Source organism: Dipodomys spectabilis, unplaced genomic scaffold, assembly GCF_019054845.1.
Source record: "Dipodomys spectabilis isolate Male_0828 unplaced genomic scaffold, ASM1905484v1 ptg000002l, whole genome shotgun sequence".
Lineage (NCBI taxonomy): Eukaryota > Metazoa > Chordata > Mammalia > Rodentia > Heteromyidae > Dipodomys > Dipodomys spectabilis.
In genome coordinates, this window is record NW_024870679.1 from 23,652,643 (window position 1) to 23,941,000 (window position 288,358).

The 288,358-nt window shown below is 35.2% G+C and overlaps 1 protein-coding gene across 12 annotated transcripts; it reads right to left on the reverse strand.

Moving 5' to 3' along the window:
• Nucleotides 1-26,444: 26,444 nt before the first annotated feature.
• On the reverse strand, nt 26,445-202,755 carry Adgrl2 (adhesion G protein-coupled receptor L2). Of its 12 annotated transcripts, none has more exons than XM_042676653.1 (22): nt 202,735-202,755; nt 167,932-168,104; nt 102,054-102,267; nt 78,511-78,620; nt 71,712-72,512; nt 65,581-65,874; nt 64,916-65,019; nt 63,882-64,067; nt 63,056-63,094; nt 60,016-60,199; nt 52,427-52,552; nt 51,965-52,170; nt 50,777-50,950; nt 49,149-49,358; nt 48,058-48,278; nt 46,747-46,813; nt 38,938-39,029; nt 36,957-37,125; nt 34,250-34,378; nt 33,621-33,717; nt 31,877-32,005; nt 26,445-28,519 (listed from the first exon to the last, which is right to left on the reverse strand). In XM_042676653.1, exons 2-22 carry the CDS (start codon nt 168,002-168,004, stop codon nt 27,765-27,767), a joined length of 4,380 nt encoding a protein of 1,459 aa, XP_042532587.1. In that variant the 5' UTR covers nt 168,005-168,104; nt 202,735-202,755; the 3' UTR covers nt 26,445-27,764. The 12 variants fall into 12 exon arrangements, with proteins under 12 accessions (XP_042532587.1, XP_042532596.1, XP_042532582.1 ...); XM_042676662.1 differs by lacking the exon at nt 202,735-202,755 and adding an exon at nt 201,385-201,859 and having other exon boundaries at nt 65,581-65,676; XM_042676648.1 differs by lacking the exon at nt 202,735-202,755 and adding an exon at nt 201,385-201,859.
• Between the last annotated feature and the right edge of the window lie 85,603 nt (nt 202,756-288,358).

Sequence of the window (288,358 nt, forward strand, 5' to 3'; positions counted from 1 at the left end):
TTAACACCGACTGGCTTTTATAAAGTACACAGGTGTTTCTTACCTGCCTGTGGGTGGAGAGTTGGAATGTTATATGAGAGGAAAGGTTTCTCCTGTTGTTTGGCCTGTTCTTTGAAGTTTGATTACATGCTACTCTGCAATCCACATGACTTCCTCCTGGTGATCTGAAATATCCACACACACACACAAAAGAAGCCATGTCTATCTAATTGGCCCCTTCTCTCCAGCACCTGGCAGAGTATGGCATACAATGCAACACTCCATAAATATTTGATAAGTTAATTGAGTAAACTAATAAATGCCTTGCTCTCTCTTGTTTCTTCATTTGACCTTTTGTTTTGCCTCCATCCCCACTGTTCTTCTCTCCTTCTCGCAGACCTACAGTAATAATTTAAGGACCAGCCCAATTACTACTGAGAGCTTGTGCTTTTGGCAAGGTTTTCCTGACCGTTCCACAATACCTGCTCTCACCTGCTTTAAAATCCTGCCAACTTTCCCACTTATCTGGGACTTATTTTACACTATTTTTGTAGCCTTTCATCTCTGTTAAATATTAATTGAAAAATCCCTCCAGGGCAGATAATGGATCACATACTTCTACTGCTAATAGTTCAACTGCTTGCCAGCCACAAGTAGGCACTTTGTTAACTGACTCTTGTATTGCTCTTTTCCATGTAACACACATTGAACAAGAGCCATAGAACAGCTATATTTATGACTAGTTGTATTATCATGACAAAAATGACAAAATCATTCAATATACTTCCTTTATTGTTATACAAATGCAAATGCAATTCTTATCTGCAACCCTGACATGGCATGTGTTGAGGACCATCAAGACGCCATTGGTCTATTAATGACACTCATAGGTCACCTATTACAAAATTATTCCAGAAGTTTTGGAATTCCTCATTGTTTCTTGCATAAAGTAATCCCTCCAAGGTGTGTGGAGAGGTTGGATTGTTAGAGCGAACAGCAAACTGTGTTAATGGGAGTCAGCAAGGAATTTAATTATTCTCCCAATTTCCAAAGGCAATGATGTATCACATTAATACTTTTCCTTTGCTTTTCCTGCATGCTAGTGGCTGAAAGTGAAATGATGTTCCAGTCCCCAGCGTATTTGCAAAGGTGTCATAAATTATACCTCTGCAACTTTCCATGGAAGAGCTGTTCCTCTTGATGTTACTCGTCTGCATAGGCCAAGGACAACATAGCTCAGGCTACAAAACACAGTAGACAATATGTTATTTCAAAGTTGTTTCAGGAGTATTTTTTACAATATTTTTTATTATCCTTACAGAGCTGTACAAAGGTGTTTCAATTCAACATGTCAGTTTGTAAGTACAATGCATCTTGATTGATATTACCCTTTGCATCCTCCTCTTCCATCTCTCCCAACCCCACCCATCCCCTCAATTTACCTCGTTCCATTTCACATATCTATCTGTCTGTCTGTCTGTCTGTCTGTCTATCATCTACAGGATATTACAACTGCATTTACTCTCCATTCCTTCTCCATTTGTCTGCCCCACTCTTCTTGACCTTATTCTTACTCCTCACAACACATTTTCCAACTTTCTTAAGGAGTCATTTGAAAATTTGGAGATGTTTCCTAAATGATTTCTATTCTGCAAGGTTAACAGTTCTCCCAAAATCTTCTTAGTGTGTGATCATTTTTATTAGCATAGTCAATCAGTTTTACTAACATTTCCAACAGCTCTGAAATTTTAAAAGCAAAATACCTGCAAACTTATAATACCGACAATGTTCCTTGACCAATGACAAGTAACATTTGATAAAAACCAATCACTAGAATATGCCATGATTCCAAGAGGCCTCTCATACACATAACATCTGGAGCATCCCAGCCTAGCAGCACAGTACTGTGAGCAGTGTGGGTTGTTTACCCTGGGATCCCAGAGCAGAGTGGAAGCTGAGGCCCACTGCACTTCCCAGCCTCTCAAGAGGGTTTCCTGGCCCTGGAAAAATATCTCACACACACACACACACACACACACACATCCCGAATACATTTTTTATTGAATGCATAGTGCTTTCACCTCATGGTAAAGTTGATAAGTTACAAGTGAAATCATTCCCAACTGTGACCATCTGTCCAATGAATGAGGAAATTAACATTTAATCCTCGAAGAATTCAAATCCTCTGGGTGATTATTCATGGTGTGTGACTAGGGCCAGTGTTTCTCTGCCAGCCACTGAGCTATGCAGAAGTGGTGGAGTCAGCCGACCTGAGGATTGTGACTATGTGATGTATTCAACCAGTTCTGGGGACATCATCCTCCCTGACCTGCTTTGGGAGTAGGATAAACTACTGGTAAGGGAAACATTCTGATATGTGCTGAGAAGCATTCACTAAAGCTACTACTTGTCAGGAAAGTCCATGAGACTCTTATCTCCAATCAACCAGCAAAAAGCTGGAAGTAGTTCTATGGTTCAAATGATAGAGTACCAGCTTTGAATGTAAAAGTCATGCAAGAGCATGAGGCCTTGAATTTAAACCCCAGTACCAGCACTCCGTATACATGCATACATACACACACACACACACACACACACACACACACACACACACACATCTAATACAATATTAAAAACAAAAAATAAAATTTTCCTCCTTGACTTCAAGTTATTGTAGTCAATAATGTTAAGTTTTAAAAAAAACTCAGTTGAAAACAGGATTTTGGGTGTGTGGGAAAGACAAGAGAAGGAAGAAGAAAGGGGAAGAGACAGAGACGTAAAGGGAAGAAGAGAAAGAAGTAGGAAAGTAAGGACAAAGAAACTAATTTAGAGGTTTTTGGAATTGTGTATCAATTTCCTTCCTTTTGCTTAGCTGTTTATTTTCAGTATAACCATATATAATTTGTAAGCAAAGACTAGAAATGACCTTCCTCTCAGGATTTTCATCATATATTTTTGCCAGGTACTCAAGGTTTGCATTTGTTTACTTGATCAACAACAAAATAATTACTGATTTCTTTATTTTTTGTTTTGTTTTGGTTTTGTTCAGTTTATTTTGTTTGTTTGGCTTTTGAGAGTGTACTTCTCTATGTATTACTATGCTCTGCCTCCACCTCCTGGGTACTGGTTCACCACACCTGACTATTTGGTTTCTTTTTTTTTGTGAAAGAGAATGCAAAAGTAAATGCGAATTTTACTTTCCCATATTTAATTCATTAATCTCTCCAGACACATTGACCTTATATGTCAGATATGAACTGAAGGTTTGACTGTTTTTCAAACTACAAGAGACATAAATAGAAGAATCCTTTCTTCTTAGTAAAGATGAGCTCCCAGCAACTTAAACTAGCAGAAGTTATGATATTGAAGGCTGGGATGTGGCTCAGGTGGGAAAGTGCCTGCCTAACAAGTATGAGGTATGAGGTCTTGAATCAAACAAAGGAAAGAAGGAAGGAAGGAAAGAAAGGAAGAAAGAAAGAAAAAAAGGAAGGAAGGAAAGAAGGAAGGAAGGAAGGAAGGAGGGAAGAAGGGAAGAGGGGAAGGAAGAAAGAGAGGAAGGGAGGAAAGGAGGGAGGAAGGGAAGAAGGAAGGAATTCTAAAGTAAAAAAATATTGAATAAAAGAATAACAGTCCTGTCTGTTGTTTTGATGTTACCTATAAGGGGATTTCTTTTGACTTTTTGTCGATTTGTTTGTTTGGGTCTAGTCTAGATTCTTTCAGCTCTCAATTAAATAACTACACTCTTTTTAAAATACGTTTTGTGATAATACTGTACAGAGGGGTTACAATCACATGAGCAAGGTAATGAGTACATTTCTTATCTAGCACTGTTGCCTCCTCCTTTGTTTTTCCCCTACTGTCCTGTCCTGTCTTGTCCCTCCCACTTCCTCAACTACAGGCCACCCACCCCCCACCCCCACCTAAATTGTAAAGTTCATTTTTGGACATAGTGTCTCATTCATCTCATTGGTGCAATGGGTCAACCTGTATCTCTATTTAAACAATTTGTTTTTTCCCTTCCACTCCCCAAATTATACCAACATCAAATACAGTGCAAATGGGTTATACCCTGGGGGAGGTACATACAAAGCAACAACAAAAATCATGTGGTACCTTATAAATACGTTAGAAACAATAGCAAGAAAGTAAAAAACCACTCATGTCCTTATCTTGAGGTTCATTTCGCTTTAACTGCACATTTTTGTGATGATTTAAAAATAAAAGTCTAAAACAAAGGAAGCAGAAAGTATTGGTCAAGGGAAGTGGAGCGTCTATTCCTGATCTTTCAGTTCTACCACCCAGGCCTGAGTGGCTCAGGGAAGGTAATACAAGCCCTCTCTTTTCTTTAGTTTTCATCAGTAAAATAAGAAGAGCTGCTTTTACTGTTCCTCAGGGCTTTAATAAAAAGATAATGGATAATCAATGTGGAAAAGTCCAACTCAACACATTGCCCTTACTCTAAACTTGGGAAGGAAAAAAGAGAGAGAATGAGAGACAGACAGAGAAATCAGATCACTGCCTTTCTGTAGTTGTGCTTATGAATTTCATCATGTAATTTAACCCAATAGCAAGAAGGCTGCCAAGCAATCTTTCCTGTTCCTAGAAAGAGGAATTTCTATTGAAAAACCACTGGTAATATCTACCATAATCTATGTATAATTCACACATGTGAGGCAGCTACTGCTTGCCAATATTTTATGCTAAAACAAATGTATTTACCAGAGACTTGTAAAATCAAAACTTGAAATACTAAGCAAAGTGCCTTGCTGGTATTTAATCTAGTAATTTGACCCAGGAGTCAGAATGACTACATTCATAATACAAACAATGCAGCTTTGAGAGAGTCAGTTCAATCCCTCCTGCCGTGGGTTCTTATTCTATAAATAAGACATCACAGTCATTACGGTCGATGACATCAATGGTTGTCCCTTCTGGTCCCCTACTTCATAATTTTTGCCTTGATTGTGCTGAGAAAAATGGAAGTCAACAAAAGAGAGGGCCCAGAGATTTGTATTCCATGCTCTGCTTCCATCTCGTAGTGAGTCCTGAAGATGTGAGCTCAGAACTAGAACCGGAGCACACTGCTCAGTCCTGTCTCAGGATTGAGGACTCTGAGGTGACAATCTTCCTTGAGTCACTTGCTGTGCGAGAGTAAGTGATTGGATGTCAAGGAAGAAGTTAGCACATGACTCCTAACACAGAAAATGGCGCACTAAATTTTGTCATTTTCCCCACTGTTTTATTATTGTTACCTGGTGAGAGAAAAGTGATTAAGCAGTGATGTTAGCTTTACTTGCCGAGTTAGGAGAAGCAGTGCATGCTGGTGGAAAGCTGTCTGCTTTATGATTCGCTAATGAAGCAGAGAGAGAGCCTAAGAAAGGACAGCAGCCTAACACAGGAGGACTTCAGCACCCGAGGAAAGACTTACGAAAGATAGGTTTACCAATACATGGGCCATTTGAGGCTTCTCTTTCCTTTCTTCTGCCCCCCCATCTCTGACCCTTTATAAATCCCATGGTTCAAAACTGGCCCCACATCATACAACTTCATACAATGTGCACAAAGCATTACCTACATCGCACAAATGCACACAGCCTTAGCCTCTTTTCTCTATGCGTGTTACAGGATGGCACCTGCTCTACAGTATTTGGTAATATTATATTTGGCTCTATTGTGCTGAGCGTTGGCTTTTCTAATGAGTTCGATAGAATCAGTTCCTATTGTCTACATGCCACACAATATTAATGCGGTTAAACTAGAATTATCCAGTGTGGATAAGAGAGCCAAAGCAAGCCTGCTATAAGTATTACACACTATGTTTTGAGGTAAGCAGTTGTGGTTTTTGCTAAATTAACAGGTGGCACAGCAGAATAAAGTAGATTCCATGCCATATACTGTGAATGGTGATGGGCTTTGAGGAGGAAGAGAAAATGAAAGAAGTCTTTGAAGGCTGTAAAGGAAGGTATTTTACAAAGCCATGCAGGGGAAAACTCTAGACAGGTAGAAGGAGGCATAAAAGTATGCAATTAGAAGAAAATTAAGGTATCTCCCGAATGAAGGAGAACAGGAATCAAATGAAGGGTGTGAAATTGAATTGAGTGGCCCAGAGATTAGTGGAAGAGAAGCAAGAAGATGAGAGCAGAGACCAGTATACCCGCAATCAATTCAATGGAAGGCCTTGTGAATCAGTAGATTTTTCTGTTTACCCACACTACTAAGCTGCATGCTATTTTTTCTTTGTAGAGTTGAAAGCAAAGTTTTTCCATTTTCTTCTTTTCCTCTATTTTCTTCTAAGTTACAAGTATTGAATTCTGGCAACTAGTGTTTCTGTCATTTGAACATTTGATTACACTAAAAAAATAATAATAGTTAAGAAAGCTTCCACTTTATCATGATGATCTGGGAAAGATAGTTAAGTAACCTGTTCATCTAGTTTTTCAAGACATAGTTTTGAATAAATGGAATAATCTATGGGACTAATCTATTTTATTATCTGCCCAAATTGGTTGGAATACTTTTGTCATGTTGTCCCATTTTCAAAAAATACATTTGCCTTTGTTTTCATGTGTTAAAAGACCAGGGTTTGGGGCTGGATATTTCAAATCTGAATAAACAAATTAATAACTTATGAAAGTTAATGGCCTATATAATCAATGCATTTCAGAAATGATGGTCAACTGTGTGTGGATGCTATTCACAAAATGCAGTCCTATTTTTTAATTGAATCTATAAAGAGGCCAGTATTCTTTTTTTCTCTTTCCTGGACATACATTTGATAATCAAGTTCATACATTTTTCTTCCATAGTCTGCCAAAAGAAGCCCTCCTTCCTTATTCTTCTCCCTTACTTAATATCTGAGGCATTCACTATGTCAGGGCTGAACTTCTCAGTTCCAGCACTAAATAAGAGCCATGTGCAGTGCCATGGGCACATCTGGACTACCCTAGATTGTTGCTAATCTCAGCCCCGTACAGAAGCCTGTGTAGAATAAGTTACCATCCTTGAACATGGTCCCATGCATGTGTCCAGGCCTGTCTTCACACTCTATTCCAACAAAATTGTGCCTCATCCCTTTCCATCTCTATCTTTCCTATCACTTAACCACTCCATGCCTTAGTCCCTCCATCTTAGAAAGGGATAACAGTAATCATACCTCTTTCACAAGTTTGCTGAATGACCATATAAGTGCCTTGTGCTCACAACTGACATGTTGAAATAAAACCCCTTAAAGATAATAATAAAAAAGCAAATGAATAAATACATAAGTAAGTGAAATGAGTGGCACACAGAATTAGCTCTATGAATACTATTATTACTTGTGGCACAGTAATAATAACCCAAAGCCCTGTTTTGGATACATGTTCATATTCACTTGAGGTGAACATGTTCTTAAGCTGTCTTTTCCTAATTATCAATTCGATCCTCTGCTTGTAGGAAAAGCTTTATGCGCTGAGGGTCTTTACTGATGACAGTCTGGACTATGCTCTTTCTATCTCACATACACCCTAAGAGAGCACTGACCTTTAGCAGACTCAAAAGAGTTCTGCTGGTGGAGCAAATTACTTGCTTCATTCACTAGATCTTGAAAAAACTCCAGTAATGGGTGAGTATACTCAGTAACATTAGAGAAATATTTCTGCCAGGGTGTGAATGCAGGTTTTATCAGGTAATCATAGATCTTACAATCTATTTAAAACGTATTCTTGCACCAGTGTACTACATATACTATGACTTTAGAATCACAACGCTAAAGAAGTCCTCAGGACAAGATTACAGCAGCACTTCCAACCTAAAAGAGACCACCTGAGACAGAAGACAAAATCCTGTTTTTAAATGTAATACAAAAAATTCCAAGCCACCTTTAATAACCATCTTCATTATTGGTGTCCCATAGTATCTAATATACCTTCGCTATAGTATAAAAGATTCTATATTATTTGCCTCCTATATTGCTTTCTTCTATAAAATGAACACGACTTAATGCCTTTCCAGTTATAAGCATAACTTTGTCTTTGATTAAATAATTACCAGTGTCCCCAGGTTTGCTGTAAAGTTCTTAGTAATCCAATTATCTCTGGGCCTTTTCACTGATCTTGTCTATAAACTTCTTATATAAATTCGGGAAGCCCAAAATAATACAAAGTTCTCTAGTTTCACTACTTATACATTTACTAAAAATACTCATTTAGGTGTTTCAGATACTTTCCGGTGATGTTGCAATTGCCTATTTTACAAAACAGCCATATCTCCCTGGTTAAAATTTATATGTCTTTGATAATCGTGAACATAACTGTATTTTAATATTTTCATTAATAATTTATTTCAGTTTTCATTATACTTATGAAGAGTTTTATAGTTGCATATAGTTTAATCATATTTATACCCTATTTTCCTCCATTGTTCCTAGAACTACAACGACTTTCTTTATCCAACTGCTTTCTATTTTTACCTTTAGGCAGTCAAAATTTTACATTTACAAGCTTATCTTTTTAGAACTTTTTGCAGTGCGGGGGTAGGATTTCAGGGCTTCTACACCCCATAAATTCTTGTATTTTTGCCTGGAGCAGGCCTCACACCTGGGTTTTTCTACCTATGCATTTTGCTGTTGGTTGAGCTAGAAGCCTCTCTAAATTTTTCCCAGGCTGACCTGGAAACATGATCTCCCCATTCTATCCTGAGCAGGTAGAATTATAGACATGTACCACTATACTGGCACATATTTAAATCGCTAATGTTCATAACTTTTTTACTTGATTTTTGCATTTCAGTTTTTTTTTTATTGTGAAAATACTGTACAGAGGGGTTGCAATTACATGGGCAAGATAATGAGTACATTTCTTATCAAGCATTGTAGCCTCCTCCTTTGTTTCCCCTTCCCTTCCCTTCCTATCTCTCCACCTCCCATTGACCCCTTCCACCCCCCCAACCGCTGGCGAAAATTTTGAAGTTTGTTTTTTGACAAAACGTCTTGTACATCTCATTGTTACAATGGGTCCACCTGTATCCCTATTTAAACAATTTGTTTTAGATATTGTTTTGCTTTTCCCCCAGGAAGTCAAAATATGGGATAGTTTTAGGATGTATTCATCTCTCATGGAAACCAAGGATCTGCTTTAGAAGAAACTGCTTTTAATTTCTCTTTGGTTCTATTTTTTAATCACTTGTAAATAGGTAAAATAAATTATAATCGATACTGATACTATATTAAACAAGAGATTAAGCATATCTAGGCAAGTTTAAAAAAAATGTGGCAAAAGCCTGGTGCTGGTGGCTGGCTTATACTTTTAATCCTAGCTACTTAGGAGGCTGAAATGTGAGGACTGCAGTTCAAAGCCAGCTGGGCAAGAAAAGTCCATGAGACTCTTTTTTTTTATCTTTGTCACCGTTTTTTTGTTTTTGTTTTTTTATTTTGTTATGCTTTTTTTTTACTGTGAAAATACTGTACAGAGGAGTTACAATTACATGGGCAAGATAATGAGTACATTTCTTATCAAGCATTGTTGCCTCCTCCTTTGTTTCCCCTTCCCGTCTCTGCCCTCCCATCTCCCATCTCCCCCCCATCTTCCCTACCCCCACCCCCCATATCCTCTTCCCCCCCACCCCAGCCAAAGTTGTAAAGTTCATTTTTCGACATAATGACTTGTATATCTCATTGTTGCAATGGGCCCACCTGTAACCCTATTTAAACGATTTGTTTTTTCCTTTCCCCTCCACAAATTATACCAACATCAAATACAGTGAAAGCAGGGGTTATACCGTGGGAGAGGGACATACAAAGCAGCAAAGAAATATCTTATAAATATGTTAGAAACAATTGCATGAAAGAAAGAAAAAAACATTTGAATACTTAACAACTACTCAGAAAAAGCCAGAAGTGGACTATGGCTCAACTGGTAGAATGCTAGCCTTGAGAAGAAGCATAGAGACAGTGTCCAGGCCCAGAGTTCAAGCCCCAGGATCAGACCAAAACTAAAAATATTGTGGCCAAATATACTACAATTTAACATTATTACTTATTTCCTCTTTTTTGCTACCAGTACTGGAGCATGAACTCAGAACTTCACCTTCTTCTTAGGCTCCCTATCTTTCTCAGATATCATTCTACCAGTTGAGCCATGCTTCTATTTTCAGCTTTTTGCTGGGTATTTGGAGATTTGCATTCTGAGATTTGCATCTCAAGACTGAATTTGACCTATGATTCTTAGATCTTAGCCTCCTGAGTAGGTAGTATATTATAGGCTTAAGCCACTGGTACCTGGCTCATTTTAACCATTTTTAACTGCCTAGTTGAGTGACACTGAGAAAATTCATATGTGCAACTATCTCCTAACTTCCAAACTTTGTATCTTCCAAATACAAAGCAGAAGCATTGTAATAAGAGGCCGGGTGGATTCTTTTGCTCTACAATGTTTGACCCTGGTTCCTTACTGTTTTCCTCATTCACTCAACAGGGTGTATGATATTCCTTGGCCCCAGTCACTTTCTTGAGTTCCTCACCTGGTGTGAACGTTAAAAATAACTAGATCTAGCCCCCATCCCAATCGCTAAGGCATATCCTTCTGAGACAGCTCTAAAGACCAGACAACACCAAAACCTCTATTGCGTGAGTTAGGATAAATAAAAAACAAGTCATCACATACCAGTGCCATGGCTTTTCTCAACCTTATGGTCATAAACATGCATAATATATGGACATAATATCTCCTCAAATACACTATGCTCTCATTATTTCAGCATAGATTTTTTTTACTGAAAAGATCTTGAAATGAAGGTGAGTATCTAAAATACATAAAAAGCAAAGTCTAAATACTAGCTGACAAGGTATTAGAAGTTCTATAGGTCCATGTATTTACAATCCGGAAGTGCTTACTATTCTTTTATGGAAACAGACCCTCTTTACTTGCTGTTGTTGTGTTAATATTGTTGTGGTTGTTGATGATGATGATAATGTGTGCTGTTGGGACCTTGCACATGCCAGGTAAGCATGCTGCCTCCCAGCTACACCACAAGCTCTAGAAGGCACACTTGAAATGTCCTTAAGGAAGAGCAATATTTAGTTTCAGGGTTTTGCTTAAATGAGTTAGTTAATTTCTATAAACTTTATTTTTCTCAGTTTTGGATTTTACTTTTTGCCAGTTTATCAATACATTTTTACCCAAGTGCAGATGGCTCACATCTATAATCCTAGCTACTCAGGTGGGTGAGATCTGAAGATCACAGTTCAAAGCTGGTCTGGGCAGGAAAATCTGTGAGACTCTTATATGCAATTAACCTCCACCACCGCCCCTGCCCACACACACATAGGGGAACATGATTCCATAGGGGAACTATGGTTTAAGTGGTAGAGTACCAGCCTTAAACAAAATAGCTAAAGAATAGGAACTGACTTAAAGCCCCAATACCAGTAACACACACACACACACAAACACACTCATATTAGGGTAACAAGCTTTCTATTATACACACATATTTAATGTGCCTTTAATATGTGTCAGGAGTACTGCAAGAAACTGGAGACACCACAAATATTCCAATGGCCCTTATGGGAATTATATTCTACTAGAGTTTAAAATTATGAATAAGAAATTCAAATATTAAAATACCTCATCCTCATTTATACAAGAGTAAATTTCCTTAAACAGTTGTGAAGATGGTGATGTGTGGAAGCCAGAGAATCCCCAAGAAAAGTCCTTGTGGGGACATAGGGAGATGAAAGCCGCGGAAGAGCAAGGCTGGAGACACGATGTGGAGCACCTGAGCTGGACTGGAGACCTGAGGTGGTCACTGTTGCCACTGCTTTTGAGCTCTCTCACCATGTTGGTGGGGTCAGATCACCAAGAGCGTTAAATGTTAAGAATGCAGATTTTCTGTTGTCCTTGGAAGCAAAGAAGGGGGATAAAGGGAACAAAGTCTCAAGATATATGTGGTATTTGGTATAACCCCTGCTTTCACTGTATTTGGTGTCAGTGTAATTTGGGGAGGGGAAGGGAAATAAAAAAATGTTTAAATATGGATACAGGTTTTATCCATTGTAACAATGAGATGCACAAGACACTGTTGAACATCGAACTTTACAATTTAGGTGGGGGGGGCTGAGGGGGGAAGTGTAGCTGTGGAAGTGGTAGGGAAGGGATGGTAAGGGAACAATGCTTGATAAGAAATGTACTCATTACCTTGGTCATGTGATTGCAACCCCTCTGTATAGTATTTTCACAATAAAAAACTGATTTAAAAAGAGATATATGTGGTATTAATTTTGTAACTGCATTAAAGAAGAGACTAGGGGTGAAACTTTGTAGGTTGGATACCATGGGGTCCAAAGAAAGGGAATATAAGAGAAATGAAAAGCTAGGGTGGGTGGAAGACAATAGAGACGACAGGGTGGATTGAAGACCAGAATGCCTTGCAAGTATTCAGTCCATAAAAATTATTGTCCTTTATCTTCCTTCATGGAAGAGAAATTATCAAATGCAGTGAGAAAGAGAAAGTAGTGAGAACTCTATTTCAGTTAAGGTTATTCCCTGAGTCATACTGATCCCCAATTACTAGCTTTGTGAATATTTCCAACACTTACCACCACCACCACCACCACCCCCATCCCCAGTACTGGGGTATTGATTTTTCTGCTCATTGCTGACTCTAAGACTTGAATCATACCTCCACTTACAGTGTTTTGCTAGTTCATTCAAGATAAGAGTCTTATGGATTTGTTTACCCAAGCTGATTCTGGACCTCAGTTTCCAGATCTTAGCCTCATGAGTAGCTAGGATTATAGACAGGTATGAGCCATCAGTGCCTGGTCCTTCCTCTGCTCTTAAAATTCCTGTCCAATACACAGTAATTGTTATTAATTCTAATATGACATCTGTAAGTTTAAAATATTTAAAAATTAAGCAGTAAAAAGAGAAAATGGAATGGTAGGTTGGAAATTCTTCAAATTAAATGTAGAAATAGGAACTTTAAAGTTTGTTATTGGCAACTACTCTGATTAATTGTATATGTCAGCTTGACTGAGCTAAGCGGACTGATATGTTTAGCCATTATAATAAACATTTCTATGAGAGTACTTTAGAATAAAATTATATTTTAAATATGTGAACTTAACAAGAATAAATACTTTTTATAATGTACAAGAGCCTTGTGTTGTCAGTTCTAGACCTTATTAGAACAAAAGAGTAGTTTCTGAGCAAAAAAGAATATTCCAACCTGATTGACATCCTTTGGACTTAAACTGCAGCATTGGCTGCATCTGAATCACTGGCAGATTTTGCACTTAGTCAGCTTTTGTGAATCAATTCTCTGTCTCTATGTCTGTCTTTGTATCTGTCTCTGTCTCGGTCTTAGTCTCGGTCTCACTCTCGCTCGCTCGCTTTCTCTCTCTCTCTCTCTCTCTCTCTCTCGCTAACGCACACACACACACACACACACACACACACACACACACACAGTATTTTTGGAGATCCCTAACACAACCAATACTAAGTATAATGTTACTTAGGAAAAAAAATCTTTTCTTGACTACTCATTTAGAGTAAAACATATACTATTAGATTTCTGATGACCAGACTCGAATGTAGGATAAAACAGTCTTTTCTAAGTTTCAAAGCGTGATAAAAACACTCGTTTCCAACATTTACTTTAGTGGAAGTCAATCTTCCTTAAAATAATACTGTGTTAAGTTGGGCCTAGGAAATTTTAAACTGCATTACCTTGTTGCTGACACATATTCATATTTGCAGTGCCAAAAAATAAATTATGTTGAAACCAATTGCTTTTTGTTAAGAACAAAAGAACTTGCTGAAACAGATTACATTTTCAAAACTTGCAACCTTTTGTCAGATTCCTCTAGCTCTTTATTTTCTTTAGCTCATGCTCTATGTTTGTATATTAGCCAGGGTAAGTCAAGATGATGATAATTAAATTTCACTTGAAGTTCAGAGACAAAGTGATTAAATTTGAACTTGAATCTTTCTGAAATAGGTACCTCTCTTGTATTTCACAGAGGGGAAATTCAACATGCGAATTTGTAGGAATATAATTATCTTGCTCAAGATAGTAGATCTTTCAAGAAACAATACAATATTATCTTGGGTAAAATGAGAGCAATCAGGAATTCAAAGCAGGTTTTTCTTACAATCATTCTTTTTTCATATTCAAGAAGTAATTGTACTTTCCTTATACACAGCCATTTGCCACAGCCTAAAGATACAAAACATCCAAGAAAGCCTCTTTTTTCCGTCTTTCTTAATGTAAAGAAAAAAAACAAAGGGAGACAACTTGATGTCTCTACGTAGCAGGAAGAGAAATGATGAGGTAGAGCAGGCAGGGAAAGCTGTCATAATGTCCAGGCAATGATGGCTATATTTATTTATCAGGAAATTTTGAATACCAAAAGATCCATGCATTTCCAGGTGTACTGGGCCCCCTCCAGGGTCTACTCAATTCCCATAGGATTGGGTTGCATAGGCCATGTGATTGTTACCCAGCACTGGGCACGGTAGAGAAGTATACCTGGATTTTCAAATCCAGCTTTGCCTATCAGTAATCTAATTCAAATTCACCTCCTAAATTGAAGAGCTATTCAATTTCCTATCGCACTGCAACTTTAATTCAGCTGTTTCCCTTATCCTACATCCTGCATTGATTAGGGAATCTGAACGCAAACTCACAGTTGCATTACAAGCAAAGGCTGTGCGTCAGTGGTGAAGTGACAATCAGTCCCATTCTCAGTGTGAGCTGGGAGCAAGTGCTAATTAAAATTATAAGCTAGAGAGAACATGCATTGAAAGGAAGAAGCCATCCCTAACCAATAATTCCAGGGATAAATCATACTTGATTTGCTAACATATAGATGTGTCCAGGAACTATGATCTACAAATGTCTTGAATATGGTTCTAATCAATCTGCAGAACAATAATCAAGGAGGCATGTAATTAGAACAGGCTCATAACTCGAGCACACGTAACACTGTGTCACCTTGAAGCAGTGCTGTGCATCCCTTCACCGGAGTCAGAGCCAATCCCAGAGGTTTTGTCTTCTAAAATGAACCCCAACAGACTTCCAGATTTCCTGAAAAAGCAGTTCCAGACTTTCAAGGTGTCCTGGTCAAGTATCACTGAGCCTCTTGCTCTTCCTGGCCTCTGCTCCCTTTCCTGTACTCCGTGCTACATTGGAAATGTGAATATGGAAAGGATTCTGACCCAAGACGCCCCCTGTGACAGCTTCAAACCCCAGCAGGCAATTTGCTATCAGTAACAGCAGACAGGAACTTGAGAATGAGTTCGTCCTGTTCCATCATGAGCCTCTGGCCTCCAGTACTTCCTAGTCACATATTATCACCACCATCATGGAAGGGGCAGCACTGGATAAGAGCAAGAAGCAGTATAATCATGGCTGTGGACTCCTTGCTTTCACATGCTCATCACAACCACTTCACATCAGAGACCACTATGGTCCACAGAAAGCAAAACATTTGGTGCAGACTAATGATGAGATTCCAACTCGTGACTCTATAGTTCCTAGTCTATATTTGACTAAGGCCTCATTTCCCTCCCTTTTAAGCTCATTTCTGACTCAGGGCCTCTTGTTTACCACCCCTTATGGTTAGGATGATTGTTCTCCAGTTGTTGAGACAAATACTTCCTCTCACTTTTCAAGTCTCCAGTTTCAAACATCCATCACTCATATAGGTCCTTCCCAACATCCCTAGCAAGGCCAGCCCAAACATGCAGGATCCTTTAGTATTTTAACCTTCATAAAGATGTGCTTATGTGTACTGGATTTGGAGGCTTCCAAAGCTGTGGGGCACATGGTGGGTACTTCAGCTCTCTCTGGTTGAGTATCTCCCTCTCTAAGATATAGGTCACGGGAACACCTGTAGGACCATCTCATGAGTATTTTTTTATTGTGAAAATACTGTACAGAGGGGTTACAATTATATGGGCAAGATAATGAGTACATTTCTTATCAAGCATTGTAGCCTCCTCCTTTGTTTCCCCCTTCCCATTCATGAGTATTTTTTTGAGAATCACTTGAAGCAATGTACGTAAACTACTTAGGACAGAAAGGCAGCCATGGACATGGACTGATTATTCATGCTCTGATTATTCGGAGTATGATTATTCAGAATACTGATTATTCTTATTTTCTTTATAGCACTTAGTGGCATCTGAAGTTATCTTCATTTGTCTAAACGTTTATTAAGCCAGAGAATCTACTTTGTTTACTACTAGGCCCTCAGAAGCTACAGAGATATTTGAAACATTATAAATCATTGTAACTTCATTAATTACTAAAAAAAATTAATGTTGACTGTACACTGAATAATCATTCATTCCCATATTACATTGCCCTTCAGGCTTTCAAATAAGATGAGGTTGATGCTGAGTTTAGCTCTGTCACTGTCTAGCTCTGTGATTTCAAACTGGTTATTTAACTTATTTAACATCTTCATGTTACCATTTTTTAAAAAAAGGTACTAAAAATAAAAACTCCAGATCTGGAGAAATCATATAGGATATAGTCATCAATGGATCTTTATGCATCAAAGACATGGAATGAAATACAACTGTATGCACCAGTATAAATGCATTTCACAGACATGTTAAAGAAACAATACACAAAAGATTAGTTATTGCAATATCCACACACATATACTTCAGAAATAAGCAAGTGACCTTGCAGCAGTACTAAAAGTTATGTAATGTTATCATTGGTGGTGTACTGAGTACAAGACAGCTTCTGGGTTCTATATTGTGTTTCCCAAACAAATTGTTAATGAGGGATAATCTTGTAATCTATTATCTCTAGCAACAACAGCAGTAATAATATATGAAGCCTACTTCTTAGTATGATCATAGAAACTAAATGAAGTGATGTAAATAAAATATGCATAGCAGTATGAACTAACCTCCTTTTCCTTTTTATAATATAAGCACGAAGGAGCCAACATTGTTCCAGAATTGAGCGACATTTAAGGACTCTGACAATCTGGCTTCAGTCTATTTCTCAGACTTTTAATCTACCATACTCCATCAGAGATAATACCTTGTTTCAGCTATGATAACCATCACTCTTGTTCATCCAATATCATGCTTGTTTTCATATATTTTTCCCATTTACCAAAAATATTCCTCTATTTATCCAGCAAACTCCTACTTACCCTTCAAAGCTTAGCTGCCATACTATCTCAGTTAACTTTCCTAAGTACTCCTTTTAAACAACCATTCTTTCATTGGTGTTCTCACAAAAGGTAAACCTTTATTGTATTGGCTATAATTATCCTTTAAAAATGTGTGTCTTCACAGCAATCAGGAGGCTGGGGCAGGAGGTATGTGGGTTCAAGATCAGCCTGGCCTTCATAGTGAGTTATTAAAATACTCTATATAAGTTTGTGAAAATAGAAAACAATAAAACTTGTTGACATTTGATTTGGTCAAAAGGTGAGAACAGAAGAGGGTGAGTGGTGGAAGGGGTGAGTCTAATCAAGGTACTCTGTCCATGTGTGTGGGTGTGTCAAAACGAAACTTCTTTGTCAACTAATTGATGCTAATAGAAAATATAAAAAGTTTCTTAAAGAAGAAAAGAAAGCAATGTATTTTTGTTTCAAGTGATAGCCAGGTCCTCAGGAACTCAGACTCTCAGGTTTTCCATTGTCTAGACCTTCCATGGATTGCAAGTTCTTTACATGGATAAGCTTGTTTCTTTACTTATCAAATGCAATAATAGCATTTATGTCATGAAACTGTTACAAGAATTAGGATTTTTGAAAAGGAACTAATGTTCAAAGAGTTCTAATCAGAGCTTAGTGAAGAGTGAGAGCTCAATAAATATACATATACATAGATACAACACATATACATATATATGTATGTATATATGTGGGTGCTATTATCATTATTCAAGGGCATTATTGTCCATATTCAAGGGTAGGGAAAGTCTTCATTTGTGTGTTCCCTCATACACTTTTGTGTATTAAACAGTAGGCACTCAACCAATATTTTCTAGATGAAACTAAATCAAATGAGTATGGCAAGGTACTTGTCTATAGGTTTGATGGGAAGAATGAGAAGGAAAAGAAAAGCAAATGGACAACAGAGGAAGAAAATACAAAACAGAGCAACTCACTTCTCTGGGTAACATTAACATTGTCTAAATTAGCTAAATTACTCTCCCAGAAGGAGTCTCAGAGGCCTACTCTTTTTTGCTCTCATTAGCTGAGATCACCACATAAAGCTGAAGATTCCCTCGGGTTGAAGTTAGAAACCCATCCTTCTCTAGCCTGGAAGCAGTGGCTCTCAGTGCATGATTCATAGAATATTATTGAAAGTACTTCCTGGTGACGTGGCTCGAGGAAGATAATGATAATCCAGTTGAAGTCCTGATGAATGATTATTTTTCAGAAATGTAAAGTTATAGGATATTTATGCAGCCTACAATATATTTTTTTTCAAAAAAAAAAAAGTCAAGCTGCTGTCTACTGAGTGCCTATCACGTGCCAGATGCTTTGCTAAGGCACTTTACATATATTACTTCTAATCCTCAGGACGACCTTTGGCAAGGTAGGCTGATTCCAATTTTACGGAGGAGGAAACAATTTGAGAGAGGTTAAATAATTTGCCCAAGAGAGAGCAAAGGCTTAAAACTTGTGTCTATGTGAATGCAATGCTTCCATAACCATAATGCATTTACTTCATCAAACTATTTACATGAATATCTCAACATATAAATGAATAAAAAAGCCGGGGTGAATATGCAAGAAATGGATAACATATTCAGGAAATTTGGTATGTTACCTTCATGTTTGTTAAATATGTTCTAAATATAGTCTATATCTTGATTACTATAGTATAAACTGAATGATAAAGTTCTAGTTATTAAACTAACCTAATAGTTATCAAAAGCTCTGTTATTCAGTGTGAACCAAATAATGACTAGGAGGTCAAAACGATCAGTTTCTGCGGGATTAAAGGTTTTTCTTTGCTTGGAAGTTTGGTGATTATAACGAAATCTCGTTGTGTCTTCATTGCAAATAATCCAATTAAAAACCAACATTGACAATGTCCAGTTTCTGTGCTAAATGAGTCCCCCAAATCTGCTTGTGTTTGTGGTGATCTGGTACAGCTTTAAGGGTTACATTATCCTTTGCTTCAAACCTTTCCAGTTGGGTTGCCCACAGACTGATCTGGGAGGAATTTATTGTTTCATGGTCACATATTTTCTATACTCATTTAATTGATATATACTAGTTCAATTTTTTTATTACACTTGCAGGACAATGGCAAATATGTGAAGAAAAAGTAATACAACCAATTCATCATAAACGCATACGGATAGAAATGAGAGTAAACTAGAAAACATCCAGCTGGCTGAGCTCTGTCTTACATTTAATAGAAAGATGAGTGCATCTGAGGCAAGGTTGGTTAAATAGGGAGCCGTTTGGAGAACTTCTGGTGTGAGAATATATCGGGCTTTCGTTAGGACATCCATCTAGGGTTTGCATTCCCCTTTGCCTTAGATTTGGTGTCGCTGAAACTTGAAACGTTGCGCCATGTTTGATATCACAAGCCACAGGAGTCACTGGCATTGGAAGACAGGGTTCCACGATGGTAATGATTGGAGGACAACAAAGAACAATCTCTGTTCTCTAGGGATTCATACTGTCCCAGCAGACTTTGACCTGAAGCTACACGCTAGATACAATAACATAGACTTGTTCACTGTGAAGTGGGGCAAAAGTAACTAACAAGTTGGGTTGGCTGCTCATACTTTGAAGTCTCATTAGGGATTTGAAAAGCTGATTAAATAGGTGTGGAAAATAAGAATTGTTTAGATGACTCTCTTGCAAAGACTTACAAGGATAAAGTGCTAAGACCTTACTGTTGAGATAGGTGTTGGCAAGCCAACTAAAGGATCCAAGAAAACAAATTGTAAAATGTCAGAATGCTGTCACAGGACTAGACACATGAAGTCACTGCCTCGGGTACATTCTAGATCCCATCACAGTTTTTCTAGCTGCGTGTTGCAAGTCTGAATGGCTTCTGAATTGAAGATGTCCTCTTGTCCTCACCTAGCACTGGAACTACACGGAGGATTGAATGCAGGAGCACTCTTCCTTTGGTATCAGTGTTGCATTTGTAATTCTTACTGTTACAAAGGAAAGTGAAAGGGAGAAATGACAGAGAACAGTTTTTAAAATCTTTTTATAAAAAAAATGTGAAGAATAAATAGAAAAGTAGAAGGGAATGAAAAATAGAATTAAGGAGACTTTCTTATATTTAAAGTTTAAAAAGGTATCCTGGATGTGGATGGCTCATGCCTGTCTATAGTCTTTGCAATATAAGACACTAAGATCTGGAAAACAGAGGTTCAAAGCTGGTCCAAGCATAAAAGTCTGTGAGACTCTCACTAGTGAAAGACTGAGTTGGAAGCATAGCTCAAGTGGTCGAGAACTAGCCATAAGTAAGCAAGCCATACAAACTCAAGGCCTAACTTCAAGTTCTGGTATTGGGAACAAAAAAGAAAAAAGATTAAAGGTAAGTATTAAAAACCTATAATAAAATATAAAAAAATTTAAAGATGATAGGAGGGCAGAAGACAATAAGATTGAATAGAAACTCAAAGGGTAATTAAGGTTAAATCTATTAAATGGAAAGATGGTATGCAAAAATTGTGGTTATAAAAGAAGCTCAAAGGGTTATAAAAGTGGAAAACAGTCAGATAAAAATTATGGAAGACAAAAAGCTTGAAATAAAGAGAAAGCAATCAAGGAGGAATACACGCAGGTAAGCAGGAGCCAGTGACAGAAGTTAATGGCTTCCAGGCCGTCAGACAGTCAGGTAGACTGGCCAGAAGATAGCATCTGTCTTGGACAAGAGCCCAGAGCACAAAGACCTAAGTCCCTAATGGATCTCCCCTTCAGCCCTTTGGCTCCAGGACTAATGAGCCTTCCCTACGGAGGCCAAGCTAAGGCTTTTGGTACAGACAAACTGTGGCAGCTGCAGAGGATTGCAGAGTCGGGTAGAGAGGCCAGTCTGTTCAGAGATTAAGTAGTTGGGCTCAATCATAAAGCTAAATTCTAATTCCTGCTCTACCATTTAGTAGTTAGTAAGTTGAGTACCTGGGTGCTGTTTCCTTACTTGTAAAGTAATACCTATTTTGGATAACTATGAGAATCAATCCTGAAGGCCAAGGGGCTAGGTTTTTGTTTTTGTTTTTGTTTTTTTTTGTCAGTCATGGTCCTGAACTCTGGGCCTGGGCGCTGTCCCTCAGCTCTTCAGCTCTACCACTTGAGCCACAGCACCACTTGCAGCTTTTTCTGATTATGGGGTGCTGAGGAATTGAACCCAGGGCCTCATGCATGCAAGTCAAGCGCTCTACCACTGAGCCACCTTCCCAGCCCGGGGGCTAGGGTTTTGTTCAGTGATAGAAAGTTTGCTACTACCTAGCATGTATCATGCTCTGGGTTTGATTTCTAGCATAAAATCCATGACCAAGAAAAGCATATTGTAAATGAAAACAAAGCACTATTTTACTGAAAACTTTTCAGTTCAGAAATAAAAAACAAGTATCTAGATGGTCAACTGTTAAGAGAGAAAATTATGAAATGTAAAAGGCCAAAAAGGCTGAAGTTTGGCTCAAATAGTAAAGCACTTATTTACTAAGCATAAGGTGCTGAGTTCAAAGCCAAATACCACCAAATAAAAATAAATACATAAAACACACCCAAATGCTGACATACATAAATGCACATCTTTTTAGAATTTTTTTTGACAGTAATAGGGTTTGAACTCAGAGCCTCATACTCTTACCACTTGAACAAGCCTTCTAGACCTACTTGTTGTGGTTATTTTTGCAATAGGATTTCACTATTTGTCTAGGCCAGCCTGAACTGCAATGCTCCTATTTACACTTCTCCTGGCATCTGGGATTACAGTGACATGCCATTATGCCCAGCTATTTTGTTCTAAAGGGGTTTCCAGAAATTTCTGCCTGGCTGACTGGCCCAGAACTACCATTTTCCCAACCTCGGCCTATTGAGTAGCTAAGATTACAGATGTGAGCCACACTCACTCCTCTAGCAAACAATATTAACTTGTAAAAGTATAAACAACTAACATTTTCATTTTTCACAAGACTTTTGTTGCATCATGTAGGGAAATATAAATCAAATAATAAATTTTCACTCTTTTTCCCCTCTGAAGACTGGTTAACCCAGTATTATAGCTCAGTGGAGGACCAGAAACAATGTTTGAATCAAATTCCTGATCATTTTTTTTTCTGTGAAAACTTCCTCCTGATGAGCCTCGAATTAAGTTATATCTAAAAGGATTCATCAGTAGCCAATAGATTTGCTGTATTAGATTTGGCTATCATCGTGTTAATGGGCCCACCTGTGCTAGTATTTAATCTTTTAGAAATGTATTTTCTTCTCCCAGGTTTTGTACTTCTGAAACATTGTTGTCCTTCATTTTCCTTTTCAATTTTATCAATTCCAAGTTAGCTAAAAAATATCCTCTAGGACCACAAAGACACAAAATGTCCCTAAAATGTCAGGGATATTCTTGGAGCTCCAAGTAAAATGGGAGGTGACATATGTTGGTTCAAGAACTCAAACTCCTAAATCAAAGAATGTTTCGGAGCAGGCTCTGCCATTCACCAGCTTGTGCAAATTATTTTTCTTCTTTTGCAAAAGTGGATAATGAATACCCTCCTCAGAGGACTGTGGAGAGGATTAAGTGTAATAAAGCACGTAACACTTAGTAGAGAGCTTGGCAGACATCTAAGCATACATTAAAAGGTGATGTTGGTGATTCTATTCCTGTTGGAATACATAAATAGTAAAGTGGATGGAACCTTTTCATCTATCTTTCAAAAATTCGACAGTGATTTTTTTGGGGGGAGTGGGGAAAGAGGTGGTTTTTGGTTTTGTTTTTAGCTTCTGGATCATAAGTGTTAAAGAGCTATAGTAATACTGTTTTGGAATAAATGCCATCTACTTATATTAAGATTGGTATTTGAGCAGAACACAAAAGAGCCTTCATTTCATCAATATCCAATAGATACCATTATTGTTCCTTTAGCTGTCAAACTATCAGTCATTTTTGCCTAATAAAACCAAACAAGAAAGCCATGTTGCTATGACTGCCAAAACACTTTTTCTAAAGCTTAGTTTTGATATATGATTTTTAAATGCTTGTGAAAAACTATTCATTGATCATTCATCTCTAGTCTCTTATGCTCACTCAACATTGGCTTTTTAATATTAACTATGCTTTTTAAACATGTCTGAGTTCAAGTATTTACTTAGAAACGTGTATAAGATTCATGGGGCAGTATTTTTTCCCCAAAGCAGATCAACAGTTTGGTAAGCTTTATTCTATTGAGTTACCTGCTTTATTTCAAATAGAGATCTACAATGATAAATGTCAGTGTACCTAACATTTCATAATATAATAATTCAGAAAAAAAAATTACCAAGGGGAAAAGCTTTAAAAATCAAACTGGTCACTCTTGAAAAACTGTACTCACTTAAAGGTCAACTAAGAGCTTCTGAAAAGCTTGATTAAGAGATGTGGAGTGGTCTATTGTCAATATCTGAAAAATAGTTATAGTACATTTAATTAGCTTAATTACATGGTGAACTTAGAGCTATGGCTAATGCCCTTTGACAGAGATATGTTATCTTGGCCTAGAAAGCTCAATGGCCATAGTACCTTGAGATGAACTTGTATAATTCCCAGGAGTTCCCATTAGTGCTATTCATCTTACAAGGCCCCAGCAATATGTACAAAAATTATGTCAAAGATGTGATAGCCTTTGATAAAATTTAAATATTTCTTCTTGGTACATTTACATAGCATGTATCCTTATGATCATTTGGAAAAAACATCAAACTGAGACAACAGAAAAATTCTCATTCTAAGCCATTGAAATAAGTTATGAATTATTCCTGATCATATTATCACTTATCTGTTAGCACTAATGCTTCTAGTTTGTCTATACATGCTATTTAAGGATTTACTATCAACTAGCAGGAAGCTATGTGAGAAGATATGTTCACCAGAAAGCCTACTAATTTATTATACTGTGAAGCAACTCTCATCCAGTTTAACATGCCAGTAACTTTTCATATACATTGATATGGGTTAATGCAGCGGTCTTATAAAAACAGAAATACCTAGAACACAGGATTGTGTGAACTCTGGGAACTAAGTTTTATTTGTAAAACACTGCAGGGAAGATTTTAAAGAGAATTTAGAGTTTCAGCACCAAGAAAAATATGAAAAGCTGTTTTCATTTCAGAAATTTAACTAGCATGCACTTTTTCAAGTTTTTCAACTTAAAGGACTGTAACAGCAATAAAAAAAATTTTACTTAGTTAAAAGTTTTACAAACCCTCTATCTCTAGAGAACATATGAAAGTTCAGTTTTAAGCCTGTGGTTCAACTGATGGAAAAAATACATTTGTATTTCTCAAATAAGGACATAAAGAAACCTAAACATACCCTTAAAAAGTGCACAACTTTTTTTTCTTTGAAGTTTGTCAAGTAATTTGTATATAATATAATGCTCGTCTTTTTTGGAAAGGATAGTTATTTTTTGCCAAATATTTACTTTTATTTCATTGGCTAAAATATACCATGTAAATACGCTCAAGTAAATGTAGATGAATTAGAAACATCATATTAAAATTTTTATATTTTCTTCCATATAAAGGACAATAGTCTTATAAAATAAACACATACAGATTGATGTATATTCTTTTTACAAATAGAACACAAAAAAGCTTTCTTTTTCCAATCAAAGTATATCTAAAATGGACATGAGCATCATTAATAGACTACCAGAGAAACTGTAAGTTAATGGAAACTACATTCATAGTTGTTAATATCACATAGAGAATTGTGCACCCAGGGAAATATGGGCAGATTCAAGGAAATTGTGCTAATAATAAAGAATCCAACTAGGTGCACTGGCTCATACAAGTAATCCAAGCTATAGGGGAGGTGGAAATTGAGAAGATCATGGTGTAAGCCAGCCAGGGCAATAACTTTGCAAGCTTCCATCTCAATCCAGTCATCAAGAAAACTGGCCATCATGACATGCACCTTTTACTCCAGCTATGGATGAAATATAAATACAATGAGATCCAGGCTGGCACTAGCAAAATATGAGACCCTAGCTGGGGGAAAAAAAGATATAAAGAAAAAAAAAAAAGCAAAAATGACTAGGGGTGTGGCTCAAATAGTAGAGAGCCTACCTAGTTAAGTGCGAAGTCCTGAGTTCAAACAACAGTGTACATTAATCATTTGGGTACTATGAAATTACATCATACTCAGGAGACAGGAATGAAACTAAACTTTCTTCTTTTTACTCATTTAATAAATAATTACTGCAACAGCCTGTCTCTAGTTTGTATACCAGAAAGCATTTATCAACCAATACTGTGTAAGTTCAGATGGTGTGAGGAAGATATATAATTAAATCTTTTAAATATTTGATATAATACCTTTTTCTAGCAAATGAATTTTCAGACACTCTTGAAGAATTTTAGCAGAAAAAATGACACGTGTTCTTTGTCAAGAAGACTGTCAAATCTCTCTGGACACTGACTTCTTACAATCATTCTCCCACTACACATTGACTATGTGTGAGTATATGGCTCCCTTTCTACCTATTAGAAGCTTCAAATACTTCATTATTTAGTGACTACTCCACTATACCACTAGTCATTGAATGCATGCTTTAAAAATCATTACTTTTTAAATTCAGTAGGGATAGCCAAGTGTGTCTACAAAAAGCAGTGATTTCTGACTTGGTGAAGCATTAGAGAGAACCACTAAGAATCTGGCATAAAAGCTTAGGATATAAACAGGAAAATCTATTTGTTGAGATTCAATTATGTGATTTTTGGAAGTGCACTAAAACCTTCCCATGATAGCAAACATTGTCAGTCACAACACTCTTTGGGAATTATTATAAATCTTCAAGCTGCAAAAGTATATTTTGGGAATTTTTCCTCACTATGTAGCTGAGAAATTTAAAGTCAGGCTGGTGTGTGCTTTCTTCTTAAATGTCCAAATTAAATGAACTTCAACCCTTCTTTTAATTTTGTTGTTGTTATGGTGGTGGTGGTAGTGGTGGTGGTGGTGGTGGTGGTGGTGGTGGTGGTGTGTGTGTGTGTGTGTGTGTGTGTGTGTGTGTTTGGTTCCTTTTCTTAGTTTGGGTGCAATGTAACAACCAAACCTACTTTCAGAATATTTCCAAACAGAAGTTTATCTACCAGATTTTTTGCCTGGGTCATAGGGAACCTACCCTACTCCTACAAGTAAAGGAAAACAAGCACCTTAATTGTATTCCCATACCTGTCCATGGCTACAGTGTGAACTTCAAGGGAAGGGAAGGGAAAGAAGGACCAATATGTTGAGGCCAATTGTATATCATACATAAAAGTGCACATTAACTACTTGAAAAAATTCACATTTATTTACTGTCAAACCGTGTTAAACTTTACACTGGATATTAGTGATGGGCTCATTATTAACAGGTTTACACAAAGGGATGAAAAGAAAAGCAGAATTTTGCCGAAAACCATTTACATTTTCATTAGAACTTTATCATAAAATAAATTAATTGCTAAATATAGGCAGAAGGAATATGGAAGAGTAATATTTGTGTTTTATTTTATTTTTTAAAAAGGATAGGCACCTTTTGTTCACTAAAAAGTTTGTGAGCAGTGCCCAGTGCCTGCTACACCCACTGTTCCAGAACAAACAGGGGGCAGATAACACACAATCTTCTCTAGATTTTTACCACATTTGTGCAAGGCATGGTAGAAATTGCTTCAAAGAGTTTTCTTCCGATAAAACACGTTCTTTTGGCAATAAGAAATTTAAATGTAAGGAAAAAAACTAACTGGTCAAAGCAGAACACTGTATACAGTGGAAAATAAGAGAAAAAAAATGGAGAAGAAATCACCATGACAAAGTATAAGGGGAAAAAAAAACATTTTGTAACATGTGCAACCAAGAGCTTTTCACAAGATTTCCTTTGAACTCTTTTAAAATTATTTTAATGACAATTATATTTCAGTTGGACACAAATGTATTTTATTTTACCCTAGCAATAGAACAAAATATAATTTCTTTAGCCATTTTTCATGAGAATAGTTCATTGTACAGTTGAGGAAACGTATGAAATAAGGCCTGTGGCTTGATTGCTAGTGGTTAAACATGTTTTCAATCTTTGCCTTAATGTAAAAGGTTTGCAGGGAACTGCAAACATGCAGAATATCTCTCCTGCTTTTCCAAGTCTTGTCAGGAACAGTAAGGTACAGTAAATTTGTCCCACAGGATCTTAAAGCCTACGTCTTGTATATAATACAATGCAGGCCTACAAAAATGGTGCAGCCATATGTACAAATTTAGTTCACAGACTGCTGCAGTAAAATGGCTGGAAAGGTCTGTTTTGCTTGTCTCACAATTCCTCTACACAGCAGCAGAATCTTAAAATACCTGGTTGGCATCTCTTTTCTTTGTAACAAATAATTCATTTTAGTATACTCTTTGTATATACAAAGTTTTTGTATGTTTTATAAAAAAAAGTCACAGAACTGCAAGGTTCAGTCCTCTTTTTTTTCTTTCTTTCTTTTCTTTTTTATACACTGGAGGACCACAGGTCAACAGAGCCGTCTCTTCAAGCAGAGTTGGAGGAAGCTGCATGGAACCAAGGGAATCTTATTTACTAATACTTGCATGTGGCCCTTGGAATTGTTAGGTGTACTATTAAAGACTTGTCACCAGCTGCATCTGTCCTTCTCTAACATCCCCTTCTGGGATACAGCCTTCTTTGTTAATGGGAATTATGTAACCATCACTATTGCCCCTGCTGATCTGGTAGCACATCTGAAGCTGATGGCCAGCTCCAAGGTTTGGCATGCTTTTATAGTAAATGTCCTCATTCTCACTCCTTCGAGAGGGAGAGAGGTCCTCTTCCATGTCGGGGCTGCTCTCCGGATAGGGAGAGTCTCTAAGATTGGGCATGCTTGTATAAAGAGAGTCTCTGTTGGGGGACTGTAGGTGATCCTCGGCCTCTGCTGTCAGCTGGGAGACATAGCTGTCGGTTCCCTCAGCCTTCACTTTCTTCTGGGGTTGGTACAGAAGGGAGTGAGTCCGCTGAGGAATGAGTGGTGCTTCAAGTTCTTTGTGATGGAGCTCCAACCCTGGGTTGTCCCCATGCATTAAAGATGATGTGTCTGCCACAATCGCATCATCTTCACTGCTGCTTCCCCCAATTACGGCTTTCACGGGCAGCGTAAGCTCCAGGTTGTGAGTTTTGCTGCTGCCCCGGAGGTTGTTGTGCACTAATTCTGAAATGATCATTTTCTCAAAAGCAGTATCATTCAGACTTAGTCCACAGTCCACGACTTGCACGCTATCATTATAGTCCCCTTTGCGCAGTGAGTAGCTGTTGTTAAAATTACCATTTAGCGGTAGAGTATCCATGGCACTTGTATCCCTGGCATTGTTCAGTGAATGTCCTGAAATAGAAAAGCGGGGGCATTACCATTACTGCTGCTGTTCCTTTCCACAGAAACTTTAGTTCTTTGTACAAAACTTTTTTTTTTAATGTCGTTCAGGACAAAGTTGTATTTGAAAGCTAACGCTTGAACAGTGCCCGGCTATCCCGCATTCCCAACTGTAAACAGTTGCAACCCCTTAGGTTAACAGAAAAAAGTGTTAAAAAAAAAATACGGTTTTCCGGGGAGGTAAATAGCATACGGAATATTTATCAATTTGGAGGAGACAGCAGTTATTAATGGATTGGTAAAATCTCTTGATGTTCTTACAAGACTTCACTCCATGCCCTTGCATAGGTAATGCAAAGCAATTCATTAGTGACATTTACATTTTAAAGTACAAGACTATGGTTGTTAAAAATAAAATTAACAGAATTTGTCCTAAACAACACTAAATTAAAAAAGAATAAGTCACATACAGAACCGAAAGGTAAATGTACAACATAAACCCACATAACTGGCAAGCAACTTTTTAAACAACATTCTAACATTTCCTTTTTCTGGAGATGAAATTTTTTTAAAAAAAGAATGAAAAAAAATGGACAGATACAAAGAATTCATGTTCAACAGAGACAGCCATCTTTCATACTGACTGGACCAGGGGCCCAACAAGCACCATCCAACAACACGATAGACAGCAGGTGGAATGACTCACTTTGGACAACTCACATCATGTCTGTCTGCTCAGGCTATCTGGCCTAAGAGTAGCTGATATATAAAAGAAAGTAAAATGATTTATTGTAACATGATGAAGAATTTCTAAGCTTCTCAGCAACTTAGTCAGAGCAAGGGTTCAACAAATTAGATTACCAGCAAATAGCAGCCTTTCCCTTTCGTTTAATATTTCTTATTGTTTTGAGCTCGTTTGGTACTAACCAATCTCTCTAATAGCAATGGCCCCAGGCTCCTATGGGTCAAAGTCTGCCTGCAGCCCTGCAGTCTGCATCAGCCACAGTGACAGTACTGAATGAACCAGCAGAGTCTCTCGTACAAGACTAGCCCAAGGATACCATGGGCATGGAAATCAAACGCAGAAATGTGAGAGATTTCTTAAGTATGGGTCACAGAAATTAAATCAAGAATAGATATTAACTATGGAATGGGAGAAAAGTGTCAGTTCTTAATCTAACATTTTTATTTCTAAAAGAATGAAAAATTGGATAAATCTGCTTGAGATATGAAAAGAAGTTTAGGAGGAAATAAAAACATGGTAACATGCTCTACTTGATTCAGAGTTGTATTTGCTACAGACACATAAACATGTAAACTTAGACATCACAGTACTCGTTAGGCAAATTAAAAGAAGTAGAGAGAGAAAATTAAATGGTCTGCACGATGGAAAGTTAGTTATTCATTCTCAAAATCCTAGAGGAAAAAAAAAATCGCTTGTCTACCAATAGGTCTGTTAACAAAAAAAGATTGAAAAAAAAGAAAAAGGATGAAATGGTGTTATTTGAAATGAGAAACTGACCACTGTGGGGCTGCTGCATTTTATGCAAGGCTTGGAGGAGTTTAGGAAAACTTTAGTTCTTAGACAAGAATAGGAAATTTCCCTTTTTTAGTGCTCACTCCACTCTTAAAGCTGCAGATATCCTAGAAAACTCAAATTTTAGGGGGGAAAAAAAACTCCATCTGGCACAAACTTCATGAACAATAAACATGATGTGTTGGGTAAATTGGCATTAGCAGATTTGAAAATATAGTGGGAGAGTAGGATAATTTGTCACTTATATCCTTATAAAACCCTGACAAAACTTCTACAGATGAGAAATTGACAATTCAATTTGTATCATGCTCCATGTGTCAACACAATGAAGCTATGGTAATTACTTGGAAGGTTTCCTTTAGTTTTTCTGCCACAACTTCCCAGTTTATAAATTCATGTGTGCCACAATCTGGGTAAGATGTACCATCAGAAAACACTGAGGAATTTTAAGTTGTAAAAGACATATTAAGAATAAGTTAGCTTTTGTTCCCTCTGCAGAAAGACTCAATCTTAAACAGGCTTTCTTTTTTGTCTTTATTAAATATAATAATACAGACTAGGCATAATCCAAGGAGTGTTTTCTATGATATACTGCAGATTTAAGACTTCTTTGTTTTTTTGAAGAGGCATATTTTTTTTGCTGCCTAAGTTCAGGTAATTCACTTGAAGATTTTCCACAGCCTGTAGCAAGATTACTATGGGAATGTAGAAATGATCAGTCAACTATTAAAGCATTTTGGCTGACAGTATTTCAGGCTTTGATGAGCAAATTATTTCAGCATTGCATATACTTAAGAATGGATAGAATTTGCTACAGACCTCTACTACTGACAAAGGCAGTACAGATCCATGTACTGAGTTTGAATTTGGTAGCATTTTATTTGCAAATTGTGAACCACTTGCCCGCTGAGTCTACATCATGACTGCTAGTTATGTATTAATTGTGCCCATTAAAAATCATGCTGAAAAAATTTACATTTGATAGGCAAAGTTAAGTTTTACTCCCATACTTGTCTCTCTGTAGGTTGCTAGAGGGAAGCATAAGGAAAGTAAGAAAACAAGAGAATGAAAAGAGAAGCTGCAGTTACGTTAAAAAAGAATTTTAAGAAAAAAAAACGGAAACGAAGTTCTGAGTTTTAGTTGCAAATAACATTCACAAATATTATATGGTAGTAACTATAATATCGTTTACCAAAACCTTAAGAATTCTGTTAATATTAAAAATGTTTTCTTAATAAGCGTTTAGAACACATAGTAAATAGGTTAGTGACAATCACTATCCCTCCCCCAGTTTAAAAAAAAATAGATACAAACTGACTAAAATTAACTGAACCTCCAGTTTCCTTAGGAAGAAAGAAAAACTACCATAAAGCTGCACTATACTATAGTTCTGTTTTATTGATAATACTGAATGTGTTTTTCTATACCTAACATCCAAATTATCTTTATTAACTAATTCATTCCAGAAGCAAATTTTGTCAGCAAGCTTTCGAGTCAACTGAACAATATATTATTATATAGATTGGATACCTCTAAGTGATATAAATCTTGAAGATGGGCTCTCGGACCATGTGATGTCAGTCCTGTAATAATATATTAAGATTTATGCCACCTGTGTTAAAAACATGGATAATTATTGTAAATACTGTCATGACTGAGTTTGTACTATAATATAGTGCAGTTTTAGAAGCCTGGCATGGGAAATACCATATTTTTTTTTTAACTGAGAAACTAAGGATGTAATAATAAGTATATTGGCAACTTGAATATTTTAGAAACAGGGCTCTGTTTAGCATAAAGAAAGGTAGTTTTCTTTGTAAGTATAAGCACACCTGGTGAGTTAAATACAGGAGCTGAAGGGGCATTACATACAACTGTTTCAGCGAGCAATGTGTTATAAGGGTTGTTAGTGCCGTGGGGTCGAAGAAGAGGGTTTGTTAGTAGGTAATTGCCAGTCATTCCTAAAGCAAAACAAAACAAAACAAAACAAAAACAAAAACAGAAAGAAATACATCAGTTCTCTTATTTTAGTATTACACTTTCAATCTCTCTCTATTTTTTTTTCCTTTCTTTATCAGGTTAGTGGGCAAGTTGGCAATGAAAATCCAGCTGAAATTTCTGACTGTATTTGAACTACTAATTTGAAAGAGAAAGGGGAGCGGGCAGTTAAATTCCAGTAATTCACAGGTGCTTTCTAAGTCCCCCAAGTAAACACCTGCCAAGGATGACATTTACTAATTTATACAAAATCACTGTTAAACAAAAATGGCAATTAAATGCATAGAGAGCAACATTATTATGTTTCAAGATGTTACTGCTTAATATTAAAACTTAACCTCTGAGGCCCAGAAGAGGGAATCTCAAACTTTCAAATTTACAGGTGTGGGATTATCCCTTATGAAAACATCTGTGATCATACCAACTTTGATACGAGCAGAAGGAAAACAACTTTCACAAACATGTAAAAATTATGACACATTGCTAAAAGCTTCACTTAGTAAATGCAAAAGCGTACATGCTCAGGGAAAAAAACAAACAAACTATATAACATAAATTATTAGCCCACAACAAAGTCTACAACAAGAACACTTTTGCTCTACCCACTTATTTGCCAGGTTTTAAAATTGAGTTGGGTAATTCATTTAGCATTTGTTAGCCACTCCCATAGAATTAAGAAAAAACATCAAAGCAATGAGACAATTACGTTTCACTCATTCTAACTGGTAACTTACTAATCTTTTCTTATTGATCATGTTTTGATTAAAAATATCTAAAAATTCAGATTGGTGTTGATGCTATAAATTCTCTTTAATTTTAAACCAGTCTTTGTGATGAACCCTAACTTTATGTCATAAATTGGCCCATGAAACTAGAAATGTCAGATAAACAATCTTTCCCAATATTCTACAGGGTAACTTACTTTTCTCGTAGTGTTAGTTATTAAGGATTTGGGAATATCTATGACATACATATTTGTGCCCTGAATTTTGCTAGATTATTTCATTGCCCAGCAGAATTTATGAACTATAATAATTTATATAACAAATTAAAGTTGCCACTATAGACACATCAAACAATATGGAAAAAGTTAGTTATAAAGTAGCTTATAAAGTTCCTAGGTACTCAAATTTTGTTAATAAAGGTTTATAATAAATGTTTTAACATTATTTATCTTAAAAAGTACTAAATACCTTTTGCACCTTTTTGGTGAAAATGGCATTGTTTTACATATTAGTTTTGCTAGTTCCATTGATGTTTAAAGAAAAAAATTTATATATGCATAGTTAGGAGAGAAAACAGGTATTAACTAGGAAAAACATTTTAATCTGTGATATGCTATGTTTTCAATAATTACTTTTGAAGTTAAGAGTGCTTTATTCTGGTAAAAAAATTTTTTTGCATTATACTATGGGGTAATATGAACTTATATGTACTGTAGTAAGTGATAAGATGACAACATATTCAAGCAACTGTGGTATAAATGTGTAAGAGATAAGTTCAGCATTTTCTAAGAATTATTCTGTGCTAGCAAAAAGTACAAACTTTATATTCTTATTGATTTTCCTAATAACTGACCTTGATTAAGTGTTGAAGTGCTATTGATGTCACCTGAGATAAAAGAAGATTCAGACTGTTTTCTCACAGTGTCATTCCACATCCTCCTTATACGACTCTATTAATATAAAACAGCAAGACAGATAGGTTATGTTAGTTTTCCCAAGCTTACCTTATTAAAAAACACAACCACCTACCCAATATGTATAGGACTGTCACTTGACTTTGTAAAGAATGTGTATGGTTTCTGGTCTAAATCTAGACATCTATACTATACTACCACTTCACAATTAATGGGTATTTAATCTTCTACTCTTAAATATGAGTAATCTGGTCACCTTTCTTTGAAAGTGGAAATGACTGGTTATTCAACAAATGTTTAATATATGCCCACCATGAGCACTGATCTATATGACTTTTTTACTTCTTAAGGAACTCCTCTCCTTGAAAAGGTTATTTGCAGCTAAGGAACACCTCAAGGACACATATAGGAGAAAATTAACACAAAAAATACAAAAAAAAAAAAAAAGCTAGTATTTTCTACCTAGATCATTATAATGGGGAAACAATTAGTGCATCTAAACAGAACATGTCTCAGCAGGCTTTCTATAAATAAGGTTAATTAAAGATTCTGTCAAAGTCTTTGTTACCTGTGTGCCGGAGGAATACCGAGCACTGGTTCTTGTGGTTGATGCCTTCACAGAACTGTGGGGGCTCTCAGTTGGGAGACCGCCACAGCAGTACGAGTGTCTGAAGCACTTGCCATATTCTTTTCGTACCTGAATTGAATAATCAGAGGACCAAGGGATTACCATGAGCATATTTGTTTCTCCCCTTCACTCTCTAATTAAAGGAACAGGAAATATAACTGAGAAGACTTAAATTCCACTAAGACACATCTATAGTGAAAAGAAGTAACAGTTGCTAAAATAGTATTCAGAAAAGAATTCTGTCCTGACTGGCTAGTATGATCTTTAAAAATTGGTATCACATTTTGGGCTCTGTAATTGTTGTAGAGTAATTATTTATCACTATGATAGCAATATATTTAAAATTTTAATCTACCCATATATTTAGTAACTCTTGTGGTTTTAGTATAGGAAAAAAAATTGGACAAAAAATGTTGTATTTTTCTTGTTTGTCTACATGTACCCAATTCAGTCATTTAAGTTTCACATGCTTCAATTTTGTTTTAGGTAGGTAAATACATAATCACCTTTAAATAGATTATGTATTTTGTGAGTAGTCTCATTGTAATGACAGAAATCCTTTGGCCAAAAAAGGGGGGGGGGAAGTATTTTGGTATATTTGACTATTTTCCTCATTTACTAGTATGTCTAGTTGTAACATTTAGTACAGAAGCTAAGGTGACTATTCACTTCATTAGCACACAACAGAACTATTTACACAGTTTCCATTCTCATTAATGAGCTACCCATGTAATTTCCCTTTTCCCCTGAAGCTTGGGTATATGAATAGATAGATAAATTGTTAGGGTTGAAAGGAAGTTTAAACTGACCTTTAAAAAGGGAAGCCCAAATGACTGTTAAAAAAAATACGCCCTTTATGAGCAGTGGTATAGAACTAAGAGGAGGAGGAGGGGATGTTGTGTTGTGTACAGTGCTACCAGCACATGAATATCATAATGATTTGTAGATTAGAGGTAGGCTTTAAAATTGCAAAACAACCAAGAAAAATTCTGTAAGGAAACTCCTCCATGTCCTCCTAATAGATTCAACACTCAAACTCTTCCTCTCTCACACTTCTACATTATATGCCTGCAAACACCAGGACTTTGACATTCCCTGGATCATTCTCTGAAAAGTAAGAAAAAAGGCAGTAGATGATCTTGAAAGTCTAAGCACACTTGCATGGTCATCTTCCTGGCTTCAGTTTAATTGTACCTATTAGAACAAAGAACTATGTGGTTGAGCTTTCAGAATATTTTCTTGGCCTAAATGTGCTCTTTCAAGCAGCAGGAAACATAATTTTAACTCGACCATTTTCTGTTATATTCTTAATCCATCTTGGCAGCACCCAATAGTAAGATATATCCAAGACTGAGTAGAACATGCTCAGAAGAAGTGTGACAGGATGATCTTAAAATGTTGGTTGTCAATGTATACAGCATAGTAAAAAAAAAAAACTTATTTAATCAATACAGGCAACTATATAAATAGCGACAACTTCACCCTTTTCTGTTAAATTTTTACTTCATATCAGAGGTGTTAGGCCCAAAAGCCCAGTAGTTATGAATAATACAATACTATGCTTGCATACAGGATGCAGATTTACATAAGATATATGCAAAAATCTACAGTAACTAGCCAGGTTTTCCCTGTGTAATGTTTAGAAAGTTAAAAGTTCATTGTTACTAAATAGCACATGATACCTCACACAAAATTTTTCTACACATTTAATGGCTATTAACTGCTCTGAAATGCTGTATAACCAAGACAATGGCAATCAAAATGGTATTTTATCCAAATAATACCCTCTGGTGTTGGTTTTGCCTAATGCCTATATTGCAGTGAATGTACATTATCTGTCAGTATTTCACATTCCACTGTCATTATCTCAAAATTATAGCTTATTCAGAACTGATGGAAGTAACAACACTATCATCTTGTCAGGACTGAAAACATAATAGTTTTCACTTTCACAATTCTATTTCTCTGTTCAATTTAGTGACCAACTAGTAATAACAGAATAAAAAGACTATACATTAGATACACAGACATAGAAAGAATGATACCTTATGAAAGGCATAAGAATTTTAAATTTAAAGGGCACCTAGGTGGTTCTTTTAGTTTTACATCTTGCTACAGATTAACTTCTTCTTCTTCAAATTTAATCTTTCAATTATTTGGGCTGACTTTACTTAACTTGAAATCAGGACAAAATAATAAGATGTGAGGTAGTAAACGACAAAGTTTTAAATCTTCTAAATTTACTCGAAAAAGCAATATTAATATTAACTTCTGGTGCTTTTAAACAGTAATGTTATTTACCCTTATGTTCAGTTCATTTTGGAACAAAGACGGAATTTAAGTAATTTTTTTTAAACCTTGGATACCCTGTGTAGAAATTTTATAGCATTACCAGCAAAGAAGAAATTTTAACATTGAATATCTAGTTTATAACATTCCCAAAGTAAGATTTCTAAAAGATGAAAGGTTTTGTCCAATTTCATATGCAAAGCCTACCTTCCCAGATGGTTTTAAAAATAATTTATGATTAATATATGATGTCACTTAGTAATATGCCAGCTGTAACTTAAGTTACAGCTCTAACATATCTATTATTTTCAAACCAAAGAATAACCAAGCTGAGCTATTAGGGGTTTCCATTACTTACTTTCTTTTGGAGAGCACAGTGAAAGATGAAAATGAACACTCCCTGGAAAGCATTAAAGATGGTGAAGAGATATGCCATCACAATAGTCTCCTCATTAATAAAAAGCAACCCAAATGACCAGGTTAGGCCAAGAAGACACAGAAGAGCAAACGCGCCAAGCACCCAAGACCTGAAAAAATAAAGTGAACTTTTTAACAGGTTCCATGAGGGAAAAACAGTTATCCCACTTATATATTAACATATCAGTAGTAGCAGTTGACTTTCTCTACGTTCACATTCAAATTCAACAGCATTTTGGCTTTAACCTTTCACTGATTAAGAAAGAACAACAGCATTTAGTACTGCAGCCTCCAGTGAAAACAGCAACAGCAGGTATGACCTTTTCTTACTCCAGAATAAACCGGTATCAAAACTATATCAAAATGCAAGGTGTAAAATATCCCCCATGACTTTTATCTTTTGGTGAAAGCAAATTAAGGCAGCCTTAATTAGTCTACTTCTATTTTTATTCCTGTGATGTACTCATATGGCACTAAACAATGTGACACATACAGAAAGGTTAAATGGCAGATAATCACTTAGTACCTAAACTGAGATTCTAGCAAACTATTCTTAGATGAGCCTACAGTTGTTTAACTAAAGCATGAAGAAGCCTAGCTGAAATGAGATAAAAACATGAGAACAACTTCAAAATGAAATAATTTTGGAGATTTCATCATGAATAGCTTAAGGAGAAAAGAACTGTAGAAAATAGGACGGAATGAGAAGGATTTAAGGTCAGTGCATTCCACGTCTAACTAATGATCTTACTTGATAAATGGCTTATTATCTTCATAGCTAGAAAGCATTATAAGCAGAAAAGAGAAACAAAATTATTAGGCAGAATTAAAATAGAAAGTAATAAGAAAGCATTTATATATTTTATAAATTAGTCAAAATTAAGAAGTCAAAATGCACAGGCAAGCAATTAAAAAAAATAAAAGCATATTATTGTTTATAATACTATAGCAAATCAGATATCCCAAAATAATTACAAAAACTAAGGGCAATTCATGATATTGACGGGTTTGTAAAAATATAAATCATGCCATAAATTTGTTAATGTAGGATTCTACCTTACCCAGGTAAGTCCGTATTATAGTAGCCATCACAAACACGGTAATTACTGGTGTAGATGAGAAGACAGAAAGAGGAAAAGGAAGAAAAGAGAGAGATGCTAAAGATTAGCTCTCTCTTTTACCATGCAACATGCAATGAAGCTGGCACTGACCTATCAAATACATCTACTTTTTAAAAAAAAAACTTTATCTTTACTATCGATCTGCCATTTTTTAATTAAAATAGAACTTCCTTCAATCCCATTTAACCAACTTGAATATCTCCTTGAATTCTAAACTAAGACTCGTATTTTAAAAACAACTCTGAAAACGCTTCCATAAGATGATTTAATGAATCAATAGCTATCAATTTTTCACTACTTAACAAATAGCTAATAGCAATAGCATTTTTCTAGATAGAATATTTAGTTTTTATTCAACAATGAGATAAAGATTTGCTTAACTAATATGAAAACAACAGATAATCTTCTAGTTAACAGTAGTAATAAAGTCTCTTAGGAAAATAGAGTAGGAGGAGAAACTGCTCAGAATTCTTAAATCAGAAAAGTGATTTAACAATAAACTTAATTTGATCCTATCAGCCATGCAAACTGGAACTTCACTTTGAACTACATTTTAAATTTAAGTGAAAATGCTACAGTGAGAGGGAATTTCCATGAAGCCACTGAAACAACTTTTTCATTCTAGATGATCAAGACAAAAATTATTACCTAATTTTTGACCAATGTCTACATCACAGAGAGACTTAAAATTTAATTCTGAGTAATTCCTATATTTGGCAGAAGACAGAAATGCCTGTGTTCCCTGTGGAGATAACTTTTACTTAGCTGGTCAAATATTAAAATTAAATAAGAAATACTTACTTAATGTTTTCCAACCTGCTAGAATCTGGTTTCAAAGTGTTTGAGTGCTTCACCATTTTGCAGAGTGTGATCACCAGGAAAATTATATTTAGCTGTTAGAAGAAATAAAGAAAAGGATGAGGTCACGAAAAACAAAGAGTAAAATCTATTTTTAAAAATTTATTTAATGAATTATTGCAGTAATATGACAGTAACATGGACAGGGCAAAAACTGATTCAATTCTATTTTATGTATGCATTGATCCAATTCAGTCTATGTACATATTAAAAAAAACAGTTGGCTCTATATGATCAATTCTTTAATAGATCATTTGACATGAAATTACAACCTCATTAAGTAAGGATCATGTAGTAATGATTAAATAAATTAGGAAATCTAACTTAGTTTCTTTAGCTACATGATATACTCCAGGGCCTAAAAGTCATCTAAATGGAAAGACTGAAGTTTCTGAAAAGAGGTATTTATATCCTATAACCTGTAATAGAAAAATCACTAGCTTTATAACCCTAGGATTAGTTGAAAGTCAAGCTCTTGATTTTGATTAAACAAACTATGAAAATTGTTCACTAATATTATAAATAAGGTAAGCTTTCAATCATGTATATGTATTTGCTACTTAATTAGTCAAAGCCAGGAGTCCTTTGCTTGTGTGGCTCAACATAGGGTAGCTGGTAAATTCTGACAAGGTTTTGAATCTTTCTAAACATTTAGCTGTGTAAAAATATCTGCATGTAAACCCAGGAAGTTGAATTTGACAGGGAAAGTCTAAGATTCCCAGAGGGCTGTGATGTTTTGACTGAGATTGGTGATTTATCTTTGTTTCCTGTTTCATATTATGCTCTAAAAATTGCTATTTTGTATTTATGCTCCTGCCCTTAAAATATTTTGGAGTATTATTTTAAAAGAGACAATAAATGTTATACTGAAAGCTTTGTAGGACTTATTTTACAAGCCCACATGGTCTTTTCAGGAAAAACTCATTGTATATGGGGAGGATTTCAATTTCTTCGTGGCTGATAATCAACATAACATTGTTACAATAACATGTTCCTTTTTACTGAATGAAAATGGCACGTAATCAAATGATATCATTACTGTATTCATTTATCACCACTCCTAATGTTATAATTAGAAAACATTATATAGGGCAATAAATTAAAATTTTCAAGTCCTTCCTAATGATGAGTTTGGGAACAGACCAAATGCTTTAATCCAAGCTCTTTATCCTTTTGTCTGCTGTGCCTTATTATTTCTCTTAGATGTAAAATTTTCTCTTAAGAAATAAAATGAGGCTAATGGGCCTAACTTGCAAGTTAGGCATTCTATCCTTCAATGTTAATTACTTAAGGACAAAAGTAGCTTTTTTTTTGGGGGGGGGGGGTAGGGGGAGCACTCATGGGGCTTGAACTCTGGGCCTGGGCACTGTCCTGCAGCTCTTCAGCTCAAGGTGAGCACTTTACCACTTGAGTCACAGTGCCACTTCTGGTTTTCTGAGTGGTTAATTGGAGATAAGAGTCTCATGGACTTTCCTGCCCAGGCTGGTTTTGAACCATAATTCTCAGATCTCAGCCTCCTGAGTAGCTAGGATTACAGCGTGAGCCACCAGTGCCTGGCTAGCTTTTTGTTTTAAAGTTAATTGTTTTTAAAGAAAACTTTTCTAGAGAAAAAAATTACAGAAATATTTTCTTGTTGTATCTTTTAGATTATTCCAGATGATTAAAATGAGACCATTCTTGCATGCAAGAATATGATACATTTTGCTCAACAAATATATGACTGATTTGACTGCACTGAACAATGTGCTCACTGAATTGTGGATACTTAAGATTGATTCTGCCTTTGCGAATTCAGACTTATGTGTTATTCAGTAAAGACTGACAGTTTTGTTTTAATTATAATTTTTTATTGTAAAAGTGAGGTATAGAGGGCTTATAGTTACATAAGTCAGGTAATGAGTATATTTTTTGAGCAGTACATTAAACATCTCTTCCCTTGTTTTCCCTCAGTTTTTCTCTTCCGCCCTGCCTCCCTCACAAGTTCATTTTCAACCTGGAGACTGGTTTGTTTTTTTTAAATTATCACAGTAAAGCATGCCTCTTATTTTTCAAAAAGGCAATTATCAATAGCACTACTACTTTAATATTTTATGTACCAATAGCATTAACTAGAAAACACTTTTTAATTGTTAGAGAACTCTGTAAATATCGTAAAACAAACCAAAAACCAGTGTAAAATAAACTAAATTCAACTCTTAGGTAAAATAACACGCTTTATAAAATCAGTGAAAATCCTTAATTATCTTTCTTTCTGTTTAAATGTCCTGATAAAAGCACTTATTTATTCAAAACTTCTAGATGTAAGGTTTTTTATTGCATTCTAAGTATTTTAGTTACTACCTGATTACCTCAGGAACAAAATAGCAATAGGTGACCAATATTACAAAATACATGTTACTGATTAAGTATGTATGTAATGTTCCACATACTATATATAAAATTGCAAGGAAAGTAATGAATGTGAAAACTACAGATATATAATTTATGCTAATTAAAAAATAGATCTGGAAGTCAAAGTTTTGAGTCTAATAAATTCATTGAAACAGTTTTCAATGACCAACTCAGGTATAACTTAGCAGTTATGTGAAAAAGAAAATCTTTCTCAATAAAACCATAATAAAATGAAATCTACTTTTGTAGATTCAGTTAAGATTGAAATATGGTGTTTTTTTCCTTGTTACACACTAGGGAAGTTAAATGTACTGCAGAAAATGTTGTTATTCAATATTTGTTTTAAAAAAACAGAACATTAGATCACTGGTGTGTTTTTCAAACATGTCTGAGTTGAAAATAATGCTTTAACTATGTATTGCAAACTCAGAAAATATATATACAATTTTAAGGGAAAGTGGCCAGCCAGCTATAATCCTACCTCCACAGGTAACAGGCAGCACTTTTATGTCCAATTTATGAATTACTGAGATGAGCTAAGTAATTTTTGCCCACATACACTGCTAAGATTTAATATTCTGTGATCCAGCTTCACAGCCCAGGATTTCCAAATAAAATTAACCAGTGTAATCAATCCAGAGAAAGATACACTAGTACTATATGTACTATTATAGTAAGTTTAAAAGTGTCATTGCTGTAAAGAATAATCCAATATAAAAATGACTAGATGATAAATGAATTGAAGATAAATAATAATTTATAAAATACTGCCTCAAAGAAATCCTGACAAACACAATTGGTATATTCTTTCAATAACTGTCTACATGATGGACTTAATTAATTAAGTCTCCTTTGGAAAATAAAGGCAAATAAGACATCAGCAACTAGTCAACACAAGATGTCCCACTTGTCAACAATAGTTCCGTGGGTCTTCTCCAAACCTGTTTACATTAGTTACGTGTGCTAAATTACACATAAATTCAGAAAACCAAGGGCAAATATAAAAATAGAAATTTTGAGAGTTTTTGCCAGAATTAAAATGGAAGACTTTAAAATGAATCTCCTTAAAGAAAACTAAAACTACTTAGAAAATAATAATAAAATCCTAGGATTTCTGCACTCAATTCTGAAAGTACCTATGAATTCCACAATTAAAAAAACTTGAAGATAAAAACTACAGGCAAAAGAAATATTGTCCAAACATTTGTGGTTAAATCATAAACAAATGTAGTCTCAATTTATGACTGGAAAGTATACAAATAATGTAACAGTACATTCAGTAGAACGAAATGCTAAAATCTCAAAATGAATAATGGGGAAAAATTCAGATCATGCTCTAAATTATAAGGTGACAAAAGTGCTAAATATGGCTTTGTGACCTCACTAAAAAAAAAAAGAAGAAAGAAAGACAAACAGAAAGAAAGACAAAGAAAGAAAGAAAGCAAGAAAGAAAGAAAGCTAGAAAGAAAGAAAGCAAGAAAGAAAGAAAGAAAGAAAGCAAGAAAGAAAGAAATCAAGAAAGAAAGCAAGCAAGAAAGAAAGCAAGAAAGAAAGAAAGCAAGAAAGAAAGAAAGCAAGAAAGAAAGAAAGAAAAGAAAGAAGTTAATTTCACAGATACTTATTATTTACAATTGCTTGAAATTAAACATATGAAGGCATAACCAGTTGGAAAAATATGGGTTTACTTCTCTCATTTATCTTAGAATAAATATGGTTGCTATGCTCTATTTCAGGACATAATACACTCTGATAAGAATTATGGTTTTGTAGGATAGAATATTTTAGTAAGATTTCCAGTTTACTTTCTCCTTTTACTGCTTTCTTGCTCTTTTGAAACACAACTGTGAAGCTCAAAACTAGAGATAGCTAGAAATTAAATACGTATTTGACAGAATCTAGTCAAGAAGTATGTTTTTAAATCAACTAGTATTTGAACATTTGAGTTCTCCTTTTTCCTGGCATTTTTTATGGTTGGTCATGGGGCTTGAACTCTGGACTTGGGCGCTGTCCCTCAGCTCTTTAGCTCAAGGCTAGTACCCTAACACTTGAGTCACAACACTACTTCTGGCTTTTTTCTGCTTATGTGGTGCTGAGGAATCGAACCCACGGCCTCATGCATGCAAGGCAAGCACTCTACCACTGAGCCACCTTCCCAGCCCCCTGCCATTTCTTTCATGACATATATAGCTCTTTTCAGATGTATACTTTGTGTTTCTTTTTTTTTCTGGATAATTTTGACTCCTTCCACGGTTTATTTTTGACTTTAGGATGTATTTAAAAATCACAACACAAAATTTTCCTGATTTCTCCTTGGAAGGTTGGTAGTTAAGAACAAAATATTTCCAATTGCTGCTGCTTGAACTACATTGCAGTGAAGCCATATTTTTGCCCCATTGTTCCATTTTGTTTTGGTAAATATCCTGCCCACAAACATAATATTTTGGGAACAGCATGAAAACTAAACATCAATGAAATAGGAAAAAGGCAGAACTACAGTTCTATACATAAAGATATTCCTAAACCTGGTAAGTATGTATACTTGCTCAATTACTTAGGGAGAGGTTACCAGTAAATATAGGTTATTAGGATATTGTTAGGTATGAAAGTCAAATAATCACCTTTTATGCCCAAGCTGTTGATTAATTTGAAAATGCAGCAATTCATTTAGGAATGAAATAATATATTAACTCTGCTCTGTGTGTTCATTTGTTCATGTGAAAGTGAGAGGTATAAGCAAGTATTTCTCTCTCAGTAGAACTCTATGAGTCCAGAGGGAAAATAAGTCCTATCCACAACTGAAAACAGTAAAAATCACCACAGGGAGAATTCCTTCTTTTTCACTAACTCTTTTACTGATCCCCAAATAAAAATTGCACAAATGCTATTAAAAATAATAATTGGTGGATGAAAGCCAATGCCATAGAGCTAAACACTACCCATATTATTAAGCATGATAATTCAGAGAATATTTTTATTGTAAATTTTTTCAGGTGCCAAGGATGATAGAAGTGCACAGTTTGTTTTATGGTCATCAACCTGCTCAATTGAATCACATCTGTCTGAGCTTAGCAGCTTAAAATTCATTCCACAGCTTGCAGTGCTGACATGGATATGATAAGACAGAAGAACAGAAACACCACTCAGAAGTAACCTAGCTGAACTGCATATGTTCTGACCCTTTTTGTCCTCCCTGGAGCTTTTGCTACCTGGCAAATGCAACTCTAAAGCTGTACTTGTATCTCCAGATCTTTGCTGTTAGCCAAGCAGAAACCTATTTCTCCCCGGGACCAGCAGCCAGAGAGGTGTTCTCTGAAGAAGACTTCTAAATGAGTGTGTGGCTGAACTCTTACTGAACTGAATTCATTATTAATGATGCAGATGGAGCTGTCCAAATGATAAGAACAGCTCCTGACGTGTCATGATCCAAGCTTTCATTAAACCATTTCAGGCATACTAATGGTTTCCCACTGCTCATTACTTACCAGCACTTTTCTCATAGATATAATAACTCTAGTGCCTGTAGGCAAGACATTCTATAGAAATGCAGGAGGAAGTTTTATCTTACTTAGCATATTACTTTTTTTCATAGGACATTACTATTAAAATTGCACATTTACTTAATGCAACTAAATAAATGGTTTAAGTATTAAAAGTCAGAAATATAAAAACTATTTTCTAGGAAAATGAATAGGTATCTTTGTTTTATGAATATTTTTAAAAGCATACAGTATAGTTTATATTATTAACATTGGTATCTGGGATAGATTTTAAAGGGCCTGTGTCACTAGGGAATATACTTTGGCAAATGTGTTTTCAGCAAACCTATGTTGTACAATCACCTTTTCTCAACGCAAAGAAGACATTTTGCAAGGTATTGCTTTGCACTCCTGTAACTACCCTGACTCTTGCTTTGTTAGGATGATTGGAGGAAAAAGCAGTTGCAGAACTCCAAGGAGATCTGCACTGTGAGGTACCTGCTGCTTCACTTGTTTAAGTTGGGAACAATGTCATTAAAAAGTCTTTCAACCCTAAAGACTTTTTTTAAGTGGGCAAAACAATAAGAAGTCCTTTATCTCTTTTCCACTCAAAGCTAAGTACATAATAAAATTCCTTTCCCAAGTGATTTTTAAAAAAAATTCTCTAAAGTCAGTACTTACTTTTAGAAAGGTAAGCTTCAATACACCAGAAGTAAACATATGATATTACTATATAGAGAAAACATCCCTAAAGCTATTTATCTTTCTATTTTCAAAGTAAAAATGTGTTTTGGTCAAATAGCTAAGGGGTGAGAGTGGGGGAGGGAGAACTTCTGCCTTCAAAGATCATCTCGTCACTGAATTCTAGATAGGTTCAAGCTGTGTTAACATACATAAACTAAGAAGAAAAAACTGGATCCATCATCAGACTGAGTAATTTTGATAGGACTTCAGCTTCCCTAAGAACACTTGAGAATAACTTAGCAGTTTGGTTCATATAGCAGTCATCTCAAATTTTCATTTGGCCTTGTAAAAATAATAGTGTAAAGTAATTTTAATGACAACTAAAATGCATGTGTTTTAAGTTTCCTTCAACTAAAAAATTTTGATAAATCGGATGAAACATTAGTTAATAGAAAATAGCCCCAAACTTAAGTATCTTCATTTTTTAAAAATGTTAAAAATCATAAAACTGATAAATTAGTATTTAAAATAATTATTTTTAGGTAGCAGTTAAACTTGTTTCCTTTTCAATGTTATAAAATTGAAAAAAAAAAACCTGAAAGTTTAAAAACTAAAATTCTTTTATTTCAACTATGTTTGATCCTAACTTTAATTAAGAAGGTAAAAATACCTAATCTCAACAGCAAATTCACCTAAAGGTACATTTTCTTAAAAATCCACTTTTACTTGGTATTTTTATAAACTCCAGAAACATAATTTGTATGAACTTAAAATTTGTTTATTAACTATTTTAATGTAACCTCTGAAAACATGTATGCCCTAAAATAATTTAGGGTGCAGACATTTATGTAAATGTACTAAATTGCTGTATGGTAATTAAGATAAAAATTAAGGTAATTTTTACTTTGCTAAAATACTCACTGAGTTTATAACAGGGTTTATAAGTAAATATGTTTTTTATATTAGGGATAGGAAATGGTATTTTCAGAGAGGTAATTTTCAAAAATATTTAATTAGAAAGTATATAAACTCTCAATGACGGTATTTTTAAAACTTGGTACATAGTATTTCCCCATAACAAGACATGTTTATAAATGGCTGAATGCATAAATAATTAGGAATAAACCAAATCACTCTTGTTTGAATAACACTGCTAGAGTAGCAGCTAAGAAGGAAGGAAAGCTAATAAGAGTGTACTTACCAGAATAATGAAAGTAACAGGTCCAATGAAACTCCATATAAAATAGTTGTCCACACGAAGCCAGCAACTGTTATGAAAAGGCAAGAATATCTATTACACAGCAATCAGGATGTCAGAAACCTAACAAACAAAACTACCTCTCAATAGCTTTGAAAGTCCCTTATCTTGGGCAAGAACAATTCTAATAATTCTGAATTAGCTTTGACTTAATGTAGGATAGTGATTCATTACTTTAATCTGCAACTTTTCATTTCACATCTACTAGAAAAAAACAAAATTCTGCTTATAAGGAGAAATAATAAATCCTGCCCCACCACTAAGACTTCTTGCTTTAATTCAGAAATATGTGCAACTTAATATTCAACTTGTTTCATCATCTTAAAATTCTATATGAGATCTTCAAAACTTTTCATTCACATCTACCCAAAGTGTGGAACCCTATGAAAATCATTCAGATGTTTGCTGCAAAACAGAATAACAAAAATATAATACCTCTATTAAGAGTGGATGAATACCAGGGAAAAAGAAAATCAAAACACAGAACTCATACAGTTTTATAGTAAGTGATGCTTAAGCTTATTAAGACAAATGTTACTTAGTAGTTGATTTTTCATATAACCGAATCTCTGCTCAATTTCTGCTAGATGTCTTTTATCTTCTGTACAGCTAAAAGGCTTCTTTACTCAAAAAAGAGGTCTTTGTATAACTAATTTTTTCAAAGAAAAAATAAAAACAACTGTAGGCAAATTCATGCCACCAAGCAAATACAATCTTTAGCAACTCCTTTCTGTCACTTTAGACAAATATATCTTTATAAATAAAAGCCAGAGAGTTATTTTAATCCTTTCAAACTGCCCCATAAAATTTTATCAAAGTAAAATGTATGGTTTAAACTATGCCACTGTCACAATGTACAATGAGAGCTAGCTACAGGGTCGGCTACACAGGAGCTAATGAAGCATTAGTTTAAAACTGAGTAGTTAACTTGTCAGATGCTTTAAGTTCAGAAGAATATTTTACTTAATATCTTTCTAACACCAAAAAGTTATTTACTTTTTCAATTTGCTTCAGGTCAATCTTTTGTGTTAAGAAAGAAAGTCCATAATTTAGAATCTGCCTCGCCAAAGTACAAATGCTGTGAACCTAGAAAATTACAAAAGACTTGATTGTAATTTGTGCACGGCATGCCTATTCTCTTACCAATAAAGCTTTCAGATGCTATTTTAATCTGTCAGGGACCCTCACTGACAGCTAACAGGCTTTAAAAAATTATTCACTTGAAAAACACTCAGGTCACTTGCAATTACTTACACCTTTTCTGTTCCATAGCTCTTATAGTCAATAGCAGCTGAAACTCCAACCACTGTGGCAGGAAACAAGTAGCCGGCAACGTAGTAATACTTCTTCCTTGAATATTCACTTTCAAAAACCTCAACTAACATTAAATAGAGCTGCACTCCTTCTAGGCACATCCAAGCAAAAGCCGCCAAAAAGAAAAAGTGTAGAAGTCCTGCAAATATTGGGCATGCAATCTGTAAAGGGAAAGAACAAAAACATCAAAGGAAACTCATGAATACAAATAACTGATTCCAAAGCCTTAAAATACTGACTGAAATCATTACTGTTTTACAATACGTCATTATTTAAACTATTGTTTCTTGAAACCAAGTTTTCTCATAAAAGGAACCAAGTTAAAAAAAAAAACACTACTTGAAGTAGAATGCCAAGTGTTTCATCACTAAAGCACTGCTGAAATTTTAGCGAAATTAAATATCAAATAAGAAAACACATCTTTCTCTTCTCACATGATCCATTATGAATTCTAAATAGTCCATCTGTCATTGATTTGCTTCAAGTCTTTAGAATAATTGTTTGAAAATATATCATGCTTTCTTGTAACTGAATTTCAAAACTTTTACAACAAATATCATGGTTCTAATTATGTAGAATTTCCTTATCATACAGGAACATTCTTACAGTCATTCCAATACAGAGATTGCAACACAGTGAGTTATTAGCTAATTAACTTCTGTTTCTGACTCAAGACCTCAAGATGCTGCATAAATTGCTCTAAATATGAAGAAAAGCTCACTGGTAAGAATGAGTATGTAAACAAACTAGGAATTAAAAAAAATAATATCTTGTCATTTCAGTATCCCCACATTCTTGTATTCAAATTATATCTAAATAACAGTAAGAAAACTTCATTTGCACTTTAATACACAAAATGAATTAACACTACTTAATGATTGAGTTTTAAAATTATTATAAATTAACCTTCAATATTGGCTTGTCAATTACATCAACTAATAAGGTCAAATATTAAAAGCAACATGTTAGGTACTTTCACAATTGTTAAAATTAGCATAAGTCTAAGGTTACTGCACTCAAAAGTTACTTACCGTGTATTTTGCCTTATCAATGCCTACTAGAAAAATAAATTCAGCAATAAAAAGGTTGATACAAAGGTTCTTATGAATTGTATTACGATCACTTTGTAGACCACGGAAAAAACAGAAGGTGAAGATGCAGATAGCCAGGCAAACGAGGGAAACGACAATTCCCACCCAACTGATGACTGTGAGAAGCAATTCATGAACTCTGTCTTTATACTGAAAAACAAAGATGTGACAAGAGTCAGGATTCATTCATTACAACAGAGAGAAATTTGTCTTCATTTCAGGCTTATCGTTTACTACTCTACTCTCTGATGGATAAAATCCATGTGTATTCAAACAAAGTTCATTACTAAAAGAATTTTAAACCATATAATAAAGTTCAAGACTATCTTACTAACTTTACTATATAAACAATGACCCAAGAGCTGGTGGCTTAAGCCTGTAATCCTAGCAACTCAGGAGGCTGAGATCTAAGGATCATGGTTCAAAGCTTGGCTGGCCAAGAAAGTCTATGAGGCTCTTATCTAAAATTAATCATAAAAAAACTGGAAGTAGACCTGTGGCTCAAGTGGTAGAGTGCTAACTTTGAGCATTACAAAAGCTCACGAACAGTACCTGAATTTAAGCCCAAGACTCACAAGAAGAAGAGGAAGAGGAAGAGAAAGAGGAGAGGAGGAAGAAGAAGAATAATTATGACTCAGGAAAGACTTTTTTATCGAGATAACAATGCAAGTGCATAAATATTTTAAAGTAATGATTGAAATAAATATGGAATACATAAATACATTTACATAAGAGAATAGTTAAGTTTTAATTTTAAATAATTGATATTTTAATGATTTTTCAGGGTAATCTATAGAGCAATATTTATATTTAATTTGCTTGTTGGGTTTCTATGTGCTTACCTACTAAGAGACAAGAAAGCAATAAAACAGAGATTTCACAACATATGTTACTTATACATAAATATTATGTTACTAATGTAGATATGTAAGTAGATATATAGACAGGTAGGCAGGTAAGTACATAGGTAGGTGCGTGACAGGTAGATAAATACTTTCACACTTCTGGAGATTGACCCAATTGCCTCCCCCATGCTCCTTATCACTGAGTTATATCCCAGCCCCATTCTACATTTCATAAAATACATTTTATCCTTTATTTTCTCTTAATTATAAGAATAAATATAAGTAAGACACCTTTCAGAAGCCATTCCAGCTTTTCAAAATCTACAGCCCTATATAATGTGTACAAAATATTTAGGAAACTTGAAGTGTAAAATAAGATTCCAACACTTGAGATGTAGAGGGCATACTAAACTTTATAGTCTTTGTCTCTTTTGTATGACCTACTGCTGTTCATTTTATACATCCTTCATTACCTCTAAGAAATCCCTAGCCAAAGCAAGAAATGTTAGGATAAGTATGTCAACTGACATGTGAGCCTGTAGAAACAATCACATAGTGCCAAGACTTCTTGAAACATATGGACCGTATACAAACAATCAGAAATCCACATTACTTTGTTTCCCTTTTAGTTTTGATAAGCACCCAAAGACAGACTATTATACAAGCTGTTTTGATTCTCTCAGGTTTTGCTCTGCTACTAATTAGAAGTGCAAAAATACTTACTGCAATTTCCCTATGGGCCATGAGGATGGCAAAATTGGTTAGGTGGCTGCACGCGCATGTTGTACGCGTTTTATTAGTGTCAACCAGCTTGCAGCCCTGAGTAGACCAGTATCCCATCATAGTTCTCTCTGAGTAGTTCCAGAAGGAACAGTTTGCATTGAAATAATTGTCAGGCTGGGAAATAAAATGACAAGATATAATTAGGATTTTACATTCTAAGATAGCAACAGCAATTGTCTCATATATGTAAAAGGTAATTTAGATTAAACTTTGCGTGTTTCAGACTATAAAGTTTTTCATTAGTAAAATGGTGGACTCTTGTTATATAAGGCAAATATCTCACGTAAAAGGGGCTTGGTAGCCTGAAACACTTTAAAGTGCATTTTAAATTACCAAAAACTCTTTGTTACAATTACAATTTCCATCCTATGATTTTACATATTTATGTACTTTACGATCTTTTTTCTTTTTCCTTTCTGACCAGAGCCATAAATTTGTTCTGAGAAAATGCTATAGGAACCAAATGTCTTTTAAAAAATCCATTTTCAATGGGTCCATTATTATGGTTATTTCTCAGTGACACAATAGCAGCCCTTTGAACAAAACATAGTTACTAGATCAAGGTTCTCATAAATAAACTCAATGAAGTAGAGACAAAACAAAGACTAACTTCATAAATTTATTTTTGTCAACTCTGGAAATCTTGGTTATTTAAGTTGACACAGCATAGGAATTCCATTTCTGCAATTCTGTATTTTTTAAAACACAATACCCGAGAACCACTGTGCACAATGTAATCAGAACAGGTAATTAGAATAATTTTTTATTCTAAAAATTTAGAGTCTTAAGAGTTAATATTCAGCTATCCTGCAGCTAAGGTAGGAGTTAATTTTCATCTGAAAACAAATTAGAGTCATTTACATTTTCCTGTTGATTACTGAATTAGCTTTCATTAAGAATACACTTAAAGTTCTAATAATCACTGAACCAGGCTCATTTAATTTTATGTTCACAGACTTAAATAAACTTGTGTCTCTGACCTAGCCCAACACTTAAAATTCAAATGGTAAGGTCTTTTCTCCCTTCTTTCTTTTCACTGTCCTTCTTTGCATCACAGCATGTCATTTTGTTTTCCTTCCACTCTGGTTTTATGACCTTCCACAACTTCATTAGCATACATTAACTTACATCAATATGTGGCAGAGTAAAAAGCACAGGATCAGTAAGGTATACTCGGCTGGACTCTTTATTGATGGAAACCGAAATGACATGAGAATTCACTGCAATGGTGCTGTTACGACCGATAAAGTCAGCACCCAATTTTATAGTTGCATTTTCTGTGCTAAGGAACTGTCCCAAACTACGGTATATGATGAACACCAACTTTGCAAGCCCTAGAAAGGCAAAAATAGTCATATGATTCACAGGAAATATACTTATGAATAAAATAAGACATATAATGGGGGAAGAAAGGCCTCATGGAATTTTTATTTAGATTAAGTTTATTGGGAAAAAGTAGGTCTTATTTCAATGCTAAGTCATTTTTGTTAAAGTCAGGGTCAAATATTCAGCTGATTAGAATAAGGGAAAGCAAAGGGAAGAGGGAGGGAAATAAGAAGGGCCAATTTTTACAAAGCTGTTCCATCTTACCATTCCTGCTGTTCTGTTTGACAGTATTTGCAGACAGTTGGATTGAACTGCCTGCTCCCTTGATGCCCAGAGGAAATTTAAAGTCTTGGACCTGCCCTTCTGTACTGAGAACTGCAACTTCCAGAACTATAGGAGAGAAAGGATAAAGGCAGATGAAAAGGGATGGTTTTAAATTAAACTACAGTTTATTTACAAAACTTCATTGTGTTATATTTCAAAGAAATTATGAACAAAAACTAAGTAACTCCAAAAGTTCTTACATTTGTTCTTGATTTGTCTCAAATAATTTTAAATAATTTTCTTAACATTTTCTTCATATTTTTATGTCTTTGGTCATGAACTAATTACTAACTATAACCTTAGTCAATTAAATATTGTGATACTTTAATCTACAAAATTTCAGGTTTTAAAATCAAAAATTTTATTTAGATCAACAAATTTAAAATATGTAAAATTATATGTTGTGGACTCTTTATGTTTTCAATAACCAACAGTTTCCAGTGGCAAAATGAAGTATAAAATTGCATTCCTTAATTACACATATAACATCCATTTCTATGTATGGCATACTCAAAATCATTTGCAACTCTGAAAAGCACATAAGGAAAAATAATTCAACCCTTTAGTAACAAGTAATCATCAACAATGCAAAGGGTCTTTAATTTTCCTTCAAAAATGTACTTAGTGGTACCTTGTAACCTTTATTGGTAACTGTAACCTTTTTTTATTATCTTCTATAATTTTTTTGTAAAATACATACAGATTTAGCTATATGCATGAAAACACCGGTGCTCAGTGATTCCTAGAGGTAATTCAACCATGTAACTAAAATACAACTTTATAAAGATACTCATATGGCATCTAGAATTCTGTCAGCTGCAGAATGTGAAGTTGAGATATGCATTTTATTGGTTCCTCTGTAGGAAGGTAAGAGTAGGAAACAGAAAAAGGTTAGCTTTAAACAAGAAATCTATCTAAAACCTGAAGTAAACAATGGCTAAGCATTTCTTTTGTTTCTGTGTTCGCTTTGAGACAGTCTCAGTTATGTAATAATGCAGGCTGACCTTGAACTCATGATTGTCCTACAACAGTTTAAGAGTACAAGGATTATAGTCATGAACCACCACTGCCAGACTAAAGCATTGGTTCTAAAGTCAGAATGATCCTTATTTGTGTCCTTATTTGTGTTTTTTATCACTACACTAAAGGATACCATTTAATACAAATTCAAGAAAAAAAAAAAAGGTATAAAGACAGAAAAGAAACGAAAAAAGTATACGTTTTATAGGAATAAAACTAAGGTTTTTTTTTTTCTTTTTGTAATGTGCATGACATTAATAGAAAATATTTATCTGAATAGAAAATATTTATTCAAATATGTTAAGAACAAACAGAATTAGTGATAGTCTTATCTGAGTCTCAACTAATCAATTTGGTAGTTCTTTCAAAATCAACATACAAATGAAGACAAATTCCAACAAGAACTCCAACGTGTATTTTGTGTTTAGAACTTTATGAATTGATTTTAAAATTCTTTTGGAAGAGAAGTACCAACAAGCTGCCAAGGTAATTCCTTAAGGAGCAATGATGAAAAACTCAAGGGATATGAGTTTTATTGAAAACACAACAATACAAAGTTTTAGACTTTGCTAACATGTTAAACCATGTAGAAAGTTGACATATCACATAGATATCATTAAAATCATTTGGGAAAGGAATAGATTGTACACTAATAAAAGAATAAGCATTCACATAAAAATTCAAATTAGTTATGTCTTATAATACCTCAATCACAAGTAAATTTCAGAATGACTAAAGACAGCTATGAAGCTTTAGCTTTATTGCTTATTAAGCACCACTACATAGGTGGCAGAAATGAGGAGACATTCAAGACTAGCCTAAGCAAAGAATAGAAAGACTCCATTACAACCAGTATGCTGTTATGCTGGTGGGATGGACATTGTATTATACCTGTCATCCTATCTAATGACTATACCTTGACTTCAATAAAAGGATCACTATATAGCACAAACCTGGCATATAATGAGAGTCTTATTTGGAAAGCAAGCAAGCAAGCAAGCAAGCAAGCAAGAAAGCAAGAAAGAAAGAAAGAGAAAGAAAGGAAGAAAGAAAGGAAGGAAGAAAAGAAGGAAGGAAGGAAGGAAGGAAGGAAGGAAGGAAGGAAGGAAGGAAGGAAGGAAGGAAGGAAGGAAGGAAGGAAGGAAGAGAAGGAAGGAAGGAAGGAAGGAAGGAAGGAAGGAAGGAAGAGAAGGAAGGAAGGAAGGAAGGAAGGAAGGAAGGAAGGAAGGAAGGAAGGAAAAGAGAAGAGAAGAGATAAGATATAGAGGTGTTAGGTCTTCATAGGCACAAAATAAAATTTTCTTAAGCAAGAAACTAAAAAGAATATTACTTAAATCAGATATCAAAATGAACCAGCCCTAAAAGAATTTCCCTATTATGGAAAAAAAAAAGTTTAAAAAAAAGGCACAGACAGAATAAGCATTTGAAAGCTTCTTCCTTAAAATCGATAGGAAAGAAGAAACGAAGGAAGGAAGGAAGGAAAGAAGGAAAAGGAAAAGAGCAAGGGCAGGAAACAGAAAGGGAAAGGGAAAGGGAAGGGAAACACCGTGGACAACTAATTCACAGGGGAGAAAACTTAAAAACACAAACAATTCACAGGGAGAAAACTAAAATAAGCAAAGAAATGCATTAAAAATTATCAAAAGCAAGTATAATCAAAGAACTGCAAATTGAAACAGTAATGGGATCAATTCAAATTCATTTTATTAACAAAACTGATGATAAAGTATTAGTAAAGAGTGATGGTTTTACTAGTGAGGACATAATTAGAAAAAAAAAAGCTAGAAAACATTATTTAAATTTGGAGGTAGATCTGTTGACCTCTCAAAAACTCTTTCAAGATGTAGATGAATGTGTTCATTTCATTATATTTTCATTACATCAGAAAAAAAAGAAATAGAAGAAGTCAAATAATTCAGTACTCTTACAGATCAAATAAATATCAGTGCATATACATAGAAAAATATTAAGAGAAAATTTATTCAATTGCCTCTAGAATATTAAATGTTAATAACATGAATATTATTACATATATACATTTTTATGAAGTAAAACTTATAATAAACAAGAGTCTGAGGCAGGAGAACACCAATCTGAAGTTTAGGCTAGTCTGAGTAACACTGTGAAACCCCATCTAAAACACACACACACACATTTTTTAAGGGCCAGAAAATAACTTAAGGATGTGAATTAATCAATTTTTAATCTGGTCACAGAGAATGTTCTTCATCAACTTTACTGCCCACAGAATTTGTAATTAGTTGTTGTTATTTTAAATTGATGTGCATCTGGTAAAATAACCGTGGCTCAGATGAGTGACTGGTGCATAGATGTTTATGCTAATCTGTATGCTTGAAATTATGTAGATTTCTGTGGGGGAATATACATGACTATAGGAGACCCATTCTAAGTCTCACTCACAGCCAATGCTGTAGATAGCATTTTAATGTATTTCTCTACCCTATTTTTTCAAATTACTTGCTGTAATAAGATGAAATGAGAAGATGAGCACATGAAGGGCCTCTTAGAAAAACTATGCACTCTCTGCCAGAAGAGCTTCTCTGTGAGCCTACATCCCAGGTACAACAACATAGAGCAGAACAGAAGATGACAGAAGGCAGGGCCAAGTCCAGCCTCAATGGCTGTCCAGCAGGATATAATCATAGTAAACCTCTGTTGCTGTGAACCACTGTGATTTTTCAATGTGACGTAACTGTGTCTAAACAAAACAAATTCTGATTAATAAACCTCTTTGAAAATAAATCAAACGCAACTTTATAATGAATAGGTAGGTCAAGCTTTATAGCATACACCATTAACTATCTAAATGATCTTAATGTCACAAAGAATGACAACAAACTGAACAGTCTTATGATATGGCACAACAGAAAAATTTCTAGGGAAGAAAAAAATATGAAACCTAAACTGACTGAGTCTCTACAACTAGTATAGAAATATTGTATTAATCACTGTTGTATGATTCACTGGTGGTAAAATCCAGAATGTTGGAAATTCTATATAACAAATCACCCGCGTGATTTCTTCAACAAAATAAAGGTTTAAAAAGAAAAGATTCAGTCTCATCATTAAGACATTCAACCAACATAGCACATATAATGTATAGCTATATAATGCACATCATACTGAAACAAACCAACTATTAAAGATATACAAAAACTAAACATATCTACATTTTTATTTTTTTAGACTTATTTTCATTAAATTTTAAGTGTTATGAGAGTATGGGATACATATAAAAGCTGAAAGTGGAGCTGTGGCTCGAATGGTACAGTGTTAGCATTAAGCAAAATTGCTTAGGGTTAGATCCTAAGCTTTTAGTTCTAGCCTCATGACTGGAACAAAAACAAAACAGAACAAAGAAAGAAAAGAACCTTTGTGGAAAAGAAGATAAACAGCTAAAAATGAACAAAAGAAATAAACCAGAAAATTATCAAAACTGTGTCCATAGAAAATAAACATCTAAAAAGAATTTATGAACAAAATGTGTGTGTGCATATGTGTGTGCTGACACTGGGGTTTAACCTCTGGCCTCCTGCACTCATTTAGCTTTGTTGCTCAGTGTTGGCACTCTACCACTTGAGCCACATTTCCTGTTCCTGCTTTAGCTCAGTAATTAAGAGAATTGGAGAAACTTACAGATTTGTTTGCCTGGACTGACTTTGAACTATTATTCCCAGACCCCAGTGGTACCTAACAGGTAATAATATCTTAGCAATCACAGAAATGAAAAATAAACCCACAATGAGATGCCCCTAAAGAATCCCTAAAATGGCTGAAAAGGAAAACCACTGATATTCAAAGGGATGTAAAGCAAGAAGAACTCTCACAATATAGTTGTTGGAGACCACAGGAGGAGAAAATAACAGACAAAAAGTGGACATAAGCTAAATGTTTTGTTTTTCTTTCATAAAAGAGTAACACAAAGCTGGGCACTGGTGGCTCACACCTGTAATACTAGCTACTCAGAAGGCCGAGATCTGAGGATCACGGTTCAAAGCCAGCCCAGGCAGGAAAGTCCATGAAACTCTTATCTCCAATAAACCACCAGAAAACCATAAGTAGCACTGTAGCTCAAGAAGCAGAGTGCTAGCCTTGAGCTGAAGAGCTGAGGGACAGCGCCCAGGCCGAGTTCAAGCCCCATGACTGACAAAAAAACAAAACAAAACAAAAACAAAAACAAAAAAGAGTAACACACACATGCAATATGTTCTTATAATGGAATGATACTCAGCAATACAAAGGAGTGGAGTACTGACATATACATCTATTTAAATAAATCTCAAAAGAAAGACCAAAAAGTGTGCCTACTGTATAATTCCTTTCAATCTAGAAACAAATACTATAGTAATAGAAAAGTAGATCTGTGATTTTTCTGGGGTTGAGGGTAGAAGGCAACTTGATTTCCCAAGAAATGAAAATGTTACCAGGCTGATGATTAAATTCTATGAATGTTCACTAGCCCAAAATTCATCCAACTGTTAGCTTAAAATGGATACCCTTATAGTATATACCACAATTAGATATAATTATATCAAATTTATGTCACAAATTATTATGAAAGAAATGACCCTATGAAATTGCATTAAAATTTAAAGAGAAATCACAAGGGAAGAAAAGAAAATTGTTTAAGCATGTTGCCATGTTCTAAATTAAGATTAAGAGCTTCCCAATAAGAACATACATAACAAATATTAGGCTATTTTAGCACTCATGTCCAAAATGATCATGATATAAGTTTGAGGAAAATATGAGTTTTTAATATAAAATAATGAATTATTTTTGTCATAAAATTGCTTATACCTAAAAAATAAAAAAGTCCTAACTATACTAGAATACATATAATATATTCATTTTGGTGTTTCTTGAGTAGTTAGGACAAAAATAGTGAATTACAGGTATTATTTCAAATTGTTGTAAAAGGTGTACCATATTCTAGAAAAATCTCAATTCATGTTTTTAATTAAAAATAAAATCAATCTTGAAGAATCATTTATAATGTTGACAGTGTATTAGGAGAATATATTCCCAGACATTGTTTTCTTCAGTGTACATGCTGAATTGAGATATATATATATTCATATACTATAAACATAATATTCATATATGATATATGACAGGCAGACAGGCAATCTGAACATAAAGCATAGTGTGTTCTTCATTTGGAAGATTGGTGGGAGTACAGAAGTCAGTCTGTCCCATTGGATTGTCTTGAATACTTGTCAGAGCACAAGAGGGAAATTTTATATGTTTTGTTTTTTTTTTAAACACTCTTAGAAGCTTTAGAAACAAGTTGAGGTTATAATGCACCACCATCAAATAACTCTGTCATGACACATTCACTAAGATGGCATAATCAAGTCTACACTTTGTATATTGGTAAACAGATGAGAAGAACTGTGGAGCGTATAACATGAGAACTGCATAAGACGGGCAATTAGATTAGCCTCAAGAACAACAGAAGCTTCAGAGAGAGGAGGAATTACATTCATGTTGTATTACCAAAAAGGCTATGTTAAAAATGCTGCTTTCCTCATGACCAAGTCAACTTGAATTTGAGTGATTTGTCATCCCTTCCCTCAAAACAAATGATTTAAGTATTTTCTTTCTTTCTTTACTGAAGCAAAACAATATTCTGAAGTTTTTGAATTTAAATCCAGGTATCATAGTTTGATTTATATTGTTTTCTACATGCTTTTATGTAAATTCCCATGACATGGGAGGCACAATTGGGTGATTAGATACTGCATCAGTATCCATGAGACTTTTTATCTCCAATTAACAACCAAAATACCAAAGTGGAGCTATTGTTCAAATGGTAAGAGTGCTAGGCTATAGCAAAAAGGTTCAATGATAGTGATCAGAATATAAGTTCAAGCCCCAGAACTAGTATGTGTGGATGCACAAGCATGTACATGATGCATGCACACATGCGTGCGTGCACGCACACACTCAGACATACACACACACACATAGGAATTTGGAATGATTTTACTATATGAGAGAGGTATATCACTGCCCATGATTTTACCTGAAGAAAATTATGTTTAATATAAACATTACTATCAAGTTCTGTGAACTGAAGCATTTGACTGGGAGGACATACCTCATAGCGTAATTTAAATTCATTAGAAACATATTACATAAAATGGAGAAGCATTTGCCATCCCCCTATCCCAAGCAGTTTCATTACTTAAGCAATCCATATTCTGGCATTTAAGTGCTCTTACACTTTTTTTCCTTTAATGATTTTTCAATTGGAACTCACATAAACATACCCATAAAAGCGACTTTAGAAAGACATAAGGCAGATTTTTGGCTTTTCCATTAATTTTATTAAGTAAGATCAATGTTTCTTTTGCAAGCAGACAAAAATAATTTAACAAAAATGAACTTTAGCACTAGGAAAGAACAGATTCAGAATAGAAACACTATTGTCTTAACTATCTGCCTCCTAAATAAAAGTTAAATCTGACAATACATTCACTTACCAATATTTTCAGTGGGCATTGAGACTCTAGTTGGTTCTAAGAGATTGTCAGCTAGGACAAAAGCTCCTTCTTCCAATGTATCCAGTAACATTGTTGCAGTGTGCGCTTGTTCAGAGGAATTCATATGTTTCCAAGAATCCAGAGCTTCTGGTCGCAGAAGATTGTCCACTGTGTCAACAATTGCCTGCATCCATTAGAAATCTATCATTAGTTCTGACTGCTCCTAAAACCAGTGCGGTTTTCAATGGCTGACTAGTGACAAAGGTGATGTTTATTTGTCATGATGACTAGCTATTATATGAAATAATGCCCCAACATCTATCTGCTAAACTGGGAATATCTCCATGAAAATATGACTAACCATTAATGGACTGCTATTTGATTAAAAAGGGTATATGTAGAAAGGCAGCTTGTTTTTGTTTATCTAATCATATTTCAATTGTTGAAGGAAAATGTGGTAGCTCTTAAACCTGAGACATGGCTCACATTACTGAAGTGGCCACAGTACTGAAGTGGCCCTGTTTATAATTTCAAGACTTAACTATTCTAAGTAAAAAAACACTGATGTCTCTGAACCAGAATAATACTAATATTTAAAATTTCAGCAATAATGCTTTTCTGAACCTGATCTATAATCATTACTGCCTTATAGGCATTGACTACTTATTATCAAATAAAAAATGATTTTAAAGTTTACAAACTATCTGCAAACATACTCACTCTTCCAAGTCCCTGCCCCGCTATTCAACAACAAAAGCAAACAAGAAAAAACTCTAGCGAATATAACTTAATTCATAAAGAATGGTCTGAAATAAAGGAATCAAGATAGCAAGCAAATATGCAAAGGCTATTTATTCCATTAATTTAAGAAAAACAGAAAAGCATAAAGTGTTCATAAAATCCAAGTGGCAAATATTTATACATAAAGTTTATCACCACACAAAATAACATTTAGTAAAAAATATATTCATCAGCTAATCAATTGCAGGCACACTTTTGTGCAGATATCACTACAGCTATGTCCTAAGTATCTCTTCAATAGTTGGAAATCTGACATCACTACATTTATTAACTATTCCATTTGCCTAGTTATACTGTGTCATTATGTCTATATACACATTGCTTTGATCTACTGGTAATCACCAAGGAAAACTAACATATATTATGTTAATAACAATGGAGATAGTATTTTTAGGTACTATATTAAAATGAGCAAGGGGAGAAGTTGTTTGAGGTTACTGTCAGTGTAAAATTAATTAGCTCAATCTATCTTAATATCCCCATTCTGTCTTCTTTGTGAGTTACCACTACCTTCCTCCTGGCTAGTGGAAGATACTTCCAAGTGGTGTGAAAGGCTCTTTTTTCTGGTCATGGGAGATAGTAGAGTCAAAATGTTCACACTCATACTGTTACAGCCAATAGACAGAGTAGAACACAAATTGGTCTGCTGAGGCCAGATTCATTAGTCACCAAAAAATATAGACTACAGCCTCTAATTTAAGTTATAAATGACTCCTACCTAAAAACTCCCCATAGACGCCTTATAGAAACTAGCTACATTTACATAGTGTAAGTCAGCTTCTGATTGGTAATTTTGAGAGTTTGATTAGTCTTATTAGAATTGAGAAGCTTGTTTTAGATGTGTTGAAAACTGATACTGGTCAGAAATTCACATTGAAATTTATCAGGTATAGAAAAAAAAGTCCTCTCTGGTGGCATGCTTTTATTGATTTAAACACTCCTGATTTATTACCATTTGTACGTTGCTAGTAGGATGAACATAATCATTATCCTAATCATAGTCCTGAAGTAGTATTTTCCTGCCAAGGGGGATAAAGGCTATTTTTCCCCCACACTGAAATATATGTTCTGGGCAGCATACCAATTTTTACATTTTGTACATTAACTAATGTCTTTAAAGGAAACCTGAAGATTTGAGTTTGAAAATTTCTAGACTTCAGCAGTTACTTGTTTGCCTCATTAAACAGGCTCAAGAGGGGCTGTCAGAACATTATCACCTGGGAATATACTTTTCCCACTGCCTTTTCTTAAAAAATGTCCAAGTCCAACAATATCTTTTCCTAACTAGAGAAATACCACTCCACCTCCTAGATATTGCCAACTAGAGTAAGTGAAGATACAGATTTGGAAAAAACCTCTATTACTTGAAACTATTAAAGTTCTTTAGTTTTGTCATCATAGTATGAATTTGCTTTGTAAGATCTGAATTACCTTGATAATGGCACTCAGAAGAGTTAAGGCTAGAAAATAACTATTTCCCCCAAAGGAACTTCTAAACTTTAAACAGATCAAAACAAAACACAATAAGGTATTTGTATCCTAATCTATCACAGAGATTTAGTATGACATAACTGCACTAAGAGCGTTAGCATGTTTCTTATTACTCAGATATACAAGAAAGAAAGAAATACCGCAGGAGTACAGAACCCTAAGCCAACCCATGGCTCTCTGCTCCTATGAGTATAATAAAACCAACAGGTAGTATTTACTGATATCACTGTTCTATTATTTTTCTTTTATTTCTAGTAATCCAGATCCATATAACTCATTCTAGAAACAACTCCTAAGCTTTTCAGAACAAAGCCTATTTTATTTAAGAGTATATACCACAAAGAAAGCAGTGATTTTTTTTCATGCACATACATTATGACCACACAGTCTTTGATATGATAAACTGCCAAGAATATATCATAGCTGTTTTATTTAAGTAGTTGTTTAATCCAGAGATGATAAAAGAAAACAAAGACAGTATATGATTACTTTCCAATTCAGAAGAAGATACTTCATTAAAATTTTTATAGTTTGGATGAATGAAAAAAACAGCTGAAATTATTAAGATCAATGATTTGCTTACTCTGAAAGTAATATACCTGTGAAAAGCCAACATTTGTACAGCTGATATGGGGCACATTATATAATTATCAAAGACTGAAATACATTGGATCATGCAGCAAGATGATAAAGCGTGGCAGGTAGCTGAAGAGGGGGAGAAAGCAGGGTGACAGCACAGGAGAGATACCTTAAGGTAAGCCCTGCATGTCTTCTCTCGTTTTTGGAGCTTTTAAGTAAAAGAAAAGAAAATCAGAGGTTAGATTTTATCTGTTGGAACGAGGAAAGAAGAATCCTCAAAAATTAAGCTGGTGTTTCACAGTTCCAGAGTAGCTCTCTGGACGTCTGTGTGTCTATATTGACTACCAACACAGCTTGTCTTTTGCTGTATTTGATTAAGTATACTAACCCAAATCATGTTATCACAAATGAATGAATGAATGAATGCATGAATAAGTGAATAAAGAGAGAGACAAAAATAATACTGTGGGTTTTTAAAAAGTCCACATATGAGCCACAGATTTTAAATTCAAATGAACCTAATATAAAGAGTATGATGAAGTAATTATCATATTTTTGCCATTAGGTAAAATAATATCCTTCTCCTCAAAGTTGACACTGAAAGAAGTAGTTCAGTGATGATATTAGTTCCTAGACATATAACCATTTTGCTACTATCATAATTGCTTCATGTATAAGAATATAAAGTTTATAAACTGCATGTCCAACAATATACATTCAAAGTGAGACTGATGGATAAATACGCTGCCAACTAAAATCTCCCCTGGGTAATCTCCTAGGTTATCTCACAGGTAATTAATACCATTTCTGGGGGTAGGTTGGGAGGCCATCATCAACTCCTTTCTGCATTTTAATTCCTTCTGATAAATGAACCCAACTAGAAGGGTTGTTTCTATGTGTATGTCCAGGGGATCAGGTTGGGCAGCGTGCTGCCACAGAGTGGAAAGCTGCCATAGAGAATGGCCAGTTTCAAAGAGCAGACAAGTTCTTCCTACCTTGTTATAACTCCGTCCAGCTGAATCCTTTTCACTAGGTTTCAGTTCCTGCAGCTGTGCATCCAGGATGTCCACCAATTGCTCCATCAGTCTCACTGAAGAACTCACATCCCCTGTAAACACGGACCCCTTGGTATGCTTAGCCAGTTCATTGGCTAGACTAGCAGCATTTTCTCCACTTCTGATCTGAAATGACAATTTGTTTATCTCAGTAAGGTTTCCTATTCTGTTTGTGGCTTTTACTTCTCTTTGAGTACCCTAGTGGGGGTGAAAAAAAATTGCAAATGTCAAAATCTGCAACTAATTGAGACCAATAACTTTCTCTTCATCTCAGAAGATTAAAGGCTTTTAGATCCTCAACACACAAAAGAAATTCTTAACCACACACTTAAAAAAAGAAAAGAAGAGGGGGGGAAAAAAAAAACTCTTTTTTTCTGTCGTGAGCACTCTCATTTAACCCCACCCTTGTAAATGGTTATTTAAAAAATCCTATTTATTTCAATGACTCAGTTATATGAAGGTAATTAATACGATTCAGTGTCACTATCTAGTGTTTGTACCCTGAGAACAGTAAATGAATAGGAAGAAAAAAAGAGGGCATTGCATTATTCTGAAATATTCAAGTTACCAATGCCCTTTAAAGTCATTTATAGTTATTGTATCATAATCGTGTGTCATATAAACATCTGTTTGCATTCTGTGGATTCAGTCACAAACCTAATGAAACTTGATTTATTAAACCAATGCACTATTTGTCTTGTGAACATCAAAAGAAGGAGAACAAACTAAATATGACTGAAATTAAACAAATATGTACTCATTAAAAAGCTTAACATAGAAAACACCATGCACTAAAACACCATGTCACTTTCAATAAATAATTTACAGACAAAACTAAGCTATTTCTTTTTTTTACTTTTACACTGAACAAAGAACAACGAAGTTGGCTTTAACATAGAAAACTAAATTATTTACGTTGGAAGTTAAAAGTTCTAAATCACCAATGTGTAGCATATAAAAATGTTCCAACCTACCTTCTGAGCCAGTTGATTTACCCAGTGTGAGGTACAGTTGCTAAGATCGGGGCCCTTAGGGTTCCATGTTCCAGTGGAAACCATGCAGAGATATGAGGCTGTTCCTACAACAGATGTAGAAAACAACAGTGAAATTGAAACCATTTTTCTGCATGTACTGAGGAAATCAGCTACGATGATTCTAGCCTATGTGTTAAATTCCCAATAAATGCTAATACAGGCAGTTGACAGTAACTGACAAAAAATATAGAGTATAATGCAGATTATAAACAGTAAATATATAGTCAGCACAGAAATATCAGACGTTTACAGCAAACAAACAGAAAGCCCTTGATTTTCTTGAGGCTCATCCAAAGTGATAGTTCTAATGAGAAAGGCTGCTGTAGTGGAGCCTCACAAGTGTCCTTGAGGGGAAAAAAAAAAAAAAAAAATCACAGTCTTGACCCAGGCCTTCAAGAAGAAGCAGTAATCCAACACCTGACCTTAAATGACTTACGGTTTAAAAACATTTAAGTGTTCTACAGATGCTGGATTATCAAAGAAACAAAAATAGTAAAAGTCTCCTATGATTAAGTGTCCTCTTCCTCAAATACAATCAGCTTCAGTGTAATTCAAAACTTACTAAATGTAAAAAAAATGTATGCATAGTATTTTACAGGAAATACCTCTTGTTCCCTTGGGACATGGTCGCTCAACCATCATTCCCCTTTGTGTCTGAGGCCATTTTATTCCCCTCGCTTCTAATGCTTCGCAGAATCTCTCTGGCAGGGGAAAAATATTTGTTACAGGAGGAATTTTGGTTGTAGAAACTGCTGGAGGTGGTTTTGTCCCTTTGCTTCCTTCCTGTGATCCAGCTACGGTTGTGCTCATGGGGCCTTTCTGTGAAGTAGTGCTTGTGGTTGATACTGTGGTTTTGAACAGCTCAGCTGAAGAAGTTATTGTCACAGCTGTGGTAGGCACTATGGAAAAAAGATGAGTGCATTAATCTCAAGCACACACCCACATACTGGTGTACACACATGAATGTATGCATGCATGTGCATGCGTGCACACACACACACACACACACACACACCCTCTTACCCTTCTGAATGCCCCACATCAACAAACAGCTACTCAAACATGAGTAGAATAAATCTGTTCATCTAATGGAACTTACTGATAACACTGCCTAAAAGGTTATAGTTTTCACTGTAGTTTCTTCTTCTGTTGGGTTTCCTTTTCAATGAAATATTTGAGGGTGAAGTTTAAGTATTATTTCATTATAAACCATCTAACATGAAATAAAAGGTAGGCTAACAGTAAAATTCTAGTCTTTTATAAACTCATACTCCATCAACAATTCAAAATATCAATGGAAGTCTAACTATAAGAAGATTTAGTTGCCTATTCTACATTTTGCAGGAAAATAAATTCTATGCCATCTTTCCACCTAGCAGCCATTCTTGCTTGAGAGACTTTTAAACATGCCTGATTAGCTCCAAACAGAAGATATGACTGGCATGCTTGTGCTATTTTATATGTTTTGAAAGGTAGAAAAAGCAGCAGCTAGTTCTGGTAAAAAGTACTAATACAATCTTTTACCAAGATAAAAGTGTTAGATCAAATACTGCCTAATTTGAAACCCATCTTCCATATCACACTGACCCTTAACTGAGAAAATAAAAGAAGAAACTATGGACAGTTATTTCAAAGCAGAGTACTTTTAAAGAAAATGTTATTTTTAATCTCCAACATTACTTTCAAACAATTAAGTAGGTTTAAAAAAAATGAGACCCAATGTTTCCTCCATTACTTATTTAAGCAGCACCAAAAGTTGAGCAAAAAATTCATATGACCATTTAGAATGTTAGAATTTACACTAGTTTCTAACAGTAATGTAAATTTAAAGTTTTATTCCTATTTACCAATTTTATAAGATGATTGACCCTCAAAGTCTTATACATATTATGCATAAAATTTATATTAGAGACAGCCAACTGACATTTTTAAATCATTAAACTTCATATTTTAACTTAAATTATAAAAGTCCATGTTATAATATGTCTAATATTTTAAATTTTGGCCTACAAATACTTGTTTTATATAATTCCGATACAATTGCAAAAAAATACAGGAAAAGGCAAGAACTGACAATTTTCGTATTATCTATATAGACTCTATTCCTTTTTCTCTTCTATCGCAGGAGAAACTCTATGCATATGTTTTATTTTCATGGCACCATTTATTGACAAGATGAGCAGTGCCTATGTATATCAAACATCATGCCTAGCAAGCTGCTGCAGACACCTATTTAAACCTGTCTATCCTTTTAGTAAAGCACTTGCCTGACATCTTGTTAAACCTCTGTAATTTTCTTTTGATTACAATGCAGCTAGGCTTTCAGTGCTTTCTCAATTAACATTTGTCAAAAGCATCACAATCTTGTACAGAAGTGTCAAATGACTGCCACTGAATAGAGCCTTAACGGGGAGTTAGTAAAGGGCAGTGTGGAATGGTTCAGTATTATCACACCTTACTCACACTGTACTAATACATAATTAATCACGGAAATATGTACACTACAATTAGTGATTGGTTTCTAGGCACTGGTAAAGATTTGTAATAACCGAGACAAAGTAGAAAAAACACCTCCAAAAAGTAAAGTATTGTGCAGCCAAGATCCCATGGATTTGGGAGAGAGTGCTGTATTTTCATACCTTTGCACCTTTTGATTGTCAAAAGAAGTCTGAAGAGAATTGATACATGACCACTGGGATTTCATCAAAGTAAAATTTTATGTTATTACACTAAATCCTATAGGGGAACAATCTGAATTTCTGAGATTTAGCAATAGTTCAAGAAAAGCAATCATTTGTAAATGCTGAAGCTGAAAGTATACAGATATTTCCAAATCTTATGCTTCTTCCCACAGGTAGAGACAAATACCAATGGACCATCTGGTACTGATAAAGGCTTATACTTATTCAACATTTATGTGCCAGATGCTGTGCCAATCACCATTCATGGATCAACAGATCATATTATTTCTGGGATTTTAAACTCAGGGCATTACTTAAACAGGCCTGGCAGGAGCTCTACCACTTGATCCACTCCCCTAACATATTTTTTTTTAATTTTTGAATAGGAAAGTTACTTTTTTGCCTAGACTATCTTAGATGGCAAATTTATTTTCTCTTCCTATGTAGCTGAAAAATAAATTGTGTACCATGTTTTTGCCTGGGTTGGCAAGGATTATTGGCATGGATCACTCCACTGGGTTGATCACACCTTTCTAAGTAAAAGATATGCACAAACCTTGAAAACATAGAGCATCCTATGCAGCAACTTACCTTTACTTTTTAAAATATTAGAACATAAGATTAAAGCAAAACTTTCATAATGAAATGTGCATGACAAAAGGTTCAAAAGGCAAAACTTTCATAATGAAATGTACATGACAGAAGATTCAAAAGTTGACACATACCTGGCAAATAGTAGTACAAGCCATAGGAACTCTCCTGATAGAACGAGAACTCAGAGCTGAACCTTTATTGTATAGCTCTGTTCTTCAGGAAATATCATGCATCCAAATGTACTGACTTAGCAGTCTGCCTACCAATTACCATCCAAGTATAAACACTCAAAAGTAGTGCAACTAAACACATTTAATGGGTAATAACATGAAGATTTGAACAAATATCTAGAACTGTCCTGTTTTCCATTGGAGTATAAATTTAAAACTTTATTATTGAGTTCCTTTCTTCAAACAGATTTGGGACAACACACATTAGTACTAAGGATAATAATCCTCTCATTGAGGTCCAAAAGATCACGCAATTTTGACTGAAGGAACTACAGCTAAAGTGAATATGTGAAAATGAGGATTAAATTTATGAGTATCCAATGTCTAGAATTAATGAATATGTTTTAAAGAACATCCTGGGAGAGGAGTAGGGACTTGAACTCAGGGCTTGGGCACAGTCACTGAGCATTTTTTTTTCCCCTCAAAGCTAGTGCTCTACCACCTGAGTCACTGCTCTACTTCTGGCCTTTTAGTAGTTAATTGGAGATTAAGGGTCTCACAGGCATTCCTGCTGACTTTGAACTGCGACTTGAGTAGTTAAGATTACAAGCATGAGCCATCCAGCTTTTAAAAACATTCCCTCATATTATTGGAATATCTATCTTTATAATTGAACTTAAGACATATTCAGGAACTGCCAAAATTCAATACTCTGTATTTCACATTTGGGATGTAAGATCTGTCAGCAGATTAAGAAATTATAAAGCAGCACAAATAGAAAAACCAATAGTTAAAACAGTACTCTCATGTACTCAACAGTACTCAGTCCACTGTAGGAATGAGAAACTGAAAAAGGAACATCAATCTTAATTTAGGGGAATGCAGCATAAACAACATGCAAGAATAAGAAAAGGCTAAAAATCATGCCTTAGGTTGTTAGAGAAGAGAAGGAATAGGCCATTTACATCTTGACACAAACATTGTAGCACACTCAGTCCATAAATCTTTCTTCATTGTTATTGAGACAAGGTTTTGCTAGTTAGTTCAAGCTCTTCTTCAGCTCACCATCTTTTTGCTCTATTGTCTAAGCATTCAGTCCTTACTAAGGTTTTAAGTATGGATTTTAAGCTAATAACTGCTTTATGAAAGTTTAAGACCTAATTTCTCTGGTTGTTCTGTCCTATAAGTTTTTTGAACCTTGTTCTAAGAAAGATGACCGTGGCTTGTTGGTTTGACCTAAACATTTGGACCAGAATAGTTCTGCAAGGTCTCACATACTGGTATATAGATAGCATACTTCAAAGGGACATGAGTCTCCAAAAGTACATGAAGGAAAATTATAAGAAGAAAGAATAAGAATATGGGTCATATGCAGCAAAAGGAATTTAGGTCAGATAATTGTTCTGATTACTTAGGGCTTAATACAGGGTCAATATGAATTTCTGTGTTGTGGGAATACTTAAGATTGACTTTTTAGAACTATAAAACTATGTCTAAGGTATATGTTTAAGTTTCTCATTTTCAAAAATGACAATTGGTCTTCAGAAAAAAATCTAAATTATCAAAGCCTTTTGATTAGAAATGCATTATTTACTAGCGTATATACCGTATGTAGGGAATGATACTGCTACTTGTTTCTGTTCATTTAAGAATTCTGTGACAAGTATATAATGACCTTTTATTGAATTGAATCTCTATTCTTTATTCATAATTCTTCAGCTGCAGCTTGATTATGAATTTTCAGGTTTTAAAGCATTTTCTTTTTTCTTTCTAATGAAAAGATTTACGCCACCTAAGAGAAGTTTAACATTTGTCAGGGTAATGTGGGTTACACAGAGGTTAACACAAGGGTCCATACAATTTTAGCCAGTGTTTGAAATCTACCAATGCCTGAAGCTTGCCTTTGGAGAAGAATGAGGGATAAAGAAGCATGTGGTAGTCCCTGAAAAACAGATACACAAAATACCCCCAATTGCTGGCTTCAAAGTTAGCAGAAAAGTAAAAGGTTCAGTTGTTAAAATTTTAATGATCATATTATTAGGACACAAAAGATCCCCAGTATTGATTCAGAGAGAAAAATACCTTACACTAAGTCCCAAAGTCACTGCTATTCTTATTTTATGAACAGAACTCACATATTTTCATTTTCTAGATTTATATTAGAAATGCAACTACAAAATACTGTGATTTGTACTGAGGTTCTGAACATATGACAATATTTAGAACTTATCAACTGTACTTAAAATGTGTAGTTATGTTTATAAATGTGTATATGATTATTGCTTTAATAGGCTAAGAATAATGCAAGTTCCACCTTGCTAAAAAGATTGATTTAATCACTTCAAAACTTTCCAGTTCTTAAAATTTTAAAGTAATTTCATAATTTGAAAGTTCCAATTAACACAGAAAATATTCATAACTAAAATCTATAAACATCACTGTTCAAATAGAAAAACTAGCAATTGGTGCAAGTTCTATAATACATTAGAAAGTTACACTATTGTTGTGAGGGTAATCTTGTTTTAATAAATTATTCATTTACTTCACAAATTACTTCTCATATACAAAGATTCCTTAATAGGCATAAATGTTTCAGAATATCTAGCATTATTTTCTAATTAATGCTCTTCCATAAAAATATCTAAATTGAACAAACAAAAAAGTACCAGTGGATTTGTCATCATAAATCATATGTTAAAATCATTTAATGGTGAGTCTGAACATGACAGTTACAGACAGAGAAATATTGAATATGACATTTTGAGTCACCAAACTATTGGCTTAAACTGTCACTAATTTATCAGGAAACAAAAATCTGTAATTTTATGTAATGAACTAGACAGATGTTTGGAAACTCTCCCTTCCAGAGAATAGACACCAAAAGTCCAGAACAGTTTTAACTGGCATTGTACATCAATCCTAGCCAGGTCTCTTGAGAATTCCTAATACACATTTCCTTTAACCACAGGGCCAAGAAGTTAAAAGGTCTGCACATAGATTATCATCAATTCAGAAGTCAGGTAAAGAAGAAGGAAAAAAAAAACATTACAGGTTTGTACCTAGTATAATATTTTTTGCAATGAAAAACTAAACTGCCTCGTGTTGCCACCATTTCTTGAAGCCACCATTTAAATGAATTTCACAAAAGAAAATTGAACAAAATAGGCTAAAATAGAGAACATTATCTTTTGTGCTTTAACTACGAGAAGGGAAGAAAATAGGTGGGAAATTATATATCTTTTAAAAGTAAAACAGTTCACAAATGACATAAATACTAACAAACTTTCTTACCTTGGGCAGGATCAGGTGGACCAAACTCCAGAGAATATCGCAAAATAAAGTTATTGTTCCACACGTAGAGTTGGTTATCTCTTGGATTGTAATCCACTGCAGCAATATACTGGTACTGGTTGGGAAAGGGAATGTCTACATATTCTCCCCGGTTTAATCGGGTATTGTAAATGTAATCTATTGCATTCTTGCCTGTTTCACTTTCATTGTCTTGATACACTGACCTGACCACATAGAGGACTCCACATATCATGAAAGCATTTGATGCAGCACGCTTGTCATATATGGTCTCCCACGTTGCTTCAAATCGGAGAGTGTATGGATTCAGTTGGCTAATAACTATCATTCCGTTGTTCTGTTCCGTGGCATAAATGACCCATAAGCCATTTTCATCAACTGCTAGGTCGATATCAGTCTTTCCTCCCCACCTATATGGTGAGGTATCATGGTAGTTGGCATAGTTAATTATGGCCTCACCACTCTTAATTCTAGTCCTCAAGTCAAATTTCACAATGTTTCTTGTTCTTTCTTTGTTAAAAAAGACAGCACCATCATATACCACAAATCCAGTACCATCTACTCGATTTGGAAGTTTATATGTTGTTGTTTGGCGACTATTTTGGAAGTCTTCTATAGAAGCATATTCTATTAAAGTATCGGTGCGGTAAGGAGTCCAGGGCATGAAATAAATTTTATCTGCAGCTTGAAGAGGGTCTTTGCACCAAGCACCTGCCTTTTGTTCAGCTTCATATATACACGGTGCATCCACAATTGCTTTCAAAGTCCCAGGGCACACAAAAACTAACAGTCACAGAGAAAAAACAAGAAAGGAAGCCAAGTTAAAAAAAAAAAAAAAACTATACAAGCAAAAGTTTTATTGATTACAAATTTAACCCAAAAAAGAAGATAGAAGATATATTTTATTAGCATTTAATTTTTCAAAAATTTACACTTAATGCAAGGAGTACTAGCATAACAAAGTGGCTGGGATTGATTTCTACAAATCCAAACACCCATGTTTCCGCTCATTCAGAATTTAAATTTAAAGTGTGTTTTTAATCTAACAATTTGTAATATATGCCTTCAAACTTTGAGCTTGTGCATAATAGTGTGTATTTTGTCGTAGTCGAAACCCTCCAGTCCCTAGGCCCACATCTAAGATCCCCAAAAGCAAAACCATAAAATAAGGCAAATAAGACTGAAAAGCCAATGTGAAGACTTAATTAGAACTTTTACGGTAGTTAAAAGTGTTTCAATTCAAAGAATATAAATATTTGAAAAATGTAATTAGGAACAGAGAGAAGTAAATACAAGGAAAACAGTAATGGAAGGACCAGAAGGACCCCATATAACCATGGCATGCTATGGAGAGGGTTCTGGAAGCCAGGCAAGATGACACTTTAATAATAAGAAAATGTCCAAGGGCATCAGAAAAAAGAGATAAAGGGTAAAAAAAAGAAACAGGAAAGGGCAGCTCCCCCTTGCAGACTTCAGAATTTTTACCCATCACCAGATTTAGCGCCCATATAATCTCATTGTCAACAGTCGACTTCTTTATGAGGTGCATTTATGAGATCCTGCTGATTATTTTAACATAGGAGTGTTGTGGGGAGAGGGGAGGGAGGAGGTTAACATCCATAAGGCACATAACAGGGAGCTGGGGTTCAGGCTGAATACGTTATTTACCTTTTTGCTCCACTTCTATTTTAAGCATCGGAAGAAAAATAAAAAAAGGTGCAAGGAAAAAAGAAAAAAGATTAAAATAAATTGACTATTAGTCTAAGATTGAATTCGTAACAGATGCTAAATATAGGAAGAACAAGTAGCTGTACTACTTTGGATAAAGAGAAACACACAGGAAAACCTAGCAGGAGAAAGATTCTAAAGTTACATAAAAGAACATGGATCAATCATTTTAGTAGATTAAGGAGGCAATGCAAATAAGTTGGCATGTTGCTTCACTTAGTGTACCTGAATAAATAATGAAACTCTCCACTAATGTATGCTATACATACTCATGCCTTTTCAAAGTCACTCAGAATTCTTATCAAGTTTTCCTTTATATATGTATGCTATCAACATAAATGCATGCACAGGTGTAGCAAGCCCATTTATCTAGTGTGAGCTCAACTGTTAAATTGATTAATTCCATAAGAATAACAAGAAATTAATAAAAATGACAATTGGATTTTGGAGTTTGGGACAAATTTAGTAACTATTGATATGGTTATATTTGTATTTTCACAATACAGTTCTTACAATTATGTTGTTCATGTTAATTGTTTTTCTATTATATCTGACATCTAGAAAAGTCCATCATAGCAATTTTAAAATGCCTCCTTTCCAGGAATACATAAATCTCCCCTTGAGCTCAATAGGTATATTGAAGGGTAAGACCAAGTAATGTCTTTCTTGCTCGGTAAAATAAATAAATTTACTTATTTAACTTTACATTCACATTCTATTTAATTTTAACTTTCCGTATCATATATCAAACTTGTAATAATATAAGACTATTAAAAAAAGTAAGCAAAATACATACAAGGGAAAAGCAAGCACAGTAGGCAAGGAGAAAAAGGAAGAAAGAATTATGGTTAGCTTATTATGACATTTTCTATCATCATTAATTTACACAGAAAGCAAGCGAGCATGCAACAGCAATCATACTGAGCATTCACAGCAAATACCTTGACTCCACAGACCCCATAAAAGGTATATGCTTTCTTAAAACAAACCTTATTAATAGAGTTATAGGAGTTAAAAAAACTGAAGCCCTATAAATTTAAAAATATGGCTTATGCACTTACAAAGGGTGCAAATAAGATCCTTGTTGGCAAATAGTATTCTGATAATTAGAAACGATAATCTATTTTAGATTCTATTTGGGCTTTGAAGTATGTTGCCTGAATTTCATAAAATGACTCCATTGATGTTTGTGTTACTCCCTCTTGCCTTATTAAAATGCATTAGAATGTGATAATACTACATCTCCAAACTGATTACTTAAAGAAAGCATTGCATGTTGCAGTAGGATTTTTAGCTTGATTCACTTTTTAGAATTAAAATTATTCATCAAATTAAATATTGACCTTGTAAAATGCTTTGGGGAGAAACATCTTTGAAAATACAAATAGCATATAACCTCTTGCATTCATCCATAACCTCCTTTAAACCAACTTGGACCATTTAGCCACTTTCAGGAAACATACTTGCTCTATAATGTGTAATTCTGACTACATCTCACACATAGGAGACATTCAGTGTCGCTGAATTAGGAATATTTGTTTATTAATTAGTTGTCCTAACATTGCTCCTCAGTGAAGAGCATTATTATACCTGCTTAGAAACAATAACGGAAGGGCGTGGTGGGAAAATGAGGATAAAAGAAATCATTAGTGCTGTGATTGCTCAAACTATTATTTAAATATAGTTGTTTGTCTTCCCTATGGAAAGGATGACTTTACTAAAAATAAACCAATCAAATGTAATGTACGGGACTAATACACTTAAAACAGAACATTAAAAAACAAGCTCAGTAAAGAAAGCTGAGGTATATTGTTTTTAATTCATTCAAAACAACTGGGTTTTACTTATTGGATGCACAAAGATGACCGTGAAGTTACTGAGCAAAATGGGAAATAGGAAGTTTTTCTTGATTTGTGACTAACTAGTAACTTCTGTATCAAGGGAACAGTAAATGGGTATAAATTTTATTATAATTTGTAATTCTGATGAAAATTATCCAAATATAAGTTGTTTTAGTAAATAAAACCTTTGAGGATTGAAGAATGGCTCTTTAAATTTCTATATAATGATTTTTATGAAAACCCAAAGGACAGATTATCTGTAAGTTCAGCCAAAATTTATCAACCAGAAGAATAAAAAAATGCAAAAAAATTAATAAAATCAGCATTCTTTGTCACATGCCAAATATAGGAGTTTTCCTCAAGAGACTGTGTGACTTTAATCATAACAATACATTTACTTTTCTATAGAGCAAACATACAAGTGCATGACCCATCACCAACATCAGCGAAGACTACATGGATGTGCAAGACAAAAAATTGTGACCAAACTACTTATAGCCTACATACTCAGTATCTGAAGTGACACACTATTTCATATTGAATAATCTCATGTTTCATCATTACTAGGGACTTAATCAATAATAAGTTTCTATTCTCATCAAATAAAACTTGTAGCAAACATTCTCATGTATCATAAGAATGTGAAATGAGAACAAAATGAAAATAAAAATTCAGTCTGTTACATGCAAAATTCTAGTATAATTACTTTCCTTTATCCTCCAAGATCCTGACTTTTAAAATATATACATGCATGTTATTCCCAGTATTCTGTCAACAATTAAGAACTCTACATTCATTTATTTTTGACACAAATATTACACAGGCAACTACAAAAGCCACAAAATAATGCATGTATTTCCCTGCTTATAAGCATTACTATAATAAACCAAGAACATTATTTTTGACGTCCTCTTTTAGCATATTTATTATAAAATTTTCAGAAGCCATGGAAATTTTCTATTACTGTTTTAGAACAGGAGGAAACAATTTGAGATATACAAGCTCTTGGAGGATTTGCTGTTAATAGAAACTGGCATTAAGCCAGTTGGTTGTGGAATATATAATAAATCTTATCTGATGGTGACAATTTTTATCAAGTAAGTAATGTGTGAAAAGGGTATAAAATACTATAAAGTACAAACACCATTAAAACAATGGAAGAGTGAAAGGTAGAAGTACAAAATGAAAGCAAGTATAAGAAACACTTATAAAAGACAGAAGAAAACAAAAGCAGGGAAAATAAGGAAGAAATAAGAAAACACACACCACTATGTAAATTAGTAGGAATAACAGGAAAAGACAATTTTCATTACAATTTTATATTGATTGAAATCTTATAATTTATAGTGTGTCACTACTGTACGGTATATAGGAATTATAATTACTTCTATAGCGCAGTGATTTATAAAGAAAAAAAAGCCATAGACTTATTTCTACCTCGTGCAAATATCTAGAAAGGTAACGGCAAATTAATTACTGGTTGATTTTTTTATTATTTCAAAGGATAAAAACTTGAAAGAGTAAATACTTCTCTGAGTATAGCTATTTGCAAGTTTAGTACACAATGTACAATACTTCTGGAGAACTGAAAAAGTAAAATTTTGAAAGTTAGATGTTCCAGAAGACATCCACATTTTCCTTTCTTAATCAGCGCAAGAAATTACTTAAGAGTCTGAAAATAACATGTGCTTAACACTGTCTTGGTCTAAAGACTAGGTTACAGGAACTGGCTCCAGAAAGAATTCTTGGCAGCTCTGACTGATTCCACTGTTTGGGAATGGATGCTGTATTCCTTCTCTAATTTGAGGACAGAAATCAGGCTGAATTCAAGTGAGAGGGACTTTACGGAACAAAATTTTGGTTAGCTCAAAAGAATACAATGTTCGTCTAGTGGCCCAGAAGAAGAATGATTATGTAAAGCCACCAACACTACACACAGGAGAGATGGAATAAAGATCAGTGCACTCAGTAGGCTTCCAATCCTACAAATGTTACAGAAAATACTGAAAACATAAAAAGCATCTATTTCACAGTAACACAGGAACACAGAGTAGGGATGAAAAGAAAAGATCATCTGTGTTTGGCCTTTAACTGATACCACAAAAAGGCAATTATCAATTTGTGGCAGAAGAAGACAGAGAGGGTATCTTCACCATATGTGTAAGAATATGTTACTACCATATTGGAGATAGCACTTGTATCAGAATGTGACCCTTTTGTTTTTGTTGTTTTGAAATAGGCTCTTGCTACCCAGAACCAAGGCTAGTCTGAAACTCCGGGGCTTAAGTAATCTTCCTGCCCCAATCTTCCACGTAGCTGAGATTACAGGGGAAAAGTATAGCTGTCTCAAATCAGTAAAAGTACTAACCTAACACTTTACTTCTCATGTCTATGCACAAACCTTACATGATTCTTTTTCTTTTTTATTTAAAAAGACAACACTATCAAATTAGTTTGTAAAAATTAGGTAATATATTCAAGCCTTTAAGTTGTTTGAAATGGTAAAATTTTCATTGAACTTGAAGAATATAATGTAGAAGCATGAATCTGAGCTTAGAAGGAAAACTACATAGCATTAGAGTATTGGCTGTAGCATACCTATAAAAATTTCTATTGAATTTTAAATAACTCCTTGCAGGATCTTAAAAATGTGTTACCCAGATATATGTAGGATTTTGTCAACTTTTTGTTGTAAAAAAGCATTAAAATTTCATCATTGGATCTGGGGGAAAATTGCTCCCCTCAAGGACACGGAACAGAAGGGGCAACACTTGCCTTGGACCCTGCAGTAGTAGCATTTACCAGGCACTAAAGTTACCACGACAGCAGGTAGCCATTCAAGTAGCTCATGATTAAAACTGAAGTCAATTCCTCCTTTAGAAAACTGGGAGCCAAACCAATTTGTCAGCAACTGGTATTGGGCAAAAGTACAGATTTCTATCTGCCCTATTGAATAGCTAATTCAAGTTTGTTTTCTGGAAAAACACTAGCCTTAAAAGCCAAACACTTAAGAACACAGACAGACACTTGGCCAGCACCACACTATGGCTTCCTTCCACACTTCATGAAGCTAATTGGAGTCCCGAGTCTGTTAGTGCTCTGCATGCATAATGGTTTTGTGGGCCATAAACATATGCTTCTTTCACATGTGTAGTTTTTCAGCATTAACCAGGAATGCTGGAGGAAGTGAAGAATATAAACTTCATACTTACTGTAAGGAACACATTCATATTGGACTTCAAGATACTTGTATGTTCCAGGACATGGATCAGGAAACACATCTGACCCAGTAACTACTATACACTGTGTTCGATTGTTGCACCTGCAAAACAAAGTGAATCAAATTTGTGTAATTTAACTTTTTTGTATTAAGAAATACAATTTGAAACTGACTCATATTTTCTTTAAGCAACTAGAAGTATAAAACATATAATATAACTGGTATTATTTTACATTATCAAATAGCTATAAAAGTATTATACTAGACATTTTTATTTGAATTTTTATGTACTCAATATGTAGTGAAAAAGGGGGACTTATCAGCATATTTGATTAATTAAAATTACAAGCAAAGCAAAAAAATACTGAGTGAACGGCAATATGGCTCTATCAAGTGAATAGCTGAGCAGGAAGTTTATGTATTAAAATACAGATTTTAAAGTTCATTCTCTAGCATCCAAATTTGTGTTATGTTTTCTATTACTGGCACTGCATTCATTCTTGAATACCAAATACCAAGCCAGTAGATACCTTGTTTCTCTTCTTGCCCCTTTCCCCATTCCTGGTACTAAAATTGAACCCATGGTTTATTATCATACATATAATGACTGGCATTAATGACCGACTATATTTAAAGCAGTTTGAAACACACTATTGTTACTTTTCACAGACCAATGTGCTCATGCTATGAGTAATTACTGTGTACTATTGGTTCTTCTAAATCAATTTAACATAAAAAAATACCACTAACATTCTTCCTAAAATGCCCCATACATTAGCCTAAAAAAGTATTTTCTTTTTTGTTGTTGCTGCCATTAAGTTATCAGAATTAAAATTAAGTGAGAACTCTAGAAAGATATTTAAGTACTATAAATTGGCCCAGATGTTCTTTTTACAAGCCTTGCAAAGGCAAGAATTATTTCTTTTATAATTTGATTTGATTATAATCCAATGGAATGAAAATACTTGCAGGAGTTTTATGTTTTCTGACAGTATATACATTAAGAAGGCAAAGCAAGCAGAACAAAGGCATTATAACAAATTTTATCTAACAACTTGAATACTAAGTATTTTATAATACATAAAATAGCTAAACTACAATAACACTCTAACAAACTATGAATAAGTAACTCAGTAGGAAGATATCTAAGTACAAAGGGCACTGGAAGCAAAATAATGGAAGCAAGATATAAAAAACAATGTACTTTGGAGATATTTTACATTAAAACTAACATGATCATTCTTTGAAGGGAGGCAAAGTGTAAAAGCTTTACAGGCTTAAATAGCTACATTTTATAATTCAAAATACACTACAGTAAATTTCAAATGAGTCTTATATAGTTAAGAAATTATAATATTTGCTTTACAAATATTAATGTAATCAACTTCTATCATGATTAATCTATTATATAGCGTGATATTTAAAAAATATATACTATATATTATCATTTCAAGAATACAGATAATGTAAACTGGGGAGTGTTCACAACATTCTAGTATTTTTTCCTGCTATTCTTAGTTCCTTTGAAGAAATATTCCAGTGGTTTATTGCCATTTGGCATAAATTAATGATTTTAATATAAGTCACAGAACTAATACTGTATTCTACAGCTTAAAATTACAGGCAGAGGGATGAGATATAGCTCAGTGGTGAAGCACTTGGCTAGCAAGTGTCAACATCCTGAATTCCATCCCCAGTACCAAAAAAGAAAAGACCAAACAAAACCAAACCAAACAAAACAAAAAAATCAGAACTGGTAGAGTGTTCATCTTGCATGCATGAGGGCCCTGAGTTCGATTCCTCAGTACCACATAAGCAGAAAAAGCCAGAAGTGGCGCACTGTGGCTCAAGTGGTAGAGAGCTAGCTGAAGAGCTGAAGAGCTGAGGGACAGTGCTCAGGCCCAGAGTTCAAGCCCCATATAGGCAGATTTTAAGATTTTTCAATAGGACCTATTGAAAATGTAGAAATATAGTTCAGATGCATCATTTTTCTTCTGTCTTAAATTCTGCAAGCTATAAGAGTTGCTTCATCTTTCAGGAATCCTCAACACTAACCGGGTCCCCAAAAAAAGACAGTCCTTTCATTTCCTTTCTTGTCTGTATTCATACCTACAAGAATCTTCATTGTATCTTAGCTTCACAGCTCTTAGATACCAAGAAGCATAAACTCCTATATGTTTAATATTCATATGCTCCCGAGATATACATTTTATAGCTACTCAATCAGATTGTACTTTCCCAATAGTTATGAAACACTCTCATTGTAAAAATCCTATTAAAACCAAATTCCACTGGAAAATAAACAGTTTCATATACCACATTACCTTCCCTTCTCAAGTGAATGTTCCTCTTGTATCACCAAACTAGGGACAGGTTATAGAAGAGAAAATGGCTTCTACTGAGGTTGAAATGAACCAGGAACATAAGGACTTTGGACAATGGTAAAAAGGTGGCTCACAGAAGACAGAGAATAGGAGATTTGAGGATTTATCCCATGTTTCCAAAAATAAAGAATATATTGAAGATTACCCAATGTTTCCCCACCAGAAGTAACTGGATGAATAAAATGACTAACATAGGATTAGAAATCTTCCGTATTTCTCAATGTGACAGTATGTTTTATAAGAAGTGAAAGGGAAACACACCCGTGAACATTCTGTTTTATTTGAAAGTATACCAATATGATCAAAAGAAAAAAAATCTGCCTATATTTAATTTTTTAAAACAACTCTGATTAGTTATCTGACTACCATTATGAGTTCAAATGAATGTCATAATTAATTCAGTGGTTTATACTAACCACATAAATATCCTTAAAGAATCACATATAAAGCACTCATGGTAAGACAGTAAAAAGTATGAATTCTACAGCTATTATCTTAAATAAAACCTTAAATAAAGAGACAATAAAATTCACACAAAAATCACACACATTTCTAGAGTTCATCCATTTCTTTTTTCTTTTTTTTTTTGGGGTCCAGTCATGGGGCCTGAACTCGGCCTGGGCGCTCTTCAGCTCAAAGCTAGCACTCTACCACTTGAGCCACAGCACCACTTCCGGCTTTTTTCTTTTTGCTTATGTGGTGCTGAGGAATCAAACCCAGGGCCTCAGGCATGCAAGGCAAGTATTCTACCACTGAGCCACCTTCCCAGCCCCAAGTGCATCCATTTCTAAAAACATTCATTCTACACTTGAAAATACTGTATATACTTACATATATAAACATATATACATACATATGAAGTATGTATATATCTATATATTATTTTCTTATACTCCATACACATGTATATATATTAAGAATGTTGAAAAAATTAGAAATTTTGAATTAACCAAGAGTAAAGATTCAACATGAGAACGTCAATTGTACATGGAAAAAAAATATCACGGCTATGCACACCAGTATCTATTCATGAAAAATGAATCAGAACTTTTAGAGAACCACATACAGAAATGAAAATATGGACTGTGAATATCCTTTATCAATTGATAGAGTAGCTATAAGTTTCCAAGTAATGTGTAGAAATGAATGGGGAACTATCCAGTATGAGCTATAAATCTTTAAAATTAAAAATGCTTTAACCCATATGGTTAAGCTTGCAAAACTGTTAATTGGTATGTTTTAAAAAGACAAGTAAGAAAACAATTACTTAGCCAAAAAAAGCATAGTAAATTCCTACGAATGGCTCAGCTTCAAAGACAACCAAAGCCAAAATAGAAAAGGTGATCAGGAGTTATTTTCTAAGACCTAGGAATGGATGCTGGCATGACTTTCTCTCCTCTTCCTCTCCATAAAAAGATAATGATATTTCCTATCAGCTACAGTTGTTCACAATAGTAACTAGAATATCAATACTTTTATAATACTGTGAGAATTCAGCGTACTAATCTAAACTTTTCTTAAATGGTAAATTTAGTGTAAATGAGAACAAGATAGAAGAGAAAATAATGGGTTTTAAAAATGGGCCCCAGGCTGGGAAGGTGGCTCAGTGGTAGAGTGCTTGCCCTGCATGCATGAGACTCTGGGTTTGATTCCTCAGCACCACATTAGCAGAAAAAGCCAGAAGTGGCGGTGTGGCTCAAGTGGGAGAGCGTTAGACTTGAGCTGAAGGGCTGAGGGACAGTGCCCAGGGCCAAAGTTCAGGCCCCACTTCCAAAAAAAAAAGGGGGGCCTTTGATTAAAATTTTAAAGGAAGTATGATTATTTCTTTTTAAAAAATGAACTAAATGCTTCAACTTGCAAATAATGGGTCTTAAAGCTGCTTTGTATTTATAAACATGCACTGTTGAGTTACAATAGCTAAAGTAGTAATTCCAAAATGTGATCAGATAGCTCAACTAAGAAAAGCAAATTATTTGGCTTCATAAGAACAGATTCAGAAGATCTAAGGATAAACACCGGTCCTGGGCATTTTAACTACCACTGAAAATGATTCTTAATCAGTTGCTAGAGATGCACTAGGCATAGATAATAACATTAAGTATTTTGTGTAAAACTGCATATGTGATCAGATTTATGATAAAGATATTTTCCTTCCCAATTTTAGGTGTAGGAATCAAGGGTTCCTGTTTGCTCTTATTTTGATCAATATATCTAATTATTTATCAATAACTGACATGATAAGTCAAATGCTATATTGTAGTAAAATCAGGTAACTTAACAAGATAGATGAGATGGGAAGAAATAGAGAAGAGTGACAAAGAAGTGACATTGTCTAAGAAGATGCATTGTACTCACAAACTGAGATAGTGAATCAAATCTTAGTACATGTACATATTACGTATAAACTGGCTTTTAATAGGAAATACAGAAAATGATCTTTTCCTAAATTTGTACCACTGAATAAACCGGAAATATAATTTCTGACAGTCTGTAAAAATACACTCTGCTTCATTGTATACTATGAATGTCATTAAAAGTATTCAAAAATATAATCAACAGCAATCATTATTGACTTTCCGATATTAAAACTTTGACTTAATTGATATTTAATGATTTAATACTTCCTAAAATAAAGATAATTTTTTTTATTGTGAACATACTGTACAGAGGGGTTACAATTACATGGGCAAGATAATGAGTACATTTCTTATCAAGCATTGCAGCCTCCTCCTTTGTTTACCCTTCACATCCCTTCCCAAAAGATAAAATTACTTAATTAAACGTACTCCAAAATCTGAAACATTTAAATCATTTTAAATATTCTTCAATTTCCAACTCAGCAAACTGAGAATTGGATTTGGTTAAAAAATGCTACAGGGCTGGGATATAGCTCAGTGGCAAAGCACTTGCCTAGCAAGTGCTATGTACTGGGTTCAATCCTCAGTACCAAAAAAGCAAAAAGGCAGTTTTTAAAAGAACAATAATAACAACAACAAAAACCTATATCAAAAACATTGCCTTAGCTGGGGCCCCGGGAATTCATGTATATAATCCTAGATACTAAGCAAGAGGCTGATATCTGAGAATCATGGTTTGAAGCCAGCCTGGTCAGGAAAGGCCTTGAGATTCTTAACTCCAATGAACTCCAAAAATAGGCTAAAGTAGTGCTGTGGCTCTAATGGTAGAGCACTAGACTTGAGCCAAAAGAAGTACAGGGACAGTGTCTAGGCCCAGAGTTCAAGCAGCAGATAGGCAAAACAAAACAAAACACAAACCCACAAACAACAACTATCAGCCACATTGCTTTGGGCTGGGTTCTAGCTCAGAACTAAGGCACTTACCAATCATATGCAAATCTCTGGGTTCAATTACAAGTCCTACCACCACAACAAATATCCTAATATATATATTACATCTGGCTATAAGTTTTGAAAAACATTTCCTCCTCTTCTCCTTTTAATATTTTTAAACACATAATATACATTTTCAACCTGAGAATTCCCATACTACAATAAATCCAACTAAATATAACTAAAAAAATAAAAAACTAAAATAAATCCAATAGTAAATGATTTGTAACACTGTAATGTTCGCATAGTCTTCCTGACATCAACAGTCTTGGATCTTTTTCACAAAACCATCAACCACAACAAAGAAAACTCCAAATATAGTTTATAGGTCATAAACTGATTCAAATGAGGCAAAACACAGAATTTCAGTTATCTAAAATCTTACTGTTATAATATTTCTATCTTAAACTGGGAAAGAAAGTGGTGGGTAAAAAAGATAAAGCCGCATGTTCATCTCTAAGAGCAGAAGAAAAGTATAATAATTAGGGGGATTAGTAGCTTAATTCATTTTCTGTGCAAAGAGAATGCCAATATATTTCATTACTAGCAAAATTTAGAGTAAATATTATTTTAAGTTAGTGTTACTGCTCAGACATATATGCATAATCAGTAAGAAAAGAAAAATTTTTAAAATACTTTAAGAAAATTTAATGTATCTCTTGGCCAACATCAGTGACAGATGGTAAAAAAATTTTGTTACAAAGTATTATAAACAGCGTATTTTCTATTCCATATGCAAATAATGTTCTCAGTTTTAATATTAGATTCTAAGGAATCTACACTGCTTTATATAATTAAATATACTGAATAAATTATGTATGATTGATTAAAAAGGGCATTTATCATATATTATTAACATATGATATGGTATGGAAATTATATGCATAGCTTGGCATGAGAGCACACACCTTTATAATCCTAGCACTAGGGAAGTTGAGGCAGGAGAATGAAGAGCCCAAGGCCAGGCTGGAGGCAATCTGGGCTACAAACCTAAATACCTTCTCAAAACAAAACAAAACAAAGCAAACAAAAACATCACAAACAAAATGGCTACATGGAACAACAAAAGCAAATGCAATTCACAGACTAACTGAAGTATGTTTGAGGAAACACATTTACTTTGTCATGTAGGATAAATAAAATATTTGGTGTTTCATTACTAATGAAACATGAATGCCAGGAAATTATTCATATATTTCTTTTCCTCCAGCTTCTAAAAAAATAAGTGAAAGACATTACAATGCACACATAAGTAACCATATTCTTAAAAAAATTGCATTTAAAAATACAGTATAGTATTAGCTCTGCTGTTAATGGTTTAGAAACAAAATTACTGGCTAACGTATTTATAATGGAGTTTTTAAGATCACAAAGAACTAGGGGCTAAGATCCAACTTGGTTGCTTATTTAGCTGTGTTAATCTGTGAGTTCATAATATATTAAATGTTTCAACCTCAGCTTTTGCGTTACCTGTTTTGGAGTTTTGCTGTTTAGGTTAAATGAGATAATGCAGAAAAACTGCACAATGCCTAGATAACAAATCTCAAAAGTAGGAATTATTATCACCATGGAAAACAACAGTAACACTGTCCCCAATATAAAAATGGATATAGTTTGCAGTCCTTAGAGAAACATCATTTCCCCTTCCAGAGGAGTTCCAGTATTGTATATATTCTGCCCTGTGTACGGCTTTAAAAACAGGACAAACTATTCATGCAAATTTGTTTTCCTTCCAACTCTAATCTTAAATTGTACAATGCTCAACAAATTGCTTTTACTCTTCTTTTGATTATCTTATGCTCATTATTATACTTTACCAAGTGCAAAGTATGGAGATGAGATTCCACATGTAATCTATTGTGAGAGGGGTTTTAATCAATAGTCTTGTTCTGCTGATTAAGCAGGGCCTTCTGTTTTGGCAAGATAACATTAGTTTCTCCAGTCATGCTCCAAAAACCATTGGCAATCTTCAGCAGATCATTAGATATGCTACAATAAAACTTTGGTGCATTTTCTTTTTCTTCCTTAAATTACTTCTTCACTGTTCCAATGTTCCCCCTCACCGATGGCATGCATTCTTATTGCAGCTCCCCTGAAATTTACACTACAGCCATGTCTCCAGGCCATAAGATGCCATTTTCAACGGAAGCTTCTACTTGAAAATATAAATTAAGAAAATTTCATTATCTCCTCCCAAGGGCCATTATTCACCACAGTTCTAAGGAAGATTAAAAATCCAAAATCTACTAACTTAAACAAATACTCCACCATGCAACAGAAAAACTCAATATATCATGACAGAAACTAAATTCAAGTTGGTTTAGATTTGAAATAATCCTCTAAATATTCTGTTAAGTCTGTATATGCATGTGAAAACTGCTTGAACAATTTCCTTTCCTAATTGGCATCTGTTATTTTTAAACCTCAATTACAAAATGCTAGCAACGATAAAATCACTTTTTCTCTGAGCTACTGTCAATCTCAGTTAAAAGTGCTCCCTTTTTGGAGATGAAATAGATGATTTCAAGGTGTCAAAGAAAGCATGCAATGATTTGATTGTTCAATAATAAACAGAACATTGCTAGGATTGTTCTAGAAAAAGTTATACCACATCTACAGGTGAACTGTACATTCTAAATGAACACAACACCTACAGTTGAATTGTTTTTAACATGAATTCAAGCTTTTATTAATGGAGAAGAAATGAAATTCATTACTGAGTTTCAGTTACTAATCAAAAATAAAATATGTCAACTAGTACATTTTATTCTGTTCATGCACACAAGCTTAAAAAAAAAAAAAGGAAGCCTTGCTACAAAAGGGAGGGGGAAGGAGAAATGGCTAATTTGCAAATTCTTATTGGAAGTGATTACATGCCTACCACATAATAGGCATTCAGTGTTGCTGAATGAATGAAATCAAGAATAGCTACCTGGCTATTTCTGCTTCTAAATAAACATAGTTAACAGAAAACAAACAGCACACATCTAATTCTGCTTCAATCAGCTGTACCTGATTCGCAGACAATTCTGTCAATTTAGACACTGTTCTGTGTCATGAAAGCCAATAATAAACACTTAAGATATAGATTATATGCTTACGAGGAAGAGGCAAAAGTACCCTTTAACTTCCAATCGCTCCTCTAGACACTAACAATTCCAAAGGACCTATACTCTATTCAACAGAACAATTCTTCTTTTTAGTCCTAATGCTGGACAAAATTTCTACATATTCAAGAGATCACCTGAAAGTAGGAGCAGGAAAGTGCCAAGGCAGATTTGCTTAAGCAAAATTATCAAGTAAAATGAGAGACAATACACAGAAATTATGCTCAAGACACAAACTTATCATCTTTCCATTGCAGGAGAGAAACAGGTGAATGTTAAACCTAACCTCTTAATGTTTCAAAAAGAGTTTAATGAAAATTTTTGTTATCTAAATTTCTAAGAGCTAAGGAAAATAGTACTTGGTTTCTTTAAATATTTATTAATGATGATTTGTGAGCTAACCTAATTGATAAGTAAACATTAACATTAGGGAGCTGAATGGTGTGTAATTAATATGGCAAAAAATAGGTATGCTATAGTAATGTCCCGCTGGTCACATAACAATGCTCTCATAATTTAATCATTTGTGTTTCTAGAAGATCTCTATTATATAGAATTTAATCTTTTAGGCACATTACAATATAGTTTGTACATCATGTAACATTGTATTATTTAAAGCATCCTCAAATTAGTGTAATAGTTACTATAGTACGAGAATTGCCAGCATAATATTCTTTATTGTTAGCATATTTATGGATACCAAATTTAGAGAAAAAATATACAATTTCTACTGCATTTAGTTTTTTATCTACTGATGTTTTAAGGTTTAAATATAATCTTGAATATAATTTTTGCTTTTAAGGATAGAACTGTGGCTAAATATTTTAAAGAATGATGTAAAATGATATAGAAAGGGGCTGGGAAGTTGGCTCAGAGGAACAGTGCTTCCCTTGCATGCATGATGCCCTGCGTTTGATTCCTCAGCACCACATAAGCAGAAAAAAGCCAGAAGTGGTGCTGTGGCTCAAATGGTAGGCAAGGCTAGTGTCCTACTGGACAGTGCCCAGACCCAGAGTTCAGCCTCCACAACAGCCACCCCTACCAACCAAAAAAAAAAGTTGTAGAAAATAAAATTTATTTAACTAGTAGCCATGAAAATACAAAATCTATGTAACTGAGAAAGAATATGATATATGAGAAACAGCCACAAAAGATCAAGTAAGGTAAGAAATGTCTATTAGTAAAATTCTGTTTACTTCTGGAAGACAAATCATTTTTCAGATGTTGAAATCTTACACAATGTTCCACAGTCATTTTGTACCTGAGTGAAATATTGTGCTAGAAGTTAGAACTAAAGAATGTATATTTTAATATTTATGGTTCATTTGTATCTTAGAAACCTTTAAAATTATCTCAAAAGTTCCACATTAATTATTAAAATAAGCATTTTGAAGTGGCAATGCTTGCTGAAAACAACTTTCTATGTTTCAGAAACCCTTGAAATTCCTTAGTTTTTACTGGACCTTGGGGTCAGTTTAATGCAAATTAGGCCTGACTCACTCCGCGCCTTATTAATCCAGCACAAAAATGTCTTATTTGCAGAAATGCATATTCAACATAAATGCACTTGCCTTTATTAGCAAAATAAGAGCTATTTATTTACAAAGCATGCCACGGAGACTAAGTTTCATTCACACGGTCATCAGGTCTGTTTAAGAAAAGGAATAAGACAATTTTAAGTGAATAGCAAAACAATAAAATTCTTAAGTATTTCAAAAATACAGCATTTTTATTCAAATTTAACACCTTCACTTTTAAGAATTATCAATTACAAGTAATTATTTATAAAAATGTTAACCTACTACAGTTTGTACTTGTAGACACTTACATTTTTAACAAGGGAAATGGGAAATCGCTATGGGATGCCCTAGTTAGATTAAATTAGCAAGAAACTTGTTACCAGAGTATATAAAAGACACAGCGTAATAAGACATGACCTTGCAGAGCCTTGGAGCCAATCTGTGATGTTCTTCTTTCCTATAACCCTTGCTAATTATCTGCAAAGCTACAGAGCCTTTTGTCGTGGGTTATTTTTCTTCAAATTGTGAAGGGATTTTAGTTTCTAAATATTTAATTAGTTTTGTTATGATATGAGAATTGTTGTGCATGCCAAGCATTTCAATTTTCATTCTATTTCTTTCTAATTATCCTCAGATTTAGATTGGTCATCCCAAATCTTTTCCATATGTAATTATTTACTTCTTAAAGATCATTCAGTGAAGAAATATTTTCACCCTTATGGCTCTTCTTTTCCACAAATAGCTTTACTGGTCCGTTAATTACCCGCTCAGAGGATTAGAGCTTGAAATAATGCGTAAGAACCTGCAACTAAAAGGAGTTTTGGAGGGCAAAAACTGAGTAAACTAGATTGGTGCTGTGGTTATTTTAAATTCATGTTGAATATGACTCCTAGTTCAGCTAGATGTGCTTTTGGTAAAAAGTGAAGTTATGCCATAAAGATTTATTTTTCTGACTCCCAATGTTAGATGTATTAGCCAATATTATCAACACTGTAAGGCAAATAAAACTTCAGTCTAATTGATAACTAATATAGATTATTTCTGCTTCTAACATCAAAAATGTCAACAGAATTATTCAGATCTAGTAAATAAAAACAGAAATTAAGTGCTGAGTCTTTTGGAAGTGCAGACTATTTTATTTCTTTTAAGTGAATTTTTTTTAATGAAGAGGCAAGAAAACAATTATTCACTACTCTTATGAAATTCTGATCTTTTGCTAAATACTGTATTTTCTTTATCAAACATTTTTCAGCTACATATCCTTTTGTTATTAATTTTAAGAAATTTATTTTCCTCATCTAACTTCTAACACATTTAGGGAGTGAAATATCTGTTTATGAACAGATGCATAAGAATATCTAGAGTAAAGGGGATAAAAAGATACGAGTTTTACCTTTATAATCTGCATTGAGTTAATATTAATAAATTAATGCCGCAGGGTACAAGACAAAGAGAAAAAGTCTTATCCTGAAAATAAACTGAAATTACTCCAAAAACTATCAGTCTTTTTCTAATTTTAGCTTTATACCACACAAAAGCCATAACCTATGTTTTCTACATTGTGCTTTCCAATCTAGAAAGAATTCATCTTATCATATACTGAGGGAGATTAGTCTATTCTTACAGTGAAATTACAACAGAACTCCCAAGGAATTTTCATAAAAGTATGATGTAATACCAATAAATACTCCTTCCTCAACTTAAAAATGCTACCAGTGTTAATAGCACATATGTATTAATAACAAATAGGTACAAAAAGTATATCTCATCATTTAATATAGTACTACTAAATTAAATCTATTTACAAATTTACTGAGAAAATAAAAGCTTACTTAAATGCACTAGTTAAGAAATGGAGGTAGAGCAGGGCCTGAAAGTGAGGGGCTAACCAAGACCCTTTGATATGCTCCCCCTTAACTCTCTCCTCAATCACTGGGCTACCTGACAGTTTCTCCTGAAATTCTGTCCATTTAACTTCATTGACTTAATATAGTCCTTCATGAGTACAGGAAAACCAACACGAATATTGTGTCAAAAGTTACTGACAACTATACTTAAAAAAAATTAACAAGTATGAGGGGAGAGGAGGGGAAGGAGGGGAGAGGAGAGAGGGAAGGAAGGAAGGAAGGAAGGAAGGAAGGAAGGAAGGAAGGAAGGAAGGAAGGAAGGAAGGAAGGAAGGAAGGAAGGAAGGAAGGAAGGAAGGAAGGAAGGAAGGAAGGGAAGGAGGGAGGGAGAGAGGGAGGGAGGGAGGGAGGGAGGGAGGGAGGGGAAGGGAAAGGTCCTAGAAAGGTTTGAGTTCTCACAGAAATTACTCTGGATATTTAAAATATTTCTTCCTTGTTAAGAACAAACATGCACAAGAGGCTTTTTTCCTTTGTCACTGTTGTTTTTAATGTACTGTGTAATTGTTTTGTTTCTTTTGTATGCTCTCCCCCATGTATAACCCCTGTGGTCACTGTATTTGATTCCGTAGCCCTGTATCTTGTATATGGGGGTAGGGGGGATAGTATATGGAGGGATAGTATGGGAAAAACAAGGGAGAGGGTAACAATGCTCGATAGGTAATGTACTCATGTAACTGTAAACTCTCTGTAAGTATGTTTACAATAAAGTTTATAAAGAACAAACATGCATTTGAAGGACCTTAAGTCTATAAAGGTGTAAAACTATCAGAGCTCGGGACACAAGGGTTTTGGTTTGAGGAAATACTGCCTTCTAACTCCCAGTAAACCCTCAGGGCTAGCTTTAGAGCTGTGATTGCTATTACATACTGGGCTGAACAAAGATAGGCACAGGGCCTCAGCTGAGCAGGTGTGGAGAAAGCCAGTAGAAACTACGCTGGCCAGGCAGTATTAAATTCTTCTCTGATCACCCAAACCCAAAGTGATCTTTCTCTCCTCTCCCTAGAGCAATAAATGTCTATAAAATTAGTTTGGTAATTATTCACATTCTGCTGCCTGTCATCTCTTCTATAATCTGCATTTTAGTTGTTACTAAACCCACCAATTAACTTCTCCAGTCATATTAGGTATCATTTCTTTAAAAATACAAAAACTTTATATATTCATCTGACTAATTTCTAAGACGAGAAAATAAATAAGGCCCAAAAGCTGGAAACACAGATTCTACAAAGCAGGTGTGGAAGGTCAAAAACAATCCTTAATACACATCTCTGAATATAAATAATCAAATTCATAAGGGATGGATTTTGAAGAGATAGATATTTTGTAGTTCATACACTCTCAAATTTAATCATTCTCACCTGATTGATAAGTATATGACAAATTTCACTGGCATCCTTCTGATAAATCATAACTAATCTTTAATCATGACAAAATATTCATCATCTAATCCTTTTATCAAATTGACTACCACTGCAGGAGTCTCATGTGTTTGCACAATTAAAAACCCCATGTTAGCTGTATATAATAAGGCATTACATTTGATGCAAATCCTTTTCTATTGAAATAAGTGCCAAGCTGACAGCAGGAAATAGCTGATAAGAAAGCAACAAGGCATTGCTGATGGCATTCTTGATAACTGAACACCAACTCATATAAGCATTCAGTTACAAACTATTAACAGAAGAGCTCTCTTTTTACAAAGCAGAGATCAAGGAAAGTATCTCTTTGCTGTAACTCAGACACAAAAGCAACAAATTACCTAAGAAAAGATGGGTGAGTGGGTGGAATAGGAAGGAGGGAGGAAGGGAAAGAAGAGGTAGGTGAAGGAAAAACACAGTATCATATCCACCAGTGATTCTGATACTAAAAAGCAGTAGAAGACAGTACCTTCGGCTATATGGCAGATGTAGAAATATTTATATTGTGGAAATAACAATCTTCTAAACATGCCACATTCAAATAATGTGTGCACAGAATAATAAAATGTGTATGGCACTGCTATAAAAAGAATGATAATTAATAATGTTCTAATTTCGATTTCTGTGCTGATATTACAGATTTAAAAAATGGAAAATATTTTTCCAGAACTATGCCATGATTCTGAAAAATATAAAGAACGCGACCTTTGAAAGATGCTTTCTTCCTTAGACTAAAAGCAAGACAAGAAGACACAGTACCCAGAAAGAAAAAAGTGGCTAGCAAAGCAGCATTGTACAAAAAGGAGGGAAGGATAAGGACAGAAGTTGTATCCTGGTTAACAGGCCTCAGTATCTTTTCAACCTCTCTTTTCATATCATCACCTCATATCATCACTCACTTTTCCACAACCAACGTCTGGAAGTCTACACTGTAAGGGAGATTTGGGAAAACAGTGATTCCTACAGATGTCCCCTTTTTCCCAGATTATATTTGAGGGGTAAACTAGCTAGTTCATCAGCTCAGTTATTTAAGGTCAGATTCGAGTACTTTTAAATATTGATAACATCATGTTTAGGCTTGGCAGTAAGCTAGTTACAGTGAAGCAGCAAAACTGTGCTCTTCTGAAGTAATATGCACTCTTCATACAACAGATCTAAACAGGGCGAACATATTTGATGAATGGCTAGATTTTTTTTTACCACTGAACAATGAGGATATCACATATACAATCTTACTATTCATAATAAACTCTGTTAAGCAATTTTAAGATTTTTTTTTACATCTTACAAAAACTGACTAAATGCTAATTTAGCAAACTTTTTGGAGGTGGCATCTTATCATTGTTTTTATTTGCAAAATAAAAAAGCAGTGCCTTCATATGGCATGATATACATCATGGTAAAAATTACTAAGCATTTTTGGTATGTCATTATTAAGAAAAAGAAACCTGGGAAGATCTTGTTGCTCTTATCATCACCTTTTGACATTACCTTTTCAGAAACCTCATAATGTCAAAATACCATTGCAACCTGTTCACTTTTAAATCTCTACACACTAGGCAAGGGAAAAATCTTTTGAGTTTAATCAGTAATACTGAGCTATTTTCTTTGTTCTTTTAGGGTTTTCTGGTTTTGCTTTAAAGTTTTTTGATTTTTTTAAAACACTTAATGGTTAGATTCCTAAAAGGTATAAACCAATTGCATAGACAGGATGAGTTTTTATATTTAATATCACCTCTTGTCTTTGGTAGGGTAACAAAGGAAGTGGAATTTTGAGGCAGATTTCATGAGAGGCTCACTGGAGTTCTCTATCAATGTCACCATCACAGAAGCAGATTTGGGAAGAGTAAAAAAATGAACTTCAGGATGGATTTAACAATGGCCCTGGAGGAACCCCAAGGAAGGAGCTCTTAAGTTGGGAGGGCTCTTTAGAGTCTTAAAATGAAGGAAAAGAAGGAGGAGGCATGGGAACATTCCTACTCAGGCATTCAGTTAAGAGCTGCCTGGAAGGAGAAAGGTTAAAGCTCCTGGCAGACCCATGCAATTCTATTGAAGAACCGTGAACCCACTAAAAAGCAACTCTCCTGGCAGCCAGGGAAAGATCTCAAAAGAACGTGGAAGGCCACTACAACATCCACTAGAGCACTGTATGGTAAAGAGTTCAGGGCACCGTTTCAAAGACAGTTCTTTAACACTACTTCTCATTTTTATGTGTTTTTTTTCTCTCCTGTTTTATCATTGTGTACACACTGACATGTCAATCCTGTTTACTAAGCGATATTCAATGGGTTTCCTATAGAGCAATGAACCTTAACAGGCAGCTTTTAATTGGCCCACATAGGAAACCACATTACTATTAATTCCACAGCTACAGCATAAAATAAAACCATTGCTTCTCAAACTCTACAGCAATTAGACCTCTCGGCTATTTGGCTAACTCTGCTTCATGATACCCAATGCAGTTAATTATATTTTTTGATGTTAATAGTCTCTGTCAGTCTTAAGCATAACTTCTCTTTGATGAATATTTAAATTATATTTGAATAAAAAATAATCTTGGTTACATTTCACATTCAGTAATCATTGCGGCTTACTTAATAAAGGTCTACTCATCAAGGGTTGAAATAAATGGCAATATACACACAAAATCCCAAATCAACTTATCAGACAGGGTATCTGTTCAGACCATTATCTATTGCTCTAACCAACAGACAAACTTCTCTATATTTTAAATGATACAGTACTGTTCAGCTAACAACTCACAATCAACTTTAAATGTTCTGTTTAATTTTTTTTTTTTGCCAGTCCTGGGGCTTGAGCTCAGGGTCTGGGCACTGTCCCTGAGCTTCTTCTAGCACTTGAGCCACAACACCACTTCCAGCTTTTTTTGGCTTATTTGTCTATGTGGTACTGAGGAATCGAACCCATGGCTTCATGCTTGCTAGAAAAGCACTCTACCACTAAGCCACATTCCCAGCCCTTAAATATTCTTTTAAATTACATATATAGAATTTCATAAATTAGTAATGAGAACATCTTAGATGTAGGACATGACATAATTATCACATGTGAGAAAAACTATCAAATAACAAAATGTTCTAGAAAATATAAATATTCATGTATTCTCATGTAGTAAGTTCTAACACAATGGAGGGGAAACCCTTAGTTTATTAAAACATTTTTAAATTTTTAATCTTTTTGTGTTTGTGTAGGTGTGTGTGTGCGCACACACCTACACAAATCTTGCAGCCTGAACTTAAGATGTGGGCTCTCAAGGCTCTCTATCACCTGAACTACAGCTTGATTTCCAGTTTTTCTGTTGATTAATTGGAGATACAAGTCATACTTTCCTGCAGCAATAGGCTTCAAACTGCAATCTTCAGATCTCAGCCTTCAGAGTAGCTAGGATCACAGGCAGGTGCCCACAGCAACCAGCCTTATTGAAAGTATTACTAAAGAAAAGTAATTTAAATAAGTAACAGTTTTCTCCACATAAATGACAGCTATAGGTACTATGTGATATTGTTGCAAGGTAATGGAAACTTTCAGAGGTAGGGCCTAAAGGAACTAGGTCAATAGAGGGCAGTTCTTGGAGGTTATGTCTTGTCACTGGGTATTTTACACTTCTGTCTGAAAAGAGGTGAACAGCCTCTCTCAGCTTCAGTCTTCCAACACCATGATAGTCTTCTTTCAATAAAGTGCCAAAGCAATGGATCCATCAATCATGCACTAAAACCCTGGGCCTTAAGTCAAAGTAAATGTTTCTTCCTTTTAACTATTTCTGTCAGGTATGTGACATGGGTGGTGTGTTTAAGTGATCTCCAAAATCAAACCTCTTTAAAATGCATATCACGTGCAACAATACTGTGACATGTGAGTTATAACATAATTAATTGGTTTATATCATGTAAAGGAATATTAAAAGACTATGAAATCACACCTTTGTATCTTTATAATGACATTTCCCTAGAAACATCTCTAAGACATTATTAGCCCCACAAACTAATTGTAGAATAATGGAAGCACAAAAAAAAAAATCAATTGCCATAATAAAGTTTAAGGAAAATACATAGCAAAATAAGAATGGGTCATTAAAATATTCATGATAGGTAACTATGTATTAGTGAAATGTCATCAGAAAACACATTATTCACAATAATTTTCCTTATATACACTGTACAATATCAATGTTGGTATTTTTTTTCCTGTGACTATGCTACTATCCCATTTTACATGTTCATAATTTCAGAATATATACATAATTAATAAAGCTATCATAGATGACAATAAAAACTGAATGTAAATAAGAGCAAATCTCTTCCTCTTTCATTCAATAAACTGAGTCAATAGAGTATATTATGAGTGCTCTTGGGCTACCATCTATATTCTGCTCCTAAACATATTTAGAAAAAAAAAATCAGAATGTGTTCTCTACCCAATAAAATATAGAGTTGTATTTTTTTTGCTTGGAAACCTCATTAAAGAATAATAAGAATGAAAAACTCTTAATTTTACTCGGTCATGCTTGCTAGTTATTCATTAAATACTAAATAGCATATTTCAAATACTGAAGTTACAAGGAAGCTTCAAAATGATAATGTAGTGTTCTGATAAAGATCTTAAGTTCTAACTCATTTATTTTTTTCTAAAGCTGATGGAAAATATACATTGTTATATTTTAGTTGTACTGATCTGTAAGATTTTGATGGGGGAAGGGAGTAGAGGAAAAAAATAAACATAACTAGCAACTGTGCCTTAATATGAAAAAAAATCTATTCTTAGGTGTGCACTTAATAGGGATTATAAATTTTATTTGTTCATAGCCATTTCAGATTAAATGTTACTGTGGTATCCCACACCTGTAATCCAAGCACTAAAGGAGGCTGAGGCTGAGGCCCCTCTGGTGCCTCAAAATCAAAACAAAATAAAAACTTAACTTTGCTTACTCATTCAACTGGTAGCTGTCCAAAAACAAAACATATTCAAGCTATGAATTTTACTGAATATAATTCTTATTTAAAAAAGGTCAGATAAGATGATGTTAAGCAAAATGAACCCCAAAATAAGGACACAAGTGGTTTTTTCTTCCTTGCTATTGTTTCTAACATATTTATAAGGTGATTTTTTTCTGTTTCTTTGCATGCCCTCCTCCATGGTATAACCCCTCTTTTCATTGTATTTGATGTTGGTATAATTTGGGGTGGGGAAGGGAAAAAACAAGGATATGGGTGGATCCATTGCAACAATGAGATGTACAAGATGCTATGTTGAAAAACAAACTTTACAACTTTGAGGGGGGGGGGTGGTTTATAGATGAGAGGTCAGAGATGGTAGGGGAAAACAAAGGAGGAGGCAACAATGCTTGATAAGAAATGTACTTATTGCCTTGCTCATGTAATTGTAACCCCTCTGTACAGTATTTTCACAATAAAAAACATGAAAAAATGGTAGTATGTCCTAAAAAATGATGCAGCCTTCAACTAATGGACATAATTAATGCAAAAATGTAAAAGGTAAACTCTGCACATCTTATCTGTAAAAATTATGAAATTTCAGAGTTACATTATCCGGCTTCATTACCTAGTAAGAAAGCTATTTTACTAATGAAAGAGTGTAATACACTATCTTTGAAGTGACACTATTTCTTCTTCCTTCCTTTGATAAGTATGGTCATAAGGCATATTTAGATGACGTGTCTTCTAAGCCATTTTATAATTTATTAGTCTTTCTTATACACTAAATGTCAATGTTTAATACGGTTCATGGTTGTTGTTTTTTTTACTGCCAACAGTTTCCCCTTCCTATAATGAATGCTTTGCTTTAAATGTCCATCAGTAAGTGACATGAAAAGTATGTGTCCAATTAGATATACCAATTATATATTAATGGTTATTTATTACCGTCAAGAATCTATACCAGTAGATTTTCACATCCTTAGCTAGAAATGTGAGTCGGTTATCTTGTAACAACTCATCCAAGGGCACAAGAATTAGTGAAAATGCATTAAGTAACAGAAAATAAATAAAGTATATTGCACAGGGATGATAGGTTGGTAGCATCTGAGTTATTTATTTTTCCCCTTACATACTTCATCCTAATGGACAAATGGTTGATAAACCAGACACCACAGACAGATAAAAGCACTTGGGATAAAAGAGTATAAATGTAGTTTCTCAGAAATAGCACACTTAAGATCCTACGGGAATAAATATACTAAGCAAGAGAACTACCTCAAGTAGTAAGCACTTACAATAACGCAAGCATAACATAAACAACTCCCCAAATGCTGTAAAACATGAACTATGATTAAAAGATACATTTGGCTAATTTTATTCCTCTGAAAAATACCATTTAATAAGAGAGACAGAGATCTGAAGATCTTAAAAAGGTAAAGATAAAGTTTATCACTGTCTTTAAAGAGAGTTCAGGGAACATGTATTAATTAAATAACAAATTTCTTTCATATGGCTCGGACTAGCAGACAAAGCTTTATGAAGACTGATCAATACAAAAGTTGAGAGGCTTATATGTCAAAGAGAGAACATACAAACTAAAATCTATAATCATGAAGTCTGCCAGAGAAAACTGGCAGAACTGCAACTGCATTTTAATGGATTTTCTTGGCTAAATTCTGAAAGCTATGGTATTCCCCACTTCTTATAGTAAAGTTGTATGTTAAGTATATATAATTAGTATCTATGAGTATATCTGAAAATAAGAGAAGCACACAAGACCTATACAATAGAATAAAATTTCAAAGTTATATAAGAAGAAATGTTCAAGGCTGGACTATAAGGCACATGCCTATTGATTCTAGAATTCAGAAAGCTGAGGCAAGATCACTAGAGTTCAAGGCCAGCCTAGACTACAGAGTGAGACCCTGTCTCAGAAAACTAACAAACCAAAAAGAATGTCAGGATACCATAACGACACTTACTTTCATATTCATGTTCACTGCTGTACTAATCATCAAGTTATAAAAACAGCCCAGATGCCCTGCAGCAGACCAATGGATGGAGAAAATGTGGTATATGCCAATATAGACAATGAAATTTTACTTACCTATCAGAAAGAATAATACTATGTCATTTGCAGGGGAATGGATTGCCCAGGAAAAAAATCATAGTAAGTGAAGTAAGTCAGGCTCAGAATGATAAAGGGCGGAGGTTTTCTCTCATATGACAAAATTAGTTGTAAAGTACAAATAGACATGAAAGTAATTTTTTTAAGTAATAAATCACAAAATTTCAGAAAAGATTTAATCACTGAAGGTATAGATAGTTTGAAGCTTCAGCTTCTATGGCAAATAATTCCTTTTTTCAAAAGCTGGCAATTTTTTTTAATGTATCAAAACTGTCAAAATAAAGGGATAATTTATTTCAAAGTTTTCATTGTTCGTTGCCATTTCATATTAAAAGCCTCATTATAATAGAGTCTAGTTTGGTGGATCACTCTTGTAATCCCAGCACTAGGGATTTTTTCTTTTTGTTTTTTACTAAGGGATATCACATTGACATTCCTTCCCAGAAGTATTTTAAAAGAAGAATTTGCTGATTAACCACAAGCAGTGGAAAGGAGTTAGAATATGAAATGTCTGCTTCAGTTTTTGTGTGGTTCTAACAATGTGATATTCAGTAACTCACATCCTCAGCAACACTTATCCATGTGTTTAAAATGTTACATAAAATGTAATTATTATATGGAGAAATAACAGAGTAAAATATTAGTAGGTTCAGAAAAGGAAAGATTGAAAAGGACAGAAAAGTTATTGGTATTGACATAATAAAAGTCATTTCCACCATCCCAACTGTTGTGTCAGTTAGATTAAATTGATTACCTTAGCTCTAGAAGCTAGACTTTCCCTCCATTCTCTTAGGATAAAAGTCTGTAACTTGTACTACTAATTCATAAATCACGCATTTATTTATTATCTCTGTACAAGCAGGTCACTGTCTAAATGAAGCTAATTACCATTTTCTTGATTTTTGTCTGAAAATGTTATCGTGTGTGTGTATGTGTGTGTGTGTGTGAATTGAGCTGCCAAAATAGAATAGTCTTCAATATCATCAAGAAAAATGACATTATTTCTACTGTACTTACTATTGCCTTGTACTATCATTTAGTACCAGCAACACTGTGTGCATGTTGCTCTGCACAATAACTGTATATTCAATAATAACAAATCAGTAAATATTTACAGAATGAACTGCACTGAGATATCTAGGCCAACGTGCTAAAAACTTAAGACATATGATAGAACATAGCAGTGAACCACCTTAACAACAGATTCTTATGGGTAAAGAACGGAGAACAGTGAGTGTTCCAAGACTTGAGGTACCATTTTGCACACTGATTTCAGACACCTATTATACTGTACTCAGGTATCAGAAAGAACAAACGCTATTAGCAAAATTCTAATTTACCCATTAGTATTTCATGGCAGAAGTGAATTTTGTAAATGAGTTCAAACTGTGAAACAAAAGACATACCCATTCATTTGCTGGTGTGAATAAAAACAATACTGCCACTTTGGCAGGCAACTTAGGGAGTTTAAAAGAAACTACACATAATCTTATAATAGAATCTAGCAATAACACACCTTGACATTCACCTAAATGAACTAAAACTTTAGGTCTACACAAAAAGCACCACATAAGATATTTATAGTGGGTTTATTCATAAATGCCAACATGCAAAAGAAATTAAGATGCCCTTCCAGGTGTGAAAAGATAACCAAGCTGTGATAAAATACAGTCAACAGAATACTACTCAACTAAAAGGAAATGAGCTATTAAGCTAAGAAAAAAACATGACAAAAATGCTTATTAACTAAAGTAAAATAAGCCAATCTGAAAAGGTTACATAATGAATGGGTCCAGCTATGACATTTTGGAAAAAGCAAAATGGAGAAATTGAGGAGTAATTGTCAGGGGCCAATGTGGGGAAGGGAGGAAAGATATGAAACACAGAAAATCCTTAGGATGGTGAAAATATACTGAATGGTACTACAATGCTGGATATGTAACTTTAAATATCTGATAAAACCCAGATAACACACAGGACCCAGATCAAATCCTAATGCAAACTATGAACTCTGTACACGATACAAATGATGAATTCTGTGTGATAGGTATGTCAATAAAGATCCATTGAATCTAAGTGATGTACTACTCTGGGGAAGATGTTGAAAACAAGGAAGTATGTACTTATGTGGCATTAGGGTTATATGGCAACTCTGTTCAATTTTCCTGCAAAATTAAACTATAAACTATAAACTAAAGGCTTTGATTTTATTTTTAAGTAAAAAGAAAACAAGGCTGGGAATGCGGCTCAGTGGCAGAGTGTTTCCTAGCATGCATGAAGCCCTGAGTTCTATTCCTCAGTACCACATAAACAGAAAAAGCAGAAAGTAGTACTTTGACTCAAATGGAAGAGTGCTAGCTTTGAGCACATAGAGGCTCAGAGATAGAGAGCTCAGTCCCCAAGTTCAAGCCCTAGCACCTGCAAAAATTAAAATTAAATTAAAAATCAATTTTGACATTTAAACATCACTATTACAGAAAATATTTCTCAAAATTTTGAAACCTTACAAAAACATTTGAAATACTATTCTTCCTTTTTGCTTTATAGCATACTATATATTCTGTCTGTAATCAGTATTAAAATGATGTAGACTTAAATGTTGCAGAAGACATAATATAAAGCAGTAATCAACAATAATAGGGAAAAATCTAAACTCACTTTAATATTAAAGAGTAATAATGGTTTTATCCTTACACATAGAAACTGAAACAATTACACAAATTCGAATCCAGTATCTGAAGTGGGATATTAACATATAGTCATTTACCTTTGTGTCATAATTTTGAAGGCATCGGGGAGGTAGCAGTCCGTGTTCTCCATCTGGAAAGGGTCAGCATCACAGATCTTGTCATCTGTCCGGCCATAGTTAGCGCTCTCAATCATGATGACATCGCTGCCTGGACATCGAAGATCTATAGAGTAACCTTCACAGGACAGTTCCCGCCTCACTAACCCAAATGGTAAAGCCGCTCGGCTGAAACCTGAAAGTACACACAAAAAAGAAAGAGAATTAATCTTTAACCCCTGCTAACTTGTATATGAATAAACTCCCTGAATAAGGTACTTTCAAGTATTGTGACTGATCTACTGCCAAGAGATCAGAAACTCACATATTCTCTCCCCTCTCTCAACCTCTCTGCCATTTTTGGGGTTGGGGGACAGCATTATGGATTGACTGTATTTGTTTTCATCATAAGATTGCCTAAGCTGACCTCAAAGTAGTGATCATTCACTTCCCCATTTCCTGGGATTACAGGTATGTGCCACCATGTTAGGCTTCACATATTGATTCTTAGTTATATTCCTAAAACTTATTTTTAGTTACTTTTCTTTATCTTTATTTTGAAGTATAAGCCATTTGGAAATCACTACAATAGCCAAGAACCGGTGGCTCATACCTGTAATGCTAGATTCTCGGGAGGCTGAGAGTTGAAGATCACTGTTCAATATCAAGCCTAGGAAGAAAGTCTATGGAGACTCCAGTTAACTACTGAAAAGCTGGAAATGGAGCTGTGGTCCTCATCAGTATTGAATACAAAAAGTAAGGGTCAGTGCCTATGCCAAGTTCAAGACCAATAGTGGCACCAAAACAAAATAAAAACAATCAACAACAACAAAACTTTTAACAAAAATATTTTCTCCACAACTTAGCACAAGTAACTCCTTTTGAGTAAATTCAAAGAAAAATAGTAAACTAAATTAACTTTAGAAGCAGTGGCAAGCTTTACAAATACTAAAATAAGAAGCAGTCTTCATCTGTGCAATGGAGTAACAGCTCTGCAGTGATGCAAGTCTTCTTGTCCTGTCATCTGAGATACTTACTTGCTGGCAGCCATATTATCATGAAAATACTTGTCTTAAAAGTTCTCTCCCCAAAATAAATATGACACTTATGAGTAACATAACATGTTGTGACAGGAAAAGACTCATGGTATAATCACTTCTTGAATTTATGGACACTGTATATCTCTATCATCTTAATTATTCTGCACCATATGATTTAGTCCATGTATCTATCTATGAGGGAAAAAAAAAAAAAAAAAAAAAAAACTAACAGAAGTAAAGAAACTGTTCCCAGTTCTAAACCCTCAACTTGATGAGCTGGGCTCTTTTAGGCCAGAACCTGTTCAATATCCTTATTATATGATGTCCCTCCAAGGAAATAGGATGCCACCTGGATAAAATACATTTTGCAAGGGGGGGGGGGGGAGCAAGGGAGATGTAAACAATGCTCAGAAGTGTGATTGGATGGCATAGTAGGATTTACAACAGCAGTTAATTCTCAAATGTGGCTACACCCTGACTCTACTGAGAAAACTAAAATCACAGCTGCACTGAATTGGAAAAGGGGGAAAAATGTACAGGGGAGCATAGCAGGCAGGTTCTACCTTTTGTGTGCGTTCACTATGGCTTATGGTATTATGAAAGAGCTGAACACATGTGAAGAGGTCACTACTAAGGAAGCCTTATACAGATATAGACCTGGGCAGATAGCTGGACTGACAACAAATAGATCAAACTTCCAAAACATAGTTCTTCAACAACAAGGGATAAGGGTGTGTGCATGCCTGTGCATATACGTACACACACAGTCACTCAAAGCACACACAAAATATTCCTCTATCTTCTCTTGTTGTGAACAAACCACTCAGCTTAAAATATTAATACATTTGTTTCTTTTTAAGCTGTTATTTCTTTGTAGCAAGGGCTATGTGAAAATGTAAATGAATGACAAAGTTGCAACTATAATAATATAAAAAAGCAGAATAAATCATTATTTAGAAGTGCTAGAAATATGGCAATGCTATTAAAAGACTGGCTAGGAGCCATTATTCACAATTCTTACTATTTTGTTTAAAACAGGATTATGAAGCTCTGTGGTTTTTGTGTTGGTTTTTTTTTTTAGCCTGAGTGCTTTAATTTTGCTTTCTTAGTTTGTAGAATTTTAGTTATAGGTCTAAGTAAATTTTCCTCTGCTTTAGGAAGATATTTGGGGAGCTATATAGTTGAATGTCTTGCTGTTCTGATAACACAAATTTTAACACCTACGTCACAATCAAGAAGGAAGTTAGGAAAAGAAAGATCAACATATTTTAAAATAATTTAAGACTTCTAATACAGAATCTACTGGAGAGGAAATCATGATATTGTGTTTTCCTTAAAAAGAACTTGTTAGTTCTTAACAGTGAATACTGTTTATCTAAAGCTACAAAGCCTACCAATTAAAAATTTTAAATGTTCCCTGTTCTAAATTCTTGCTCTCATCTATTTACATTGAATTTATTTTATATATTTAATTTTAGTATATATATGTTACTGTGCATGTTCATTTTAATATATGTCTACTTAGCTCAGCTATAAAAAGGCGCTTAGTTATGATCAATACCTAGAAAGAATGTGAATAATTTCAATACATGTTATAAAAACCAAATCACTGAATTTCAAAGCTAGCACTTGCTTATCTTAGCACAATGTATTACATTTTCTTTCCTCTGTAACATCTATTTATTTCACTAGTGAAAATAAAAATTATGAACATTAAAAAAATAAATTATCTATAGTCAAATTATATCTCATAGCTAAGTATTTAAATCCTATTTATTTATTTATGCATGCATGTATAATGCCAGTCCTAGGGCTCGAACTCAGGGCCTAGTGCTGTCCCTGAGCTTTTTTTTCTCAAGGCTACTGATCTACCACTTGAACTGCAGCACAGCTCTACTTCTGGCCTTTTTGGTAGTTAATTGGATATAAATGTCTCATGGCCTTTCTTGCCCAGGCTGGCTTCAAACCACTACCCTCACCTCTCAAATCTCCTTAGTTCCCTAGGATTAAAGATGTGACATATTAGTGTCTGGCAATTTACATGTTTTTATGTATCACTGAAGTTCTTTGGTGTTTCATGCAGGACAGATAGGGTACATATCTGTGAATTTTCCATTATCTAAAATTCTTGTGTTTTTCAACAGATAAATATTATAATAGTTAATAGTTATAAAACATTTTGCTATGTGGTTAACAGTAGGGTTAAAGGTTTTATATGAAGCATTTTAGAGGGGGGCTCCATAGTAAATTAGGAATTAATTATTGTTGTAAATTTCAGAGTACAAAATGAAGGTATCAAATAGGAGCTGCTTCAGCATCATTGATTGTTCTGCCTCATACAAATCTCTGAGACTCCAGACCCTGTAGGTTTTTGTTTTTTGTTTTTGTTTTTTTTAAATCAATGGCCAGGATTTTAACACTATAATGTAAAAAGACACCCCCTTCCCCCAACCCTCAGGACCAGGGCCTGGCACTGTCTCTTGAACTTTTTGCTCAAGGCTAGCATACTGTCACTTGACCCACAGATGCACCTCTTGCTTTTTGCTGGTTAATTAAAGATAAAAGTCTCATGGACTTTTCTTCCAGGCTGGCTTCAAACTTTGGATCTCTGATCTTAGCCTCCAGGGTAGCTAGGATTACAGGTGTGAGTCACCAGTGCCAGCTGTAACTATATTAAGTTTCCATATGACTGACAATCACCAAAGAATGTTAGTTACATCTGAAAGGAAATAGTCACTTTGAAGGCTTACAAAGTATACAAATAATAATGGAAGTCATGTTTGTGCAAATGTAGAAATACATACATAAAAATAAAGCAAAACAGATACTATTCCAATAATTCCTATGGAAATACTAGGAAGGTGTGTCTTCAATTACTTTGAACCAGTTGTTTCTGTTCTCAATGTTCATTTCCTTTCCTAAAAAAATCATGTCATTTCAAAGTCCTATAAGATTTCCCAAATCTATAAGACCAAACAGGCAAGTTCTTTTTAATCAGATATACACGTTATTCCAACATTTTCAAGTAATCAATAATTATGAAATTATCTGCCTCAGATAATTTCTTAAAACATAAATGTAACATGAACTGGGAAGGTGGCTCAGTGGTAGAGTGCTTGCCTTGTATGCCTGAGGCCCTGGGTTTGATTCCTCAGCACTGCATAAACAGAAAAAGGCAGAAGTGGCGCTGTGGCTCAAGTGGTAGCCTTCAGCTGAAGAGCTGAGGGACATCACCCAGGCCCAGAGTTCAGGCCCCACAACTGACAAATAAATTCATTCATTAATTCATTCATTTATTCATGTAACATGAATGCTGTATATTGTAAACTCCTGAGATAATTCTCAAAAACAATTGTCATAAACTAGACAGGGTTCTCCCAAATCAAAGGAGAATTCTGGATTAACTATTTTAACCCAAGCCTTAGTAGAAGGGAGAAAATAAATACAGGCCAATTATAAAAACAAAGTCTGTTTTATATAAAATGTAAAGAAAGGTATCTTGATTGTGTGTATTTGGGCCACTTTCACAGGAGTTTTTCCGAAAAATCATGATTCATTACTTCACCTGATTGATTTAAAATTGCTGTATTTTGGGCTGTAAAGGTGGCTAGTGGTAGAGTGCTTGCTTCACATGCATGAGGCCCTGGGTTCAATTCTTCAGCACCACATAAGCAAAAAGAAAAAAGCCTGAAGTGGCACTGTGGCTCAAGTGGTAGAGCGCTAGCCTTGAGCTGAAGAGCTGAGGGACAGCGCCCAGGCCCAGAGTTTGAGCCCCACAACAACCCCCCCCAAATCAATATTTCTCTAAGTAAATCAAAGACAATTATTTACTCCCAAAGATAATATTTACACCCTTTTTATACCATATTAATATTTACACCATATTAATGAACTATAAAATAATCAGTGTAGGGGTGGATATCATTTCTCAAACTTCTTTTCCTTCATATGTAATAATACTTTTAACTGACTATTGTAAACCCTATTTTAAAAAAAATCATTAACCATGTCCGCCAGAAATATGAACCAAACACAATTACAGAGACCAACCTACTAAGGTGCTGAAGAAAACATCTCCTCCTCAAGCTCATTCTGTATCTACACAATCAAAATCTCAGTGCAATGAAGCTGGGGCATGTAGACTTGAGGACAAAAATGTTAATTTACTAACAACGAGTTGGCAGAACTAAGATGTGCCAAGATTTTCTCTGAGGCATTTTAAAAACTTTTTATTTCTGTATCGAGATTATATATTTGTTAAGTCATCGTCATTGTATTTCCGCTTAAATCTCTAATATGGTTTTACTTTAATCTTTGAACATACTCATAATAGCTGCTTTGAAATGTTTATCTGCTAAATCTATCATTTGGGCCCATAAAGAAGCAGCTTCTATTAAATTTTCTCCTGAGTATGGGTCAACTTTCCAAAACGTTTTAAGATGTTTTCTTTTTTTAGATTGAAAACTACACAATTTAGGGTGGGACACAGTGGTACATACTTGTAATCCCAGCTACTGGGGAGGTGGAGATATAGAGGATCCTCATGACCTCAGTTCAAACCCCAGTATTGCCAGAACAAAGGAAAAAGACAACTATACATTTTACACTGTTACTAACTCTGGGTTCAGATTTCTTTCTCTAGAAAAGTGTTGCTATTTTTTTTCTTTTTAGAATGTTGATGGGATCTAGTAACTATGACTTTCCCATGGTATACAGGTATTGATTTTTCTGCTCATTGTTTTATTTTCTCTTTCTTTCTTCCTTCCTTTCTTCCTTCCTTTCTTCCTTCCTTTCTTTCTTCCTTTTTCTTTTTTCTCTTTCTTTCTTTTTTTCCTTTCTTTCTTTCTTCCTTCCTTTCTTTCTTTCCTTCTTTCTTTTTCCCTATCTTTTTTTTTGACTGTCAGTCTTAGCAATCAACTCTAAGTATAACTTAGCCAGTGATTGGGGCCGACTTTGCATAGAAGCTATGAGCCCATGCTATGCTGTCCACTCCATGATGAGCAGTGTACACCAGGCAATATTCAAAGTTTTCCTGTGAGACTCCACTACTCACTTCCAAATCAAGTCCTATCGTTTCTCCTCACATGTGTGCAACATTCTAGCTCATTAAGAATGCACAGAAATCCTGGGCAGCAGTGGCTCTTGCCTGTAATACTAGCAATTTAGGAGGCTGAGATCTGAAGATTAGGACAGAAGTTAGCCTAGACTCATATCTAATTAATTACCAAAAGTAAGCATGAAGTAGAGTTGTAGCTCAAGTGATAGAGCACTAGCCTTGAGCAAAACATCTCAGGGACAGCACCTAAGCCCTGAGTTCAAAAAGAATGCAGAGAAAATGAACTTGAAATTTCATTTCCAAGATGTGTCTGTTACCGTTTTCTAAGGTGGACTAGCAGTTGGGTTTGCAGAGTTCAGACAGTGTTGTTAGGCACTAGTTTTTACCCTCAAGTCCAAATCAAGTCAACTCTTCCTCACAGCAAAGCCAGTGCTTTGGAAGGCCAGCCTTGCCCTAATGAAAGAATCAAAGTCATAGAGAGACAGAGAGCAAGTAAGGAATAGCTGTGGCCTCATGCCACAAGGATTTAAATGTCTTACTGTTCATCACAGAAGGAATCCACACAGCATTTTTGCAAATTTATGATCCACATTTTTTTGTTCTGCTTAGGTTAATTAATTCCACAGCTCAAATTAGTTACTGCTGACAAACTTGTTCAATTATATACTTAGTTTCTTTATTATGCCATTGACAAAAGCCTAGTGAGGATATGACAAACACCTAGAGTAAGCATTCTCCTAGGGCAAGCATTCGCTGAAACCACAGAAACTCCATTGTCACCATTTTTTAAAAAAGGAAACTGAGGAAAAGAAACATTGTATTTCCCATAGCCATATAACTTGTGAAAAGTTTAAAGCCCAGCAATTCTGAAATGTTACTACTCACTACCTCTTCAAGTGGCAATGACAAATCAGCAAAACGTCTGCAAATTCCTTGGCGGAGAATATAGTTAGAGTACACCAAGGCTGTCCATCTTGACTGAGGAGCAGGAACAAGAACAGGAAGCAAGCTATCTGATGGTCAAGCATTCGGCGACATGATCAACAGCAAGAAGTCCTTAATCAAAGCCTTTTAATCATACTATTACTATGACATTTATTTTAAGCTATATGCTCAATCTATTTTTATTTCAACAAAGGGAGGAAAAAGGATCCCAACAAGCAAACTGTAACCCAATCCATTTTGCAATCCTGACACTAGAAGGAAGAACTGATAGGAGGTCTTATAATCAAAAAATAAAATATGGCAGATCTGTGGTATGTATATGCAAATAGTGCCACTAGCCAAATAGCAGTGCTTAGAGGAAAGCAACTGCTTTGCTCCATTTCTCCTCTCTGAAGAAACCCAGGGTTCCCCCCCTCCCCAGGCTATAAAATGTCAGGCAATAACTGTGCTTTAGGCTAGTGATTGGAATAAATACCTCCAGGCAACAGGTACTTATATTTAGGATTTAATACATTCATATTCAGGGTTAGCTCCTAATAAACAGAAGGGACTTTGGAAGATCAGAACTGGAATTCTATCACTGGATTTTTATATCATTTTAAGCATTTCTGCAAGGTAATATGGTGTGTTAGGAAGTAATAGAACATTTTATTGCAAAGGGTATTAAAAGGGTATCAGGCTTTTGATAGGACATTTTTGCCTATCTACCACTATTTCTCTTCAGTTCGTTCTTTTCTGTGGATTCCTATAAAAAGTGCAGTCACACAAAAGTGTCAACTTTGTTGGTTGTTTCTCTAGGTTACTAGGAATTGATCCGTACTGGGTGCTACTGTTGATGCTGCCTGAGGGCATCAGTAAGGATCAGGCATTCTAATTGTTAGGGACCTCTATGGGGCTGGGGTTGTGACTTCAAGCTGTATTGAAATATTTACCACAGCCACCACCTATCACGAGTGCTAGCATATGAAATCTCTGAGATCTTCTGTATGTGTGAATAATTCTTCCTACACTGAACATAAGGATTAAAATGACATGTTAAAGAAAAATTGATTTACCCATAGTTCAACTGTTTTATTTATCTCTGAATATTGAGGGAGTCAACTAAAGACAATTTTCAAACAAGGATGAATAACAACAGCAATGAATCAAAAATCGATCTCAAAGGTGGGGGTGGGGGAGAACATGAGGTGGGTAGCATCTGTCATCCTAGCTACTCAGGAGGCTGAGATCTGAGGATTGAGGTTCAAAGCCAGACCAGGCAGGAAAGTCCGTGAGACGCTGATCTCCAATAAATCACTAGAAAACCAGAAGTGGCGCTGTGGCTCAAGCGGTAGATGCTCGCCTTGAGCTGAAGAGCTGAGGGACAGCGCCCAAGCCCCACGACCGACAAAAAATAAAAACGAATGAATGAACAATTACCAGTTATTCTATCAGAGCAAATAACATGTTCTAAGTGTTTCTAAATCTATTTCTTCTCAGATTGACCTATGAACTATGCAATAGGAAGTGAAGAAATTCTCCTTAATTTTAATTTCCACCACAACCTCTAGAAAAATATAACTGGCATTCAATATTTATTTTATACTTTTAATTTCAAATGTACCAGAAGATGTCAGATATATCCACAAACATAACTTCAAGTCCTCCTTTCTCCCCAGGGGTTGCTATTTTTTTTTAATTAATGTTCTGGGTATTTAAAATTAAGCAATTCAGACCTCTATACATTCACAGAGTGGGGCCAAAGGAAGATATTCTTAGGAGAGGACCACAAAGACACAATAGTTATGTTCATCTGAACATACAAAATATTACTTATCAAAATGAACTCCAGTAAATGGTAATAAGGGTTTTTTATCCTTTGTTGCTATTTTTGTTTTCTTTTCCTTTTGTCTTGTTTATCTGTCTCTGGGAGGGTAATGAGAGCACAGAAATGGTGGGACACAAGGTAAACTAATGCAGCAGTGATACTCACTAGATACTGCATTGAAAATGACATACAACTTGCAGGTGAGGATCGGAGGGTAACCCCTCTGTACATCAACTTTTTGATAACAATAAAGAAAATGTTTTAAAAAATAAAAGTAATGCATAGCATCAAAACTTTTATTTTTAAGATTCAGAAGCCAATAAAATCAGGAATTTCTATTCTTAAGGGCAAAAAATAGCACCTTCAGCCCAATCTACACTAGAGACCCCCCGCTGTGTCTTTGCCTGATCTTTTGCCATAGTTCAAAAATCTTCCCACAGTCAGGAATCAAATTATGTAAAAGCAAAAAACGAAGAATCAGGCTAGTAACAGCCTTTCCTAATTTTCTTCCAGGGAAATTTTTAAATACTCCTTTCTCCAATTATTTTTGTCATGAGTTAAAACCAGTTCTGACATTAAGAAGTTACCATCTTAAATGTAACTGTTCAAGTCACTCACACTGTACATCTGAATAAAAGCTCTTAATGTTTTTGCATCATTAATCCACTATCAACAAAAAATGGAAAATCCGGTCAGAGTAAGTGACAAAACAGAAATTTCATCACTTTCTTGACTACATCATCACCACCTCCAGATTGACAAAGTAACTATAATTTTTTTATTACTTTTGCTACTTCATTTATCATTGTTTCCAAGAACTCCTCCACCTCCTCAGAGTACTACTATTTGTTCTTAAAAGCAATGAAATAAAAAGCTAAAAGGCAGAAAGGTGAGCTTTGTGTCCCCGTTCAGTTTCTTACCCTAAGCTACTCAGGTCAAATAGGATTTCATACTTTTCCTGACTACTTATGGTGGAGACTTCCTATAAAGCACTGCTCAGTCAGGACTCCCAGATCAAAGGCAGTTAACACTTGGACTCTAAGACCAAGTTTTATTTAGAAAAATAAATATTTCTAAAAGCTATTTTAAAAAAATTTAATTTTTAAAAAAATCATTTAAAAAAAGATATATTTAAACTAAACTAGAACAAATGTTCACGAAGGTGAGATTTCCAGATGAATGAACTTTTTATGAGCAACAATGACCTCTACATGTGTGAAGGAATTACCTGTTCCACAACCAGCTTCTCCACTAAAGGTATCTATCCATAAACGGCCAATTAACACAAGCTGTAGAATTTGTTTGAATTAACAACACTGAAACTGCTCTGAAACCACCCACTCATTTCTCTCAGCCCCAAAGAAGAATGCAAAGATGATCACATTTACCAGTGATGATTCAATGTGCCTTTAAATTAAAAGGCTTAAGTCTCTAAACATATTCTTATGGAGTTTATTTCATACCTCAGGTAGGAAAAATTTATACAGCATATAGCTTGAAACGGGTCTCAACTCTGGAATTGTCAGAATTTGTTACCCACACTTAACAATTGGATCATTTTATACACATGGAACATTTAGCTTCTTTTTCACTGACAAAAGGAAGAATTTCATGTCTTTTTTCCCCCACATACTTTGAAGAAAGGTACCTGGAAGGTCTCCAAATTGGGAGGATTATTATTATTATTCACATTGAACAAGACAATATTATTAGAAAGGGAAAAGTCTGTCTTCAGGAGTAAGTAGCCTTCAGGAGTAAGTAACAAGAGGAGTTATCTGATATTTCCACCACAAAAGCTTAAGACCAAAATAGGTTTTTTTTTCAGTTTCTCCTTTCCCTCTAAACCATGCTTGAAATTTGAATAAATTACCCATATATGTGAAATTCTATTTTTCAATTATAACTGAATTATCTGCAAGTAGACTTACAAAGGGGTTACCACTCAACATGTCAGTTTATGAATATAATACATTGTGATCAAAATCACCCCACTCATCATTCTTCCTCATTTTTCCCAATGCTATCCATTCCCTCAAGTAACTTAAAGTTACTTGCATTTCACAAGCAACTATAAAGATAAATTTCTAAATGTTACAGAAATTTTGTAGGGAAAAACTAATCAAGCCTGTAATACAAAATATATATATATATATATTCCTCTGAAAATTGCAACTACCGTGCTGTACCTTTTCTCAATGAATGCTCCTGGACAATTAAATAAATAGTGAAAACAAATACCCATTTTGTGCACCTCATCTCAAAATGCCATGGGGTACAAACAACCAAATTAAACACCAGCCAAGCATGCCTGTGGCTCATGTCTGCCTACAATCCCAAACTACTAAAGAGATAGATCTGAGGATCGCTGTTCAAAGCCAGCCAGGGCAGGAAACTCCATGATAATCTCCAACTGATCACCAAAAATCCAGAAGTGGCAAAATATTTAGCTTTGAGCTAAGAAATCTGGGGACAGATCCTAGGCCATGAGTCCAAGTCCCTGGACTGGCACCAATAAATAAATAAATAAAGTAAAAGAATGCATTTATTTGCTGTGCATGTATTTATTCATGATATAGGATACAAGGATACAAGCAATTTTAATTTTGCCTGTCAATTATTTTGAAATAAAACCAAGTAATAAAGTCCTGGGGTTGGAGACAACTCTACCACTTCCTGGAATTGCAGAAAGCCTACACACTGGTAGATGATCTCTTCCCTGAGCCAAACTAAGAACTAGACTTTAATCTTATGAGTTAAAGCAATTCCAAACTGATAAGCAAATTATAAAACCATTCCTTAAATGTCAACACAGTAACTAAGTTCAAGGTTGGTGAGTGTTCTCTTCCTGCTTGCTGACCAATTATAATAAAAGTTGAGGAATCTGAGTTGTCCTAACACTCAGAAGAGAAGAAAGGGAGAGAATTTTAATATGACACTGAAAAGTTATAAAATGTTGGCTTAAAAGAGAAATACTACTTCTTTTCTTCAAGCTATATTTTTTCTCATATTTAACTACTAAGTTTAACATCAAGGGAATTTAGAAACAGCACAGAAGTAGATTTAGGACACTCAGTGCCTACAGGCTCATTGCCTTATACTTGAGGCCCATTGTAGTCTTTCACTGCTGTTTCTACAGGAAACAACAGTACAGAGCCAACAGAACAGTTCCAAATTCTAGATCTAGATAGTCTAACAAATTGCAAAGAGTTGTAGAATTATTTCTTTGTTGCTTTGTATGTCCCTCCCCCACAGTATAACCCCTGCTTTCACTGTATTTGATGTCGGTATAATTTGTGGAGGGGAAGGGGAAAAACAATTTGTTTAAATAAGGATACAGGTGGACCCATTGCAACAATGAGAAGTACAAGTTGTCATGTCAAAAACGAACTTTACAACTTTGGTGGGGGGGTGGGAGGAGGATGAAGAGGGGGAGGCTTGGAAGGGATGGGAAGGGGAAACAAAGGAGGCTACAATGCTTGATAAGAAATGTACTCATTATCTTGCCCATGTAATTGTCATCCCTCTGTACAGTTTTTTTCACAATTAAAAAAAAGAGGTTCCTAGGATCCCCATTTGAGGAAGTGTTGTTATGTATAGTGTACAACTGTACTGTACCTTCCTTGATATTTTATTTCCCATTGAATCCTTTTAATTTCATCCTTGTAAACCTGACTGCTGCTATTTAAATTCTGGGCTAGGATCTACCTGACTTGGCTTAGAATTCACTACTGAATAAATTGCTTCACAGAACAATGCACAGTGTTGATACAAAGACTAATAGGTATAAAATTTTATTTCAACCATAAAGTACTACTCAAACAGAAACTAAAATTGACCAGAAATTAAGACACAGCAACTTTGAAATTTTTACATTGGAACACAAGCACTAAGCACATTTATAATACTCGAATCACAAAAGAACTCCAAATATTCAAGCCTGGAAGATTATGGTATTAATAAAAATAATTAAGGTAAATCCGATCTCAAAATTGCAATGATTTCCTACTGTTTATGAACATAAAACATCCTTTAAAAAAAAAGAAAGATGACCTATGTACAAGAGATACACCTTGTCTTTTAAAGGACCAGAAAAAACTACATAGTGAACTAAGATATTTTTTTTAAAAAGATCCAAACAAAAAACACGAGGTTAAATGTTTTACCTAAAAACAAACAAACAAACTTAAAAAACAAACTATCAGTTTCAAAGTAGGTAAAGAAAAAGAAGGGATGGGAGATGAAGTTCAGTGATAGAACATTCACCAATGCTTGAGCAAAGCCCTACTCACTCTAGATCCTTGACGCCATCAAAACAAAATAAAATAGAAGCACCAAAAATACATAAAACTATTATGTAAGGATGCAAAATGCAAAATGAATTAAAGTTCTGTGGCATTTTCTTCCTCACAATACCAGGCAGAGTGATAGGACACCAATAATCTAAGTTCTTTTTCTGGACCTTTACAATGCAGAGTGCTTCAGTTTGAGATAGTTCATTTCATCTTTGGTTTCCCGGGCCAAATCTGAAATATGATATGATTTTACATTTCTGCTGTAGCCAGGGTAGCAGGCCAAGACTGCCTTCTTCCACTGAGATGGAGTTGAATAAACTTCTTTACCTGGTCTTCCCAAGAATTGCTATCCTTCCACTCTCAGTCACCCACATAGAAGGGATGCATATCGTCATCTCAAACTATTGGTTGAGAAGAGGTCTCATGGATTGGCCTTAAGCAATAATCCTGATTACTTCCTCCCAAGCACCTAAGATCACAGGCAGGAGCCAGAGATAGAATTGAGGCAAAGAGAAGGGGTTTAAAAGTTCAATATATTAGTTAACTTAAAAGCATATAATGCAGCCTTAAAATATAGTAATACAGTAAATAAAAGTGATTTAGAAATGGGTTCCCAGATAGGAAGGCAAAAGAACTATAAATCTTGGGGCTGGGAAGGTGGCTCAGTGGTAGAGAACTTGCCTTGCATGCCTGAGGCCCTGGGTTCGATTCCCCAGCACCACATAAGCAAAAAGAAAAAAAGCCAGAAGTGGCACTGTGGCTCAAGTGGTAGTGCGCTAGCCTTGAGCTGAAGAGCTGAGGGACAGCGCCCAGGCCCAGAGTTCAGGCCCCATGACCGGACCCAAAAAAAAAAAAAAAGCTATAAATCTACTTCCTTGTCCATTTGGATGGGCAAAGGAATTACCTAGAGAATACTAAGGAGTATCAAGAAACAAAATTTGCATTAAGGCAGGGTGCTAATAGTTCATGTCTGTAATCCTAGCTACTCAGGAGATTGGGGAACCCAGTTTTAAGCTAGCCCAGAGCAGGAAAGCCCCTTGATACTCTTACCTCCAATTGAACAGCAAAGAAAAACAAAAAACAACAACAACAACAAACCAACCAGGAGTGGTAGTGTGGTTCAAGTAGTTGAGTATCAGTTTTGAGTGAAAAGGCCAAGCAAGAGTGGAAGCCACAGTGCTCAAACCCAAAGAACAATGCAGGCACACAGACACACAATCAATCAATCAATCAATAAATGAATAAATAAATTGCATTGAATAAGTTAAAGTGAATGAGGAAGAAGCATTAAGCCTAGGAAAATTAAGCAAGATTTCTCCCCTCTTTACAGGAACAGTAGAATCATATGCGTTCTCTCAAGAACTGAAGTGGAAGTGTCCATTTCTTTAACCTTTCTGGTTCAGAGCTGCATATTCTACATCAGATCTTCCTGAAGGTGTGGTGGAAACACTGAAGCCATTTGAGAGACTATATAGGTCCCTACTCTTGTCAGCAAAGTTGTCTTTGCTCAGCTAGGACTTACGTGTCTCTAGGAGATCCTTGCATAATTATGCAATAAGGAAAAAGGTGTTTTACTCAAACAAACAAGGAACCCTCTGGATTGCTAGCTGTTTTCCTAAGTCTCACCTCTCAAGAGCCAGTCATCATTATCTCCTTGCTGCAGTTCTAAACTTCCCCAGCTTAGTCAGGTTTCCTCCCAGTTTACCCCAACAGCTGGCACTTGACTGCTAGGCTAATCTTTATATGACGAATGTGGATGAACAAGCTATTTCCACAAGTAAACTACTTACATAAAAGACAGAAGCAAATGGGATCTGTGGTACTAGGATACTATTTCAGAAAATCCCATCATTTATTTATTCTACATAATTCATTTAAATGACAAAGTCAATCTGTTTGTACTATAGAACTGAGTCTTGATTTTTATTGAGTCCTAATTTATTTAAAACCTGGTATGTGCATTTGTATCTTTGTAACGTTCCTCACAGCCTTTTCTCCTACATTTTGAGCCCCACTCTCTTTTGGAGTCCAATAGCTCCCTCTTTTCCAAGCCTTTTCTAGACAGTGTACAACAATCATGAAATGTTACAAAATATTTAAGTTGGAGGTGGGTAAATTCTGCATTTAGACAAATTATATGCACAAAAACCCAAATCCTAGTGTGAGATTAGGTGGCAATGTCAAGGTAACGGACACGGTCCTGAGGTGATTGACTTACATAACTTTATGCCCCATTTCTCACAGGAAAGGCAGTGTAGAACCAGCACATCCTTCCTACTCAGGATGTCCCTGCGTGTTAGTGAGATGTCTTCAAGATCTAATTCTTCTGTGACAAGAAGACTTATTTGTAGGAATGGGTTAATCATATGCTACATTGCAGATGTCTTCTGTCCAGCAAAAACCATTGGAATTGTGAACTGTGCTCCTCTGTAAATAGCAGAATGGCCTTCCTTAGAGAATATAGTCTACCCTTGGTCTTCCCTATCTTTAAAATGGGAACACCAGCAGACCTTATAGACATTGCAAGATTAAATAAATTATAGGAAAAGTATTCAAAATGAGACACCTGCCAAGTGTTCAATGTTGCCAGCAGACTAAGTGGCGATGTGACACCTGGCAATTCCAGCTCCATTAGCGTAGGTGAGAAAAAGTTTAAATTCCATCTCGAGCCAGCCAAGGAACAGCCTAATTGGCAAATTTATGCCAGATATAATTGAATAGCTCATTTATGTAAATATCTCCCGGATTATGAAATTATAATTATAGGCAATTAGAATTAAGCTAAGACCTGTTCTTCTCTCCATTGCTTCTGAATACATTTTATGGAAGCAAGTAGAAGGTCAAGAACACAGATCACTCTTTGCAGGGATTAAACATGTTCTAGACACACTGAATAGATATTACCTCTCTAGATTCTCATGATGATCTGGAAAAGCCACAGAATCTCCTGGCTTATGGAAGAGATCTCTTCCATCTCTTCCTTTGTAAGACTTCACTTAAAGCATCCCTCAGAAATGTGCTATACACCCATGCTACCCTATCTCATGTCCAGATTGTGTCTTAATTCCAATTATATATCCATGGGGAAACCCTGGTCTCACCACAGTACTTCCATGTATTTAGGTGTCTCTCCTTCCGATACACTACAAAATATTCCTTGACTCAGAAATGGGTGCTCAGGTTTTTATCCCAAGTATCGGGTATAGTCCTTGGCTAAGGCAAATACTCAATACTAGATGCACTATTACTGATTTTATAATTCAGTAAATGGAGTATGGTAATAAGTATTTTACCTAGGTCACATTACTACAAAAGGAATCTGAAAGACTGGTTTTCATACTTTTATTCCAAGTCTTACAAAAAGCTAATAAAATATCAAAAGGACATACTAATCATAGATTTGAAGAAGTAGGGAGAGTGTCAGGAAGAATAAAACTGGAGTACATTACTAACATATGTGGAAAGGTGACAATGAAATCTCATCCACCTCCATATGATTAATGTAAGCTACCATGTAATGTATGTGTGTAACAATACAGTGTTTGAACTCACAGTCTGGGTACTGTCCCTGAGAGTTTTTGCTCAAAGGTATAGCTCTATCACTCGAAGCATAGCTCCACTTCTGACTTTTGGGTGATTAGTAAGATAAAAATCTCACCCTTTTATTTTGCCAAGACTGGCTTCAAACACAGATCTACAGATTTTAGTCTACTGAATTGCAAAGATTACAACATGCGCCACTGGCACCAGCCAATTCTTTTAATACACCAGCATACTTACCAGGTCCTACTGTGAGTCACATTTTGGCTTCTAGGCTGATTCACTTAGCACTGTCTATCCAGGGTTTGTTTTTGGTTTTTTGGGGGTTTTTTTGCGGGGGGTGGGGGGAGTAGGGAGAGGGGGGAGGAAGTGGGGCTTGAACTCTGGGTCTGGGTGCTGTCTCTGAGTTCTTCAGCTCAAGGCAAGCGCTCTACCACTTGAGCTACAGCACCATTTCCAGTTTTCTGGTGGTTTATTAGAGATAAGAGTCTCATGGACTTTCCTGCCTGGGCTGGCTTTGAACTGTGATTCTCAGGTCGCAGTCTCCTGAGTAGCTAGGATTACAGGTCTAAGCCACCAGCGCCCGGCTGTCTCCTGTTTTATCATGAGTAGAATTGCAGCACTCACAATCTATACATTCCTATAAATTAAATATATTAAATGCACATTATAAGGTCACTATGATCAAATAGATTTTCCACAGATTATACTAAAATTATTTTTTAAACTGTTAAGTTTTTATTTATAGCTTCATTACCTAGTAATACCTTTTGCATATTATGCAAGAGGAGACTGTATTTAGACAAAATGACAGGCAAAATTTCAAAGTGATCTAAAAGCTAGTAAATATTTTAATGATGAAAACATCATTACATGTAATATTATTTCAGGTTTCTTGAGCACTCAGTTGTAGCATTTTTTATTACCCATACAAAATGATCAAAGACTGTAAAACCTCTGCAGGTTTCAAAGGAACTAGAATAAAAGTTCCTATGTCTTGGACCATTTGCCTTGTCACCTTCAAGTTCACAGTATCCTGCACAGTCACTTTGTTGAATAAATTAATCATCTATCTCAAATCCTATTTTATTATTTTTAAAGAAATAAGCCTGCCTACATATGACACTGTTTTCTAAAAGACATCAGATACTGCTTTTCTAATCGACAAAGAACTTTCATGGAAGGGTTCCTCTTGGAGCTAGAACTGCTTTATATTTTCATGGAGTGGTTGTCACTTCATTTAAGCTTCTATATCTTGAGCTCCTATTTTACTAGTGTTGCTGACTAACCAAAATAAGCACATCTGTCTATCTAGTATTTCTAAATACTCTTACCACTAAGTTTTTCAATCTCAATATATGTGTTCAAGGATGCAAAACTCTTATGTCAGTAACTTCAGAATAGGACATTATACGTTTTTATAATAAACTGATATTTTCTCAGGTATACTGAGTTGCTTTGCGTTGTTCACGCAATACTTCGAATTCCTATGCTTTCTGCATAAGGATGAAAAACAAGTGCATGAATGTGGAGAGATTTCTTATTCTGTTCACTTACCAAAGTGTTTACTTAATAAATATATAATGTTGGATGGGGATGAGAAAGATAAAATGATAAAATGGGTGACATTGATCAAGATGCATTTTACTTATAAATTGACATGTTGAATAGAAACCCTTCTATACAACTAAAGATAATTAAGTAAATACACAGAAATAAAAAATATAGCAGTAAGCCAGCACTAACATTTCGTATGTCCAAATATCATTAGAGCAAACTTAAAATTGTAATTTCTCAAAACAAGTCAGTTTATAAGCTTTAAACTCAATCTTGCTCTCCTATTTTTGTTGGCTATTTTACGGTGTTGGAGAGATAGATTGCTTTTTTCTGTATTGTTTTATTAGGGGATATTCTCCGTATATAGTCCTGGATGACGTCCAACTTCAGATCTTGCCTCCACCTTATAATTGCCATGCTTACAACTGCCACTTACTAGTTGCCACACCTAGGAAATATTTGTTTTTGTTGTATTTGTTAACTGTTGAAATATTTGTTATTAATCATTGTCTAAGATACAGTCTAATAGTATTTAATTTGCCAGTTTCTCCTTTTAAGAAGCTTAGTCTTAAAAGCAAGAAGAGAAAGGATATCACACAGTGAGAGAGACAAATGAGACATGTAAGACCAACAACACTATGTATTGTCCTGTATCAAGAATACAGGACATACCAAGAATAAGCCCCATATCAAGAATAAGCCCAAAGAGGTAAAGTTCTAAACAAAAAAAAATAACAAGCGGCTTTCATTCTAAAAATACAATATACAACATGCATGCAGTAAATCCAATTTTCTCTTACCATAGTTTAGTTAAAAATGGAATTCTAATATATACAGGTCTCACTGTAAACATTTGTACATGGCCCATACATTTACTTGCATATTTTGCAATATATGTAATATATGTAGTATGTAATATAATATCCTTCACATGCCCGAGTAAGGCATCTAAGACACCTTAACTTTTTAAATACATCCAAAGTGTCCAGCTTCAAATTCCCTGCATCCTCCACACCAAATTGATGAAATCGTCTTCCAAGAATATACTCTAATGTCAGAGGGTATTTTCTGAGTCTGACAATCAGAGCTAATCACTTGCTTTCTCTGCTCTCAAAGCTTTTATATAGGCCTAAATTATCATACTTAGCAATTACGAATAATTACAATTTGTATAGGTACTGGTCTCTCAGAACATCAATCTTGTAACTTTCTTATCTTTTTTATTCCAGAAAGTATCTGTGTGTGACAGTTTCTATTTTAAAAACAAATGCTCTCTAACAAGAGTTTTCATCTGGGGATTTGGAATTAGGAGAGACTTAACCAATTGCAGCTGATTATTTATTTTTATATTTTCCATAAAATAGACCCTACAACTACAATTTCTTATATCAAAACACTGCATATTTCCTACGCCTCATATACAATTTCATTTAAAAAATACTCATTAGAGCCAAATACTGGTGGCTCATGCCTATACTTGTAGCTACTCAGGAGGTTGATACCTGAAGGACTGTGATTTGAAGCAGAGAGGCAGGTAAATCTGTGAGAATCCATCTCCAATTAACCAGCAAAATATTGGCCTGCAGAAGTAGGTCATGTAGAAGAGTGCTAGCCATAGCAAGAAAGCTGAATTAATAAGAGTTCTTGAGTTCAAGTCTTAGTAAAACACTAATTTAAAAGAAAAAAATCATTACAGTGTACTCTTTCTTATATGTGCAACTGTTTTAATTGGTGATTACATTTTTCAAATTAATAAAGAGTCCTTGTAACTAAACATTTGAAATGCTTAATCTAGTCCAAACATTTAAATAATGATGCTGATGGCTCATGCCTGAATCCTAGCTATTTAGAGGATATTGTTTTGAAGTCCAGGAGACTCCATCTTCAAAATAAGCAATAAAATGTCAGGCTGGAGGTATGGGTCAAGTAGTAAAGTGCGAGCCAATCAAGAATGAGGGGTTAAAATGGGAGGAAGAGGAGGAGGGAAAAAAAAGAAACTAGAACCTGGAACAATAATTTGAATCCCTCCGATTTCCTCAATTAAGGAATGTCAGGCAGGCTGCCATACTGAACTAGTCATGAAGCTATCTTGAACCTTTTCAATGTACATTTTGGATACTGTACCCATTCAGCAGGAAACCTGAAGCTTCCCATGACACTCAAAGCTCTTCTCTGAACAGTGATGATTCTCTCAAATCATATTTAATATTAGTTTTACATTTACTTAGAGTAACCCATATTAAACACACAACAAAATATATTCAGAATGTCTATCTTTAGCTAATTACACTAGAGGGTACTTTTTACTATCTCCAGACTTCAGGCCTAAGTGCACCTTTCTGAGAAAGTATGTCACATTCCTGGAATTTCAGAGCTACGGTCTTTTAATCCATTACCAGTTTTCTACCAAGGGATTACCCTCTTGTTTTTCTTACATTAATTATATATGGACTCCTCAGGCAGAAATTCTGACAGAAAGAATGTAAACGAGCTAAGAAGGCACTACTTTAACTTTTCCTTTTAAAAAAAAAAAAAAGAGTACATTATATGCAAAGATTTCACTTTGACCAAAAATCCAGTAAGAGCTTTAAAATTATTTTTATTTTTATTTATTTATTTACATTTCATTTTTTATTTTATTTAAAATTATTTTTATTATGCTGTTTAAATCAAAAGCATGCTTTAAAAGGCTTAGCTGTTTGATTAAGGATTAACACCACTTAATGCTTTATTTGTAAAAGTAAGAATGACAAGAAAAATATTGGATGGGGGGGGAACAAATTACAGAATTATCTAATGGTTAACTTATACTCTGTAGGTGAAATTATGCTTTCTGGCAAAGAATTATCTGACTACAGCCAAATTCAAAAGATTATAATTTGGGAAACGCATAAAATTGTAATTAAAGAAATAACCGGTATTTCACATCTAAAATGATACAATGAAATACAAATCAGGGTAAACTATTTAAAACTGCTTTCAATAACATTCATTTTTTAAAAATGTAAGAATTTGCTTGTCACTTTGGCATTGGAAAGTCCCCAGGTTCATTATTGTTATTGCAAGTACTGATTAATAACATCATCCATATCAGACACATCCACTCACTAAGTGTTATCTAAGTAACACCTGTCCACAGTTTCACAAAACTATAAACTAAGCCTAATTTGTTCTTGTTTTAGAATAGCATGAGTTTAGGATAGCTTCCGTGTACATCTTAACAATAGTAACAGGGCATTCAAATTTGGAAAAGATAGATTTTCTGGAAATTCTAAGCCTTAATTAAATCACAGAATGAGGTTTTGAAGTAGTAAATAATAAATCACAATGAATCCTCAATCTGGTTGTCAAGGAAACCACGTTGCCTTTGCCATAATTGCTGTTATCCCCATCTCGCCCTTTGTGACACCAACCTTATCATGCATTCTGGGCAGAGACTGAGAAAGTAGCTTTTCTATTCCTCTCAGGCAATCATGTAACATGCATTGAGCTTGACTGAACAGGGCCATGCGACCATACAAATGCTGAATTCAAGGCCTTTCCTTTTCTTTCTGGAGGCAGTAATTAAGTAGAAAGCAACAGTATATTCCTATCAACCCTTAGATAAGTAATGAAACCAGGGCATCTTGTCAGACCCTACGAGCTGTGTTTACAGGAATTTTTCACTAATTTACTAATTTATAATCACAAGGCTTATTTGTGAACCAGTAACCACTACTGTCTTAAAAGTTAAGCATCACTTTTTTTAATTCCTTTGAAAATACAGATGAAACACTAGGATTCAGAGAGCCATGTATAAAACACAAATATTCACATTAAGCCATTTAATAATTTTTAAACTGAAATATTAACTATAATATAGCAGACAGAATGACAAACAGATTTTATCAGCACTGCAATTTACTTCACTTCTCATTCATTATTTTTATATATTCACAGTAGTCATTTCTAAAATACTGATACTATAAACTCATAGAATAAACTGGCAGTTTTATTCATCAAAGTCCGTATACTGCTTCATTTTTCTCAATGAAAGATGTCTGTTTATGAATAGTCAAAATAATGGACTATTCAGCATTCCTCTAGGTCATTTCTGAAGTTGTCTCTATTCATTATAGTTATTACTCAATAGTTTACACAGCAGTATCATATACTTTTTATTCTACCAGTCAACACTGAAAAATCAAAATTATCTTCATCAAAACATTGCCCTTGATTCAGTGTTTTTTTGTTTAAAGCTAATATAGGGTCAATTCATACAAAGTGTCTCTTTATGGCTGACTACTATTTAACATATCTGTCTATCTAGCATATCATCTACGTAGACTGAGAGATTTAACTATGCTATAAGAGTTTCTGATGAAACAGTGCTTAGCTAGCTCTGTTACCCAGAAATTATTCATATGTTTTTGCTTTCAACATTATTGGCAACATTTCCATTTTCAATTTAAAAATAAAATACCATGTAAAAAATTGGCATACATAGCGGGTCATTAAGTTTAGTACAATTTTAGGAAAAGAAATTCTTTTCAGTATATAATTTGAGGTAAAGGGGCAAAATTTTTCAAAAATCATTCACCAACAAAGGATTCCTATCTGTCGAACTAGCTTACCTGACTCTGGAGAGCCACTATAATGGCTACAATTCTGACTTTAAACCATCATATATCTTAGTTTTAGAAAGCAAAGACAACCCATGTCTTGGTTAAGCAGGGAAATAAAGAAATGATAGAGAAATCAGAGTTCGAAATCAAAGGTTAATCAAGCTGAATTTGATAACACCAGCAAGGAAAGAACCTAAAACAAAACCTTGGTGCAGTATCAGTGAGGCACCCAGGGTAGCTTCCTTGGTGAAAGTTACAAGGACATAAAAATTTCCCTACAGGGGGCTGGGAAGGTGGCTCAGTGGTACAGCGCTTGCCTTGCACGCATGAGGCCCTGGGTTCGATTCTTCAGCACCACATAAGCAAAAAGAAAAAAGCCTGAAGTGGTGCTGTGGCACAAGTGGTAGAGTGCTAGCCTTGAGCTGAAGAGCTGAGGGACAGCGCCCAGGCCCAGAGTTCAGGCCCCATGACCGGACCCAAAAAAAAAAAATCCCTACAATGAAGGCTATTTATATATAGTTCCTTCCCATTTATATTTCATTTTAAGTACAAAAAAAATTATTTATTCTCTTGTAGATTTAGTAACTATACTATAGGAGTACTAGGAGAGAATTTACATTTCTTTAAAAAAAAGTCTACATGAAAGCAATCTACTCCAAGTTGATTATTTATTCAAGTAAATTCAAGAATAATCTGATCACAGTGTTCTGACTGGCCTTATTAATTCAACATTTAATTAAATATTGCTGTCTGATTTTCTTAATTTACAGAGTAGCTTAGAACCATAATTAAACTATCTCTGTTATATTTTAACTTAGTACTTAGTATACCAAGGAATATTAGAATGTTACACGTTCTTTTCTTCTGTGTAAGTTTTCACATCTGAAATATATCTTAGTACTAGAAATGTCCTGCATTACTTCTTAGACTAAAGCAATTTATCCAATAAAATAATTTCTCTCCCAAAGAAACAAACCATACCTTAACCGGGGAAGTTAATTTTGTGAGTTGGTTTCACAAACCAACTGCTGTTGCCAATTGCATTCTAAATAAGAGTAAATAGACAGTTTGAGCTGTCAACAAAAGACATAATCAAGTAGAAAAAATGCTGTCAGTAAAACATGGCTACATTTAAAACTTTGAAAAACAAACAGGCTCCAATCATCTTTGGACTATACCATATAGTCAATATAGTCCTAAATGCTCACAAATTGGGTCATGCAAGATCAATCTAGAAGGGGAAAAGTCTTGAAACATGTATGCCAAGCAAAGATTATAACAATTTGTTTTGTGTCTTTCTCAGAGAAGCAAGGATTCTCAAAAGATTAAAGACTCACATGAAGTGCTTTGTAAGCCTATTTTCCCAATACTAGCAATTCTATATGCAGCCAAAACTAGTTAATTGAGAGTTAATTATAGAACATCTTCTGAACTATGGACACAAATGATATTTTTCAGTTTTAATGATGGTGTGGATAGAAAATGCTTTGTCTTTCCTCTGACCTTACGGTAGCATGCATTTTTTACCAATGTTTCCAACTTAGCCAACTTCCTTTGCCTTTATTGGTCCATTACCACGTAAACAGTTTACTAGGAGTTTGCAGAAGTATATTTTTACTATTAGAAAGGTTTGTGGTATTTATTAGACAACATTAACTTTTACTCTGATGAACAATGAAAATCTGAAATGTGCTATGTTTTGGTTGTTTGTCATGTTTTACATAAACAAAAACATTACACAAATATGTAGGAAAACATCCTGTCTTATTTATAGCAGGAAGCAGTATATTCAATGGGCATAGTAGCCCACACTCTCTAATACAACCTAATTGGGACACTGAGATTGGGAGGGCAACAATTAAAGGTCATCCTGGAGAAAAAAGTTTTTGAGATCCCATCTCAACCAAAAAGGCTGGGAATGGTGAAATACACTTGATATTCTTGCTACAGAAGAAGAATAAGTAGGCAGACCGCAATTTAGGTGACAGGAAGTAGAAAAAAGGAGACCTTATCTGAAAAATAACCAGACCAGAAAAGAGCTAGACAAGTTTAATATCTGTCTAAAAGGAGTGAAGCCCTGACATTAAACACCAACACTGCTGAGAGAAAGGGGGTGGAAGAGAGGGGGCAGGGGGCAAGGGGCAGGAGGAAGAGAAAGGGGAGGGGCAGAGAGGGAAAGGAGACAAGGAGAGATGGACAGAATACAAGTCCAAAGAAAAGAAGGGGAGAATGAAGGAAGGAGGGAAGGAAGGCAGGCAGGCTAAACTGCAAGGATTAACAAAAAAATAAGTATTTTTTTAGCTGAAAAGTTGATTTTCAGATATGTAAACAACTTTCCCATTTCTAATTAGATCAACACATCATAAATCATTCTTCTGTCTTCACACTCTTTCTCAGATGCTTAAAATCAAGAAATAAACTATATGGCACACAAGGGAGTATTTCATGGTGACATTCCCTCATTGTACACATGTTTCTCAGTCGATATTGGGTTGTACATTTTGGAGTACCATAGTGGGGAGGTCAGATAGAAGCTAGGCTTAGGAAACCAATGAGGGTGAGTTATTCTGAGCAATATCCATCCTCAATTTAAAAAAAAAAAAAAAAAAAACACCACGGGCTAATAGGGAACAGGACAGGGAAAGCAGTGATGAACATTTACATGGTCATCACAACACTTGCACTGCATTAGCACATTCTAAGGCCGATTTGGACAAGCTCAGAAATGGTCTTCACCTTGGATCATTTGAGGATTACCAGTGGAACAAACAAATGGATGAGCCACCAACATCTTCACGAAGAATACAGAAGCAACATTCAATTGTGTGGTGCTGACTGTAAGTGGTGGGGGAGCTGGAAGCAAAGAATTAGTACGAACTGGAGCAGTGAAAGAAAATTTGGAAAGCTCAGCTTGCCTCAGAACATGAGCAGGGAGAAAGACTAGTTTCTTCCTCGTTTTTGACGTCTATAAAATAATTCAACAGTTAACTTTCACTTACATGCAAGGAAATTATATGCAAGGGAAGAACTTGGACAGAACAAGGGAAAGGGTGACCCTGTCCAAAAGGAAATATATTCTTTGTTTGACTTAGGTTAACTATAATCCCTCTGTTTTTTAGCATTTTCAAATAAAAATAATTTAAAAGGTATATGTAGAGTTCTATCCATCATTGTTTTGAGATCCATCAGTGCTTATACCATGTCATGAAAACATACAATTTCTTATTTCATCCATGAACTAATGTTTATCCTATACTATGCAGTATCAGCATAAGCAATATAAACAGAAAACAGAAAAAGATGCCGTGGGGAGTTGGGTCATAGGGCCACAGTGTTACACTGAAAAAATTGCCAAGATACCAGTTAAAGTCAAAATGGAAAGGGTGGAAGAAAGATACGGTAAAATCACTTTCTATCAAAAAGAAAAAAGAAACAAGGTAAGGCTATCAATCTTCACATCTACAAATCACAAAGGGCTGTTTTGCAGCTTCCACACACAGGTTAAGCATGTAAAGTGAGTACTATATGCCGGGAAAGCATCAACCAGGGTTCAGACACATACAATCCAATGGCCACACTTTGGAAAAGACAGCACAATAGCACATCACATTAGATACAGTGAGGTAACTACAAGTTTATTATTCCTGTTTCTCAGAAGAGTAGCCAGAATGCAGTATATGTAAATGACTTGTTATTCGGGCTGTCAAATTCAAGTTATTTTCTCTTTTAGTTTCTGCACAATGGAGGGAGAGGGTGCAATAGTGAGGACTGAACTAAGAGTTTTGCATCTGTCAGGCAGGTACTCACTAACACTTGGCAGTTTTGAGGTAGGATCTCACTTTTTGCTAATGCTGGCCTAGGCAGCAGACCTCTTCCTACTTACTTGTGTCATTGGGGTAACAAGTATATGCCACTAAGGCCAGTGTCACTGGGATAAGAAGCATGTGACACTCACACCCAGCTATTGGTTGAGATGTAGTCTCAAAGTTTTATACCTACAGTAGCCTCAAGCCACTGTCCTCTGAACCTGATTCTCAAGAAGTTAAGATTACAAGTTTGAATCACACCATGCCTACATGCCTAGCCATGTCATGTGATTTTTTAAACACAGGTATAAAGGAAGAAATTTATTTCCATTTCATTACAAATATATTGGTTCCTGAACAGAATCATTTTAAGTACTCTGACTTGAGTAATTAATACCGAAGTTATAAAGTTAAAAAGAAAAAACTAAGACTACAAAAATTGTCTAATCCGCCAGGTATCAGTGGTTCACTCCTGAAATCTTAACTACTAAGAAGGCTAAGGTCTGAGGGTCACAGTTCAAAGCCAGCCAAGGGCAGGAAAGACTGAGACTGATCTCCAATTAAGTACCAGGAAACCAGAGGAAGCAATGTTGCTCCAAGTGGTAGAGCTCTAGCCTTGAGCCAAAAGGCTCAGGGACAGCACCCAGGCCCCAAAGTTCAAGGTCCATGAAAAACAAAAAAAAAAAAAAAAAAAGTTATCTAATCCAAATAACTACTGCTGTAGCTGGAAAATTGTTGAGTGACTGCTCAAGGACACAGAGCAATTCAAAGGCAGAGAAAGGTCAAGACAGAGAAGTGATTTTCAACTACACATAAATCATTTAAAAGTACTCTTAGATGTTTCTTTAATTTGTTCATTGATGACTTTTAAAGATAGTGTAAATTTTCCAGATATTTCTCAATCATATCAACTCTAATGCTATTCATCCAAATGTTCCATTGTTAATAATCCTGACTACTTTCAATCATTCCATTCAGAAGTTTCAAAGATGATGTTATCACAGTTACAGGATTTTCATGGTGGACTGCTGAGTCTGGTAAAAGAAAGAAGCAGATTCTTTTTTCTCCACATTTGGCTTGTATTTAATTTAGTTGGATAGATCTGTTTAAGCATATTTCTACTACAGTTTAATAGAACCAGAAAACTACCACTGCAAGAATGTGTTAGTTTTATATGATATTTATATGATATATATATATACACAAACACACACACACACACACACACACACACACACACACACGTGTGTGTGTGTGTGTGTGTGTGTGTGTAAGAGGACTTCTAAGTGGACTATAAACCATATACGAAGGCTGGTATTCATTTGAAATTTCCCAGGATGTCATTTACTCTAGCTTTTTGCCTTTTATGTGACATTGAGCTATTTTACAATTATAAAGTAGTTGAGAAGAATGACCTGATAATTTTTTAAAGGACATATTACAACATCTCTCTCTGGCACTATAATATTTTAATTTCTTTTATGAAGACAAACCAGTTGGAAAGTGACCATCTGGTAGTTTGTTAGCATTATCAGAGCAAGATAAGGAACAATGTATCATCTTTGCTCTAAAAAAAAAACAGTTAAATAAAAGAAATTCAGGGGTGGGAAAGAATGAAACAGATGGATCAAGTGCCAAGGTTTGAAGAAGGGTTTTTCATTTTTCTTTTAGGGAGGAGGGAGATGGGTAGTACTAAGGATTGAATTCTACCACTTGAGTAACAATACCTCAGCATTTTAAAAATAAGTTTTTCATTGATTGTTTTTAATTTAAAACACCATTTAAAATTTTAATTTAAAATACATTGTTTTAATTAATAGTAGGAATGTCTTTAAAAGTCTAAATTTTATATTAAGGTAACAAAAAGCAAACAACTAAAATCAAATTTCTCATCAATACCTCTCATACAATATGCCTGAAACTCATTTTATATATTTAATATATATACATATATAATAGTGAGTTGAGAAACTTATTTATACGTCACTTGTAAGAATGCCAAATAAATTAACAAAAATATCAAATCTTTATCCGGGTAACTTCAATGTGTATAGATTGTGGATCATACTGGAAATAAATAAGCTATGTATCTAACAAAAATCTCATGCTGGGTTTAATGTTCAAGGAAAAAAATTATCAAAATGGTTTTCTTTTTTTTTTGGTTGGTCATGGGGCCAGAACTCGGCCTGGGCACTGTCCCTCAGCTCTTCAAAATGGTTTTCTTATGCCAGAGTACAGGATGAACTTTAAATGTAAGAAATGTACTTACATGTGAAACTATGGAATCATTTGAAAAGCTTTCCATAGGAACTTGTACCAAACTGTAGTACCACTTTTAGGACAAAGAACTCTAAATGCTTCCTCACTCATTTGTTCTAACAAAAGACCAAATGAAAAACTTTAAGATTTTATTATAAACATTTCTAGTTTTTTTCCCCAGAAAACAAACTTAAATTATGGAGTTCCCTTCCTTTCAAAAAGATTAAAGCACCTATATTAGGCCTAACTCGTCATTAACAGATCTAGTAAACATTTCAAATGGTTAATTGTTATTAAACAGATAAGCTATACTTAGTAACTTCTAGAAACACAATATCCCTAATTCCCTATACATGCCAATAACAAAAAGTTGTTTATGATCTACCTTCAGAAGCTGTAAGTGTGTAAGCCTGTAATATTAACTATTTGGGAGAACGAAAACAGGAAGATCAGGGCTCAAGGAGTGTCTAGGCAAAGTAATAACTTGGCAACTGAAAATAGGCTACAAAAGCAAAAGAACTTAGGGGTATTGGTTCAAGTTCAATAACCGGTACTAAAAGAAGAAGAAAAACAAAACATATTAAGAGAAATCTTCAAGCCAACAAAGAAGCCCTGTATTGACCTACACTTTTCAGGTTTAGATTCAGTAAAATGTCACTATAAATATACTGAATGCTAAATAAGTAGCTATCCCTGATGCTTCAGGTCCTAATAGGAATTATGATATCGCGTATCATAAACAAAAAAAACATCCTAAGTCCAACTATATACATATTAAACAATTGAAACAATTTACTTTCTACTGTTTAACACTTTCAAGAGCATCTCTCTATCAGGGAACATTCACACTACTTTACAGCTAATAATTCTTTCAGTCTTTCAGTCTTCCTAACAGTCTTTTTTTGTTTTTTTTTGGAGTCGTGGGGCCTGAACTCTGGGCCTAGGCACTGTCCCTCAGCTCTTCAGCTCAAGGCTAGCACTCTACCACTTGAGCCACAGGGCCACTTCTGGCTTTTTTCTGCTTATGTGATGCTGAGGAATCGAACCCAAGGCCTCATGCTGCAAGGCAAACACTCTACCACTGAGCCACCTTCCCAGCCCCTCTAACAAATATTTTAATCTTCCTTTTTTTAAAGATATGAGGTGAGGCCCAGAAATAAAATGATTCTCCTTCATGGACAGGACAGCAATGATAACCCAACCAGTCTAACTACTTGCCAATTGAAGTAATAAATTTTATTTTATTTATTTTTTTTTTTTGGGGGGGGGGGGTCGGTTGTAGGGCCTGAACTCTGGGCCTGGGCGCTGTCCCTCAGCTCTTCAGCTCAAGGCTAGCGCTCTACCACTTGAGTCACAGCGTCACTTCTGGCTTTTTTCTTTTTGCTTATGTGGTGCTGAGGAATCGAACCCAGGGCCTCAGGCATGCAAGGCAAGCGCTCTACCACTGAGCCACCTTCCCAGCCCATGAAGTAATAAATTTTAATATACAAAAGTAAAGTATTTTTGAATTGTGAATTCAAGCCTGAGAAAAATGTCCTTAACTTAAAGTAAGAATATCCAATGCTCTTTAAAAAAAAAAAAAAAAAACTATTTATGTTAGTGGTCAGAAACTTAGGAATTAAGAGTGGTTAAGAAGAGTGCTCCAGAAATCCTGATTCAGAAAAAGACCCGACACAGGGTTGCTGATATACCTAACAATGTGGTGCACAGCGTAGAAATTATTGCTGGTGTGTGTGTATGTATATGCTAGCACTCTTATCACTTGAGCCACAACTCCACTTCCATCTTTTTTGGTGCTAAATGGGAGATATGAGTCTCAGGGACTTTGTTGCCCAGGCAAGTTTCAAAACACAATCCTTAGCTCTCAGCTTCCTGAGTAGCTAGGATTAGGTCTGAACCACTGGCATGCAATTTATTGCTGAACATTTTTTGGCTGACCTTCTAAAAGTGGGTTTAGCTGCATAAAATTCAAAAGCAAGAAATAAGGCAATTCAAGACATTTTTGATCATTTCTCTCTAAATCTGAAGGTTGAAATTTGTACAATGATTCTATCATTAACTCACTACCTTGTCCTGAACAAAACACATGGCAGGGACTACTTTAAATTTGATTCTTCAAAGCAAATATAGGAGCTAAATACTTTCCTCTAAGTCCTCTGTAACTTCTATGGCCTTTAATTTAGGTAACAAGTATTGATCAATAGCCAGGTAATTCCACTTCCTCATATATGAAAAGTTCATTGTAAATCAGAGTTCTCTTAGTGGTTAAATGGACTAATGAATCAATGGAAAAACTAATTTTTATACAACATTTGAATTAGAAGAAAATGACATGCATATTCTCCCACTTCAGTATTAATAAGAACATTACAGCCGGGCACTGTTGGTGGCTCATACAATTCATTTTAGCTACTCAGAAGGCTGAACCATGAAGATCACCACACCAAGCCAGCCTGGGCACAACAGTCTGTGCAAACTCTTATCCCTAATCAACCCACAACAAGCCAGAACTGGAGGTATCACTCAAGTAGTAGAGTTCCATCCTGGAATGAAAAAGTCAACCAATAGCAAGACAGGCCCTGAGTTTAAACCTTGGTACCAGCACCAAAAAAAAAAAAAAAAAAAAGGCGGTAGTAGGGAGGAGAGGGGAAGGGGCGTACAATGTGCAACTGATTAAGAAATAACAAAATACAAAAGTACTTACAACCTTACTTTGTTTAGTAAATAGAAATAAATTGATCAAAAAAGTCTCAACATACATGGTTTTAAAAGTGTCTCAGGATGGAAGAGTGATAACGAGAAGGATGACACTGATCAAGATGCACAGTACACATAAACTGACATGAACTGAATCCCCTTTGTACAAAGTTAAAGATAATAGAACAATAATCAAAACTGAAAACAAATAAGATTATCTCAAAGCATATAATAAAACAATTTGATTCTATATTTGATCAGACAGACATTAGATATTCTACATGTTTGATGCACCTACAGACATACCAAGAAGGCACTGATTAAGTCAGTTTTATGTCAAAAATTAGCTCATATATGGTAAAAAAAAAAAAGTTCATTTTTTACATTATTCACTGAAAGACACACCAAAAAAAAAAAAAAAAAGATGGTAACTTTCAAAGTCTAGACTCTTACACAAGATTTGCTTCATAAGTACTTAATATACAGGGTTATCCTTATGCACTTTAAAAAGTTGAACTATAGTAAATGCATAAGTGATTTATGAGGGAGAAAAAGTTCAGTGAAGGACATATTATTAACTGTGCATTAGAGAGGCAGGGTGGAAGAAAAGGCACGTCTCTGTCACATTTTTAAAGCAGAACTGGGAAAATGTAAATGCCAATGAAGGCAATGCTCTCACTTTACCACAGCACTCAGTACCCCTTAAGCCCCAAGCAACTCCAAACTCAGGAGCAGAAATGCAGACTGATCACCAAGCTACAAATAAAAACAAAGTCTTCTTTCTCCACGACAAGCATGTAAGAATGATGCTGCACTCAATTACAACATTCAAAAGTATGATTTAAATGTTGTTCCAAATGTAAAAACGTACATCAAGAATCTAATCACAACAGGATGCAATATTAACGAGATTCAAACATGTCATAGATCAAATCCCACATAACAATGAAGAATGACATTAAGTGTCTGATGGGACAGAACCATGCTCAAAATGTTCTTGTCACTCAAAGGCATTGTTAAGGTGTTTTTAATCGAATCTTACTTTTATAATTCTGTATTTTGTTAAATGGTAGACAGTTTCTTACACATTTTCCTGCCACATCCTCATGAACAACTTCTCCAACCAGTCAGTTTAACGAAGAACACTAAAAGGTAAGTATTAATAGGGGAATGGGAGGGCAGTTGTTCCTCTGCCTGTCATATCCCTTTAAAGCAGCTCTGATTTGCCTTTGTTCTGACAGTAGCAAACAGCTGCTTGTAAATGAGCCACTTTCCCTGGGTTTCTTTCCATTATTCTACACTTCTGCTTGACAAGGTCACTTGCTACAGGGATTTTAGGGAGAATTACAGAATTCACAGAATTAAGAGTTTAAGACACAAGCAGCCCACCCATTTTTGTTTGGCAGAAAAAAAATAATTATAGCAGTAATAATAAGTTTTAGCTCACTGGCAAAATAAGTGTTTTCCTTTAATGCTATTTCTCTAGCATAAAACTGCATCAGAAAGCATACAACTTCCCATATATTCACTTGTTTTCCAAATTTAGGTAACTATATAAAATATTTAATCACAAAATGAGAAGAAGAAAATACTAATAAACAGTGAGTTGTTGCTCTTCAATTGTCTTACAATGAAAAGAATTCCCATCAGGCAAACAAAGTTCAAAACATTTTGTGTGGAAGTGGCACTGTAGCTCAAGTGGTAGAGCGCTCGCCTTGAGCTGAAGAGCTGAGGGACAGCGCCCACGCCGAGTTCAAGCCCCACGACCGACAAAAAAAAAAAAAAACATTTTGTGTGAATATGGTGTTACACAGCTTTTACTGAGTTTCTTATCTCATTAAGAATTTAACTTATGATCCGTTTCCTTAAAAGGTAGAATTGGGGACCTCCAAGATTTTCATAATCCCATTCTATGACCATTTTGATTTCAATAAATGTCACACAATATATAAAAAAATTAACCAGACTAAAACTAATTATTAAAATGTTGTCAATATTCCACCAATGCTCTAAAGGTATAATTGAAACTAAAAAGGGAAGCTCACCTTGAATTTTCAGCTTGCCCTATGACCTTTGGAAGGGCTTAAAGCTACATTGTGACAATCTTGTACAATCAGATTGTTTCCAAAGACAGACAAGGCATGAGAGGGGAATGGCAGGTTTTCAAGGCCCTGGGGTGAGATGTGCAGAGGGCTTGCCTGGACTGCATCCAACTAAAATGAATCATGCTTTTTGTAGGGCCAAAACTTCATGAGTTGGAAAAGATCTAGGAATCTTTTACACATTCTTGGGATAGTTTATTATATGGAAATCTAAAGTTACTTACAAACCAATTACATATAGTTAGAAAATTGTGCTCATATACTTTCCCAAGTCTTGGTATACAACCAACCACCAGCAGGTTCACAAGTCACTAGCAAATTTTAATATGTACTAATACTTTAGCTAACATAAAACTGAAATTCTTTTCAGCAACTTTGGTACTGGGGTATACTTAAAGAATGAGGTCTTTCCATATTCAGAGAAGAAAACTAAGGAGTGATTATCAACTGACCTCAATTTCAACTAGGTAATATTCCCTAAAAATACTATGAATCTTTTCACAAAAAAAAAATCTAGTCCTCTCCTAACAGTTAATTATCAATTCAGGTCTCAGTTGGAAGAAACTTCAATTCTAAAAACTACTTTTACTGAATTGGCTAAGGAGTCTTAGATAGCTTGGAAAAGCTATGCCATTTCTTCTAATTCTTAGCCACATAAAATGAAGTTTTCACATTTCAATCAGAATTACTTTCTTTCTGTGAAAGAATATTTAAAAGCACCATATTTAGAAGCATATTAAAAGAAAATATTACAAATGAATTATATTTGATTTATCTAGTGCTAGCAAGTATTCGCATAATAAAACTATCAAACTAAATAAATACATAAGTAAACAAAGGTTAATGGTAGTTCTTATGCCAATCTTCACTTCTGAATACAGCTGTTAATACTGTAGTAGCTCACCATTAAAAATCTAGGAAGATTTTGAGTTTCATTTATATTCAGAAGCAAAAATCACCAAAACTCATTTACATCTCTCCATTTTCCTTACAGCGTGTTAACAGCAGGAGGTCTAGCCATACCATCTTTGAAACAGGTAGGTGGCTTAAAATCCCTTTATATTTCAGTCAAGAGCTTGAATTAAAAATAAACCTGAGCTTTAACTTCATCATTTTCTCTACAAGAGGCAATAATACAGAATAAACACAGTACTTAGTTTGCTCTCAGTTTAATGTGCATTCTATACTGCAACTTTATACCATATTCTGCTCATTTTAATCCTACCTGTTCTCCGAAGAGTTTAGTCTGAGTTCAGCTGATATAGCTAACTAACTTATCTAGTAAGAAATTAGGTTTCTGATAGTATTATTTATTGAACTTTATTTTCCCTAAGAGACTAAAACATAGTAGTAGTAAATACTGTAACATCAGGACCACACAGAATATGTAGTATAATCACATATATGATTATAGGGGTTACTACCCATATATTGATCCTAAAATATGTAGTAAAAGATCTATGCAGATATTTATAAAAATATCTAGGTTCCTCTGTTAGCATTGAGTTTTCATAAATGATGGCACAAAATTATTGAAGAATTTTCCAAGAGTACCTTCCTCCATTTACAAAATCTAATAAGAGTTTCATAGATGACAAGCAAATTAGAGAAGTCAACCATTACTAATGGTTGATTAAAGTGAGAATGATTTTTGTGAGAGAAGTATCAATACAAAAATGTTACAGCCAGCATTCAAACCAACAGCACTGTAAGTACTTTCAGAAAAATAATGTAATAGAGAATTAATAATAATACAGAGAATTAAAACCTCTGCTTACAAACTGATAATCGTTTCATGGAAGGGAAAGGGATGATTCTATTTCTTGAAGTTTTTCAGATTAAATTGAGGATTTTTAAGGAATTCTTTCTCCGTAGTAATAACAACTTCAGCAGGTTGTGTTCCTTTTATGTATGTCAAGTATGTCAAAACTAGCAGGCGGAAAATAATTTATATCTACATCTTAAGCAAAGGATACTAAATTAAACTTTGAAACAATCTCTTAGTTTTGTCATAACTTAACAATCTGTAAGAAGTAAGATTTACTGGCTTATGAATTTTAACTTTTTTAAACCTCTATTAATAAGTAGTAAATTATGTTTAGCATCTAAATATACAATAGAAATATCTTCAAAATGGGAAGAGATGCTATATGTTAACACTTTTAACTAAGTATAAGTGTACAAAGCCTATAAAGTAATTTTGTACAATTAACACCAACTAACCTAATGTTTTAAAAAGTTTCACAAACAAGAAAACAGAATATACGTTTTGGTTGTTTTTTGCAGTAATAATATACAAATAACTGCAGGTAAAACTTGCATTTTTGTTTTAGGGAAAAAACCCAAAACCTTAATCATTTCATAATAATCCTCTTTGTAAAAATAGTTTCATTCAAACTAGCTGTTTTGATGACTTACAACTATATGTCATATTCCTTACTAATCTAGAAAAATCTCTTAAACCAGTATTTTGTACTATGCCAAAATCATTAAATCACAGGCAAAATGTGATGCTATTATTTAAAATTAAGACAAAACTCTCCATTTCTATTTTGCTTTAAAATGGCTCCTTGCAATTTGAAATGTTGACTTTTGAAGTCCTGTATTGTGTTAATATATAATCAAAATGTTTCAAGAAAAGACAGGGGTATTTAGTTTCAGTATTTATTTTAATTTCTATAGCCTTGACACATATATATGAAAAAAAAACACCAATGGTTATATCTTATTTTTTAACTGTGTAGATGTGCTTAGTAAAGTTAAAGAATTGAAGTATTTCAACTTAGATAATTAGGGTAAATAAAAGTTTTTGTAAAATCTTCAGTTGCAACAAATGTTAGGCTACAAAAAAAATTGTATCTGTAATAAACAAACCAAATTTTATTCTTCTTTTATAATACTTCATGAATATGCAAAGTTTTATGTGCAGACACATACATCAATATGTATAAAATTAACTCTGAATAATTGGTTGGCACAAGCTAAGACTGTAATTTTACACAAATCCTATGAGTATTACTAAGGTTTTTTTTGTTTTGTTTTGTTTTTTGAGGGGGGGCAGTCCAGTCATGGGACCTGACTCTGGGCCTGGGTGCTAAGATTTTTTTATTGTTGAAAAAATGTTCTACTTTTTAGAGACATAAAACAATTATTTTACAATGTAGCCAAATGGTAACCAAGTTGTCACAGAGAGATCTGAGTATTTAAATAAATACAGAGTATTAAATATTAAACTTTGACTCATGGTTCATTTCAAATGTCCACTAAAAATCAAAAGCTAAATAAACAGAAGTGCACATCTAAACATACAATGTGTACTATTCCATTTTAAATCATACATTATATTTTATTTTTCATAAATTTTCAAAAAACTCAAAATTCTGATTATAATTTTGGATAACATTTACCCTTCATCTAAATAATGAAAACATAACTAGCTATTCATCAACAACTATTCAGATATTTATATATTTATATGTTTGTGCATATATAGAGATATCTCTCTCTCTCTCTCTCTCTCTCTATATATATATATATACATATACATCCATTCATCCATCCATCCATCCAACTCTGTGCCTATGTGTTAGCACTGAACTATCAAGATGTACTTTTCTCTTTGCTCAGGTATCTACCAGGGCTAAATTTATTCATGGTAAACTTTTACTAATAATAGATGTGGCCAATACTTTGTGGATTTCTTGCAAAAACAAAAAACAAAAAAAGTACCAACCTCACAGCCTCCATTAAGAAAAATCAATTGATCTGTAGATTCTTTTTTTTTTTCGGGGGGGGGGGGGGGGGGGGGGTCTGTCATGGGTCCTGAACTGTGGACCTGAGCGCTGTCCCTCAGCTCTTCAGCTCAAGGCGAGCGCTCTACCACTTGAGCCACAGCACCACTTCCGGTTTTCTAGTGGTTTATTGGAGATAAGAGTCTCACGGACTTTCCTGCCTGGGCTGGCTTTGAACCGCGATCCTCAGATCTCAGCCTCTTGGGTAGCTAGGATAACAGGCGTGAGCCACCAGCGCCTGGCTAGTGATCTGTAGATTTTTATACAAAGTTGAGAGTAAGAAAGCTAAGGAGCAAGGGTTCTAATCTCCCCCCACCTTTTTTTTTTTGTTCTGATCCTGAGTTCTGAGGGGGTTTTTTTGCTCAAGGCTAGTACTCTGCCACTTGAGTCACTGCTCCGCTTTCAAGTTTTGAGTGATTAATTAGAGATTAATTAGTTTAATTAATTAGAGACTTGTCTCAAAGATTTTCCTACCTGGGCTCGTTTTGAACTTTGATCCTCAGATTTCAGCCTCCTGAGTATCTAGATTACAGGCATGAGCTACCCAGGCTCCCTAATCCTCTTTTTTGTAAGTATATTTTGTTTTGTTTTGTTTTGTTTTGTTTTGCATCTATTGAGAAGACTAAACAGTTCTGATTTTTTTCTATTCCTGATAAACTGAAAATGAACAGACTTCAAAAGGAAAGTAAAAGTGGCCTCATAAAGGAACAAAGAAAGTCATTCCTTGAACCTTAACAATCTGGTCCTCTTCTATTTCCCAGTCAGTCAATACTGCCAACATTAGCTCAGGTTGCACAAGCCAGACACTAAATGCTAAGCCCTGACACCATCCCTTCCACTTCCAAGTATAGCTGATTTTAATGTTTTATGTAAGTATCTTTCTAATCCATTTCCTTTTTTCCCAATTTCTACTTTAGCAAAATAATCCAAATAATTCCACTGCTTTCATAATAGACTTTCCAATCCCATACATGTGGTTTTATAGCTCTACCATCACCCTTCTGAAATCACTCTTCTCAGCAATCATGATCTTTCCAAAAACAATCTCCTGTTAAATATCCTGAATACACTTTCATGTGGTTTGATCCAAATTCTTTCAATTCACCAGTTGCATTTTATTATACATCATATTTAACTTTCCAACCAAGGATTACATTAAACTTCCTGATTTCTGCTCAAATATCCCTCCCATTCTGCACCCAAATGGAACATTTTAGTAAGCAGTGGACTATATTGCCCCCTATATGGAGCTAATATTCAAAGTATACATAATAGGAACTGTCCCCCTTCACAACCTCGCCCCAAAAAATTTAGACTAAATATGTTCATGTTGTAAAAGTGCTAAGAAACAAGTTAGCAATATGTTGTATGTAGAAAACATTATAAAGGAAAGGTATGCACCAGGTAGTTACTCTGAGAGAAACATACACATTTTTAAAAGTAAAACAGAATCATAAAAAGAAAGGGGGAAATGATTAGGATCCAAATATCAAACAGGTAAATAAAGGCTCTAAAGAATACTAAAGAAGACTAGTGTGTCTGAAGGCAAAGGATCCCCAGAAGAATCTCCACAACAGGTTGAAGAGAGCTTCAGGTGCAATGTCCCTTAGGACTTTAACGATGGAGGCCCCTGAACAAGAATAATAGGAAAAGAAAATGATCCAATTTCCTCTAAAAATTTTTGCTTAGCTGTGTATAATGAATGAAAGTGGCAAAAAATGAAGGAGGGGTAACACTGTTCACAAAAATGTACTCATTACCTGACTTATGTAACTGTAACCCTTTAAATTAAAGCAAAATTAGGAGACCCTCAGGAATAAAAGGGTGGGTAAAGATGACCAAGTGTCTGCCTCTGTAGAGTACAGTCCATTTGTAATGTAGGAAACTCCCTCAACAACTTAAGTTTCACTCCTAATACACCAAGAACGCTTAAAGTGATCTTCGTGCAACATTACAGCAGTACTTGCCACAATACCTAACATACACAAATGACATATATGAACTTCACTAATAAAGTAGTTAATATGTGAACACATCAATAAATTTTATAACACACAATCTTACCTTTACTTATGAAGCTTGTTTATTAATAAGTGGATTTAAAGGGTGTAATTCTGTGCTTATGTCAATACATATTTATGTGGATATGATGCAGCTTTTATCAAATTCTCCAAGCAGTTAACAGGCTTAAAACTTTAAAGGTGTTAAAGCTAGAAGGTACAGGACATAAATAACCAATAATTTAGAGTTGGGAATGGAATTAATGGTTTTTCTCTCATGCCCTCTAGACTTTCTGAAAAAAGCTAGCTCCGTGGCACAAGGTCATGATAAAGAAGTCAGAATACACCAGGAAAGAAGTCTGGTTGTTTTCATAAACAACAACAATAGCATTTCACTCTTCCCATAGAGTTCAACAACAAAGCTATCTTCTCCACCAAAGTACGGTAAAACATATAATATATAGGCTATTTATGTTGTTTTAGGAAAGTAGACTTTTCAAAATACTGAGATTTTGGGCACCAACCACTAATCATAATTTATTGCCAACTTACTTCTTTGAATCAATAAAGAACATTAAGTTTTACTTTCTCCTACCAAAGTTTAAAAGTAACCATTTTCTGTAACAAAGAACTCAAAATTCTTCTCAAATTCAGAAATACAAAGCAGTTAAGTAATTATGTAATTTATTTGTAGTCACAGATTAACTCTTTATATTCTAAAGTTATCCTCCATTTACAGTTCTGTTTAAGAATTACAAATTAGATCCTTAAGTGTATTGAAAGTATCTAGCACATACACATACCAGAATGTTACTAGCCAACTATACAAGAGCATTTTCTTTTGCACACGATAAACAATTTAATAACTCTGCAATTAAGATGCTTGCAGAAATAAATCTTAATAGACAATGAAAAATAATCTCTCATTTTGCAACATACAAAATCCAAGTTTATGCATGTCTCATAGTAATTAAAACAAAGTTTCAATAATAATTTTCAATAATATTTAGGGAAATTTTAATAAATTTCTATAAAGTGCAGTACTTACTGAACTCAAATTTAAAATGGCAGTGTATCAAATATTTGTTAGCAAATAATACATATTTCTACATATTTAGTAAGCAGAATTTTTACAACACTGAGTTTTTATTGAGCATATACTATTCTTACAATGTTATTTTATAAAATATATTTTGTCCTATGAATCAAAATTGATAAAAGATAATGATAAGACCTTGTCCTCACAGAGGTTATAGTGGGAAAGACAAAGTTTTTAGAAGAAAATAAATAGGATGATGTAACTTGGGATGTGCTTGCCATTAGATGGCTATGAAAAGCTTCTCTGGGGATTGAGAGTAATTAGAGGCAAGACTTAAAGGATGAGAAAAAGTCAGTGAAGTGACAAGCCGAGGAATGAGTTCCAGACCCAAGAAAACATGACATGTTCCAGAGCAGGAAGAAGGCAAGAGCATGAAATGTTATTTCTTTCCTATTTTGGTTAAGAGTAGCATAGCTTAGCAGTTAAACCTTGGGCTAGGGGAACTAAGTTTGAATCTGAATCTCAGGTCTACTAACTACAGATTTGCAGGCAGTGGTTATTAACCCATTTTAATCCTTTCTTTTCTATGCTGTGGAGAAAATAACAACTCTTATGGCATAAAAAGTCTTCCATACATAAAACACTCAATTCCTTCTTTTTCTATCATTGATGTCTTTCTTGTCTTGCTTGACTTAAAAACATTAATAGTAATAGCAACTATTTTCCCTTTAAATGTCACAGTCCGCACAGAACACATTTAATAAAATTATTTCAAACAAATTTTTTCAATGCCACTTAATCAAGTTTTCATGGAAAGTTATGATGTAAGCCCTCCTCCCCTACTATGCAGGGTGATTAATTGTCTCCCTGGGAGCTACAGTCTCTGTACTGTCTGTGGGGCATACTGTAAAGGTTACTAACAAAAACCACCTCATTTCCCAGGCGTTTCTCAGGAGAAATGTGCCATTGGTTTAAAACCAGAAGCTAACAATACTAATCTTACGTTTCTCAAAGTACAATTAACAGAGAAGAATTAGAAACTACTTTGGTTTCTACAAAGGTAGGTCCTTATTTACAATTAGCGGGAAAGTATCCTCTTCCTGTATATTAAAAAAAAAAGTTGGGCTGAAGGCATCCATTCAAGATTAAAGCATCTGGCCTGCTGAGCACAAGACCATGAGTTCAAATCCCATACCACTGCCCATTCCCCCAAAATGGCAAAATTTAAATAAATAAATAAGAAAACTATCACCTTTAAGTAAGATATGTGAACATTCCATATGCCCAATGACAAGAATTAATGTCAATCAATAAATAAAAGCTAAAACTCATCCAGTTCTACTATTTTCATTATATCTACTACTTACAGATCTAATTCTTTTACCACATTAGTATATGTTTGTGCTTTTAATCATGATTATCATTTTATCACTAAAAATCTGATTACTAAATTTCAAAGTCTCACTCATCAACTTCTCATTGGAAATATTGGCCAGAGTCAATGATTAGCCTTATCAACAGTTAAAATTACATGGAATATTAGGAAAACAAAATAAGGTTACAGTTTTAGAAATGTAGAATAAACATGAAAGAAGAGTACTGAGTGAACACACTGTTTTAAAGATTACAGCCAGCTAGTTTAGAGTAATAAAGGAAAGGAAAACAATAGGATAAAAATTTCATTATTAATTAATAAAAGTAGTTACATATGAAAAATCCATTATCAATTAACTAGTACAGTATACTAGGAGTTATAAGTTTTACAAGTAGACAATCACATACAAGCAGATGGCAATAGCCCATTTTCCTACTTGACTTTGAATATATTTAATGGGTGAAACTTTCTCGATAGTAAAGATGCAACTGTCAAATAGAAATAGTGAAATAATCAGGAAATTTCAAAATAATTTTACCTTTATTTACAAGACATGGGTCAATTCATTAATGATATAATACTGTGCACATTCTAATGATAGTTATTTGGAGGAAGGGGGGGGCTAAGAGGTTGTTTATGCACTGATTCAATGGAAAAAATACATTACATTTCTTCATATTAGAAACTGGCCCTTATTAATTTTCCAAGGATATGCTGCTTTTAGACGCATGGCATTGCACTTACTTAATTTCCCCACACAAGGAAATCTCCACGCTAACAAGTTCTGAGACTCACAATGAGCACCTTATTTATAGAAGGATAACAGAATTAAGCCATGAAATATAATTAGCAACTTATTACTTGGCAATATTTATAACTTGCTATATCTTTGTTGACTAATACCTAAAGTAAGTAAGTATACAGGAAAAAGCCAGGTGCTGGTAGCTCATACCTGTAATCCTAGCTACTCAGGAGGCTGAGATCTGAGGATTGCCGTTCAAAGACAGCCTGGGCAGGAAAGTCCATGAGACTCTTATCTCTAATAAGAAAACCGGAAGTGGAGCGGTGTCTCAAGTGGTAAAGCACTAGGCTTGAGCTGCAGAGCTCAGGCACAGCACCCAGGCCCAGAGTTCGAGCCCCACAACCGACCCCAAAAAGAAAAAGAAAAAAAAGTGTACAAGAAAGTAGAAAATTGAAAGTCTTGATTTTTTTCATTTTTCATAGGTTCCACAGTGACGTGTATGTATTAAGGAAAAGCTGGACTCCAGCATTTTTAGTTCTTCCTCCATAGTAGATTGCTACTTATATCGGGAAATTGTAATTTTAATGCTATTCCTATAAAATACCTTAAAAAAAATCACTGAAAAATAAATTATCTGCTATTCCACAGAGTAATTTATTCTTGGTACTAAGGAACTACAAGAGTTTAAGAGGTGATTTAATACTTGTGACACAAAATTCAATATGTGTGGGTCAAATGTATTGACTTCTAATCTTTTCAGACAACTCCATTATTTTTTTCTAAAACAAAATATATATAACTCAACTACCAGCCTTTGTGTATGAGAAAACATGCTCTTTCTATCTGTACCAGGCTTTCAATTTATGATGCCTGGTTTCTTCATTTTCATTTGCCCCATTGTTAACAATTAAATCTCAGTGCATCTAGTAAACCAAATTTAAAATTAACAAGAGACAGGTTTCCTATCTACCTTTCACCTTTCAACCTGCTCAGTGATTTACAGCAATTTAAGAATCATTGAAGGGGAGGAGGAGGGATTGTTGTTTCAGGCAAGATCGTCAAATTCTTTTCAAGTACAGGGTTTGGAGTAGAGAACAGAAAGACTGTCAAAGTGTTTTCAGAATTTTTTTTCCTTTTTCGTTTCTTTACAGTTTCCAGAGAAAGATCTTTTTAGAAGCATCATTTAAAACCTGCCTGATAGCAAAATGTAGTGATTTCCATTTGTAATCCCAGCATTGTAGAAGCTGAGAGAGTAGGATTCAGAGAGGGGAGGCAGTCTGGGTTACAAACAAGTTCTAGGTCAATGTGAGCTACTCAGTCAGACCTATCAATCAGTCAATCAATAATCTGTGCTGCCTTGGGACAGTACGTGACACTTGGGAAACAGCAGGAAAATTCAGGAACCAATCACCCCTAGAATTATTTTCAGTGATCACTCTAGTGCTTCCTAAGTTTGCAGGCAATAGGAAAACCAACCTGAGTTCTTTGTGGCCCACTTACAATTCATTGATGACAAATCCTGGAATCAGAAATCAATATATTCTATGAAATGAATCAATCCTATGAGCCAAAAACTATTATGTTGGGAAACATTTCCAGTTCAGTTTCTTATATCAGCTAGCTACTGCTATTGATCACAAGTTAATCATCTGACTTCACTGTACATTGGCTTTCACCAAACTTGACTCTATTAAGTACATACACAATATTAACTATGATAGAACATTAACAAGATGCCAAAATTACTTATTCCGTTTTCCAGTGTTTGTTCTGTGTATGTATGTATAAATGTATGAATATATGTGTATTTGTGTGCGTGTACTTAGAAACTAGCATAGTTTATGTATTTTGTTTCACGGATGATTTCCTTTTCAAAAGTAATTTGTTTTAATACAGTGCAATTAGGATAGTGATCATTCATTTATTTATTCCCTCAATCATTATTTATTTAGTAACTATTCTACAGGAGACCCTGTTCTTACTACACAGGAGACAATGGTGAATGTGAAAAGAGGTGAACTTGTTTGTTCAAAGATTAAAAAGTGCTATGAAAATATTACACTGTTTTCTACAGATTTTCTAGAAAGCAAATTTAGCAAAATACATAGATACTAAAAAAAACAGTTATATTGAATTAGTATGGTCATCTGCTGGGAAATTCACTTACTCATTAATCTGCTATTCCTTCAGCTAATACTAATTCATTTGAAAATACTCTTTGTGTCTGATACTTTCCTGATGTCCCTGAGTACATGCTAGTGAAATATTCCTCTCATGGAACTACAATGAAGCTAAGTAAAATTAATTCTGAATCAAAATCTATTTATTAGCTTAATATTAGGTATCAATACAGAGCTATTTGTTTAACAGAAATTGTCAAAGAACAATTGGGAAGTACAGAAAAGTTTGGGTTTTTTTTTTTAATTATAGGAGCTATTAGGTGGATATTATTGTTATCAACAATAAGAAAGAAGTTTCTAAAAGGACTGGTTCAGCACATACCAGTTGTAATACACACATATACAACTCTCTAAACTTACCCATAAGTACAATATAAAATCAATGTGTTTATTCTTAATATATATGTGTGATTTTTCATATTTAATTTTCTCTCCTCCTTAAGTCCTGTTTACAATTCTTTGAAAATTATGAACTGTAAGTATTCCACAGTTTATTGAATCTCATATTTATCTATACTAAGTTTCTTTTTCCTTAAGTGTTACAAATTTCCAAGCTGGAAACATGGCTCAAGTGGTAGAGTACCTGCATAGTCCCTGTACTCCAATACTATCCCTCCAAAAAAACCAGCAACTTTATAGTCACCAATTTTGCTACTCTTTAACTCTGAAAGGGAATGCTAATATAATACTGTCACAAATGAAGTTTTATTGTTCATTTTCTGTAGCAACAATGGTCAAACCCAGGACTTCTTGCATGCTAAGTTTAGGATATGTGCTATAAACCCCAGACTACAAGTTTATTTTTTTTCTATTTTTTCAGTAATTCTTTTAAATTATGCCATATACTAAGAACTCCAAATTTTATGATGAAAGAGTAGCATTCTCAAAGCACAGAATAATCCTTCAATTTTATGTTTATTATTAGGAACAAAACATTTCTGCACACAAGCCGTCAATAGATGATGAATGTAAGAAAGTGGTATTATGTGAAAGTTACAACCAGAAAGAACCATCTGTGAGCTGATAAAGGCTTTTTCTAGCATTCCATCAAGGCAATGCCAAAATATCTACTCAATGCAATTAAAAAGAAAGTTAAACATAACGTCTGGCACCAGAGACAAAAGCATATGCTGAATGCCTCATCTTCCACTTTCCCAATAAGCTGTCTGGTGTCAAGGAGAGGGGACTGAGCCTGAGTGTGAACAGTGCTTGTGCATTTATGAACCTTTGCAGGTACTTCTTTTATACATATATGCATTGCTTTTTAAATCATGGTTGGATTAGTCACAGACACCATAGTACAGATATTGAGTAACATTCCAAAATGGAAAATAAAAATGGATATTCATTATTACAAATCAAAGAACATGTGTGTCATATAGTTTTAGGAGGGAATAAATTGCAGCTCTGCATGTATTTGCATGTAACTACACATGCATTTCCTCAACTATAAGACTAAAATTAGAAGATTACATATCTTTGGGGACCATTATCCAAGACAATAAATAGAAAACACCTAATAAAATGTCTGATAACTGAGTAAGTTTGAAAAAAATACAATTACTTTTTAAAATTTATAATTGCAAGTACAATTATGGGTGTGTGTGATGCTGGCCCTTGAACTCCGGGCCTGTGCTCTGTCCCTGAGCTTCATTTTGCTCAAGGCTAGCGCTCTACCACTTCAGCCACAGCACCACTTCTAGGTGTTTCTGAGAAGTTTATTGAAGATAAGAGTCTCAGGGACTTCCTGCCTGGGCTGGCTTCGAGCTGTGAGCCTCAATCTCAGTCTCATGAGTAGCATTACAGGTATGAGCCAATGACATCCAGCTAAAAGTACAATTTAAAGAAATTAAAAACATAGTTATTTTATATATATAGAATAACAATTATGCCTCTGAAAGTTTCCCAAGCATTACCCCACAACTGTTAATTACTAAAGCAATCATAATTGTGAACACATTATAAATTATGGAAAATTAAAAGTCTAAGAATATTTTTATTCTGGAACTTAGTGTTCTCCACTGACAAGGTTATCTCTGCATGTTATTTGCATAATATCTATTACCTATACTGTGAAGGGAGTGTGTGTGTGTGTGTGTGTGTGTGTGTGTGTGTGTGTGTGTGTGTGTGTGTGTGCGCGCGTGCATGCCAGTACTGAGGCTTGAACTCAGGACCTCCCACTCTCATTTGGCTTTTTCTGCTCAACTATGTTAGCAACATCTCAACTTTTGACATACTTACTTTTTGTTGTTGGGAGACAAGAATCTCAATACTTTCTACCCCAGCTGGCTCTGGTTGTCCCTGTATTGATGAGATCATCAGATCTCAGCCTTTTAAGTAACTAGGATTATAGTCTTGAGCCTCCTGTGACCAGCTTACCTATTATATTTTTGAGTATTAGTAACTTCACTAAACTGATTTCGTAAATTATTAATCAGATTCACTTTTCTTGTATTTCTAATCCTGATTCATAATCCACTTCAACTGCTAGCATTATCACTCACGATTACAGATATAAACGGCCATTTCTACCAGCACCGAGTTCATTTTCACCAAATGCTATTTAAAAGCAAAGCTGAGGAAAGCAAAGCCAGGTGATGATGAGGATTTCCCAATAACCAGACAGAGGCAGTTTACTGGGAAGGAAAGTATTCTTGGAAAAAAGGCAGTCTCTAATCCTGGGAGCAATGCATGATTTCTCCATCTTTAAAGAAGTGGTAAAATCCATGAGTTTTTCTTTCTTAAGATTTTTAATTGGGAAACTCCAGAGGCAGTACAAGGCTGGTGGAGTAACAAAGCTATCCTAAAGACAGATTATAGAAGGAGAAACCCAATAAGCCAAGAAGAAAGAGATTCAGAAAGATGAGCAAAATGCTAGTTGGGGGCAGAAAGAATGCAGGCACAAGTGGAATTCAAAATCCAAATAACTACGCAAGTAAATAAAGCCCCAGAAACTCTGGCTGGCCCAGATCTGAGATTCATGTTCTGTGACCATTTCTACTCCAACTTCTTTCTCTATAAGGGCCACAGGCAGTCTGAGTTACCCTAGATCAAACATTTATTAGTCTGTGGTCTTTACCAAAAACAAACAGGAATAAACCGTTTTTGTCTTTATTGGTAATTTGCCAAACCTCAGAAACAGTTCTGAAATCTCAATAATTCACACATTTTTTTTCAAAAATCAAGTATCACTGCATTTTTTCCAGATTGTTTCTCATTTGGATTACTGCCAAAATAGCAAAAGGACACTGGATAAATTCAGTTTACGTGTATATTTTCTACAGTTTAAATTTGTTTTGATTTAGCTGCTAAAAGTTAAAAAATACGAAGATCCCCCCAAAAAAATCAGCTTACTGACTATATAGAAAAAACTACCAAAATAATGACAAAAAATACTCACCTAAAGCTGAAAAGCATTTGCCTACTTCTTCCCACTCCCCCGGCCTTGAACTCCACATCTGGGCACCGTCCCAAACTCCCTAAACTTTTGTTCAAGGCTAGCACTCTATCCTTTAAGCTACAACACCACTTCTGGCTTTTTCTGTAACTAATTAGAGGTAAGAGTCTGAAGAGCTTCCCTTCCAGGTCTGGCTTTGAACCACAATCCTCAGATCTCAGCCTCCTGAATAACTAGGATTATAGGCATGCAACAGACTGCATCTACCTACTTTACATAAGCCTTCCATCTTTGCATCCTTCCATCTGGAACCCACAATAAGCTGTATGTATCACCTCATTTTTAGTGGCAAGTTGCTGTACACTCTACACTTTCTCCAGGGATGCCTTCCTCATGCTTTCTCAGCTGGCCAATTCTCCCTTATTCAAATATGTCTATGGTTTCAATTTCAGCTATATATTCCACTGATGTAGCATGATCTAGTTCCTTTACAGGTGTCATACTAATTAGTAAGTTCATTAAAAGTTAAGAACCATATCTATCAAGTAGCACAGCCTGGGCATTTGGCAGATATTAAATAATTACTGATGAGTTTCTAAACATTAATAGCTTTTTAAGAAAGGCATTTTTGCAATTTTATAAGAAAACACAGACTCCAGGTCAATAATTTGGACAAGTTAACTGGTAAATAATGATCAGAGTTGGAATAAATACACTTTACACTAAACCCAGCTGTCTTTGAATATAACTTTCGTAGGTCCGATGAGAAACTAACAGAAATGTAATTTCACCACAGAATATGCCAGTGAAAGGAGAGATCAAGTCAATACAAACAATAATGCCTCGTACTTAAAAGCAGACTGCATAAATCCTGTGAAATGTTCACCTCTATCACTGAAATGTGCTTAGTTGTAGAAGTGCCAGGACAACAATGTCCCAAAAAAAAAAAAAAAAACTACAAGAAACAACTTTCGGGGCTTAAGAATAACTACAAAAATACCTATATTTTGAGCACTTAGCACTTCATTATCATACCTCAATGTCAAGATTAGAAAAAAAAGAAGACAAAAAAAAGTAATCATTAATAGAAGAAAAAGCACTAAGAAAATTCACTGCCCTCGGGATAAGCAAAAGACAGACCATAAACCTTCAGAAAAATATTTATGGTAGTCAACAAAACACGATTAACATAATTAATGAAAGGATAATTCTGTAAAACAAGTTATTAAATTTCAAAAATAACACTGTTAAAAATATGCTTCAAGCATAAATTAATTTCAACACTACTTAGCAACAGCTTGTGATAAAAATTCGTAAGGATAAAATTTTAAATTTTGTTTTCAAACACCATAGTACTACATGGCAAAGGAGCTTTCTGAAGAAAAGTCTCATTATAATTCTATCATGTAGTATTAAATCTTTTCAGATCAAAAGCAAAAAAAATCAAAAAAATCTTCAATATTCTACTAAGCAAGAGCACTTAATTTACTTTCATTCTTTCACTATCTCTCAGAAATTTCACTCTTTATCCACATAGCTTGCAAAGCACAGTTTGTTGGTACTTCAAGACTCAAACATAAAGCCTAATTAAATGTTCTAGTTCTCTTAAAACACTGACTCCCACATCTTTGTGTTCCCCAGTATCTCTGGACCAGAAAATACTGACAGTGATTGTTCTCAGTACTTTAGGGGGCAAAAGTCTTGAAAGCCAAATCCGTTTCACACACATGGATATAGTGTTTCCAGTGTTCTATATGGCTTTCTTCTGGTACAAAAGCACCTGCAGTCTCTTACATTGTCCTGCTAGGCTTTCCTAAAAAAAAAAAAAAAAAAACACCTGGGCAGGCTGTTTACTAAAAATCCTAGACATTGGAAAAGAAGAGGGATAATTAGCAAATAAAACTATTCCTGGCACTCTCTCGACATTTGTACAGAACCCAGCTCCAAGCCAGCACCTGGTGAAGGCAACTGCTAGATGTGATAATTCCAATTTACACATTCAGCACAACATTCTGTCTGCCTGTCAATTTGAAACAGTTTCCTATTCAGTGATAACAGATACCCCAAAAGAATGCAGTGTTGAAATGCTGACATGAATTTTTTATACACCAAGTAGACCCTCTCTTCGGCACCAGCTGCATCTGCCTTCTTCACTCTTGGTATGGACTGACACTTCATTTCTTTTTCCTACTATACATAAAACTAAAAAAATGTACAACTGGCATTTAGAGTATATACAAAATATCAAATTCTCACATAAAATGAACACTAAATTTCCTTAAGTAAAAATAACTTAATGAAGATTCACTATGGCTATCTTTATTTATACAGTATAATACTTGCCAATTTCACAAACCATGATACTACATATTTCTACTAAATAGAGAAGTTACTAGTGTTTTTATTCCTAAGTTGATAGAGAAAAGAAAAGCATTAAACAGGAAGAAAAGTGACAGACACACACACAGAATGGTGAATTAGTTACGCACTTGAAAATGCTAAAATTCAAATATTATGGAACTTTACCTTCCTCCATGAATATACATATGTGTGTATGTATGTATGTATGTATGTATGTATGTATGTATGTATGTGTGTATAGACAGACAGACAGACAGACAGACAGACAGACAGACAGATAGATAGATAGATAGATAGATTTGGGGGATATTGATGCTGGTGCTGGGGTTTATACTCTGGGCCTTGGTGCTACCCCTAAGCTTCTTTTGCTCAAGGTAAGTGCTCTACCACTTGAGCCACAGCAACACTTCTGGCTTTTTTGAGTAATTTATTGGAGATAAGAGTCTCACAGACTTTCCTGACCAGGCTGGCTTTAAACTGCAATCGTCAAATCTCAACCTCCTGAGTAGCTAGGATTACAGGCATGAGTCACCAGCATCCGACTTAATTTTTTTAATAAATATTTCAGAAAGACAACTCAATCCTGTTAAATATTCAATAAATATACATTTTAGATATTTTCTTTCCTTTCATGCTTGAATGACAAATATAAAAATCATTAATTATGAAATATTAATATTTTCCAAATATATGAGTTTATAGTCATAAATAGCTCAGTGTAACAAACTGTAATTTCTCCTAGAAGACTGTTATCATTTGTTCTAACAATGTCATACTCATTTTCTGTTGTCCTGTGAAATAGGAATATATTCTTCTAAGTTATTTTCAGTAGTGTCAACCTTTCATTTAAGAACTCATTGACTTTCCACATTAAATCCAACTAATCAAGATCAAAGTTCAACAAAATGATGCATTGAACTGAGAAATTACATTATTGTTATAGAACAAGAAATGATACAACTGTACTCTGAAACATCAGATCAGTGTCCAACTTGTCAATGAAAACTTTTTTCTTTTCTTTTCTTTTTTTTTTGGTCCAGTCATGGGCCTGAACTCTGGGCCTGGGCGCTGTCCCTCAGCTCTTCAGCTCAAGGCTAGCACTCTACCACTTGAGCCACAGCGCCACTTCCGGCTTTTTTTTTTCTGCTTATGTGGTGTTGAGGAATCGAATCCAGGGCCTCATGCATGCAAGGCAAGCGCTGTACCACTGAGCCACCCCCACCCCCAGCCCAATGAAAACTTTTTTCTGAACAAATCTTTTAGTTCCTAAGTTCTCAACTCAAAAATGTTTCTGCCAGGCACCAGTGGCTCATACCTGTAATCCTGGCTACTCAAGAGTCTGAGATCTAAGGACCTTATCTCCAATTAACCACTAAAAAACTGGAAGTGGCACTGTGGCTGTAGAAAAGCTCAGGGACAGCTTCCAGGGTTTGAGTTTAAGCCCCAAAACCAACAACAACAACAACAAAAAAAAAAGTACTGGAGCATACAAGACTTTTTGTAAGTCAAATGCTTTCCTCTTCAAAGGTAAAATAGATTCAAAAAGTACATTCTATATCGTACTATGTATTTATTTCATTTGCTACCAAACACAAAATCTGCTGTTTTCCAAGACACACAAAAACAGTTAAATAAGGCATCCTTGAAAAAATGTTAAATATAGTGAACAAGAAATTCTGACTTCTTGAATATATATTCAAACACATTTACATGTAGATTTAAATGGAATTTATTAGTTTTAATATTGTAAGCTATAAAAAGGCATTTTGATATTAATAATAGTTACACAAAACATATATTAACTTACTACATTAGGTAAAGTATGTCTGTATAACATATAATAAGATATTATTACTCATTAAGAAGATAGCATTTCTTCCTTGTTATATTGAAACTTGAAAGATTTTCTAGTTTACTAAAAGAGGGAATTCACAGGACAAGATTACAAGGATCTTCCCAGTAACCAGAGATATTCATAACTCATCATTTTTTGAATGCCTTCATAATTACTTCTAAAGCAGTTTTCAAACCCTGAAAAGAAAATGACAATTCAGCAAAGTTCATCACTGGATTTCAAGTACTAACTTCCCTATTTTAATTCAGCATCAGTTACTATCCTGATAATTTTGCAGCAATATGGAAAGGAGGTAACTATCATTTGCTACAATTTAGTTTCGAAGCACATTTAAAAGTACACTCAGTTGTTAAACCTAAAGACTATTATTGCAAGCTACACATTCTGCATGCTCTTAACACTCCAATATTCATAAACTCAATATTATTTGTAGGTGACTATTAGTAAAGATACAGCCAGCCCCATGAATGAAATGTGGACAATTAAAAGATTGCTATCGCACCAAGTCTCCTTTAATGTTTTTCACTGAAATACAAGTGCCTACCTAAGCACTAAGAGAAACAAGCAAACAAAATATTGTCCTTGATACCTCATGAAATTTACTAAAACATATAAAGGAGATACTTAGAGTTTACTACAAAAAAAAGTACCTGTAAATCACAGTTTAGTGGCAATCATTTTATTCATAATTCCTGGTTACTATATTAGACTAGAGTGCTATATAAATTCAAAGGATTCCCATTTACTTTTAAAGTCTTCTAAAGATAGTCACTTTTGAGAATCTGTAACAAACTAACAAGGACCAATTAGTGATACAGCATGTGTGTATCTTTAAGAGGAAATCTCACTAGAAAACTAAAGTTGACTTTCGTTAATTTTATACTCCACTTTTTGGGTTTTGCTTTGCTCGTGGAAAACCGATCACAGAATGGACAATGACTAAATGTGTTGTCGATTTTCAAACACTACGGGGTATGGAAAGGGGGAGGGGAGAGGAAAAGAGGATGAAGAGGACTTAAGTGAAGTAAAAAGATGAGAGGCTGCTGGCTCTTGGTGTACTAAAATAGCTCTGAGACCTTACTGAAAATGCTTCAGTAAAGGCTCAAAAGGGCCTATTGATGCTGGCAGGTAAAGAATGTTAAAGAACGTAAATATATTCAAAGTAGGAAACTGAGTATGTATGGACGATGGGTGACATGGAGTCTCTCTGCAGGCTGTGGCACAATGTCAAACATAGTGTGTGCTTGCACTGCTTCTGTCTGCAGCCTGAGTGAGTCTCTCTGCTCTGTTCAATTGAAATGTTCAAATGAAACTACAGAATTAAAGAAGTACCAGTCATTTAATTTATTTATGTACATTTATCTTCTAAATGTAAATATTTAAAACTGTCAAGCAGCATATCAGGGAAGAAAAATACTTTGGAAGGTGTCTTTACTGTGACAAATATGTCCTTATCTTCAGTACTAATACTTTTATAAAGTATTAAAGTATTAAAGTATAAAGTATTAAAACTCATTTACAGAGAGGCTGGTGCCAGTGGCTCATGCCTCTATTCTAGCTACTCAAGTAACTGAGATCTGAGTAGCAGTGTTTAAAGCTAGTCAGGGCCCAAAAGTATGTGAGATTCTCCAATTAACTACCACAAACCCAGAAATGGAGGTCTGGCTCAGGCAACACCCAGGCCCTGAGTTCAAGGCCCAAACTGGTACAAACCCTTGTACACAAGAGATTCTTCAATTAACTACCACAAAGCCAGAAATGGAAGTCTGGCTCAGGCAGCACCCAGGCCCTGAGTTCAAGGGCCAACTGGTACAAACCCTTGTACACAGACCCACACAAATTATATATTTATTAATATTCAATCAAAAGTCACCCCCAAAAAGCAAAATGTAATTTTAAATCAAATATAAATTCATTTATTCAAAATTACTAGAAACATTTGTTTGGTCTTTGTCAGAAGGGTTTCAATTTTGTATCATTATGTTTTATACTTGCCCAATCAGTCGAACAAAAGTACTTTATGTAAAATGATTCTTTTAGTTGCCTTAGCTACAAATCCCTGCAGGTTACTATAATTGAAATCTACTCACGTAAGTTAGAAATAATTAGGGCCCCAAATTAAGCCAAACACAAAGTTAATTCAAATAGTCAGCTGCTGTCATTTAAATGGTTACGGGTTTTATAGTTGTTTAACATTTCTGAATGCTTTTTAATATACTTTGTTCAAGTCTCTATTTAGTAATTGAGTCCAAATAGATATGAGATCAAGAAGCAAAGATCCACTACCTTTGAAAGGAGAGTCACACCTATTCCTAGCTTTTGTCACCAAATGTTTTCCTCTCCATCTCTGCTATCAGTCAATTAGCAACACTGTTGAAAGAACAGGAGTGACAAGTCTCAAAGGCAAGCTTTCTAGTAAATAAAGCAGGATCTCAATCTGCAGTGAGTGCCATTAATGCCACCAAAATAAGCTTTTAAAAGCTATCAGGAACCCTCTGTATTTGCTTAAATACTGAAACAAAGCAAAGGATTAACAAGCTTCCTGCCGCAAGCAAACTAAAAGGAAAAGGTAATGCCCTAAACACTAGATCTGAAGAAACCCAGAACTATGATGTCTGTCTATTTTAATGACCACTGATAATCAGTGTAAAATAACTAAACAGTTAAAACTGTTTAAAATTATTAGAAATTATACAGTCTGATAACCAGCAATATCTAATTTCTCCAAAAAGAAGCTGCACTTTCAAAAAAAATTTTTTAAAGATGTGCTAGTAGCCATAAATTTCTGAAGATTATTAGAAAGTTGAGAGTTAACAAGATAGATCCTCTTATGGTAATACATGCTTGAAATCGCACCTACAAATACAGGCAGGAGGATCATGAGTTCAAGTCCAGCCCAGGAAAAGTTAGCAAGAGCTTATCTCCAAAACCAAACACAGGCAGCAAACAAAAGGACTTAGAGTTCACTGTATGTGTGAGGCCCTTCATTCAATCCCCCCCACAAAACAATTGGTCCTCCAGTAGTAAGAAAGAAAAAAGCCAATCTTTATATAGAATTTTTGGTTTTGCTTTTGTTCTGTGACAAAAGTGTCCCACTATGTATCCCAAGCTAGCTTCAAACTCATGACCCTTAGGTCAGCCTCTGGAAGTCTAGGATTATACTACACTCAAACCTTACTATGCTTTTTAATTTGAAATGGTAATGAATAAATCTCTTTTGACAATCCCCATTAAGCCAAACAATATTGTACACATATTTCGAGGTATACTTTTTTAATTCTTAAGTGAGAGGCCCAGCAGGTAGTAAAATATAATCACTGACTTGGAGCTGAACATGAAAGTCTAGAGGAAGAAAACTGGATTGGCCACAACTAGAATGTGGCCAAAGGGCAATCTAGGTCTTAGTTTCTTCATCACACTAATCTCCAGGTGTGATTCCAAACTAAAATTCTTTAATTCCACAGAATAAAAATTCTATGGTGCTTATACAGAATCTGTTTAAAATATTTACCTGCTTTAATTTTGGCTTTAAAAGCCTGAGTAGACTCATAAAAAAGAAAAATCTGTATTAACCTAAAATTAAACTAAATCATTGTCAGTAACCTATTTTTGTCTTTAACAGGACAAGCACAAAGACACCATGTCCTCTAAAGAAGAAATATTATGTCCATTACTTCAAAGAAAGCCGGTAATCTTTGATTATACTACAAAGTAGGAAAAAAAAAAAACCACTAAATGACCTTGCATGGATAAAATATCCTTGGCTAGTTTTACTGGCCAGCTTACTCACAGGTACTCAATTTGACATTCATATAGTGTTAACACGTCACACAGTATTAATGCTGAAGTGAAAATGACCACTGTACTTGGAAATTATTATAAGGATGATTATAATCAAATAGTGAACTTCTCCTAAAACCAGTTAAGGCAAGCAAATGTACACTTTTCCCTTCGTTACAGAATTACAAAATGCTGCTTTCAGTAATAAAGTTGTATTAAGATGTTATTAAAAGTAATTTATGAACAATAGAATGAAAATAGGACAGATCAACAGGGAATCCAGGAAAATGCTGGTGAGAAAGGGTCAGTCTGGACTGGCGCTCAGAGACCTTTCAAAGCAAATCAGCAGATAAAAGGTCAATACAAAGCACATAAAACAGGATTAGGCTTGTAACAAACTATAAAAATTTTCAGCCAAGTTTCAAGGTAGTTTGGTTCCTTTTTTAATAAAATGCATTATAAAATTGAAATACTGTTATTTCTATACTTCATCTGAGTTTTTTGGGTTGGGAACAAACCTTGATTTTTAATCATGGAAATTATCGTTAGAAAAAAATCAGATTTTTTTCTTTAGGCATAACATTTTAGTAACCAAAACTCCTGATACAAAATGTCCTGTCCCTGGCTCAGGACCCTCAGTGTCACCTGAGTCACCTTGGTAAAAACACAGGCTACCATGACCCATCCCCAATTTCTGAAATGAGATCTACATTGTGACAAAATCCTCAAGTGATTTACAAGTTAAATTCTGAAGAACATTCTAGACAAGTAAGATGGCTTTAATTTAAAGCAGCATGACCTCTCCTTAATTTTTGTCTCCTCTCACACACATCTCTTCCAGAATCTTCTATGCTCTGAATCCTTACATTGATACCACAGACAGACCTTCCATCCCCTATTCTAAGTCCTTTTACCAGGACACAAAATCTCATATGTCACTTAAAGCAACACAAAGGGAAAATTACCTAAAAAAAAAAAAATTTCCTTAAACAATTCAAATAACCTATACTACATGTCTCCTTTGTTTTACTAAGCAGCATCGCTTTATTACCAGCAGTCTACCTTTGGAAGTGGACCTCAAAACCCAACAGGAGTTCTGCACTATCTGCACAGGTAATCATCCTTAATATTAAAATTTTGGGCTCTCATTGTACCACTACCTTAAGCTATTTAACATGAGTTTAATACTGGCTTATTGCCGCAGAGTTAAGATTTTAGTAGTTGAGCACAAAATCATTTCAGAGTTTCTGATTTGGGAATGTTTGTATACATTAAAAACAACAACAACAACAAAAACTGCATGTCAGTCAGAATTCCAAAGTTTTAGTTCAGAGTAAATGGATTTTCAGATTGGAAATGCCTATCTATACAACAAAAAAAAAGAAAACTGATCAATAATTAAAGGAGAAACTAATGGTTAATATACACATACATCAATTAGACAAACACAAAGGACACCAGTAAACCATAGGAAGCACTCTATAAATAGGCAACAAAATACCTGCGAAGTTACTTGTATCTCTCTTTTTAACAGTAAACCCCAGCCCAAGATTAAATTCTGCATCCCTCTGATTAAAAAAAAAAAATAGATGCAGATTAAATTCTGAATCCCTCTATTTTTTCCCAAGGAAACTCATATCTCTTGATACTCTAGAATACATTAGAAACAATTTTATATTTACTATCTTTCAAAGTCCAATCAGTATCAATATCAGTTACTTTAAGTGGTTTTGCCAACTTCCTCTATTTTGTCAAATTTTGACCCATTAAATTGGCTTAAAAATACTTAATGTCATTAAAATTAAGCAACTGAAGAATTTAGTGGCTTGGATAAAAAGTAGAACCTGCTTATCATTAATGAACCTTAAATTTGATCATAAGCACTATTCAAAAAAAAAAAGCTGCAAGAGATAAAGCTCTTACCAAAAGTCAATATTAATTCTAAATTTACATTTTAGTCATATAGGAAAATGCAAGTGAATACTTTAACTGATACAAAGGTGAGATTTTAATCTGCAATTAGTATTACATTATAAATTCTTCTCATTTTAAAGTTTAACACACACACACACACACACACACACACACAAACTGCCAGGCAAACTAGAATACATTGTTCCTAATAAAAATAACAATGAACTATAATAATATAATCAGAAAAATTGAACAAAATAATTAACATCAAAATTACAATTACAAAAAAAAATTATACAAAAAACACAATCAGCCCCTATATTACAAACCTAACTTACAAAAACACTTTTTCATATGTTAATGCATCAGCTTTTTTTTTGTTTGGTTGGTTTGTCAGTAATGGGGCTTGAACTTTGGGTTTGGGTGCTGTCTCTCAACTCTTCAGCTCAAGGCTAGTGCCCTGCCCTACCACTTGAGCCACAGTGTCACTTCCTGTTTTCTAGTGGTTTATTGGAGATGAGAGTCTCACAGACTTTCCTGCCTGAGCTGACTTTGACCCTCACATCTCACCCTCCTGAGTAGCTAGAATTAGCTAGGATTACAAGCAGGAGTCACCACCTGCTAATGTGTCAGTTGTTTTAAAAAAAGTGTAAAGTATCTCTGGCTAAGGATGTAAGACTGACAATTTCCAATATAGAACTCAATGTGAACATTCACATAGCTCTTCATAAAAGCCGATTTGAGAGGGTGAAACTCTTCAAAAAGATATGTACTCATTACCTGACTTATGAATTGTAACTCCTCTGAACATCACCTTTAAAATAAAATTTATTTTTTTAAAGCCAATTTGGACTATGTTTGCATCACATCTTGGATATAATGATCAGATTCTTAGAATTCTAGACTCTGTAAATAACCACGTGTAAAGGAAGAAAATCATATAGGAGTATTTACTTTTCCTCACACTTGAAGGGAATTAGGAACACTGTCAACTAGCAGAAGAGCCATTATAATCCATGATCTAAACATAATGACATGATAAATTACCACATAAAAAAATCTGAAGAGTACATGTAGATTGAGAATTTAACTTTATTGTTTTATATATGTTGTGTTATTTATAATATCAAATGCATATTGGAGAAATTTTTTATAAAAAAGTAATGTGACATGCATGAAGGTCAAAGTATTATGAACTTTAATTTTTTCCTATTTTTTCTCACAAACGTGTCACATTCAAAATCAGGAAAAAAGAAAAGACATTTTTAAAAAAAATAAACTCTCAAAGCAAGAATTATGGCAGACATAAAAGCCAATCTCCTGAGAGTCCTGTGCTGATAAGGGAAGATTAAAAATGTTGTTTGTGCTTCCTGAAGCGCAGATACAGAATTCTCTTCTCAGCTTTACATTTTTAGCCAAGAGATTCCCAAGGCTGACTCTAGGTATTCTCTGAGAATCACTTCTGTCAAGTTGACAAAAGGAGTTCAAGAACAGGGTTGAAAGATGTCATGAGATATTCACTAATCCATAGTGATGTCTAATACATGTAGCCTGCATGGCTGTCATATGTCATTCTCTGTCATGTGAAGGAAGTGAGGAGGAAACCAAGAGTAACGCTGGGTACCAGGCATATGCTTCATCAGATGCTCCCTTAGTAGTATGACAAGCATATTTCAGTCCAACACCTCTTTAGTATTTTGCAAGAGAATCCATTTTTAAAGGCATACCAGATTCTACCTTCATTCTCTGATATGTCTAATCCCTTATATTGTTTTAGGCTCTAATATTACAACCTAAGTATACAGTACATAAAGAGTGAAACTCTTAATTTATAAACTGAAGCTAAAGCTCCAAAGTAGAAACTAACCTGTAATGAATAATTGGCAGAATTAACAGGTTGACAGAATTAAGATCCTTTAAATGCTGCTTTGCCTTTAAATGAAGCTACCTTTAATATATTACTGATTGTTTTAAATGTACAAAAACTGTGACAAATGCTTAATATTCATGTCAAGGCTAAATGTACTCCGGTATTTAAAAAAAGCTAAATTTTCAGAATACTGATTTATGAAATATTTGATACAATCTCTACTGCCACAAAACAGAGGCTCATAAAATTCAAATAGCCAAAGATTGTAATGTTATTGAGATCTATAGTAACTGATGTCACACACTTACTTATCAACAATACTTCCTTATAATACTTTCTAAAAGCTAAATAAAGGCTTTCCATTATGAGGAAAAGATGTAAAAGATGAATAAAGCAGAAAGTGGGAGAAAAACAAAAATAATCAACTACTGAATTTAATCTTCAGTTAAGAAACATGGCAGATTTTGATTCCAAATGCTAGCATATATAAGTGATCAAATTATAATCCAAGTGACTTTTATGCATCCTATTACACTTAGTTTTTAATTTTTGCAAATCTAGGTCACAATCACAACAAATTTACCTTCATCTTGAATCTCAATAGTAAAACTTTGTGGCATTTGGTTTTAGCACACAAAAAAGATCAACATCATACAATTTCTAAGTGGCTTTAAATTTTATATATGTTTTTGTTTTGATTTCTTTTTAAGACAGGTTCTTGATATATAGTCTAGGTTGCACTTGAACTCGCTGTTCTTCTGCCTCCGCTTTCCAAGTGCTTTGATTACAGGCATGCACCACGATGCCTGGCAAATTTATAATCTTAAAACCAAATTAGATCACTACCTACAGAGAGAAGGCTGCTGCAATCGAATTACATTCTACCCATAAAACCTAATAATAAAGAATATTTAAAGTGTTGTAAGAGCAATATTGTTATGTATTTCCTTAAGAATAAATTCACACTGGTCTACACTGAAAATATAAATAAAATCATTAAAAAACAAATGGCATTGTTCTGAATGGATATTCATTTACATAATTTGTGAGTTTATAAAATAAGGTTACATTTGCTATGCATCGAGCACAGATACTCAATTCCCATTAATTTAATGGGAGTTCTGACTCCCATTAAGTTTAATAGGAGTCATACAGCCAAATCCCCATGTACCTTGCTGAAAATTTACCTCCGAGTCTTCAACTAATCAAATGTACTGCAATGAACAAAAGTAGTCAATTTTGCTAGACTAAAAAACCTAAAACCCCTACCGTAAGTCAATTCAGCACTATTATAAAAATGGGCATCTAGTTATTTCCAACAAGCAAAAGAACAGGGTATTACAATGCAGAGACAAATAAAAGCAGAAGTTTAGAAGTGCTTATCTCTAATGGAAAATATATTGCTTTTGCACGGTGATGTGACTACTTCGATTTTCCTTTTCCTTAAGAGTGTCAAGCATTTTTTTTTATTATTTTTAAGTTCCTTTTCCATAGCACAGAATTATACCCAACCCTGACCAAAGGCATAAAAAAGAAATCTGAGACTACATAAACACTAACTTCAAGAAAGCAAATGGGTACTAACTTCTAAATCACAGGGAATCAAACCATAATTTTTTTCTCAGTGATAGAGTCTTGCCTAGCATGCTTGAGGCCTGGCACTTGGCACCTGTTAATAGAACTGCTTGCTGTCCTCTCCCTTGCTCTTAACATGCTGTTTAGGTGATAAATATAAATTGATGAATTGCTTAAAAAACGAAAAAGGCATTATGTTCTAAGCACTTAAATACATCAGTGAACAACAAAAAGTCCCTGTCATTATATAGCCAACATACTGTATAACTATGTATACATATGCACAATACAGATTTTATGTGTAAGTAAAAGTTTTTTTTAAAAAGTGCAGTATTGCGAATTGCTTAAATATTTTTAAAGTTTAACCATGGAGAATAGTTATCAAATCTTCCACCAAACTCAGACAGATTATTCTGAAGGAAATAATTTTCTGATTCACATTGAACCTTTGGATCTGCTTTTTCTTATACGAGGTACTGAAAATACTTTACAGACACATACCATATTTTAGCATGAGAACATCAATTCAAAAGACAATAGAAAATATGCTTAGAGTAACTGTACATTAAGCACTGGCAAGATACTATATCTACCACTATGTTCTTAAATGTTCTTGATTTATATAAAATAAATACGTAAAGCCATACTGACATATCTGCCATTTATATTAAGCATTATGTTTTTCTTTGAAATAAGTATAAGCAACAATGTCATTTGAGTTAATTAACTAAAATTTGGATTTATGAGATCTAATCACATACTCGTTGCATAAAAAGTTCAAACTGAAATCCATATTACTGTCTTTGCCGAGGAACCACTATTATTTGTAACTTGTCACTTGAGCAAGCCTTCATATGTCTGACTTAGGCTTGCCAGGGCTCCATTATATAGCATAATTTAATCCTCTAGGACACAAAGATTCAATTTACTTTCCTACTTACTGATACATGATTCCACAGTGGGATACTATGCTTACAAAAATTGGCCAAAATAATCAAAGCACACCAGGTTCTCAACTGAACTGATTTGTCAAGGGCTTGAGGTTAGCTCTCCAGGAACAAAATCAGTTCTAAGAAAAATTGGCAAAACATTTTTTAAAATCTGGTGTTAACAACAACATTCTGAATTTGCAAAATATTCATGCAAATGGACTGACAGACAACTAGAAGAGGAAATTATAAAAATTAAATCTTCTTAAAATTACCTTTCATTGTCATTATGTCTAAAATGCTTACTGATTTTCTCTAATGTGCATAAGAGGGTTTGGGGGTTATAGTTCAGTGGTAGCATATAAAAGGCCATAAAAATGAAAATAGAGAAAAACACACACAAGAATTACTACATATTTATAGGGCTTGCCTAAAAACAGATTAAGTGTTCTTTGCAAATTTGGAAGTATACTGCTCAAAGGTACAGACCTAAAACAAATTCAAAATGAGATATAGACTAAAATTATACCACAGAAAAATACAACCAAAACAGAAACACACAAAACTCAAAAAAGGCAGGCAGAAAGCATGGCTATTTTACTGTATTTTTTAAATTTAAATCTCAAATCAGTTGATATCAAAAATCTTAGTATCTGGTTTCAAGTGAAAAGTTGGAAGACTAGGAAAGCAGGTTAAATCCTGAAATGATACAACTAACTGTCTCCTGACAAACACTTTTCAATTTGTGGCAGCCTTCACTTGGCCTGCTGCTCTTTGGTTACTTTATCTGTTTCTTGGCCTCGGTAGGTGTCTGAGGTTACAACCCCAACATTAAGAACACCAGTTCATCAAATAAGAACTGTGCTTCATACCATTTTGGAATCCCCATCACCTGACTCAATATAGACACATTCAATAAATATAGGGTTGAAACTATAGAACACAATCTCATCTGAGTTTATAGGCAAGGGCCTAGAAACTAGTATGTACACATACGTACGTACACACACACACAAAGACATACATTTCTTAAGATTTTAAAAGCTAACTTTCATGCTAGGGCTCAGAAGAAACTTAATGGCTGAAAAATTACATTTCTATCTTCTTTCCTATGCCTCTCATACCTAACTTTGATTGGTTTTCTCGACAGGTGTTCAAAGACCATTATCTGGTTTCTGGCAATAAAGGGCTATCACATCATGCAAAACTTTTCTAAGACAAACTCATGTGATGCTGGATCAATGTTCTAACAGTGTGCACTGGCTGTGTACACTCTCACAACTAGCAGTGTGAATTCATCCCAGGTTCTCTTTTACTGGTAGGAGGGAATTCCTTCAAAAGCAACACCCCCTAGCTTGATATGCCAAAAAATGAAATTTCTCTTAACAGCAGATATGAATCCTGACCTAATAGGTGACACTAGAAATAAAACTGCAGTATCTCATGAAAATGCGACTGCTTGCTAGCTCCCCACCGAGCTAAACTACTGTGCCAGCAAAGTGGTCTCTATCTTGATTGGAAATTTTTTATTATTGAGCTAATGAGCCATTGGTCCACACCTGGAATCTTTTTTAAATGTATAAAAACATTCAAATATAACAGCAGGAACTAAGATAGTTTTATCCCCAAAAACCAGATGTAAAATTATAGACCATACATATGATTTTCATAATAATTCAAGCCTGAGATTCATATCGTTAAACTCAGTTTCTGCTTGTTTATCATTATACAGTATGATTCATTCAGATATTTTTAGATTTGATATAGCTTCTATTCTAGAGCAAAGAGCAACGTCACCTAGAAATAAAATATTAACTCATTTGTAACTTTCAAGTGACCTGAATCTATGTGAACCATCTATATACTTCCTGAATATAGAAGATAAGAATATTTCTATGTTTTTTATTTATTTAAATTACACCATTAAGTTCTAACAATACAGTAAATGGAGGAAACAGGGAAATTGGAAAGAATATGACAAAACCTAAAGTTTAGGAAAAGTAATTCAAATAAAATCCTTTCAGCAAAATTAAAATGTCTAATATTTTGAAGCTTATTACAAAGAATGGAAAAGGCTTCTATTAGTTGATAATACACTTCAATCTCCCTATCTCTCATTTTTTAATAGGTTTAAATAAGATTATTTAATCGTACACATAAATCTTAAAATTATAAACCATTTTAGTACTATTTCTTTGGGACTAAAAAAAATCCATGAAATTCATGTATATGAATTTCTCAGAAAATTGATATCCTTCAGATTTTAGAAGTTAATGTATTTTATGCCAATAACTATCATTATCAAGTAGCTATAAAATCCACACATCTTACCACCATATTTAACTTCTGTATTTAGTTAACCTTAAAATGCTCTTAAATGAATGTTATTTTCATATATAAATAATATTTAATATTATGGAAATAAGAGGCATTAAGAAATCTACAGTAATCAAGGAATGATAGTTATTTCATTAAACCCCAAAGTATATTTGTTTCTTCCAAAAGACAAATTAAGACAGTGTTGAAAAATACACTATTTCTAAATTTTACTAGTATTTAGAAACTAGGGGTATAGCTCAGTGATGGAGAGCTTACCTAGTCAAGTGAAGCCTGGAGTTCAATCTCCAATACCACAGTTATTTATTGTAAAGATACTGTACAGAGGAGTTACAGTTACATGAATAAGGTAATAAGTACATTTCCTATGAACACAATTATTTAAAGTAATAGTGGTCGACAAAAAACTCTTACCCCGGTCTTAAGTATATGGAAAATAGTTACTATATTTCGGCAAATTTCTACATGGGATTTCTGTATACACATATATACCTATATAAAGATCTAAAAGGACTTCTTTTAATATAACATGGCAAAGCAATATGAAAACAGGCCTTTCTAAAAGATACAAAAGTTTTATGTTTTTACAACTAGACAAAGCTGCAGAATGAAAGACTTCTGCATGACTACTAGCAAATATATGAAATTAAAAAGATGCAGTAAGATCATAAAAATTACTTTCCTACTTTTTTCTGAAGTAAATGTGGTCAATAAATTTAAAATATGTACCAAGTTAAGATTTCATTTAGTTCCCTTTGGCTTATTTACAATTGTATTTTATAAAGGTATATTTATATAGATTATATATAATATATTATAAAGGTATGTGAAATATAAAGCCAGCTGTCTAGTACTTTCTGTGACACACAGCAGTATAATGGAAATAATTATTCCCCCCAAAAAAATCAGCACTTATTTTTAAATTAACAATATTCTAGCCATTTACACATAAATAAAATTGTATCCTTTGAGTTCTGCTGGATTTAAGAAAGAAAATAACTGCATCTTACCTTCTGAATTTGGTAAGAAGCTGATTATAATGATAAACCACAGACTTCGCATTCTGCAACCAGAAGACACCATTATTGATTTCTTTAAATATTTTCTTTGTATTCCTTAATGAATCTAGTTATAAATGCCCAGCTTCATCGAACCCAGCAGTCTGCATCATTGATCCTCATATCTGAAAAAAAAAAAAAAACAAATTCATCATTTACTTTATGGTCCTTCTATGTCACAGAAAATGCAAAAATAACAACTCTATCCTCCCCTTCCTTTCTTAAGTTTTAAATGTATTTTGAGTCTATATCCAATATAGAAGCTGCCCCTATACAGTGGATATTTGGTGGATAATAATGACACATAAATAATAAGAATCGTAAGTTCTTCATAATGAAGTTTTTAAAAGACCATGAAAGCTTAGAAAGTCATTTCAAAACAATGCATTTGTCTCTCCTGATATGTATGTTTTTATGAAAGTACACTTAGCTACAATTTTCCTACTGGTGATAACAGGAATATAATCTACTACTCAATCTAGTATGTTTATCAAGTTCCCTTGCAAGATGCTACATAGGTAACGCATTTATTTTTCAAACTACGGCATATAGCTTTTAACATATGGGTGATATTTTTATAAAACGTAGGAACTTCTAGAGATCTCATTTTCCTAAACATTACATTTCAAATTGTTAATTATCTTATTATTAATTACTCATGGAAGGAGCAGTGAAATTTCCAAGATTTTCCAATTTCTTGTAGTATACTTGTTTTCTTTGTATTACATATAATTTTAAGATCAAATCTTCATGGTCAAGTCCATTAAACCCAAAATGAAAACCCAAAGATCATGATACAACTTCAAAGTTGTATCAACCTTTTAAAACCACTGGAATAAGGATATAATAAAGATACTAACCCCAGCTTGATTCTAATTCTGACCAGCCCAGAAAGGTCCAGTTCTCCAAAACAGGAGAGGGTAACAGTAACTTCAAGACTATGAGTTAATCAAGCCTAAGATAACATGAAATTAGGTCATTTGCTGGGTTCTGTTCCAGTGTTCTACTTTGTTCTAGGGTAGTATGGAGTCATACGGTAAACATCAGTCTTATATTACATACAAAAATAAAGGCTTAGTCTCCTAATCTAGCCAGTAAGTTAAAAAAAAAAGTTTAGGAAGGAAGGCAGGAAGGAAAGCAGGAAGGAAGGAAGGAGGGAAGGAAGGCAGGAAGGCAGAAAGGCAGGCAGGCAGGAAGGCAGGGAGAGAGGGAAGGAATAAATATCTGATGGATATATAACACACCTCTATATGCACCAATTGGTTCATTCTACTTGATTTTACACAGTTCCCATACCTTAGTCAAAAGACAACATAAAGGGAAACCACAAGTGCTGTGGTAAAGTTCCTATCATAAAATTCAAGGTTTTTACACATACAACTCAGACAGATCATTCCTATCTCATTCCAAAGAATAATTTCTAACATCTACATTTTTGTTTAATGATCTGTTCAGGCAAACAGAAGATCCCATTAGCTGCTACAAGTAAAACTGAGTCAGGCTAGGTATGATGGTACATATCTGTAAATAGAGGCAGGCAGATGATAAATTTTAGGCTAGCGTAGATCGCATAGCAAATTTCCAGACTAGCTTGAGCTACACAGTAAGACTCTGACTGTGGGGGAGGGCAGGTATCAGCCTTTGGACTGCTCCATTCTTGGAGCATCAAAATTTTGACTGTCAATGGGTACTTTCATCTCAATGAGCTAATGCCTACAGGCAGAGCTTGCCCACATACACAACTCCTAAATGCATTTCTAGTTTCTTAAGGCAATTCAAGATCAGTCTTTGGTCACTGACTATTGAAAGAGTTCTTGTTTGTGGGAAGAAAGGGAAGGAAGAAATCAGGGACTTGATGTCTGCTCTGTAGGAAACAGCTGCCAAGATAGGAAAACCTGTTAGTGAGAGGAAAAGAGGAGGAAACCACACAACCAAGACCTCTCTCTTGTGGTCTTGGCCAGGACAGAACACTCTATGAACAGATTTTTATATGCTAAAATTCAGCATGTTCTTAAGATTTAAGAACGTGAACCAGTTTACAAAGTAGTACTCTCCAGTTAACTGTAAGGCTTAGTGGGAATGATTATTTCTGACAAAGAGAAACAGATTCTGAATATATATAATCATGCCTTCTTTTATTCAAATGAAGCTTAAGTTCATCTGCCTGTGCAAAGAGTAAAAAAGTATCAAATTTATTTTTCTCATTCTATAAGCTATAGCTAAATACTTTCAAAACAAATAAAATTATTTCCAGAAGTTCAAACTTTAAGGGCAATTTTGAAAACTATGTCAAAAGATTTTACTGTTAGGATGCAAATTAAAAACAACCCTTCATTGAACAAATGTTAATGAAAACTGAAATACTTAGCAAACCACAATCAGCTAAGCAAGAATGAATAAATAATCATATATGGTGAAACTAATCCCAAAAAAAGCATTGCTCCTAAACCATGTTGGAGCCAACGGATACGAGCACAAATATGGCTAACAATTTTCCATCACATTTGTTTGCTACTATCTGCCAAATGAAGCTCATTAGGAGTAAATCACAAAGCCGGATTTGATGGTGCACATCTGTAATCCCAGCATTTTTGGGAGGCTCAGACAGAAGCACTTTGAGAATGAGGGTATCCTGAACTACATAGTGACCCTAAATTGAAAAAGGGAAAAAATAACTACTTTGACCCAAAAGTAAAGGGAGAAAAATTATTTTCTCCCAAAACAAAAGAAAACAACTAAAGTATAAAAGGGTTGTAAGATGTCCTTTCAATTAAAAGAACATAATATAAACAATGATAAATACTTAGCTAAATACCACTTTTTTCCAAGAAAATTATAGAGCTTGTTAAGAAATGATGGTGGAAGTAAGTGGATAATACATACTTCATTTCTTAGTCAAAAGTGAAACTACACATTTCTACTCAAACTAATAATGATTATAATCTTTAAAAATACAAGCTAGGTCTAACACACCCTAACGATTCCTTTTTTCTCTTACCCTTCAAATAAGATTCAACAATTTCATCTTAATCTTGTTTCTGTGAACCACAAGCCATTGTCTACCAAACCTCTGCCATGATTTTTTTTTTTTAGATCTAAGTATCCTATTACTCTGTCATGTAAAAGTCAATTAATGCATCATTACTACCAAACTGTCCAAAGCTAAACAATGACTTCCAGGAATATGTTTCAGCACTGTTTATATCCCTACAGCCCTCAATGTTTTATACACTACTTACAACATACAGTCGGCTGCAGTCTTCAGACAGAAACCTGCTTATGTTTATTATCTGCAATAAATATCCTGCACCTTAAACTGTCAGCAAAATTATTTAAAAGGAAATGCCACAAATCAGTTCATTTTCAGTTACATATTTATGTTACATTACCAGGAAATCATTCGTAACCTGGTGATGTGATGTTCACTTGGCAAATTCAGAAAAAGTAGGGGAGAAATGGCACCGTTCACATGCCCTTCACAATATAAAGAAAGAAAAGAAAGGAAAGAAAGAAAAGAAAAGGCACTGTTTGATAAGCACCAAAGAAAAAAAATGAAATGTAACATTTATTATTATCCATTAAAGGAAAAAAATTTAAAAATTTTAGACCGGGTTAACAACAATGGATAGATTATCAAAGCCTAAATCATTACCAAGATTCCTATTTAAGCTTTATTTCTGATGTCTTCTGATGGACTGGTATTATGCCCAAGGAGCACGAAGAGAACAGGGAGAAAATAAAGCCATCTAAGCATGAGACCTACCAAAGTCACCCATCCTTGTTATTACACACTAATGCTGTATAATATGAAACATTAATGCTCTCAGTAAGCCTAAAATTTTATTCATTAAATATATGTCAGGTCTAAATGAAAACTAAGGATAGCTTTGCAAGAAAGTCTTTCTGATATTATTTGCACTACAAAATTATAATCATTATGGAATAGAATTTACTAGCAAAAAAAAAGGGCTGCTTGACTATAGTTTACCAACTCAAACACAAATAAAAATGATACAACCTCTTCTCTAACCCATGCAAAAGCTTAGAAAATAAAATTTAAATTACAGTCTGATATCAATTTAGCTAAAGCTTACAGTATTCATATTTTCAGAACTACTTCATATGTGATCCTTACAGGCTAGAATTTTCCCTTCTTGTTAACATCAGAGAAAAAACCAAGACCTCTGGGAGTTTTCCTTCAGTAAAATGCCAACCAATAATCAGAAAGGCTTTCGTAGCTATAGACATTTCTTCTGGATTTGAGGTTATTTCCTTTCCTTACCAAGGACACCATTAGGAACAGTGCTGGTAATGCTGATAGATTCTACAACCACGTGGCCAACCGTTAGTCGCCACTATCTCCATCTTATTTCTATAAACACTGGTACCAAGACACTGGCATAAAGTCTAGAGTACTTCAATTAAACTACTTAGTCCCCTTAATAGTCATAAGTGGTCTTACCCTTTACTGGAATTTCTCTATTGTGAAAGAATATATTCTCCTATGAGAGGATTTAAAGGAGCTGAAAGTTAGTTCAAGAATGCTCCCAATAAATTACTTCTGTTATATGCTGTAATCTAGGAGTCTTGCTGAGCATGCAAAAGAGGCTTGTAGCTGGACACCCGGGGCACAGTCCAGGGCAGTCTGCCATTCTCTTCATTAAAATCCATCCAGTGCAATAATAAAAACAGATAACTGTCATTTTTAAACCAATGCAGGGGACGTTTTAAGACTGCATAGACACTCACAATTGAGGTTTCAAAGAAAGAGCAAAGAAAGTAAAATTACATGCCCGTTACATGTTACCTAGCAAGAAAACCTTACAGCTTCTTCAACTTTCAATCTAAAAAACAAACCTTAAAATAATCAATATAATTTGTTTTTTATTGCTAGGAAGAAATAGAGTACAGTTTTAAGGTAGAAGCTAAGGTTCCTTCTCCAAATTTGGGGAAAATGAAAAGCTGTTTTTAAATGACAGTTCTCTTTAATTTTAACAGAAACTGCTCTATTTCCTCTTAACTGTAATAAAGTGAGAATTATCACACACTATTTTTGGAGTTAAATACACATTTTGGGTACTATGATGAGAAACATTCCCTGTGTGCCTATGTATAAAATATTACATCAGACACTGATCTTCCAAACATATCACTAACTGTCATGGTCAATATTATAAAGGTCAGAATATGAGGCTTATAAAGTAAAGTTGGCTCTAGTTAGTATTTAGATTCTGACTAAAACAAACTAGAAAGCCCTCAGTTTTCATTTAGACCTGACATATACTCACCAAACTATTCATAAAAAAGCATCTACTGCTAATCTATTATTTCCTGTGTACTAAATAAAAGAGGTAATACTTCTCACTCTCAAGGAGGTTTACACAATAGCTCAAAACTGACCTCTCTAAAGTTTTATTTGCCTAGATGATAATTAGGTTTCAAGAGTTAACACTAAATTAGATTGGCAAGGTAGTTTATTATTACTTAGTGTAATTTTCAAAACAACCTGAGAAATATATGTAATACCTCCATCTTACCTGAAAATAACAAACTTAACTTGCTCAAAGACAGTATGCAAAGAGCCGGGCTAGGGAAAAAAAAAAGCCAGGTTCCCAAATCGCCATTGTCACTAAGTAGATTAGATAAACTTATATGTGTGGTAATCTTTTCCTTTAAAATAAAAATTAGGAATAACAACAGTCATTTTGGGATTACAAAAGTGATGAAATACTAAAAGAATAATGAGTTGATTTACAAAATGTTTACATGAGCAAATCTAACATCCCTTAGGTAATGATAGCTTCATATTAATTTTTAGTATTTCCAGTTGAGCTACCTTAATTTTGCTCATTTATATTAATGCTATTTAAAGCTCTTATAATTACATATTATAAATTAACAAATTATTCTAGACTGATAAATCTTATCAACCAAACTACCTGAGAGGTTGCTTCTAAGTTTGAAAAAGAAACATAAATATTTCCTCTTCTGTAACTAGCAATACATCCTTAACAGCCATGGAAATGATGTTTTAATGTTATTGTCTATGAGACTATCAACTAACAATCATTTAGGCAAATATAAGAGAAAAATGTCCAATGTAGCTTGTAAAATGCAACCTTATGTTTGGCTCACTGAATACTTTGTTCATAAATCTTTGTTACTAGCCATTCCCTGAATCAATATTCAAATTCCCTCTTGGTCTATATATACAACCACTAAGTGAAATAATAATGACCAAGGATCTGTTATATATTAGATCACCAATATCTCCAGAAGTTTTCTAAAGGTAATGAAGTAATCTGAGTAAAATACATACAATAATCTTAAAGACAACATATTCCTAGAAGCTTAAAAAAGAAAAACTGTGAAGTACAGCACATTGTCTTTTATGATGAATAAATGATACAATTCATTTTCAAACTATGCAATCTATACTGCTTTCTAAATTTGCACTTCTTTAAAAATACAAATCTTATTAGCACTGTAACTGTGTATATGCCGATTCAAGTCAATGAATATCTAGCTAGCGAGTATATCTCCTAGATATTTTTTATATCGAATGCTTATATTAGTACTATTTTTCACCCTAAACTAACAATTCAGCCTCTTTAGGTTCTTAAGGTATTATATGAAATAGATATGGCTGTCATTTCCAAGATATATTTTAAGGAGAATATTAATACCGTCAGAAATGTATGTTAAATACTAATTACCATTCCCAGTAACTCAATGGGAACAAATATGTTTCATACCAAAAGAGTAAAACAGAAGTAAAGACAGTTTTAAGATCTGCATTTCCTTGTGATGTATAACTAAGTAGATCAAACAACACTGTCTTAATGAGTTCAAGACTAAGATCAAGAGCTCACTTCACCTACCTGATAACATTCAAGACACATAGCAAACAACCAGGTATCAATTTCAGCAACTATTACAAAAGTAGTAACAGAAGATAAATTTACAGCTACTTCTTTGTCCTAATTACATGTATAACTTACTAACTCTACCATATGTAATTTATGCAAAACATCTAGGGGCTTCTGTGGTGTGCTTAACTAGTATCGCAGATATGACTGAATTCATTTTTATACCTACATCTAAAAGAAAAGCTAATCCAGAGAAATTTTTATTTTTACTACTTACAGATTATTTATTCTATTGGCAGCCATAACATAGTAACCTGAGTTCTTAGTTCCCATATCCCACACTCCTATTTGTACCTGGGAAAACTAGAGATGATCAAAGATCAAGATGACATCAGAGACTTCAAGAAAGAACATGTTCCTGAACTTTCATTTGGGTTAATCCCCATGAAGCTATTACGCTACACACCTTTATAACCCTGTTTATGAGTATAACTCAAAACAACCAGATTTTCTTATGTTATAGAGAAAAAGATTATGTAGATAGTAAGTACATTACCAATACTAAAATAAAATTTAAAGTCTAAATAAATGTAGAGACGAAACTATTTCTCATCCAATTATCAGGCACATTGTATGTGCCTCATGTGACAGGAAGGTAAGACAAGAAAAGTGCACATGACCATGACTATTAAGAATAAATAACAGTCATTTTGAATGGTGGTGAAATATGGAAAACTTCAAAAGAGAAACAAAAACTTTAGTTCATTAAAAATTAAAGCATCAAGTTTCATGTGCTAATGTGTCTCAACTACTCAATCAAAGAGCTGGGGGAAGTCCTGTGCATTTTTTTTTTAAAGGGACTTTTCAACTTTAAAACAGAATTTATAGCTTCTATGAAAATTTTAGTAACATAAAAGTAGTAATAAAGCAATAATGTTTAATAAAAAGAAAACACAGGTTATAAAAAGCCAACAAAAACTGACTAAAAATTGAAATTATTTGTCAGTTTCTCTTTTAATAAATAACTAATATGCTTTTTGTAATTCCTAGCAATTCTTTTAATGTTGTAAGTCAGAGAACTTTGAAGGGAAATAAAAGTACTACTTATTCTTCCTATTCCACATATAAAGAGAAATGGAAACTAGGCTTGGTGGCACCTGCCTTCCATTCCATAACTCAAGGCAGAGCTAGCTATGGCTACAGAATGCCCTTTACTGCACAAACCAAACTACACAGCAAAGAAACTGCTTAAAAATAACAACTACCAACAATAAGCAGTGATTACCCAAACCATTGAAAGCTAAAATTACCAACTGTTGTCCATTACGTTTGGAAATTTTCAACTGACAAATTATGTACACTAATACTATAGGCAGGGTCAAGAAACATTTTCTACAAAGAACTAGACAGGCTGGGTGCCAGTGGCTCGAGCCTGTAATCCTAGTAACTCAGCAGGTTGAGATCTGAGGATCTCAGTTCAAAGCCAGCCCACACAAGAAGGTTCATGAGATTTATCTCCAAATAACCACAGGGAAACTGTAAGTGGTGCTTTGATTTGAAGTGGTAGAGCACTATTGTTGAGTGAAAAAGCTCAGGGGCAGTGCTCAGGCCCTGAGTTCAAGTCCCATGGCCAAGGTGGGAAAAAAAACTAGACTGTAGAGATGCAAATATTTCTGGCTTTTAGGGATCACATAGTCACTGTCACAATTACACAACTATACACTGCATTCTAAAAGGATGAGGGACACTGGTGGCTCACCCTTGTAATCCTAGCTCCTCAGGAGGCTGAGATCTAAGGATCGAGGTTCAAAGCCAGCCCAGGGAAGAAAGCCCGTAAAACTCTTATCTCCAGTTAAACACCAGAAAATCGGAAGTGGCACTGTGGCTCAAGTGATAGAGTGCTTGCCTTGAGCTGAAGAGCTCAAGAGCCCAGAGTTCAAGCCCCACGACCATCAAAAAATAAAATTAAATTAAAATAAAATAAATAAAGAGTCACTAACAATGCCTAAGTGAATGACAGCAGTTATGCCAATAAAACCATACTTTCAAGGGTTCAAGGGGCTGGCAAGTTTGCCAACTCTAATATAGACGTGCATAACACCAAGGCAAGTAGGAGAGGGGGCAGAGTCAAGTAGGGTATTAATAACTGCCAGCGTCTGCCAGCATAATCATATCCATTCAGACTACTGTTTGAAGAATGTAATTGAAATATTAGTGTAAAGGTAAATTAATAATACTTGAAAGAAAACTAAAACAACATTGCGTTATACTAACAAAAAAAATTAATGTTTCAGTAGGAATAAAACAGAGCATATATTCAGGTTGACAGTATTTGAGGGAGAAAATCCAGGAAAGAGAAAAAAGGATATTTCCACAGTAACTTGTCGTCTTCCACTGCTGGACATGAGAAAGTATTAAACCAATCAAGACAATAACTAATGGGAGACTGAAATGTAATGAGATTTGGCTAAGACACCTTAGATATAAGAAGACTTCAAATAGCTACTGGTATAAGGGCTTTCAAACTCATGAATTTTCTATTGCTGGGCTACTAACCCATAAGAAATACTGGATATATCCCAATTCCACATGTGAATGAATAGGAAATTGCTAAATTCTAATTTGATGGCTTTCTTCTCTAAAGCTAAAAGACCTACAAAGCCAAATCACTCATCTTTATTCCAAATAACTATAAAGTTACAATAAATGTATACCTTTTAGAAGAAATGTACTTTTAGAGCTACAGTTTCCTATAAGCTGACTCCTCTCAATCGAAACAGTAAGTACACTATTACAGTATTTTTATTTCTGTAAATCCAGTTTCTTAAAATTTGACAAACTATAATACACTATACAGAGGAGTAAATTTTACACTACAATTAATAGGTGTCATATTAACATAAATGAAGACTAAACTTTTCTATCAATATTATACATATAAGACAAAAGAGTAGAGGGGTTACAAAGTTTTAATAATACCATTATCCTATGGTAGCAATAATCTAGGTGTTTTACTGGTAGTGAAGTAGATTACTGTAAATGAAATTTTAAAATGTCCTTTCCATTTTACAGATAACACAAAATGACTTTTTTCATGTCTACAGCGATAAGAATAACTTTGCCACATATTTAAATGGTGCCTTCACCCTTCCCACCCTGGCTCATGAATTAATAATTCAGTGACATTAATACAAGAAGATAAATGATAAAAAGGTTAAGGCGCACGGGCCAACTATACACACATACTTCTTTTAGCACAGTTAATACTTCTCTGCCAATTATAGCTAAAACTTTTTTAACAGTTTTCAATAGCGTTTTTACAATCTAAGTAGCAGCTTATACACACACAATTTCACACAATTCAGTCCTAATAAATCTCCTGCTGGTACCAAACAATCGTTCTAGGGGATTAAAGCACAACATCTGTTAACATTAATAATGTTTTATATACTCATGTATTAAAGAAGCCTCTACACCATTATTAGTCTCCTGAAAAATCTTCTAGACCAATTTATGATTTAGCATGAATTATACATATATCCATCCTTCCATTGCTAACTTACAATAACAAAGAAACACATTAGTGTGAAATGAGAAAAGGGAAAAAAAATCACATCTACAATGAAATAAGAGATTTCCTTTGAACCTAGTTTACAAAATGTAAATGGGTATACATACAATCTCTAATAGTTTTTAAACCAAAAAAAATCCACTGTAACATGATCACCTTAATTTTGCATAAAATGAAACTCAAATACCAAAGGTACTTCATTTTAAGTGTTACCCACTCTCTGCCGCATTCTAACTCTGAAAAACCTCAATCTTTCTCATTCTTTCCAGTCTACCTGCCTTAACCTCCTCTCTAACTGTGGACAAAAATCTCAAAACTTCTTTTTCACCCAGCCTGCCAACGGTAACTAGATTAATCTTCCTAATTTCACTCTGAGGCACCGAAATGTGCTAAACTGGGATCAGTCTCACAAACCGTTTCATAAGAAAAAGAAAACACTTGAAAGTTGCAGCTTGACAAAGGAAGATCTCAGAAGGGCTGGTTTCTTAGCTTTATTTCCCTGTATGTATACATGTTATTATTAGCTCAGTCTAAATTAACATAACCAATCTATTTTTTAACAATAGGAAAACTGCAACTGAAGGGAATCATAAGAAAATGCAAGTAAGGATGATAGGAAGGGAGGGAATAACAAAAGCAAATGGTAAAAAGCAAATGTGGAAGTAAGATCAAATCAATCCAACTTCAAAAATATGGTACCAGCATCAAAAAATAACTACTAAATCCCATAATCTGCTTGTCCTATTTTGCTCAATAATTCGGAATATGCCTCTCAAACTGACTTCCACATTCCAAGGGCTTTTTACATTTCACCTAAAAATTGCACAGACACTTGATACTGTTTAAAAATCATCATAAAGCCAACCAGATTGCCTCACACACTGAAAATTCTGCTACTTCTGAAGATTTCTATGGTGATTTTGTGTCATCTCTATGATATCTTCAAGTAAGCTGTTAAATTACTTTTTCAGTATCTTTTGCCAAAATTATCAGTACTTAGGTCTTTCTTCAACATCATTCTCTTTAAACCAAGACAATGTGGCTGGTGCTAGAAGTAAAATAATGATGCAAAGGTACAAATACAAAAGAACTGCATGTATTGTACAAATTCCTTCAGTGTAACTATGTAACTGAGTTCAGTGCTTCCTAGAGACCACAAGATTTACGCGCTCATAGCTTTAAATCTGATTTAAATGAGTATTGTAATATCTTTGTGATTAATATACAGAATGTACAATAAAGTAGCTTACTATAGATAACTTATCTATAGTAAGTGAAATTCATTTTTATCTCACATATCTGCATATGAGCACGGGACCATTATTTCCTGGATTTGTAGAAATACTATAGTAATTCAATTTTAGTTTGCAGGCTATAAAGGCTTGCCTTCACCTCTGTCATTTTCTTGGCCCATGTAAGTTGTTATTTTTGCCTGCAAGCCCCTCTTCCATGTGTCACCAGGCCAATCTATTCCTTTTCCAAAAATCTAGGTCCATCATTTAACTGTCTCCAACTGACTCCTTAGCTAAACCTCCAATAAGCACCAAGGGAAAGCACAATTTTCCTCTGGAGTACAATGTACTCACTATTATCAAAAAGTATCTGAGGCATCATTTTGAGATGATGATGAGCTAACTCAAAACAGAATTCATGGCTTTCACATCTCTTGCCTCAAGCGTGCCAGATACCCTTCATAATGTTTGGCAATGAGCTAGCTCATAATAAACGTTTTTGACAGTAAGGGAACTATGAAGGAAGGGAAAATATAAAGAAATAAACAGGAACCCTAGTTAAAATAAAATGCAAATGAGTAGTAGTGTAGATGAAGAAAAGAAAGAAAACCAATCAGTAGAGTTTAGGAACTCAGGTCAAACAGAAACATTTTTTTTTAACTGGCAACCCACACATGTGTGCGCACACACATGTGTACAGACTCATGCAGGTGCCAGTACCAGGGCTTGAAGTCAGGGCCTATCTCCCTAGCTCTTCCGATCAAAGCTGGCACTCTTACCACTTAACTGTCAGCTGTATTTCAGGCTTTTTGATCAAAGCTGGCACTCTTAACACTTAACTGACAGCTGTATTTCAGGCTTTTTGATGCATAATTGGCGGTAAGAATTTTAACAAACTTTCCTGCCTGGGCTGGCTTCTAACCACAATCCTCAGATCTCAGCCTTCTGAGAAGCTAGGATAGGTATGAGTCATTGGCACCAGGCTTTAAAACTGATAACAAAATTCTGAGATCTTCTAAAGGAGGAATTTTTGTCAATGATGTTTTGCTAAGCAGAATGATTTTTCATTTAAACACTGAAGAGTATGCCATTTAAAGACAGAATGAGTTATCAAAAAGATGACATCACTATTTACTAAAAATATTTCTATAATTTATACAAGTAAAATCCTTCAAGGAAGGGTTTAAAACCCCAAGGCTTCTTCATTGTAGAATTGGAGGAAGCAGAAAGGTCCAAAATTAGAACCAAAACCTACACCTCGAGTCAAATCTCCAACAGAATAATCCTTTGATAACATTATTTAACTTAAACTTAGAACTGTAATGGTATCCATTTTTTAAAATTATAATGGATCACTTTCTGAAGTATAACAAAATGTAAAATTGTATTAAGCTGTTTATGTTTAAATAAACCTAATAGGTGCTCTTTTAAGTCAAAACAGGATTGTGTAAACTAGACTTTTTCCTGCAAAATATTCAGAAAAAGTAGACTTCCACATCTACATACTTCTTTGGCAATAACTTCAATATGATAAAATACTGATCCTATCAGTAGAGTAACTCTTAACCATGAAATTTCTTTGAACAGTGAGCAGTGTGTATGTAGAAAATATTTTTATCTTCATTCAGTGCATAAAATGAGGGCTCGTGTGTGTAGCTCAGAACGTGTGCCTGCCATGCATAGCCTTAGGGTTAAAGCCCCCACAGCACACACAAAAAGATGCTCAACATTTACCTCATAACACATACACACACACACATACACACACACACACACACACACACACACACACACTTTCAAATAAAGAATGAAAAATAAAATCACTTCTTTTCTTTTATTGTTGAGACAGTCAGAAATCCAGTTCAATATCTACTCAAGGGTGAGCTATCTTACCTCTATATAAATGTCCAATAAATTCAGCATTGGGAAATAAGCTTCAGCCTTTATAATTAAAGCATCAGATATGATCTATAATGAACTTAGCATTGTAGTTTTTTTGTGTGTGTTTATGCTTCAAGATGGCTGCTGAAAAAACATGGTTACCTTGAAATCCTATAGTCATTCCTAACTGTAAGTTAGACCAGCATTTTCAACTTAATCATCTAAAATATACAAATTAAGCAATACCAATAATAAATCTAAACAATGTATTTAGAAAAAGATATCTAGGATGTTAAATATGAAATTTAGCTCTTTAATTCTTACACTGTGTGGGATGTTATGTGTATATCTATCCTTATTTGTTAAGATGTACTTCTCACAAAACATTTATCAAACCAAGTACTAAAAACTGTTCTGACATTTCACTGAACTAAAATCCAGAAATCCTACAGCATGAATGTACAATTTAGATTTTACTAATACTTTAAAGCAAATCATAGTTATTATTCAGTTTCACATAATACAATATACTGTGAATACATGAACACAATGCGATTTTAATCAGATTTTAATCTGAAGTCTTGTTGGAAGGCAGGAACACACAAACACATGTTCCCACACACATACACTACTTCATAATTAAGAGATAATGATAACCCATCTATGATGTAAAATACCCACTAAAGGGGGCAAAAGTGGTACGTCAAAAATAGGTTCTTGCATACCAGAAAATGTCTCTGATGCTAAAAATTTGGGCCACCTGTGTTAGAAGTTTATGTAAAAAATTAAATGCTACTGTTTTGCATGTTGCTAAGTGACAAGATGGTTACACTGACAATGGCTTAACCTAGATCTTTTCAAATATTGTGAATGGTTTTCTTTATATATTTAATTTATAAACATTAAAACATCATTTCTATTATACTTTTATAGTTTCCTTAACCAACAAAATAAACAAAATTCACGCCACAGTAACAAGATCTTTGCTTATTGAGCCTCCCTTTCATTTCATGCTCATTACCTTATGTCTTCAGCATGACTGATCCCTTCAGAATAAAGAAGTAAGCCATCATCATACCAGGACACAGTTCTGACAAGCTTCCTCCACTCAGTTCCTTTTAAAGCTGTTAACTAGAGGGAGGATCCTAAAGTTTGGAATGATTTGGGGGCAGGGATTTTGGAGCTGTGATTGTAGGTCACGGGAGAAGAACTATAAGATAGAATGCCATTTGCATATTTTCTGTAAGGTAACTCTGACAGGCATCAAATTACAAAAGTAAAACAAGGAAAACCCAGTCATCCCGTCTTAATTTTTTACTGAGTTGTAAATGTATAAGTAAATGCTACTGATATTTTCAAATGGACAGGTAGACACCAACACTTCTGTTTTCAATCAGACATTGGTTTTGACAAAGTCAGTCAACCATTGATGTGTCATCTATATAAGGTGACAAGAGTAGAAAAATCCCATAACAACAAAAGAAAGAAAAACCTTGAGCAGAATTGAGACGAGGAAAAGAGACTCTCCTAAGCAAAAATTACAAAAGAAATCTGAAAAGTGACAATGTTCATCACATTTAATCACTTTAACAATAATATAGTAAGCATTTCTGAGAGCTCTCCATGTAACACAAAGTTCTATTCTGCAATGTAACTGCATCACAAAAATTTTCTCTATTGTATAGTTGATGAATACTTTTGGATTAGCACAGAAAAATCAATACTAAAATGTATTTATTATAATTTTCATCATTCTTATAGCCGTAAGAGGTATCCATAACTGGTTCGTTCTAAAATAATTATTGCAGTCTTACTGTCAATAATGAGGATTTATTCCAAAGTATACTGAAATGGTTCGGAGAGTAGTTATACAGTAGAACTTATGCACCACATGTGTAAAGTCCCTCTAGAACCAGAAACAAAGTATGTACAGAGGGTGTAGTTCAGTGGTAACGCTGCTACCTAGCATGGGCAAATCTTTGACTCAGTCTGGAGCACTGCCAACATACACATACATACATACATACATACACACACACACACACACACATACACAGAGTGTACTTTGAGAGCCTATTGTGAGTTAATCACTGATAGACAAGAGAACAAGAGCATATATGTGGAGAGGTGCTTTAGGTTGCTCAGGCTTGTCATCCATAATTAACATCTTACAGAGGATCAGCTATAAAACCTGAAACCTATGGCTTGGTATTTGAAGCTGAAACACGATTGAGGAAATGAAGTTTTCAGTCTCATAAGGAGCAAGATGTAGCAGAGAAATTTCCTATGTACCCATGAAATAAATATATACTATTAGAAGCACATAATAAGAAAAGAGAAAGCCTTAGCAAAAAAAAATGCAATTAACAAAATAAAATGCGGGAGGGAACTTCCAAGGCACAGAGATTTCTAAACATCCTAAAAAAGGGCAATCTGGTCTCTAAGGACACTTAAGAAAATCAAATTGTTTAAAGAGCTCTTCAGAATGTTACTAACAAGGTTCTAAACAAGGAAAACTATCTCAATAGGTCTAGCCATGAGAAGACAAAGATTTGTTCCTAACTGCTTTATAATAGCTAACTTGTATAGTTAGTCTTGATTACCTAGTAGAAACCTTATATAAAATACAAATAAACCAACATATAACAATCTCTCATTTTACATAGGCATTTGAGAAAACATAAATAGAACTGAAACATATGCTGGTTCATACTCAAAAAATATTTCTAGAGACATCTATAAAAGAAGCAAAAATGCATTTTTTATAAATACCACATGAAAAATGCACATTTTCATAGTAGGGGCTATAGCTCATGATAGTATGTTTGTTTATGTGCCCAAGGTTCTTAGAGTCAATCTCCAGTTCAATCAACCAATAAATAAAATGCACATCATAACTTCCATCGATTTTAAAGGCAGCTAGTATTTATGCTTAAATGCATGTGCTTCAAAGTATTATCATTAAAAAGGGCTCATTCCCTCTCTTCGATCCCAAGCGGGTTAGACATGAACAATGACTTGGCTAGAACCCTGGTTCTAGGCTTTGATCCCTAACTCATCCTCTGCCTTACATTCAATCACATGTCAATTTCCTTCTCCCCATCTCTGTACTGCCATTGTCTCTCACCAGAACTGTCAACCACACCTTCTAATTAAGTTCCCATTTCTCCCTGTATTTCCCCACTCTCCCTCCTATACTGGTTATACTAACTTCAAAGCCGGCAACTTAGTAAAAATAATGCTTTCACAATTGAAAGCATAATTGCTTTCTTTCTCTTTGGCCAATCTTATACTCTCCATCAACATGTCCCAACCTAACATTCCAATTTCATCTCCTTCCACTTCCACATGCTCCATGCACATTTCCGCTAAAGCACCATATTTCTCAACCTGTTTTCTCAGGTCTTTATCTCTTAACATTCTTCCTCCAAAGGAGCCTACATCTTATGATCTCAGACCCTCTTAACTTAGGTCTCTTTTTCCGCAGGACTAATTTTGAACTTGCTCTACCTACTCTATATTCCCATGGCTTTTCCTACACACTTCATTTTGACATGCCATTATGGTGAGCCTTAGAGTACAATCATCTGGGCAAATGCCCTTCTCTCATAAACCAAGCAAAGCGATCTTTATGTGACAGTACCTTTCTGTGTGCAGGGCCATAATAAATGGCTGTGGATCTAAAATAAAACAAAACTGAAGCCCAGAAATTATGGTAAACTAGATGAGATGCGCTTATTGGTAAAATTATTCTTGGAAGGAATAAAACACAGTCAATTTTTAAAACACAGGCTTTAAGACCACCACAAGCAAATGCATATTTTTGGTCTAGTAACTTTGGCAAACGGTACCAGAAATTCTGTCAATTTTTTAAAACCACATGTATACCACAGTAACCTCTGTGGTATTGTAGGAAACCAGAATAACATTTTGAGAGTAAAATTCAAGTTATTATAAATACTGTGAATTACTAAAGTGAATATAAGCTCTACCTGTCTTTATGCACATATAAGAAATAGTTGCTCTGAACTACAGAAGCATAACATAACAGAGATATTCACAGGAAAAGGCATCAAATTTTTCAAAAGGCAATTTTAGTGTTATTTTCATTTTAATAGCTTTCTAAAAAGAATTCTCTTATAAATACTACCAAACAATATACTTTATCAAGACAAAGGAGAGAATGGCAAATTTGAGTCATTCTAGCTTGGTATCATTTGTGCAGTCAGGAAAACCACACACTGTGCAACAGAGACGGGGCATCACTGTCCACTTTCAAGACTTTCTTCTAATTTCCTATTATGATTTTTATTGAGCCCAATGACTGAAAAATTGGCTTAAGTATTTTTATCAAGATTAGCATAGTTTTGGATGTAAATTAATTCCAAAGATTAAAACATCTGCCTCTCAACTACATTTCTAATCATAGATACCTATATTTCAAAAGACAAATTTGTTATTATACTGAGAATTAGGAATAATGTTCAACTTTTAAAATCTGTAATATCTATGTATTTATGTAAACAAGAGTTGTGCTTTTTTAGCCCATTACTCCTGATCCACTGGATTATCAAAAGTCTTTCTATAGTGAATTCACTAATGTATGTAGGTAGCATTTTATTTCCAATGTTTCCAAGTATTCGTGGGAAAATTAAGAAAAAAAAAAGCACTGAGGATAAAACTATTTCTATACTACCATGGCAGGTAATTTTTTAAAAAACTTACCTTAAATTTTCACCACTTTTTTTTTTCTGTTTTATTGGTGATGGCGATTGAACCCAGGTCTCCATCCTAAGTACCTGCTCTGCCACTGGACTATATCTCAGCCATCACCAATTTTGGACTGTATTAAAATGTTGGGAGAAACACTAAAGCTTTATTAAGTCCTCAGCATTAAAAAGTCAATGACAAATAAGGAGTTAATTTTTAGAAATGAATAGAGCTTTATAATTTTACAGTGGCATAGTTGATATGCTAGCTAAAAAGGTACATTTTTCATTAACATTCCTTTGCAAGATTAACTATTTGCCGAAAGTATATTTTTTGTCAGACTTTGTATAATATTTTTAGTTTGACATTTTGGCTAGTTAACTACTGATATAAAAATCAAAGGTCCCTAGTAAAAGCCTATCACCATTCAGAGCTATGTATACTTTTTTATTTTTCAGATTTCATTTCATGCAATGAGTATAAGTTAATGACAACAATATTGAAGAGTGAAATTACCACAAAGCATAATCTAAGTCTTAGATTCTTACAGAAAAAAAGGCATGAAGAAAAAAAAAATGGTTGATTTAAATCTAATACACCTAAGGCAATAATTTAGAATTTGTCTGGTAAGTGCTTCAATGCAAACCTCTTTGTTTCAAAAAACAGTACATGAAAAAAAAAAAAAAACAGTACATGGAATAAAGGTTTATGTTGTCAGTTAACACTGGCCACTCCTATGTTAGTGATAATGATTTAACACTACAGGACTCTTTTGATGCCAACCAGGTAAGTATGATATGTTCCTATGGAGGCTTTAAGTATGTATTAAGTTACATGAAAACACTGGAAAAACATCACATAATTCCACCTCTAGATTTTTAAAGCCTATGCATTGACACTAAATTATATTTGGCTCCTTTTAGGAGTAAATACTTGAGAAGGCAAATGAAAAAAAATTAAAGAATAAAGTCTTCAGGCATCTATTCAGACAAGACCACCAAGTTATTAAAGCAATATCTGAAAAAAAAAATTCTACAGTAGGACCGATTGAAATATTCAAAACAATATAAAAATATTGAAATGGTGTTCTTAAGAACAGGGCAAGTATTTAATACTTTCTAAGTACATAGCTGTTTGTGATGTCTATTCTTTTCAAAACTGGCAGAATTGATTTAAATAAAGTAAGCTAACAAATCAAAGCTAGATTTTAGTTTACTTTCAATTAAAATTTAACATTATGGCGATTTAATTGCAACCTTCTTTATACACTCTTCTTGATTTTCATAAAAATAACAAGCAGTAAGGAGAATGAGGCTATTAGTCCATGTAATCTACATAATTCTCAATATTCTTATTAGCATATATTAATTGTATAAAGGGTTTTCACTGTAGTATTTCCACACGTGCATATGCTGTACTTTCATCATATTCACATGCTTATCAACATTCCTAAAATAAGCCATAGCTGCACTATGCACTGTTCAATTTACTATCGTTCTAAGAAGCTCAAGTTCTTATTCTCTCATTTTTGTAGGAAAATTCAAATTAATAAAAATAGATTTCAAATATTTTGAAAAGTACAATTTTTTTAAGTGAATCCAATTACATTTCAACTTTGGTTTTGGATTCTTTTTAATTGTGCAACATTAAATTAGATAATATTCACTTTTATTTAATTACTCTCATTTAATGGCCAACATCAAGGTTATAAGTTTGAAATGTCAGGGGGAAATATATATACCTCTTACTAATAACGTAGCAAAAGGAAATGAGCAAAAGATGAAACACATGGGGGAAATGAGGTAATGTCCACATTATTATTAAAAGAGTCAAAGCATCAACTTCATTAATAATTTTTATTGCATTACAAGTTCTTTATTATCATAATTTTATCAAATATTTTTTAAACATCAAGCCTATATTTCTAGAGTACAATCACAGAGAAAACTGTTTTCAGAATGTATTGTTAAATATCTTAATATTTGTGCAGTTTTATCTGAATGCCAATAGCTAATGCAGGGAAGACGTTTTTGTTTTGTTTTGTTTTGTTTAATAGAAATTCAAGTAATCTTGGAAGATACAGGTATTTGTCTTTGCATTGGGTAACTACTGCTAAGAGATAGCAATGCATTTATTATGATGCTGGGTGCTAAAATGGCTGAGTATGTCTCTCCTTGAATTTAGGCTATTCTTTTATTTAAAAAGTCTTGAAACTATCTTTGTACTTAGAATTGTATTTCGTAAAAACACCAATGCCTTTAGAATCAAAAGTCTGATTTAAAGATCATCAAATATAAGATCATCAAATATAATTGATGATCTTTTTTAAAGGATAGTAATAAAATTCAGTTATTCTGCTGAATTGATTTGACTTTCTTTAACATGGATATTTAAAAAGCAGTCTCACTAATAATATTTTACTTTAAAATGACTAAACAAATAGTAGAGACAATGTGAAGCATCATTCTTTTTATTGTGAATTTTAAGTAATTCCTTAGGTGTTACATTTATCCTACATAAAGGAAACACTAGTATGTTGACATAATGAGAGAAAATTTCCAAGTTTTTAATTTTATTGTCTAAAAAAAGGCTATTTTATATTCTAGGACATTCTAGGAAAGCTTTGAATTAGTGGCATCATGTGAATGGCATAAAATCTGCTATATAAATACACCTGATTAAAAAGTATTCTGTTTAAATTTTGTTAGATCTCTATTCAAAGAAATCTATTAAGACAGATAAAAGAAATGCTTTTCGAATATACAAAAATGAAGAGGTTTTTTTCCTATTTTTTACTTAATGTATGTACTTTTAAATCTAAGAACAATGGAAATTTAAAACAATTTTCCATTTTTTCAAATAACTTAAAACACATATTCATAGTTTTGCCATTTCAGTATTCATATATGTGGCAAATGTATTTTAGATGTTATTTGGGATTAAATAATATGTTAACTTCCATTTAAAATATTCAACATATAAGTGTTATAAAAAAATCATTTTTAAATAGGAAAATCTACAATTTTACAAAGCTTTTAAGGAATTATCTCAAATCTATACTCATACCATGTATTTCTTAGTTGGCATACTATTTTGAAGAATATATTCTACTCCTAATAAAGCTTATAGTTTAAAAATCAAATGTGTGAATATTACATACACACTCTTAAACCATATATACACTGTTGAACACATACATTCCATTAAAAAATATTCCTCAAGACTAGCTCATAAAAAAATTGAGAATTTACCAAACTCAGTTATTTTAAATTGATAATAAGCAGCTACCAGTTAACTTGCTTTCCATAAACTTCTTCAATAGAATACATCAACAACAATACTTTTACAAGAAGGAAAATCTAACTTTTCAGTAGCATTTTCTTTGCAATCCATTCAGATTTCACTACTTTGACAGCCACCAAAGAGTCTACTTTCAAATTTAATACCAAGCAAGTATAACTTACCCTCCCTATGCCTTTCCAATACCATCAGAGAAGTTATGCACCTTGTGACAGTTACCCAACAGTTTCCTAGAATGAATTCTCCAGTAACCCTTTCTGCAGTGTGAAGGGAGCTGTGGTATTTGCAGGATAAGGATAATGAACTGTAATAGCAGATTGCACTTTCCAGGACCTATTAACTACCAGAAGGGAAAAAAAAAATCTTTTTATTACATTATTTAAGACAATGACAGAAACTTGGCATTAAGGAACACCTATCAGTAATCCTACTGGAAAGAGTGTTCGTATACTTTTGTAAAGCCTACCATTGTAATCCTATTGAAGTATAATTGCTGTTGCAAACATTCTTTGCCTGTTATAAAAATGCTCTGCATGAATGTAGCATGGACTTGTTAAGATAATAATAGAGGGCCATGAAGTGACAGTAATATTTATACAAAAGCCCATGCCATTACCAAAGAATCTATTTTATTAAACATGTTTCCTTACCTAGAGGGTTTTTCTGCGTAATAGTAACAATCTGATGCTTCAAGAGATTAGCTAACAAAACAATATAACCAAAACAGTGAGTGTCATTAAAAGTAACAAAGCATTTTATAAAACTAAATATAATTTTTATTTTGTTGCATCATTCCTTGATAAACTAGTGAAAACGAACTATTACATTTCTTTTCAGGGATGTGTAAGTGGATAGCTCCTTTTTTAACCTCCAACAAGCAAATTCTGAATAACATTAACCTAACAAAATGTAAAAAGAGAGACTGAATTTTATTTCTAATAGGATTTTTAAATGTGCTATCATTAAATTCACTAGATTAAGTATATGTAGGTAACAGAAAAATTGTGGTCACTAAAAAAAGACCCGAATGTTGATAACCCTAATTACCAAAATCATGTGCAAAATTGAACTATTTCTAGGTGTTTGGCTTATCCTTAGAAATTCAGTTGGCACGGAGTTCATAAAAAAGAATGAGTTTCAGTCAAATGCTGTCTATTACGCTTGCCTTCATTTTTATTCCAAGTTAGTCAGCAGTTTTCTTGATTACTTCATATTAGGTGCTTATTGGTAGTTTCCTTGTTTAAGTGTCACTGCCCTAATTTATCCATTATTGCCTGCAAGTAAAAGTCATTAATCCGAAGTGAGCCTTCTTGGTTATTTTTGGGGCTTTTTTTTCCCTAAAAAAAAAGGGAACATGCAATTCATCTAATTTGATCTATTAAGTGGGTAAGGATACATTTTCTTTGTAATCAATTGAGATTCCATTGTTCAGAACTAATTTACTACTTAGTTTATGCTTAATGGTTATTTAGTATTATTTGACAGAATCAGAAAAACTATCTAAAGAGCTGGTATCTTTTTTTAACGATATTTTTAAGAGCCGATTCCATCATTCCTTCTAGAGATTACGTGAACCAACCCACACGTAAATGAAAACTTCTAAATGCACCAGATACCTTTATTATCTTTCACATTATTTTTAGCTTTTTTAAGAGACGATAGGAGGGGCACATTTGTAATCTATGAATACAGGAAATGATAAATATCTGGCACTGAGCTATTAAGTCTCACTAGAAATGAGCGAATGTCTTACTACCCTGAGAACCATTTTCTTGGAACAAATAAATATATATACATATATATATATATATATATATATATACACATACATATACATATGTTACTAAGATGTAATTTTCAAAAAAGGAAATTATCCATTTATAGTGCCCTAATTATTTTCTCTCATATACAAGCTCCCTCTGCAGGTAATAACAAGATTTAGCAAAAATACATGAAATAAGCAGCCAGTGCCTGTTTAAATTGCAAGTCAGCCTTCAGAAGAACACACAACATTACCCAGTCTTTTTTTCCTCCACATTTGAGTAAAATAACTGTTCTTGAAAAAAATCTGTGGTTGAACATGATTATTCTTGTCTTCCACCTGGTCAAGGTAGCCTGGAGAGGCAGAACACAAACTGCACAAAGTCAACCAGGAGCGATTAACATGAAGTGTATTTGGAGAAAAAGAAAATATTTCCTGGCTTGCACTGTACCTGAAGTGACAGACCACCCCGCAACAAACCTGCTACAACCCCTTTAATTCATCCTTTGTAACAAGAAGTACACAAAAGTGGCATGTTAGTAGTATCAATTTACAGTGAAAGAGTGCAGTTTCAAATGAACAAAGGCAGTAACAAGTGCATTTTGCTTCTTGTTTTGAATTATTGCAAAGCTTAAGCCTGGAGTATTTCTGAAAAAAAATCAATTCCCATTAATTCAATACAAAGAGGGGGGAAAATCCGATGTGGGTTACAAAATAACTTTATCCTGCAGTATTTTTTGCAGAAACTGTTTTAGATTTTTCCCTACCAATTTTTTTTTTTTGGCCCAATTTCCTTTCTCCAGGTACACAAAGAATGTGGTGCATCTCTGCCAAGAAAATAAAAAGAGGAAGAAAACAGCTACAAAGTCCTCGGGACAACAAGCTACCAAAAACTGCTCCCTTCTCTTTATATCTTCCTTCCAACACACATAACACCTTTATAATGTGTACACCACCATTGGAAACTTTAGCCAAATCAAATCCAACTTACCTGGAAGTGAAATGACAGGCTTATAAAATGTAATTTTTTAATTTTCCTTTTTTAGGCAGTGTTTTATTACACAGTCCAGACCGCCCTAGAGCTCATGTTCCTCCAGCCTCTACATCCTATATGCAGAGATAACAGGTGTGAACTGCCACACTCATCAGCCAAAAGGTAAAGATTCTCATTGAACAAGTGAAAATATATGCCTGGGGTGTGGCTCGGTGACAGCATTTGCCTAACATGAGCAAAAGCCCCAGATTCCATCCACAGAACTATAACTGTAGAAAAAATATAAAATTAAAAATACAGAAACATGAGTCCTAATTCTTTTGCAAAACAAAGGGTAGATAAAGAAGAAAGGCGACATTTTAGAATGGGGCTTTTACTGAAGAAGAAAAGAAGAAATTATAATTCTGCTTAAAACTAATAATAGCATGAAAATAGGCATCTGTGCCGCATAGGTATCACAGCACTTGAAGCAGAAAAAGCAAAAGAACATGGTCATCACATCATTCATCTACTGGCCTATCAAAAGAAAGCACCTAATAGCCAAACATCTCCCCCCAGACAGACAGAGCTCAGAAAAGGGATAAAACTGAAATGCTTAAGACATCAAATGTTTAGTATAATAGTGTTTCTGAATTGCATACACCTTTTTTCTTAATGAAAAAAAAAAGACATTATCTTTGTCATCTGGTGTCTCTGTCACTTAGATTTCCCTCATTAAGCTCTAAGAAAAATACATACAATTAGTAGCATACAAATGTATAGGCATAAAACATTATCAAAATTATGTTCCCAAACTGTTTTAGAAAGAATTTCACTGTAGGGGTTTTAAGAACTAAAATATACTTGATGCCCTGAGATTCAGCACCAAATACAAGCAGAGAAAACACTATTAAAGGAAAAAAGAAAAAGTCTTCTGTAGTCTCTAATCAATAACCACAGTAGCAAATACTTTCAAACAGTGACAGGCTTTTATAGAGAGGAATAAAATTTCCATGCCGCAGGTACTGTTAGAATAAAGAAATAGTAATTCCAGGGAAAAAAAGTATTTGTTTTAAAGTAAAGACACAGAGAAAGTCATTTTCAACATGATTCTTTCTTATATATAAACTAATGTTAAAAATTGATAAAAAAAAAATGTAGTCTACTTAAAACAAAAATCTATTAATTAACAACTTCACCTAAATTTCTGTAACTCTGTGCCCAATATATGGATAACTACTTTCCTAATACTTGAATTTTAAGAATGATTAAAATTAGAGCTCACTTTATTTTTTTTAATGCAGAACTCTCTTCCTCTGTCTCTAAAAATGGATACTATTCCTATCCTCTACAAGAAAAGCAGTAGTCAAAAGCAAGGTCATCCAGACAGCCCCCAGCAGCAAGTGCCATTTTTGACAGTAATTGGGGTTAGATTATTCTGTCATCCAAATTCAGAGCAATAATCAGTTTGAATTGTGGACTGATGTAAAAATAACTTACAGAAGGATGCAAACTATGGGCTCTACAAACATTTTATGGTCCAAAGACAGGACAGAGTTCAAGTCATTTCAAATTAGTTTAAAGAGTTCACTAATCATACACATTTTATATTTTAAATGTGCACAAATCTTTCAGCAACAACTGGCATTAAACAGGCATAAACAAAAGAATAGGAGATAAATATGAGCCCATAAGAGGGGATAAAGTATTATTTAATAACCAAAAGAGTAAAAGGATACCTTTTTTTATTAAAAGTCTCCTGCTATAACATTTTTATCACTTCAGATGTGAGGATTACATTTTTCATCTAGAAAAAGATAAAGGATGGATTTTTCCTAACAAAATAAATAGTTTCAACTGGTGCAAAGTGTAAAGATAACCATCTTTTCCACTTCTGTATCTCTTCTAGGTAAGAACAAATCGTGCACTTTTATTTCCGCTTCTTTCAGCTCAAATAAGATTAATAAAAAAAAATTTAATCCATCCTCAAACAAAATTAAAACTTGACTATATTAGTTAACTTATATTTGACCTGCCTGTTTTGAACCTTATGTTTTTACTTTTACAAAGTATTGAATATGTCCTTTAAAAGTCTTCCAAAGATTTGTTCAACTTTAAAGAAACTCCTTGGTAAGGCAACTAATTTTGGCACTGAAAGATTAAGATTTAATCCCTGTGTGTGAATTTTAATGTTCATAACATACTCCACACAGCCTGGGGGGGGGGGGGGGGGAGGGAATCAATGACAAAAACAACAGGGGCCAGCTTTGCTCAGCATACATTTTCTTGTCATGTTGTGATTAATGCTGTGCTCTGTAGAGGGAGACATTACATCCGGGCTAAACCAGACCCAAATTTTACCCTCAGGCAGAATTCTGATTTAAACATCTCTATTTAAAGTGACATTTGTCCTCTCTTTTCAACTGGTTTTCCCCCAAATTCCAGGAAGTTGACTTCATGACCAAAAAAAAAAAAAAAAAAAAGCCAGGCTGTGCCTGTTTGCCCACTTGGAGGAAGCTGGGTTCTAGAGGAAATCCAGGTGGTAATAAAACAGGTGGCCCACAGCTATCTGTTATGATGAATACCGTGTCACATTATTGCTGTAAGGATTTAAGATTTGGTATAATACTAGAATCAGTAATAAAAATTTCTGAAATGTGTTTCTTTACTGGTAATAAGCTAGTTATCCCTTTCTAATGGATTGGGTTTCTTTTGAGCCATAAAGTGAAATCTAGTATTTCACTACAGTAATCTGAACTACCAACCAATTACAAATTCTAGAAACCTAGAAAAGCAATTACTAAAAGCAAATCTCTAAAACAAACAAGAAAATATAACTAGAAACAGTTTCATGTTTGTCTTACATCTTCCATAAAGGGAAGGCAATATGGAAAAATGTTCCTAGTACAACTTACCAGGTAAACAAATGTATGCATATTAAAACAGGCACCTATATCCTTGCACTGTGAAACATGGTAACTTTTAATATTATTAAGCAATTTAGACACTGCTGGCAAGTTCCTACTAACCAAAGTAATCTAATTTCTGTTGCTTTCAACCTAAATTGATTTTTTTTTCCTTTTAGCCATTCTAGTAATTGAACAAATTTATACAACTGTGATGGGATTTTACTTACCACCACACAATGCATAAAATCCTCTATGAAGACAAACTGTATTACTTCATAAAACTGCATTTTTGTTGTAATTAAACAAATTGTATTTAAACTTGTTCTGTGCTTCAAAAGCATTTTCCTATAAGCTGCACTTCCCTTGCAGGTGTGAAGTGCTTAGTTTCTTCATTCGAGCTACACTTTTTCTTCTTCAGATAATATTTGTCAAATTTAAAAGAGCTTTACAAGTTCTATTTTATAGAACTTGGTAAGAATTAAAGTATCTTACGAACTCTTGCCTACATTTAAGCAAGCAGATAAATTATCTTAAAAAATATAGATTTATTTCAAAGCACTTTTCATGAATTAGAAACTTCCTTTAAAATACCACGGCTCACCTAGAAATTGACTATTTATATCAAAATGATACTAAAGGTTATCTGTAGTTTATACATATATGCTTAAGAAAACCTACACATTAAACTCAAAATGCTAAACTGAAGTCCCACATAAAATTTAGACATAAGAGCCTCCAATTATTCGTTTTAAAGTTGTTACACTAGGGGAAAATCTCTTTAGGATTTAAAGCACCTAATTCTAGTAATTAACTGTTTCATTTGTATATTAAAATTTCTTTATGCTTTTTCTTAAAGAATTGAAAAACACCATTTGACCAATCTTTGAGAGCATGTGAAGTATCAAAAAGATTTGAGAATAATCTTAATTTATTTTTCTGATAACATCACTCTAATTACAGTAATTTCAGTGATTAAATACTTTTCAACCTTCTAACCTTCAATCAAGAATTATGTGAAGAAGCAGATATTTGGGTGAGGCCAAAGTGTTAGGTAATAGAAAAGCTACTAACATATAATTTTAATCTTTTAAACTGAAATGTTTTCATACTTCTTGAAAATAGGTAACATGGATTGATTTAGGTAACGAGAACCAAACATTTAAAATAAAAAAAAAAAACTGATATGACCAAAAACACTAAAATTGACTTGCAGGACAGTAGCAAGTTGTATTTTTTAATGCTTTGACAAAATTAGTAATTTGTCAAGTTTTTAGAAAAGCATACTGGCAAATAATCTTTTGCACTTTTCTAAAATACAATTATACATCATATTCCTAACCTATAGCTCTTTGAATATAACTTGTTTAATAGGAAGCTTTTTCTGCTGCAGAAAAGTAGGTAGACATCAAATAAGCACCCTGTCCTTCCATACTCAAAAATCAGATACAATGAATTGAGTCAAGAGTATTATAGTCTTTGAACTTTTTGTAAAAATAGCACTTTATGAGATGTTAAATTCTTCCCTTCCCAAAACTGTATTTCAATCTTACTCTGAGTCCTCATAATCCACGCTCTTCAGCATCAGCAACTGGGCAAAATGGTGTCGCTTTTTGTGAAAACGAAAACAGATTTCTTAGGCACAAGTGTTTCAGCCATTCATTGGAATAAATTGCAATGTTGTCTGTATTCCATGTTACCCATTAATAAACTGATTATTTACATTTTTATTTATAGAAGTTAGGTCAAAAGAGTATTCCGATAGAAAATAAAGTAGCAACATTTTATGACTGTGATTTACAGATTTCTGGTTACCTTCTGACCTTCATGATATCTCAATCTCAGGCCACATATTCCCATGCTAGTTAAAACACTAAAATATTACTTTAAATTTTTAAAGAGAACTTGGAAATGATTAAGTAAAGATCTAACCCTAAGTAAACCTTGGTTTTAAAGACCTTCTCTTGCTCATTTTAAGGAAGGAAACACCCAGAAATCTGGTGTTAACGTTTCTGCTGATTGTGAAAACTGCAGCAATAAAAACTCCAACTGCTTGTCTTAAATTAAGACTTGTGGTGCTGCATGTGAGATCTGTATATTTACATTAGATTTTACAACATTTGGAAGTTATGTTGTCTGCTTTGATGTTACTCCACTATTAACGCAGTCAAAACCTGAACAAAAATTTAATTGGAAATTCTCAAGTCAAAACTTGAATTTGGTTTGTTCTACCTTACATGGTCCAATATTCTGATGTCCCCAACTACCTGCTCCCAGAGCGATTTGCACTTTCAAATTCCGTTTCTTTTGCCAACATACAGTTATCCAGTGATTGGAAATGACAGCTGAAGTGCTCCTACAATATATTAATTTTTCTCTAAGTAGTCCAATTTTCTCATCTCCTCTCTTCCTTCCACTATATTTTACACCTTTAGAGATGTGCTGAATTTGGTACTGCCATCATCTGAAATGAAGAGCAATGTTTTCAAGACAGTTTTTGATTATCACTAATGGCTCTAGAGGATGGTGTGCTTTTTCTGAAACACACATATTCAAAGCAGACTAGTTAACAGCAACTTAAGTGCAATAATAGCAATTACATCAAAGTGAGCTTTATTTTTTAACCACTAAAGTACTTCCTAAACAAGTACAGGGATTGGATAAATAAGTTATTATTACATGATTTGGGGATAATAATGTACACTTGACACATACACACACACAAAAAAAAAAAAACACGTTAATCTGCAAATAGAAAATTGTCACCCCATTTAACTGTAGGCCATAAACTTTAGACAATTAAAGATGGACTTCCTCCCTTGTTAAACTATTAGGTAAGAATTAATTTTCACAATTAAAATAAAAGCAAGGAGACTTCAACATTTAGGAAATAATCTGTACTCCAAAGAGTATCAATTGCATCCAAAAGCAATCCACTATCAGATAACAAAATATGAGCTTACAAATTTCCAGATGTTCCTTGAAACACATTTTCATCTTAAAACTAGGTTTCCCCAGAAGTTGGATGATAAAAGTTCTCTCTTGACCCTTCTGCTCTCCATAAACTTACCCACACCCTTCCTACAGCTTTTTTCATTCATAAAGAGAAATTCAAACAAGAAAGCTCTCTGCAAATGTAAAAAAAGTGAAACATAAACTATTTTTAAAAACTAAGCTGAATGGAAGTTTACTGTCTTGACAAAAAAAACAATTTTTTAAGGAACAAAACTCAGTTATCTCCATAAGTAAAACTCGTAAAAATGTGTCTTCATCACTTAGTAAGCTTTTCCAAGATTAAACTTGCAACGGAAGTTATGCTAGTAAAGTTCAAGTTAAGTTTTCAATTTTCAGCATTCTGTACTTAAATTTTCCCTTATTAATTTAGCAAACAAATAGAAAAGCCATCCATTCCTCAACCCCAAAACGGGTACCTTTTTATCACAAAATTTGCGTTGTTTTAAAAGACTTAATAATTAAAATCGATTCTCCTTTTACTAAAATAAGGAAGTATAGGACCCAGAAAAGCATGAGGTTGGGTAGAAAGCCATCTATCTAACTCTCTAAAGGGACCCCAAAAGATAGGGAACATCGACTATCATAAAACAAAAGGTGGCCCTTTTTCTAGGAACAAACCATTTATCAACAGAAAATAATTGTCTTGCCATTGGCGAGGGCTCCACAGAAACAGACAATGTTTTTGGCTCACATAATTACAAAACAGTAAAAGTTCAGAAACACAGCCTGAATCCACCTCCCTATTTTTACCCTTTACAAATCTCGTTGCCCTTTGGGCCTCAGCTTGGAAGCAAATGGAAGACAGGCTGAAGTTTTCTCAATTGAGCAGAAGCTAAGAAACCTTTGATATGCTAATATCCCCTTCAAACGGTAAGAATTCACACTTGCATTAATTCAAACAATTTGTGCAGAATGATGTGAAATGGCACCTCTTTTAGAGGCGAGCAACAAAAGAAGAGAATCAGGATGTCTGAAGAAACTAAACAACAGAACATTTGTCCCGTACTATTCTTTTATCATGCATACACTTACAGCAGGGTGGAAGGGAGGGAAAAGCAAGAAAGTTCCAAAACACACCTGAACTTAAGTAGGTTTTCTTATAAAGGGTTTCGCAAGCTTTAGAAGGATACTAAGCTCGAAGTTCCAAAGTTACCTTTGGCTAGGTGCAAACAGTCTGAATCCAACTTGGAACGAAGCCACAGACACCATAAAAACTTCTATTTTTTTGTTTCTGTTGTGAGCCAGGATTTGCCTGGCGTGGTGTCTATTTATGTTTGCCCAGGCTCAAAATGATTTAGTAAGAGATATCCCAGCAGGTAATTATTTACCAAACGGATGTGACTTTCTCCCCCGCGCAAGGTGAGGTGAGCCCCGAGTACTTGGGGAGGGGCAGGCCCGAGACCTGAGCACTGAAGGGAAATGAATGAACCACTACGTCCATCACACGCACGCCTGGGAAAGCGGACCCGAGCAACCGCACTCGCCGTGTCAAAAACGCAAAAGGGAGAGAGAGAGAGAAGAGAGAGAAAAAAAACCAAAATCAAAGGCTTGGGGGCGGGGTGAGGAGCGCTCAGAACCTGGCCTTTGTAACGGGAACCAGATGGTGAGTGGCTGCGGCTCAGACGCTCCCGGGCTGCTTAAAGAAGCTGCTAAGCAGCCTGACACCTTTCAAGAAACAGGAGGAAAACATTTCCTCGGTCTGAATCGGAGACAGCCAGGTTTGTATCAGGAAGAGCAGAATGGGGGGGGGGGGGGGGGGGGGCAGAATGAGGAGGGCGCGAGGAAAGGAAGACCGAGCGGGGAGGAGGAGGAGGGGGGGTTCCGACCGGGTAAGGCTGGTCGGTCCCTCCAACTATGGTTTTGGAAGACACCCTCAACCGAAGATCACACAACATCCATGAGAGATAACACGTTCCAGAACCTCCACTAACCCAAGCCCCATAGTTCAAGCCGAAAAGCGCAAACTTTGCTGGTCCCCACTGAAGGGAGTCTTGGCAAGCACGCCTGCACACGGCACGGGCGCCTTCGCCGTGGGGCTCGTCCTCGCCCCTCCGTCGGGAACCCTCGCTCGGGAGCCCCGGGGATCTCCCCTCCTCTCCTGCTCCTCCCACGCCTTCCCGTGGCTCCCAAGTTGGCAACCCCCCCCCCCCCCAGCTACAAACCAGGACAGCCCACCCCACCCCCAGGCTCCCTACCTCGAAGGCATCCCGGGCCCCCGCCCGGCAACTTCTCCGGCAGGCAGGCCCAACACGGCCCTCGGCTGCCCTCTCACTGCGGGTCCAGGAGGTTCCCATTCTCCCCCCCCTCCACACACACACACATACACACACACACACACACACACACACACACACACACTTCCCCCCCGCGGCCCGCCGGGTCCTCGGCCCCGCACAGGCAGCCCGCCGCCCCTAATGGTTGCCAGCCCCAGCGCTGGCGCGGCCACATCTGGCTGTGCTTTGCTGTCACCCTCGCCTCTCCACACTACCTAACCACGGGCAAGAAGAAAACGGCCAATCAACAACTCATTCAAGCCCTTCTCCACCGGCCACTTGCCCAGCACTCGTTCCCAGCGCTCAGCTGCCCCTTTTCACTTCCAGCCTGGGACTGGGTCGGCAGGCAGAATAGGGTCCGGGGCTCTGGGCGCGGGGCGCGGAGCGCTGGGGGGGGGGGGGGGTGAGGGGGAGGCGGCGTGATCCGGGCTGGGCCTGGGGCTCCGCAACCCGAGAAGCGCAGTCCCACCGAGGACGCGACTCCTCCTCATTCCTTTCCCCAGCCTCGCAGAGTAAGGACCAGCTGCACCTTCCGATCTCAAGGTTTTAAGAAATCCCCGTCCGCGTGGTGTGGGGAGATCTATCCTACGACACTCTTGCCCTCCCCGCCGTCCCCCCGACACCGGACTGGTGCCTCGAGGGCGTCCCGAGGGCTCGTGGAACACCAGAGAACAGTCCGGCCGTCGCGCAGAGTTCTGCGGATCGATTTCGGCGGGGCGGGAGAGGGGGGTGGAGAGGTGGCGAGCGCGGGTCCGTCTCGAGGCCCCGACGCACAAACACAAGCAGTCGATCCCCTAACTAACCCGGGGCTCCCTCCACCTCCAGCATCCAGCCCCCCCGGAGCACAGGCGCAAAGCAAACAGGTCTCCGCAGCCGGGCACAGAGGCACATTGTTCGTTCCTGCGACTCTTACCTCCATCGGCGAGCGCGCCCCGGGGGAGGGCCGTCTGGCGCGGGGGGCCGTGCGGGGAGAGGCGCAGAGGACAGCGGCTGCCGGCCGCCGCCGAGGGAGGGCCGAGGACGGCTGCGTGCGGGTCGCCGGCTGCCGAGTCCGCTCGTGGGGGGCAGCGCCGCGGCTCGCCGGCCGGGACACGGCGCCGCGGCTCGGCGCGTCCTCCTGCTTGGCCGCCGCCGCCGCCTCCAGCCAAGCAGCCAGCGCCGGGCGGCTGCTGGGGTTAAGTCAACATTTTCCCGCAGTTTCCCACACGCCGCTCCAAGGAGAGGGGTCCACCGCGCGCGCACAGCCTTGCACGCACCCCGAGAGACACGCTCCCTTCGCAGGAAAAATAAAAAGGAAAAAAATAAAAGAGACAAGACTCGGGAGATAGGAGCGCCGAGGGCTGGTGGAGACGAAAGCCTGGCAGAGGTGCGCAGACTTGGGAGTCCCCAGAAAGCGGCGGCCGAGGACTGGCGGGAGGGCGGGCGAGAGGGAGGGAAGCAGGGAGGGAGGGGCGGGCGAGCCGACGCCGGCGGCGCGAGGCCAACTCAGAGTTGTCAGCGGCGGCCCCTCGGCCCACCGTCCGCGCCGACCCTGCGGCCCGGAGCGGGACACCCCGGCGGACCCTCCTCACATTTCAGATCTCCCGGCCGGCCGAGGGTGAGCGGTTGGCCGCTGCTCCAGGAAAGGCTGGAAGGCGAGGACGCGGGGCTCGGAGCCTGGAGGGGGAGGGGGTGGGCAGGGAGGAGCCGGAGAAGAGCCGCACCACGCACAGCCACGAAGGGAAGCTGCCCCCCACCCCCCAACAATCCCAAAGAATTCTCCCGGCAGCTCCCGATGGCGCTCCGGCTCCTCGGCGTGTGCGCGCGAGCCGAGAGAGTGAGAGCAGAGTGGAGAGAGGGAAAGGAGAGCGAGAGGGAGCGAGAGGGAGAGACGGGGGAGTGCGAAGTCCTGACACAGACTCTCGGCGAGGTCTGAACTGGAGTCACCTCCAGCCTCCTCCCCCACCTCCTCTCCACCTCCCCCCCCCCACCCGTCCCCACCTCTCCAACACACACCCCCACCCGGAGTTTGGCTAATCATATAAACATATTAGCGTGTGCAGCAGCGGCACAGGATAAACCTCTCCCTCCTGATTTTTCCAGCCAGGGGCTCAGGCAAACTCAAAAGAAGATTATAGGCAGCTAAGTACAAAACGTGGAGCAGATAATCTATAACTCATTGCCGCCCAATGGCCATTTTCCACTCCATTTGAGCAGCTGCGGCGGCCGTGCGCCGGGGCGAGGGGAGGGGGGGGAGGAGGAGGAGCGAAGGGGACACACTTACGGGCTGCAGCCGTTCGGGTGGCGGTGGCCGAGCAGCCGCCCCAGGACAAGCAGGCCCGGGCTCCGCCGGTGGGGCGGCCGCTGGGCTGGTCCCGGCGGCGGGAGGCAACGGCGGCGGCGGCGGCGGCGGCGGCGGCGGCGGCGGCGGCGGGGGGGGGGGGAGGGGGGAAGGGGGGCTAAAGACGCGCGCACGCGTGGCCGAGAAACGCGCCCCAGAAGCGGCCTGCGCTGGCTGGCGCCCCTCCCCTTCCTTACCCCTCCCCATTGGCTAGTCCCCCCCCCATCTCCGCCCCAGGTCCCGGGGCTGCCCACCCACCCCCAGCCCATCCCTACACCCATTCAACCTCCACCTTTTTCCACCGCGCTCCCCACCAACTCCGGTCACCCCGCGCCAGCCCCGCCGCGCGCTCCGCCGGAGGAGCACGCTTTCCAATCCTGTCCACACTCGCACTTTAAAAACATTGATTTTTATTTCGGGAAGCGGGTGAAGGGTATTTGGGAGAAAGCGGCGGAGCGCGGCGCTCCAGCCTAAGCTGTTGGGACGCCGGAGACGAGGAGGTTGAGAAGCTGGAAGCGGCTTTGGGGAGCCCACCCCCCCCCCCCTCCACCATCCCATCTTTCCACCAGGCCCAGCAGCTTTCCCCTTTGCCTAGTCTTCCAGGAAGCGCCCAGGATGCATCTTTTACCCACCCCATATCCAGGTTTTCTTTTTTCTCCATGCACTGAGCCGGGGGGCCCCGAAACTTTTAGTTTCCGCAGCCCTCCTTTTGTGTGACTGCGTGGAGGAGAAAGAACGTCTGTTCTGCTCGCCGAGGCTGCCTCCGTCCGGCTGCGGCGCGCCGCGGCGCGCAGGGGACGCTCCAGGGTTAATGCGTCTTTGATACCTGAGATTTCCGGCGCGCTCGTTAATGAAAGTTACATTTTCCCCCCCCTCCTTTAAAATCGCGATGACTTTTTCTTTGTAGTTGCATAGGGCTGGCTAAACTTTGACTTTATTGACTATATTTCACAAGAGCGTTCTGTTTGTTTTTGATTAAACTCCCCAGCATAAGCAACGGAAGGAAGGAAGACTGACTACGAGGTTCTTTACTCCCAAGTACATTCAGAGTGCTGTTCGGTCTGTTTCCCCCATTTCCTTACATTGAAGCTGCTCTTGCTCTTGTCCTCGGATCACACTTCCTTGCCCCCAATCTGCTGGCAGCGTCAGCCAACCGCCAGGCGCAGCTAACGACAGACCCAAGCTGAAAGATCCGACTGAGACCAGGCGCAATCACGCTACAGAAACGTTTTAACAGCTAATCAAAGTGTCCACTGCATGGGAGGGGAAAAAACATCAAACCTGGCTTCCTTTTTTATTTTAATTACAAAATATCTGAGCTGAAAGCATGTAAGCTTTCAGATGTGTTTATAAACCACTGATTCTACCAATGGACCCAGCTGTTTGCCTGGGGGGTGGGAAGAGGTGGCTGATCCTCCAAGGTTTAAAACCTATAGATTCTATAAAATAGGATGAAACTTGAGCTTCTTTGCTATCATAAACAATATGGACTGTTTGTTACTGTGGGTATGTTGTAGTCATCATACTTCAGAAATCATAGCAAGCAATGTTATTAAAATGTCAACGGGAGATTGTCCAAAAAACATGAAGATCCTAAATACCTATCAGCGTTTTGTCACCAAGCCAGTTTTTTGTACTACAAATGTGAATCCAACTCCACGCTGGTCGTGTTTGTTCTTGACTTGTCGAAAACCATAAGTTAAATGTACGTGTGTCCAAATAAGTGGAACATATTCCGTCTATTGTAAATTCTCAGATTAAAACAAGACCCTTTGACAATCTAATTTCTTCTGTTTCGTGTATTGGTGTTTTGATATCGTCACCATTTCAAAAGATAAAAGAAACAAATTAGAGTACTTAGTGCTTTAAACTGCAGACACTCTTCATTTTGAGACTTGCTAGCTAACATAGATGGAAAAAAATATACACACTTAATGCAGAGCTGGTGTGAAACCTTATGACATAGCTAAGTTTTTACATCTGTCAAATTTTATACATACAACGGATATACCTAGGAAAACTAAATCAGGCTACTTAAAGTAGTTGAAAAGAAGGCAGAAATATTCTCAGATGTCAAAGGTCATTTATATAATAGTATCTTTTAGAATTTAAAGTTATTTTATTCGGGATTTTTAAGCACAGTGTGAAAGTAGCTATAATTAGCGAATTTTTATCAAACAATTTTAGTCCTTCTTTTGTTCACTCATCTGGGCATGATTCAAAAGAAGCCCCAGAGTACACACATCAGTCTAATCCTATTTTCTTTTGGGAAACAAAACTTAGGCTGAAGTTTTTACTGAGTGAGCTTATTAAGTAATCAATAGACATTTTTGCCTGAATTAATCTGGCCGTATGTTGGCTCATTTACTTACTTGTCTAATTCTTCCAGAAAGAATCTCTGTAAGAGCCCACTGTCTGCATTTCATAGGTCTGAAATTCTTTGAAGCTCAAGAGGTAAAGTGAGTCTAAAGATACATCACAAAACAAGGAAGAGGCCTCTGGCAGAGAGAAGAACTTACCAAATGAGAGTTAAAAGTGTAAGGAATGGAGAGCAGCCCCTACAGATTTCAAATCTTAATTCCATGGGATGTGTATTCATAGAATTCAGACGGTTCAACATTTTTTTTCTAAGACTATAAGGCTGCTATTCTTTTCAAATTACATCAAAAAGTATTCCTTCCCCATGACATTTTAAATAGGAAAGAATCTGTAATTCTTTCATTCCCCCTTATCCATAATAATACTTTAACTTTCATTGTATATTTCCAAGAAGAATTGATAGAGAAATCAATTCACTGTTATATTCAAGATTAAGCTGTTCCTCACAAACCTGCCATTAGATGAGAACACTGTAAACGACACACTCCACAGAATATGGCCACATCCAGAAAATATACCTGACACTCTGTGACAATTCAAAACATAATTTATAACAATGCAGGTGTTATGGAAGGGGGGAAAATGAACCAAGAAGCTTAATAATGTCTGCAGATGTGAGCAAGTTAAAGGGAGTTGGAATCTGTAATACATTCCCTACAACCCAATCAATTTAACTACTCAATCTATATTATTATTTAAGTAATGGCAAAATCATTGACTTATTCATAATACTTGCTAATTGTTTTTTAAAATAAATTCTACAATGAACAATGGAAACACCCATTTCCATTTGTTTTATGTTAAATCAACATCTAACCACTCATGGTGATTTCATTCAAACAAAACAGAAGGAACTCATTAGCTTATGTGGTTAGAGAGATTGATGGGCTTCAAATATTTTAACCATACATGTTTTTTCCAACTGTAGAAACGCATGTTTTTAATTTGAGCAGCTCTAAGTAAAACCAAAGATTATTTTAGTCAATGGGTTCACCTACTACTGATACAGAAATTATGCTAATTTTAAAAGCTAATTACTTCCCAAGATTCTTTGTTTATAGGGAAATGACCAGGCACTTGTCAAAATATAAGTCTGAATAACAAATTAAATACGGTGAAGAAATAAGAAAATGGACAAAGCTGAGAATTAATGTGAGTAGTGTAAACCAATAAAACATAGTCAATAGCTTCTTTTTGGCCCATTCTGGCAAACTTGGATGTAGATAAACCATCTCTAAGAGAGGTTACAGAAGCGGAATGGAGAGAAGATATTGTGACTTGGCAGTAGGCCAAAAATTGCCATGAAGCTTGAAGTAGCTATCAATAAGGAAATGTTATCTATATGTAGAGCCTATTTTGGCTTGTGATTAGAACTTGTGAAAGTCAAAAAGAAATAAGCAAACAAAATCATGCAAAACTACTTGACTTTGTAATTCAGAAACAGAAATAAAAGTCGTCAAATTATATCTCAAATTTAACTCAGATCCTTTTCTTTCATCATTACTTTTAAAGTAGGCTTGGTGCTAAAACTAGCTTTCCCTAACACTAGAGAGTAAACTGTCTTAAAGCCGCAAAGCCGATCAAAGCAAGATGTTAATACCAAACTTTACTATCACTGTTTGAAAGTTGTTAGCTTTGTTTTCATTTTTTGCTTTGCCATGCATATAGGTTGAAAAGAAATCAAAACTCATTGTTCATGAGAGCAGAAACATATGAATGCATTTGGCAAAACCCATACAGTTTTTACTATGACTCTAGGTTGAATAAATTTTGCCCCAGAAATCCAAACCTTACCCAAAAGGTAGATATAGCAAAAGTAAGGAGAATTCATTTGTTAGGAAATGGAAAGGCTTGGAAAAAATTATACTAAGTGAAGTAAGCCAGGCCCAAAGAAACATAGGTCCCATGGTTTCCCTTATTTGCAATATCTAGTATAGGTATGAGTCAAGTGGAAAAAGTCAGAGAATGTGATGTTAGGAAAACGAACCCTCAAATATGTATTTTAATGTTTTTGTTTCTTTCATGCATGTGTTTCTAACGCATTTATAAGATTATTTCTTTGTTGCTTTGTATGTCCCTCCCCCACAATGTAACCCCCGCTTTCACTATATTTGATGTCAGTATAACATGTGGAGGAGCCGGGGACAAACAAGTCGTTTAAGGATTCAGGTGGACCTGTTGCAACAATGAGAAGTACAAAATGTCATGTCAAAACCAGCTTTACAATGTCGGTGTGGGGGGGGAGGAGGGGTATGATTGGGTGGGGGGGGAGGGGAGAGGCTGGGAAGGGAGGTGAAGGGTAAACAAAGGAGGAGGCTGCAATGCTTGGTAAGAAATGTATGCATTATCCTGCCCATGTAATTGTAACCCCTCTGTACAGTATGTTCTCAAATAAAATAAAATAAAATTTAAAAAAAAAAAGTAAGGAGAATTTAAAACATGCTACAAATATGATTATAGCATACAGTGCTTAATGATATTGTTTAGAAGTATATAATCACATATATTATTAACACCCATCATTTTATAATTAATACTTTTTTAAATGTAACCAGTTGTACTGGTTACATGACTTCTTTTCTCTATACTTCAGATGTCTCAATACACATAACTATAAGGAAAAGATTATAAAACTTTTATACATCTCAATTATTAGCCTCAAAAACAAGTAAATTAAAAGCAATATCCCTCATAATCATTGTTCCTCTGTGTTTTATTCAAAATCAGACTTCCTTTCCCATAGATTGTTCCCATACTCATGTTAAATCCCTGCACCTTGAGGATTTTCTATAATTGGGTCTTATAGATCTTCCATCAATGCTTCTGGCAAGCCAAGAAATATAGCAATAAGAATAGTTGTTTGTTTGTTTGTTTAAATGAAACTGCCTATCTTAACTTGTAATGATTATTTTGCTCATGATAAATACTCTTAGCCAAATGTTGTCTTAGCAAAAGTATGTGGTTTAAAAGTAAAACCTCTCCATTCCCTTTCAATGTGTGCACGTGTCTACCATGTCAACAATAAGGATGACATGTCTTTCAACCTCTTCAAAATTGCTGAAGTTAATCTAAGAATAACCTAAAATACAGCGCTTTGAGATAACAAATGGTAGAGGGAACTCTATTCTATCAGATTTAAATCGTTAAATACTACCAAGTTACATTTCAGTGACTAGTTCAAAGTGAAGATTTTTGACACTGGGAATACAATTTGATCATTTTTATCAACGTTCATAATAATATGGAAAAGCTTGCTTAAAACTTTAAGAGTCAGAAAATAAACTCATAAATGCCCTCTTTGTATTTTAGACAAGGATAAAATTATATTATTCTGCTATTTTAATGTTAGTGTGATCTTCAGTAGATAACAATAATAATTGTGATATATGTGTTAAGTATTTTAATCACAATTTTTTATTTAAAATATTTTATGACTTAAAATTGTATAATATGCACCTCTTAACTTTAGATTTTGGTTGGTCCTTTGCTCATACAAATTAGCTGTAACACTTCACTATTTCACTTTTATAACTAATATGACTTTTTTTTTTTTAATATTGTGGTTTGAACTTAGAACTTTGAGCTTGCTCTGCATGCTTACTGGCTCAACTGGTGCTCTACCATGTAAGTCACACCTCCAGTTTGGGTTTTTTTTGCAGGTTATTTCGGGAATGGAGTCTCTTGGTCTGTCACTGTAGTACTACAACTCTCAGCCTCCTAAACTGCTAAGATTTACAGGCATTAGTCACTGACTCCTGGCAATTGTGATTTTTAAAAAACTACTTTTTGCTGCTTTAATTTTGATGATGTTTATTCCTTGGTTATATTTTGGTAAAAATAAATTGAAGAGTACAGAAACTAGAATAGCAATTTGCAAAGTAAAATACTGCCTATTAAAGTTATTCTCATCACATACTTTCTTGATAAGGGAATTGAACACTTCCATCTCTATTTTCAGAAACAATTTAAATCTTTATAATTCAGTTTTCAACCCATTGCTGATCTTCACAGTGGATTCTTAAGGTTGTTACGAAATCAATCATTTGGCTCCTAGACAAAACCATGAGGTAATCAGCATATGTTTTTGTGATAAGTAAAAATACAAGAGAAAACAAGAATTTTCTATAACTGACCTCCAAATTTAGAATCATATCATGATATTACTTTATCTTTAAAAAGTACTGGAATGTTGGTCACTAATGGCTCATGCCTGTAATCCTAGCTACTCGGAGTCTGAGATCTGAGGATGTTGGTTTGAAGCCATCCTGGGCAGAAAAGTCTATGACTCTTATGTCCAAGTAAACACCAAAAAGCCAGAAAGTCAGAAGTGTAGCTTGGACTCAAATAATAAGATGCTATCCTTAAGCTAAAACACTCAGGGACAGTGCCAGGCCCTGAATTCAAGCTCCAGGATAGACACACCTATACACCATATTGAAATGGGTTTGGTAATGATAAGGTTTTGTTTCGTAATTTTAATGAAAAGATTAAGAAAACAGTTGTTTTAAATTAATAATAAAAGCACAAAAATAGGTACCAGTGACTCATCCCTATAATTTTAGCTACTCAGGAGGCTGAGATCTTTGGATTGGCATTCAAAACCAGCACAGGCAAGAAAGTCCATGAGCTTCCTCAATGAACCAGTGAAAGGAAGGAATCAGAAGTGTGGCTCAAGTGGTAGACTGCCAGCTTTAAGTGAAAAAGTTAAAGATATCACTCAGGCCCTGAGTTCAACCCTAGTACTTGCACGTGCATACACACATACACACACACACACACACACACACACACACACACACACAGAGAACATAAATAACCCACCCAGTCACTGCATTAAAAAATGATGTTGCTGAACCATCAAGTAGATAATTTGTTCTTTAAATGCATTTGTTTGATCGGAATTGTTTCACTAAAGCATTCTCCCTCTCTAGTACACCACTGCCCTATTACTAAAGTCATATAGCTAAAATATAACTAAAGAGGAAAGTTTGTGTTAATAAGATTGTTTCCCTTTATCATGGTATGCAATTTATGACACAAACTTAATTAGTACTATGGTCTTCACTATGTGGATTAATGGCCTAAATATAAACCACACATTTTTAATTGCTCAGACAATATAGAATACACTTCGAGAAAAACTGATTTCCTGTATGTTATCTAATGCTAAATTGAAACACAGTAATTCATTATAATACTAGGTTATTGTATGTGAAGTCGTATGTCTCAAAGAGAAAGAAATGATAGATACAACAAGAACAAAATGTATAGCTTGTTAAAATCAGAGAAGTTGAATGTGAATGCAATCAAAAAAGTATACATTTTTAAGCAACTCATAAATATGAATTATTTTTTAAATAAAGTGAATCCCAAAGAGATTATCATTTAAAAATAAAATTACATGTAAGTAAATAAAGATTCAGAAAAATATCTAGAAGACTAAATTTAGACATGTTCATATAATGACTTAATATTTACATTTTCTTCAGTGCCCTTTTGCAAACTGATTTTAAACTTCATATATGTATGTGTATGTATATATACATATATATACAAATCAAAATATTTCATGCAGGTGGAGATTTGAGAGGATACTGCTAGTATATTTGCATACATCAAATGTTCTGTATGGGAAGAAATCCTGTAATGTCAAATAGAGGATACTAAATTGAATGTTTGGAAAGCTATCTTTAACTACTTGGATAAATTTATGAGTTATCAAAAATTGAGGTAAATTATTGCACCTTAGAACTGAGGGAAAGTCTATCTTTGCCTGAATTTTCCATTTAATGAAAGAAGTGTTTAAATACTCTGTGGGTAGAGTATTAACTTCTACAAAACTGAAACAGATGTGTGTCCTAATATACCTTTAAATTTATGATATACATAGAACCCTTACATAGAGCTGAGCAGAGGCCAATGATTCTAATTTGCTCTAGATTTATAATAACCTGATCTGGGTTTTGTAAGTACTGCAGCACTTTAAACAAAATTAGAAAGCAGTTGTGCTTTGTGTGATTAAAGATGCAATTCCCTTTGGGGTAATGAGAAAAGTTAGAACATGTTTCTTTCTTTATGGATGTTTCTATAATAAACAAGAGTGCCATACATTATATATTTTTCTTACTATGATTTCCTTGTTTTTAATTATAAAATAAACCAATTGAATTTCAGTGCAGTCTCAAATTGAAACTATGCCAAAATTTAGCTGAAGAATGTGTACTGGGCTTTATAAAAATCCTTAAAATTTTTCTCAGGGTTTTAAGGTCTTATTAGGCAAATACTAGTTCAACATAATTTTCTAGAAAATCCAAGCACCAAAAAGACTTTAGTGCCAAATACATTTCTAATGTAGAAAATGACCTGGATAAACTGTTCAAGACTAGTGGTTGCTAGATTCATATAATTTTTAAAAAATTAACTATTTTGTTACAAAAATAATAACATTTACAGCGGCACTATGTTAAGCTTCAACATCCGTTCCTAAACATCAAATCTATAAGATTACTTCATTTTAAACATTGTGAATACTGCTTCCTTAAAAAAAAAAATCAGTCAGAAAGTGGTGATATACATATCATTGTAAGTGAACATGTGTATATTTATGCATGCAAAAATAAGTACATGCAAAAGTATTAATTCGTTAAAAGTTTACCTCTCATGAAACCTTTATTAGCCCTTGAAGTCTTTGCCACTTCATATAAAATGATTTATCTTTTGAATAACAAGGTTCCATTAATCTATTTGACAAAGGAATTTTTAAATCATTTAAATAATTTATTTGAATGAATTATTTAAATTCTGTAAAATATATATATGAACGTGTCTATGTATATATCTGTGTCTATATATTTGTCTTCTAGCCCAATATCACAGGCAAAATATAAAATAGGATTCAGAATACATTGTCCTTGGCATCAGCTACTTGTCTTGGGGTTGCCGTTCCTGTCCTCTTAAGCACCCACTAGTTACCTGGGACCCCATTACAGAGCCATTTGTGCTCAGACAGGGTGATTCCATGTCAAAGAAACCTGCATGTTAGTTTCTATATTCATTTTCAAGTTTGCATTTTTACCATGCTCTTCCAAATGTAAGGACAATAAAGACAATTAGTCAACAGTCCTACAAAATCTGTTTCCCTCACCCCAGAGCTGTTGTTGCTACTAAAGTCATCAACCTACCCCTCCCCAAAGAAATACTTTGTCTATGGAACGAGGGTAAGGACACACGGAAAGACAGTATGTATGCTAAGCAAACACACAAAACCCATTAGGATGTAAAGATGTATGTATTATTACGCTTAATGGGTATGCATGCAGACATTTTAACTGTATACTACATCTTCACAACATATTTCACATAATTATCTCAACTAGATCTCAGTCTTGTTCCTTTTTCTCTGAAGACACTTTTTCAGTCATGAAAATAATGAAAAGTATTAAATAATTTCCCAAACTTAGTAAGGTTATATAATAAATTGATGTGTTTATTCTTTAGATTTATATTTTAAGTAGTTGTACAAAGGGATTTCAATTCCACAAATCAAATTATGAGTATCTTATTTTATTTTTAAACATGCAGAAAAAATTAACTATTTGTTAAATGTCTCCTAACATAGAAACATGTGTTTGTTCTTTATACCTGCCAGTCTCAGTTTTTGTTGTTGTTTTGGAAACTCATCTTTCAGTTTTCTTTGCTACATGCTACTCTTTTCCCTATGGTAGTTAGGTTTCTGAGGGTTCATGAAATTTCCAGTTCATTTTGTAACCCATCCTTTCAATAAATTCCTCTAGCTTTAACTTCCCAGAGGCCACAATTTTGCACATATAATCTGCTTTGTGTGTGTGTGTGTATGTGTCATTTAGTAAACTTGAGGTCTCCTCTTCTCCAGCCCTTCTCTTACTTATTCAACCACCCACAAATGCAATTGTAACCCTGTTCCAGTTATAAATATTAACTACGATACTCAAATCATGAGGAGGTATGAGAAACCCTTAAAAATCAAATGTAACTTTTAAAATTTCCTGATCAGACAAGCACAGTAGCTCATGCCTACAATCCCAGAGTATTACAAGTACTTCAGAGGCTCAGGAGGTTGGAGTTGGAAGTTGGCAAAAAGTTCTGAAACTCTTATCTCAACTAATAAAAAACTAGGTGTGGTGGTACATGCCTGTCATTCCAGCTATTGGGCCAGCCAACGCAAAAGCAAAACACTATCTTAAAAATTAACCTAGGCACCTGACCTTGTGTTTTACTCCTGTAATCCTAGCTACTTAGGTCTGGAGGTTGATGACTCAAAACCAGCCTGGGCAGAAAGAAGAGTCCTAGAGACTTCATCTCTAAGTCACCAGTAAAAATCTGAACAGATTGTGTGGCTCAAATGGTAGAATACCAGTCATTGAGCATCTTTCAATTTGCTTAAATTGGAAGTTTAAGGTCTTGAAATCCAGTAGTAGCAAAAGAAAGAGGGAGAGAAAGAAGAGGACAGGAGGGAGGAAAGGAGAATTGGCATTGTCTACTATTTGGAATGGCTTGCACTATTTGAAACATTTAACATTTTCAGAGCTTTTTGAAGATCACGGGTGCAACTATGGTTGGGTGTTGGAAAGTATTTATGGAACAAATGAGAGTTAAAACCATATAATCATGAAAGCCATTGTAATATTTAACTCTATATGAAGATAAAACTTCAAATATTATAGTGTTTTCACTGATACAGATATTAGAAATCAAATAATCTAAAATTTTTATTAATACAGATAAACATATACAAAAACTTATATACTTACAAATTTAATTAATTTGCTTAACAAAACTTGTTTAGTCAATTCACCAAAATACCTTTATAAGCCATATATAAATGTTCACAAATTAGTCATTACAGTGAAAATTTTAGTGTTTTTCAAGCAAATCATTAATAAAATAATATTTCCATGTAGGTTTTTAAGTAAAGACACAAAAATCAGTAATGTGTTCAAGGAATTCCTGGTTCTTATGAATAGTCTTATTGAGTATACATACATGTATCTGCTTTGGATAGTTGGGAAATAACCACCAGGAAGGTATTCCTGAATTCAGGACAGTTAAAGTGTTGGCTGGCCTTTCCAGTTTATCTAGTACAACTGTTCTTTCTTCTACCCTTCCTGTCCCAACAACTTACATAAGATAAAAGCATGTCCAGCCGGGCGCTGGTGGCTCACGCCTGTAATCCTAGCTACTCAGGAGGCTGAGATCTGAGGATCACGGTTCAAAGCCAGCCCGGGCAGGAGAGACCGTGAGACTCCTATCTCCAATAAACCACCAGAAAACCGGAAGTGGCGCTGTAGCTCAAGTGGTAGAGCGCTCGCCTTGAGCTGAAGAGCTGAGGGACAGCGCCCAGGCCCAGAGTTCAAGCCCCATGACCGACAAAAAAAAAAAAAAAAGCATGTCCAGATATTAGAATCACCATTGCAACATGGGGCATTTCAAGGGTTATGTTTTGCACCTTAGCACTTTGGTCTTAAAGAAAAAACATCTTTGATAAATTATATATTATTCTAGAAAGTACTAAGCTTCCTTCTTAACTCATTTATTTCTCACTAAGTTGTCAAAGCCTGAAACATTACCTACATGAACCCAAAAGCATTTTAACCAATATTATTCTGACAAATTTCTAGAAAACATTATTAATGTTATGGTAAAGAGGAAATTAATTAGTAGAAATTTCCAAGAAAGGAGATAAGACTGACTTTCTGCTGACACTTTAAATGTTGTTTCTTTTTGTTTACATTCTTGTTTTACATTACAGTTTTTAAAAAAATATCTCAGGACATTCGTACTTTTCTATCTAAGAATCATATTAAAGCCAGTGTTGGTGGTTCACACTTGTAATCCTAACTACTCAGGAGGCTGAGTTTTGAGGATGAAGGTTCAAAGCCAGCACAGGCAGGAAAGTCTGTGAGACTCTTATCTCCAATTAACCACCAGAAAATCAGAAGAGGCCCAGTGGCTCAAAGGGGTAGAGCACTAGCCTTGAGTAAAAAGCTCAGGGATAGTACCCAAGCCCTGAGTTCAATCCCCACAGCCAAGAAAAGAGAAAAAAAATGATGTTCAATATCATTTTATTATTGTTTGATGATATGTAATGATTTTGGTATTGAGGAATCATCAAAGGAACGTTGATTTTTATAGTGCTTATCACAAATAGAACTTTTTTAGAATATGTCTAGATTCATATATAAGATGAGAAAGAACAGATAAAATTAAAATAAGTTTAAAATAAAATATATCTAGACTTTACACTTCCAGTTCTTAGCATAGTGTTGAAGTCTCAGGTTGCTAGTCCATTAAGAACTTAGCCAACTGGGCTGGTGGGATGGCTCTAGTGAGCAAGCGAGAAGCCCTGTGTTCAATACCTAGTACCATTAATATATATATATATATAGCATCTATATATAATATATGTACACCATTTATATATATTATATATAACATATAGTATACATATATGTGTGTGTGTGTGTATCCACAAGGAAAGTGTTCTCTTTGCCCATCGATGTAGGGTCATGAAGTCTTTTTTTCTTTTCTCTCTCTCTTTTATTTATTTATTTATTTGTTTGTTTGTTTGTTTGTTTGTTGTCATCCCTAGGGCTTGAACTCTGAGCCTGGGCTCTGTCCCTTCTGCGCTTCTTTTGCTCAAGGCTAGTGCTCTACCACTAGAGCCATAGTGTCACTTACAGCTTTTTCTGAGTAGTTTAGTGGATCTCACATACTTTCCTGGCTTTCAACTTTATCCTCATATCTCAGTCTCCTGAGCTGCTAGGATTATAGCCAATAGGTGCCAGTGTCCAGCTTCACACAGTCTTTTGTTTTATGTTTTTTTAAATTGTATTATGTGTCTATTGAAAGATTAGGAGATTTTTTTTAAGACTAGAGATGTAGTTTTGTCGTAAAGTGCTTGCCCAGGATGCATGAAGCCCTGGGTTCAATCAATAACAGGTAGATTATATTTTCAGATTTCAGGGTGACAACACATGGCTTGCCCTTGTCCTTCCAAACCAACATGCAAGCTCTGACTCATGGTGTTCTGTACCATTCTTTATTGCCCCTTAGGACACCGAGGCCAATCATCTCATGCCTCGGATCACCCAGTTTCCATCATGTTTGTTCTATCTACTGGGCATCAAAGCAAAATGAAATGTATCTCAATCACAATAGATGAAGAGGACTATATATTTCACCTGTCTTCCCTTTATTTATTTATTTATCCTTTTAGGCATGTGTCAACAGTTTAATTGTGAGGTCTGGTGGTCAGTAATTTATAATATGAATGACTATATGAGTACACGTCAATATATAAGGCATGAAGCAGTGTGTTGAATTGGTGGTAGTAGTGTTCTACAGTAGTGTTCTACTGTGTGCACAGGATTTGTTTATTTTCTATATCATTTGTGTACTTACTTTGCAGTTCTTACTAAGGTACATTGCTCCTTTATTCTTACCGATTAGTCCATTCTCTGCTTGCACCTTCATGCTTCTTTTCTCTTTTTTGCACATACTTCCCACAACTTTTCCACTAGTGTTTACTTTTGGACTTATTTTTACTTTTTTCAGTGATTTGCTCCATTTCACTACATGGGAAAGTGTTTTATCATAAACAAGTGGTGATTCTTAAAAATTATTTTTGTATCATGCAATACCCCATAGCATACCAAGGGAGAACAAATGAAAGCAGTCAGACTGTTGCAACCATCCAAACAGAAACAACCATTTTATATTATATTCTTATACAGAAATTAATAGACAAAGCTAAAGTAATGAGTAGACATGTAGCTAAGCAGAAATAGGTAAACACAAAATATTTAAGGCAAAAAGCCAAGCCTTCACTAAAAGTTACTAGAAGTAATTGAATGTCCACATATATTAAAGGGTTTTATCTTAAGATTTTACTTTCCAAAGGAGAATTTTCACTTAGAATTGAGATGATCAATAGAACTGAGTTAAGACATGTTTATGCTATTTCTTATTTGTAAGTATAAATATTAGCATAATTATTCCTTATTTTGTTTTTATTCCCATATACACATTTTAGTATGATTTCACATCAAAGTATTTTCCCTTTGAACATACTATTTTATATAAATATGTCACCTGGTAAAAATCATCTGTATTAAACATGCTAGTTTTTAATGTCTATACATTGAATTATCCACATTATCTTTCTGAGTCAAGGGAGGGAGTGTTGAGGATTGAATCCTCAGATTCAATTGCCTCACACATATGAGGCAAGTTCTCTACCTTTGAGCAATACTCCTATATCACTAGCCTACATTTATATCATTAAAAATACTTAATACTCATTACTTTCTGAAAAGAGCTTTTATGCTCATTGTAGTAGCCCTATTGAAATTGTGCTATCCTCTAGCTAGCAGTTTTATAAACTTTCAATTAGCAAGTTTTTTTAAATTTTATTTCAGAGCATAGGAACGTCTGTCTACCATTTTATTAAAGAATTAGTTAGGCAGCTTCACTGTTAAAACTTTATTAGAATAATTATATTGCTAATTGTTAGGGTAGACTCTACTTAAAAGAAAATCATCACAAATAATTTCTTGGGCAACCTAGAAACTGCTGTAATTTACTATCTTCTCTCTCTCTCTCCCTCTCTCTCTCTTTCTCCCCCTCCCTCCCTCTCTCTTTCCTCTCTCCTTTTCTCTTTCTCTCTCTCCTTTTTGCTTTTCTCTTTTCTTTAAGCAAGGATCTTCCAAATAACAATAAAATAAGTTCTTGATAATAATAGTATTTATTTTCCAACAATTTTATCTACCTTTCCTGAAATACTGAATGAGAAAGGATGCAATATTTGACCAACTAAATGCCCATATTCACGAAATAATAAACATATGCCATTGTTTTTAACTCTGAAAAGTATGTCTATTTTGAAAAATGCAATTTCTTTTCTTGATTTCAGCCACACGTAGCTGAAATCCTTTATATTTACTTTTTACTTAAAGTTCTACAATTTGGTTCAGTCGAAAATTTGGTAAATACCACTTGAAATCACTTTGCTCTGCAAAAATGTTTGAAACAGCACCACAGAAATATTTCATTCACCCAATATTTTCCAAATAAAAACTATATTGAAGATTAATCTTGTCCCTTACCTTGACAAAGATACCTTGTCAAAGAACTAAAAATGGCCTTATAAAATAAAATGTAAGACAGGTGTCAGTGGCTCATGCTTGCAATCTGCCACTCAGGAGGCTGCAATCTGAAAATCATGATTTGAAAGCCAACCTGGACAGACACATCCTCGAGACTCTTATCTCCAAAGAGTCAGCAATAAGCTGAAACTGAAGGCCTGGGCCAAGTTGTAGGGTATTAACCATTAAGTTCAAAAGCCCAACAAGAATGTGAGGTCTAGAGTTCAAGCTCTAGTGCTGGCAAAAATACTAAGTTTAGATTCACTGTTCATTTTAAACTTGCCTTCCTTGTCTTTTTCTTCTCTTTTCTCTTCTTTTCTCTCTTTTAAAAGAACAATTTAATCTAGAAGGTAAGCATCTAGACTACACTACCTGTATTTGCATCTCAGTTCTCTCATTTTGTTGCTGTATGTCTGAGCAAATTATGAAGACATCTCTTTAAACTTTTCCTCATTTATGGAACCTAAATATGAACATCTTATGATATTGTGAGGATTATGTGAATTAATACCACAGTCACATAATCCTTCAAGTATTTGTTATCATTTGGTTCTATTAATGGCATAAAACAATTGACAAATGTAGTCCATAAATACAAAAAGGATTACTTTTCAGTACCAGGACTGAAACTAACATCTCACACAAGCTAGGCAAGCTCTCTCCCACCAAGTTATAACCCCAGCTCATGTAGGAATTTTGATAGACAATTTAAAATATGTGGTTTTTATATTTTCATGTTGAGGAATGCTTTGACACCTGGTTATATTTGCAGTTTATGATTTTTGTTTTTAATAAAAAAGTGCTTACTTTTCCCCTTGTAGCCACAAATGCCAGACACTGCAGAACACTAAAGTTAAACTTGTTAAGCTTTGAGTGAATGAAGCACAATTGTAGTCAATTGTCTATTAAGAACCTTAATTTTATTTACTCATTTATTTACTTTCCTTCCTGTTCCAAAAGAGCTTAAAGAGATTTACAAATGAGAATAAATAAGAATACTGAGGCCAAGAGAGCATAAGGACTGACATAAAAGAGTAAGAGGAGTGAACACATGCAATATATGCTTATGTGCATGTAAAAATCTAAAATCCCTTTGTATGATTAATTTATGACAGAAAAAGAATTAAAAAGAAAATGAAGAATCATGAAAAAATAAAACAGACTATATTGGGGTCCTGGTAGCAATACTTAGCAGAAGGAACAAAGAAGAGAGTGAATGACAGTGAATATGGTTGAAGTACTTGGTATACATGCTTGGAAATAGAATAAAGTCCTACTAAAATTTTCAGAAGGAGATAGGTAGAGAAATGAGGGGGATGAATTTGATCAAATAAATTATATGTATATATGGAAATATCATAATGAACCTTTCCTTGTACAGTTAATAAAAACCCAATTCATAAATAAATCTAAGCCCTGAGTTGAACCCAGAGCCTGCGAGGCCTTCGGCTTTTGGAGAGCCAAACACAGTATAAGATATACAGTACCCAGCAACAGCATGGTGGGAGAACTCACCAATTGCCCAAGATAGCAATTATTCATCTTTCATCCCTTCACTACTCCCCTACAGGTCCTTCCTTGTCTTCTCCACTAGTAGAGCCAGTTTGCCTCTACCTCCAAGATATCATTCTTTCTGTGTGTGTGTGTGTGTGTGTGTGTGTGTGTGTTTGCGTGTGTATGCACATTTGTCTGTGTGTCTGTGTGTATGTATGTGTTGGTCCTTGGGCTTAAACTCAGTGTTTGGGTGCTGTCCCTGACCTTTTGTGCCACCTGAGCCACAGCTCCCCTTCTGGGCTTTTTTTTTTAACCTGTTTAATTAGAGATAGGAGCCTCACAGACTTTCCTGCCCAGGCTGGCTTTGAACCTCGATCCTGAGATCTCAGCCTCCTGAGTAGCTAGGATTACAGGCCTGAGTCACAGGCGACTGGCTTGATGTCATCCTTTCTTAATTCTGTTATCTCAGACATAAAATTCTTCAAGGATTATTTCAGTTTATTTTTAAATGAAACTGCTAAAGTCCTACTACTTAGCCTCATTCTAGCAAGGACTCTTACTCAGAAGGAACGAATCACAATCTCCTACATATATCTGGAGAAAAACCCGATGTTTGTCATTGGCTAGTTCTCATCAATTACAAGGAGAATTTTGCTTTGTTTTGGAGGTACTTGGAGCTTAAACTCAGGTTTTCAAATTTGATAGGCAAGTGCTCTACCATGGAGGCTATTCATATAGACTCTTTCTTTCCTTCCTTCCTTCCTCCTTCCTTCCTTCCTTCCTTCCTTCCTTCCTTCTTTCCTTCCTTCCTTCCTTCCTTCCTTCCTTCCTTCTTTCCTTCCTTCCTTCCTTCCTTCCTTCCTTCCTTCCTTCCTTCCTTCCTTCCTTCCTTCCTTCCTTCCTTCCTTCCTTCCTTCCTTCCTTTCTTTCTTTCTTGTTATTTTTTCAGATAAGGTCATTTTCCTCCAGGTTTGACCTGAACCAGAACCATTGACTTCTACCTCATATCTAGCAGTGTTACAGATGCTTACCAAAATACCCAGCTTTTTTTTGTAACTTGAGATATTTTTCTTTTTTTAATATATTTTTATTCTAAAGATACTGTACATTTATATGAGCAAGGTAATGAGTACATTTTCTACCGAGCATTGTTACCCCTCCTTTGTTTTTCCCCTACTATCCCTTCCCACCCCACCTCCCCAGATTCTCACTCTCCCTCCTCCCCAAGCTGTAAAGTTCATTTTCAACATAGTGTCTTCTACGTCTCATTGTTACAATGTGTCAACCTGTATCCTTATTTCAGCATTTTGTTATTTCCCTTCCCCTCCCCAAATTAGAAAAATGTATATACAAGATTCAGGGCACTGGAATCAAATACAGTGGAAACAAGGGTTATACCATGGGGGAAGAACATACAAAAGAAACAAAATTCACACTGTACATTATAAGTACATTAAAAACAACAGCAAGATAAAACCGCTTGTATCCCTATCTTGGGGATGGGATCTTGCTAACTTCTTGCCTGGGCTGGCCTTGGATTGATCTTTTCCACAGGAGCTGAGATTACATGTGTGAGCCACCATGTGCTACCATGAGTGAAAGGCTATTTTAAAGCAAATGATAGATCTGGCTAATTTGATGAATTCATCCTTCCATGCAGGGAAAGGACAAACTCAGAGGAAAGAGAAATTAGACCCATGAGTTATAACTGAGATATACTGCCAGTTAACAACTAGGTTCGAAGTTAAGGGAGTAGTTTGTAATTCATTTCTTAAGTATGCCTATTTTACTAGAGACATGATACATTTTGATATAGGACATTATCTTTCTATCTCTACATTATACTAATAAAATAAGTGTAGCTTTTGAGGGATTCATAGAGATAACTCTTTCTGGATTTTCCATTTTGTTTTTTACTGAATTTAATTTAGTCTAAAAGAAAGAAGGGAGCCCGATAAGTGATGACAAGAATCAAGTACCATCCATGGGTCAGATATTGTGAAGACATTTTAATGTTACTGTATTTTAGGTCTGGCATTCAACTGGCATGTACTGACAGGGCTTGTTGCTTGTTTATGACCAGCATCTGTTTTATGTAGCAATGTCCAAGCCAAAACCTTTATGCATTATTAAATATTTTAAAATTACCCCAATTTCAATCCTCAAATTATACATCCAAGGAGATGGAACACTGAATTGAAAGGAGGACTTCATTCAGGCTCTGTTGGCTCTGCCTCTACTTCCAGGAGGTTTTCAGGCTTGTGCAAGTTTGGTTCCGGAACTGGTAGAAGAGTCTTATGTTTTTAAACAGCTCCTTACATGGAAATATCTAGGCCACGAATATAAATTCTTCTGCACAGAAAGAGTGAGTTTAAAAACTGTGTTTTTCTAACTTGGCAGTGGTATCTCTGGCAGCTGTGTGGCCCATAGGGAAACCAGAGGAAGAAACAAGTCACACCAGGTATGCTACGCCTGCATGCACCTGCTCTTGTTATATCCAAGTCCTTTATCCTTGGCTAACTAAGTACATGGGGAAATGGCAGGTGTGCATATGAGATTGCCTGCCCATCTACAACCAATCCTGAATCTTCACAATCCTGGGCCCAAGAAGGAAGTGAGGCATGGAAAGTGTAACTTGCCAAACAGGAACTGAAGTATTAGTATTAGAAAGTACATAATTGAGTCTCCTTTTAAAGCTTTCATTCTGCCCAGGTACATCTTCTTATTTCACCTCTAGAAAGCAATCCTCTGATAGCAGTCCAGTCAATTAATGAGCACTAAGTATGTCTGCTTTGAATGAAGTTAATAAGGTAGTAGAATTTGCCCTCAGCTACATCTGCATCACTTCTGCAGTTCCAGTGGCCCCTCCACAAATCTCAGCGCTGCACTCTTAAGGGTAGAGTTGGGAAACATTGACCTATAAACTGCTACCACCCTCAGCCCCACTTTGTGTGGTTCACCTTGGTGAATAATTCATACAGCAAACATACTGGGTAGCTACTGAGTGCTAGACTGTAGGAATACAAAGATAAATAAATACTGTGTGACCAAAAGCTCATAGAGGGATGAGGAAAGAAAGAAAGAAAGAAAGAAAGAAAGAAAGAAAGAAAGAAAGAAAGAAAGAAAGAAAGAAAGAAAGAAAGAAAGAAAGAAAGAAAGAAAGAAAGGAAGAATACAACTGCAAGACAAAGGAAGTGTGTATCTTTTATAGAGAAGAAAAAAAGTATCATCTTTAAGTCTAAGAAGTATTGTCATGAATCTTGAAGGACAGGAAGTTCTTCTGTGGTGGAGGGAGGGATACAACCAGCAGGTTGTTCTCAGTCTTCAACAAAGTAAGCATATTTTGACACAGATTAAAATTTAAAATGCAAATAATTTAAAGGAGAAGGTAAAAGGTCCAAGGAAGCCTACAGATTAGGTCATTGAAATCGTTATCATATTAATAAGACCATTGTTACACATTTATTACCTTCCTTTCTCACTGCTCTGTGAAGATGGAAGAGGAGATCATATTATTTCCATTTCACAGGCGAAAATGGAGTATAGATCTCAGGACGATTCATAGAAAGTTATATGGTAAGGACAACATATTCTTGCCTAAGGCTTGGAGGGGAAGGAGTAGGCAGAACTATCTAGTGGTTGTAATAAAACCCTCAACTAGTCCCTTAGACAAGTAAATTATTTGTTTTAGGTTATAATCTGCTCATAGAAAATTCCAGATTTTGATTCTTCAGGGCCATTCTGTTGAGAAATGTGATAAATCTATAGCTTGTCCCAAGTTCTCCCAGCTAGTTAAGTACATGGTTGATCCAGACAAGAATTAATCTTCTATCCCAAAGCATTCTACTGTTTCAATTCTGCTTGTTTAAACTAAACTAGAAGAAAACTTCCTGACTTTCTGCGCATAGAGTTTGGGCAATGTAAACAATGTAATTTTTAATCCAAGACATTTTAAGTATAAGACCACATTGAGGGCAAGGTAGATAAATAGGCCTAGCTGGTTGGAAGCTGTGTACCTACATGCAAATCTAAGAATGATTAGTGGAGGAACACTGGAGAACAATCTAGAAGAATATGCAATAGACAGATGACAGCACAATGTGGCAGCATTACAGACTGGCCAGAAAGAAAGATAGAAGGATTTTTTAAAAATTAAATTTTTTTTTTAACTGCAGACCACCAAATTGATAGAGCAGCAGTATGTGACAATGCTTGGGATTTTAGTCTCCAAGTAGCTGTATAGACTTTCTTTCCCTTGGAAAGCAAAAACACTGACAATTTCTTGACCGGCCTTGCTGATAATTTCATTTCCCAGAAGGCAGAGTAAGCATTAAGGGGAACTCTTGCTCAGGACCCAATTCTGACAGAAACCAGTAGGTAAAATGGAAATGATTGGAACCTTGGGGAAAAGCAACCATGCGCTCTTAGAGTTTGATTTAAGCAGTGTTCTGCCTATGCAAACACAAATGATTCTAATGAGCAAGAAAATGGGAAAGAAACTAAAGAAACCAGTGTACTGCGTGGGGACTTACTGACAGGCTCTGAATTTAAAACAGCATGTGCAAAAGATGGTGAAAGGGGACACATAATCAAGCTAAAATATATGAAGGTAGTAGCATAGACCTATAAAATGCCACAAGACGAAAGCACAGAATGAGCAAGGGCTTGTGAAAGATGTGAAAGAGAACCAACCATGGTTTTACTCAGCATGAGATAAGGAAGAGAATTAATATGAGAATAGGCCCATTTTTTTAAGTTAATGACATGAATTTCATTCATGAAAAAGAGGAAGCAAACCTGCCTTATTCTTTTTATGTTTTTTTTTTTTTAACCTCTAATGATTCATTCAAATATCTCTGTTCACATGTCACCTCTTCAGAGAGGACATTGACCACAATTTTTTAAAAGAAAGTTCCACTCATGTTCTTACCTAACAGATTTTTTTGGTAATTATTGGCTGCCATTATTTATGTACTAAGATTGCGTTGTTGTTGTTATTGTTGTTTTCATTGTTTTCTGTTTTGGAAGCTTCAATGACTTTGATTTGCCTAGTAGTGTGTCTCTAGGGCCTTGTATGCATCAAATAGTCAAAAAATGTGCAAAGTGATTGAAGTCAAGACCATTAGACTGTCTAAAATGTAAAAGGCTGATAAGAGATTATAACATTAATCAAGAATCTAGATAGCATTCACTAAGGACCTAGTTGGTGTCATACACTAAGTATTTATAGTATCTTATTTAATTATCATAGCACCCTATAAAGCATGAATTATTATTATGTTGAATAACTTGGCCAAGATCATTCAACTTCAGAAGTATAGAACTAAGATTTAAATCCAGATAGAGACATGTCTGAAAGCTATACTGGAGAATCTGGTCTGGCTGCCAACGTATCTGTCCACCTCTATAAATTTTTACCTGAGACTTTCTAAGTGATATAATTGAATGTTCAATTGATTACCTTTAAGAGATAGGACAAGTTTGGGGGGGATATGAGAGGGAAATGACATATCTTCAAAAAATGGCAGGGTTTGCAAGGTTTAGATCTATGAATTTGTTGTTGCGTTGGAGGGGAATGGCCTATGTTATGTTTATAAAAGACATTTTTGAGCAATTTTAAAAAGTGGTTACTAGAAAAAAAGTGTAAGTTCAAAAAAGATACGTCATTTAACCCCCATTTTATGTATTCTTCTCTGAAAGAGGTCATGAACCAATGTACCAGGGAAACGTCACAGATGTAGATTTTAGCAAAGCCTTTGAAGTCTTTTTAGAACCTTGTGAACCAGAAAGAGAGATGTAGGTTTAGTTGTAGTATTACATTGTGTTTCATAACTGGTTGACTGATTGCACCTGATGGCAGTATAGCCTGGGGAAAAGTTTACTAGTAGAGGCCACACACCTTTGTCCTTGTCTTTGTCTGAGCTGAGCATATATATCAGTGACTCAGATGACTATAAGAAGTCATGCCTGACAAAAATGGATTACATGAGATAAAGAAGATGAATAAATATTTTAGGCTATAAAACTCAGGATGTGAAAGTCTCAACAGCTAAAAGATAGATACTTAATCTCAATAAATAAATCTTTGGAGGAAAAGATAGAGAAAATTTAATAATATATAATTTGGCTGGAGTACATGTGAGACACTGCCTTGGGATAAGAGCACCAACTGCATAAATTTGGTTTGAAATAGGTCTGGGGGTATGGCCCAAGTGGTAGAATTCCTGCTTATCAAGCAATGTTCCTGGGAAAAATGGACTTTACTTGGCAGTGAGTTAATGCCAAGTATGATATGGTTGCAAAACCAAATAACAACAGAACAAGTAGTATATAATAAATTTAAATCATAATAAATTTAGAATGTACATACAATAATGGAGCAAATAATCTAATTCTATTTGCAATTGCTTAGATTACTGTGCTCAGTTCTGAGAGTAACATTTTAAGGAACATTACATTTTAAGGAATGTTAAGATATCAATGAATGAAAATAAAAATTCCATGATTCATCAGTGTAAATGGTAAGGGGGCCTAAAACTGGGAAAATTTTACCCCAAAAGTTGATGGTTCTGTCTGAATACTATAATAATTTTTATCATTTTAAAAAACATTTTCTATTTGTTAGACACTATGTTAACCACTTTACAATAATTAATGGTAGTAGCAGTTGTAAGTGTGTTCTAGATTATTTTGATGTTCTAAATGAGAAAATTGAGATCAAGAGAATCTAAGTCATATCCAAGGCAATAAATGCAATGTCTTTACAAGTGATAATGTCTGAATTTGAATCCAGATCAGTCTTTCTTTTGTGCCTGTTCATTTATTGTACAGCAGAATTCTCCCACTAGATGGAACTAAATTATCCATTAGATGGATTACTTAATACTATGTATCTATGTATGGTGTATGTAGGTATGTGATGGTAGTAGGTAAAATAACAAAATCACATACTAAACAAGACTAGAAAAATATTAAAATATCAAGAAGGTTATAATTGAACACTATGAAAATGTCTTTACTTTTTTGTCTACTTTTAGTTTTATGTCTTTTTTACTAAGTCTATCCTAATTACCTAAAGATCCCACTTACATTTTTAGTCAGAAAATTTCAAAGACATAACACCTTCATAAAAGAAATAGTCCACGGGGCTGGGAAGGTAGCTCAGCGGTAGAGTGCATGCCTTGCAAGCATGAGGCCCTGGGTTCGATTCCTCAGCACCACATAAATAGAAAAAGCCGGAGGTGGCGCTGTGGCTCCAGTGGTAGAGCACTAGCCTTGAGCTGAAGAGCTGAGGGACAGCGCCCAGGCCCAGAGTTCAAGCCTCATGGAGGGCAAAAAAAAAAAAGAAATAGTCCACTTCCTGTTCTAGAGATGCTAAAGTAAGTCTAGAAACACTAATATTTAATCCTTCTATGTGGTCATGATTATAAATGGAAAGATCCTGTATGTTCAAAATATGAGTCAAGAAAAACTATTTGTTAAATAGCAACACCTTTGTACAACTATGTAAAGATAATAATTAAAAAAAGAAGAAAAAAACAAATCAAATGCTCATTACCTGACTCACCTAACTGCAAACTCCCTGCACATCACCTTTACAATAACAACTTAAAAAGTGCAAACAAAACACACACATTATTTATGTTCATACACTCATAAATACCCTAAAGAATGATAATCCTGATACAAATGGTAATTTTCTTAGAGTGTCTTGATTGAATAAGATGGTTTTTCACTCTCATTATTTGAATGTTATACAAGGAAAAAAATATTATTTAAAGAGTAAAAAAATCTATAAACTGCATTTGTGTGGAGAGAAAAAAAGAAACCAAATACTAGGTAGTTGTTTATAGGTCACTTCATCTGGAGTCCTTTCAAACTGCTTAAGGGATCTTATTTTATAAATACAGTTATTGAATATTTGTTTTAAGAACACATGAAACATTCAGGCCAAGAAAAGCAGTGCACAGATAATATTTAATCTCTGTATTAACCTTCTCATGAATAATGTATGGACAGCAAAGATGAGACTGAAAGCAGCAATGTTCATTTGTTTCCTTAGGTCCCAGGATGTCCCTGGATGCTGACATCTGAGCATAAGCGACTGGTCCCTCCCGGAAGTGCCATTTGGCCTGAGCTTTTTCCTGATACTCCCTCTCTGCCTCCATCTAAGGTCCTGGGAGCATCCTACTTTTTCATCTTTTAAACCAAGACTTCTGTTATCTAGCAAAAGCTCAATAACAGCAGAAGAGATGTCTCTTTTTTTGATGTCCTCAGATTATATGCTACTTGATATAATAGACATGAAACTTTTAAAAAAAATTGTTGGTTTGGAATATCTTCAGCAAGCTTTGTGTTTCCTTATCTAAGTATCAAAGGGACTGCCCTTGATTTCAAGAATAGACCACCGTAGACTATTCTTAAGAATTATATTATTTGTTATGCTTTCCCAGAACCATGCTTTCCCATTTATGAAGAGATACTAAGACCTTCTACTTCCAAACATTAGAGGTATTTTTAAATTAGAGTAAGATAAACATGATAATTTTTTCAGGGTATGAAGTTGTCAGTTTTTGCCAAGCAATGAGTGCCTAAGTTGAGTTTACAATATTGGGAACCAGATAAAAGTGGAGATATTATCATCTCCTTTTTCCAAGGTGACATCTACATTGATTTAATTGTGGTCCTATCATACAACTTCTATCAATATGAATAGAGCCAGCCCACAAAATAATCTTAAGAAAGTTTATATTCTTCCATCTTTTCCCAAATTTTCTTCAATCCCTTGGAAACAGTAGTGAACATACAAATTTGTGCTGAAACCTGTTTCATAGTTTTATATAAACAGAGGTGGTACAGTTCATGAAATCATCCACATGGCATCCAAGGGGCTGGGAAGGTGGCTCAGTGGTAGAGCCTTTGCCTTGCATGCATGAGGCCCTGGGTTCGATTCCTCAGCACCACATAAGCAAAAAGAAAAAAAGCCGGAAGTGGCTCAAGTGGTAGAGCGCTAGCCTTCAGCTGAAGAGTTGAGGAACAGCGCCCAAGCCCAGAGTTCAGGCCCCACGACCGGAACCCCCCCCCCAAAAAAAGAAAGCATTTTATTCATAAATTGATATGAATTGACAAAAAAAAAAAAAAAAAAACTTCCAAAATTCCAAAGCATAGGGAAGCTTAGGAACTGTGACCTCTACTGGAGAGGATAGTGCAAAGGTGACCTAACTCTGAACCAACTCACAATCAAGTAAGTTTACTAGCAAAATTACAAATGATATGAACAGAATGAAGAAAAGCTGAAGATTACTGGAATGAAAAATAAAGCTTAAACTAAGACAGTAATAATGAGAACTGATAAAAGAGATGCCAGAAACATTTGCTAGAGATAGGTTTCACTTTGAGGATTGATTAGCAATAAGTGAGGACACTGTAGATAACTTAATTATTTCCTTTGCTAGAGATATCACAACAAACACCACAAACAGGGTAGACCAGTAGTTTGAACAACAGGAAGTCTTTGTCTCACTTCGTAAGACTATCCAAAATAACTATGTTAGCCCTGTTATTTCTAGTGAAGCCCTCTATTCTTGGCTTGTAGTTAACTATCTTTTCCCAGTGTGTTTATATGGTCTTCTTTTATGTGTGTCTGGGTCTTCATCTCCTGGGCCTCCTGCCTTCCAGAAAGGCACTATACTTGTCTCCTCTTCTTATGAAGATATTAGTCTTATTGGTCCACACCAACCAATAAACTCATTTAATTTTACTAATTTGTTGAAAGACTCTGTTTCCAGATACAGCGACATTTTGAAGTTTGGGAACTTAGGTCCCCAAAGTATGAATTTTAACATATACAATTCAACTCACACTAACTAGAATACTTAAGTCAACCAAGTAGGTAATTAACATAGAGTAAAATAGCCAAAACATCTTGAAATTTCAGTCTCTTGCTCTTCCATTGAGACCATGTAAAAATCCAACTACAAAGAAACTAGCAAATAATATTGCATCTGGAAACATCTTCTTGATGGAATCTTTACAGATCCCAGAAGTTACATTGTCAAAATGCTAATGGTTCTAACCTCAGCCTAAAGAGTGACTTTAGGGATCCTTATGCTGAGCTGCCTCTGAGATATGAGGGAAAAGCAGTGCACCCCGTCAAGCAAGACTTTCAGAGTACTCACCCAGGGCTTCTCCCCAAATCCTTTGCTCTTGTGGTGGAAAGTTCAAATTACAGGTATTATTCACTCATTGCTTTTCAGGGTCTATCAGCATACAGAGGAACCATCTCAGAATTTAATTTTCTTTATATAAATGTAGTTCTCAGGACCATTTTGGTTGCAAGTTACAGAAAACTCAACTCAAATAAGCTTCTGCAAAGGCAATTTACTGGTTCATGGATCTCTAGGAAGTTTAATAACTGGAAATAAGGCTCGGAATCAGCTTTCCTTGGGATCCATCAGCCAATATACTCTCCCTGTGCCTGAGTCTGTCCCATAATTCCAGTTTACAAAAATGACAGGGGCAGACTGTGACTAGCTCAGCTTTGGCCAAGTGCCCACTACAAGGGCACTCAGGGGTCTGGAGTCAAGTAAGGATGTAACTTTCTTTCTGAAGAAATTTTAACACACACATGTAAAAATATTGCCAAGTCCTTGAGATTTTAATGAAAATATGCTGCACACGTAAGGCAGAGTCTAATAACGTATAGTAATATACTATATATTATAAATAATTATATTGTAAAGTATATTATAAACCTTGAGTGTTTAGCTAAATGCTTTCTGTCTATAAAAATTAAAGTTTAAAAAAGGACTTCATGTAATAGTCATTAATACACGTTTTACTGTGTTTAATGTAACGCAATATTATGTGACTTGTTTGTTTAAGGAAAACAGAAAAGTACCTTTTTACTATTTTATTTTATTGAGACATAGTCGTACTATGTACCCTTCGCTTGACATGTAAACCTCCTGCCTCTGCTTTCTTAGTGCTGGGATTATAGGCAGGATTATTACCATACTGGGCTGGACTGTATTGCTTTCTAGTACATATTCTTTTTCTACTCTTTTTTTTTTAATTCAAATTCTTATAACTTGGGGGATAAATGTGTCATTATGAACATCTAATTTCTCGTAATTAGGTTTACTTTATAGGTTCAAACTTGAGTGTAGTATGATTTTCTAACTTTATTGCAAAGAAGAGTTTAATATGTAGTTGATGATAAAATTAAATCCTAAAAGATATATTATTTTAAATACAAAAAGCAAGAATATGGAAGAACATGAAAAAAAGAGTAAAAGCTTTCCAACATTTGAAGTCTTTGATGAATCAGATTTTTCTATTTGCCTTTTTTTAAAGTTTTTTTTTTTACATTTTTATTGTAAAAATACTGTACAGAGGGGTTACAGTTACACGAGCAAGGTAATGAGTATATTTCTTATTGAGCATTGTTGCCTCCTCCTTTGTTTTCCCCTACCATCCCTTCCTTCCCACCTCCACAACTACCTCACCCTACCCCCACTGAAATTGTAAAGTTCTTTGTCAACATACTGTCTTGTACTTCTCATTGTTACAATGGGTTAACCTGTTTCCCTACTTAAGCATTTTATTTTTTCCTTTCCCCTCCCCAAATCAGAGAAGTATATATACAAGATTTGTCTTTTTACTGCTGGTTTTTGTTCATCTCCCAGACCCATCCCATTTGTCTAAATGTTTTCTGAATTGTGGACTTAACCTCATGGCATTTTGTTTTTCCTTTTTCTGAGACAGGGCCTCCTTCGTAGCCTATATACTCTATACTCTGCCTTGGCTATCAGAGTGCTGGGATTACACATCTTCACCACATCCTGACCAGGGGGGATTTTCTTTTGGTTTTAAATCTTCTTTTGATCAAACTATCAGCCTCCAGCTGGGGATTCAAACCAGGGATTGGTACATGCTAGGCAAGTGCTCTTTCACTAAGCCACTACTCAGCCATCCTGGTTTTGTTTATGAATTTGTTCTTGAAATTTTAGGGAAGAAATATTTTCCTCTTAGCCATCATGCATTAAGCTTTGCAATTTTCATTACAACCCTGTGAGTATATCTATATCTGTGGGTATATAAATATATATCTATCTGGGATCCCAGCATCAATTCCCAGGTATTGTGACTTCTGTATGTCAACAAGAACACAGAAACTAAAGTTCATGGTCACTCCATGCAGTAAATATCTTCACAGTGAAAAATAGTCCAGTGCTTAGTAAACCTTCAGGGGAAAAATTATCCTCTAAATCAATGCAGTAAAAAATAACTGGTAAATTTTCAACATCTATTAAAGATTACAAACTCAAAAGCAAAAGTAAAGAGAGAACTTCACAACTAAATGAAGGGTTTCTACAAAAATAAAATCTGTTAAGATAAAATTGAGATGTCCAAAACATTTTAAGATCAGGAAAATGAATTAGAAGCAAAGATTCATGCCTATAATTCCAGCTACTTGGAGGTGCTATCTACAAACATTATAAAACTGTGCATGGTGGTACACATCTATAAGCCCAGGAAAGTGGGAAGTGGGGAAGGAAATTCATTGTTTGCAGCCAACCCAAGACAAAAATGTTAGAGACTCTAACACTACTTCAAAAAGCTGGGCACCCGTGGCTCACCCCTGTAATCCTAGCTATGTAGGAGGCTCAGATCTGAGGATCGTGGTTCAAAGCCAATCTGTGATACTCTTATCTCCAATAAACCACCAGAAAACTGGAAGTGGCACTAGCCTTGAGCTAAAGAGCTGAGGGAACAGCACCCAGGCCAGAGTTCAAACCCTGTGACAAAAAAAAAAAAGTAAAAGAAAAAGAAAAAAGGAAAAAAAAAGATACAAATCTAGTACTGGGAAAGGAAAAGAAAGGGATAATCAAAATAAGTGCAAAGGCAAACTTATATTCTTGTGTAGAAACACTAGAAGAAATGATTTAAACTATTATTTCCCTTTAGATTGACCTCTAGATTCTAATTTCAGTCAAGTTTTGTATATATAGTAGGAAGTTATGACAAGTTTCTTCCTAGACTGCTTTAGAGGGGTAAAAAGGTCCCAGCAATAAAACACCCCTGAGAAGAAGGAAACAGAGGAGGTTTCTCAAATTATTTTAAAGTTATAATAATTTAGGCAATATGGTATCAATGAAGGGATAGAACCATTGACCAGCAGAATGCTAAGCACAAATATATGGAGATTAGATTCATGAAAAGGCTAGCTTTCAATGCCTAGCACCAAGACTACAGCTTTCTATTTTAAAACATTTATTTTTGCCTCATCTTTTACATGAACATTGGCGTCAAATGGATTGAATACTTAGATATAAAAAGCAAGATGCTAAAATACTTAGAAGGTAGTGGCAAAGCTTTCTTTAGTAGGAAATGCAAAATGCAGGCTGAATAAGAAAGCCTGTGAAGCATAACTGAAGTAAGAGCTCGTTTATAAGAGGACATTGGAAAGATGGGGGGTGGTGGTGGTGGAAACAACCCACAAAGTTGAAAAGGACATTTGTTTTACAAATAAAAATAATAGATTAGTATAGCTATTGTCTGCAAGTCAATTAGTGGGAGATAATTCAATGTTTAGAATAGTTTAAAAAGAATGTGTTCCTCACAGAAGTACTTGTCAATAAAATGAGAGAAGATGCTGAATTCAATCAGTAATCAAGGATTTGAACATTAAAACTATGAAGGACTTTTAATTTTCACTTACCAAGATAATTACTAAAAAAATTACTAGGGTGAATACAGTTATAACATTCAACATATATATGTGAAAATGGAGCCAGGTAACAAGGGAAGTGTGGGGAGTGGCAAGAAATGAAAACGAACCATGGAAGGTTTAACACTGATCAAAAGCACTTTATTTGGGCTGGGAAGGTGGCTCAGTGGTAGAGCGCTTGCCTTGCATGCCTGAGGCCCTGGGTTCTATTCCTCAGCACCACATAAAGAAAAAAGAAAAAAGCCAGAAGTGGCACTGTGGCTCAAGTGGTAGAGTGCTAGCCTTGAGCTGAAGAGCTGAGGGACAGTGCCCAGGCCCAGAGTTCAGGCCCCACGACCAGACCCCCCGCCCCAAAAAAGAAAGCATTTTATTCATAAATTGATATGAATTGAAATCTCTTCATACAACTATGTAAAGATGAAAAAAGAAAGAAAAAAACCTTAAATATTTGACAGTAGTTGGTGCTAGCAAGGATCTGGAAAAACTGGACATTTGCCTTTATGCTCTTGGTAAAATATAGCTTTGCGTAACAGAAATTATGTCAGAAATATGACATTTTCTAAACTTTGTGAACTAACAACTTTATTTATATATTTATATATCCTGGAGCAGTTTTTTTTTCTACTTCACTTGATTAGTATGTTTGGCCAGGCAAGTCTTTCTTTATAGGGATTATACTCTGATGTTTAGCATTAGTTAGGATATTTTGCAGCATATCCAAATTATAGGAAGCAAAACCTCTTGCAGATATTGCCAATTATTCTCTGAGGACAGAACTCAGCCCAAATTAAAAGCAACTATGATAGAGAAGCTTTTATATATATCCGTTTATACATGTATCAGAATGGGAATAGAAGCACTGTGCATGCAGTATAAAGCAAAAACAAAAACCAAGAAGCTATCCAAATAGCCATTAAAGTTAAAGAAGACAAATAAATTACATCATACAATGGAATATCAGGCAATAATGTGAACTAACAATCTTACATGTGTACTTAAAGGGATTGAAATTCAATGTTCAATGTAAAAAGACATGAATACAGTTTTCATTTACATCTTTTTACAAAGCATGTGAAACAACTATATTGGTTAGGATAGCATAGATAATTATGTGAAAATTATAATTTTATCTGTTATAAAAATGTTTAAGCCAAGGCAAGTTATATTGCTGTGGATAAGCAAGGCATAAGGCAAGGAGAAAATTCAGTGAAATATTTAGCTTTGGTTAAAGAGGATTAAGAAACTGTCAAAGAGAAAATGTCAAAGGCTTGATCTTTTATCTATACATGTCAGAAATTTTATTTTTAAACTTTTTTTATTTTTTTAATTAAAGGAAATTGCTTTTATTTGTGTGTGTGTGTGTGTGTGTGTGTGTGTGTGTGTGTGTGTGTGTGTGTGTGTGTGTGTGTATGTGTTTGTGTGTGTGTGTGCTGGTAGTGGGGCTTGAACTTGAGGCCTGGACTCTGTTCCTGAGCTCTTTTGCTCAAGGCTAACAATCTATCATTTGAGCCACAGTTCTATTTCTGATTTTTGTGGTTCATTGGAGACAAGAGTCTCTGGGACTTTTCCTGCCTTGCTGGCTTTAAACCAGGATCCTCAGATCTCAGCTTTCTGAGTATCTAGGATTATAGGTATGAGTCATTGACACCCAGCTTTCTTTGTTTCTGTATCAGTACTGGATTTTAACTCAATCCTACTATTCTAGCTTGGCTTTTTCAGCACTTCAGCTTTGGCCTCCACTTTTAGCTTTTTGCTTGTTAACTGGAGATAAAGGTTTTAAGGATTTCCCTGCCCAGGCTGGTTTCAAACCTCGATCCTCAGATCTCAGTCTCTTGGGTAGTTAGGATTTTGAGGATGAGCCATTTGTGCCAGGCTCTATAGGAATTTAACTTTAGAAACTATGTAAAAGAATAACAGGCTACAAGTGAATCTTCATTGATTTAATATTTTGGTTTGTATATTTGAGCCCATGTAAAATGATAATAAATTAATTCAGAAACTAACTTAGTCGATTACTTAGAAAAGTTAGCAAGTTAAGACAAAATGAGATAGCCAGTCACCAAGACATCCTATCTTCCAAAGCAATGTCAACCAATTAAATAATATAGTCAGCTACTTCAAAAACAGAACCTTTTATTGTGTTTTATTTAGTTATTTAGTTAGTTATTTTTCTGCTCCTGGGACTCGAATTCAGAGCCTAGGCTCTGTCTCTGAGCCTCTCTGTGCTCAAGGCTAGTGCTCTATCATTTGAACCACAACACCACTTTGGCCTTTTCTGTTTATGTGGTACTGAGGAATCTAACCTAGGGCTTTATGCATCCTGGGCAAGCACTCTACCATTGAACTATGTTCCTAGCCCCTTGTTTTTTTTTTTTTTTAATAATTCACAATAAAGGTAGTAGTTGCAATCAGTGCACAGAGAAAACTCTTTCTTGTAAAAATAAAAAAAACATAAACAAGCCATCAGTTGTTTCTTACTAATTAAAATGAGTATTGCTCCTGTAAAATGAATGGAGTGGTTGTTGAAAAGTGGAAATCTCTACCCCCAGAAATCTATCATCTTAATTAGTTGAATGCAATTTAAATTGAGGAGACTCTTTTTATCTTTGTTTTCTCAAAACCATTGAAATAACCAACCTGTGACCAGTTAACAATGCTTCATGTTACTATTATTTGACCTAAAATTGATGCTTGATAGATTGGAACAAAATAAATAACCAGAAGGCCATTATTTTCATTTTTCTTTTTTTTTGTTCCAGTCCTGGGCTTGAACTCAGTCAGGTCCTGGGTGCTGTCGTTGAGCTTCTTTTTGTTTGAGGCTAGTCACGAGTCATAGCTCTACTTTTGGCTTTTTGATAATTCATAGGAGAGAATAGTGCCACGGACTTTCCTTCACCTGGGGTGGCTTCAAACTGCAGTCCTCAGTTCTCAGCATCCTGAGTAGCTGAATAGCTAGGGTTACCGGTGTGAGCCACCAGTGCCTAGCCCAAAAGATAGGCAGACACTTTACCACTTAAATCATGATCTCCAATTTCCAAGGCCATAAACCTAAATACATTCCAGCCCCAAACTGTTCACTTGTTACTGTTTTTCCGACAATGGTCTTAGATGGAATTTCCCAGCATATATCAGATAGAAATCTTCTATTATTAAGTAAATGAACTGACAAGAGTTTAAGTGTTTCATCTTTTCCTCATTAGAATTTTCCTTCTTATAAGAAAAATGTTAATAAATCAACCACATGCTTACCTAATAGAAACCAATGTGAAATTGTAAACTTATTTTCCACATATGTGCTTGAATTATAAGAGCACATAAAAAAAAAAGCAATAGCTTTCTTCTCACTTTTTCTTTTCTTTTTTTTTTCTGGTCCTGAAGCATGAACTCAAGGCCTGGGGGCTGTCCCTGAGCCTCTTTGTGCTCAAGGTTAGGGTTCTACCACTTAAGACACAGTGCCACTTCTGTTTGTGTGTGTGTGTGTGTGTGTGTGTGTGTGGTTAGGGTTCTACCACTTAAGACACAGTGCCACTTCTGTTTGTGTGTGTGTGTGTGTGTGTGTGTGTGTGTGTGTGTGTGTGTGGTTAGGGTTCTACCACTTAAGACACAGTGCCACTTCTGTTTGTGTGTGTGTGTGTGTGTGTGTGTGTGTGTGTGTGTGGTGTGTGCTTGTTTTGACTGGGTAGTTTATTGGAAATAAGATTCTCACAGAGTTTCCTGCCCTGGCTGGATTTGAATCACGTTCCTCAGATCTCAGCCTCCTGAATAGCAACAATTACAGGCGTGAGCCACTAGAACCAGGTTTCTTCTCATTTTATTTGCTTTTTAATATATTTTTTTACTCAATTACTCTTCATTTGTTATTTTTTGGTCCCCTTGGATTAGGTAGAGGGTATGTTTTATAATATAATTTGAGTTACGTAGTTAGCATAGAGAAAGTATTTCTCAATTACATATATATGAAATACAAGCATACTTTTTGAATGGTAAGTTATAAAAATGCTTGTTATCTGATTAGAAAATAATGTAAGTTTATCACAGGAAATTCAGTAAATGAAAAATGGAAAATACTCACGTTCCTAATAATCGTTTGCCTTTTGTGAGACCTTTTTCTAAAAGCACAATATAACACCAATTTTTTCTCCCATTTATACACCATCCAATATAGGATTCTTGTCCTTGTTTTTGCACTAAAATAACATTTTCTCATGACAATTTATTTCAAAATGGTGTTTTTTGTGGGAAATTCCTTCTTCTTTTTAAAGTTTTGTTTGTGTACTGGTTCTTGAACTCAGGGCCTGGACATTGTCCCTGCACTTTTTCCTCAAAGCTAGCACTCTACTACTTGTACCACAGCTCCACTTCTAGCTTTTTCATGGTTAACTGGAGGTAAAAGTCTCATAGGCTTTTCTTCCCCAGGTTGGGATGTGGCTTCGAACTGTGATGGTCAGATCTCAGCCTTCTGAGTAGCTCGGATTATAGACAAGAGACACAGCATGTACAGCTAAATTTTCTTCTTTTTGTAGTGTTCAAAACCAATGGGGAAAGTAATTCATAGGGCACAGTAATAATTTGCTGAGAAATACCTTATACTGACCCTTCCTATTCAGTAAGATTAATTTTATTGTTATTTTGATTGTAAAGAGTTTATGATCAAGACTAAAACCGAATATTACCTTTTATGTCATAAGAACATAAAGAAAGCAAAATAATGTATTTAGACAAAATCATACAGTAGCTGGCTTGCCTAGGAGATGTTATGATATATGCTTTCAGAAAATAAACATTTTAAAATTCACAGATGCTGCAAAGTCCTGGTCAAACATAAATAACAGTCCATTTTTATGTTATAGTAAAAATTCCATGGGACTCTTACCCACTCTCAATATGTATCACAAACAGGATTCCTCTTTCTCTCATAGATGTAAACCATCTTTATTTCTGTATCTGTGTATATTTTAAAATAAATTACCCCAGAAAACAACATGTTGAATACACTATGTTCAATTCAGTAGAGACAGCAGAACCTTTGTATTGCATTCCTGTAGCATATTTGGTGAGAACTTGAGAATGCTTATGGAATTTGAATACTGTACAACATTCATTTATTTGCAAACATGTAAGCTGCCTTATAATGATCAGATCAGTCACTATTTTTAGTAGCTGATACTCCAACTTTTAGTATTATAATTCACTTTCTCTTGTCTTCAATACTATCAAATATAGAAAGTTCTTTACTTACCATTCTGGGAAAGATGAAATTTATCATTGTGCCATAAATACCCTGGAAAGCAAAGAAAATATTATTTATTACACCTCCATCCACAGGGATCCTTACTGCCAAATGTAATGCATCAGCAGCAAAACAAAAATGATGTAAATCTATTGCAGAAAACACAAATCAGTGTTCTAAAAATTCTTGAGCATGTATTACATGCCTTTGGACAGAACTACCTTAGCATTAAGCAGTTGTTATGATAAATGCTTTCAAATACTGAAAAGAAGCATTTTATTTTCTACAAAACAAATATTGAATGATTAAGAGAAAATTGACATTACTTTCTCCTTCTACTTTCCCTTTTAACCTAGTGGAATCTTTCATTGCTATAGATGAGACAATTACACCTAGAGTTCGTTAAGTGAAAATTGGAAGGCATTCCAGTTTCCTGAAATTAACATTAATGACCATTATACCCATTTAAATGTTAATAAAATTTCAAGAATCTTGACTTGAAAATCAGATGTTGGAACTGAGAAACTAAATTAGAAGTCTGAGCTCCTATTTATTCCTTAGTTGTTTTGTATTGATTAACCACAAAATTGTAATTACAACACATGATAAGAATTAGAGCAAAACTGTATTTTGAAGTAGCACTGGTTTGTTTTCTTTTTAAAAGTGCTTGGAATCAAACCCACAGCCTTGGTACACTGGACAAGTGCTCTACCACTTAACTACATCTTCCACTCTGTTGGTGGTTCCTGAACTTACTATGATCTTTAAATATTGTAAAAATTACTTATTTTCATTTGTAATAATTAAAAAAATAAACTTTCCTTTTTGTGCCAATATTTATTATAAAGAAAGATAAGAAGATAGGCCTTATCACATTTGGATAATTTTATTAAATATTGCTTAATTTCCTGTGCCTATGATTTGTGTGTGTGTGTGTGTGTGTGTGTGTGTGTGTGTGTGTGTGTGTATGCACATGCACATGCTAGTACTGGAGCTCGAACTCAAAGTCTCAAGCAGCTGGTACTCTACAACTAGAGCTACACATTGTTTTGTTTGTTTTTTTTTAAAGTGGTGCAAGCATAAATTTAGGGGGAAAATGCATTGAATTTTTATCTATGAAAACTCTATAATGACTAAATAATATTTAATTGATAATGTGTATAAAGATTTGCTTGACTTTTTCTAGTAATGATATTTCAGATCTTAAACTATCTTTATTGAAGTAATTTTCAATAAAATTTTGTTTTAATGTATCTTTAAATTTTTTTTTGTCAGTGGTAGGGCTTGAACTTGGGCCCTGAGCACTGTCTCTGAGCTTTTTTGCTCAAGGTTAGCACTCAACTACTTAAAGCCACAGCACTACTTCAGGTTTTCTTGTGGTTAACTGGAGATAAGAGTCACAGACTTTCCTGCTTGGACTGGCTTTGAACCACAATCCTCAGATCTTAGTCTCCTCAGTAGCTGAGATTACAGATGTAGCCACTGGTGTGTGGCTTAAAATCATTTTTTAAAAAGATAATATTTCTGTAAATAAAAACTAGCATTTCAAACCATAAGCAATAATGTTTTCTTGTTTCTTTTTTTGTTTTGCTTTCATGTTTCCAAGAAAAATGTTTTGCTGGACAATAATGTTGAAGTTTTTTACATAAAATTATCTTACTTTGTTAGACATTTTTATTCATAAGGAAATAGTTGGATATTAAATATAAAAGTGTAAGATTCTGTAATGATTCATAAGTTCTATAAAGTATTTTTCTTTTCATGAAACTATTTCATATTTAAACATAAATGTTCATAAGTTAGTTTAGAAATTTACAGTTGTTGTTAAATTTGATAATAGTGTATTGTAGGCAGTACTTTTGCTACTATTACTCATATTTCTAGTTTCTGAACTGCTTTATGTAGGAAAAAAATAACATTTTTAAGCTTCAGCTCCTGAAGAGGGCAGCACGTTCTAGATATTATTGAATTCTAAGTTCAAATGTGACAGCTTTGGCTTTTGTTAAAAAAAAAATAAGACCTACAAGTGGAAAATGATTATATTTTACAGATATCTGGTTCTATGATACAATAAATTCACAGAATTGCTAGACAGTTGCAGACCAAGGTCAAAACTGCATTTGATTATTAAAAGAGAACATTCAAATCAGACACCTAAAGCAATGTGTTTAGAAAAGGAACAACAAAATACTGGTAAGGAGACTTTCCATGAGGAATGTGTTTTAATGCTGTAGATAACTTTTCCTATTGGCAGTGCATTGACTGTCAAAACTACTAAAGGGGTTAGATTTAATGATCTCACTTCTTGCACATTTCATCTCAATTGCTATGGCAACATTCAATCGCCTCAGCGGCAATGCACACTTTAATCAGATATTTCCTCCTTAGTTTTCTATGAGCCAAAACTGTGTAGTCAAATTTACAACCAAATCTTGATGAATCTGATAATACCTCTTACAATTTAATGGGCAACCTGCCTCCACCCACATACACAAATATTTTAAGGGAGGCTTATAACTATTGGATAAATGTAAGACTTGATGTTTGGACTTCCCTCCTTGACTGATTTTTTTCATGCTATTTTTGTCACTCTTCCTTTTTTAGAAGTTTTTTTTTTCCTCTTTTTTTGCCCCCAATTTAAAATTCACCATGGGTCACTTGACCTCAATTGGAGAATGGAAAGAAGTCTCCAATGTTCAAATGTCAACTCTCCTAAACCAGTCTCTTGAATTATTTACCTCTTATCTGAGCATACTTTGGACTGACACATCAAAGAGCCTTTCTTGTTTTTTGAATGCAGGTATGAGATGAAAAATAATTGGAAGACAAAGCAAAATCTGATATAGGAAGAAAAAATTGTAGAACATCGGATTTAAATGGAGGGCCAACTATGAAGAAAATTTTGTCAAGTTTCCACAGTACAATAGTTTAAATAAGAATTAAAAGCATGTAAAGGCTAGAAAGATTTTGGCATCTAAGGATATATAAAAATACTGAAAAATGTTTTCAACTGTGATTTAATGTGCTAATTACATCTTCATAAATGTTTGGGATTTTGCAAATAGTGACTATATTTTAATTTGATACTATATAGTAAATTAAGAAGCAAAGTGTAATTAAGAAGAAAAGATCTAAGACCTTCCTAACAATTTTTAGTGGTTGCAAAAATTTATCTTTAGATAAAAGCATTTTATCCTAAAGTTGCAATAATTCTCTAGTGAGAAGTATTACATCAGTAGCCAGTGGTAACATCTTAACATGATTTTCAATCACCACTTTGTAGTATCTAATAAAATTCCCATTAAAGGAGGCAAACAGAAAGTCTTTCTATCTGAGTTTCTGTCTGATATTTAAATAGCCATTTCTAAATCACATCTTGTATATTACAGATGGCTAAATACAGCAATGAAAACATAAACAAATCTCTAAATTATAGGCCATATATCCTCAGGAGAAGCTAGAGAAGTAACAGGCTTTTAATTTTAAATAAAAAGCAAAAAAAAAAAAAAAAAAAACCAAAAAACCCCTAGCTAAACGTATACATTGAGAAAAGTAGATAACCTATTTCCAAGTATGTAAAGGACTTCTTATTGAAAGAAGACGGAGCTTGTCTTAGAAAACAAGGACAAATGGTAGATGTTACGGGGACATTAGTTCCAGTTCTATCTGCAGAAATACTTGACACCTTCAGTAGTGATACAGGCTGTGAAGCAGCAAGTTCCTCATGTAGTCATTTTCCATAAATGGTTTACAGGAGTACTTTTTGTTTTCCGTTGCTGGAATTTGGGGACAACATTGTTAAGAGACATGTTAGAACCATTCTGTCTAGTTAGATCTGGGAGGTAAAATGAGTCACTGCTAAATAAATTGTTCAAAATGCCAGTGCTTTATGTTACTATGAAAATCTAGCAATGGTCTGCAAATAGCATAGTCAGCAGCAAGTTTGCAAATCCTACTCTGGAGAAAGTCTAAATGAGAAAAACAAACAGTTCTTAGTGAAGAGTTATCGAAAGCCTCCGAGGAGACATGTAAATCGGTCCTAATTGGCATTCATTCAAGGTCCTCAGTAGATGCCAGCTAGAAAGGAGAGGTGAAAAATGAGTTCCCCTTTTAGTCCCGACTTGGCTCTTCTACCTAGAGCTGGGGTGCTGCCAGACAATGCTTATGCTACTGCCTGTGTTAGACTTGTTCTCTGGATGAAAGGAAGATTTTGGCTCTCTCCTCAAACTCTATATTCATTTAAGAAATAATAATTGCTCAATTAAGGGACCAGAGCTTTTCTTCTGGATCCAGAGAAATTAAAAGTTAAAGAGAAAATTACACAACGAGTGGGAATGCTCATCTTCAGCAAGATTACTGAATAAGATAAAGGAAAAGTTGTAACTAATTTGGAGATTATAAATATAAGGAAATTGCTGATTCTTGATTCAAAGTAATGTATACTTCTCATGTAACATCAGATCCTATAAAAGTTCCAGTTTACGTTGGTGGGGACTAGTGTTTTACTTAGTTAGGTTTTGAAGTTTCCTTGTATGACCCCACTTTGAATCACACTGAAGGAACTGAAGAACTCACAAAGGGCCTTGCATGATATCAAAACTTAATGCACTCCAGTGCTCTTGCTCGGAGCATGAGGTCTTTGAAGAATGACTGTCTACCAGGAGCATCTGTTTCCACCTAAAGAGCCGATGAGTGCTTTTGCAACAGCCAGAAGAGTTAACTTTTATTTTTGCTATTAAGGAATATGGAATGTTACATACTTCATTAAGTATTTTATCTCCTCTCTTTTCCAGTCCCTTCAAATCAAACCTTTACATTAAATTATGTTGGTGAAAATTCCTCCTGCTGAGATTTTGCTAGCAAATGGTCACCCACAAAAGCTTTTACTAGCCATTTGGTTGGCTGTGCTCCAACATAGTCTCTGTTGAGTGCAAACATTAGCTATAGAGAAACAGAAACTTCCCTGGCACCCTGGAGGAACATTTTGATCCAAAAGACAGTACTAGTAAACCAAAGTGTCATTGCAAATCCATGAATGTTTCCTTATGTCGGGAACAGTGGTAGGGAGAAAGGACTGCATTTGTGCAATGGTTGTTCCATAAGTGTAAACCTAGTCTTCAACTTGAGATCAAAGACTGTCTCAAATCAGCAAGTATTTATTTAATGACTTCCATTAGGCCTCTGAAACTCATAGAGCCAGAAAAGGAAGAACAGGAACTATTTGAAATGGTGGTATTTATTGAAAAAAATGATGAAAATACATTGTTGGCCTATTTTTAAAAATTAAGATGCTCCTGTCTGTAATCCCAGCTATTTAGGAGGCTGAGATCTGAGGACTATGGATTGAAGTTGGCTCATGGCAGGAAAGTCTGTGTGACTCTTATCTGCAAATAAGCACCAAGAAGCCGGAGGTCCCTATTGCTGTTGAACATAAGCCTTCTACTAAGTAGAGTAAGCTCTGAGTAAGCTCACTGAAGATAGTGAAGTCTGTGTTCTTTTTGCAATGTGGCCATTGCAATAGTGTCTGATAAATAACAACAATCATTTTTTAATGAATAATGAATGAACAATAGATAAAAAGAATTAAATGGTATTGACTCAAATCCAAGAAGTATTCAGCAAGAATAGTGTAGTATGAAATGGTCTTCATTTTACTGGCTTTCAAGAACAGATAAGATTTAAATAGTAGGTGGGAAATGGCACTGGTGGCTCATACCTGTAATCCTAGCTACTCAGGAAGCTGAGATCTAAGGATCAAGATTTGAAGCCAGTTCAGTGCAGCGAAATCTGTGAGTCTCTTATTCTCTAATTAACTAGCAAATACTAAAAATGGAGCTGTGGCTCAAGTGGTAGAGTGCCAGTCAATCTTGAGCAAAAATGCTAATAGACAGTGCCCTATACTGGTACAGTAGATAGATAGATGATAGAAGATAAATAGATGATAGATAGATCGATTGATCGATCAATAGATAGATAGACAGACAGACAGACAGACAGCAGGAAAAGAAATAGGGTATTTCCAGTGGAGCTAAAAGCAAGACACTGCTTTGGATGCAGAAAAGTTAGTGAAAAGATATAATTCTACAGTGTTGAGGATTGAACTCAGAGCCTTGACCATGTTAGGTAAGCACTATCATTGAACAACATCCCTGTTAGAACTCTTCTTCATGAGACAATGGGTTGTGTTACTAGTTTGTGGTTTTGTTTGGTTTAGATGAACGAATATTGTAGAGAAGCCTTTTCTCAACTTTTAATTTGTAGAACTGGGAATCCTGCTAAAATAATTTAGTGGGTAAGTGGAGTAAGTGTGAAATTATCTATTTGTAACAAGATCCCACGTGATGTTGGTACTGATGCCACACACTTAATGAGATGTCTACAGAGGATCCTTAAAGCTAGACAGACTCCTCTGGGTTTGATGCAGCAAGGCATTTGAGAACTATTCTATGTAGTCTAGAAGTTATGGCATGATGAAAATTGTACTTTAGGGAGATTAGTATGTCAGCCTCAGGAAACTATGCTGAAGAAAAGGGAATGTGAATATAGGAAAACCAGCTGGGGTTTCTGTCTACACTTTATCTGCATATTTCACAGATTGGGTGCTCAATTACATGTTGATTGATCGGTTTGTGAGGACATGGTCAATTCAAAAGCAGTTTCTCAGAGGAATCACTGTGGGTGTAAGGACTTTTTTGAAAACAAGTCAACTTTAGGTAAAACACACAGGGAATCCATGCATGCTCTCTCCTTCCTCTCCATCTGGAAAACTGTATTTATTCTTACAAACGTTGAAATGTTGGCTTCTCTGTTCATACACTATATAATTGTAATCATGCCCTTATGTGTATCCTCCTAACTCTGAACTTATTATATCATAATGATAATGATAATAATTAGCAATAGTAGCACAACTAGTGTTTTGTGTGCTTATTAGTAGTGTCAGGCAAATTGCTAAGAATTTTTATAATTAAATCCTTATTACAGTGCTATAAGTACAACGGCTATAATTCCTATGTATACAGATGAGTTAAAAAATCTGCATATGTCCTAATTTTGTATTGGGCATATATCAATAAACATATTTGGGTTATAAAAATGTATTCTATGAAATCATTGATTTCTTCCTGTGTTTCTATGTTTGCTTTTCTAAAAATAAAACCTTTGTTCCTTATCTCTAGTAATTATAATAATGGCTAACAATTAGTGTCTCCTATGTCCCAAGTACACTACCTTACGCAACTTAGATGTGTTATCTCATTTAATGTTCATAATAATCCTATAATTTCAGTGTTATTATCTCTATTTTATATATGGAGAAAATAAGATGCAAAGAGATTAAGAATTTTTTTTTTGTTTCTGTAGCTATAAAGCAGGAAAGGTAGATTTAAAACCCACTATACTATTTTACTGGTATTAGCTTTACTTGTCTTTAGTAATGTTGAATTCTGGGTATTTTCATAAATGAACACCATAATATTCTTTGAATCCAAGTGTTTGTTAAAAGATAATTTTCTCATACACATGAAGAGAGTATGAGTGATATCCAAGAGGGCTGATTACCATGTCTGGTTTCTGTGAGCACACTGCTATGTGTAGTCAGTCATAGGGGACAATCTTTCTGTAAAGGGCCACATTCTATGTGCCCACATTCCTTTCCTTCTTCTAATTATATTCCAAATCTCTCTTGGCACACTGGCATTCAAAAGAGAGATTTTCCTTAAGTAATTTTGTGTTTCAGGAAGGTTAGCCAACCTTTGTAATACCTTGTTAGAAACAGGAGTAACAATTATAACCTTCTAGATGTTTCAAATGTTTGTGATAGACAAGGTTACTCAATTGATTGATGAAATAGCTATTAAAGACAAGTGGTATACTTGTTTATTCTACCAAATGAGCATAACTTCTTTTAGTCTGTGTCAGTCCTGGGGCTTGTACTCTGGGCTCAATCCTCAGATCTCAGTCCCTTGAGTAGTTAAGATTATAAGCATGAGCCACCAGCACCGACCTTCCTTTTCTTTTCTTTTCTTTTTTTCTCTTTCTTAAGATGGAGTCTTGTTATGTCACCCAGGCTGACCTGGAACTCCTGGCCTTCAAGTGATTGATTCTCCTGGCTGGGACAATAGGTGTGTGTGCTCCACAATATCCCACTTAATCTAAATTTTTAGTATTCAAATTATTTATTTTATTTTCATATCAATGTTATGTTTTGGAGAACAGGTTTCTTCTTTTTTTAACAACTTTTTTTTATTGTGAAAATACTGTACAGAGGGGTTACAATTACATAGGCAAGATAATGAGTACATTTCTTATCAAGCATTGTTGCCTCTTCTTTTGTTTCCCCTTCCTATCCCTTCCCATCCCTCAACCCCCCTACCCAATCTTCGCCCCCCCCCAAAGTTGTAAAGTTCGTTTTTTGACATAACGTCTTGTACATCTCATTGTTGCAATGGGTCCTGGGTTCTTGTGTGTGTGTGTGTGTGTGTGTGCGCGCGCACTAGCGCACATGTGCCAGTTCTGAAGCTTGAACCAGGGCCTAGGTTTTTTGCTCTTAGCTTTTTTGCTCAAGGCTAGTGCTCTACCATTTGAAGCATAGCCCTTTCCTTTTCCTTTCCCTTCCCTTCCCTTCCCTTCCCTTCCCTTTCCTTTCCTGGTGCTTAATTGGAGATATGACTCTCATGGATGTTCCTTCCAGCTCAGATCTCAGCCTCCAGAATAGCTAGGATTATAGACATACGCCACCCATCTCCCCCTTCCCCTTTCCCCCTTCCTCCCTCTCCTCCCCCCTCCCCCTTTGCCTCCTCCTCCTTCTTACTTTAGTTATACAGGGGACTATTTCATTATTACATTTCCACACCAATTTACAATACATTCCAATCATTTTCACCCCTCTATCATTCTCCTTTTCTTTCTTCCATTTCCCTAAATAATTTTAACAGATGTCATTGTTCTACATTCATAGATGCAGACAAGTTACTGTACCTAAATAATCAAATTCTAAACTAGCAAACTGGATATTCCAGTGTTATAATTTCTGAAATTGTATAATTTCTTACTTTGTCTTAAAGTAAAATTATTTGATGGTCTCAAGTATTCAGATATGCTTTTGAGCAAATCAGTCTGATAAAATCCAACTTCTCCTCCATAGCATTACTAGCTGTTCTAATTTTGGTTTTGTTTTTTGCACAACAATCATTGACAAGGTTGAATTGAATAGTCATCTTCTATGCTGTCCTAGGATTCTCTTACCGGGACTTTACTATTTAAAACTGCAGACACTTGAAGGCATGACTCAAGCGGTAGAGCACCTAACATACACACACACAGACACACACAGACACAGACACACAGACACACAGACACAAATACACACACACATACACACACATGCGCACGCACACACACACACACACACACACACACACACACACACACACACATACCTATGCTCAAGCCCAGTACAGAAAAAATAATTTAGAAGTTTGCATACACAGGAAATTAAAAATTTCCACATTATTTGTTTTGTAGGTGAGGCAGGCCTTGACTTTCTGAGCTAAATGAGTCCTCCTGACCCAGATTCCAGATTTCTGGAATTATAGGCTTATACCACCATGCCTGGCATGTATTTGACATATCTGAAAATAGTACTTTGTAAGATGCTCCTTGTTTTTTTCTGTTCTCTTATTAATAAATCCATGATATCTGTCTATCTAGCAATTCATTACACAGCAGCAACCCATCTGGTGGTACATTACATTACTTTTGATGCTTCTTGATCATTACCTCATGATTAAGGTAATCACTGTAAAATTGTTTTCTCTCTCTCTTTTTTTTTTTTTGTCGGTCGTGGGGCTTGAACTCTGGGCCTGGGCGCTGTCCCTCAGCTCTCCAGCTCAAGGCGAGCGCTCTACCACGAGCTACAGCGCCACTTCCGGTTTTCTGGTGGTTTATTGGAGATAGGAGTCTCACGGTCTTTCCTGCCCGGCCTGGCTTTGAACCGCGATCCTCAGATCTCAGCCTCCTGAGTAGCTAGGATTACAGGTGTGAGCCACCAGCGCCCGGCTTCTCTCTCTTTTTATAAGAGGTGTGTGTGTGTGTGTGTGTGTGTGTGTGTGTGTGTGTGTGTGTGTGTGTGTGTGTACCTGTCCTGGGGTTTGAACTCAGGAACTCATGCTCTTGCTGGTGGCTGATGCTCTACCATGATATCCCTCCAGCTTTGCATTTTGTTGGTTAATTGGAAAAGAGTCTTACAGACATTTTTGTCAAGGCTGACTTGGAACAAAGATTCTCTAGATCTCAGTCTTTTGAACAGCTAAGGTTGTAAGGGCAAGCCACCGACACCCAGCTTTATAAGTATTTTAGGGCACTTATTTCAGTATGGACTTTCAGATACTAACTTTATTCAGTGAGTTATAATTTGCCATTCTGTGACATCTCTTTTCTAAGGCATGAGAAAGAAACCCAAGGTACCATGAGACCGGAAACAGACAGACCCATTGCCCAGAGTACCATTTATTTGGAGCTTATGGACGTAAGGTAGGCAGCAGCAAGACTAAGTAGATTCCCAATATTTGGGCTAGAGTAGGTGTGTATATATTTATTAGTACAGAGTGACATCATCGAAGCCAGAATGTACCTGGTTTATATTAAGCTAAAATCAAAGAGTCAGGCACATTCCTGGCAGCAGAATTTAGTTACAAAGCTCCATAGCTACTCGAATGGCTTTATCTACTTATTGTTGCTTGGAATGTATGCAGAAGAAGGCAAGCAGGGTCACTCTGTGGTTGTCCTAGTGGTTACAAATCAAGAGGACTGCAGGCATGTCAAGCTGAATACATACACCTGTTGATATTTTTATAATTCACGTGGATTTTCAGATTATCTCCAATATGATCTCAATGATTCCACTTAATCTTACTACTTTAACAAGTATGTGTTATCACTTGAGTACTTCTATATTTTCACAGTATGAAATTCCAAGCTCATTGTGTGTGTGTGTGTGTGTGTGTGTGTGTGTGTGTGTGTGTTATGTCACAGCCCTGAGATTGGCTATTCCTTCAAGGAATCATAGTTTTCTTTTTAGTTAAGATGACATTAAAAACAAACAATCACAAAACAAAAAACCAACATCTTGGAGGTAGATGTGCCCATTGTTGTAAACATGTTATTTTCAGGACCCCAAAACAAGGAAATGCACAATGTAAATATTCATCTACCTATCTACCTGTCCTCATATTGACACATATCTTTATTTGTATGTGTGTGCATGAAACACTGCTATTTCCATTTCCGAATCAGTACCATGTGGGTACCTAGGCCTCTACATTTATTTTGATAACTGCTTTCTCTGACAGTGAAAAATTTGCCTTCTGTTATCTTTAATATAGTTATTTTTGGTCTATCAGCCTGTATGTATCCCATATCCTAATACTACTCAACACTGCCACCCCCATCCAGATCCCTCTCTCACTCTATGTGAACTCCAGGAGTCTCTTTAGGGTTCTTAAGCTGCCACATATTGGTCCTACCACCTCACCTGCATATGTCTACCTTACTTGTCCCCACATCATGGGTTCAATACTTTGAATTCTTGAGGGAAAAGAAGAAAGAAGAGAAAGAAGAGAAGAAGAGAGGAAGAGAAGAAGAGAAGGAAGAATAAAGGGGAAAAGATAGCTATGAAGAAAATCGGAAGGCATGGAATACTTTTGAAATAGCTTGTCTTCTATGTAAATTCTAATACTATTGTATATGTCATCTATTTCATTGAACACTTTTCTTATTATTTGAAAAACCAAAAAAAAAATGTAACTCTACATGAACTAACTAGAGTTCACATATTTGACTTTATTGAGTGCTTACTCTGTGGCAGCATAATAAATTTTTAGAAAAAAGCCAATTAACTGAAGTTCTCAATTAATCAATGTATTTTACTTACTCGCTTTTCAAGGAAATAGGCTATTAATATGAAACCACATTCAGATTGAAGATTTATTCAAAATAGGGTCAGTCTTGAAGTCAATATGGATTTTACTGTAATTCCTATGGTTTATACAATACACTTTATAATGAGAAGTTATAGAATTATAGACTTAGAAAGAATATGAAACATTGTCATGGTTACACAGACATGAGAAATATTTCCAATAAATACAGTTTTAATCAATTAGCCATAAAATTATATTCCCTCCAAAAGACAATAAATAGGCAACATGTGGTACACTAGGTTATTAAAGGTGTTATCAAGAAAATGAACAGTGGTTGAATAGAGTATGACCAAACAGTAGTGACAAGAATGGTATTGGTTTGGACTGATGATGGTTTATCATTTTTCCCATGAGAATTGTTGTCTGAAGATAACAAGAAATATATTATCCTTATATTTGTTTGCTGTTTTTATAAATACATATATATATATATATATATGCCTCAACTTTGTTGTGAACTCCTGTCTAAATCATTTTATAAAGACCAGAAAAGTTCCTAATCAAAACAGCAAGAAAGAAAAAGACATAGTTGGAAAAAGTATCTTCTTTCCTTCCTTCCTTCCTTCCTTCCTTCCTTTTGTGAGGCTTGAACTCAGAGCCTGGGTGCTGTCCCTGAGCTTCTTTGTGCTCAAGGCTAGTGTTCGACCACTTGAGCCACAGCAAGACTTCCAGTTTTTGAGTAGTTAATAGGAGATAGGAGTCTCACAGAGACTTTTCTACCCGGGCTGGCTTTGAACGCCAATCCTCAGATCTCAGCCTCCTGGTGTGAGCCACTGGCCTCCAGCATAACTTTCTTATATTATTTTTTTATTTTTTTAATCTGAATTTGCTTTATAACTTTCTTTAAAAGTTCAGTGTATCTAATTTCTACTTAAGCAGTGTGTTGACAGAGCTAATGTGTTCCAGAACAAGAATGGGAAGCATAACAATTAAGATAAACAACCAAACAATAATCATCATTTATTAGCCACCTCCCAGATAATTATGTCTTACTAGTTGCCTAAACTATTGACTCTAGCTAAGCATGTACATTCCTTTAATTCTGACACTTGGAAAGCTGAGACAGGCATATTGCAAATTCAAACCTAGCTTTGCAAATTCAAAGCCAGGTTTGAATTTGAGTGAGTAGTAATGGCATTCTGCTATTCTCCCCACTTGATTCAATATACTGTTGGAATTCCTAGCCAGAGCAATAATGGAAGGAAAAGATACAAAAGAGATTCAAATAGGGAAAGAAGAAGTAAAAATAATCAGTTACTGAAATGAAGAAACAACCCACAAAATCTTTTCTAGCTATGTATCAGATAAAGGGTTAATACCTAGAATATACAAAAAATTCAAAAAGTTAAATAGCAGGAGAAAAAAATTCAATATATAAATGGGCAGACGAATTAAACAGACAGATCTCAGAAGAAAAGCAGTACTAATTGCTAATAAACACATGAAGAAATGGTCAGCCTCCTCAGTCATAAAGGAAATGCAAATCGAAGTTACACTGAGATTCCATCTAACCTTAATTTCAATGGCAATCAAGCATCAAGAAACAAATAGTAGCACATGTTATTAAAGATATGAGGGTCACGGAAGCAACCCTCATACACTGTAGGAATGTAAACTAGTGTAACCACTATGGAAATCAGTATGGAAGTTCACCAAAAATTAAAAACCTGCTATATCACTCTTGAGTATATATCTGAAGGAGTAAATATCAACACACAAGAGAGATACCTGCACACCCATGTTTATCACAACACTATTCACAGTAACCATACTGTTTAATCATCCCAAGTACCCAATAATTGATGAATGAATAAAGAAAATGTGACATATATGTATATTATGTATATGCCATGGAATATTATTATGCCATAAAAAAGAATCAATTTAAGTTCTTTGTAGGAAAATAGGTGGAACTGGAGATTACTATGTTGACCAAAATAAGTCAAGCTCAGCAAGCCAAATATTATGTTTTCACTCAGATGCCAAATCTATATCTAAAATATTAATAATGATATTGATAACATTAATAATAACTGTAATAGGAACAATAGTAACAACAGCACATCGGTGTAAGCTACTGTCAGGGGAGGAAATATTTATAAATGTATATGTACATTTATACATATTGCTATTTTGTATTTATTGTTTGCTGTTTATATACACATGCATGCATATATTACACTTGTATGCATATACACACACACATAGATATGTATGGGGAGGAAGAGCAGGTATATAAGGGCAGAGGAGAAATTATTCAACATATATACACAAAATATATATACACCTAGACATTTTCACAATGAAATTATCTTATACTATTAATGATTTTTAAGCTACTAAGTAAATGAGCCTAGTGCCATATTTCAAAACAAAAACAAAACCTTGGCTCTATTTTGTCTTTTAAATTCGAGATATTATCCAAAAGTCTTGGGTAATTCTCAAGCAAAAACAGAGCTTTGTAGTTCATAGTTCAATAACTTTCTGTTTATTCCAGCAATTTTTATTATAAATTTAATGAGTTGATATTACTAATTCACAGGAAATTAAAAAGATAAAAATGGCTAAATTCTAACATAAATTAGCATCAAAAGTCAATAGTGGGCTGGGAAGATGGTTTAATGGTAGAGTGCTTGCCTAGGATGCCTAAATCCGTGGATTCAATTCCTCAGTATCACATAAACAGAAAAAGCTGGAAGTGGTGCTGTGGCTCGAGTGGTAGAGTGCTAGCCTTGAGCACAAAAGCTGATGTACAGGGCCCAGGCCTTGAGTTCAAGCCCCAGGACCAGGGAACATGTGCGTGTGCGCATGCGCACACATGTGTACCCCCCCCCCACAATTGCAGTAATACTATAAAATGATTATATTTAAGAGAAAAAAGATGTGAAAAACAACAGAGCAATCACATTACATTACTCTTTTGATTTTATTTCTTTTAACGGCAGCTGCATCTTAATACTTTAGAGATTTTACGTATGTTCTAAAGTAACATTTTTTTATGGAAAATCCTGTGCTTTTTTTTTTTTTTTTTTTTTTTTGCGGGGCGGGTGGGTCCAGTCGTGGGCCTGAACTCTGGGCCTGGGCGCTGTCCCTCAGCTCTTCAGCTCAAGGCTAGCGCTCTACCTCCTGAGCCACAGCACCACTTCCAGATTTTTTTTTTCTGCTTATGTGGTGCTGAGGAATCAAACCCAGGGCCTCATGAATGCAAGGCAAGCGCTCTACCACTGAGCCACCTTCCCAGCCCCTCTGTGCTGATTTTTGAATCCAGGACTTTTCTTGATAAGCAAACACTCCACCGCTGAACAGATATATTTCTCAGATAAATGATATTTAAAATATGTTGGTGTACTAATTCTCAGAGAGGACAGTAGCTGAAATAACTAATGTGCTATTTAACTTATTGGAAAATTTTTCCAATAATATTGCATTTATCATTATATGAATACCTTGATTTATGAATCCCATTTATTCACAGGAGAATATACACAACACATTTCTCTATGTTCATTTTCAATGACTTGTTAAAAAGTATATTTTAAACAGTTTTAAAGTTAAAAAGTATTGGTCAAACAGTTCTGAAATATTTATTAGTTTTATTCATGTACCTTTCACAGTATGGGACATCTATGTCTTTACTTTTAACACACCATTCCTGTGATAAATGCTGACTTAGGATAAGAAAATATAATTGCAAATGCACAATATCTGGCCTGAAACTTACAACAGTTACTTAAAAAATATAAACATTTTCTCATAGTAATCAGGATATATATATTGAGATTTCCTTTTATTTATAGGTATGCATTAATGTTACATTTCAGTGCTAGGAATAAAATTCAGTGGTAAACTGTTTGCCTAGTACGTAAAAATCCCTATGTTTGATCCCCAGTATATTAAAAAAGTTACTTTTTTTGGTCAGTCCTGGGGCTTGAACTCTGGGTCTGGGAGCTGTACTGTCCCTGAGCTTCTTCTACTCAAGGCTAGTGTTCTACCAATAGAGTCACAGCACCACTCCCAGCTTTTTCTGAGTAGTTTATTGGAGATCAAGAGTCTCAGAGCCTCGCATTTGGGGTGTGGCTTGCTCATGTCTGTAATTCTAGCTACTCAGGAGGCTGAGATCTGAGGATCAAGGTTCAAAGCCAAGTGGGGGCAGGAAAGTCCAGGAGACTCTGATCTCCAGTTAGCCACCAGAAAACTGGAAATGGCTCTGTAGCTTAAGTGGTAGAGGCTAGCCTTGAACTGAAAAGCTCAGGTACAGTGCCCAGGCCCAGAGTTCAAGCCCCATGACCAACCAAAAACAACAACAACAACAACAAAAAGTCTCAGAGATTTCCTTGCCTGGGCTGGCTTTGGATAGAGATCCTCAGATCTCAGCCTCCTGAATAGCTAGGATTACAGGCATGAGCCACTAGCACCCAGCATATGTGTGTGTGTATATATGTGTATATATATATATATATATATATATATATATATATATATATATATATATATATATATAGTCAGTCATGGAGCTTGAACTCAGGACCTGGGCCCTGTCCCTGAGCTTTTGGTACAAGGCTAGCTCTCTACCACTTTGAACCATAGTGCCATTTCCAAGAGTTACTTCTTACTGTATTTCTTTTTAACCAACCTCTTCCTGAATTTACTAAAAAAAAAAAAAAAAAAGTTCATGTATTAACTATGCTCCTAAATCCTCCTTCTGTAAGTGATTCACATTCAAAATGTCGTTTAGTCATTTTGTAAAACCAGGTCACAAGCTGACAACTCAAGTATAATACTAGGGAACCACCCGCTGGATGGCAGATTTGAATGCGAGGGAAAAGCAACCTAAAGACCTCTCAAACTGACCCATAAAATATTCAAACGCCAGACTTTCTGTAAACCATAGAGCAAAGTGTTATACAGCAGTGGTAGTTGTAAAGCTCCATTTTCCCCTTCACAAATCTATAAATATTCTTCATGTTTTCTCTATAAACTTATCTTCACAGGTAGAAACCCATTGTCTGTCCATTCTGAGAATGAAATGAGGTCATGTGTGCACAACTAACTCTGAGCTAAGCTCTGTCTGGAATATCTTGATACATTCAAACCTTACAACTGTTAATGGAGGGTTGTAAAACTGCCTTGTTTGGGGGTTGGGTATAAGTAAAAGCCACTGATTACTAGCCAAGAAATGTAACCTAATTCTATTAATTCTTCTACTTTAGATAAGAAGCCTTGTCTAAGCATAATCATCGTTCTTCAAGACAGAATGAGTAAATCTTTTCAAAAAGATTTACTTTACAAAACATGTATGTGTTTCTCAGAGATCGTTGACTTTGATGATGACGATGATGATGATGAAATCTTCCCTTCCTAGCCCCACACTGAGTCTTTCTATCCTCCCATCCCCTTCATCAAGGATGACTTGAGAATGGTGCTTCCTTTTCCCGATACCAGCCTCCTGTATCTGTCATCTTCTAAACTGATTTGCCTCTGAACTGACAGGGCGACTTGCAGTCACCCATCCTAGGCTTTTTTTCTGTCATCTCAATCCTAAGTGATGAAGGCGCTGGAGTACTTTGCTTTGTTCTCAAATTATTTCCTGCTGTCTTTGGAAGAAAGGAAGTACAAGGGCTATTGGGGATAACGTTTTAAAATCCAAGAAGCACTGTCATCTGTCAAGGACTAAACAAGCATATCCTTCAGACATAATTTCATGTGATGTTATTTGAGCTGGAACCAGAGACAGATTAGAAAATACATACAGCCTGAGAAAGAGGAACCGAAACAAGAACATCTGCTTGTTCAATTTTTCTCCCCGTTTTACCTGGGGTTCAGTCTCTCTCTTTAGGATAAAGAGCCACAATCCTAAGCCCTGGAAGCTAGAAAAGAAATGTCGAGCTCCTCAGTATGGTCTGCTTTTCCAATGATGTCCTCAATTACCAGTGCTTGTTACTTTATAAAAAAAAGTCTCCCATCACAGTTACATTTTATTTTATGGTTCTAGACATACAGGATACAGTGTTACCAGAGCTGGTTAACTGGAGTCAACTTTTGCTCAAATCCAGATTCTACCTCTGCTGTCACTTACATGCCTTTGTGACTTTAAGCAAGTGACTTCACATCTGCTCATCACTTTCCAATTTGAAAATGAGACTATCTCCTACTTGAAAGTGCTCAGAAGTATTTTAAGTGGGATAATGTAAGGAGTGTTTAGATCATTGCCAAACATGCTCAGTATTTTAATGGATATTGATTTCTCATGAGAGTATGAGCATATCTTAATTTAGCATTTAGAAATATAAGTGATTTTGTGTGTTCCAAGCATGCTTAAACATCCGCCCAATAGGGTGATTTGTTCAAAAAGTGATTCATCATACTCCTTCTGTGTGTCTTATTCCTATTTTATTTCCTAGAAGTGCCTTTTTTTCTTTCCAGTTTCCTGCTCGACATCTCTTAGTTTTCACAAAGTATTTATTTTTAGTTTAACTTAATATGTTGGTGCTGGTATTTAGATTTGAACTCAGGGCTGTCAGTTCTCACTTGGCTTTTTCACTCAAGGCTGGTGCTCTACCACTTGAGCCACACCTCCACTTGTAACCTTTTGTTGGTTAACTGGAGATAAAAATCTCACATTTTCTGCCCAGCCTGGCTTCAAACCATGATCCTCAGACTCAGCTTCCTGAGTAACTTAGCACATTAAAATGCTTTAATTACCAGAAAACTCTCTGTCTTTCACTTTCTTGCAATGTTGTAAAGCATTTCATTGCTTCATCTAATCACGTAATCATGTATTGATAACTGCTGTATTACCAATATAGACAGCAGATGCTAACAGGAGCTATCTTTAGTTCTTTTCGAAGTACAGATAAATTCTGCCCTAAACTTAAGGCTGTGAACTGGAAGCACCAACAAAACCAAATTAAAATGCCCTCATTACTGCATATAGAAGGCAATCACAACAGACATCCACCTGTGGACATCATACACATGAGCAAGGGAACTAATTTTGTCCTTGGAGAACAAATGTGAAATGTGAAATATAAGTCACAGTAGGTTAATAGAGACTACTAGCTCTGATTTGCTCCTTTTTTTCTTACAGATTCTTTTAATTATTGCATTTCTAATGCACTTACATTTGCCAGGAGTTCGCTTTTTTATTCTTCTAATAATAGTTCCTAAGGTACATCCTATAAATTACTCTTTCCCTATTTCTCTCCCTCTTCTCTTTCAAGAATTCTGAGACAGAGAGGTTGGGGGAGGGAGAGAACAAGCAAACTATAATTTCAAGCAACTCTTTTGGATAAGCTCACGTGCTCTTTTGGATAAAAAAATGTCACTGTCATTAGCACTGCACTTTCCTGCTCCCATTCTTCACATGCCAATTTATTAGCAGCAGTCATTGCTGCTGTCCTGCTTTTTCTCTCTTAAGGCACCAACTCTAGACAAACAAGGGCTTTCCATTCATTCCCTACATTCTTTACTTTTTTAACTTGTTCTAATTCCAGGTTTCCTGTAAGGACCCTCAATTTCCAAACCCTTCATTAGGCTGGCTGAGAAAGTACTTCAATCTTCCTGCTTCCTTTTTTCCCCCTCTTCATAAAAGGCTAGCTTTCTCCTCAAACTCATTTGTTCAGTTTTGTCTCTTAACTTCCTTACCTCTTTCATCACTGTTTAGCCAGGACAGTGCTTTTCCTTCCCCTAAAGGTCTCTAAGCTCTGTCCCTCTTGTTCATAAGATGCTTCTGAAAATCTCACCTTTCTGGTAAGTAGAAGACGTAAGTGCTTATGCTGGACTTGACAAGCATTGATATGGTGACTTTAGGTTTGATATTTGATGATAAAAAAGCAACAACATCTCTTTAGAAATCCTGAGAAAGATTTGATTTCAGGAATAGGAAATGTGGTAAGAGTGATTCTTTGACTAATATTTAGCCAGAAAAATAGAATATTTTTCTTGTAAATACAGAGAAATCATTCATTTATATCATGAATTTCTCTAATCCCTCAATATCCTAGAAGCTGGAAGGATAGTAAAAAAAATCCTAGCAGCAAAATGACTCTTTTTCTATAGTTTCATTTATAGAATAAATTACTATCTGTTACAGTACTTGGTTTCTCTTGTTATTAGAAAGTGAAAATACAAAGGAGATATCAAACATTTGGTTTTATTTGTTTATCCCAATGTCATTTCCACCATATTTTAACCAGAGTAAAGTATGATCATAAAGGAATGGATCTGCAAAGTTAATGTATTTTTTTCTCTTTTTCAATTTTTTACTTTTTTTCATTCATGGAAGAAGAGTATGGCAACATGAAGATAGGAGAGAACTGTATATTACATACTTTTAAAGAGAAAAGTTTATGATTCTTGAGGAAACTGCATTAAAATAATGAAAGTATAATTCATATCTATATCTATATATTTATCTGTCTATCATCTAGTTTTTTACTTATCTATCATTTATTTCAGATTGTTATAAAAAGCCTGTTTATGTTCAACCAACTAGGAAACAAAATCCAATCTTGAAAGAAACAAAAAACCAAACAGAACAAAGTCACACAACTAATAGATAACGACATGATTGAAGGTAAAATGTAAGTTTCTAAGTTCTGACCCAATACTTTTTCAGAATTATAATACATACTACTGCATTAAAAAAACACATGTTAATTTAAACTCACAGCAGTAAAACCAACTTTGTTATACAAACACTAATAAAATATATATCACATTCCCAGTTAGCTTAGGTTTTATATGTTTTAGAGATAATACAATATTTGAAAGCTAATTAAAAATCCTTAGCAAAGTTTGTAGGTTCCTTTTGTGTGTTCAAATTTTTGATAAAGTTTTAATATTTATATTTGATATTACAGTAGGAAAGAAAAAGCATGTATACTTTGATTTCAAAGTCAAGTGAATTTTGCAATTCTAAGGCCTGGCTCAGACATCAAAGATATTCAAATACTCTCCAGACTGATAATGTTAATTTGATTGGATAGTGCAGTCTTCTTGGTTAAAAATATTTAAAAGTTGTCTTCAGTTGCTTTTTGTTACTTAGAAAAATATAGTTTCCAAAGGAATTTATTTAGAAACTATTACTGTGTTGGCTTTTAGAAAAGAAATAGATATGTTTGTGTAAAATGCACATGTACTTTTAATTTTTAAGTGCAAAACATCCCATGTCTTGTAAGAAGCAAAAATAAGCTCCATGAAATTTAATCAAATAGCTAATTTTTCTGTTCTTGTATGATCATTACTATGTAAAGCTGATCTTAGAATATGTGTGTTGCTACATAAAGATTATAAATCTCTAAACCAAGTTTTAGTATCTCAATGATTTGCACTCAAAATGTTAAAACATGACAGCTGTAAACCTAGCTACACAGGAAGCTGAGATCTGAGGATCATAGTAGGAAGCCAGCCTGGGCAAAAAAGTTTGTGACACTCTTAACTCCAGCAAAAAAGCTGAAGTGGAAGTGTGGCTCAAGTTGTAGAATATGATAATTAAGTGGTGGTGGTGGAACAAACAAGCAAGAGCTTGAGGCCCTAAGTTCCATGTTCCTTCTTTAGTACTGGCGCGCTCTCTCTCTGTCTCTCTCTGTCTCTCTCTCTCTCTCTCTCACACACACACACACACACACAATGTCAGAACATACTTACCTAGAGACTTGTCCAAAAGATGACTACATTCAAAGGAAAACATAACATAACTTTCTTTGCCTTTTAATATACTTTTCTTTACCACCAATTCTTTTTTTCTTTTGATATCCTATATGCAATCTGGCCTCACTCTTGAACTTAATTTTATTAAGCTTTTCATTTCCTCCATTCTATAACTTGTCTTTCTTTGTTTATTAGTTTCTTTTAGAATACCTTTGCACCATCTTCATGTAAGATTAGTGTCCGGCCTATAATACACAAAAGAGGTAAGAGTATTCAGTATGACTGAAAATATATGTTGCCTTATAATATTTTTCCCTAGCTAAGAAAAAGAGTCTTTTCTTTCTGTGGTAATAGAATCCTTTAGCCATGTCTTTCTCCATCCTGTTCTATAATCCATCACTGATTTTCCACATTTAATATGCAGGTACTACCTTACTCTTTGAGAGGTGGGCCTCTTTCATCCCTTTTGCTATATTGCCTCTATTTCTTTTTCTCAAAAGTGCTTTGCTTCTATTCATAGCTGCTGATTTTCTAGATATCCCATCTAGGGAAGGAGATATAGAGGAGAAAGCCCACAAAATGGTTTAACTTTCATTTAGTAAATGTAAATGTTTGCTGGAACTGAGTGGTGACTCTGTAGTACAAACTGTAAGTGCTATGGGAGCTCAAAAACTGAGTCATGTCTCTGTGTCTGTCTGGATTCTGTTTCTGAATAACCATGTGCTTGTCTCACCTTTGTGAGGATTATTCAGTGCAGTTGTTCAGGCCAAAAGGTATTGAGACTCTCACAGAAATGTTGCCAGGCCAGAATATTTAATTCCACAAAAGTAACAGAAAGAACAAAAGTTGATTTTAAGCTACATCGTATGAATAGCCACTATTTGGGACTTAAGAATGACTTGTTATTTTAGACATGATTACTAAATAAACTAGAAATTATCTTCAAAGGTGTCCTGTCCTGGTTGGTTTTAACACGTAGGGTATGCAGCTAGTCATTTTGTTTAATCAGTTTCATAATCTTGTTTGATAATGGAAATATTGAATAAATAGCATTTGGTCAGAGAATAATTGGGGTGAAAACTCATGTACTACAGTCTTTTCTTTAGAATGACTTCATTCTAGCATTAATAGCTTACAATAGCCAATATTACTTTCACAGATGTAGGTTAACAACTGAGCTCACCCTAAGCTTCCTTGGACTTCATAGGATCTATTTTCTTCCACAAGGTTTATTTATTGAGAGAGCCATGTGATTTCCTTGCTATAGATGTGGCTTTCTATCTTCTGTCCAATCACCTTCTTAAGAGGCTTTTCATAATGTAAGTACTTGTATGTATGTATATTTGTGTGTGTGCACATCTGTGTATCTGTGTGTTGTGGAAGGCACCTGGCATTTTCAAAGTGGCTGGAGAAGACTACTGATCAAGAAAGGTGGTTTCATCATAAAGTCAAGACATCCTATTTAGAAACACTGTGGTATTATGGAGACTTGCTTAGCATGCTGGGTGGAGTCAGGTTGACCTTGTTATTTGTGTAGCCTGTACCAAGGTATCTCTTGGTAAGCTTACCTGCTTTACTTATCATTCAGTATTAAGTTATTATTAGCAGCTTAGGCTCATTTTCTTTTATTAATTAATTAGTTGTGTGGAGCAGTTAAACTAGTGGACACCTTCAGTGTCTATACCATACTTTAGTCTATTTATGTGTATATATGCATATTATTCTATAAATGTTTTCAGATGTGTTTATAATTTAGTTCTAATATGAGAGAAAGCATACAACTTTTGTCTCTCTGATTAGGTTCATTTTCTACTTTTCTCTTTCTCCTTTGGTCAAATTGGAACTGAAAGAGAATCATTTACACAATGTCCTAAAATAACCAATAAAATGTCACTTTGGTCTAGGACATTTTTTTTCTTTTCTCTGTGTGTGTGTGTGTGTGTGTGTGTGTGTGTGTACGTGTGTACGTGCGTGCGTGTGTGGTTGTGAGCTTGAATTCTGGGCCTGGGTGCTGTCCCTGAGCTTTTCAGCTTAAGGCTAGTACTCTACCACTTGAGCCACAGCGCCACTTCCAGCTTTCTGGTGGTTAATTGGAGATAAGTCTCTCATGGACTTTTCTGCCCAGGTTGGCTTAGAACTGCAATCCTCAGATCTCAGCCTCCTGAGTAGCTAGGATTATAGACATAAGCCAATGGCTCCCAGGTAGGACATTTTCTTGACAAAGCTTATAGGTTTCTTTTTGTGTTTTGTTTTGTTTTTGTTTGTTTTTTGTCTAAAATAAATGAGTTGATACACTGTAATGCCATTAATAATTTGGGAACACTTACTAAATTGTAGCCATGTTGTAGATGTTTACACATTTAGATTTCATTTTTTTCTTCTAATTCTCTTTTCACAGATGAGGGAAACCAAGGCACTAGTCAGTTAAAATAATATACCTAGTGTCCTACAGCACACAGTGGAACTAAGGGTGGAACTCTGCAATGTGACTCCAGAGACTGCTCCCTCAGCAACTAAGGTTGCCCTAGGATAGCTGAGTTAATTAATTCAACTCTTGTTGTCTAGTGTGGTTTTGTTTTGTGTCTGCTAGGCTTGCTTTGCTGGATCAGTCCATGCTGAATAAATGCCTTGTCTATAGTTGCTAACACAAAAGTTCTTTTTGAGAAGCTCTTTCTCCTGCCCTGATTATTCCAAAGCAAAAACACCTGAGTTATCTGGCGGACACTAGGCCACTGGTCCCTGGGGCAGCAGGTGCTGCGAATCACCCAATAGAATGAGTGTCAACAGAAGTATCCCACGTCCTGCTGGCTGGAATTTTATAACCAGGTTAATTGTTATGATGGTAGAATCCAGAGAAATGATCACATAGGTCATTAGGCCAAGGATTTCAGGCAAAGAGCACAGAGTTCAGGGCCTAAGGTGAGGCCCAGACAGCTCAAAGAAAATGAGGTCAGCAACACAGGTGTTGGAATGCCAGACTGCAGCAGGAAAACAGGGATGAAACCACAATTTAAAGCTCACAGTGTGGACCAAGGACAGGCCAAATGGTGAGAAGGGTAACAAAAGGAAGATTACTCCACAGCCCTGGGTGGGAGGCTCTCCTGCAGCTCATCTAACTGCCATGACAGCCCTGTAAGTGCCCAGCCCATCTGCTTTTTCTACAGATAAACAACGTGAATGTGATGTCTCAGTTTCAGCGTTAGGCTCCTACACGGGTGGGGGCTATGTCTAGAAATCTGTGGAAATGTTTCATTTTTCCAATCTGCTCCTGTTTCACTGACCTTCCTTGCGTTGGGCTGTCACTACAGATGGAGAATCAGATTAACACCGAGGGCTGTTTCTTCTTTGATAGTTACAGAGGGTAGTATTGGAATTTACAGCAAAACGACGGTGAGGGCTTAGCTCAGACACTCTTTTCTTCCAGTCATGAGAATCAGGGCCCAAGAAAGGGAGAGGTTGGTTGAAGCACTGCTGATCAGTTTGCTCCCTATTCAATTTTGACCCAAATCCAGATCCTGCCCAGTTGTGGGGTCCCATGAAGACATAATTGCACAATGTGGATATGTCTTCTGCACTGTAGGAAACAGAGGGTTCATTTACTTTATGACTTCATTATTTATTTAAATTTATTTCTGAGGCTGTTGTGGTCTGTTTTCCCAAACTGTTTCAAATCTTTGTTTTCTAAACCAGGTTTCAGTCTGTTTGCAAGTCTTTAGATATACCCAGTGCATCAAAGGGTAACTTTATACGTTCAGCAAAAAAAATAAAAAATAAAAAATTATAGGGTAAATATATTTTGGGCATCTTGTGGAATTCAGACACCTTTTTTTAATTCAGTTATAAATAAAAACAGATACATGATGTTTTAGTTTTAATAACCATCAGATTTGAAAGGTCTTAGTTTCCAGGATGACTTCTAGAAGCTTTATAACTAATATTATTTTATTTAATTTTTGTTAATGTCTATAAGTAGTTTGTACAAAGGGATTTCAATGCACCATTTCAGTTTATGAGTACTATGCAGCTTGATCAGTGTCAGTCCTTCCATTATTTTCCACCAACCATAGCTAATATTCTGTTGGTTATTTTATTTTGTGCTAGTTCTGGGGCTTGAACTCAGGGTCTGGGTACTATCCCTGAGCTTTTTCACTTAAGGCTAGTGCTCTACCACTTGACTTACAGCTGCACTTCCAATGTTTTTGGTGGTTAATTGGAGATGAGAATCTCCTGGACTTCCCTGCCCAGACTGGCTTCAAACCTCAGATCTCAGCCTCCTGAGTAGCTGGGATTATAGGTGTGAGCCACCCCATTGCTTGGCTCTGTTTAGTCAGCTGTTCTTGGTGCACTCAGATCATATTGACAGTACCTTAGACCCTTGAAAGGGCAGAAAATGCATGTATTCCCTGACATTGAAACATGTAACTGTGAAAAATAAGCTGAATCGTAGACTATTAGGGCTTTCTGGACTCAGAAAAATTGAGAAAAACAAATTGGAAAACTGGGGTTCATCAACATGGCAAAACATACCCGCTACCACCAAAGGGTCAAGACTGAAAGAGTCTTCCTAAAACTACCCATGGAGAAGAAGACCTGAGAAATACGTGGGGGCAAGAATGTACACAAAAATCCAGCCACTGTCTCTGTCCTTATTCCTCATTTGCTTGTATGTAGTGAGCACTTAAGCTCTGTTCAGTAAGGACAGTAAAGCAGCAGTCAGTGATCAGATAAAGTTTATGAGGCACAGAAATCTGGATGTAAGAGAAAATCAAGGTTAGAAACTGAATGTGAGAAGGAAGAACACACCTCTGTGTAACACAAACTGTAGGTCCTAGAGAACCTGGCCAGGCCTGTGGTGTGGACCTGTAACAGAAACAGGAGGATCATAAATTCAAGGCTAGCCTCAGCTACCTACCAGGACTCTATCTACAACAAAAAGGAGCAGAACCTATATCCAGTACAATTGTCAAGAAAGAAATCCTTGGAGTTCCATTAGATATAGAATAGTTAGAGAAGTATCACCTCATGTCTCTCTCTTAGTTATAGAATGAATTTTAGGCAGGGAATTATCTCCAATATCATCACAAGTTGCCTTTTCCATCTACCCCTTGCCCTTCTCTGTGACTGTTACTACCTAAGCCAATCAATTAGGCTCTTTAGGTACAAAATCATGAGTTCATTTTAGCCACAAGATACTCTTGCCTGTAGCATTATGGAATGACGAAAGCATGATCATCATCATTTTTCTCCAGCTTCTGACATTTGCTCTCTGGGTTGCCTCTCAGGAAAGCTTACTTATATTTCTTTTTGACTCAGTTTCTTTCTTCATTGTAAAATAGACAATTAGAAGATTCAGGAGATTGCATGGAAATCTTTGGTATACGGTAGTTGTGTCTATTACTTCCTCTTCTCAATATCTGTATCAGTTTCTTGTGGCTCTGAATTGGGTTGTCTAAAGCAACAGGAATTTTTTTTCTCCAACAGCTCTGGAAGCAAGAACTTAAAGGTCAAGGCAGTAGAAAGGTGTGTTTCGTTTGGAGGCTTTGACGGTGAATCCTTTCTATGCCTTTCCCCTGGCTACTATAGCTACAAACAAACCTTGGTGTTCCCTGACTTCTGTCACCAGCTCTATTTTCATAACACCTTTCCTCCAGTGCTTCAAAGTGTCTGTTTTTCTATCACATATAAGTAAGTAATCTATCACTAGATTTGGGATCCATCCTTATTCTGGCTGATTTCTTCTGGAGATCTTTAAGATCTTTAAAGATCCTTACTCTAAGTAAGGTCACCTTCTGCGGTTCCAAGAGGACATATCTGTTGTGGTGACACTATTGGACTAACTACAATATATCTTATAAGCTTAATTGGGTTTCTGTCCCTAGTTTATAAGCTGATCCCCTAACATGTACAATCTTAGAACATGACTGTATTGGTGACAGAGTCACAAATAAGATAACTAAGTTGAAATGAGGTTGTTAGGGTCCTGATAAAAGGAGGAAATTTGGACACACAGAGAAACAACAGGAATGCATGCACATAAAAGAAGGACCATGAGAAAACAGCAAAAAGTGGCCATCTGCAAGGCAATGAGGAAAACAACCTTGCTGTCTTTTGTTCTAGACTTCTAGTCTCCAGGACTAAGAGAAATTTCTGTTGTTTAAGCTCCCCAGTCTATGACAAGTCTAACACACTAATATGACAAGTAAAATTACTGATTAGCCTGCTCTATTTAGTTGCTTTAGGTTTCTCTAGAGAGCAGTGTATACAATGAATAGGATTACCCACCAGAGATGTTGTGGTATCAAGGAAGCTCACTTCTCCCACTAAGATAAGGCTTAGTGTATCAGATGCTGTCACCTTACTGACGTTCTGGTTGTTTTCCTCGATGACATAAGTAAAATATAATCAAGTAGCCTGCTACTTAATTATGAAATGTAGGTGGTATACAGGAGATTACAGAGTACTAGAAGTTTCTTTTCTTTCCTTCTCTTTCTTTCTTCCTTGGAGATAAAAGTTTCACAGTTCTTTCTGACTTCATTAGAATCAAACCAGGATTCTTAGATCTAAGCCTCTAGAGTAGTTAGGCTTATAGCTGTGAGCCACCAGTGCTCAGCTCCTAACTTCCCTTCTTTCTTTCCTTTCTTCTTCCTTTTTGTATTTTCTTACAGTGCTGGGATTAAACCCATGGCCTGACACCTATTAAACAGGTTCTCAAACACCAAACTGCACTTCTAATCTCTAGAAAATTTGTAAGATTAAAAATCCCCATAACTTCATTTTCCCTATGATCTATCTTTTCATTTTGCAAATTAAATGGGAAAATAAAGTATTTTTCATAAATCAACAATTTTAGTTAAAAATATATATAAAGTAAAAGTTCTAAAATAATTTATGACATTCTACTTCAACTCAAGGACATTTTGATTTATATTTTAATACATCTGTTCTATGATTCTATTAAGCAAATTCTAGAAGCTACTTTTCGTGAGCATGAATCATTACATCTGATTATTTATGGCTTCACAAAAAACTCTAGACCCCTAAGAATTATCTTTATTAAGTAGCTTATGATTAGCACAGCTGTTATTTCAGTTTATTGTTCCATTGCTTTTGTAAAGTCTCTGTGATTTTTTTTATAAAGAAGCTGGGCTTAGAGTATATTTTTAATCACCATTTCTGTTACCATTGCCTATCTTTAAAAATGGCACATCTGTGCAGTTAGGATGACATCTAAGCGCTGTACATAAGCAGCTGACACAAAACATTAATAAATGGTACTGGGCAAATGTAAGATAGAAAGCAAGAAAAACTGAGTTAAAGTTCTCTAGTTCTCTAATTCTCTCAAACATTTCTCTTGGCAGGTATAATTTCAAATATATTTATTGCTGAGATATTCATCTGACATATTTTTTATAGATGGCATACCTGGAGGTTTTAGAGAATGTGTTAACTAGAACTCTGGGGGGTAGATCTCACATTGTACTCTCTTAACAATAGTTGGCAGCAGGTAGCATGCCTTTCTTTTGTTTCTACTCTGACCTGCTCCAAGGTTAAAATAATGAATATATGATCTATTGCTCACATTCTTCTGAAAATATATGGATTTCTTATAGTTACTACAACTTACCTGTCCCTTGGCTATATAAACAGCAGTAAGTCAGTTACTGAGAAAAGCAACAAGACAGACAATACTAGTGATGCTCCAGTCTCTGTGGATAACATGTGAATATTGGAACAATACTTGTTAGCCTCATGCTTCAAATGCCTTGAACAGACTCTCTTGGTCTAGACTGTAAGCCCTCTTGGGCTGAGTCTGTCTTTTTCATTACAGTATCCCAAGTGCCTAGCCCAGTACTAGGCACCAGGAGGTAACTAATGAATAATCTTAAATGGGTAAAGTAATGAAGGAACCAGATGCAGGATTGATCACCATTCACCTTTTGGAAAAACGTCTTTGTTGTTTGTTAACAATGATCGATGATATGGCAAGTCATTTGGCAAAATTTAAAAGCAAAAATCAAAAACCCAAACTAAAAAGGAACATGTTGCCTCAGGCTGAAGCAAAGCATGATCAAGATGTAGACAGGTGGGCTGACCCCGTAACTCAGTGGTTGAGCATTGCCTAAGACGTGTGAGGCTTTGAGTTTGATTGCTAGCACTTCGGGAGTTTCTACAATAGGTGCAAAATTCATAGGCTTTATCATAAAAAATTCTTGAAGAAAATAAACCTTGAATCAAGTCTTGAAGAAGGTAAGAGGTCTCTTTGGTCTAAGGAAGTGTAAATGTGATGCATAGAACGCTTATAGGAACTTGAAGACTCAAACACAATTAAGAGAAAATTATGTGGAAAAAATTTAATGAACTCACACGACACAAAAACATTTAAATAGGAAAACATGACATGGTGCTTGTACCAATGTTCTAAGGACATATTAAACATAATACACTGGTGCATTTCTTTAAATCATATCCTTGGGCTCTGCTAGAAGAGAGGCTAGTTCAGATAATAGCTTCCTAAAGTCAAATTATTATGCTTGCCTACACAAGCCTACATAGTAATTGTTCAAAATCTAACCACCTGTGAGTGAGTGATGAGGAAGTAGTAATAAATAAACTATTTTACTGCACCTCAGGGAAATGCACTTATAATTTTACCTTGCCTGAATCATAGGAGAGGCACTATGGTACTTTACACATGGTTTCCAATAAAATCCTTGCCTTTGTCTCTATATACATTAGGTGAAATAGAGAATCAGGTTACCCAATAATGTTAGGTAAAGAATAAAAAGCAACAAAACAAAACATTTTCTTCAATTATCTGAGTTGTTATGGTGGGAAGGGTGTTTGTAAACCACACATTTTTCTTGACCAGTGGTTCTCAGATTGTTTGAGGCACTAAGCACTATTTGTTGAGTAAGTAAATAACAGGTTTCACACTTACTTCTTTGAATTAGTGTAGGTGTTTTTATAGTTAGCAAAATAAAAAGTCATCTACAGCTCTTTCTAACCTTAAGTGCTGCCAAGCTCTACATCTGATATGAGAGTTCTCAGGACAGACAGAGACACAAAGACACAGAGACACAGAGAGAGAAAGAACATTGACTGAAGTAGTACAAAATTTCTCAAAAGGTATTTGCTACAATGTGTAATGTGCCCTGGTATGACTAATTGCATGCTTTGAAGTAGAATGCTTCAACCATGCTTTCTGGCATAACATAGTTCTTGTAGGGAGAAAGTTGGAGCATTGAGCTAGACAATTGCTTATATCTGTACTCATAGCCATGACATCCTAGGATCACAGGATTAAGGAGCATCTCAGCAGATTTGAAATCTGTAGCTGTCTTTGTGATTGATGCTTATCATGGTGACCAGAACCATGAGGAGACTATCCCCATCAGTCATTAAAGAAGGCTGTCATTTCACTCACTGCCATAATTCGGAGACAGATCTGAATAACGGAAGCAATGAAGCTGTAACATGGCCAATGTGTGAAGCTAGCCATTTATCATAGATTGCAAGATTTAAGAGTATATGGTTAGGGTGATGAGTATGACTACTAACAATGGAAAAACTTGATTTAAATAGTTCATAGTTCAAAGGTGTAACTTAAATCTGAGTTGCTTTCCCTTTTCTTAAAATAAGCCTAAATTGAAGAGAAATAGAAATTGAAAGTCATTTAACTCATCTTGTAATGGAATTAAAATACAAGAGAATCAGGGAGGGGGTGGGAAATACAAAACTCATAAAAGACAAGGAAAACAACAAGATAGGAAAATATGCACATCATCAAATCACTAATCATTTTGCTTGGTGTAGAGCTAATAATGATTATCCCCAACTATTCTTTTTTTATTTTTGGTCAGTTGTGGGGCCTGAAACCCCCAAATATTCTTGAAATGTGGCATTGCAAGAGGTGGTTCTGTTCATTTATTTAATTTTTGCAAAGCCAGATAATTTTGAGAAATACAGTGCTGCAAGAAAGTAGTAAAATTGCTAGATTCAGCAGCCTAGTTAAAAATAACTACAAATAGGAACCTATACTTGGATAAACAAAAAGAAATATAGTGGGGGTTTTTGTTTTTAAAATTGTTTCTATAGACTCAAAATCTCTGACATGGACAAATGGGAAAACATTTAAGTTAAAAATGAATGTAGAAAGGCGTAACACTAGAATTAAAATTAAACTTAAAAATACCTCTGATTACTATAGTTAATTGAGAAATGGCAATGGGTGGAAAATTAGTTAATTTATATACACAGGTGAGGTTAGCGGATTCTTACAACTGAATAGAAATCATTTTCTACCTACAGTTGATAATGTATATTTTGTCCATACAATGAAATATTATCCTGCCTTTAAGTATAATGCTTTATAGTTTGTGGGTATGGATGGGGTTGGGAAAGGTGAGTGAGAATGATGGAAGGGTTGACACTTATCAAAATGCATTGCACTCACAATCTGACTTGTTGAGTTGAAACCCATTTGTACAGCTACGTACCTAAAATAAAGCATTTAAAAAAAGTAATGGTTTAAAATAACATATTATTAAGTAAAAAATTAAGTTACAAAGGGATGACAATAGTAGTTTCTCATGCTTACGAAAACTGCATAAAACAACAGCATCAAAATCCCCATGAGTATGCAGTATGCACAAAAGTTCAATTAGAGGTAGTAGATTCATTACAGTCACTTAAGACAAGTTCTCTATAGGGTTGAACAGCTATCCATCCAAAGTTCTTGTTGCATATATTTTATAATTCAGTAAAAACAAAAGGGAAATAGAAAAAATAGGAAAAGTTACATGAGGCATATAATATGAATTTAACCATCAGTGCAAACGATGTGAATATTTCAAATATAGTGAGCTGGGTGCCAGTGGTTTGCACCTGTAATCTTAGCTACTCTAGGCTGAGATCTGAGGATTGAGGTTCAGAGCCAGCACAGGCGGGAAAGTCTGTGGGACTCTTATTGCCAATAAACCCCCAGAAAACCGGAAGTGGCACTGTGGCTCAAAGTGGTAGAGCCTTAAGTGAAAAAGCTCAGGGACAGTACCCAGGCCCTGAATTTAAGCCCCATGACCAAAAATGAATGAATGAATGAATAAATAAATACATACATAGATTATAGTGATCATGTATTGCTTGTACCCTTTAGTGGCTCCTTGATTTCTCATTGCTGATAAAACAGATCCTGTTCCTCCTAAGCCTTTCCAAAACATGATAATATATATAAGGAAATCTGATCCATGCACTAAACTACAAAGCTGAATGGTCCAATACAGCAATAACTATATTAACTTATCTTTAATTTACTTAAAACTTAAATTTTTAGTAAAAAAATTTAGTAAAACTTAAATTTTTAGCCACACACACCTAGTGGCTACCATATTGGACAGTGCAGATTACAAACCATTTGTGAAATCTGGGGAAGACCATACAAGGGAGTTTCACTAACTCAGTAGATCTCATGTGACTTGCCATGGTTATTACTCAAATGAAGGGCATATGATCATGCCCAAGACTTTTGTGAATATTGAGGGTGAGAAGTTCTCTTGATTCTGTTTAATGAAAGAGAGGAGAAAGCAGAGCTGCTATAATTGCCCTAAGGGAAATTGCTGCTGAAAATGAACACTGAATGGAAGAGAATGTTCTTTTATGTAAAGAGAAACTTGGTTGTAGTGAAGTATTTTGAGTTTTTGAGCCAACAGTAAATGAAACTATTTGTAGATTTTAAGTTATGAAAGTTTGGATCTGTTCTATGGTTGTTTTGATGTACAACTGAAGGCGTATTTAAGATATATGAATAGAAGTCAGGTGCTGGCTCCAAACACCTGTAATGCTAGCTACTCAGGAGGCTGAGATATGATAATCTTGGTTTGAAGCCAGCCTGCGCAGAAAAGTTTGTAAGAATCTTATCTCCAATTAACCAGCTAAAGGCCAGAATAGAAGTGTGCCTAAAGTGGCAGAGAGCTAGCCTAGTGAGAGATCCTGTGGTTAAGCCCTGGTACACAAAAGTTAATAATTAATTAATTAATTTTAAAGTTCCATATTTTGCAAAGCAATGTGGTTATATCTTTGATACCATTGTTCAAATTTAAACGTGACTCCAAGGATATAAAAAGGTTTACAGTCACAATTTAATGAAATCCAAAGGTGAGTGATATAAAATTTTATAATATATAAATGTATGCTAGTATTATTTACCACAAATTAATGCTCTACATTGTTCAAAAGAACTGTACTTTTTATCTGACTTTTGTCATCATAATCCCCTCTATACATCATCTTTACAATGACAAAAATTTTTAAAAATTATGTTCTAAATTTGATGTCACTTATTTTCTAAAAGCCTCCATCAAGTTAGCGAGAAGCAATTAGTGTAATTGATAGCTCTTAGAATTTTTAATATGATGTATATTTATATTGACATAAAATGTAGTAGAAGGGGACATTTTTGTCAGTTCTCTAGATTTTCACTATTGATGCATAGTTATTTTTTAATTTTTTATGCAGCTTAAAATGGCTTGTGGTTGATATTGGTATAGTCTGCTCTAATAGCTACAAAAACAGTCTTCTTATGTTGGGTAGTACTCTTTATAATATTCTAGAAAGAAATTGAAATATCACTAAAACTTCAGGTATCATTTAATTTTGTTTTGGTTGTTTTGGTTTTCTCTTGTTTCTCCCACTCATCTCTGTCTCTATAATGGATGACTGTGTGGGTCAAAAGTAGTTAAGAGAGTTGAATGTGTAGGTGAAGAGTATGTAAGGATGCCAGCTTGTTGATATGAAGTAAAGATTGTTTTCATATCCAGACAGACTTTTTCTCTATTTTTAAAAAGCATCTGTTATATAGTTAAGAGAATAGCACTACACTAGGTTGAGTTAAATTCTCCACTTTTACTCTGAAAGTTCAGCAGCAATTAGTCTGTATGTTCATTATATTTTCATAATAAGATACAGTTAAGAAAAGTGAAAATGCCAGAAAATATATAGATGTGCTCCTAAAAATGGCAGGAGGTGAGATGAAGCATCTGAATATATGTTTTAGAATGGTTCACATGTGGAAAGCGTTCCTTAGGAATAAGGGGAAGATGTTAAAAAAAAAAAATTAAAAAACACTCTGAGTCAACATGCTGACAATGATCAGGGGGAAAAAAGACAAACTCCACTAGTACTTGGGCTGTGAACCAAGAGCCATCGCATCCCAGACCTACGGAGTGATATATAGTCCACCTGGAAAAGTGCATTCAGTTTGGATAAACTCAATCCCAGAAATATGTGGAAGATTGGAGAGAGTTAAGAGAAATTTAAAAAATGATGAAGTGACTGGGGAAGTGAGGTTGGGAAGGGGGCTTAGAAGGAAAGATAAAAGCACTGACTTAAGTAACTTTGAAGATTTGACATGATAAGACTCAATAAACATTTTAAAAATAGCAAATATTATAGAGACAGAAATTATTTGGGGGAGTAAAACCTATGGAAAGAGAATCAAGCCTGAGAAAGCTGGTTACATTATGATTGGAAATTAAGTTAAAACTTGGTAAAAATATAACTTTTGGAATATTCGCTTGAGCTTCTAGGAAGCTTTAATTCATGCTAAATTTACTATTAAACACAAAGAAAGCCTTGGGTGCTGGAAGAAGATGATTGTACCGAATGGCTTTTGGATTACATTAGTACTGACATTCTTTCCTACTTAGTATTTCTATAAATCTATTATAATGTGAAATCCTAATTTATGTTGAACCTTGCCATACAGCGAGGTTTAAACCAAAGTTTTAAAGAACCCATTATTACACAGTTTGCTCTGGGATCTCTGACTGTCACAAGGGAGAAAACTGTTTTTAATCTGCAGTTTTCCAAAAACAATTCAATTAAAAATAATAATAAAACAATCTGAAATCCTGCCCATAAGGGTTAATAACTACAGAGGTGTCCAACAGATATTCAATCACAAAAATTCAAATGCTCTTTTCATTAAGCCTCTGGTGTCTTTTTTCCACAGCAAAGCCAAGATAATTGTTTTGGGGCTAATTTTCGAGGCTCTTTAATAACACCTCCTGCTAGACTGCTCATGTAAACTCAGCAAGAAGAAGCATTCAGAGTAATAGAGAAATACTTCTGCACATGGGCAAAAAAAAAAAAAATACTTCTGCTCAATGTACAGCTCAAATTCCTTTTTTTTTTTTTTTTTTTTAACACAGGAGAGATCTTGCTGTTCGAATGTGGTCACTGCCACACCAAATACATTGTGAGGAAGACTGGCTCTGGAGGCAAAGCCCACCATGCAGTAGTAACTCCAGACTCTGCAGCCAGGTTTATGTAAATTCCATTATAGTTCAGATTCTTGCAGCTGATGAAATGGATAAAAAACACTTCATGGTTTCTAAGTCAGCAAAATAATGAACAGGATAGCTCATAAAAATGCTTTAATGCATTTTTGGCATTTGGTCATTTATATATGTGCGCTTTTATTTCTTGTTCACTCCCATAGTGGTTTTATTTTTTTCCTTGTTGTTATTGTTGTTACATTATTACAGTTTATAGATCTACAGGTTATGACTCATGTGTAGACATGAACTATAAGAGTTCATCACATTTAATTTCAGTATCTTGGAAATTTTGCATTATGATTCCTTAACAATATTCAAGATGATCCTTTCTCCAAAACTTATAGGGCTTGAAATAAAGAAGCATACATATCTTACAGACTAATGGGAGGGCCAGAGAAATATGCTTTTGTAATCAGGTAACCACAAAATTAAAATCATGTAGATTGATCTATAATTATTCTTTTATGTAATTTGTGATGACATGTAAGGGTAAATGTATGGTTTTGAAAGACTGGCCTCTAGAGACAATATGTTTTCAGGTTTCCAAATGGATATTTCTCAGCAATTGTCAAATGAGTCTAACAGGAACAGTCAAGACAAATATTCTGTGGCACAATGTATATAATGTTTTCTTTTCCTTCTGCTATTGTCATTTTAGTTCCATATATTGTCCTGTGCTTAAAGGTGAAATTCCCATTAGTGTCGATGGAGAATCCAGGCCTGGGATAAAGGAAACCCAACACTTTGGCAACCGTGACACAATTCTCCAAGTGAAGCAAGAATGTGAACCAAGTATGCATTTCAAATGTAAAGTATTCTGGTGATCCATTATCCAATTAGTATAAGTTGAACTTTTCAGGGACATATGCTCATCTTTATTCTGGAATGACTAACACACATGTAATATTCCCTCTGGTATGTTTAATAATTTTAGTCAAAATAGGAAACCTATTGACATTTTACCTCATTGCCAAATCAAACAAGATTAGGCATATGAACTGCATCTTACTGATAGATGAGTTTTGATGGTAAAATGTCAAAACATGATGCATGGCTTTTAACTTGTAGTTGGCCTTCTGGGAGCCGTGTTGTGACTCATTCCTAAAGAGAGACACCCAGCCTGGGGTTCCTGTAAACTTGGAAAGAAAAATCACACAAATGTGGCTCATGATTTTTACATTCTAGGATGCTTGATTTTCTTACAGATCTCAGAAATATTCAGCTGTTCTAGAAGAAAGCATTTCAAGCCTTTGTGGTGGGAAGTCCTGATAACTTAAAGAAACCACCAGAAGAAAAAACAAGCAAGATGATTCATCAATGCTGAAAGAGGGTCCAAAGGCTCACATGTACTAATTGAGTCTCTCTTATTCTCTCTCGCTTTTTTTTTTGATTCTTACTGAGTAGTATCACATCTTGGCCTCACAACAATTCCCTGAAGTAGGTCTGTTGTTCCCATTTTATTGGTAAAAGGAGTAAACGTCAAGAAATGTTACAGCAACCTGGCTAATTTCTTTAAAGATAAAATGGTATGTATAGCATTCTGGATCATTTTCAATACTGCCCTTCCCTCCAATCTTCCTGATAGCTACTACAGAAAAAGTGTTTTGTGTTCTTTACACACTTTGGGAGCTATATATTGATTTTTTCTGGCTTTACCCTTTAATGATGCTTTTGGTAGTTTTAACTCTGGTTTAACCTAGGCTTCAGATTTTTGTTGTTCTTTGTCATGGGACTTGAACTCAGGTCCTGGACACTGTCCTGTGCTGGTTTTTGCTTAAGCACTATGGCTTTGTGCCACAACTCTGGTTTTTTTTGGTGGTTAATTGGAGATAAGAGTTTCACAGATTTTCCTGCCCTGGTTGGCTTGGAGCCATGTTCCTCAGATCCTCAGCCTGCTGAGTTGCTAGGATTCCAGGTGTGAGCCACCAGTGCCAGGTTCCACTAAGATTTTTCTCCAAATATGTTGATCACCCAGCGACATTCTTCTGTCTGTGGTTCGTCTCTAAGAGACCGACAGTAACAAAACCTAGGTTAAGACAGTATAATTATAATAGTAATGACAAGAACAAAAGCCAAGGAGTACAGACGCCATTGCCAGGCCTTGTGAGAGAAGGGATACTTCCTTTAAAAGAAATTGTGAGTACTTGTAACCCTGTAGAGTATTACTGTAAGCATTTTACTGATCACAAAATGGAGCTCAAATAACCTAAGGCACTATTTAAGGTTATGCCGCATCTTAAGTAGAAGTTATTTCTCTCTCTCTGAAGTACCTTCTTTTTCTTCTTCCCACACTGGCTGCCATGTCTACAGAAGGAAATGTTCAAGCTACTTTAAGGGTACTAATTGATTTTAAGATGTGACAAACTGTGTTAAGTGACTGAGAGAAGGGCATTAGTAGATAGATAGATAAATAGATCATGTGTGTGTGTGTGTGTTTGTGCGCACGCGCTCGCGTGTGTGCGTGTGTGATATAACTGGGGCTTGAAGTTAGGGCCTGGGCACTAGCTCAAGACTAGTGTTCTACCACTTGAGCCACTTCTGGCTTTTTGCTGATTAATTGGGATAAGAGTCACACAGAGTTTACTGCCTGAGTTGACTTTAAACTACCATCCTCAGATCCTCCTGAGTAGCTAAGATTACAGATGTGAGCCATTGGCAGCCAACAGTATATAACTATAACAGTATAAATGTCTTTCTTCTTTTTCTCCTTATCATTAGTATCTTCATTTTCTCTGCCTTGTCCACATTTCCAGATGAAATGATATTACATATTTCAGTACCTTGAACAATTATGATACATGAGGCCTTTGAATGGAGTCGAACCATCCCTGATTTTAGCATTTAGAAACTGAGTGATGCCTATGGGAACAGAATACCTTGCCTTTCTTGATCTGGTTGGCCTCAAAACATCAGCTATTAATTACAATACAAAATGGTACTAATGTGGAGACAGTGGACTTAAGAACTTTATTCCTTCTGACTTCTCTTTCTCATTAGGTTCACTGACCTTGATCTTCATAGAGAGACAATGGAAGAAAAAACAAAGAGAGAAGGGATATCCCACTGACAAGTACTTGGCAGTTTGACATGTCTGCAGATCCATATTGGTCTCTATCTCATGCTTTTGAAGATGAGCTTTGGGGAGTACCATGGGTGTCATGTTGCATTAAGTGCTCACCACACTGATTCAATGCTTAACATAATAGCTGTCATACCCAAAAAGGACCAAAGCCTCATCTTTTGTCCAGCCACTACATGGAAAGGTTTATAAAGATGATTTTAAAAGATTAAAAAGTGTTGGGCATTGATGGTTCATGCCTGTAAGCTACTCAGAAAGCTGAGATCTGAGGATCCCTGTTTAAAGCTAGCCAAATAGGAAAGTCCATGAGATTCTCATCTCCAAATAACCACTAAAAAGCCAGAAGTGCAGCTATGGCTCAAGTGGTAGTTCACCAGCCTTGAGCAGCTAAAACTAAGGCACAGTTTAATTGAAGTTTGAGTACCAGCACACACACACACACACACACACACACACACACACACACACACACACACACACACACACACACACACACACACACACACACACACACACACACACACACACACACACACACACCCTTCCAGACACACAGCAAAGCACACCTACAACAGAACATTTCATAGCAGTAAAACACACTAATTTGACTTCCTGCTCTTTCTCTTATTTTGATCTTACATCTGAAGAAAGTGTTTATTAGAGCTAGACCATATTGTATCACTCAACAATATATAGATGTTTCTTTAGAATTAAAAAAAGAAAAAAACCATGTCTGCTTATGAACAAATGAGACTTTAACTCTACTTTTGAGTAACTGTTTGGTTGAAAGTTTATAGTATTTATTTTACCTCCTTCCCCAAATTATTTAAAACTAAATTAGCTTTCTCGAGAAAATAAATCTGGGTTTGATCAGAAGCAGCCAAAGCAAGAAGCAGTAAAATCCAAAAATAATGTAGTGAACAGCTTAAGTCACTTAATTTTATGTAAATCTACTGAGGAAGGGAAAAAAGGTAGAGCAGAATAGAAATGGGAACAAAGCAGGTTAAAAACTGGGAGGAGAAAACTCTGCATCAAAGAAAAAAAAACAAAAGAAATTATAAGCTATTCTTTTACTGGAAAGAAATTAAGACTTGTACTGATGAAACATTGAAATAGAAGCAACTATAAAAGAAAATCAAATGCATGCCCAAACATGTACTTGGATCAAGGTGGAGTCCTACCTGTCACAATTATATAAAACTATGTAAAGTTATTGTTACAGTGTGCAACATACTTCTCAGGATTTTCTCCCCTGGAACAGTAAGTTGTAAGCTTTCTGAACATAGTAAAGTACCACGGTCACTAACTTCTAATATTTGTTTTTGTAACCTTTGTTTTCTAAACCTTTTTTTTCTTTTGAACCATCACAGAATTCAGGGCCTTAAGCTCTTTGTTTGGCTTTTTCATTCAAGACTTCACTTCTGGATTTTTGCTGGTTAGAGATAAGAGTCTAGGATTTATCTGCCCCAACCGGCTTATAATCTCAGCCTCAGATTTCAATCTCAGGAATTTCTAGGATTCCAGGTGTGAAACACCAGTACTTTACTACTAAGCCTGCTTTTAGAGTATACTCTAAAAGAATATGTGCACAAAATTGAACAAAAATGAGTAACTTTTACTTTAATGTTATTTTCAAATTTTTCCAGAAAAAAATAATTTCTTATGTATTAAGCATACACAAAGGCATTCTTCCTTCATTATATAAATTTACCTAAAATGAAGTGATTAGTCAAAAAGTTTTTTTTTTTTTAATGAATGAATGTGAAGGTGAGTTTGTGGTAAAGAAATTTGATAATGGCTCAGCCCCTAAATTTACCTAATAATCAAGTAGCCATTTGTTTCCTTCTTGTTATCTGGGACAACACAATTTATGTCTCTTGCTCTAGAACAATTATTAGTCTGCTTCAACCTAATATCAAGGCAGCATGACATGGAGTGATCTGAGACTTTTGAAAGAAGCCCTCCAGGGTCTGTGCTGATTTTTATCATTTACTTTCTGTGTAGACTTGGCAATTACTTATCCACTCTGAGACCAATTTTGTCATCAACAGCATATGGATAATAATAGCTCATAGACTTATTGAGATTACATGAATATGATAGTATTATGTCGGGTATATATACAAATGGGGCTAATAAGATCACCCTGTAAGACTTAAGAGAATGAATTTATACACAGTGCTTGACACATGGTAGGTGCAAAAAAAAATACCATTTCGTTGCACCCATTCTCATTCTCATCATGATCATCATCATCTGCCAATGATGGACACTTCTAAGTATTGGAGATATTTCTTTTCTTCTAATCTCACCTCTTGTGCTTCTCATCTGTGTCACAGCCATAAAATGCTTAAAAAATTGACCTGTGCCCACAACTATCATCAAGTATTATCAATTTCTGAGCACTTTTAGACTTCTTTGCACATTTACTGGGCAGCCCTTGACCTAGTTCCTGAAAAACACCTGTTGGTTGGAGGTTAAAAAAAAAAAGCATGTTTCAGAGTATGAGTGTAGTAGCCTTTAATTCTAGGCACTTGGGAGGCAAAGATCTAGGAGATTCAGCTCAAGGAAAGCCCAGGCATCAACATTCATGAGACTCCGTCTCAGTCAATGGCTGGATGCAGTGGTATGTATGTGCCTGTCACCTCTCCCAAGGACTTGGTGAAGCATAAATAGAAAGATCACTAACCAAGTATGCCCAAGCATAAATCAAGACCCTACCTTAAAAATCATCAATATGATTATAAAGGACTTGAAGCTATGACTCAAATCGTAGAGTGCCTATGGAGCATGTATAAGACCCTGAGTTCAAGCTCTAGTACCAACAGAAAAAAAAGTTTCAGAGCATATTTTCAAAATTCCCCTCATTATAGAGCATGAACTTCCATCCTTGATGTAAAGGAAAATTCCTTGAAAGTCTCCATTTTTTTATCCTCCCTCCCATCCTTCCTTCGTTCCTTCCTTTGTTCGTTCCTTCCTTCTTTCCTTCCCTTGTTCCTTCCTTCTCGTCTTCCTGCCTTCCTTCCCTTCTGCCTGCCTGCTTTCCTTCCTTCCTCCCTTCCCTTTCTTCCCCTTCCTTCCTCCCTTCTTCCCTCCCTCCCTTTCTCTTTCTCTGCTTTCTCTCTTTCTCTTTCTTTCTTTCCCTCCCTCCCTCTCTTTCTTCCTTTCCCCTCCCTCCCTCCCTCTTTCTTTCTTTCTTTCTTTCTTTCTTTCTTTCTTTCTTTCTTTCTTTCTTTCTTTCTTTCTTTCTTTCTTTCTTTCTCCTTCCTTCCTTCCTTCCTTCCTTCCTTCCTTCCTTCCTTCCTTCCTTCCTTCCTTCCTTCCTTCCTTCCTTCCTTCCTTTCTTTCTTTCTTTCTTTCTTTCTTTCTCTTTCTCTCTCTCTCTCTCTCTTTCTTTCTTTCTTTCTTTCTTTCTCTCTCTCTCTCTCTTTCTTTCTTTCTCTCTTTCTTTCTTTTTCTTTCTTCACTGTCCTTGGATTTGAATTCAGAGCCTGGGCTCTGTTTTTGAGCTTTTTTGCTCAAGGTTAGTGATCTAGCACTTGAGCCACAACTCCACTTCTGGCTTTGGGGGCAGTTAATTGGAGACAAGAGTCTCACAAGTTTTCCTGCCTGGGCTGGCTTCGAACGCTTGTCCTCAGATCACAGCCTTCTTCCTGATTAGCTAGTATTACAAGGCTGAGCCATCAGCATCTGGATTTTATTTCCATTTCCAAATGGTTTCCATTCTATTTAATTACATTTCTGTTTCTGTTTGGAATTTTAAAAATATTTAAGGACTACTACCCAGGTAAATTGGTTTTCCAGTGACTAGGCAATGTAGGCTTGGTGATTATCTTACTCCTGATTATCTTACTGCCTGCTCCTACCTATGTAACATATACAACATCATTTAATAAAGTATAGGGATTAGAAGCCAAATCTATATCTATGTACTTTGTGACTTTGAGCATATTATTTATTGACTCTGAACTTTAGTCCCCTGGACTTAAAGATGGGGCTATTAGAATACTTATTAAATTGTTTGCTGTTAGTGTGATAATATGTTACAGACCTCCAAGTGGCACATTATATTCAATCCATGTCAGTTACCTCACTTTCTCCTTGAGTTAGTTAAAATGGTCACACGGAATGTGACTCATTTGAATTTATTTCTACTGGGACACAAAGACAAATAATACATAGAATAGATGACATCTGACTCACCACATAAAAATGTCTACAATACAATACAAAATTTCATACAACTATCCAGATCGTCCTTTCCAAAATCCCATAGTAACTCAGCCTTGAGTGATAATAGCTTATTAATGACCTTACTTGACTGGATATACATGGCTTTTGGAATCTAATTGCCATATAGGAACCATATGGTTGAGCTGTTTTAGACTTTAGGAAGAATGTTAGTGAAATGAAAACAGAAACAGTATTTCCAAAGCCCAGAATCCAATCAGCCAAAGATTTCCCTGATAACTTGGTTGTAGCTTCGAAGATCTTCAGCATTCTCTCTCAGACATTGCTTCCTCAGAGAAATTGCACGGAAAAGATCGGGCTTCATTCTGTCCTTATATTTCCAAGTAAGCTCTGAAAATTCAAGCTCATTTATTTAACTTCTCCATTTGAATCTCTAGAGTAGGCTTTCCAAGTTAAGTCTATAGAACCCCCGGTGTCAGTAGATACCTTGAGTATTGCAGGGGGTGTTGTGAGAGGGGTGTTGTGAACTCATATCTATTTTCAAAATAAAACTAAGCCATTATTTGCCTTTTTACCAAGCTGACATTTGCAGCAAAGATGGAAAGTGCTGGTATGTGAAATTGCTAACACAAGAGGAAAAGCTTTACCCAATGGCACAAAACCAGATCATAGTATTATAGTCATTCTATCCCTCTCTCCTTCTCTCCCTCCTGCTGAAGAGGAAAGAGCACAAAACATAAAAATAAATAAAAAATAGAAACATTAGTTCCCATCAATTATGTCTTAAAAATAATGAAAATTATTATGAAATCTGAGTCTCCAAAAATATACCATTAATATTCTGCATGACAATGTACAGTTGAGACAAACAGCACTTCAATGCCACACTGAAGCCTGACAGGAGGAAAAACACTAGGGAAATAAATGAGTCACAAGCTGAAGGAGGTGCTCTCCTCTTAGAAAACCATTTTTGCTCTAAAGAGAGAGCAAACAAACCATGGTTATTCAAACTTGGGTATTTGGTAGCTGAGCTTTCCCCTGTCTACCCCTCCTCCTGATGACAAGCCAGTCACCTCAAGGAAGACAACAAATAGTATATACTGATATATTGCTAATGATAAAATCCAAACACTCACACAAAAATCAGAACCTGATGAAGAATCTGTATCTGTCACTGTTACCTTGATAGCTTTCCCATATATATATATATATATATAATCTTATCTGATAAGCTTAGTGCTGATATCACAATAGACATCTCTTTTAAATGTGTTTTATAAAGTATAATTGACATGAAAGAAATCTTCACTGCAACATTTTTCTAGATGAGCAATTCATACTGTTCGAAATCATTCATAGAGTAGGTAGGTTAAAATTTTCAAAACATATGATTAACAAATATATTTAAATAGAACATAGTTTAAAAAATTTATTGAGAGAATGCCAGTTATTTGTCTTTAAAATATGCGTATGAAATGGGTTTTTATAGCAATTTTAAATTGAGTTAATAATTACCTATTTAAAATTTTCATTTCCAATGTGATAAATATTGAGACATAATCCACATCAACAAAACCTCTTAGGCTTTCCAGTAAGTTTTGAAAATGGAAATGAAATTTGGAATTCATTGCTATAGAGAACAGCACCTTTGAAAACTTTTTATTTTTTGACTTTGCATACGTTAATAATATGACAGGATTTCATTGTGGTAATTCTATAGATGCAAAGGGCAGCCATTTTTCCATTTCTGTCCAAAGTGCTTCATTTTCTTCAACTATTTAATATGTGTTTATTTAGTTCTGGACAGGTGAGGAGCTGAATATTATATATAATTCCTGAAGAATCTGCCCCTATGATTCTTGATATAAGAATTGAGTGTGATAGCACTTTCCTATAATTTCAGCAGTCAGGGAGGATCACAAGGCATGCTTGAGGCTACCCAGACTATAGAACAAGACCTTGTCTCAAAACACAAAACAAACAAGATCTTGATATGAGTATTAAAAAAATTTCCCTAGCATCATCTCTTGCCTCGTAATGTCAATCTTAGAAACAAGGACTCTTTGGCCATGATTAATCAGTTAATGAAATAAAAGGCAACTCAAGCAGCATATAGAGAATATGCTGCTGGTTTAGGTATTGGTTGTGGTGAAGGAAACATTCCAGTTATTTTTCTTAAACTCCATTCTTTGTCAGTCATCTATATTTATTTGCTTCATTATCAACTTATATATTGTGCGACAGTGTGCTTATGATAATTTTAATACCTATCTTTAAAGTTTTGGTTGATTTTTTTTGTTTTCTTGTGTCATCTAAATTATTTGCTTAATTATCAACTTACATATTATGCAGCAATGTGCTTGTGATACTTTTTATACCTTTTTTTTAAGTTTTGGTTCTTTTTTTTGTTTTCTTGTGGTGCTATGGGTCAAACTTAGTGCCAGAAAAGCTTTCTACCACTGAGCTAAACCTTCAGTCACTTTTGTATTGCTATATAATAGTATTCAAAGAAATACTTTTTTCTGCCCACTTTATTATAACTAAGTTTTGATTCTGAATGCCCTTTAGTCCTACAGTGATGGGAGAAAAAAAAATGATGGGCAGAAAAACAAGGATGCTGAGAGATGAATAGAAAAGTCAAGCTTCAGCCAGATCAATCCTCAGTCTACATTCTCACAGAAGCAAGAATTAAATTTATATTTCAAAAGCTCTAAGCCTTGTGGTGTTTATTTTTCCTTAGCTACTATTATTCTGCCTCCTTCAAGGCAACTCATATCTCTTAAAAGACAGTATCTCAATGATAACTCTGTACATGAGAAATAGTCAGAGACCAGAATACACAGTACAGTTATTTAGTTTTACTGGATAGAAGATACAATGAATCTTTTACCAAGATAGCCACACTTAAGAGTTGTATAATCCAGTCAACATACTATCTCCAAAAGCTAAAACTTCTTCATTATTCTATATACATGGTAGAACACATTATTTCTCCCACTTTAACACCTCTGAAATTGGTGTTCTACATCACAATGGTGTAGTGATACATCATTGTCTAGTTGGAAGCTATTGCTTTTACATAGGATATAAAATAATACTGCTTCATATCACTGATGGTATCTTAAATTCACTAAAATACAGTAAGTAGACATGAAAAAAACTTGAGCTTCATTCTATCATTATATGCTGACCATCTTCAGGAAAGGGATATCTAATGTCCTGAATTGAGTTGGCTATTTCTCTTTCCTGTCCACTTGGAGAAATGTGGATTATCTATTGAGCAAAGGCAGTGGTTTTCTTTAACAAAAGGTAAACATTTTAATGACAACTTCAGAATTTGGTATAAAGCTTGCAATAAGGCCAAAGCCCTCTCCTAAAAAGAAAAAAACAAAATCAATGGAAATACATACATAAAATGAGATCATATGACAGACTTCTATATCAAGAACGATTCCTGATTTTTATACTTCATATATTAAACATTTCCTCTCTCCATATACATGCATGCATATTTAAATGCAAACAACAGCACTTGTAATTTTCCTTTGCATTATCTCTCTCTTCTGAAGTGCCAAGGAAAATAAACATGTGCAGAAACACTTATGCCTTCATCACTATCTGTACTTTGGTTAAATAATCAAAAGTACTTCTGCAGATGCATGTATGAAAATTAAGAGCATTCCTATTTCCTCAGTCAAGACGGTCATGCTGTTCTGGCAGCACATACGCATAATGGAAACAAAATTGCTTTAAATAATCAAAATACACAAAGGCACATTTTTCTGAGTGATTGGAAATAACCCTGACAAATGCTTGCATTTGGTAAATTATGAGCTAGCCAAGTTACGTTTGCACAAATATAATGAAAAACATTTTTAAAAAATTTAGTAAGCATATAAAGCAAGGCATTCTCTTGGTAATGAATTTCTTTGACAGATAAACCAACCACCATGCACAGCAAGTTTATGAAGGTAACTCAGAGAAAGAGAGAGAGAAAGAGAAAAAGAGAGTAGATTATATACACACATACAAATATAGACAATGTATAATTATAAGTATTTTTTTAAAAAATCAATTCTGTAAAATTATACCAGAAGTAGAGATGGCCTTAAGCTAAAAAGATACAGAGAAGAAGCTTAGACAAAGTATTTTATAAGGAATGATACAAATAATGTGCAATTAACTCTTTGTTGAGATGGCTTGTAGATAATTCATATTCCCCATTCATATTTCTTGAAAAACAAAGAGGTTACTTATTAGGTAAAGATCACAAAATTACATTAGCTTCCAACCATCTAGATAGTTTTTTGGTTGGTTAATATAAAAAGTATTTGGGAAGGGTAATATGGAATTGTTTGTTACCATATTGCTTTATGCCTTAGCACTGAGCATCTAACATGTGAATACAAAAATAAGGAAAGTATATTCAAAGCAAGAGCCAAGTGAAGATATACATCAATTTAGCATGGTTTTTATTTAAGGTAATTATAAGGTGGGGAGACTGAGCATTAAATTTACAATCTGGACAATAAAACTATTTTGAGGACTTGTACTATTATTATTATTATTATCATCATCATCATCATTATCATCATCATCATCATCATTAGCATTATTTTGATGCCAGTACTGGGCTCAAATTTAGACCCTAGGCACTTGTTTTTAGCTTTTTTGCTCAAGGCTGGCACTCTACCTCTTGAGCCATACCTTCACTTCTGGCTTTTTGGTGGTTAATTGGAGAGTCTCATAGACTTTTCTGCCCAAGCAAACTTTAAACCTTGACTCTCAGTTCTCAGCCTCCTGAGCCACTAGCATAGTCTGGAACTATAGCTTTTAACAGTCATTGGAAGCTAAGAGACACTCCTTTATATAAAAAGGATATTATGAAAGCCTTTCCAACTGGGCTTACCATGGGAGATGAGGAATTTTATATACACCTAGGAGGATACATTGTATTCAAAGAGATAAAATAGGTCAGGGATAGTGGGTGGGGTGGAGATGACTTTCTTAGGGGAAATTCCTTTAATTCCAAAGCATGAATTGTAGGAAGAGCCTGATTGTGATTTACAGCCTTAGTCATCTTTGATCATCGTCAACTCTCCCCATTAACTGCCACCCACCTTCACTTGATGAGAGGAAGGAAGAGATGGAGAGAAAACAGAAGGGCGCCAGGCCTCTGGTTGGGTAAAATGGTACACAGACCAAGTTAAACTGGTAGTACTTACCTCAATATTTAAGCTTCTTGAGGGAGGGCTTCTTCCTCATCTTTCTTTTTTTAATTTAGAAGTAAATTATGAGAAAGAATAGTAATTGTTGAACATGGTGGCACACTCCTGAAATCTCAACACTAAGGAGAGTGTCACAGGAGAATGGCAAATTTGAAGCCAGCCTTAGCTAAGGAACAAAAATCTTATCTCAAAAACCAAACAAACAAAAAGCCGAGCGCAGGTGGCTCACGCCTGTAATCCTAGCTACCCAGGAGGCTGAGATCTGAGGATCACAGTTCAAAGCTAGACCAGGAAGGAAAGTTCCTGAGACTTTAATCTCCAATAAACCATTACAAAACCGGAAGTGGTGCTGTGGCTCAAGTGGTAGAGCGCTCGCCTTGAGGTGACGAGCTCAGGGACAGTGCTCAAGCTCAGAGTTCAAGCCCCACAACTGACAAAAATAAATAAATAAATAAAATAAAGCTAGGCAGAAGTGGCTCAGGCCCATAATCCTAATTATCTATCTAATCAGGAGGCTGAGATCTGAGGATCTCAGTTTGAAGCTAGCCCTTGTAGGAAATTTCTTGAGAATCTGGTCTCCAGTTAATCACCAAAAAACTGGTAGTAGAGCTATAGCTGAAGTAGAGGAGCATTAGCCTTAGCAAAAAAGCTCAGGAACAGTGCCCAGGCATTGAGTTCAAGCATCAGGATTGGTGCACACACACACACACACACACACACACACACACACACACACACACACACACACAACTTTAAAAATATATACACATACACACACATGTATACATACTATATATAATATATTTACACTCTATATGTGAGTATATGTGATGTATATATATATATATATATACTGTATATATGTACATAAATGTATGTATGTATATACACTATATGTCTATAGATAGATATACTTTAATGTTTCATTTTCAATATTAAATATCCCAGAGACATTTAATAAGTCCTTTCCAACCATCGCATGGCTTCTCATCTGACTTCTTTTCCCATGAAGAGAAACCTGCCTTCAGGAAATCCCTGTCCTGAAAGTCACCAATGACTAATTCATTGTGACATCCAGTCTTCTGTTT

Excerpts from the sequence above, each read along its gene's own strand:
- Adgrl2 (XM_042676653.1), bottom strand. The coding sequence starts at position 168,004 with ATGGTGTCTTCTGGTTGCAGAATGCGAAGTCTGTGGTTTATCATTATA. Across the intron at positions 65,875-71,711 it reads TCCACCTGATCCTGCCCAAG|TGCCTACCACAGCTGTGACA; the intron begins GTAAGAAAGTTT and ends TTTTTTCCATAG. Across the intron at positions 52,171-52,426 it reads CAAACAGAACAGCAGGAATG|GGCTTGCAAAGTTGGTGTTC; the intron begins GTAAGATGGAAC and ends TTGCCTTTCTAG.